Genomic DNA, 250,774 nt, shown 5'->3' with positions numbered 1-250,774 from the left:
GCTTAAGCATCAACATAACTTTTCCCCTGACTTTGTCTTTAGATGTCAAACCTTTCGTTGACCTAAATGGAACATGCACAAGTTTAGCACCAGATTTAGATTAGATTTTCAAAAAAATATAAAACTTTGACAAATATTTTGCAGCCATGAAAAATTATTTATTGATGAGTTTTAGCAATCTAGAGTAAAGAAGAGCCGGTTGCAGTGGTTCTCTGTGGGGTCCAACCCACTAGAGGGCAGCATAAACCTTACTTAGGCTGCTGGATGCATGGTTGAAAATGAAAAATAATTAAATTAAATTAAAGCAAATTCAGATTCAGATTAAGAAACAAATTCACCTTGGATGGCCTGAGAGATGATGTTCAGCAAATATATATTTTTTGGGTGACCTATTCCTTTAATGTTCTTCATGGGTAAGCAGTGGTTTTTGACTTGCCACTCACACACACACACACAAACACACGTCATATATATATATATATATATATATATATATATATATATATATATATATATATATATATATATATATATATATATACATTTACATATACGTTTAGTCATTTAGCAGATGCTTTTATCCAAAGTGACTTACAAGTGAGGACAATGGAAGCAATCAAAATCAATGAGAGCATTATGCAAGTCCTATGTCAAGTCTCAGTCAGCTGAACGCAGTACACATAGCAAGTTTTATTTTTTGGGTTTATTTATTTATTATTATATAATAATAATAGATAATAATAAAATAAAAGATAATAATAAAAGAACAAAGCAGGCTTTTGTTTAAGTAAACAAGCAATTTAGCAAATTAATAGAGTCCAAGTCTGACCAGGGTTTTTTTTTTTTTTTTTTAGAACATAATTGGAGAGTGCTAGAGTTACAGTTGCCAAGTAAAGATGGAAAAGATTTGTTTCTAGAGGGGACATAAGTCTGACGAAATGAATTTAAATAAAGGGGTGAAGAGTGGTACATGTGGACAGTGGTACTTTTTTTAGGCAAACATCACTGCCTTGAATTTTATGCAGGCAGCTATTGGTAGCCAGTGCAAATTGATAAACAGAGGTGTGACGTGTATTCTTTTCGGTCATTAATATGTTTTCTTGCTGCCACGTTCTGGGTTAATTGTAAAGGTTTGATAGAACTGGCTGGAAGACCTGTCAAGAGAGCATTGCAATAGTCCAGCCTGGACAGAACAAGAGCTTGAACAAGGAGTTGGGCAGCATGTTCCCAAAGAAAGGGTCTGATCTTCTTGATGTTGAATAAAATTCAGGAACCAGGACTTTGGAGGACCAGGCAGTTTTAGTGGTCTGAGAAAATCAGCTGATCCTCAATCATAATGATTTCTGGCTGTTTTTGAAGGAGTTATGGTTGATGTGCCTAAATGGATGGTGAAATGGTGATAGGTATGATGGAACCACAAGCAGTTCTGTCTTGGCAAGTTTGATGGTCCTTTATCCAGCAAGAAACGTCTGTTAGACAAGCTGAGATGTGAATAGCTACCGTCGGATCATCAGGATGGAATGAGAGGTAGAGTGGAGATGCTTCAATTTTTGGAACAAAAATACTCCTTCAAACGTACAACTTAATTTTTGAAACTATGTCCATGTTTAGCATGGGAATCCAACTCTTTAACAGTGTAAAAAAACTCAGTATGCATGAAATAGCATTTCACCCCCCCTTTAAGTATTTATGCATTATAGTACTTTACATTGTAAAATAAATTTGATGTTCATTGCCCTATCTTTAATCAGAATCAGAATGAGCTTTATTGCCAGGTATGTTTACACATACGAGGAATTTGTTTTCGTGACAGAAGCTCCGCAGTACAACAGAATGACAGCGACAGAACATAAAACACATAATAAAAGAATAAAAAATACAAAAAAAAATACAAATAAGTAGATAATTAATCGATGCTGATAATATTTTTTTTTAAGTATTTAAGTACAAAAGTAAAAATATCAATGTGAGTGGAAGATACGTAACTCTACTGATAAAACCACTTTGAGTCTAATTACAATTTACCCTTTATTGACACAGTTTTAAATCTTTTGTATATTTTAAATAATAACATCATAATATTCGAACTGTCCATTTATTTAGGAAATTTTATTTCAGTGTATATATATATATATATATATATATATATATATATATATATATATATAGGAATCTTGTAACTCTTGTAGAGCTGAAAAATATGTACTCTTCTGAATAAAAAAATAGTACAAAATCTACTTGAAAATATAACTGAATATGTAAAAATTATCAAACCCTATCGTCTCTCTTATTTTAAGGGTCCACACACCTTTCCAGGTGTTCAGCAGGACTGACCAGAAAATGGACTGGGTTCGAGCGGAGGATGTCATCTCCTTCAGCCTGGGTTATGAAGAACACATGCCTCCTCAGGTAAACACTTTAATTAAAAGTCAGCACACATGCCAGTTACATGAAAAGATTTTAATCAATACCTCTATGTTGAACAAAGCACGTCCCATAACGTTTATGTGTCAGGATGGTGGGTGAAAAGTAGGCATTCTTTAGTTGCTGTTTGAATGTATTTGACCACAAGCATCTACACTAAGAAAGCAATCCTGTCAAATATGTTTTACCTCTGGAAGTGGTTAAAAGTGGACAAGCATAAAATACTTTATACCCACTTGTAATCAAATCAGTGAAAACCAGGTGAAAACAAGCACTTAGAAAACTAGCCAAACCAAAAACCTATTTTTTTTTAGCATTGTCTGAACCTGATATCTGTTTAGACTGTATCTAAAAACTAGACCAATAATGGCACCGTACTTTTGAACTTCATTAAAGAATACAGGAAAACAACTGTTTTCACCATAAGTGCCTTTGAAGCACCAAATCAGCATATTAGCATGAAAAGATCATGTGACACTGATGACTGGAGTAATGGCTGCTTAATATTCGGCTTTGCAATCACATGAATAAATTACATTTTTAATATATTCAAATATTGAACAGTTATTAATAATATAAATGCAGGCTTGGTGAGCATAAGATAACTCTTTTAAAAGCATTTTTAAAAATCTTACTGACCCAGAATGATCAAACAGTAATACTGTCTATGATGTTTGCAGCTCCCTTTAAAAAGCACGAGTGTATCTGGCTGTTGAGTGGATTTAGATAAATTTGCACATTTGTATACAGGACTGTCTGGTCATTTATGTCTTCCTTTGTACATTGTGTGATTATTGCACTATATCTATAAGAGCCACAAAGCAGTGACTAGCAAAGAGAGCTAATGCATGCACTTCATACTTGACTGATTTTGGCTTGATATCAAGAATGTAGGACAAGAACTGTTATTATTACAAGGTGACAAAATGATTTGAGAAAGTGCTACAAATAAAGCACTCTAAAACATGAATAGATTTTTTTTTAATATTAGTCATATAGATGTATTAATATATTATTTTTACATTTGTATTTTTAATTTTATTATTTTTATTTTTAAATTATTACTATATTGTTATTTTAATTTCACTTTTAATTTTCAGTTTAGTTTTTATTCATTTCCATTTAGTAATTTTATTGCTTCAAATTAAACTTGTTTCAGTTATAGCTTCCGAAGCAACATTTCTCATTTTCATTTAGTTTTCATCTAATGTTTGTATTTTATTTTATTTCAGCTTTATTTCATTTAATAATTTTTTTTTACTGCAACATATTGTACCCACGTTAACATTGATTAAAATAATTTATCTAACTAATAATGGTTCACGCAGAAATTTAATTAAAATGTATTAAGACAGTAGCCTAGCATTTCATTCACTGACCATTTGCACTAACACTATCCATCACAAGTGCAGTTCATTGCTTCACGCTATGCAATGTGGAATAATAGGCCTATGTAACTTAAGAGGATCACATAATTTGAATGATTTTACATTAGTAAAAAGTTAACTGTAGTAGCCTAGTCAGTTTTTTTCGATTATTTATTTATTTATTTACAAATAATCATACTTGGAGGACGAATTGTTAAAAACACGGGTATTCATAAATGCCAATATGAATCGAAACGTACCACCGTCAAAAAAAAAAAAGCTCATGAAATGCTGCTCGTCCTCAGTGTCAGGTGAAGGTTATGATGTAAGTGACCCACCGACTGCTGTGATCCTCAAGGCGGGCGCGCACCCGGCTGCACCGTGCGCGTGCCCGTCATCAGTGGACGGTTATGCGGTGCAGAAATCAAGGAGGAGAAACCGCGCTGGCTGAGCCGGAAAATCGGAAGTGACTTTCAAAAGAGACCTATCTCATTCGTTTTTACTTTTTTTTACTTTTTACCTGGCTGTGTCATCAGGCAGATGGGAAACCCTTCATATCAGAAGGTAAGGATAATGTATATTTGCCGCTAGCTGCGCTATAGTGAAAGTGAGTCGAGGAAAGTGTGTATGTGGCTGCGATATTTGCGCCGCCTGCCTGACAGACTCAAAATGGCGGATAGGCCGTTAGAGCAAAATAAGGATGGGAATATCAGAGAGCGATACAAACTAACGCCGGCAATGGCATAAGTTGCACAACGTTACATCCTCATCTGATTAAATTAAACCTGGCTCTTGCCTGACCTGGAATTTGTGACAGCCGGCCTTAAGGGATTTGACCCATACTAATGTTAGCTAGTTCATGTTAGCGTCCTCTCCGCACTAAACTCATTGGATAAGTAATAACAGCTGGTGTCATTTGTATGTAAGTGTATCAAAAGCTCTGTCGCACTACCGTGGCTTTATAAGGCCGTTAAAGTTGTACTTCAGTGGCTGGTGTATTTGGGTGTGCCTGTGATGGTTGAAGGCCGGAGATTCATCACGTAGATGCCGGTGTATAACTGTATGTTTCGCTACGGTTATGATAAAATGCAGTTTAGTTTGTCAACAAGGGCGTGTATGATATGTTGTGCTGTGTCAGCTAATCAATAGTCGAGCCGTTCATGATTATAATTAGCGAGGCAAATTGTCAACGTTGACTGTCAGGCAGCCCTCATGTTTTGATTCTGTCTTCAAGATGGAATGCTTTTTGAGTTTAAGATAAGTGCCGGTAAGCGATATTCTTGTTGTGAAGACATTAATAAATATGAGCAAAGCTCAGTTCTAGTGGGAAAAATATCACCAGCTCAAGAATCATGACATGTAGAGGCGTGAACTCTTGTCTTGTTCATTGGTAACATTATATATTTTGGCTCGCACGACGCCTCAGATTATTAGCTGTCATCACTCTCTCCTAACGCTACCACGTGGGCGTTGCCCTACTGTGGTTAATGATTATAATTTATCCTGCCTCATTAATTTTAGGCTGCTTGGCCTGAACTTGCCTTACATCTGACGTCATTCAGTGTGACATTGCAATCTAATTCTAATGTTTTTTTTATTTTTATTATTATTACACAACTGGCTCACAATTCTTGAGAATTTTTTGGAAATAAAACTGGTTAGCAATGAATTCTACATGTTATAAGGCCTTTTTGCATGAACACATCCTATATGTTTGTGATTATTGTAAACTAAGGCCTGTTCACACTAATACAAATGCTTAACGGTAAATCTGGTCTGATTTTTGGATGTGATTTGTCTGCTTAGACCAATGCAAGAAAAAAAAGAAATGGCATGAATTAATTAAAATGATGGATGCACCGATTCTTTCAATCAAAAGGGGGCAGAAAAACATGTCAGAAGGCAACTTGTATGTGGAGAAAATGTCTCGTGTAGATCTAGGGCTGTCAAAGTTCATACGAAAACGCATTGATGCAATTCCCAAATATAATTCTATTTGACCCTATGAATCACCCCCAGCTCAAGCCATGGTTGTCAGGTTCACGTTTTTTTATTTTCACCAAACTTTATTTGTAGCATGTGGCCCGTCCATTATTCACAAAGAGCTTTGTGCACTGTCCCTTCTAATAAAAATGTAGTGTCAGCTCTCAAATTCTAACAATAACATGCTCCGATTGATATATTCATGTTACTCACTAGTACTAATAAGAACATTACTAAATTATTTTCAAATGTTAATGTGAAACACAAACTGATTTCAAGATTGTGTATTAAAATTTACCTGGTTGTTATCAACACCATAGCTACATAAAATCTTTTTTGCAGCATTACAATATTCTTCTAGCAACTCTAATATTTATCATACTTTTATACAAGTATATAGCCAGTCCTCACTGTTTTTAGTGTATAGTGGAAATATATTGGGAGTAGGTGTTTCTGACAATGGGAGAGTCCTAGAAATGGTCTGAGACACACCCAACTTTATCACATCATAATTAAACAATCAAAATGTAACCGTGGTAAATGGTAATCCATTACGTCTGTTCAGCGTGATCTAGGTATGGACAATATGGGTATTTTAGTAGAATATTTAAAAGCATTATCCTTTATGAGTGCTTTATATAGCTGAGAGTATTGAAGTTCAAAAATACAAAAAAAAAAAATTACAATCTTAATTTTGTAGAATCAACTGTATTCACACTGCCCCACTTCATGCATTTTGTTGTTCTGTCACAGACAGCCTCATTCAATGAAAAATTTACAACTTTTCATATTTGACTGACTTCAGCAGCTACCAGACTTAATCCATTCAGCCGTACCAGGTGCACAAACGTGTTGTTGTTTCAGCGCTAGTGGTGTCCAACTCACACACTGGCAAGTAAAATCTGATAATTTATTAGCCAGTGGCTAATATTGGATATAATTTTGTTGCCTAGATTGAAGATTTAGTCACACATGCGGCTGCTGACTGACACACCTGCATTACCATAGGCATCCATTCATCTAAATCAGAAATAATACTTTTGAAAAAGGACAGGCTGAATGTTAATCCCACAATATCAGAAAAAAAGACGGGTGACAAAATTGCTTCTGCCCACTATCTATCATTTATGATTTAGGACATCTCTACCAAGGTATGTGAGAATGTTCCATTGCAGTGTAGAGGGATTCTCAAGGTGTATTATCTCCTCATTTGATACATCACATTTTTTGTGCCTAGGCATGGTTTTGAATAAATCATTATATCATAGAGCTAAAAGCATATAACAGTCTCAGAGTTGGTCTAGACACTTTACCTCCAGATCTGGCTTTCTGTTGAGTGGTGGTTATTGGAACCCTATTTGAAGCCATATGTTTTGTTCTGTTTTTTTTTTTGTTTTTTTTTATCCCAAATATGGCCAACATCCTGTCTTATACATTTGTTAGGTTGAAATTTGGATTGCAGTAGAAGATTGTGTTTATTAGGGGTTTCCATAGGATAGATTGGTATTTTAGAAAAATTAGCTATTGTTGAGTTTGGTTTTGTAGAAGGATTGTAAGTACAGCTTGTATTTCCTTTTGATTAAAATAAGTATACTGACCTTTGCTTTTTGTGTAATGCAGGGAAGTTAAGCTGACTTATTTCCCCTGCTTAGGACTTGAATAATAACTTTTTAAATATTTTTTTTGCACTGTGTATCACATTAAAATCAAAACATTGATGTGGCTTAATGTGTTTGTGTGAATGTGTGGTATGCTTCAAAGTGGATGAACGGAGCTCTGTTCTGAGCTACACATACTCCAAACACACATGGTATAAGGCTTGATAGGTTTTTTTTCTTTTCTCCCCAGAGTCCTCATAGTAGTTTGCTGTTTTTGACTGTTCCACATTAGTTCAGTTTGTCCACGGTTCAGTTGCAATGAGTACGCTCAGTGCTCAAAGCTTTATTTTCACACTCGCATTATTTTAAACATGATTTTTATATTTAATTATGTTAGGCAGGAGTGCATTTCAAACTATTGTGAGTTACATAAATGTGACTGTTCACCAATTTTTTTTAATTTTGAATATTTAATCACTTATGTAGTTCCAGATTCATGATACTTAAAAAAAAAAAATCTTTAACACACAAATGAAGATATTTTTATCAATAAAACTCGAGTCAATTTCTTTCAAGTTTGTCTATATTAATATGTCTTTATTAATAATGTAATCAGATTTGATATGAATATCCCACATTTCTGCCACAATATCATGGTGTAGTTAGTCTTCAGATTTCATGTAGGCTTTTATGCAACTAAACATTGATCAATGCACACACATAGAAGACATCAAATTGCCAAATGTTAAATGGAAGCTCATACTGGTTTGAAATGACATGAGGATGTGTTCAGTTTTCAGCCAAATAGAATTGAGGACGAATGTAAAGCAATTACTAAAGAATATTGAATATTCAGTGCAATACGAGTAATGATGATGATAATAATAAAAGCCAAAGTAAATGAAAGTTCATATACATTGTGATTTATAAAGAATATTCAGCTTGGGGTGAAATGAAAGATGTTTGGTTTAAAGAGAACTACTGTGATATCCTCAAAAGATATGTATTGGCAATATAGCATTGGCATAAAAAAAAAAAAAAAATCCCCATCCAGGTCTTAAACAGTTTTGATAATAAAAGCAAAAAGTCTTATGGCTTCCGAGTCTTGTAGCATTGAAGGGCTGTTGAAGTTAAAATTGTATTGTATTTTTGGATTCAACTGTATTAAACATATTTGATATTTTTTTTTCACACAAGTCCAAAACATAGCCACACGTCTGGATATTTTATATGCTCTCTGAAGGCCAGATTAGACATTTTTCACCTGCATCAAGCTATTTTAGTTTGCACTGCACAGATTAGAGTGGATATTTACAGGCTGTCAAAACCGACTGAAAGGATTACAAAGTCTTGTCTCAGTCCCCAACACCCCACTACTCGTCTGGACAACTGTTTAATTGGACCACCATCCCCTCAGGATTAGCAGAGGAGATTTACGCCACGCCACCTCCAGCACTTCCAGTCTGGTTGTCCTCGAGGGGCTGTGTGTTATTGTAGATGTTTGGGTTGGCCATGATGGTTTCTTGTGAGAACACATGCCCAGAATTCCAGTTTGATTTAATATAAGGTGGAGAGTGAGTAATAATTCTAATAGATAAATAATGTCTCTCTCTTTTATTGTGTTTGGAAAGCTTTTTTTGTCTGGCTAAAAGGTGTGTATTTTAGAGTGCATTTTAGACTTCATTCAGGTCAAGGTCAGAATTATTGCAGCTTCACATTTATCTTGTATGGACTGCTTTTGTTTCTTATTCTAATTAATCTCTTTTTTTCTCCTCCCAATTCTCCTAGATGGCAAGTGGATCAAATTGGTGTTAGTTCCAGTGGGTCATCAATTTTGTCTTGTGTGTCGCTGTGGACGAAGTCTCCAAGCTGCAAAAGTGACGTCAGTCTGCACAAAAGTGTGAGATCGCGTGTCTCATCCAACAATTTGTCCTGCTGAGGAGCTGCTCAGGACTGTTTGACAGCTCCATACTTGGGGCAGAGACAGCGCCCCCACTCTCCTGCCAAAATGGTGCTGTCACAGAGACAACGAGATGAACTGTGAGTCTGAATTCTCATGAACTCAAAATATACAGATCTGTATCAGTCACATTAATAGTCTACCATATTTGAAATTCTATCACTTAACACACTGTCCAGAAAACAAGTTACACAGGGTCAAAATTTTACTGTTTAGAGAAAAGCAACACCGATAAGTTGGATCTGAGTACAAAACACTTTCTTAAATTACATTCAGAACTTATGTAAAATACTGATAAATAAAAGTACATGTTTTTAAATAAAGCAAAACATTTAGTTCCCCTCAATCCTTTAAACTTGCCTGTATTCAGAACAGAACAGGAATGAAAAATGTAACTATACAACAAGCATAAATCATGGTTATATTCATAATTTTCATCAATTAACATTTACTATAAACACCAAGTTTAAACAAAAATTATTTAAAGAGAAACTGATATTTCCAGAGTGTTGGAAATAACTCTATACAAATAAGTGTGATCTCATCTACCTCTCTCATTCGGCATGAGTCCTAATGAGTTCACTTTTGTGCATGTTTTGCACACTTTGCATTTAATTGCATTATATAAGCAACTGTGGAATACAAGTTGCAGAATGTTTCAGATGATAAAAAAAAAAAGTGACTTATATTCCCGAAAAAGTGGTAATCCATATGCGATTAAATAATTTAATTACACCCTGAAACCTTGACAGCAATTGCATTTCAGTGCACTAATAAAGAGCATAACTGGCAGCATCCTGCGACAGCTAGTTAGCTTTAATATTTCATAAAGCCTCAAAACTAAGGACTGGAGGAGGGGTTCATAATTGCGTGACCATCCTTGTGTATTCTTCATGCTTCGCATAGCACAAGGGGTCTCTTGGTAATCTTGGATGCACCAGAAATCTGTGAATTTTCTCCTTTCACTTATTTAAAGAGGGACAGTGATGAAGAAGAAACTGTCAAGAGAAGTTATGATATAGATGAACGAGCAGTCTAATGTTTGATGAGCACTTGACGAGCCTTGTTTTGGAGGAGAGTTATAGGCCCTTTTCACAGTGACGTCAGCTAACTTCCGCTTTCCCGGAAAGCAGTGTATATGTACTTCTCTTATACCTTTACACTGGAGATTTTTCGGGAAAATATGAAAGGCATTAGTTAAGAGTTAAGACTAATAATGTTAATGCTTTAACTACGTGTATACTGTGTTTTTTCATATTGATTATTATGATTGATCAATCTTTTTTTTTGTGTGTTTTTATGTGATCTTTGAAAAAACAGCTATGACCTGCCTTTTATATTTACACACAATCTAGCATCTTTTTTTAACTAAATGCTTTTTATATAAACTTATTATATTTAATATTTATTTCTGAATTAGTCATGGTCATTTTTCAAATTGTCATATCGTCAGCCCGTGAGTTCGACGATACACGGTATTATCGTGCATGGGTGGAACAAGAGAGAGACTCTTAGTTCTTGTCATAGCATAACTATCTGGTGTCCAAGAGAGAACCTGTGGAATCACCAATAATCAAAAAAATATACTTTCAGACATACTGATAAACTAACGTTAAATATAAAAATACTGTTTTTTTAAACAGCTAGTTCATATATAGTCGGTCGCAACCAATATATTGTGCGTCTTGTGACAAATCTGCCGCATCTGCGCACAGAAGTTATCAGTCTAAATGTTCTGCAAGATCAGTCAACGGTGAAAATCAATGGTAGATTTCATTTAAACTTTAACACTAATATTGGACATAAACTAACACGTTAATATATAAAGTATTCAAAACAGGTAAGTTCATATATTTGGAGAAAAGTTCATACAGCTCTCCGGACCGTGCGGCCCATGACGAGCCTGACGCACCACCACAGAAACAAGAGATGCATTCTAACATAACTGGCATTAAACTCTGATAGTAAAGGGCTCATTTAAAATATTGCACATATGTGGGCTGTTCAGATTACTTGTTAAAGTGATTTACTATGCTGGTGGAAGTAAGAATATCCTGCTTTGTGTCAGAAAGGAAGTTGCGTGATGTCATGTGAAAAGGGCCTATTGCTGGAAGCTTGTACTGCTGCTGAAGCCTTTAAGCCAAAGCAGCATTACAAACATCAAAAGACTTAACCAGTTAAGGTCAATGATTGTGATTCAGCAGCTCACTTAATAATCACTATGCTGTAGTTAAATCATGCTTTATATTTTTGTAATGTGTATAATTTCTGCTCTAAACCAAATGACCTTGAGAAATCAATCACTCATTAATATGATGTTGTTGAAACAAAAAATAGTGCAAGTCAAGCGTAGCGTCCTGACCATTTAGAGATCGCACACAAGTGCAACAGCAGTGGAGTATCTGAACAGTACAGGATGAACAACAAATGTTGCTCATGTTTCCGATATGAACTCCAAGTCTTGCAAAATCGCTAGCCCTATGTCCCGTGGCTATTGTGTTTTCAAGTCAGGCTACCAAAATTATCACCGCCCTGCCCGACGACGACGGGCTATCTTGAATACTGACTAACCTGATTCACATTGTTCACTCGCTTGTAGGGGTGAAACGGATCTTAGTTGATCGTTTGCACTTGTTTGCAAAGTCTTGCTGATTTAAACATTCAAGCATTTTAAAACATTGTGTGCATTCAGCACATTCAAAGCACGTACAAAGAACAGACAAAAAGTGTACACAATTATTATTTATTTATTTATTTTTTGATTTGGGATTTGTTTTATGTAACATTTCAGTATCGCAAAGAAATATGCAGCTTTTTGTCTGAGAAATAATAAAATTACATTTCATTATAGTTTTTATTAAACATATAAATTGTATAGTGTCATCTGTATCATGAATTTTATTGCACTATGAGTTTAGTGAATCCCTATTCACCTTATTCCGCCCCGCCCACTTTTAATACTTCGCATTTCCGCATTTTGTCATCCGACTTCCGCTAAACCGATACGGCACGTCCGGTTACTAGTTTAGTAGTTGTACGATTGTTTATAGTTTGCTATAACTGTGGAGAAATGACAAAGAACGTTATTTTATAAATTGGGAGCACGATGAAAACGTCTTACGACGATCAAATGGTCTCAAATTGTCCCATCCATCGTCGCTGTTAACGTGGGTAATGTTAGACGATATGAAGAAGTGGCCAGAGTTAACCTATATATTTAACTGCCCTGTAAGGAGGAGTTGATGGAGCAGCAAGGAAAAATGATTTAAAAAAAAATGTACCGAGACTTACCAGTATTTACATAATGAGACAGTGGGTCGTGTACTGTTACACAGCGAGGGTTTTTTCGTCTTTTTAAAATTGAACGTGCAACCACCAGCCAGTCGAGCAGTCTAAACCTCTCAGCGTGGTGCTGGTTAGTTTTGTGTGTGTGTGTGTGATGTTAATATACACGAAGTTATAAATGTTTAAAAGTATAATAACATGTTTGATGACCATCATCAGACTAAGTATTTTGTCTAATAACTTAATTGTACAGTGGAGTAAGGTAAGTGAACGTTTATCAATTACACATTAGAAAAGGAGGAGGCTGGAACTTGGAAGTGAAAAACGCCTTATATCCAGGTATGCATAATTATTAGGCATATTTTCTTTTACAGATAAAACAAGCCAAAAAAAGATTATATATCACTTATAAAAGATTAAATGCAAAATTAATAGTTAAGATTGATGTGGTTTGGAATTGGTAAATTTTACCAAAAAATATGATCAGAAAATCAGCTTGCCTCTTAATTCTGCAGTGTATATGCAAAAGGTAAGGTAAAGGTAAGATTTGGTAGGTGTACGTCAAGTCTAATCAATAAGGTAAACGTCAAGTGTAATAATAATGAATGATTCTGAAATAAGACAACTGTGAAATCTTTGAAATGTATTTTAGGTTTGCCATGTTCTGTACAGGGCTGAGGGCCTTTAAGCTGCTCATCTGGGTTCCATCACAGCAAGTTACATGTGCCACAAAATCAGCAATTCTGTGCCAAGACTGTAGCTAGACTACAAACCTTTTATTTTAAGTGTATGCTTCCTAGTGTCAGATGAGTTTCAGGCAGGCGACCTGCTGCTTTCAACAAGATACTTGCAGCTTTGTAAATAAGCAGGAATGAGAATAATTAGGTTAAGGATAGGATATTAGGTAATTGGGGTGGGGTGTAGAGGGTGTGGGTGAAGAACTATATCAAATAAGTTGTTTTAAATCAGTTGTGTTAAACAAGAGACAGACTGTGATTTGTTTTTTAGAACATGGATAATTTAATATAAGTTGTATAAAATCACTTGTGATTTGCTGATCAGTGTTTGTTGTTTTCAGGAAGCAAGAGACACCTTCTACTGACCATCCTGTAAAATTTCAACATTTAATTTCCATATGTAATAAACCAAGATGGAATTAACTTGCAAACTTGACATGAGTTATTCCTTCAAATCAGAGATTAAAGATGAAAAAAAGATCAAATTAAGATAAATAAATAAAAACTATTTACAGCAGGTAATGTCAGGTGGCACTGTAAAGGTTCATAATAACTATTACAGCAGGTAACTTCTGGTGACTTTCAGCAAGATCAGGGGCATGCGGATCTGATCACCCTCACAGTTGTCCACTGCATCACTGGCGGTCATCGATACATCTGTGTGAATAATTAAACATTTTTACATTAGTACTTACAATATATCATGAAAATTAATATATTATGTGACCCGAACTTAGAACTGTGTGTGTGTGTGAGAGAGAGAGAGAGAGAGAGAGATGCATTCGAGACAAAACAGTATACACACTGTTAACTGTAGTGTTCAAACGTAGGTCAGTATCTGAATGAGAAATAAAGCTAGCTGGCCTGCTATCACCTGCAATCTCTGTAGCAGGAATAATGTGAGCTATTGTAATGTACCATAATATCTTGTACTACCCTAAATATTAAATAAATGGGTGGACAATGGTCATCATGGAACATTCGTTGTACCTTGTTAACTGCCTGTTACTGATCATAAATGTATTCATAGAACGGACTTCATAAATCTAACGTTAGGCGAGCAAACACACAGCTAGTTAAGGTTAGCTTACCCGAATCTGACAACCTTTTCATCCCCGGCGTGACCTCTTTAACGGGACTTCGTAGTCGAGCCATTTCTCGGGGTAAGGGTGTTCGTCAGTCGCCTTCCCGTCCATGAAATGGTACGAACACACATAAGAGCGCTTGGGTTGGCGCTTCAAATTTAGCGCCTTCATCCATTTCCTCAGGTGCTTCTCTTCTTTAGGTGCTGGGTGTAAATTGTAAAGTGCACCACAGCACTCCGACCGCGTCACAATGTGTTCGCTAAATCGTTGGCGCAATTATTTTTTAATACAATTGTTATGCAGCCCCTAACTGAGCATATATCATACTTCTGTTCGTTCTGCGTTCTGTTATCTAGCCAGCCACTAGCTTAGGTACGTTACATCCGGTCCCTCAGCCGGAAGTAAGATGACAAAACGAGCGCAATGGCGGCACCGTTGTTGCCATGGAAAATAAGGTGAATATGCTACTAGATTTTGCTGATCATACTGATTTGTCCACAGCAAAGTTCAGCTGATGTCTTTTTTATTCGAGCTAGTTAAATTCATTTTGGGCTACCTAAACCTGAAGATTGCCTTCCTGAAGGGCTACCAAGGATTTTGAGGCCTGGAACACTTATTTTTTAAGATTGATGTTGAGAAATGCATGTTGTTTTGCAATGTAGCAGATGCAAACCTGTTTTGGATGGTGCATTTAAAATCATTAAATTAATTTTATGGATGATGGATATTTTTCCCTGTCTGCTGCCTGTGACAAAATGACTGCAAAATGTTGTAATGCCATCGGACAGTCAGTGTTACAGTGTTTACACTCTTCAGAAAGCCAGCCTATGTATGGCTTACTTAGTTGTCTGTGTAGCTAAAATTGGTTTTGGAGAAAGTATTTTAACTGGAAAAAAACTCACCATTAAGAAACTTAATTTGGCTGTCTTTAAATTAATTCGGTGGCTGTTCTTTTAATTCAGTTTTTGCCTTATAGATAGATACTGGGCCGCTTATGTTCAAGTCAGTTTCCTTCAGAAAAGTCACTGTTAGTTGGACTAGTCTCGAAAGTGCTGCCATCACTGTCTAAATTTAGCCCATTGGCCAGCTCATGAATTATTCACCATTATCTGAATATTCGAAAGTCTCAATTACATAATGAAGCACAGGAAGAGAAAAGAAGAGGCCGTGTTTCAAGAGTTTTAGTGAAAGTGCTTAGTCCTCCATTTTGGCATTTGAGACTTTTTCCATCCTTAGTGGTGAGTGTCCATTACAACCAGGACACTGTGTTTTGGTTACTTCCCTGGTCCATTTTACCCCTTCAGTCTCCACCTTCATTAAGAGATGGAACTTTCTTACCGAGTTGTACTGCTGGAAGTGCACTTTTTATTAACATGTAGAACCCAAGTATTGCATCACCAAAAAATCCCTCAAAAACAAAAGAATGGCCTTGTTTACACTGCAGCTAAATACATTTGTCACTTCTCTTTTAATCAAGTTCTGTACACACAGTCAGCAGACAAGTTCTCTAAATGCTTCTACTATTATTTCAGATCTCACTCCTGGATTCCATTATATTAATGTAGCTGATTCCGTCCTGTATTTGAATTCCATTTCCATTCCCAAAACTTCTGTACAAGTCTTGATGTCCCTAACAAAATTAACATGGATCTGTAGTTATGTGACCTTCTACGTATTGACTTAATCTCTGTCACTGCTAATGTGATAAGTGTGATCTCATGATTTAACGTATATGCATTAAATCTAAATGGATTTGGGTGACGGTCACACACACTGGTTATGTTCCCATAGAGGAAGTTTCTAATAAGGCTTATTCCATGGTCTGTCTGAATACTCGATTCTGATTGGCTGGCGGGTATGCATTGAAATGGTTTAATGCACAGGTAGTTCCAAGTCAGTTTAATGACCATTCTGTATAAATGTGCTGCTTTGATGCACACAAACACACACATGACTCTCTCCATAGTCTTTGCTTTCACACAAACACAGAGAGAGGGAAAGAGAGAGTTTGGAGATCGCAGATCGCCCTGTCTACACACAGAAACATTCAGGAACACAGAGATTTGTTGTCAACACTGCCACGCAACTTAATAAAATGTCCTAGATATTGGATCACTACATTATATTCCTCAGCAACGATTTGGAAAAATCGCTGTATTTTAAGTACATAAACTTACAACTTAATTGTTTGTAGAGAGAGAGAGACACACATACAACTGTCATCTCTCTCTCTCTCTCTCTCTCTCCTTCTCCTTTTCCATCTCGTTCTCTCTCGATGCTATAATTTATTCAAATAAATGTGATCTTATCTCATTTCTTCTCTATAAGCAGGAAGCAGGCAGTATGCCAAAGCCTTATGAGCCATAACTGAGGAAAATAACCATAATTTTTACCCTTCTGGTCAAATATTGCACTGCAAGCATCAACCGCTTTAACTTGTCAATGCTGGCAAATGACTATGGTATAAGTGGTATAACGCACGGCTAGCTGTTCATTAAAATCTTTTAATGCACATGTAGCAGTGTATTATCCCTTACTTAACTGCATGATGCACATCTCTTTGTCTGATGAAATCTCCTCTTTTTCTTTCAGAAATCGAGCAATAGCAGATTATTTGCGCTCTAATGGCTATGAAGAAGCATATTCTGTCTTTAAGAAGGAGACCGAGATGGATATGGTAATAGCATATTTTCACACTACGCTTCAAAATTCAAAAAGACATTCCCATTTGGTGTATTAGTAGGTCTCATTCTTACTTGTATTTTCTTCAGAATGAAGAGTTGGATAAGAAGTATGCAGGCCTTTTGGAAAAAAAATGGACTTCAGTCATCAGATTACAAAAAAAGGTCAGTAAATAAATTTTCTGAATATTTTTATAAAAACAAAATATATCTGAAAAAATGGCACAGATGTGAAATTTCCAAGATAGGTAACCCCAGTTATTCCTGTATTTTGTAAGGTAATGGAGCTGGAGTCCAAATTAAATGAAGCTACGGCAGAGATCACTTTAGGAGGCCCCATGGGACAGAAACGAGACCCCAAAGAGTGGATCCCACGCCCGCCTGAGAAGTACGCCCTCAGCGGCCACAGAAGCCCTGTCACACGTGTCATCTTCCACCCTGTGTTCAGCCTCATGGTCTCCGCCTCAGAGGATGCCACTATAAAGGTATTTATTTATTGTTTATTCTGCATTATCAGATGTTTTGACTTAGGCTGTACAAGAATGTATTCATGTGCTTCATGGATATTATCTTGTGCCGTGTTTAAATTTTCAAATCCATATACTCTCATTCTTTTCTGCTGAGTCACTGACTATCTCCATGGAGAAATCGTGATGCTCTGGTTTCTCAGGGCAACGGTGCAGTGAGCAGTTCTCTGGACTCCAGGCAGTTGCAGTTATAAGCATTCTCAGCCTGCGTTTATATCAGATCTGCCTGCGTTTATATCAGATCTTTCTTTTGTGTTTCTTTTTACCTTTCACAAGAAAGACATGGATAGATCACAAATAAATATCACAGCTAGACTGCTCGAGACATTTTGTAACACCTTTTTTATATAGGTCTTATAACGCTCTCCTATATTCTTTGTCTAACCTTTTGCCAATATGCAGTTGTGGCAGAAGTGGTATAATCTTTTTGTGCCAGATTTTAAACCTGCTGTTGATCTTTGCTACTGTACGTTTATTGGTCTAGATTAGAGGTCTAGTATAAAATAGAGCTTGCAAAAATACAATTGTACTGGTTGTCCAAATGAGTCAATGTGTTAAAATTTGCCTCATGTAAATGATACTGTGCAGCTTTAGCTGTCTTTGGTGTTTTGGGGAAATCCAGCATGAGTGGTGCATTCATGAATGATGCAAAAACAATCGTGTGTGTGTGTGTGTGTGTGTGTGTGTGTGTCACTTGAGTTTCAGGTTGATTAGGGTAAATTAAAAATATTTAAATATTTATTTAAAGATCTTCCTAATATGGATCACTATAAATGAGCTATCTCTCTCTCTCTCTCTCTCTCTCTCCCTCTCTCTCTCCATTCATTCATTCAGATCATTTCAGTTATTGAACACTTATTATTCTAGTATGTAGTAGGGATGGGCGTTTTCCGCAAATATCACATTCGAATATTTAAGCTCACAAAAAACGAATATTCGAATATTTGTTTATTTAAATTAAGTTTAATGAGACAGATGTTATTTTTCAGCAACATTTATTGTTTCCGTCATTTTGAACAAGCATGAACATTACACATCGTGTTTTGTAGCTGAAAAGCTTTAACAATGCGTGCAAACAAACAAAAGTACAGATTTAAAGCAAAAACAAAAAAGTGAACGAAGAAAAAACTTAAAGCAGCCTGCAGCAATTAGGCTATTGTAAAACGTAGCCTACACTTAACTTTGAAACTTTTAAACTGTCTGCAAATTTTTTCTATTGTTTTACATGTTTTCGTTAAGAAATACGGGCATGTAAACATGATCGGGGGAAAGTCCGTTGACAATAAGGCCGGCCGCGGAGAAAACGCGCTCTGACTGCACAGACTCTGTCGGGGCTCACAAATAACGGTGTGCTAAGCGAATAAGTTTTGTGAAGCGCTTCGTGTTTTCGTTTTACCACTGAATGGGATCCTCATCTGGTGGAATACATGGCTCCAGCAAGAACTGTTCCCACTCGTCTCGGCTGGACTCTTTGTAATCATCGCTGAAGAACTGGCTCAGCCTTTTCCGACGAGTGAGCATTGCATCCTCTTCATCGTTGGCGGCGGCTGCATTCGCACCACTCGCATCAAGGAAAATGCTCTGATAATGTTCAAAAAAGTTTTTTTTTCTTAGTTCTCTCATGTTAATCATCGAGAAACCTGAGATGTTTTTGCCGAGGGTCTAGGGCAGATGCGAGAAGAGGAGTTTTCACTGCATTCTCAAAGTAGCAGTGTTTATTCTTTGTTTAAGAGATGCCGCAACAGTTTTCTTCAATTCGGTCACTTCTGTGATTCTCCACGGCATATTTGAAGTACTGTAGAAGACCACAGTTCTTAGGGGCCGTTCACATATCGCGTCTTTTGCGCGCTCAAGTTCGTTATTTCCAATGTAGGCGCGTGGTATGCGCGCTCATAATCCAGTCACAATACGTTTTTTCCAGGCACGTCCGCACCGCATCGAGTTAAAAACATCTAAACTTTTCAGAATGCCGCTAGCGCACCGCAGGTCATGTGACAAGAACTAAACAGAGAAAGCGCGTCATTGTTGCTTAGCAAAGGCAGATGTCTCAGGAGCACTTCTGCCCGTGCGCTTTTATTTGGAAAGGAGAAAGCGGTGCACCTAGTGTTTTCCACGCATTTTAGGCGCGATATGTGAACAGCCCCTTATTCATTAATTAATTATTTTTTGCTTGCATGCATCTTCAAATATGCCGTGGAGAATCACAGAAAGTGACCAAATTAGGTTTTATTGTGAACTCTTTTTTTTTTTTTTTTTTTTTTTTTTTTTTTTTTTTTTTTTTTGAAATTCAAATATAATTTCTATTTATCGAATAATTAGAGCAGAACGAATATTTGAATGTTCGACTATCCGTGCACACCCCTAGTATGTAGTATATAATTTATGATATATTCTTATTTGATAAGCATACATATTTAAAGTGTATAAAATGTATCATTATTATTATTGTTGTTGTTGTTATTGGCTCTGGGTTTTATCCAGAATTTCATTGGTGTAGTTTCTGAAAATTATTCTTTAAAAATCAATGCTTTTGATTCTGAAAAATTAATTGTGTGCTGTTTGGAAAGTACCAGAACACTCAAATGTTTTACTTAAGCTACACAATCTGAAAGTGTGCAACTTTTTTGTATTATTTTGAATCACTTTGAAGCAAGTGTGTAAGTATGTTGCGTTATGTTGTTCTGCAGGTTTGGGACTACGAGGCTGGGGATTTCGAGCGCACCCTGAAGGGTCACACTGACTCAGTGCAGGACATTTCCTTTGATCAGACTGGAAAACTGCTGGCTTCTTGTTCTGCAGATATGACCATCAAACTCTGGGACTTCCAGGGCTTTGAGTGCATCAGGACCATGCACGGTACATATTTCCTGCATTTGCTACCACAATATTACCATTATTCTACTGCTAAAAGAACTTCCTTAAATGGCCTTTGACCCAACATGTACTACAGCCACTTCCAATATAGGATTAAAACTTTCTGGGATCCTTATTAGTGAACTGGAAAATCCTCTTTCTGGACGCTGAGACTCAGACAGGACCTCTTGATCCGGGGGGGAGGGGGGGTTTAAAGGTTTGTTTGGGTCAGGATTAACCAGGCTGACAGCTTTAATCTTTCTTTCAAGTACAAAAGGTGCCTCTTTTAATCATATGCCATAAGTCCTGTTGTTGACATCGGTCAGTAAATGACCTTAGGTATTTCAAATGAAGATTCAGGTTAATTAATAAAAAATAATTTTGACATTGGATGGTTATGCCACAAGAGGTCAGAAGTCGAGTTGCTTGAGACTAACAGTAACTAAGCGTTTCCTCCAAATCTCATTCGTCTTCCTCCCATCCTCAGGACATGATCATAATGTGTCGTCAGTTGCCATTATGCCCAACGGTGATCACATAGTGTCTGCTTCCAGGGATAAGACCATTAAAATGTGGGAGGTGGCCACAGGGTGAGTAATACTTAAGTGCATTATGTGGGCCTATTGTGTTCTGAATATTGTATTCTTCAAGGATATCAATAAATCACGTGTTGCTGTGAATGTCTTGTAGTTTTTTTTTGTGTTATTGCTTCAAAACAATTACATAATTTGTAGTTTTTTTGCAAAGCAATACAAAACATTCTATGTGTCAGTCTTTAATGATTCTCTCTTGCTTCAGTTACTGTGTGAAGACGTTCACGGGTCACAGGGAGTGGGTGCGTATGGTCCGGCCAAATCAAGATGGTACACTGTTGGCCAGCTGCTCTAATGACCAGACGGTGCGTGTGTGGGTGGTGGCCAACAAGGAGTGCAAGGCAGAGCTGCGGGAGCACGAGCACGTGGTGGAGTGCATTTCCTGGGCCCCTGAGAGCGCACACCCCACCATATCTGAGGCTACAGGTTCTGAGGTACATTGTGTTAAACTTCCTAAGGCTGCCCAAGACAACATATTTTTCTAGTCAACTAACTGATCACACACTTATTTTATATCTGTGAGGCAAGTTGCCTATATCAGGGTTTCCGCGGGTCCTCAAGTCTTAAATTTCTTTTACATTTTAAAAGTCTTAAATGGAGCAAGAAATCTTAATTATGATTTCAAGTAGGGCTGGTCCAAATATCAGTTTTTGAGCTTCGTAGTGAGGGGGCTGAACACATTCTTCTCTCTATTAAAGGCAGGAATCTCTCTGTGTGTATGTGTTTGTCTGTCTGTTTGCCTTTTTAATGTCGAGAATAGGGTTGTGACGGTGAGGAAATTTTCCCACCGGTTAAATCAGCGTGTGACAACACTGATAATACTGGGCGTTTCCTTGCTTTCCTTTGCTTTTAAATAACTTGCAAAAGCGGCGTGTGCATTTTACTTTCACTTTCAAATAGTGGCATTTTCAGCGTAAAGCAATTGTTTGTTTTAGTTCATTTGAATATTCCCTCTTTTCCTCACTTTCCTTCACTTTTAAATGGCTTAAAAGCACCATGCGCAATTTACTTTTAGCAGCAATTATATATAATCAAATAAATAAGAAACATAGAACATGTATTAGCAAAATGAATAAGAAAGTTTTTAGGCATTGCATACACCTTGATGTTAGGGGTGTTCTCTAATCAGCGGTTAATTCCATCAGGTGCGTGATTTCATATAGTTTAGTTTTTCTATGCTACCAAAATTACCATTGTGAAGAATGTCATGAATATGACACAAAAATGTAATCTACATTTACATTTAGCTGACGCTTTTATCCAAAACGACTTACAATTGCTATAGATGTCAGAGGTCGCATGCCTCTGGAGCAACTAGAGGTTAAGTGTCTTGCTCAGGGACACATTGGTGTCAACCAGTGGATTCGAACCCAGGTCTCTCCAACCAATGAAATGCGTCTTATCCACTGCAAGTTATATAATTATGAAAAACAGTAAACAAGTTTCACCCAAATTTAATTTGTCTTTTAATTTATGAAATTTAAACACATTTTTGGTAAATAAAGGGGATTTGCTATTGAAATTAAAACATGGAAGAAATATTGTGATTTTTATTTCTTTAAAAAATTGTTTTATAAAAAAAATTCAACAGTAGTAGCAGTATCACATACATTTTACTAAATAATAGTAATATTTCCAGCACAATGCCTTTATGTAAAAATTTACTTTTAGGCCTAATGAATATGAATATGACACAAAAATGTAATCAACATTTAATCGTCATTGTCACATCAAATTTAAGGACATAAAAAGATTTGAAGGCCTCTTATTATAGTTTCAAGATGTCTTAAAACTTTAGGACGGAAAGACAAGAATCATGATATGGCTGAGTGTGAGGTTTAAACTTCATAAGAGCATGGTTTCAAATAAACAAACATAATGTCAAAATGCAGCGCGGGTGTTTTTATAAGAAAATATCTCTGAAGGAAAGTACCTGCCATTAGTCATGGATAAGATAATTAGCTGTAAATTCATAATTAGCTGTGAATCATTCATTCAGTCAATTTGTTCAAACAGCTGATTCATTCAGGAATGAAGCAAGGGACTTTTCAAGTCAAAGATTCTTTCAAAAAATTTTATATAGTTTGTATGTAGGCTATTGAATAAAGCATAGAAATCCCTTTCATTTCCAAAAAAAATCTAACCAATTGACCTCGAAATTTACTCTGGACTCTGTTCCCCGTAACCCCCCCCATTTCCAGCCCAGGCTAGTGTAACAAAACACATGGTTACATTTTTATGGTTTAAAGCCTGAGATGTGACGGCCATGATCATTAAATGTTTTTTTTTTGTTTTTTTTTAAGACCTGTTTCTGAACTGCAAATCATGCTGAGCTTCCCTGATTATATTGTATTTTATTTTATTTTGTTAAAATTAAAAAGTCTTCAATTTAAGCTTTATAATCCTGCAGAAACTCTCATACGTTAAGTTGTGACTTGCATGAATTTTGTGCGGCACCGAGACCTAGACAACAGATAGCCCATCCTGTTTGTTTTCTCTATTTTACAGAAGCACACCATCTTGTTGATATTATAGTGTGTGTATTATTATGGTATGGACAAATAAAAGTAGAGCCTTGACCATGAGGAATGATGTATTACTTTTAATTGTATGAGCAAAAATGGAGTATTTTGTTTCCACTGTTATCAAGAAAAAATGCCAGTGATAGTGCTGACTCCTTCATGTCATGCAGTAGCAAGCTAAACCCTTATTTACACTGCACATGTCTGTAGCGCATTATCCTCTGAAATGGCCACCGGAGCTGATCGCGGCAACTCTGATCAGTTTTTGTGTTTTTACCAGTCGTGCCAAACTGCGGTACTCTTCAGAAGCGGCTCACCATGCTGCTTTGCTAAAGATAGGTAACTAGTCTATTTTTGACGGACGTCATGTCCAAGCCGCCAGTGTTGGGCAAGCTACTTGGAAAATGTAGTGAGCTAAGCTACCAGTTACTCTACAGTAAATGAAGCTTCACTACACTGAAGCTACCCCCCTGGGAAATGTAGCAAGCTAAGCTACATCAACAGTAGCTTGCTACATCTAAGCTACTTTTAAAATTACATTTTTATGTTGAACACGTTTTATTACAAGTCAATGCTATCTCAGTGCTCAAAACTGTCAGTCAAACAGATAGGCACGTGTAATTGTTTAGTTTAATAGTTTTTGTGTTCCTTATCAATTTGGCAACAAAAACAATCCAAATACATGTAATTAACAATGTGCGCACAAGTAAGTGTATGCACCTGTTGCATGGGCATGCTTAATATTCTGTAGGCCTTTGCAGAACAAAATGCAAGACATCCAAACAGTGCAAAAAATTTTTAAGAAATATATTGGTAAATATATTTTCCTTTCGTAAGGGGGACACTGATAATTTTTACAAGCAGCATCTGAAAACATATTTTCTCTCTGTTATATCAGTCAGTGTCATGTACTTGTCGAGGTATGGCCACGGCGACTCACTCCTCGGGATTAACTGTTCTCCGACCTCATCCTATGCCATCATTTCATCAAATAATTTTTTGCGTGACTGGCCAAGGAGTGGTACCATCCGGAGCAGAAGGTGGCGGTAATGCATCATAAAGATGGTTGGTTGCTATCCACTGTAAACACGAACAAGATGAAGTAGCGTCGTCGCGTCACTACTGATCCAGGATCAGCTATCTTAGCAGTTGTATTTCCCGATTTGAGTTTGAGCTTCAGAAATGCTTGCGAAAATGTAGCTTGTGTGGAAGCTACCGCGCTACTTGGTAAAAAAAAAAAGAGCTTCGCTACTGAAAAGCTATTTGATTCAGAAAGCAGCGAAGCTACAACCAAGCTACTGAGAAATATAGTTAAACTAGTAGCTTCGCTGCTTGTAGCTGCTTACTGCCCAACACTGCAAGCCGCACAGTTAAAATACAAAATAAAAATTCTGTCCAGACTAAAACACAGCTTCCATTCTTTTATCCTTGTCGTTCATAACTAGACTTTTAAGTTGAATAACTTTGATTATACTGTTGGCTACAGCACAACAAAGCAGGATTTTCATTTATCTAGAGTAATATTAGAGCAAACGGCCGTGTAAATTTAATACTACTTTAATTCTTCAGTTTGAAATATGCCATATTTGAGGTCAATGAATGATAATTACCCCAAGGACCAGCCATTAGCTATTGTTTTTTCATAGACAAGGACGTTTTTTTTTTCTTTGACTAACAAACTATTAGTGGGGCAGCCCTAGAGTTTTTCTTCTTTTTTTTCCCCTTTTCTGCATCCATGATCCTCTAGAACGATATATATTGTTGTCTTATAATAATTTGTCCTGTTTAAACCCTTCTTGCAGAACAAGAAAAGTGGAAAGCCTGGGCCATTCCTGTTATCTGGGTCCAGAGACAAGACCATTAAAATGTGGGACATAAGTACTGGCATGTGCCTTATGACACTGGTGAGTTAAGCTGTAGTTTAGTTTAGGCAGCTTGATTGTATCTTACACACTGCCTGTATTCAGAATAAAAAAAAGTAATGGTTACTGCACTGAGCAATTTTTTTTTTTTTTTTTTTTTTTTACTATAAGTTTACCACAAAACCTAATCATGATAAGAATTAAAATTAAGATACAAAGTCATAATTCTGAGATAAAATGTAAATATTGACACAAGTTAATTAAAAATGTGCAAAGATCACACAGAAGCCACTTTCTGTTGGTCAACACAGTGACTTGAACCTGTTGCGAAATCTGCATGGGAAATTTGTGTGATTTCCTGATGGAGGATTCTTATTGAAATATGACTGCACTTGTCATATTAATGAGCTAATTTCAATTTGACAATCTTTTTGAGATACAAAGTCATACCTGACATGTTAGAATGTTTTGTTTCAAAATGCCTTTGTGATAATTATTACTTTTTATGTTTTTTTCTCATAATTGGTAATCGGTTCAGCTTATTTTGTTATTACAAAATAATTTAATCTCATGTCATAATGACTTAACAAAGCACAGCTTTTTTTATTTGTGGTGGAAATAGGCTACCCATACATTTATTCAATGATCAATATTTTCAAACAGCAGTATGTTGTATTGTCACATTATGTTGAATGCAGAGTTCATGATCTCTGGAAACAAATATGTTATATTTTTAATCTTATTTTGTTTATATAAGGAGTCAATAACAGTCTAATTAAATGAGTTAAAGAGGAGACATTTAAAGTAGCTGATTCCTACTGCATTATTTCTCATGCTGTTAATGGAAAGTTGCATTGCATTGTGGGATGCATTTCCCATTAGAATGTTTTTATATAATTTTATATTGCACATTTGGTAAAATGTATTCACGGTATATAGAAATTTTGCGTTGGAATACTCAAGTCTTATTTTGAAGATGGCTACTGTGTGTATATCGTACTGTATCACTGCTCTATTTGATTTGATTGATTGGTGAAATAGAAGCAAACCACTTTTGCAAATACACATTGATGTGATTGTCCCCTTTTATTAAATCTACTGAATCACATTTGCAAATTCTGAGCTCGTATTCATCTTTTCCTTCTCTCGTCTCTCAGGTCGGTCATGATAACTGGGTGCGTGGATTGCTGTTCCATCCTGGTGGGAGATTTGTAGTGAGCTGCGCTGATGACAAGACCCTTCGTATCTGGGACTATAAGAACAAGCGCTGCATGAAGACCCTGAGTGCCCATGAACACTTTGTTACCTCTCTGGGTAAGCCAAGCAGATGTTGTTGCATGGAAATTCTTGAAACGAAATAGTGACATTTGTTCTCATTACACTGTCGAATCAATGAAATATTCATCCTTTCTTCCACAGATTTCCACAAGACTTCTCCTTATGTGGTGACAGGAAGTGTAGATCAAACGGTTAAAGTGTGGGAATGTCGCTGATCGCCATAGGATCCGCCTCTTCCCACTTTGGCAACTCCCACACCTGCTCTTCAGGATGCACTCATTGCTATGGTTACCACCTCATCCAGCTCTCTTCTAATAACTATTGTCCTTTTATGTAAATTACTCTGGATGTAGTTTGAGCTTATTAAATGTTACACAAGACACTCACAAGGAAAAAAAAGAAATAAGTAAAATGTAATACAAGTATTCTTGCATGGTTAATCCAAACCTCGTATACTGTAAATTTTTGCTTCTCCTCATCTAAAGTATGGTAGGGATGCAGAGCACAGGTGTTGCTCTCGCCTCAAGCGTTTATGAACAGAAGGCAGAATGATGCTGTTTGGGGAATTCAGGATACAGGGCTCTCAAAACCGTTCGGTTGGACATTTACGTTTTCTGTCTTGATGATTGTCACATTCTGCTTTAAAAAAAGAAAGACTTTTAAACATTTAAACTGACTGAAGACGAACAGCTTGACTTGTCTGTTCTGGGGGTCTGTAATGTAATTTAACCATATAACGCCTGGATGCTTAGTTCTCTCGTTCTCGTCACTTTAAGAAGCGTTAACCACTTCAGTTCACGTTAGTGAACCATTCTCATCCACAGCTCATCCATAAAGTCAGTTTCCATTCTAAAAACCAATTTGAGACCCTTTGACGTAATTTTGGCAAATCTACATGCGATCCCCAGAAAACACAATACACAAAAGGATTGCTTTTAAAAGGACATGGATCGGTAAAGTGCACTTGTCCCTGGAAACATAGGGTTTACATTTTGTTTCTCTTTCTCTTTTTTTTTTTTTTTGTTTACAAAGGATATAATTCTGACACTTTCACATACTTTATTTACTGATAGAGAGCAAGTGAAGTGCCATTTTCTTCATTCTCAATTGCACACATCCACCATTTTCAGGGCTGCATTCAACTTTTGGGACAAGGCACTCCACACAAATGCAGCTACATCTCATCCAGTCTGATTTAGTACTTCTGCTACTCCCAGATTTCACTCTGACTGCCACATTCTGCCTCCCTATTCTCAACAACGAGAAATACCCTGCGTCACTGTTATAGCGCTTTCATTGCTTAGTCATTCTGCTGCTTGCTTGCACCATTTGCTGCCTGTCTGCGTGTTTATGAAGACTTCAGGAGACATTGCCCATACAGGCCTTTTGGCGTACTCTGTGGTACTGCTCCGTGACCTTGTGCAGATGAGCTATCTAGTCAGTCTCTCTTGATTCAGGGAGGTTTTCAGCATTGCAGAGGAAGCCACTTTCCTGGACCTTGTGGAGTCTGTGGATGACACCTCCACCGTAGATCGACGTGCAATATCTATAAGCTGCTCTGTGTGTTAACTATAAAGGTGTGCATGTGTTTTCCACGAACACATTTATAGGAAGATGGCCTCCTGATCAGAATAATGAGGCCGACAAACGGAGCGAGTTTGAAAATTTCTCCACTGGCTGCCGTACAAGGCAACAATTAGTAACTTAAAAGACTACATCAGTGGTGAGTAGTTTGCTGTGCTTGCTGGTCCAGCAGTCATGTATGCCCAACCACTGCCATCCCAAAGCTTTGTATGTAGAATCTTTGGATGTGTGTGTGGACGTCACTTCCTGTCTGTGAGCACACAGCAGACTGATTCCAGCTATTCGCGTTCTCTGCCTTGTTAATGTACTGAGAATCCCTAATATCGAGGACCTCATTCTGCTTTTTGTGGTCTCACTGTTGACACATACTCGTGCGCTCACATAAGTAACTGTCCACCAGTATATCTTGATGTCATTGTTTGCAACATAATTAAAATAATAAAATATCTGTAAATATACATCAGTCCACCTGTTGTTGTTTTTTTTTTCATCTACAAAATATATATATTTTTTTCTTTTTTTTTTGTAGGAATAATACATTTCATCCAGAATAGGTGTTGTCAATATGATGGCCATTACCCTGAGGGTATTCAGTATTGTTCAACAACAGTTGTGAAAAGTGACTACAAATAATATAAATAAATGTAATATTCCAAATATCAATTATTTTCATTATTTTGCAGTGTACGCAGGATAATATAGTACTATATACATGGTTTCTTAAAATGCACTTGGCTCTATTATTATTATTATTATTATTATTATTAAAGGATCGTCTTGTAGGCTTATTCTGAACACTGATCTTGTGTCATGTCAGCCTTTGGTGTGATCTGCATCAGTGACTTTGTTCTGACCTTGCACATCTAATGGTTCCATGCCTGAGAAACTTCAACAGGCTGGCACCAAAACCACAGTTTCCATGGAAACCCTTGGATGATGCATCATGGTCAATATGTCTTTTTCACTCTAGCTTCGGTTTATTTATTTTGCTCCTAGAGACAATACAATGCAATACAAGCCAACAATCGAAGACAAAACTATCAAAGAATTTTCATTGCATTTTTCTGCCACTGGTGCATTTATAGACATCATTCGGCAATCAAGAAACTACTTATAAACTTGTAATGTTCCGAAGAGAGGAACCATTTATGTAAGAGAAAATTACCTGTTTTTATTTGTTTAAGACCTGTTAACATTCCCAGTGTTGAGGATATTAGGGACAATAGTGTTTTCAGACATTTAGACACCAGCCAGTGTATCCTGGCAACAGTGTCTCTGTGTGTGAGACAGGCGTTCTTCTCTCTATGGAGTCTCTAATGAGATGGCCATTGTTTGTAAATGACATGATGTCCAACCATGTGACATTTTAGCCATTGTCTTAATTTATTGCTCTAAATAACCTGTAAGGGAGTGTCGGTTACATTTTACTAGTCTGTTAAAAGTATAAATTGTGAGAAAATAAGTTTATTTGGTGCATTATTATAAGCATTATTTGGTGTTATGATATTGTTGACACAAGAAGTATAAGTTATTAGCATGTTTAGCATAATTGTGATAGCAATGGTAATAGGTGTATTTGCAGCATGTTTGGGGTACAATGTAAATACTATTTTCTCAATGAGGTCTTTTAATCTCTCTCTCTATATATTACTATCATAGCACTAGAGGGAGTACTTGCGTTAAAAAAAGCATGATCATAAAAGTTTTCAGTGAAAACTTTATTTTCTAGTCACTATTCTTATTGAGTGAATCCACATATTTAACTGTTTTGGATGTTAGGTTATTATCATGTTATTATTCTACATGTTTCCATCGTTTATAATTAAAAAAATAAATTCTTTGAAATTACAGAAATTTCTATTTGAATCGGAGAATTACCAGTATCACTGGATTTAATTATATTTCTATGGACTTTTTGAGAAATAAAAGACATTTCACTTGTAATAAGTCACTGGGATGGGCTGTGAATGACAGTCAGGCTGCAGACTATCTATGCTGCATACTGAGTATAGTGAGTAAAGTTTTGCTGTCAGTTACACGAGCTCCATGTGCTGGCATCTGTCTGTAGCTTTGTGAAACAGGTGCGCATACAAAGGCATGCACTTAATGTCGGCTGTCTATGTACGTGTGTATTTGTATATATGTGTATTAAGTTTGACGCAGCTCTGAGGTCAGTGCTGATTGGAGGAGGGGCTCTGACTGTGTGCTAGTCATTTTGGGTATCCCTAGAAATCAGCCAATCACAGTCTGTTGCCATGCAAGCGCTCATTCATAGAGATGTCAGCGTGACACGAGCCACAATGTTACACAGCACCGTAAAACAAGAGCTTCTTATCAATAATTAATCTTACAGTAGTACAAAAAATGTCTTTATATTGTGAAAAAAAATATATATTTATATATATATTGTGGGTTATCAATTCAACTTTCTGGATTCAGGCCAATCTGTTCAAGATTTAAAGAGCATCTTAAACGTATTCATGTTATTTTTAAAGAAGTATTTTAATAATTAAAGCACTGATACAAAGTTTTTGAATATATTAAAACGTTGTGTTGTTTAAATTAAATATTATTTAAACAATTATGTTTTAACAGGTTGCTACTGAACAGTTTCCAGATGTGAATGAAGTGTCAAATTTCAGACGCGTCTGACTTGCATACTAACGAACAAAGATGTTATTTTTTCACATTACTAAATAAATATACAGACATAGCGCTTTTTTAATCAGCTGAATGTGACAGTAAGGACTGCGTCTGTTCCGCTCTATCGGTTGCTTTAGAACTTTTATTAGCCTTTTTGCAGGATAAAACTAAACTAAGATCAGACAAACATATTAGTACAGGACTACGCATACAAATCCAAACAAGAATATATTTGAATTCTTCGTAGAGATTCTTGCGTTTTGTTTTCGTCGGTATAGAGCAGTGGTTCCCAAAGTAGGGGTCGCGACCCCACGGTGGGTCGCGGGACCCCGGCGCAGGGGTCGCGAGATGATTTCGATATAGGCTTTATATATTTTTGTTTCAATTATTTTAACTCTTTCGCATCGCACGTACGATCACACCTGTGTGATCAGTCTAGGCTAGTCCCTGGGGTGTACGACCACACCGGTCAGTGCATGACGTGAAATTCAAATGTGCTCTCGCGAGTTGGCTGGCGCTGAGCCAGAGACAAGTGCGCTCAGAGCTGTCATCACAACTTTTCAGTGTTTTCAACCACATAATGTTTATTTTAGGTTTCAGACATATAAGTACTAGAAAAAACAATACATTTAGAGTTTGTAAAATACACACTGATGTCAAATGAAGAGGCAATAATAATCTTTTTCATTATAATTAGACACATTTTATTCATATCAGATACACATTGTGTAAGTAACTTTAAAGTTTACTCCATTATTCTCCCAGTTCACCAGCCACTTACTTTTATGTATTTCGGGAGAAGTGGATGAATTCACGTGTTGTAAATCCAACAGATCTGATTCTCTGAACTGCGTCTGCGGCACAAACTAAGATGGCGGCGCCCATCGCGCATACAGCTCAACTAACGCGATCGTTATAAAGGTGTTTAAACAACAAAACACTTCCACTTGCATATATTTGACAATCGGAATATCAGCTATTTCATGCCATATCTAACAAATTTGTTAATATTTTGAATAAAAAAGGAAAAATGACAAAAGCAGATCATTCATTCAGCTCTGTTGTTGCTGCGGTATGTCACGTGACAAGCAATGACGCGTCACCATGGAAAGCATAAAGTGACACATCTAGCGGATTAGCATGAGTGTGTTTGTGTGTGTGTGTGTGTGTGTGCGTGCGTGCGTGCGTGCGCGCGCGCGCGTGCGCGTGCGTGTGCGTGTATGTGCGCGCGCGCACGGGTGTGAGCACGCGTGTGAGCAGCTCAGACTTACTCGACTGGTTCCTGATGGCAGAATAATGAACGAGTTCAACCCAACATAGCTGCACAGTTACTTTCCGAGAGAGAACAGGTGGATATCGAGCAGCTCATGCAGAATTGTAACACTGATTTTGCACGCAGAACAATAAAATATAACTTCGTGTGCTTTGAGACTGCCCAGCCGGCATTTCAACGTTGATTCAACGTTGAAACAACGTCAGGTACCATGGTTGAATCAACGTTGAAAAACCTTTCGATTTTGCAAATTGGATCAACGTTGAAATCACGACGTTGATTCACCGTTGAAATCGTGACGTTGATGTATGGTTGAAATCACAACGCTGATTCACTGTTGAAATCCCGACGTTGAATCAACGTTGAAAAACCTTTCGATTTTGCAAATTGGATCAACGTTGAAATCACGACGTGGATTCACCGTTGAAATCGCGACGCTGTTTCACCGTCTTACCTGCATCACGGGTGAATTAGGGTCGTGCTGCAGCCCTGGGATGAAAGCTGAATGAGGTGTTGATTTTGAAAAGTTAATCAGCGTTGATAACACGACGTTGTTTCCCCGTCGTACCTTGCACCGTGTGTAAATACACCTAGATCCTAGTGGGCATTTAGATCAACAAGGTACATGCAAGGCTAAAAATCTAATGACTGGCAGCAATGGCTTTACAAACAACTTCAATAAACTACCACATGCTCAAAATTGTCAAACAGCAGTTTAATTTTGGAAACATACTGTATAAAACAGATGAAAATAATCCCACACTTTATTATGCAGAGTATGCATGGAGGTAATGCTAAAAACATGTAGTAGAACAATCCAAATACAATAATATTTAAAGGTTTTTGTGAAATAATTTGGCACATAAATGCATATTTTTTTGCAGCACTTACAAGACAAACCCTTGTACCTTTATGACTGAAACCAGTGGATCTTTTATTTTGGTGGAAACCTACAGTTTCTGTCAAAAACATGTTTTAGTAATGTGTCTCATTACAAGAGTTGTGTACATTTGTGCAGTGAAAATGTGTTGAACAGTTCGAGAAGGGAACCTTCCACCAGTTCATTTCTAATGGGAACCCCCCCGGACTGTGTCTTCTTTACCGTGGGGAATGCAGAATGAGATTTCTACCGCAGGGCACTCTAAAATGTTAGAACCAGCAGCCTTAGTGTATACAGTGTGGTTGTGCTTCGGGTGATCCTTGAAAGTGTCCCAGCGCTAGGTCCTTTCTGACACCGTCCCCTCCACTCTCTCCCACTTGTGCACTTTCTGTACCGTCCTGTATAAACATTTACATTTAATCATTAAACAGACAAATTTATCCAAAGCGACTTACAAATGAGAAGAACAGAAGCAGTCAGGTGTACAAGCGAACAACAACAGGATACAAGTGCCATGACAAGTCTCAGTTAGTCTAGTTCAGAACGCATAGCCAGGTTTTTTTTTTTTTTTTTCAATATGAAAGACAAGAAAAGAAGGAAAAGTGCTAGCATTAGTTGGTTAAGTTCTGGTGAAAAAGATGAGTCTTAAGATGTTTCTTGAAAATGAGTAAAGACTCAGCAGTTCGGATTGAGATTGGGAGGTGATTCCACCAGCTGGGTACAGTCCAGGAAAAGATCCGTGAGGGTGATTGTGAACTTCTTTGGGATGGCACCACAAGGAATCGTTCACTTGCAGAGGGCAAACTTCTGGAGGGCACATAAGATTTAACCAGTTTGTTTAGATATGTTCACAATGTTTGACAATAACTTTGATATTGTGAAATATATTTAACTGAAAACTGAATGCAAAATAAATCACACAATATTTTCACTTTACAGTTCAGTAACAGTGAGGTTGGAAACAAAGTGGACAACACTATTCATTAAACACTTAATGTATTCAGATGAAAATGTACAATATTAACAAATTATTCACAAGCAGTGTTTTCAGAGCCCCCAGTTACACTGTTTTAATCAGAACACTAACATTACAGTGTAGTAAAACAAGTCAAATCAAATTCAGTACATTTTTATTAAACTAAGCACAATCAAAACCTATCACAAAAGGTCAAAGCATCTCTAGCAGAAGTGACAGTGCAATGTAGCAGATGAACAATTTCTTACCAATGTTTCAAGAACAAGCTGGATCCTTGATGACTCTACAAGGGGAAAGAAGAAAGAGTTTACTGAAAAGTTCTTAAAAAGCAGGATTTCATATTATACCATTTCTTTAAACCATTGATCTCAAACTCAATTCCTGGAGGGCCACAGCTCTGCACAGTTTGCTCCAACCATAATCAAACACACCTGATTCAGCTAATCAAGGTCTTCAGGATTACTAGAAACTTCCAAGCAGGTGTGATTTGGAGCTGGTTGGAGCTAAACTCTGCAGAGCTGTGGCCCTCCAGGAATTGAGTTTGAGACCACTGCTTTAAACCATTGATTCTCAAACTTTTTATAAGTACCACTTCAGAAAATATTTGTTATTAAATATGAAGTTGCACCATAATGACCAACATTACATTTCAGCAGTGTAGTAGGCCAAACTATTCAGCTACAGGTCTATAGTTAAAAAATGAGGCAGTTTTATTCTAATAAGAAAATTAATTGTCAGACACTTTACCATGGTAAATACAGTTTGAACATTAACACTACAACTGTGCTTACATACACAGGTAAATGAAAAAAAAAAAGTTTAAATTAAAATTTAATTTTAAATGTAATTATGTAACAAAAGTTACAAAACTGTACTGTACTTTAACTGTAACATACTTAAATGTGCAAAAAAAAAAACTTACTCAAAGATTAAGTTAAAATGTATTAACATTAATTAGTTTAATTTAGTGATTCACCTGCAAAACAACTAGAGGGGGCCTGACCCTTTTAGAACCATGGCTTTAAACAATCCTTTTTTATTTCTTTTTTCATTTTCATTAATTCATTAAAATTATATTATTTAAATACCGACATTTGCACTTATATGTTGCAGAAAACACTTTGAAACTATTATAAGAATACAAACATATATAACACACCTAATGCATGGGATTCATATCAGGAAAATATGGGAAAATCTCTAAAAGACAGACATTAACACATAACTCACCAGCAACACATTAGGTGAGCATCTAACTTGATCATCTGTGATAAAGCAATGCAAAAATAGACACACGGGTATTTATTTATCTGCAGGTTACATGTCCTTTTAACTACCCATTTGTAAACTCTGGTAATACTTTACTATTTTCAAAAGATAATAAAGATAACGTTAGCGATTTTCTTACCTCATTTTGACAGGATGTTTTCAGGACCTCGCAGAACACCTGACCTTTCTTGTGTTCACAGTTTTTGTTCTCCATTGACAGGTCACGACTCAAATTCGCTCAAAATAAATAAAAAATGTACAGGCAAATATGAAATAATTCGGGACCGACCGACCAGTCAGTTATAACGAGCAGCAGCTCACAGTTAGCCGCCTCAGTCACTCACAGAAAGACGACAACAACGGTCATATTTTTAAATGTAGAAAAGCGCGAACCGATTAATTGTTTCCTGAATGACAGCCAGATTAACCAATCATGATAGAAGTAATAAAATAAAACTACCAATGGGAGTTGTTTCAGTGTGATAAAGCAGCGAAATGTATAGTTTTATTGTTGTTAATGATGATAATATTTAACATATACCTTTAGATTTTAGAATAGGTATCATGACTAAAATATTTTTAAATGCTATTAAAATAATAATTAATTTAAATAATTTAATATAAATAATTTAAAAGCTTGTTAACCTTTTTCTACCATTTAGCATTAAACATTTTTAACATTGTTTCATTAAAACAACTGACCTTATTTCAACCATATTTCAATGTTGAAAGTTGGTCATGTGCTGGAAGTTTTTCAACAGTTCATCTTTAAACGTTGAATCAACGTTGTTTCAACGTTGAAACCACAACTGACCTTATTTCAACCATATTTCAACATTGAAAGTTGGTCATGTGCTGGATGTTTTTCAACCATTCAGCTTTAACGTTGAATCAACGTTGTTTCAACGTTGAAACCACAACTGACCTTATTTCAACCATATTTCAACGTTGAAGGTCGGTCATGTGCCGGCTGGGTGGGCATAAAATCGATTTGCTGTACATTTCACGCGACGAGAGGTGTTTTTTTTTTTTTTTTTTTTTGGGGGGTCGCGGGGCAGCAGCGCATTTATCATGGGGTCGCGGGCTAAAAAGTTTGGGAACCCCTGGTATAGAGTACAGTGAACATCCTCTACCCAAAATGCTAACCACGATCTGGGCGTGGCCACTTGTTCATGATGATTGGCAGGTACCAAGACAGCGAGCCTTTCACACGCTATATGGCAAGCCATTTAAACATGTATTCCTTAAAACTAAAACCAGTATCTGTTTAGTTACTAGTAAATATTTTTCTTAATTGATAGTAGTAGTAGTAATACAATAGTCACTAGTATCTCTGTCAGTTAAAGGGGGGGTGAAATGCTATTTCATGCATACTGAGTTTTTTACACTGTTAAAGAGTTGGATTCCCATGCTAAACATACTCCTGCCGGTTTGTCACAAGTTTCGGAAAGTTTTTTTCGAGTATGGCTCTGTGTGACGTTAGATGGAGCGGAATTTCCTTATATGGGTCCTAAGGCACTTCTGCCAGAAGAGCGCACGCTCCCGTATAGCGAGGCTGAGCAGCATAGACATTTCACTGATCAGAGCGAGAGCGTCGCAAAAAAGTCACAAAAGAAGTGTGTTTTTGGTTGCCAGGGCAAGATAACCCTGCACAGATTACCAAAAAAAAAAAAACAGCATTAAGGGACCAGTGGATGGAGTTTATTTTTACAGAGCATCAACGGAATTGTGCAAGTGTTTTTGTTTGTTCCCTGCATTTCGAAGATGCTTGTTCACAAGGCCCAGTTTGACGACGGATTTGCGTATCGTTTATTTCTTAAGGATGATGCAATCCCAAGGAAAAAGGGTCACGATCGTGTGTTGGAACCGCAGGCGGTGAGTAAAACTGCTTCAAATATCTCTGCCTCCTTGTTAGTGCGTCCGCCTCCCATGCCAGAGACCCGGGTTCGAGCCCCGCTCGGAGCGAGTCGTTGCTGCTGCTGCTTTCGTTCAGTTTCAGCCTCTGGATCTGATTCTGGATCATAAATAAACGGCTGAATCTGACTGTAAGCCATGGTTTGTTTTGGATGATGGTTTTTCCCTCACGGTAATGTCACAGTTTCCACATGCTCTCAACGCAAAAGCCTATTCGCGCTTGTGATTCTTTAGCTCCGCCCACACGTCACGCCTCCAGCCGGTCGTGTTTTTCTGGGAAAAATCGGTACAGACTATCTTTCTCTTATGAATATAATAAAACTAAAGACTTTTTGGATTTATGAAGGATGCAGTACTACTCTATATGTACTCAAGATTAACAGGATATTGAGTGAAAACGAGCATTTCACCCCCCCCCCCCCCTTAACTACGTGTTCTAGAACTTATTGCAATAGCAGTAATAGTTTTTCCCAGTACTTACTGAATAAAAACATCTATTAGAAAGTGTGTAACATTTGAATTACTAGTAATATTTTTAATTGAACTATGAAGAAGTTTTAAAAAACAAGTTGATAAAAAGTTCAAAGGATATACTAAAAATCAGTAGTTACATTTAACTAAGAAATAAGTATAGTAGTAGTCAATAAATAAAATTGGAATAAAAATGTATCTACATACTAGTCAGAAGTGCACAGTTGATATCTGAAGCACAAACTCATAGAATTAAATTCTAAATAAATGGTGACCAGATGTCCAGTTTCTCCGCTCTATTTTTAGTGTCTCTCCTTATTAAGAAAACATTCAAGTTTTGTCCCATTTTTCAACATTTCTTTATGACTCGGAGATCAGAGCGAGTACTTGTAGTGTTCTGTCATGCAACAACATCCTAATCAAAGGTAACCAAGCTCATCATCGAGCCAACTGACCATCCAATCAGAATTTATCATCAGTTTATTTGCAGTTAGTGAAGGTGGGATAGGCAGAATTCTGCTGAATGACACACAGGAAGCATTCTCTATAATGCACCAGAATTGTCAAATAGACACGCAGTTTTCAAAATTTCCATCATGAGGAGTATCTCACGTAAATATAGTCGTTATGCCTTAAATGAATGTAGACAGGTTGATTAAACTGGATACATGTCGGTATATTACATCCTTGCATTCGGTCTTAAAGGGACAGCAGCCTAATTAAATACCTGCCTGTGTAATTAATGTTAATCAAACAAAAAAAAGACATAAAAAGTTCAAAGGATATACTAAAAACTAGTAGTTACATTTAACTAAGAAATAAGTATAGCAGTAGTTAATAAAAATGGAATACTTAACAAAAAAATAACTACATACTAGCCAGAAGTGCATGGTTGATATCTGAAGCACAACCTCATATAATAAAATTTCACAAATTTAGGGTGACCAGATGTCACCCTAAGTTTTTTTTTTCAAACCTACTGTATTTGAAAAAAAAAAGATTATTTAACTTGTATCTCTGTCATATTCGTCTTATTTTTTGTAATTTGCTTTGTTCTTTTCTCTCTCTCTCTCTTTCTCTCTCTCTCTCTCTGTCTATAAATATCATATAGAAATCATGAAATAAAATGTCTCATTTTATGGTCAGGGGTGGCGCCAGCCGATTTTGCCAGGGCTTCAGCCCCGAATGTTTTGAGTCAAGCCCAGAATGTAATGACTCTCACTGAGCAAATATGAAACTGGACAATAGCCTATGTAAACCCCTGAAATCATAAGTTGCTTTATTTAATTGTCTATTTAACAACCTGTAAAAATAGACCTTAAAAACAATCTAGCCTATAGAATACATTACTCGACGTAATGAGGTCATTGGCAATGACATAATGGCGTGAAATCTATCAAACATTCAAATATATAAAGTCAGTAATCATAACATTAGTCAGTTAAAATCCTCTTAATAATGAAAAGTTTACAATTAAATGTTGCAACAATGCACCCAAATACAGTAACAGCAATAATGTGCATACAAGGATTTAAGTCTTGAAGACATAAAGTAAATAAATTAGGTGTCCCCAGCGCAGAAACCATGATCCACTAACTATACATAATCCATTGCAATGTATTTGTTATTAAATTAATTTACGTTTCGCCCTTCATTCAAGCCCTCGGTTTACCCGCGCTCATAAAATTAGCACAGAATCAGTTCGGTTCAGACGCGCTGAGAGTCAGTTGGCTTCACGCTGAATCACGCATGCGCAGTATCATCAGCTCCTCGGTTCTCGAATCGGACGCGTCCGAAAGAAAGGGTTTTCGATTCAGTGTACTGGTGATCCGAAAACCGATGCAACCGATTCTTGACTCAAGAACGAGAATCGCTCTAATCGGCATGTGCTGCAGTTCAGTATCATCAGCCGCTCTACTTGTGTTTATGTTCTGTTTACTACAAACTCAATTTGTGAATGTGTCATCATTAACTATAAATACAGTACAGATATTTCATAAATCATCCCTTATTCCTATTAAACATAGTCTTTAGAGTCTTAATTATTGTCCAACTTCCCTGAAAACCCCTTTGGCCTATACATAGTCTACAATATACAGATTAGAAACACTCATCTAAAATATATATATATATATATAGATTATATATATAGTTCTTTTATCACACTTTCCGATGTTTAACAAAAAACTTGAAAAATTACACGCATGCGCAGTATCATCAGCTCATCGAGCTCATCGATTCTCAAATCAGACACGTCCGACAGAAACAGTTCTCAGTTCAGTGTACTGGTGATCCGAAAACCGATGCAACCATTTCTTGACTCGAGAACGAGAAATGCTCCAGCAGTGGGCATGTACGTTTGTCATCTGGCTCTGCTCAGTGTTCATCTTCAGTTCTTCTTCATAGCAGTTCAGTCAGTGTACTGTTTGAGTAAATGAATTACTCAGGGATATTGGTTTATTCTGCCTCAGGGGGAAGGTGAGTCACGTTTAAAAAGTTAAAAGCTTAAGTAATTTGTGGATTAATGCTTATTGGAGACGCGAACCGTTTCAAACGATTCAGTTCGATTTGGTGAACTGGTTCAGCTGGTTCACTAAGAAGAACCGGTTAAATTGAACGATTCTTTCGCGAATTGGACATCACTATTTGACAGTGACTGCTAGCGGAGGAGTAGTCACTAGTGGCATTTAAAATACTAGTTTTACTTTCTATTAATTAAACAAGTCCTAGCAACAAAAATTGATAGTAAGTGGAATAAATGTAAAACGGCTTGCCATACACGGTCTCGCCATGCAAATGACCCGCGCTCAGCCTTTAGCGGCTGTCCATGTGGACAGACACCATGCCTTGTTGTTCTCCACGCCCATTGGTTCTCTCTCCTCGACATGTTTTAATCATGTGCTAATGTACCGCAGGATAGGGCTACTGCGAAAACCCGGAACATGGATTCCGTATACGTTTCACAATATTTCCTCCTTTTATGCTGTAATAAGCGACCGGAAACACATTTAAACAGCGTCTAGCGTTCCATAACAATATCACCCTGAAGTCTTGATCATTTCTATAAACATTTCGATCTCATTTAGAGAGATTACGTTCGGTAGATTCCTGATCCTACCGCTAAGTATGACAGCGTGATCTGTCCTAGTTTTTAATCACTGGTAGTATTAGGGCGGAGTATCTCCAGCGAGGGCGGACCTTGAACGGTATGCCTTTCGACTTGTATTTTCTATTACTCCAATCGCCATCTTGTTGCCAGTGAAGTAATGTGTTTCTGATGAATTTCGGGAGTGCCCTGGATGTCTTATGACTGTCTTTGGAAGCCAGTTGGATTATACTGTGATTTAACCCACCACATATATCTGTATCGGGGGCTTGCTTGCATACATTTTTAACGGGAACGTATTGTATCGGTGTTCAAAATGAGTATCGATACTCTATTGGAAGCAGCCAGGTATTTGGAGTGGCAAGCCCAGCAACAACAGATTACACGTGGTAAGGCTGGACGGGGGGGGCGGGGGGGACTGGGTGATTGCATAGATCTACATGATAAATTAGATATGTATGAACTGATTTGGGATTGTACCCAGCAATTGTTTTTTCATACCGGCACACTTCAAGATAAATAACTACAGTTATATTTTCTTTAAAAAGAAAAAAAAAAATGCAAATCAGCTTTTTATTATAAGAATTGCGATCAAGAGCTCTTTGTCTCAGTGTAATCTCCAAGGGGTTTGCACTTTTTGTATGGTGCAGTCTTCGTGACTAGGGCATATTTCGCTCACTCGGTTTCCGGGTTAAATCCTTGCTATATTTAGTGTGCTACTATAATGGCTCAGTGGCGCAGCGGTGGGTGGGTACATTTACCCGACAGATCCTCGGATATGGCGCGACACATTAAGTTACACGTTTTTGCATTTATATTGAATGGGTAGAATTCTTAAAATGATAACAACTATTTTTATTCACCAGTTAATTTATAAACTGGTTAGCTAAATGTACCGAACGTCGTGTTTGCTATCCGTTGGGCGGTGGCAAGTTTTTTTTTTTTTTTTTTTTTTTTTTAAACATAATGACATTGCCGAGTGTTTATCTCATCTTATAACTTTCAACACCAGCCTACTTTTCCCAACACACTTCTTCGTTAATAGCTGCTTAATCTCTTTTTTGTTTGTTTTTTAATCTTCTATACGCCGAAATTGCATAAAACAGACAATGTAAGGCTTTTTTTAGGGGAGGGGGGTTGTTTCGTTTCATTCTCGAGGTGACGTGTCAGTAAAGCCACGCCCACAGCAAATACCGCGTGCTGAAAGTCCGCCCTCTTCAACCACGTGCGCGCCAGACACCAACTCCCCACTCCGTCTCTCCCGGGTCACAACTTGGGAGAAAATAGGGCAACGCCACCCTCCCTCAATGCAGAAGTTATATAATGTGTATTTTTCATGCATCTCCCAAGTAAAAGCTTGACATACTGATTTACTCTTTCATTACTCTTCTTTGAATTTTTGTCATACAGTTAAAAAGATACAATAAGAAGAACAATAAGTGCAGCTGCATATTTTTGAACATCCCTGCAAGGTCTTTCTCTTTAAAGGCTCTATATATGCAAACTTTGCATGCACTTACACAATCTTTGACCTTGTATAGATCTAAAAAATTACATGTAAGTGCAAATGTGCTGTATTAAAAACTCTTTGTGAAGTTTTATGTTAAAGGAGAACAGAATGATACCTTACATTTATTATATATATATATATATATAAGTATAACAACAAAGATAATATCGCTTCAGTTTTATACCATCAAAGCTGGTTAAACTTCCACTTGCTGTTTGAGCTCTGTGGACTTTGATAGTGTCTGACAGACATTAAATATTTTAATACTGAGTGTTAATGAAGATGTGAACTAGTTGTCCAGACCCACACAGTCACGAATAGGTTAGTTTGTTGTCAAATTAAATTTAATGTTTGCATTTGATTTTGTTGTTCAAAATGAATTATTGTCAATGATTTTTATGTAAGTAAAGTTCATTGCAGTTGATACAAAGCCTCTTTGCACTGTTCTGGTCTATAGTTTGTTTCAGAATACGGTCGTGATTTCCACATTAGCCTTTGAAAATACAATGTGATTTTGAAGGGTTCCTTTTGAAGTTTCCTTTGTCCCATTTACACATTGTAATGTTCCAAATGCCCACTCTTAAAGCCAACGGACCACCATATATCCTATCTGTGTCCTGAGTGAAGTCTCAAGAGCTTTACATGCTTATTTACGGAGAGCAATAGATAGCACTCTCATAAGCTGTTCAGAACTTAATAGGCTGGCTGTGTTGTGTCTGCACAATGACACATTAGTGTTTGTGATTCCATTCCTAAGATGCTATTCATTTCTTTGTACGCATGTAAATGTCAAGAGAAACGCCATTTCGGTTTGTATTTATCTTCTGTTATGTAATGGAGAAATATGCAAAGACTGAAAATATTGATCTCAGCATTCTTTAGTTTTGAAGGCTTCTGAGAATGTGTTTCACAATCAATATCATTGATTCCCACATGCTGTGGTTTGAATGAACTGTGTAGGAACGCTTTGCATCAGGTCAACCCTTTGTCTGCGGCCTGCTCACATTCGCAAGATGCAGTTTCTACTGCAAAGGAATGTCTTGCAGTGCAAATGGCAGTTTTGACTCATAGACACTTTGGACAGCAGCAAGAATTTCTCTCCCCCTTGTATTAGAATTCAAACATTGATCTGAAGTCACAACTCAGATGGAACTGAATATGGATCAAGTGGCTAAACAATAGATCAGTACATCATCGTGGAAATGGTCGAATGGTGGGATGGCACGGCCGTCAGATTCCCCACACCAGCTCTTGGCTTTTCATGCAGACTGCTGTGTTACGTCAGTGTAGAGTTGGAGACTAGGAAAGACTCTTACTGGGGCTTCTCTCTTAAAGAGACAGACCCTCCAGACAGCTACCTCACATCCCACCCTTGGACATGAAGCCATGATTTAATGTCCCCTACACCAGCTTTTCTTTTTAAAATGGAAAACTGTAGCTACACGGCAGGTTTTGAGCCCTGTTGTGAATTTCATTGGAATTTCACACACTGCCTTGATGTATTAAATTACTCTGTTAGTCTGCAGCTTCTCATGAATAATTTACACTCACAGCCAAGAGCGCTTCTTAGTCGGAGCCTAGACAAGCACTAATTAGTTCCATTACTGATCTATAAATTGTTATTAATCTGTAGCATTGCTGCCGATATTCATTAGGTCTAGCTATTTTAGTTTGCTCCTCTTTCACAAAGGTATTATGAATTACCCTTTTTTTTGTTTATTTTTTATTTTTATTTTTTACACACACCGAGCTATGCCATATCTGGATAATAAATGGTAAATCGCGCTTTGAAATTTGTGCTGTTAATATTTATTTCAGGCTGTTAATGAATCAGGCAACTACATCAGGGTAAATATATTTTGCTTATATTATGACAGTCAAGGGTTATTGCAGATACGCATTCTGATCTATTCTTAAGGACAAAAGTATTCTTTGTTGTTTTTTTCAATGGCCCACACCAGGGCGGGCAATTTAAATCAACACGATACATTTAATCACATCCAATGAGATTTTCTTTCATTTCAGCAATTTTATGTAAGTATTTCACCCAATATATTTACTCAAATCACAAAAACTTTGAAATAGTTTTTGATCTGTTAGCTTAGGTGTTGTAGATTTTTAAACTGACACAAAGGCTTTCTGGTAAATGGAGAAAGCTGGAATTGGCCAATAATCACTAATAAGCCTGGTGAATAAAGTGAAAAAAGTTTGCTTTGGCAAGCTATTTTGAACTCCTGACAACTCAAAAAAATTTTTTGCTTGATTTTGTTAAAAATGACGTAACACCAGTTTGTTCTGTGATTTTGCTTTAAGTATATTGGGCATAGTTCACCCAAAAATGAAAATTATGTCATTAATGACTCACCTTCATGTCGTTCCAAATCCGTGAGACCTCCGTTCATCTTCAGAACACAGTTTAAGATATTTTAGATTTAGTCCGAGAGCTTTCTGTCCCTCCATTGAAACTGTGTGTACGGTCTACTGTCCATGTCCAGAGAGGTAAGAAAATAATCATAAATAACAAAAACTACGACTTTATTCAGCATTGTGTTCTCTTCCGGGTCTGTTGTGAGCGCGTCTGAGACACAGCGCGCGTCTGAGACACAGAGCGTCTGAACCGAACTGGTTCTTTTGGTGATTGATTCTGAACTGATTCTGTGCTAGTGTTAAGAGCGCGGGTAAACTGAAGACTTGAATGAAGGGCAATCATCGCCAATGACGTTTCTTCAACCGGTTCATTAAATCGAACTGCCCGAAAGAACCGATTCGCGCAAAAGAATGGAACTTTCCATCACTACTGGTGATCCGAAAACTGATGCAACCGGATCTCGACTCGAGATCGAGTCAATCTTTTGTTCGTTATCTGGTTCGGCTCTGTGTTCATCTTCCATTCTCTCTTCACAGCAGTTCAGTCAGTGTACTGTTTGAGTACATGAATTACTCTGGGATATTGGTTTGTTTGAACTCAGAGGGAGTGTCAGACACATTAAAAAAGTTAATATCTTAAGTAATTTGTGGATTAATGCTTGTTGGAGACGCGAACCATTTCAAACGATTCAGTTCGATTTGGTGAACTTGCTCAAGAAGATCTGGTTACACTGAGTGACTCGTTCCCGAACCAGATATCACTAAACTGCAGTGAACGCGTTCATAACAGACCCGGAAGAGAAGACAATGCCGAATAAAGTCATAGTTTTTGTTATTTTTTGATCAAAATGTATTTTCGATGCTTCAACCGATCCTCTGATGTCACATGGACTACTTTGATGATCTTTTCATTACCTTTCTGGACATGGACAGTATACCATACACACAGCTTCATTGGAGGGACTAAGAGCTCTCAGACTAAATCTAAAATATCTTAAACTGTGTTCCAAAGATGAACGGAGGTCTCACGGAATTGGAACGACATGAAGGTGAGTCATTAATGACATAATTTTCCTTTTTGGGTGAACTAACCCTTTAACTTTTTCCATTCAAACTGTGAATTTAGGCAAGAAATCAGAATCTCCAGTGAGAGTCAAGAAAAAAATTAACAGTGTCCAATCTAGCTGCAAATTTAATTTATGAAACAAATCATCAAATCACCACAAAAACTATGTGCGGATCAAGCAGCATTTCTGTCTCTTTCTATTTAGAATCTCCAATGAGAGTAAAAAAAAAAAAAAAAAAAAAAAAAGTTTCCATTCAAGCTGAAAATTTAATTTATACAACAAATCAGAATACCACAAAACTATTTGTGGATCAAGCAGCGTTCCATCCCATGTGTTCACGAGAACAAAAGGAGTTCTAGGGAAACTGCAAAATATAAATGGAAACAGAAGCTGTAGGACTTTTATTAAATGTAATGAATTGTGGTTTAGAATGTCAGAGCATTTTTGTTTGCACAATCTTCAGACAGTTCTAAAGGGAAGAAGCAACCAGTCATGAGTGAATACATTTTTTATTGATCAACTGGGAATTTAGTCTGTAAATGTATTTCCAGTAGTTTAGGCCGAATCAAATATGTTTCCACTGCAAGCAACTGCATACTTTTTATCTTGCTCATTTTGGAATATGTATTCACATTTTAGTGTTTCCATACAACATCCCAAAGTTTATTATTCTCAAATAGTATATCCAAGTTTTAGCCTTCATTTTGTCTTTCTTTGTGCATAATAATTTTGATCTTTTTTGTTTTCTACAGAGGAAGAGGAGCGAGAGAAGGCCCTGCTGTCCCGTGAGGCTGAGCAGAAGCTCTCTACCCCCATTATCCAGTCTGTCCAAGTTAACCATGTGACCTGGGTCGACGACATGCGGCTACCGCCACACCACCACCACCAGCACCACCCTCCGGTCCCGCCCCCTCCCCTCCCACCACCTGTTCCCATAGCTGTCATTCCTATCCCAGTGGTCCCTGCCAACCCCGCGGCCCCTCCCATTCAGACTGCTTCGTCCCTTCACACAGCCTCCTCTATGCCAGTGGTCACACCCTTGGCCTCAGCACTGTCCCCACCAGCAGTCCCCCTTCTCAGCCCTAATGGCAAGGATGCCCATTCCCCACCACAGCAGCAGCAACAACATCATCACTTGATCGCACATGTAAAAGCAGAAGCTACCAACTTGCCTCCATCGAATAACAGTCCCAAACAGCAGCCACAACTGCAACAGACGCAGACGCTGCTGCAAGCATATCCAGGCCCCATCATCACAGCCCAGCATCCACCACAGCAACACACCCTCCTGCCCCAGCCAGCACTAGCCCAAGCTCAGCCCGCACCAGCCCAGGGTCAGGCAGGCCAGTCGCCCAGGCCTAACGGAGCTGTTGTGGAAGACCCGCGCAACCTGGATGGCAAAAGGAGACCTGGAGGGTGAGCCGTGTTTTGTGGTTTAGGTTTATTAAACTGTAGGATGCTCGCTTGAAATTGTGTTGGCTATTTTGTTATGAGATTGCAATTTTTACAAAGTAGGCTGCTGTCCTGTCCTGTGACCCATGATGAGAAATAATGCTGCTGTGTGTGTTTGTAAGCTGCAAACTACATTTGTGATTTCTGATATACTCATCCTCAGGTCGTTCTAAACCAGTGTTTCCCAACCACTGTGCCGCGGCAGGTTGTCAGGTGTTCTGTTAAGAATTATCAGAACTTTCTATCTCCATTTAGTTGTTATCATTTTAAATCAGTGCTAGTGGTCATCTTTACGTCTGTTTTGCAAATAATTAACCAATGAAAAGCATTCAAACGAGCTTGTGACTTAACCTTGTAACGCCATTGGATCATCAATCAATAACTCCACACAGTCTAGAGACAGATCTCTGCTCATAAGCTAATGCAAGGCTAAATAAAGAACTGATGTTTGAATAAGTAAAGGATTTTCTTTACTCAAGAAACACTATGTCTATAAATGCTTATGTATTTTGTGTATATGAAGAGCGAAGAGTCTTACCATTTGCCGCCTAGCAGTCGCTATTATATTGTTTTAGCCTATATATCCTGTGCATAGTGCTTCATCTTTTATATCACAGAGCGCCCATTTAGCTACAATAAACTTTATAACCTGTAAGTTGATGCAGATTTTTTACTTATTAAGACTGCCGTGGCCAAAATAAAGGTTGGAAAACACTGTTCTAAACACACATGACTTTTTTTTATGTGGAACACAAAAGGAGATATTTCGAGAACATTCACACTGCTCTTTTCCATACAATGCAAGGATGTTAAGCTGCAAAAAATCACCATAAAACTAGTTTCACTGACTCCTTCACTATATTCTGTCATGTGAAAATATTTGCTGAAAACTTGTTGCAGCATTAAATATAATTTATATTTTTTACTATATGAATAATCAAGATATGTTGAGACATCTTTATCTTGTCAGTGATCGGGGCTTATTAAGTTTAAAGTCCTATTGAGTTTTGAAAATTGGCATTCAGAATGAACAGAATGAAAATATGGCTTAGTGCGATTTAATATCAGTACATTTATGTGCTGCATGTTTCAGAATGAAGTGTGGCACTGTGTTCTTTTACTTGCGAGCAGCTCGTGATCCAGTGTTTTTAATGTTTCAGAGAGGCTTGGTTCACAGAGTTTGCATGGCTTATTGACATGCTTTTGAGAACGCACCATGCATCCAAAACTGTAAAGAGAAGTGCTTATAAACTTGCTGTTGTCAACAGAAGAGATGCTTTCAGGGCTGTCTGTGATTTTCCACCAAAATAAAAGCTTGATGGATTAACATTTGAAAATGAATTAATAAAGACATAAATTTATACGGTATTTTTATATTATTAAATCGCCTAATATTTTTAGTTCTTTTGAATTTTTTCAGTTTCTTTATGCAGTGTTTATTTTTTTATTTTTTTGTACATCTTTAGTTTTTTTCCGAGCTTGACATCCCCTGCTCAGTGTTTGGCGTTATTGTTTGTGTAAGAGCTGCAGAAAAGAATCTTTCCTTTTGTGTGGCCTACTAGAAAAAGAAATCTTTAAAATAACGTGAGAGTGAGCAGTGACCGATTTTTTTTTTTTAGTGAACTACTTATTTGCAACATACTTAGTTGCAAGAGACCATGATATAAAAAGTAATGGGTTGATTTGTAAAAGTTTACATATGACCTAGAAACATTTTCTATATTTTTCCTGCAGGGCTGGAACTCGAGAAGTTCACAACAAGCTGGAAAAAAACAGGTGGGTTAACTTCTGTTTACAATTTTCTGTTTATTTCTATTGACAAACCGAAGTGGAGCATATAACGGCATTGGGTAGCCTTAATGTAAGTTGTACGGTTGCTGGACTGATCACAGACACATTAACTCATGTCGCTTTGCAATTAGTGCACTATTTGTTTTTATTGGCTAGAAGGCCTCTACCATACTAGTTACCACAGTAACAAATGTGATATTACCAAGCAGTTGCCTTTTGAATTCATTGCTGTTACTTCCACCACCAAAATGCTTTGCCTAAACATCTGTTAAAACTTTAACTTGCTTTGCACAAGACATAAGAAATGGAACGATCAGTGCTTTTCTTTCCGTCACAGACGAGCACATCTGAAAGAATGTTTTGAGACTCTCAAGAAGAACGTTCCTAATGTGGATGAAAAGAAAACGTCCAATCTGAGTGTCTTAAGGAGTGCTCTCCGCTACATCCAGGTAATGGGATGGGATAGAAGTGCTATGAAACAACTATTTGATGTGCATCCAGTAGAAGCTTCTAAAATAAATAATATTGTAATAATATAATCGCTTTATTTTGCAAATAAAAGAAGCCTATTTTGGGGAACATTTAAGAATGCTCCTTTGATTTCTGAAGTTAAATGTTTGATGACCCAGACATGTTTTTATGAGATTCACCCAGAAACACACATCTGTCCTGATTCCATTTGTAGTTTAACTGTTACGTCTGCTTGTAAAAGGTCATGTGAGGATGGCATTTTGATTGGGAATGTTTTTCTCTGAACTATATTAGTTAGATGACAACATAAATTCATGAAAAATAATTAGAACATCATTTATTCCTAAAGGATATAATGGTTGCACTTTATTTTACAGTACGTGTACTAACATGTACTTATAGTGTACTTACAGTGTATTTATCTAAGAAAGTTCTGGTAATATAAGGTAACTACATGGGGTAGGGTTAGGTTTAGGGGTAGGTTCAGGGTTAGTACCAAGTTATTACATAGTTATTGAAATTACTATCATAAGTACATAGTATGTACATGAGGAACAGGACTGTAAAATAAAGTGCTACCGATATAATTAAATGGTAATAATTAATAACAATGAAAAGTGTGTTGGGAATAGGTCAGAAGATGGGGATTCATAGCTCGTTTTCTCCTTCTTTCCTCGTTCTCACCCTCCCACCCACATACACTTCTCCACACATACTTTACTGGCAGAACTGTGTCATATGCATCTGCCAAAACATCCTGGGTCGAATTCTTCTCCATGTGCGCTCATTTTATCTGTTCCTTACCCTCTTTTCCTGTTCTTTTCTTACCAATAAGAGGTACTTTATTTTTTTTCCCACTTGGCTGTTTCTCTATCCATCTGTTTTTTCTTTGCCGGATGTTCAAAAGCTAATGTTAAAAATGGCAATTGGAGCAAAAACCTTGATTTATTTTAAAAAAATAATATTTTGCACATTTAGGATTAATTTAGAAAATTAAATGAATTAAAGGTAATTTAGGATAATATGGTGGCCGATCACATGTTTAAGCTGTTGAAGTTCATGAGTTTACCTGGATCAGAACTTTAAAAAAGCGCCAAGGTCATGGTCGAACATTTAATTTGCAGACGGTAGCCGCAACAATTAGTATAATAGTGTGGGTAGAAAGATGACCCGTTTATGAAAGATATATCTTTGAGTTATGATCTCAAAAGCTATAAAACTGAACCCGGCGATTGTTGTAAAGACACGATAAACACAAGCGAGGGAATGAGGGCCGCCTGCTCGCACGCTACTCTCTGCTGTATATGCGCAGTCCTCGAGTCCCCCCGCTTTCAGCTTTCAGCTCCCGCGTCCACGTGAGGCATGAGCACATGGCAAGCGTGAGCCCGGTGACGTCAGCTGCTGCTCTGTGCTAGTCCTCCTCCCCTCCCTCTCTCTCTCTCTCTCTCTCTCTCTCTCTCTCTCAGCGTGCTGTGCACACACCAGACACACACATGCAGACTGAAGCGGTTTAAAATCAAACCATGCAATATTGAAACGTTGCTGCAGTACATGATGCTTGCTGTTCGGCACCCTTGTGTAAAAGTAGGGTATGCTACATTGTTCAAGTCAGTAGCCTTGCATGGTTGTCTTTTCTGGGCCGTAGTCCTGTGAATCGTTGTTATCAAGGAGACAACAGCAAACAGAGCTGGTGGTCAGTGAATGGCAGGGGGTCCCTCTGTCTGTAAATGGAGTTTCTGTACAGGTTATGTTCTAGATGCTGTCTGTGTTCAAACAGGCATGGCATTCTTCTTTTTACGCTCAGGAGTAATATAACAGGGACAGTATTACATGAGTTGCATGAGTTCACAGCTGCAGTGATGTACCAGCAGCATCAGTGTTAGTTTATGGTGGTCTGATTCTAATGTTGATATTTTATTACACATTATTTAGTCTGGTGGTCAACCAATACATTAATTTTTATTTTGGTGGCTGATATGATATAATGCTTCTATACATATAATCAGACTATATGGGAAGTCGTGGCCTAATGGTTTGAGAGTCGGACTTCCAATCGAAAGGTTATGAGTTTGAGTCTCGGGCCGGCAGGAATTGTGGGTGGGGGGAGTGCATGTACAGTTCTCTCTCCACCCTCAATACCATAACTGAGGTGCCCTTGAGCAAGGCATCGAACCCCCAACTGCTCCCCGGGCGCCGCAGCATAAATGGCTGCCCACTGCTCCGGGTGTGTGTTCACAGTGTGTGTGTGTGTGTTCACTGCTCTGTGTGTGTGCACTTTGGATGGGTTAAATGCAGAGCACAAATTCTGAGTATGGGTCACCATACTTGGCTGAATGTCACGTCACTTTTAAATAATGACTGAGAGATACAAAACATTGCGGAAATCAAATAAACACTTCACAGTATGTATTTAAAATTAACCCAAAACACTGAGAAAAGAAAGTTTGTTATTAATTGACTTAATTATTAATTGTTATAAATTTTTAAATAAAATGTAACATTTTGCTTATTTTTAAAAAGAGTACTTATTATGGATATTATGGAAATGTTTTGGACACTTAGTTTAAATTTATACTGAATGTAGTTACTTCACTAAAATCTTTTAAAGGTCTTAATATGTTTAAAGTTTACTGTCAGCTTTTAAGGTAAACTACAATATACTTTAATTTCTGCTGAAACTTGAATGTCGTAATTACATGTGTGTAATGATGTTGAAATTTTGTACATTATATAAACTTTAAATTTGTAAGTTATATAAAATGTACTTTTAAAGTAAAATTATTAATTTGATATACAAGTGCACTTTTTTGAAAAGTGTAATTAAATGTAAAAAACAAAAACAGTCTGGAAACTCTCTTTAAGTACACTGATGTGGCCATTTATGTCATTAATATGTCATAGTATCTTTTTTTAAGTACATTACAAAGACACATTCAGCATAATTGAGTGCACTTCTTTTGCACAAGAGAAGGCTGTCAGTGTCAGTAGATTGAAGAGTTTATATGAGGAACTAATGCTGCTGGTAATCACTTAATTTCAAATTGACCAATTAATCATGTATTTAATCAAATTCAATCACTCTTTTTCATGTAAAATATTTGTAAAACAAAATATGCGCATTATCTATTGACAAGACTTTTAAACTGAGAGGCAGTTAACTGGTCAATAAAAAAACTAAATATTGGATGTTTAATAGCTGATTAAATGAATCAGTCACAAATATTTTTGCAGCATTATTTCATTGTTTGGATGTCCGAATGCAGTTTTACTTGACCGCTCTCTTTTTCAAACTACATTCGATAAAGAGGGGGAAAGGGATGCTGGGAACAGACGGAGAGGGGCACGAACACATGATACAGGGGAGGGAGTGCAAGAGCCATCGGACTGGACGTCGATGTGAGCCAATCACATTAACCCTTGCCTCACTATTACACCTTCTCCTTATCACCACGTTGCTACTTCCCTGCTCTGTTGCCAAGGAGACCATGGTGGGTACCAGCTGTTGCCGTGGTGATATCCAGTGGGACCTGATATCTAGTCTGTAGGGGTGTCTAATCTGTTACACACTAAAGATGGAGTGGGTTCAAAACTGTCTTGGGGTCATTGAGCACAGGTTCTATACACACACACATCAGGATTTGAGCTGATGGCTGGGGCTGATGTTTCAGTATTATAATGACTGCGTTATCACTAGCTGAAGTGTCACATTACCAAGGACTATGATGACATATAGTCTTGTTGTCATCCTAATTTGTCATCTTTGTACTTGACTTATTTCGAGTGCATTTTGCTTCTAAAGTAGCATCTCTTTATTACGTTCAATTGTTTGTTCACAAAAACACCTCAATTTTCATGTGAAACATTTACAAGGTTTTAACAATCATTTAATAATCATACCAAGGTCCAAAATACAGTTTTCAAGACATATATATATATGAAAACCATTCAACTGTTTTGCAGCATATCAGTTCCTGGCCAACATTACATTTTTTTTTTTTTTTTTATCTGTATCAGTAGATGTTGGATATTTAAATAAATATTTAATTTAATTAATAGTTTATCATTTTCAAATTGGTAAAAAGTGATTGTAAAAATAGTACAAAAACATTATATTTAAAATGTAGCAAATGTTCTTCTTAAATGTTCTATTAATAAAAAAGGAAAAAATCTGGAAAAAAGGTTTAAAAAAATATTTTAAAATCTATTTTAATATATAAAATAAAAAAATGTTAGAAAAATATATAAAATAATAAGTTACCAAAAAAGTATTTTTTTTTAACAAACAAATGCAGCCTTGGTGAACAACCAAGTAAGGGAATTATTTCCAAAAATATATATAAAAAAATAAATCACAGAAAACCCCAACTTTTGTGTTGTATGTGTATATATTTGTATTTATGGCTTATCAGCATATCACCCAGAGTATTAATATCGGTGCAACCCTACATTTAGTGCATAGCAAGTGTTTGTGTAATTTCATTTCAATATTAAAATAACTTTCTATTACAGCCAAATATAATCAGTTGAAGGTTCATTTCTGAAGAGTAAACTGTTTTTTCAGTGTTTTAACAATGTTTTAATATTATACATTTTAATAGGGCTGGTTGTTTACCAAACCGGAGGTGTTGGCTTGTATGTATTGCTCTGTGTATTGGTGTTGACCTGCTGTGTGAAGGGGGTTAGGGCCAGACAGTCCAATCTGACTAATCCTGGATCAGGCTTCAATAGGACAGACTCTCTCTCTCTCTCTCTCTCTCTCTCTCTCTCTCTCTCTCTCTCTGCCTGCACTCTCAACCTACTGCACCAGTCACATTCAGATTCCCTTAATACTCTATCAGTGGGTTATATAATCCCAGACACGCACAAAAAACACCCTCCACCTCTGTGCAGAACTCTATCTTGGTGCACGCTCACTGCTTCGCTGCTTTCTATTCTTCAGTACTCAGAGACGTGTTTTGTTCTTCTGTACACTGCAGTCCTCTGTGACTCTACAGGACTCCTGCTAATTAGGAGCCAAAACGCCGGTGTTGTCACACAGTTTCTTTGGCAGAACATAGGTGAGGGAGGGACTGAGGAGGAAACTGACTGATGAGAGTGTGTCAGAGCCGTCACATGCTCAAGGCTTTGACAGATGGGGTTGGGGACAGTTTTTTATCATAAAATTGGATGAGCACATATGTTAAACATTCTGTCATATAGCAGTTCCAGCCTCGCATTTCTTGAATGTGGACGGACATAACTGCTCCTCTTCAAGGGTTTACATGTCTAAACAGTTTGTTCCTATTAGCCTAGTTTGATGTCCCGCGGTCAGCTGACTAACACAAAAAGTGGGTCAAATCATTTGCCTGTGTGACTACCACTTCCTTTCTTTTCATCCCACCCCTTATAACATCTGCAAGTAGTAAGTTGTTATATCTAAACATGAAGTAGAGATTTTACAGCAAGTGTGTATTCTCAAGCTTAGACATGAGTTAATTGTGGTGATTAATGTGCATATTGAAGTGCAGATGATACAAAGAGTGATGTATCATATTTGGTGCAGACTTTGAAGCGGAAAGAAAAGGAGTACGAGCATGAGATGGAGCGCTTGGCACGGGAGAAGATCGCCACTCAGCAAAGACTCGCCGAGCTGAAGAATGAGTTGAGCCAGTGTTTAGACATCATGGAGATCGACAGGATACTCCGACAAACTGTCCAACCGGAAGATGATCAGGTCTCCACATCAACCGCATCAGGTACAGCACATATTTGTGAATATAAGCTATATATATATATATGATTCTGGTAAGAAATGAATACTTGTTTTCTTAAGAATCCTGAGAAGAAAATTGTGGAAAAGCTTCCACAAAAGTTAATTTTTTTATTTATAATTTTTTTTTACAAATTGTTAGTCAAGTTTTTTTTACATCAAAATAGACCTGATATTATTATTAGGATTTATATACAGTACAGACCAAAATTTGGAAACATTACTATTTTTAATGTTTTTGAAAGAAGTTTCTTCTGCTCATCAAGCCTGCATTTATTTGATCAAAAATACAGAAAAAAACAGTAATATTGTGAAATATTATTACAACTTAAAATAATAGTTTTCTATTTGAATATACTTTAAAAAATATATATATATTCCTGTGATGCAAAGCTGAATTTTCAGCATCATTACTCCAGCCTTCAGTGTCACATGTAACATCCAGTCTATCACATGATCATTTAGAAATCATTCTAATATTCTGGTTTATTATGAGTGTTGGAAACAGTTCTGCTGTCTAATATATTTGATGAATAAAAGGTAAAAAAAAATGATATATCATTTATAAAAAAAATTATAATAACATATATTCTAATAATATATTTTCTTTACTATCACTTTTTTTTTATCAATTTAACACATCCTTGCTGAATAAAAGTATTGATTTTATTTAAAAAGAAGAAAGAAAAAAAATTACTGACCCCAAATTACTGACCAGTATTGTTATAACAAAATATTTATATTTAAAAAACATAGCTTCTTTTTTTTTTTTTTTTACTTTTTATTCATCAAAGTATCCTAAAAAAGTATCACATGTTCTGAAAAAATATTAAGCAGCAGAACTGTTTCCAACTTTGATAATGAATCATCATATTAGAATCATTTCTAAAGGATCATGTGATAATGATCCTAAAAATTCAGCTTTGCATCACAGAAATAAATGATAATTTAGAAGTATAATACATTTAAAAACAATTATTATGAATTGTAATAATATATCACAATATTCCATTTTTTTCTGTATTTTTGATCAAATAAATGCAGGCTTGATGAGCAGAAGAAACTTCTTTAAAAAACATTAAAAATAGTAATGTTTCCAAACTTTTGGTCTGTACTGTATATATATATTTTTTTTCTTGGGTTAACCCCATGTTGAGGTTTCTTAAATCAGAAATATTATTTCTTAGTTTTTCATGGTGTAATTTTTCCTTCTACTAACAACTTAAAGTATGACTTCATATTACATCAAACATCATTTTTTCCCCCTATATGCTTAGTTGTAATTTGTATGATTGAAACAACATAAAATTGAATTACCATGAATCATTTCCTCTCTTTTCAGAGGGTGAAGACAACTTTGACCAAGACGTAGATGATGACATGCTCTCCTCCCCACCCTCGTCTTCTGCGGCCAAACCGTCTGCTCCGACCCCATCAGAGCCCCGCGCTGCCATGCCTCCACCCTCCATTCTCCCTACACATATCTCCATACAACACAAACCCACCACGTCACCCTCCGCTCCACCCAGTCAACCCCAGCCCACAGTGGTCACCCCTCAAGCCATCGCCCCTGCGCCCCCTTCCCACCTTGTTTCCCCTCCTCAGCCAACAGTCATCACCCACGCATCCGTATCACATGCGTCCGTCATCCAAGCGGTCAACCACGTCATCCCAGCTGGGCCTAAACATCTGGCGCACATTGCGCCCTCTAGTGGAGGCCAGCCTATCGGACACATCACCGTGCATCCCGTGGCCCACATTTACCCGCAGTCAGTAGCCGTCTCGCAGCCGACGGTGGTGGGGCACATCACACACACATTGGCGCATCACCCGCACACTCACGCCCAAATTAACGGCACACCAGTTACAGGTCAGCAGGCCACCATGATGGGAAAGCCAACGGCCGTGGTCGCCCACCATCACCCCGGGCTGATGGGCCAGACGGTGCTCAATCCGGTGACTATGGTAACTGTTCCTCCGTTTCCCGTCAGCACACTAAAGCTGGCCTGAGAGAAAAGAGAGGCTGCACAAAGACTTCCTTGAAAGGAGGTCTCACAAAGTGAGAGCAAGAGAGACTAAAGACCAAGAGCTAATTTCTAAAAGGACGACTAGGTCTTGTTCAGAAATTCACTACTGTCTCTCCTACAGGCCGGGACCTCACCTGGATCGGAGCATATCCTCTTTGGCTTGTAGAAGGGGCTTGCGTGTCTTTAGCGTGTCTAGCGCTGGAAAGAAATTCATGTAATGCATTTTTGCTTAACTAAATTCGAAGACATTGGTCAGTTTTTAGTAATGTGAGAGTGGAGTGCTAAAACAAATCATTTTTTTCCGTCGTATCCTTTTTCAGTATGCAGATTATCGAGCTTTTACATTCATTCACCAAAAAAACTCCATGAGTCAAAAATGAGTGCTTAAAGCTCAGTACTGAAAGCATGCAGGAAAAAAGCGTGTACTTTGTAACTATCTTTAGGGGCATTTAAAACTCTTCAAACAGGGCTTTTGACAAAAAAAAAAAACTGGTACATTCAGACTTCAGACAGATCAGGTTACTCGAAGTGTCTTTATACTTGCGAGGAAATATAAGTGCCTAAGCCCCAATTCAAGGCCAGTGGCGCCACCTGCTGCTTACGCAATGCAACAACATTGTTTTATATGAAGCGTAAGAGTATATTAGACAGACATGACTTGACCTGAAGTCAGACATCTGTTGGCAATCAAGAAACTCAAAGTCTTAAAAGTGTATAGGTTGTAAAGAAACTTATGTACAATTAAACATCTAGGAAAGACATGAATTTGAAAGTACATTAAATCATTCATAACATACAGCAAGTGCTAAGACGTTTAACGTAACAGTACTTAGTAGTACTTGATTAACGTTTCAAATTATTAAAAACGTTACATACGGCGTCGTGGTGTCGGGCATTTCCCTTTCTTCAAATCAGCAGTTACCAATGTTTTCGTGCTGGTAGCGACACGATAAAAACCGTCGAATGAAGTCTTAGAAAATATGTTAACGTAAATCGAACTTTTCCATCACGCGCACGTTGATGACGTGTCTAAACCGTCTAAACGCGCTCGCCCTTGTCCAATGTAGGTCGGTGCTGTTGTGTCCATTTTACGTTCACTGCCGCTCAGTAATTTTCATTATTATGTGTGATTGTGTACATTTGTCATGAGGTAGGCGCTTGTTTATAAGTATTTTAGGAGGTTAAAACAGGCTGTTTTGTTGACATCAGGACAAAAAAACTTTATTTTTGCCAATAGCAGTGGTGCTTTTAAAGTCGGACTGTCATTCTCAATGCACTCGCTAGATTGAACCTGCACAAAGTCAGACATCTGACTGTAAGGTTTGCTGTCGATGGTTAGGTACACCACGTTTTTGCTATATACCAGGGTTATTCAAATCTAATCAATGTTTTTGGGATCATTAGAAAATCTGAGGCAGGTGACTTTGATCAGGGTTGGAGCCAAACTCTGCATTGCATTGGCCCTCCAGGGCAAGATTTGAATAACCCTGTTAAATACTGTCACTTTCAAATGTAACACTGTGATTCCTGCGCTCAACATCCTCTTCCTGCTGCAAACACCTTTGGATCTTATGTTTGACTTCCTGTTTTCATTTTTTAGGGATGTGAAGATGGAATAATACCTGCTGTGCTTCACACTCCGTTAAAAACAAACAAACAAAATAGCCTAACCTTTGTGAAATGTATTAGTATGTTTTGTTTTTCATTTTTCTAATATATGTGTATGGATGTATGTATATATGTGAGGTATATGCACGCATTCACATATGTGTATGTATTTTAGGATTAGACTGATGCCTGGTTTTGCATGTAGATTGCAGATTTTGTTTGTTTGTTTAAATGTTAATCCCTCCCCTTGTTTCCTTTTTTGGGACCATGTATCATACTGTATGATGTGGGCGGGACCGTTAGACCTCATTCTACATTGATATTATATATGAATATATGAAAAACTGTGCATTTTCCCTATGGAGAAAGTTTAAGTTATATATCGCCTGTAAATTTTGGGCTGCATTAAGATCGAATTGTCCACCATGTTTAACTGAAATAGTAATAAACTTATTAAAATATGTTAGATTACTACAAAAAAAAAAAAAAACATATTGACGATTCATAATAAATCTTATGACATTTACTAGTCAAGTGGTATTGTTCTTATTTTTTGTGTATCTCAACAGTCATATTTACATGAAAACTACAATATTACAATATTAATGTATTCCATACCTTTTCAGGGCACCTTCGTTCGCAAGATGCATACATTTTACTGTTAATATTTTATTCACTGCAGCTTAAACATTTGACATTTCAAACCATATATCTATCGTAAACATTTAAATTAATTGATTAGTCTGTCTTAATGTCCATGATGCATCTGTTCCTGAATCCTTTCCTGAACTTCCTGCATTCGCCGCAACTGCAGAAGGAAAAAGATCAAATAAAATAAAAATACAATATGAATTATTGAATATTACGAGAGACTTAAACATTGGCTTTACAAATACTGAAATATGCTAACATTGTAATCTTACTATTTTTGCAACATACATACTGGACACTGTATGCAAATCAGACTAAAAAAAATAATGTTTAAAATGCAAATTAATAATTTTTATTTAATAAACATTTTGTTTGATAGATCACACTATCAAAAATGCATTTTCATTCAAAACTTTACTGAAAATGGCAAATAATTTTAATAATGCAAAATATTTTTATATTTTCATAACTGAATGCTACTTACCAGGATGAGGACTGAATTTGAAAAGGCATTCTAGTATTCCTCTCAGAATGACACAAATGACATGCAGGGGGAAACTAAATTTTCAATTACAATTATCCCCCTTGTTTCAGTTAAATTAAAACAAGGGAATGTGTTACTACAACACTGCCAGTGATTAAACGAGATTTAATAAATACAATTAATTGACAGTTTGTTCTTTTTTGTGTGTCATGTCAGGTGTGGGGCACTGTACATTCTTACTTATGTAATAAGAGTAGTATTTTGATATCCTATTCTGAAGCCCAGGTCATATGTGACAACTATGTGGTAATAAATACCTACTCTTTCACTTAATATTAAAAAAACAATTGTAGTTAGTATGGTGTGAATGGAAAAAATCCATTCCAAACATGCAATGTATCCATTCTGAAGAGAATGAAGACATTATATAGTCTAATTAAAATGATCTAGAAAAAAGAAAAGAATACTGTATTACCTCTTCATCTTTCTCCCAAATAAGGCGTTCAGTCTCACGGTCCACAGGCATCAGAGGCACAGGAAAGTCTGAGGCGCTGTCTCTTAGCTGGTTACACAGACTGGATGAAAACAGCCATTGAAACAGTAACATAAACCACACAGGAAGGTCAGTGATGACACACGATGATCAAAAGCACACCATTAATTTGCACTGCAGAATATTTTGATATGATCATCTAATGATGTCAGTTTATCCTCTGACCTGTGTTTCCTCTCAAGGACCACCTTGTGATTCATATTCTGGATGCACTGAGCGTGGTAATTCTCATAATGCATTTCCCATGTCACATCCTCCAGGTCTTGCATGTGTGTGCACCAACATGTTCCTCAGCTTCAGGAAGTCGGAGTGAACAGGGTTCTCCACTGGAAGAGTTGAGTCAACTTCAATTTATTTCCATAGTGTTTTACAGAATACACTTTGTTTCAAAGCAAATTTACAGAAAACCGTTGTTCATAATAGCAACGATTCAAGCAGTCAAGCAGTTGAGATATGCTACTGTATATAGCATATCACCCTACATGAGTGTATACTGAATGTATGCTGATAAAGTTGGACCTATTTATATATGCAACTGTATAAACGCTTGTCGCCTCAGTTAGCCATGTCACACTCCGTCTTTTATAGCATCAAATAGCTTACTAGAACCAAACTTATTCAAAAACGCACACTTTAACTTATCAACATGATAAAAGTTACATGAAATGACAAAATATATATATATAAAAATTATTTGAAGTGTATTTTAATTGTTTAGTTTGTCTCATGTTCCATTAGATTACATAGAGAGGGTGGGGTTTATGACCTGTATATTGTGTCCACCCACCCACAACATATTGGCTTCACTTTTCAGGACTTGTGTGCCACACTTGGTTTCGAGTGACCACATACAGACGTGTCAAGGAATTTGCTGAACCACAGACAACGTCAGAGGCGTCTTACCTGGGCTAAGGAGAAGAAGAACTGGATTGTTGCCATTGGTCCAAAGTCCTCTTTTCAGATGAGAGCAAGTTTTGTATTTCATTTGGAAACCAAGGTCCTAGAGTCTGGAGGAAGGGTGGAGAAGCTCATAGCCCAAGTTGCTTGAAGTGCAGTGTTATGTTTCCACAGTCTGTGATGATTCGGGGTGCAATGTCATCTGCTGGCATTGGTCCATTGTGTTTTTTTGAAAACCAAAGTCACTGCACCCATTTACTAAGAAATTTAGGAGCACTTCATGCTTCCTTCTGCTGAGTCTCACCAGCTTTTTGAAGTTTTAGTTTCCAGCAGGATTTGGCACTAGCCCACACTGCCAAAAGCACCAAAAGTTGGTTAAATGACCATGGTGTTGTTGTGCTTGAAAAACTCACCAGACCTGAACCCCAGATAGAATCTATTGGCTATTGTCAAGAGGAAAATGAGAAACAAGAGACCAAAAAATATTATAAGTTGAAGGCCACTGTCAAAGAAACCTGGGCTTCCAGACCACATCAGCAGTGCCACAGACTGATCCCCTTCATGCCACGCTGAATTGAGGCAGCAATTAAAGCAAAAGGAGCTGCATACCAAGTGTTGAGTACATGTACAGTAAATTAACATACTTTCCAGAAGGTATTCTAATTTGTTGAGATTGTTGAATTGGTGGGTTTTTGTTAAATGTGAGCCAAAATAATCACAATTAAAAGAGCCAAAGACTTAAACTACTTCCGTCTGTGTGCAATTAATCTATTTAATACACAAGTTTCACAATTTCAGTTGATTTACTGAAATAAATTAACTTTTCCACATTCTAATTTATTGAGATGCACTGGTAGATGCACTCTGTAGTGTGACATGGATTTTTAAAGGCAAAACTGTTCAGTGTAGTATCTCAATTAATATATAAATTAGAAATTAGAAAAGTGTTTACATGAAGTAAGTGCTGCACTGATTGACATATTATGTATTACGTATGTTTATTTTTCTTTTAACATACATCAATTCATGCCGTTATGAAATCCGCATTCTTTGGCATTAAGGAAACTTTAGAACTTCATGCAGCGACTCATTTAAAAAATGGCCTCCGTGTATCAATTTGTATTGCAAAATATATCTGTTTAACTAGCTAATCACTTTGTCCTGTTATACTTGTCTCACTCTCTCCTTTGCAAGCACTCTCACATGTATCATATATTATACCTATACCAGACCTGTTTAGACATTAATCATTGTCTACAAATAATATTTCAATAGACTACTGCCATTGTCAACGGTTTGTAGGACTGGTTTACAGGACTGGATGGTTATTCCAAACAACTTCCACTTGAGGTCACTCTCTTAATTATTGCAAATCAAGATCCCAGGACAAGGTTCCCAAATTTTCCAGCTTCAGGACTGACAGGGATCCTGGCCACTACAGTATGCTTTTAAGTTAAAAGCAGTAAAAAGAGGCTGATTACATAGCTTTTATTTTATTCTTTTATTTTTATTTTATTGTTTTATTTTTCTTACCCCAAATAAATTGATGGACCTTAATATAAAAGTTTTTTTAGACACCTCAAAGCAAATTAAATACTTCACACATCCGACAGGGTGGTGGCTCTGTCTTTATTCCCATGTTAAAAATGTACACTACAGTGTAGTAAATAAATGTAGTGGGCCAGAAATTATATCTTCAGCCCTATGTTAGAATAAGCATCACTCCTTGAACAAAATACATTCTTTCATTAAAATGAATTAATAATTAACAATGTCATGAAATTTTCTCAATGCTAAAAGATAAATAAGTTGCCTTTTTATACCAATAATGAGTTCCTGCACAGGCAATTTATACGATAGTCCTCATACAACAGATAGTGGGTTGTATGAATCAGGTCCTGCATGTGTGTGCGGATCAACATGTTCCTCAGATGCACAAAATCACTGTGAGATGGATTCTCAACTGTTGGAGAGAAAAAAAAAGTGATGTTTAAAGAGCTCTTTACATACATTATGACACCCATCACTTATCAACTCTGTGCTATATTCAATGAATGAAAAGTTGGGAAAGAGCAATGTTATCCTCCACAACTTCTCATTTTGTGTTTGACAGAAGAAAGTACGATGGCTAAGATAGATCAACGCGCTACAACTTCAGAAAACACATGCAAACAGAAAATCACAAGCAAATTAAGAAAACATCATAATTTTGACACCACCTGTGCTGCAAATACTAGCAACACAAAATACAGAAACATGCTGCAAGTAGAACAGACCACAAAGGAACCCTTAACGAAAATTAACTATGGTTTTATTACAAATAAACTAAAATGGTTACTAGTTAAACCATGGTAAGCACAAAGTAACCATGGTTTTGCTACACTAACCATATTTTAACCATGATATTTGTGGTTAAACAAATGGTTGTCAATATGCCAAAAAAACAAAACATGTTTATACACTTTTACTATAATATAACCATGATAAACTTTTGTAATTCGTAAGATAAATGTTTCAATGGCATCCCAACATGCCTTAAAAAAAGTAACCGTGGTTTTACTATAGTAAAAGTGCACTAACCGTGTTTTAACTTTAATAACCTTTTTTTTAACAGTTAAACCATGGTTAATATTTGTAAGGGAAGTAGTGAATTTAAGTTGTGTAAATTGTGTAGACTTTTTTTATCAGCTTATGTAGGCTAATGATATCCAAAAAAGCTAAGGAGTCAGATCAGGGTGTTGAAAAAGACATTGATAAACATGTCCCAGCCAGGTTCCTCACATTTCTAATGTGTCTGTGTGTATTTGACGCATTTTATTATTTTTATTTTTTTGCATTTGCTTGTATTGGGAGTACAGTATCTGCAGCATGTTTATGAATTAGGTTGTGTTGTAAGTATTTGCAGCACATGTGTTGTCAAACTGGTGTTTGTCAAGATGTTTTCTTAATTTGCTTGTGCTTAGCTCTCTTGGCCACTTTAAAAAAGTCAGATTGGAAACAGCATGATAACACAATGACATATTTTTTTATTTTTGAGTGATCTATCCCAATTCAAAAATAATTAGGCTCTTTTTAATTGAGCATCTTAAATGTTTCCTTTAGTATACTGTACATGTAACATCTCATGGTGTAAGAAAACCTACCTTCTACAATACCCCATGGATAGACACGGGCTCGAACTCTCCTGCCGTTTCTCTCTGCTACTGTATTACTACCAATTACAGCAAAGGGTATACTTCTCTATGAAAGGACATGGAAACATTGTAGAGCTGTCACAGAAGTTTTATAAAAAATTATCAAAAGGCCAAAAAGCTAAATCCTTGTAAGAAAAAAAAACTGTAATTATATTAAATGTGCACACTTGTACTGTACTTAAAATCTTGAAAGTATTTTTTTAAAACTACTTGTACATACTGTAATACCAGTTAAATAAAAGGCCACTTAAGTGTACTTAAGGAGAGCACACTTTCATGACTGTTTGTTAACACATGCAAGTACACTCTAAAATGTGCACATACCCGTATTTTTCGGACTAAAAGTCGCATCAGTCCAAAAATACGTCATGATGAGGAAAAAAACATATACCGTCATAAACATAAACATTTACCGTCTCGTGGCTGGAGACGGTAATGTTTTCTATTGGTTCATTTCTCTTGGTTCATTTCTCTTGGTTCATTTCAAATTAATTTTGATAAATAAGTCTCACCTGACTATAAGTCGCAGGACCAGCCAAACTATGAAAAAAGTGTGACTTATAGCCCGGAAAATACAGTATCTTCAAATAAATTACATACAAGTTACAATTATATGGCATTAGTTTAGCGAATAACAAATGCTTCAGTAATATTTTAAATCAGTACATTTGACGGTATACTTTTTTTTTGTACTTTCTTCACAAGTTAAATAATATGTGTCATTACAACTTTTAAAAAGCAAAAGAAAAATCTGTGACTCTTTTCTAAGAGAAAATAATCGCTACTCTGTGCCCTTTAGTCCTGACCTTTATCTCTGCAGTCTGCTGCTTGAAGAGATCTTCATTTTCCGCATCACACTCTGGGACCTGGAAGATCTTGATTTTGAATTTGTCAATTTCAGTCAAAATCTGTGGAGACAATTGCATTACATTTGTTTAGACAGCAGATTTAGTGATGTTCTCAAAAATAGATACTCTTAGATACAAACATCTATCACTGTGTGTGAGTTTCCTCATGCACCTTTGCCTTCATATTGCTGATCTCTTTTGGAGTGAGGCTGTCTGCTTTAGCCAGCACAGGCACAATGTTGACCTTCTGATCCAGGGCCTTCATAAAGTTCACATCAATCGGTTTGAGACTGAGACAGCACAAAGGACATTCGTTAATTGAATGTGGGATAGCAATAAACACAACAACACCTGTGCTGAGAAGAGCTCTTACCCATGGCCATGAGGTGAAATGAAGTACAGACAGCAGTGCACTCTGTTGTCTGTTATGTTTTTACGGTTCAGCCCGATCTCATTTCTGCGGTACTTCTCCATCTCCTGGTCTACATAATAAACTGCGGCCTTCCAGCTGCAAGAAAAACCATGTGTAAATACTTTCAAGCGGTCGAGCAAGTTAAGTGATTAAAAGTGTGAAAAATAGAATTTGCTCATTCTAAAACAGCCAACCATGTCAAAATGTTTAAAGAAGTTCTTAGTAATCAGTGCTGGGTAGTAACTGATCACATGTAATCTAAATGATATAATCAGATTCCAAAAACGAAACATTAAACTGTTTCATGATTACACTATACACAAAATGGCAATAAAATAAACATAATTTATAGATTCTCACTCATTTTTCATTTTTATATTTAAAACCTGAAAAACATGTAATTTATGATGTTGATATAAAATATGACATTTTTAGTCATAAATTTAAAATAAGTTTAATATATATATATATAAAAAGGCAATCTAAAAAGTTAGAATATTTTACCTTAAATGAGTAACCTATTATGTTACTAACTGTAACATACATCTTCACCACTAAATGTCAGTATAGGATTAAGACCACTGTCAAATGAATGAGTGGAACATATACAAAAAATGACCGCGTGCACCTTTAACACCTAAAAATACCTTTCATGATTATTAAGGGCATCTCCAAAACCAGGGGTGTCAATAACAGTGAGTCTTAGATTTACTCCCTCTTCAACAATGTCTACAGTGTTCTTTGTTATCGAGACTGTCCGAGCTATCTTCTCTGCGAGAGAGAAATGGATACAATTCACAAACAAATCTTCTCTGGAATTTCCGTATTGCTTTTATCATTAGTATAAATACAAATGTTGTTCCATAATGTTAGGTTTACCTGAAACATCAGGCATGCATCTATTTATATAGAGGTTTGTGAGGAAAAGGCTGTTGACAAGAGTGGATTTGCCCAAGCCAGACTCACCTAAACATAAAATAATATACAGTACAGACCAAAAGTTTGGACACACCTTCTCATTCAAAGAGTTTTCTTTATTTTCATGACTATGTAAATTGTAGAGTCACACTGAAGGCATCAAGGGCTATCTGACCAAGAAGGAGAGTGATGGGGTGCTGCGCCAGATGACCTGGCCTCCACAGTCACCGGACCTGAACCCAATCCAGATGGTTTAGGGGTGAGCTGGACCGCAGACAGAAGGCAAAAGGGCCAACAAGTGCTAAGCATTTCTCGGGGAACTCCTTCAAGACTGTTGGAAGACCATTTCAGGTGACTACCTCTTGAAGCTCATCAAGAGAATGCCAAGAATGTGCAAAGCAGGAATCAAAGCAAAAGGTGGCTACTTTGAAGAACCTAGAATATGACATATTTTCAGTTGTTTCACACTTTTTTGTTATGTATATAATTCCATATATAATTCCACATGTGTTCATTCATAGTTTTGATGCCTTCAGCGTGAATCTACAATTTTCATAGTCAGGAAAATAAAGAAAACTCTTTGAATGAGAAGGTGTGTCCAAACTTTTGGTCTGTAATGTATGTTAAAATAACACACACACACACACACACACACATATATATATACATAATACAATCACATAAAAGAGTCTTCTTTCAAAAATGGCGTTGTGTGTGTATTTATTTTATATGTTACTTACCAACAACCATCAGATTGAACTCAAATCCCCTTTTCACTGCTTTCTGTTGGACTTGGTTTGGCAGTGACACAATGCCAACGTATTTCTGGGAGGGACAGTGAAAAATAATCTGGTTTGTGAACAATATATACATTTTAACAAAATATTTGTGATCAAATAAATGCATAAACATAAGAGACTTCATCACACGTTGCCCACTGAAGGACCGGGTGTGCAGTTACACTACCTCTAAAAAGTCATGGGGGTCAAAGCGGCCCCCTGCAGGAATCTTGGGTCTAAGAGGTGATTTGTCATTAGCCGGATGAGTCTTTTCTTCAGACAGAGAAGAGGATGAGCCGAATGTTTGAGAGGAATGGACACTTTCATCTCTGTCCTCTGCTTTAGTGGAATCACAAAGAGAAGAGTCAGGATCCCTGAGGAAACTCTCTGTTCCAGAGTCGTCCAGTGCTATGGAAAACTAGCAAACAAGGCAGAATGTGATTACATGTGATGATTGGCAGATGTTGGAAACTTAATTTTTACTTTTCTTTAAACCTTTTTGAAATCTATGTATGAAATATAAAACCTACCTCCCCAACTACGGCAGATATTCCTGAAAAGATGACGTGGCATGCATAGGAAATAGACAAAAAATGTACAATAATAATTCATTTTAGAAAGAAATTTCCAAGACAACACTTACTGTATATAGCAAACATATTAAACAGTTCAACAGCAGTTTAATGCTGAAGATAAAGAAAACATTGTTCACAAACTTGACAGATGTTACCTTGAAGGTCAATGTCCTCAACTTGTAAACCTATAGTGGATGTTTAAAAGACATTGTAGATATTTAATAGATGCTGTGAGACATTCGAGTATTTGTGTTTGTGAGAGATCCTATGATGAATGTTTAAAAATAATATAAACTTGAAACCCAATACAGTTTATACATCAGTCAGGGAACTAAAAATGTATATTCATGTTTTATTTCATTTCTGGTTATTTAAATATAGTAATTAGGCTACTCTTATAATTAAGAGGTCATTAAGTTTCAACCTGATATCCAAATGTTTGCTTATTTAGATATCTAGATATTCTCTGGCTTCGAGCTGGATCACTCCTGGGATTCGGTAATATTTCAGTCCCCCAGACTTTTAGAAGTGGAGTTAAAATCTCTTAACAATACTTTAGTTTGCTCATTATAATTAATAAAAATAATTATTGAATTTAAATAATTTTTAGCATAAAATAATGTCTTATTTCTATCTTACAGCAAGCATTTTGCTTATTTCTTTAAAATATTTTTTCAAAAAAATGCAATATATTTTATAAAAAACTAACTTTGAAGTCATGTCCCTCAGTGTGAACTCAACCCCATCACACTAACCATTCAACACTCATAATTAATTAGACTCCACCCATATGTGACATCATTTACCAGAAATGATATCATTCAGGTCTCTTTAATAGTGGTTCAGGAAATGGTAAGTAGTATTATACTTTTTATTCATATTTTGAGGTGTTGGTTGTGGGCACTGAGGGTACAGTCAAGCTTAACAACTCAACCCCTCATATAAAATTAAGTGATGTAAACTTATTATTATTATTTTTTTATATATATATTTTATTGTAACCAATGAGTATACAGATTTTATAGATGCTATATATGGTATACTCTAAGAGCATTGACCATTTTGTGAAAAAAAAAAAAAAAAAAAAAAAGCTCAACCTCATCACAAATATGTAAAATATGTATTTCTCATTGTTTTGGGGTTGTAAACTTGTGACAGGTTTGAGTTATTATTTAATTTATTAAGAATTGTAATTGAGATTCTCATAGGTGTACTGTCAGCTTTGACATTTCTGTATATTTATCCCAGGACATTTTATTTATTTATTTTACTTTTACAAAGGGATTTTTTTTAATCTAATCTTATTAATGTGTGTTTCATTTTTCATTTTACAACCGTAAATTTGTCCATGTTGTGTATTTATGTTACGGAAAGAATAATATTTTAATGATACTTTTAAACTTCAATCTAAACCACCAGTAGGTGGCGGCAAGTGACCGTAAATGTGATTTATTGGCGTTTTGATGTGACTATGATGTGGATTATTTAGAAAATTAGGACAATAGTATGTAGGCTAGTTGAAAAAATAAATAATAAAATAAAATAAATGTATTATTTATTAAAAATATATATCATATATTCCATGCTTAAATGTTACCGAATCCCGGGAATGGCCCAGCTATGAAAATGTCCTGGGAACTCAAATCAGCGAAACAAAAGCGAAACAAAACGTTATTACATAACGAAAAGTGTATTGAAATAAATAATTACTCACTGTGGTTTTCCATTATGCTTCTCTGCTGTTGATAAATGATTTCCCGAGGTTTGCATAAACAAATGAGTAAAGCGATGACCTCTCGACAAACAGCTTATTTATTGTTACAATTGCAGTTGAAAAGAAAAAAAAACACACACAAGAGTTTATAAACTGTAAAATATCCAACAGACAGCTTTAAAATGTGTAAAATAATAGTGAATCGCATAGAAAAATTTGCTACTTGTTAAATCGGATCTGTTTCGGTGACTGAACTTAACCGTTAAACTGCATCACGGCTCAAATGAAAACATGACATTTATTCGTTTCGTCAGATGAAGCTTTCTTCTAAATTTCACAGTATCTGACACATGTAATACAATTAGGCAAACATAAATGTATAATAATAATAAGTATGACTACAATGGTACTTATAGAGACAAACAACAAGCAATTTAAACATCAGATCTGCTTAAAAATATTATTCTAAATATACATTTTGTGAAGCATGTATTTAGCTTACATTTATAATACTGTTCTCTAGAACAATAGCACCTTTGTGTCTGAGAACATCAGTACAAGTAGTACAAAATGATTGCAGCAGACTTCACAACCTTGTAAAATATACAGTGACCCCAAAATGTATTTGGACACTTGTACAAAAAGTGCAAAATGTTTTTGAAATTTGACATTTTCGTAAAAAAGTAAGACAAAAAGTAAAGGTCACTGCAAAACTGGCTCAGAAAAGTATTCAGGCATATAGCTACATTCAGACATTTTGTTAAATGGGTCACTGTAATTGTAATTGAGAATTTAATGATCAATTGCACAACCTCTGTGTTAAGATTGAGTTTTAAGAACTAGGCCAAATTCCAAACAGAAGTGTGCATCCCTATGCTCTTGTTTAAAGAGTGTAGGGCATTACTGTCTTGTATAAGCCTGTGAAACTCTCTTGGTGAAGGAAATGACTGGCCAAATGTTACCCTGACAGTGTTGCGTGTGCATGCAACATTGAGCAATTCATCAGTTGTTGCAAATAATATTTCTTCATATTATTTAATCAAATATTGTTTAATTTTGTCTTATTTACCATTAGACTACTTCCAAATTATTCTTGCTTAAACTTGCTTGCACCATCGTCTTAAATCACATTTCTATCACTGAAAAATATTTAGTATTGCATTAAAATAAAGAAAATTTTAATTAGCCTATGTGAAGTCAAAATCAACCCCAACTTTGCTTTAAAATGCATCGCAAGATCTCCAAACAAAGATAACATGATCACATGATCACTTCTGGATAGGCCCTTCGTGAAGGGATGCAACCGCCTCTCAGCTTCTGCTATAAGGCTGAGTCCTCCGTCTGTTTCGAGGGAATCCCATAAGCTTGTTTTGACTGGCTGTGGTTCTCCCAAAACACTTGGCGGATTTGATCCAGTTCTGACATCAGATGAAGTTTTATCTCCATGTGCATCAGCAAGTTCTCGAGCCACTCCTCTAATTTAGCAAAACTGGGACTGTAGAAAGAAATAGGGAGAAAACCCCATGTTTTAGCAAAAAAGAGATTTTGTTTGTGGTAAGGTTACGACTTGTAAATGACAATCACCGTTTCTCAGCCTCCAAGGCACAACACAGAACCGCGATGGGAAAGAAAGCCTCAGGGCAACCTTTAGACATATAGCGCTCCAAGAATGCATTCACATTCAGTCCAAACTCCTGCGTGCGAGGAAGGTAATCTGGATCGGCATATACTCTTCCAACAATCTGTCATGAGGAATATACACACCATAACTTCAAACGAGTTATACTTGAAGCCTGCCCTCTGAGAAATCCTGAAAACGTTGTCATAAATTGAAGCAACACCTCCCCCTTTGCCTTTTAGACGCGGCTCATGTTTATAACAGTAATCTTGGGGGGTGGACTCATTTAAAATAATGTAATCATCAGGTTTAAGCCAAGTTTCTGTCAAACAGAGCACATCTAGATTATGATCAGTGATCATATTATTTACAAAAAGAGTAAATAATATTAAGAAGAGAAATATATAAGTTTACCTCACAAACAACAATCCCGAAAGAGAAAATGTCAACACGTTCATCGTAGACTTTTCCTGCAGGTAAGAAAAAAAAATATGTAAAAAAAATTATTCACAAAACTGCAAAATGCTCATTCCTCATTATCCGTCTTTGATAATTAATGTGGCTTACCATTTAGCATTTCTGGTGCCATCCAGTAAGGGTTGCCCACCACCATATACCGTTTCTTACGACCAAGCTTGTTCAATTTCGATATTTGTCCAGGAGAGGAGCTTTTTTCTTCCTTTACCAGCTGGGCCAAACCAAAGTCAGCAACTACCACTGTTTTGTTCTGTGAGGGAAACCAGTGTAGTCACATAATTTAGTTCAGTTGGAGACATGATCTAGGTTCATGAGTACTGAGATGTATTCTGACCTCTCGGACAAAGCAGTTGTGCGAGTTTAGATCCCGATGAATGATATTCATTGAATGTAGGTAAGCCTGGGTTGGAAAGAAAAATTTTTTTGCAAAAATTTTTTTAATACAGCTTAACATCTTTCATATTTAGAAACTAGCTAAATTTAGCTTTAGATTCATATTCCCTGTCAAGACATATCTTTGCATTAGAATTAGGAAAGAGAATGGAGATCTTGCACTGTTGGATACTAACAAACTGCTTGTAGACTTAAAACTCAATATTTTATATTTCAACTCTACCATTCTGCAAAACTCATTGCACTTCATTACTTACCATTCCGGCAGCAATGTCCTTGGCATAGCTCACTCTAAGTTTCCAAGGGTAATCCATGTCCTAAATTATGACACAAAAATGAGTTTACACACTCAGAACCATGACAGCAATGAAATCCAGTAAAGGATAAAAACAAACCATTTTCTGGATGGTGTCCGTCAGCGTTCCTCCTTGCACATACTCAGAGATCAGGTTCAGCCGTTTGTCTTTGTAGAGAATGCCGATGAACTTTAAGACATTCGGATGTTCTAGGCATCTCATTACTTTGACCTGGAGCCCCAAAAAAAGTTTTGATTAGTAAACAATCCATTTGCTCCTTAGTGGTCTGAGGAAGAAAAAACTACAACAAACCTCTTTCAGGAATGTCTTCTGGGTCTCTTCATCGAATTGAAGAAGTTCCTTAATCACCATGATCTCGCCTGTTTCCGAATGTGTCACCTAAAAACCCAAAAGGAGGCAGTTCATTCTGTACTGTCATCTCAAGTGAGACTCATTGTGATCATTCAGACTCATCGTGTTACCTTTATGGCTTGTCCAAAAAAACCTTTTCCCAAAACTTCCCCATATATTAGGTCTGAGGGTCGGAAGATACGTTGTGTTTTGTCATTGGGGTCAAAACGCAGAGACTCTGATCGATTGATGTCTCTTCTGCTGGAAAGAAGTGCGGCGTGTCGTTGCGAGCATGCAGCTTTATCAATACTGCAGCTGCGCCTGCAGAGGCAGACAAAGAAAAACGAATAACAATAGTAAGAGCACGACGGAAATATAACCTTTTTTATTATTTGGTGCTTTTTATACTATCCAAAAATTACTAGCTAAACCAGGCTTTTATCTTCACATGAAATTTTTTATGTATAATGTTTGACACCTACAACAAACATGTATAGCAGGTACTTAAAAAAACAGTTTACGGTACATGAAAATAATTTGAGACATGTTTCCAAAGAATATATTTTGAATTCATATATTTTTCATGTTTTTTTTTAGCATTTTAAGTATAAATATAATAAAAATAAAAATAAAACATAAAAATATCGCAGAAAAAAAAATTCAATGTGCATTCAGCATTTTTTGCTTTTCAAAAAAAAAAAAAAAAATTAAACGAGAAAAAATATTTTTGTTTGCAGTGTAGTATTACATGTAATAAAATCTTAGAGTGCCATAATTCTTACAGAATATTTTTGGATCGAGGGTATATTCGTCTGTTGCTGGGAAGGGGAAAGAAACCTAGTTTTCCAGGGTGTTCCTGTTCTTCTCCCAATAGGCCAGACAAGTCTTCTTGTTGTGCGAGTTCTTTAGGATCATGTTCAGTTGTGATTTGTAACCAGTGCTCTGTATCGTGAATCACCAGATCTATCTGTTACAAAGACGAAATATAAAGGGCAATGGTGAAATCAGATGTGTCGTACAAATTATTTTATCTTATCTGAGGTACAGGACTGACCTCACTGAGTGGAATGTTCTGGACAGAAATTCCATTGATCTCAAGAATCCTATCTCCAACATGGATCAAAGGCTTAACTTCGGGGCTCAGGTTGTGCATATCCAGTCTGGGAATTTTTTAGGAGTAAAAAAGTCAATATTAATTGAATGCAATCAGTTGGTGGCCATATATGTTTGCTCTGGTGTCTATACTGACAACATACTGAGATACGATGATCAAAGGGCCTGCATCCTTCTGTTCCACTGTGAAGGATAAACCTCGTCTGCTTTCTGCAGAAGGAGGAAATGACATCGATGTCACTGTATGAGGAAGCCTTGAACATTTTGCTTCTGAGTGCTTCATCGACACCACCTCATGTCCACAGTGTCCACTATGAGAGAAAAAGAAGAAAAACTCACAAAACCTGACAAAACTGAGGTACTTCTCCATCAAAATACTCACAAGATTAGCAAGTAGTAAAATGTTTTGACAAAACTGACCAGTATAAATTGGTCAAATCCACCAAAATGAAAGAATCTCCATCTCCAATAAACATGCCACAGTTTTTACAGAGAAAGCACTCTGGATGGTATGTGTGCTTCCCAGCCACCTGCAGAGATGGAAGGAAAAGGCAAAGTTAGTCTATTATTCTCCAGTACAGTTTTTCTTGAATTCAGATGAAACAGTAGGGGAGGTGCTGAGGTGGGACAGGGTGGATGACGTCATTTTACAGAAGTGAAGCAGCACAATGGAAGGAAACGAGTGGGAGGGGTTATCTGCTCTTAGGTTACAGCAGGAAACAGTGACAAAACACAAAAACCGCCAAAATCTTCTCAAGATAAGAGAGATCTTGTTAGATCTAGATACTTCTGTTGTGTAGTGAGTGCAATATGCTAAAAGAATGCATGCATTCATGAATCCACTAGGTTCACACCTGATGATTAGTCTTTTAAAAAAGATGAAATGACAGATTTGGATGGAAGTTGTTGTAGTAAATGCTCTTCAAAAAAGTCTTGTTAGTGTAACTGCTTAGCAGCACTCAGAGATGGCCATGCTGCTTTCTAGCCTTTAGTTACAGCAGCTGATAACTGCTTTAATGTAATGGGCGACTTTTTACAATTCTATACAAAAAAGTAAATAAATAATAATAATAAAAAATAATATATATATATATATATATATAAATATATATATATATATATATATATATATATATATATATATATATATATATTATTTTTATTATTATTATTATTTAATTATATATATATATATATAATGAGTCAGTCGTTTTGGATTACGACTGGCGCCGATACAGGATGGCTGCCTCCGCAATGAGTTCTGCATTTTATCTACTTATTTGTATTTTTTATTCTTTTATTATGTGTTTTATGTTCTGTCGCTGTCATTCTGTTGTACTGTGGAGCTTCTGTCACGAAAACAAATTCCTCGTATGTGTAAACATACCTGGCAATAAAGCTCATTCTGATTCTGATTCTGATTCTGATATATATATATATATATATATATATATATATATATATATTAGTTTATTTTACATAATACTTCCCCATCACATCTAATCACACATTTCTAATGTTTATGAGTTATTGTTTTGTTATAGTTGTGTTCTTACCATGATGAGGCCGGTGGTAATAGACTCCGAGCAGCCGTAGCATTGCTCCCCAAACCGTGACCTGTAATCTTTCTTACAGAAGAACTGTCCATCTCTTTCATAGTACCAGTGAGAAAGAACAGAATTACATTCACAACACCTAACAAAGAGAGAAAGAGATTACATGTCCATGAGAAAAATAACATATAGAATTTGTATTGTATTATATTTATCCCAGATTTCAAAAAAGTAAAAGGGTTGTTAACAATTAAGTTTTGGGCTAAGTTCATCACTTCAACAAATGTACTATGTCTCGGATAAGATCCTTAACTACTGTTAGAGTAAGATTCAGCTGGAGAATATAAATTAAAATGCGAGGCAGGGGAGTTTTCTTTCTTGCTGCATCTGAGCAGGACCTCATGTGTTCAACAGCTGGTGGTTATCTGCTCTTCCATCCTTCCATTCAATAAAATACAGCTCTCTCATGGAAACACATGCACATTATACACACAAACACACTCGTGTGCACACACACATGTAACCACTCACAGCATGTAGTCTTAAACACTGGCAAAGAAAGAGCAGAAAAGCAAAATAACAAAAAAGTGGTGACAAGGTGAAAGTACTGTATTGCACAATGCTGTGGAAAGTACAGTTTTGTACTTTAGTATAGTTAAATATTATTTTGGAATATTTGAGCTTTACATAAGTATTGAAACTACTTGCACTTTTACTCAGATTATCTTTAAAAAAAAAACATTACTCATTACAACATCACATGACTTCTAGTACTTTTGACATAAATCGATGGACAACTAAATAAATGAATAATTAAAAATAAACGAACAAATCTGCACAAATTTTATTTTCTGAACTAAATCAATTTCAGTAATCTAGCTGGCCAACTAGGCTCATTCATCCTTGACAAACTTGAGTTATTTATAAACAAATAAATATTAAACTACACTACACAATAAGAAAATAATCTGCCTCAGAAATAAAAGTTTAACATTTGGTAAATTGCGACTGAACTTGTTTCTTTAAAAAGGTTTGATCATCTGTCCAAGCATAATTTGAGCATAATGTCAAAGTCTCTTCAACAGTTCATTTTAAAAGTTAAATACTTTCAATTTATTATGTCAAGTTCAGCTGAATGTGAAGCTCTTTTGCTTTAATTCAAGAGCATTTTGTCTAGATACTTTGAGTTTGAACTGAGAATTTGACAGTACTTTAAGATAAGTACAATTTAAGTATACTTTATGTGTCTTTAGGCCGGATTAAATATGCTTTTAGACATTTCATCCAGTATTCTGATAGTTACAAATTTATAACACACAATTTTGTACAAACTCATAAATCATTATTCGTACACACTCAGATCAGTATAGTCTGCCTGTCATGGTAATAAACTCATGCAAAAGCCTATCTAAATGTCAATGTTATTAAAACCCTTCATCTATTTGGTGAACCAGATTCTCAGTAGAGAAGTGGGAGTGAACAGAACCGGTGTGAAACAAACAAAGTGTGAATTCTCCTTCAGTATTTACATAAACACAAACACTATTCTGCTTATGTTGACGATACCGAAGGGGTCTCAACCCAGCTAACAAGACCAAAAATCTATCTACAGTATCTAAATATCTACAGTAACAAAGTATAAACTCCAATTTAACAAAGTCCAAGAATTATATTATGTCCTGACAATCTGAAAGTAGACTGTTGACAAAGAAGTTCCTGTTTTTGTTTTTACAAGAAATGTACGTACAAGGGCATGAAAAACCACATCTGTGAGCCTTTTTACAAGAATCGAAGGAAAAGAAAGAAATAAGATATTGAAACTAAAGAGAAGACGTACACTAGTAAACAAAACAAGTCCAATTTGACTTACCTTGCCTTCCCTCCTCTCCGGCAATACAGATCCTGACAAGACTTGAGCATAGCAGCAGTTGTAATGCTCTAGTAGTTTTCTAACTGTCCCCAACTCATTTCAGGGGTGGAGTAAAGTGGGAGGGAGAGGACAACACTGTTACAAACAGACTCAAACTGTTGCAGCATATGCAGCACTGAGCTTCGCTATACTGCTTCCTGCCAAGAAAAGAGACACAAATCCCTCCCACACCTCCTAACTTTAGTCCACCTTCTTCTGCTTTAGTCTTCAGAAAGTATGCATACTGTCAGAGGATATAGAGTTACCCGACCAGTGTCACCTGCTGATAGCCCTCATGAACTACATGACCGGGAAGAGACATGCATTTAAATCCCCCTCCCCTTCATGAACGGAGGGTTTGTGAAAGTGTATTCATGCAAGAGAAATTATGAAAGGACCTTGCTTTGGAACTGCTCATCATGTATTTGACTGTGCACTACTTCCATCCAGTCTTTAAACTTTAAAGTAGAGTAGAACCAAAGTAATTTCTATTTGCTATCAGAATTACATCTGGTGTAATAAATTGGGAAGCTATACTGATAACTGTAAAACAATTATGATAGTCAAAAGAAAACAAAAAAAATACCAAATGAAATTGTCATTGGTCGATTGTGGTTAAAACCTGCCTTCATTCAACATTATATAAATAATCAGGACAACCGTGTGCCTATAGGTGAACTATGTAGCCGCCTAGGGTGGCAGCACAGTCAGGGTAACAAGAAGGAGAGAGATTAAATTTTTCTTTTACTTAATTTTTATGATGATTCGATATCACTGACAGCTTCAGATTTGGAGGATTGAGCAGGCTCCGGAGGAGACCCTAACACCCTTCTGCCCAAAGGCATGAATCTCCTGCCAAAAGTAGATGCTGTTTGTCCAAGAAGTTCACAGTGAACTCACCAAGGTGTAGCGTGCCCCTACTTGGCACTTTTATTATTCTGCTGCCCTCATCTCTGTTGGCGCTGAAGTAAGAGGGTATGGTGAGCTAGTGACCCTGAGTTCACCAAGCATCCTTGTTAATCCTGGAACAACATTTCAATTAACCAATCAGAACCGAGGGATAACTTTTCAGGGAATATCTGTTTTAGGCTTACAATCAGGGTTAAGTGCTTCTACACCCTTGTTAATCAGCTATCATTTCACACTGATTTCAGGAATTAATTATGGGTAGGGTTAGGTTTAGGGGTAGAGATTTGGTTTAGTCTATATTTTTGGACAGAAATGTTGATCCAGGATCAACAAAAGATGTTTTGGCGAGCTCCACTTCGAGAAGAAGCGGTCGCTGCACACCTCTACCCACCATCTGCCTGGCAGATTTGCAAAGCATGTCGCTAATGTGTATTATTTAACCGATGCACTTACAGATATTCATGTCTTTGGAGTTTGCTGTGTAGTGAAAGTGTGTATAATTGGTGGGCACATGAATTAATTCAATGTGAATATAGTAACCTTTGAATTTAAAAACCCTCGGCTGAATATTTCTCTGTACGATAATTGCACATGCCCTGGATAGTTTGTGAATTGTCAATGCTAAAAAGCTTTGAATGATGCAAAATGCTGTAAAAAAAAAAAAAAAAAAAAAAAGCCTAAAACTAAATATGATGGAACATATCTAAATTTAATGCTGCAATCAAAACTTTTCCCTGATCTTCCCCGGATCTTCCGATGGCCTCACCCGACCTATGCATATATTTATTAAATAATAGCCTATATTACAGAATTTGCATTTGCAGCAGTGCATTGCATTGCATGCTGTTTTTTTATTTTATTTTCTATTTACGTTGCAGTATGAAAAAAACTTGTATGTAGGGTGACTTGCGCTAAAGTGGGACACTAAGGTCTAGTGTTTATAGCTCCACCACAAATACATGAATGCCAGTGAAACTATGGGTTAGCCAAAGCTGTAGTATCATGTCATCAAAATCACATGACCTCTCAGATGTCCAGTCATATTTGAGGGCAGAGCAATCATCAGACAGGAAGCACATTGTGTGGAGACCACCCAAAGGTCAGTGACATAGAGTTTTGCGAACTTGATAACAAGGAGTATAAATACATTTTAAACAAGACCATCAAAATATAGTACAACTTTCTATGTATAAAATATATTTTATGTTCATTAAGTTTCCTAGTGTCCCACTTTAGGAAATGTGGTTTTTGAAAAGTGGGACAGTATGATTAGACTTTTCTGGTTCTTGTGTATGTGTGTACCTGTTATGAGGACCAGATGTCCCCACAAATATATTAATACCAGAAAACTTATAAATCATACAGAATTAAGTGTTTTGAAAGTTTTGTGTGAAGGGTTTAAGTGTTGCAAGATTTATATTTTTCCTTCAAAGACGTCTAGACTATGACTGTTGTTGTTGTACGTGTTTTTAAGTAAAATGAACTAGAGAACAGTCAAGAAATTCTGACTCATTTTCTATCTACAACATAGACTACATAGGCTTGTGATAAATAGTTGCTTAATTTCTTTATCATCAATGCATCATATTTGTCTGATGATGTTGAATTATCCATGTTTCAACCATTCATAATCAAAGCATTTTAGTATTCCACATGAAAGTGATTTTGGCCTTTTTTCATAGACTTTTCAGTGTCCCACATTAGGAAGCTGCAGATTTTCTCAGATGATTTGCACTAAGAGCTTGAATATATCTATAATTTATTTTATGAATGTGTTATATGCATTTTCTCTTTTGATTTGATTAAGACATATCCTGGGAGTTTTAGAATGGTATTGGGTATGGTTTGGGCTACATCACAATATTTCACGTCTGAAAAACAAAAGCCCACTTTAGGCAAATTCAACCTATGCTTTTATGTTAGTAGAATTGTATCAAAAAAAATCTCCACTCTTTCACATGCATCATAAAGATCATGTTTCATTTGTGATTGTGACACTCTTTTTGCTAGAGTGCCATCTGAGCTTCTGCCAGTGTTGTGTTGAATCCTGACCCCCACTAGCACTGGTAAAATAGGTTAGGATAGAATAATACATGCATAGAATATCTTTTCTCTTTGAATTTAAATCTAGATTTATTCACACTGGCCATTGAAAACACTACGTGATCACTCTTGCCCAAAAAAGTGTGGGGGACAAATTTGACGGTTTATTAAAAGTAGGGGTATTATTAATTTCCATTATAAAAATCAATGTGACACACTTCGTGAAAGGTGTGGGCATTGTCAACATGGTTTAGAGATATTAAATTAAATTCTTCTGTCTTGCTGTTATTAAATTTACATTTATTTTGTTTGTTTTTTTCACCGGTGCACCACCCGAGTCTTCTCCTCCCCTGCTTGATTGAACTTTAGTGATGTCTGGTTCTTGTTCTCGAGTCAAGAATCAGTTGCAACGTTTTTTTGGATCAACAGTACACATTTCTTTTGGACACATGCGATTTGAGAACTGATGAGCTGATGATACTGGACCCCCATCGAGGGCAGTGAAAGTGGAGGAACCGGTATATCATGTCCTGGCCAAGAAAGGGGCCTTATGTTGTCAGCTCGTCTTAGAGTTACAATCAACACCCAGAAACCACTCATCGAGCCGTGAGCTCTCAGTACAGGGTGGGGGAGACCTCTCCAGCCCGATACTCTTGGCTGCCCGGGCAAGCATGGCTGCCATTTCAGCATCTGCCCCAGACTGAAACTGCATCAGATGGTTCTAGCCCACTGTCCAATGCTGCGACTGATACCTCGTCTATACAAGCCCTGAATGAAAATTGAATTTGCCCAGAGACAAGCTCTCAAACCCATCCGGAAGCTCGACACATATAGGAGGATCGGGAAGTCCACAGGGAGTAACCAGGCTGACCACATGAGGTATCTTTGAAGACAACTCAGTATACTTAGATGCTGTCTACTGCAGTTATGACAAGCATTTTGTTCTTCTAAGACTTAAACTGGTAAGCCTAGATCCTGTTCCTTTGTGTGACTACACTTTGAATGACTGATGATGCTGGAAAAGACAAAATATGGATTCATGAACTCACATGCATATAGCTAAAAATAAAATAGGCTCCCTTTACTTTACAAGAGGCAGCCAGAACATGAAGCCTAATGACGATGCTTCCCCCACATTCATAGTTCATCCTGAAATAGCAGCGACACATTCCTAGATTGCATGTGTCTACATACAGTACACAGCTAAGGGCTAAGTGAGCTACTGCAACAACTATAAGAGATGCACAACTGGAACTGCAGAATTTTAATATGGAACATTAAATGGTAAAACGACTGAAAATAAAATGTTTTTAAAAAATGTGTCACTTGTAGAAAATGTAAAGTGACATAAGTAAAGTAAAGGGAGTATAGGCAGTGCAAAGATTGCCTTAAGTGAAGTTCACGTCACATTATATGACTTAAAAAAGTCAAAATCTCTCACATATTACATGAGGCACTTTTAAACTATAAAAAAAGTGCATTTGAGATCAGTCAGTAGCACCACTTGTTTATAAGGTCACTTTTATCAGCTGGTTTCTCACTTCCTCCTCCTTCTGCTAACTTCGTGGTCTAGTGGTTAGAGAGTTTGACTCCTAACCCTAAGGTTGTGGGTTCAAGTATTGGGCCGGCTATACCACAACCCTTGAGCAAGGCACTGAACCCCCAATTGCTTCCTGGGCTCCGCAGCATAAAGGGCTCTGGGTGTGTGTTCACTGCTGTGTGTGTGCACTTTGGATGGGTTAAATGCAGAGCACGAATTCTGAGTATGGGTCACCATACTTGGCTGAATGTCACGTCACTTCTGTAGTATTTGCCTTGGCATCCTGCGCCCCCTACAGGAAAGACACTGTCAGTACCACCACTACTGATAACTTCTGTCATGTTTATTCAAACTACATCCAATTTTAGAATCACTGAGAAACTATTATACTTTTTATTTAATTTTTTACTAATATTTTGATTTTTTTTATTATTATTCTTTAACTTCGCTTCCATTTAAATTTTAGTTGTTTTTGCATTTTTTAATTGTCTATATTTTTTTTATTTTTATTTCAGGTTTAGTTTTTTTTAGTATATGAAGTTAAACAAAAAAATCTGAAGTTTAACAAGTAAGAAAAAATAAGTTCTCTGCTAACAGTGGCTCAGTGGTTCATGTAGGTTGTCTACAAACCGGAAGGTTGGTAGACAACCTACTTTGGATAGCCATATAGGTCTGTTGAAAGCGCTATATAAATCCAGTCCATTTACCATTCCTTCAGAATTTCAATCCGTCAGTGGTCTAGTGGTTAGAGAGTTTGACTCCTAACCCTAGGGTCGTGGGTCTGAGTCTTGGGCCAGCAAAACCATGACTGTCTGCCTGTCCTGTCACGGCAATGGAGGACGTTTAGGAGTTCTCTTACCCTCTGTGCTATGTCATGATCATTAGCTGGAGTGCCCATAAACTCCACTATGGACTCTGCATTTTTGTTTCCCTCCCCTTTTTCAAACTCCATTTCCCATCCTGCCTCATTCCTGGGGCTGATTGCACACACCTGCATCTGATTACACACCTGCAGCAAATAAACACACCCATATAAGCAGCACACTCACTGCGAAGTCTTGTTTAGCCCCGTCTAGCATTTCCTTGCGTTTTCCCTGTTTGTTCTTCCTGGGTCTGATCTTGGATCGTTTATATATATATACCATTTATAAGACCAGCAATGTGTATTATGAAAGCAGAGTATGTGAGCGGAGCGGAGTGGGAGCGGAGCGTGGAGTGGAGTGGTGTGATTTTGACAGGAGCGAGGAGCGGATTTTTTAAAAGTCGGAGCGTTGTGGTTTTCACTCGCTCCAAGAGCACTCCACCACCGCTCCATCACGAGTACAATTCATGCCAATGGCCCGTAATATAACTGTATATTTAGCAAGTATTCACGTTAAACATATTTAACTATAGCTTGATACAGATGGATCTCTCAAATCAGAAGGTTACAATGACGACAATAGCCGAGCGGGAAGTTATAGGTTAGTTCTCAAGGAGTTTGTCTGTTCCTTTTACTGAATATTTTCGGGTCAAAGTTACAGCACATTCACACGCAATCGCTTTTGCAATAATACATTCAAACAAATGTATTCTTACAGTGTTACTTCATCTGTATCTGATTTTGAATGAGCAGAAATCTGTAAGAAATGCATTGATCTGTAGATAAAAGAAATTTAAAATAAAATTTTATTTTAATATAGGCTACGTTATGAACATAACATTTCAAACATACTGAAATACTTTAGCCACGGAGCGAAGGCGGAGCAGTGTTTCTGGTATCACTGAGCGCGGAGTGGAGCGGGAGCGGGAAATTGTGAACCCGGAGCGGAGCTGGAGCGGAGTGATTATTAAATGCTCTGAGCGCGGAGGGGAAATTGTTGCCACTCCACTCTGCTCACATACTCTGTATGAAAGTGGTGTCAATTTCATTTTGATTTTAAAGTTCATCTTTTGGAGGCTGGGAGCCTTGTGACTGTTACATTGACTGCTAAGTAACTTACACTATCAAAAGTATGAAGGACATCAGTGGTTCAACCGTAACATTTTGAAGTGATGAGAACACTTTTTGTACGCGACGAAAACAATAATAATGACTTTATTCGACAATTTGTCTCTGAGCAGCATATACTGCTTGGGTCCAGCGGATGTTCTTCAAAATGGCACTATGGTGATGTGGAGAGACACAGAGGAGACAAATTGTTGCATAAAGTAGTTATTTTTGTTTTCTTCACGTACAAAAAGTATTCTTGTCCCTTCATAATGTTACAGTGATGGCAGATGAACTATTCTGACGATGTCTTTCATACTTTTCTGGACCCTGACAGTGTAAGTTATTTGCCAGTTTATGGGACAGTAACAAGCCTCCCGGTTTTCATCCAAAATTTCTTAAATTGTGTACCAAAGACGAATTAAGCTTTTATGGGTTTAAAACAACATGGGGATAAGTAATTAATGACAACATTTTCATTTTGGGGTGGAGTATCTTGTCGCTCGTCCTATAGAGGTTGCAAAAGGATATATGTATGGTCAACATTGTTCTGTGATTTCTCAATAAATTAGCTTACAAAACTGAAAAGTCCTAGCAAATATTTATTAGTAACTAAAACCCACAGCTTCACTATGAGTAGAGAGAGGCTGCCAGGTAGAATTCATTCACACACGCAATTGCTCTCTGAACAATGCATATATATAAATGCAATCTTTGCTGTGCTACTTTAGCTGTATCTGATTTAGAACAAGCAAAAATATGTGAGAAATACAACGACCCAAAGACAACAACAACAAAAAAAGATACAAAATTGGTTGTTTTAAGAGCAATAGCCATGTGGGCAGCGCTGTGTCTTATGCCACAGCTGTGCACAAGGTGTTGAAGTCTCAGCTCAAGTTTCTTTTTTGTTCAGTAAATGACATCATCAGCGACTACTGTGAGGATGAAGGCTAAAATCTGAGAAATTCTGAACTCTGAATTTTGTGCATCAGAATATACATAAACATATAGATATCGATAAAACAAATTAATCTGAGAAATAATATGTGTATTATAACATAAATATATGTTAAATATTTATTTTGTATAATATTGATTATTACATTATTCATTATTTAATTTTACAATGATTAAAAAAACAAGTACAACTATATTCCATCTTTCAACACTTGACAAATCTGTAAAATATATATATATATATATATATATATTTATATATAATTGTATACTGTATAAAATATTTAAAATAATAAACAAATAAAATATTATCTAATTTTCTAGTTGCTTAAATATTTGACACTTCAAAGCCGCCAGGACATGCTCTCCCATTACGTCATCAACATGAGCCGCGAGTCTTGACATTCAGAGACACATGCTGAATGTTTTCATGAGTTTTTGACCTTTACATTAACGTATACCTTTACAGTAAAGCCGGTAAGTGTATTCATTACATTTTTATTTACATACATATAGAAATCTCTGTTGCTGTTTTATGTAAAAATTGGCTTCAGTGAGTAAAACAGATCTGTGGGATTGGGTTAGCTTAGCTAGCAGTTGATTTTTTAATTGAGCTGTTACCTGCAAGTTCGTTTAACAAGACCATTTACTACGTTTTAGGGGTCAGCAAAACATAAACGGTAACGGTATGTCCACGCGTCAAGCCTCGGTCCACGCGAAATGGATCATCGGCCAGGTGATCGGAACCCGGATGAAGAAGACGGCGAAGGTTCGAGTCACGAGACTTGTGCTCGATCCGTACCTGCTCAAGGTAAGATATGGTGACTTTTTTTTTTCTTATATCGTCTTTCTTTCTGTTTTTATTTTTTTTTACCCTTATATTGGCTCAAAATATTTGAAGCTGTAAGCCTTAGGGTAATTTATATTTCGTTTGGTGCCAGAATTATCCTGATGTTTTCATCTGCTTTTTTTTAGTACTACAACAAGAGGAAGACCTACTTTGCCCATGATCCTTTGGAGCAGTGCACTGTTGGGGATGTTGTTTTGTTGAAGGCCTTGCCGGAGAAAAGATCTAAACATGTCAACCATGAACTGGAAGAGATCGTGTATAAAGTTGGGACGGTGGTCGACCCGCTCACTGGGAAGAGGGTTGCTGGGAAGCAGTATTTGGAGCCTCTTACAGAAAGCACAGTATCTTTAACGGAAAAACTGGAGCAACTAAACATTACTGCCTCCACACCTCCTTCCGCCTCATAGTATTGTTTTTGTCTTTGATGTATGTACATAATTAATGTCTTGTTTTTCACATAAAATATAATAACACGGTCTAGTATTTGTGAGGTCATTAACCATACATACAGCTGCTTATACCTGCTGTGTTTTTTGAAAACATGCATAATTTTATACTACAAGTCTGTACTTATAGACTTAAATCACCATTTCTAGATAAGGATGGCTAAATAAAATCCACTAGGCTTTATTAGACATTTTTATTGAGAAGTTCAATCTGTCAGACCATGCTTTAAGGTATCTATATAAATGTACACTGCTGTGATTATTAGGTTTTAAAGAAGTCTCTTCTGCTCATCATGGCAGCATTTATTTGATCAAAATACTGGAGAGAAAAAAACTCACATTGTGAAATGTTATCAGAATTTAAAATAAGTGTTCTATTTTAATATACTTTAAAATGTAATTTATTAATGTGATCCAAGCTGAGTATTCAGCATCATTACTCCAGTCTTCAATGAAACTTGATCCTTCAGAAATCATTCTAATATGCTGATTTATTATCAATGTTGGCAAAAAAAAAGTTGAAGCATCCTGTTGTTTATTAGATAGGTTGTCACAGTTCTTCTGGATTTAGTCTGTCTCAGTGGGATCGGTTTCTTCAGGTCACAGACTTGATGATGGTTAGATCAGATTTCTGTGGAGCACTTGCTGTTGTCAGACTCAGACAATAATCTCACTGAATTATTACAGTTAATGGAAAAATGAATGTTGGAAATGTAAACTGATATTTCCTACTGACACACTACAGCAAAATATAGAAACAATTGACTTATTTAGCTGGTGAAAATACTAGTGTTCTAATCATTCTGGCCACAACTGTATATATAACACTATCTATAGTTAACATTATAGATGTTATTTTCAAAAAGTTCTAAGTACACATTTATTTTATACCACATTTTCATACATAGCATGTTACCTAGCATACTTTATTTAGTGTATAAATTGCATTTTCATATAATGTTCTATAATTCAGAAGATGTGTAACAATTGTTTATTTAAAAGATAATTGAACATTAATACTGATATAACTTGCATAATTATTTGAAACCAATTTAAGTCTTAAAGATATTAAAAAGATGATTTCTATTTATTTCATTATACATTTAGACATAAAACATTTATTTAAATTACTGTATTCATTCAGACACTGTCAGTTATAAGGTGAGATCTGACAAAGAGTCTATTCAAAAATATACTAAGATAGGAAAAAAGCCCCAAATCAACAGATGTGCAAAAGCTGTGCACGCCATACAATATGTCATCTGCTTCCCGTATCTACCTGAATGTAAATAAAACATTATTTTACTTTCACAAGTTTTTTTTTTTTTTTGTCATTAAAACCGAGTTTGCACAGTAAAGTGTTTCTGAGTGGTTATCACTGTGCCGACTCCATCGTCCTCTGAATATGAGACACTTCCAGAACTGGCATGAGGAGCTGGAACGCATCCTGGATATATGATGCACTGTTTGATGCCTTAAAAGTGAAAATAAAGTGAAAAATATGTTAATACTCCTGTGAAGACATTAACATAGAAGTCTTAAACATCTCTTTTTTTTTCATTTCCATTTATTTATAAACATGATGCAGAAAAAAAGACAAAATCAAGACAAACCTCCAGAAAAATGCTGGTAATAAGTGGATTGAGGACATCTCCCTTTTCATTTGCCTGAAATATAAACATTTTGACTTGATGGCATACAAAACTCACATTTTCGAAAATGACCATAAACATATTACAGATCTCTAGACTATAAGAAGCCAAGCATCTTACCCCAATGGTAGTCAAACATGACGTGAACTTTTTAGATAGTAGTGACACCTCCTTACAAATAACAATAGTAACTCTGAAAGTGAAACACATTATTATTAGAATTTTCTCCAAATGGCAATTTTGCACAATTATTGCAAGATAACTCACTGCGATAGGACTTTGGCTTGTTCTGTGGCCATCACCCCCTCAGGGTTACAGTGGAGCAGAATTTCAGCGCTTTTGTGGAACTGCTCTATGGATCTGGCTGTGAACTCGGCCAGGCTTGTAATGGCAAACAAATGGGCCTCCTATGAAAACGAAACGTCAACTGTCAGAGCACAACACAAATATACATTATTCTAAGATATATGTATGCATATCTCACAAGTCATTTAGTACAGTTTAGGCTAAATAACAAGAGTGCAGACCTCAACACTGCATTTTGTCACTGCCGTTTTCTGTTCTTTCTCCTCTTCTTCTTCTTCTTCTTCTTCTTGATCTGGGTTTTCACTTTGTAGCTTGATGTTTGTGATATGGTTGAATGCGTTTTTTCTCGCCTGAGTGGATATGAGTAAATGTAGATAATCTGACATGCGGCATACTTTAAGATTACAATTAAGAAGAGATGCTCAAGTGATACCTTGCTAAGTTTGTCTGCCGATGTGGAGATCTGTAAACCTTCGAGGAGATCTGTCAGTTCCTTCACAAAATCCTCGCCATCATCACCTGGGAATAAAATATTTTTTTATGTTATAAAAAGTCCCATGATGTGAATTATTTTCTTTTTTTATATAAAAAAATGTACTCATATTGCTAGTAAGATTTTTACATTTAAAATTTATAAATAAAAGTCATTTTTACATCCTGATTTTAGTCCTCTGGCTTGAATGCTCTGTTTGAGGGGGCGTGTCTGCTGTGAGACTCCGAGTACAAGTGATTGGCTGACATCTTTGCATTTGAATGCGTACTACATGAGGAACCCTTCTCAAATTCTTTTACTGTTTTTTTAACTATTACAGCTGTCGAGATTAACAAATCGTGGAAGTGTTGATTATACCATTATTATTTATATCTTTTCCCATCACATTAATTGCTGCAGTGATGAGCATTGAGTAGACAGAGTCTGTTTATCGCATGAATGCAGTGATCTCGTCATTGCAACACATTTTTTATCACAAAATGCTTTCACCACAATTAACAGCAAACACAACATCAACATGAATACAGTAAGAGCTTCGTTGTGCAGCATAACAGTGTCATTCATTATAACGGCAGTTTGGGCAAGTGTGCAAATATACTCACGATGTGTGATTGACTGCTCCGAACAAATATAAATGGAGCATTCTTTAAATCTCTCTCTGTAGTTTAATCACAATTTAAATAACAGATTTGTTTCATGCTACTAGGAGAATGTGAAGTTGATCATTTAGTCACTGGCTTGATTCAGTGATGCATAAACAGTATTAAACGATTTAGAAAAGAAAGTCTGTGAAATAGCTACACATCAGAAATCACTGATCAGACATTAATGAACACCGTTACTCACTGTTTGTGGCGGTGCTGTCGAATCCATATCATAAAAGTCTGTTTGTAACGCATGTGCTGACATTGCGACTGAATTAAATGTAAAAAAATAAGCGGAATAAATTTTCTAAAATTTCTCGGGGTGGGCAAAGCAGAGAAAGGGGAGGTAACCTTTCCCCTTATGACGACATAAGGGGAAGATTCCACATTGGCCCGTCTGAGCTCTTGTTTCTCAAAGGCAGAACAGGACACCCAGGGCTTGGTTTACACCTTTTGAAATCTCTAGCCACTGGGGGACCATAGACAGGCTAGGGGAACTAGTATTAATGTAAAAAATAAAATAAAAAAACTCATAAAGTGAAATTTTCATGCAATGGGACCATTAACATAAATATATAGTTCATTTACTGAGTCCGAGATTTCAAAAATGTTAACAGCTCTATTTTTTTTTATTTAAGCTTTGTGTTCATTGTAAGCTTTTACCCTTCACATCATCCTCCAGCTCGTCGTCAAACTCCATAAGAGAAAAAGGCTCTTTAATCTCCTGAAGTACTTGTTTTAGTTTAACCAACTCCTCACCGGACAGAGTGGTAAGCACAGATTTCACCTGCACACAAACATAACACCTGAGTTCAAACCCTTCACCGTTTTAAACTCTAGCACTGTTTTATAGTTGTAAAGAATTCCACCGACTTTATCTTCACTCTCTCTAGAGAGGATCTCCAAAGCCTCCAGATGGGACAGGCCTTGAAACTCATCAAACAACATCCCATAATGAGCCTTCTTGTCTGTTTCTGAAGTGAAGTTTTCAGCTTTCTGCTGCTCCTCACGTTCTTTGGCTTCCCTCAAGACCTTTAAGAGATGAAGAACCGAATCAGGTCAGTTCAATTCATAAGCAGAATCAAATTATGAATCTGCCAAGATGACATGTTTGTTCAAGTAAAGGTCATGTATTTCTGCAGGAGTGTCTGAAGGGGAGCTGAAGTTGCTAGAGACAGTCCTCGTCGCTTCTGCACCTGTGACAGTGTGGAGTTTCTGTTCATCAGTCCCTTTGTTTTCTTGAAGCCGGGGTCTCCCTCTGCTATCACATCCATGGTCTTCTTCCCAATAAACTCCAATGCATCCAGACCGCCACTTATTACTGTCTTACCCTGGTCAACAACCATAAGAAAACAGAATAAATAAATATACAATCAAATAAAATATTTAAAACAATGAATCTCAAAATGATTTCAGCTTTATTATCAACCAGCATAAATTAGCTTGCCCTTACCGTACTCTGAACTACAGTGGTTAATGATGACAGCATTCCCATACTACTGGAGGAGATCATTCCCATAGCACCACCCATCCCATACGTCTTCTCCCCTTCATCTTTACTCTCCTTGCTACCGGCTGAATCTGCGGAGCAAAAAGCAGAAAGATCATCAATACTTGTGAACTGGTGCGCTTGGTCTTATCTATCCAATGTCAATCAAAGGGCACATCCTTACCATCAGTTTTTTCTTTTTCCGCTTGAGCTGAAAGCTCCTCAGGACTTGGGATTCCTAGAGACGTCTCAGCTTTCTCAATGACCTGTGTCAACCCTTGGCCTTAGACAATGAACGGACAGTGTGAGTCTTGATGATATTAAAAAATGTAGCTGTTTAATAGAAAAGTGAAAATCTTGAGCCTCTTACCCACAGTAGCTACAGTGGCAGTAGCAGTGGAGAGGATGGATTTACCCCAGCTACCCCAGTAACCCCAACCTCCCTGGGAAACAGTCGTCTCTGGTGAGGCCTGAGGAAATAAGTGACAGTTTATATATAATAGATGTGTTATATTATAATTTCTAAAATGGCTAAGCAGTTGTCCAATCACAACTGACTGGGGCAGCTGACCAATCAGAGAAGACAGAGCGGAAAGGTGGGCTTTAAAAAGACAGGAACTAACAGTAAATGTAATACTGTAAATGTATTATAACAGACCCCAAAAATAAAATTTGAAAATGACAATAACTTGTTACTGCTGATAATATGGGTACTTATTAAAATGTTAAACTTCAAATCAGCCACAGTGAAGTAGTCTATGATTTAAATATCTTATCTGAAGTTCAAAACCTAATTTAATAAATAGAACACTGAATACATTGTTAATGTAAAAATATAATATATATATATGTTTTTTCTTCTGGTAGCGCAAGTAATGTTTATTTAACCAACAACATGTGACTGGGACAGGAATTTACATTTGATTTAAAAAAAAAACTAATTTCAGAACACCACTGCACAGTACTGATATAAATGTATGTTTGGTAGAAATGTGATAAAAGCTTACGTCTGAAGCGCTCTCTGCTGGTTTTTGTGTCTCTGGGCTCTTCTGTTCTTCTGGTGGAGGTTTGTGCTCTGGTCTTCTCCTGGTCTTTCGGGTTGGTGCTACATCAGTAGAGCTGTCCCTCTGAGTCTCAGCAGAGGGCTCATCTCGTGTGAGTGATGAATGCTCTTCGGGCTCTTGGTCCACTGATTTCTCCGTTTGGTCCTTTCTGGAGCTTTCGTTGTCGGACATCTTAATCACATACCAGTCTCCTGAAATGGACATATAAACAGATTATTACTTAAAGTAATTCCCGTAGTTATAACAACTGCTGTAGTACATACTTAGCAAATAAGCCACATTAACGTTACATCTGTCTCTACTGTAATTACTCTACCAAAGTCTGTCTCTGACTGTACTTAAAGCGAAGCTAACTTTCTTCGGCAATAGTTAGTCAGTATCCAGTGAGCTGAACGCTATAAATGCAATTATAACCAAGACTTTAATATTCAAATAAACAAGGGATAAACATAACATACACAACCGATTTGTCTTCTCTATCGTGCGGCCACGTCACTGGACTTAGCCCTGCTGTGTTTTGTTTTTCCCGTTACACTCGCTCTTCCATCGAGGAATGAAAATAGACTCCACATTTTTATTCCGCCGCCTGCTGTTTGGAGGAAGTACTTTAGGACCAACAGCAAATGCATTTATAGAAAAATATTTTGTTAATTTTACTGTAAAAAATAACGATGTTACGAAAATTATGAGATATTATTGACTGTATATTTCTAACTATATTTAATACAATCTGTTAATTATCCACATTATAGCCACAGTTCATCAAAACTGACTCAATATGCTTTTTCCCCAGCTGACAGGTTTTTGTAAGTTAACAGTTTTTTTATATTAACATTTTTCATGGCAGTTACAGTCCTAATTGACTGTAAAACATTTTATAAAATATGTAACTTCGAACTGAAGTCCATACACTTTCCTGTTTCAGTCATTTATATTTTTACTGAAGTACATGAAACATAATTGTATCATTGGCACAGTGCATTAGTTATGTTTACAAATATAGTTTAAATATTGTTTTAACCATAAAAAAATACTATTTTTTTCAATTTTAGAAAACAGATTACAGATTACAGTTAACTTCAAAACTCATCACAAAAACTACACGCCCCAGAAATCCACCACTAATCTGATTGGCTGGCGTCACACTTTTGTGTGTTTTTGGCTTCTGTGATTGGTTTACTGCTGTGGTCGTAGATGGGTCTCGACGTTCTCACACAACAGCATCAGAAACGAAAATGGCTGAAGAAGAGGTCGAGCAAACTTCTGGCATTCTTCAGGAAATTTTCACTTCGCCTCTGAACATTAGCTTGCTATGTCTCTGTTTATTCCTTTTGTACAAAATCGTCCGCGGAGACAAGCCTGCAGACTTCGGCCCGGTTGAAGAGCCGTTGCCTAAACTAAAGAAAAGAGATTTTACTTTAGCAGAACTGCAGGAATACGATGGACTGAAAAACCCCAGAATCCTGATGGCTATCAACGGGAAAGTGTTTGATGTCACGAGAGGAAAGAAGTTCTACGGACCAGGTAATAAGCGATCAAAAATTCAGTCGCGGGTCTTATTTCAAACTTTTCTCAGGGTGATTTTATTGTGCTGTGATTACTTGAACTACTTTGACATATTTGCGAGTTTTTCTTTTTAAAATATTCGATTAAATTAAATTCAATTTATGCGTTTAGCAGACGCTTTTATCCAAAGCCACTTACAGTGCATTCAGGCTATCAATTTTTAGCTATTCAATTATATATCTATTAAAATGCATTAATTTAATTGCAGACACGCCCCTTTACGTTGCACTTTTTAAACCATGTACAAATGCCAAGTCATAACCCCTTACCTACTGGAAATTCAGGATAACGGAGATGTCACGCAACCCTGTTTAAGCCTGCATCAATGTTTACATTATTTTGCTTCTGATACTGTGACGTCATCTCAGTATTTTGTGCGTTTTTGGAACTTTTGTGCACGCTTTTGCAATGCCAAAACTGCTGGTCATCAGTGAATAATTAACCAAACTCGGATAAAGGTTGACTAGACTAAAGATGCCCTCTGAGCACAGAGTGCTCCATTTAAAAAAATGGTGCTTCATTAAAAAAAATGGATACTACTTGTTTAGCAGTCCTGTTAAGCTGATACATTTGTTTAGAGCTAATACCCATTTGTTCACTTTTAGAGGGCCCTTATGGGGTCTTTGCGGGCCGAGATGCATCCAGAGGACTGGCCACATTCTGTTTGGAGAAGGAGGCCTTGAAAGACACTCATGATGATCTTTCAGATCTCAATGCTATGCAGCAGGAAAGCCTGAGCGAGTGGGAGACCCAGTTCACACGTGAGTTGAAGGACACCTTTCGTTCCAGATTTTGCAGTTGCGCTCTTCGGGAATGATGCAGAAAGCCTTCATTGCCAAACGTTGATTAAAAGCTTGTATTTGCCTCCACAGAGAAATATGATTACGTTGGGAAGCTTCTTAAACCGGGAGAAGAACCGACAGAGTACACAGACGATGAGGAAGTCAAGGACAAAAAGAAGGATTAGAACACAGAGATCACAGATCATGTTAGATATATGATAAAGCTTTGTTGCAGTCACATTTTGCTGATAGCTAGACAGCAACCTCCATGTCATTTTATATACATCACTGTGACATTAATTAGCACGCCATACGTTCATAAACAGAATTTGATATCACTGTGTTAATTAAACTAATGTAGGATATGTTATATCTACAGCAACTGTGACTCATAATCATGTCATTTGAAGAATTCTTGGTAAATTATATTCTTCAGGAATTTATGGTTTCCTGTAAATATAGAACACAATTTCTCATCTCAATTTTTTATTTTGAGTGTTGACTCCAGATTTTATCTAACAAGAGAACATTAAAACCAAATACATAAATAAACATCAAAATACACTAGATTGCTTTTAAATAAGTGCCATAGTAAAAGTTGGAGTGGTGCTGTCATTCAGGGTTGATCATTAAACCAGTTTCTCTGATACAGATTAAGATTAGACCCATGCTAAAGAGGGTTTCGAGTAAATTTATCACATGCTAGTCTTAACATCTGCTCAGGACATTTGTAGATTAGATACACGTAACATTCCATGAGATTATGTTTTCAACTTTTGTTACCAAGACAAGTGTTTGCAAAACAACTTTTCTGTTCATAATTTTCATTATTAAAGAATATGATTTATTATCATTGTGCTTTACTGAGATTTGTTTTAAAGCTCTCTGTTTGTTTAAATTATACATTGCTGATTAGTGGTGGTGTATCCATGAACCCACACACTTGTGCCGTTGAATTAAGCATTTATGAAAGCATTTGCTCCAGCTGAACTCTCATTGTAGCTAGTTAGCTTTATAAAGCATATTGTATGATAATTGGCCTATAGATTATCAACATGATCAAATCTGCTTTAAAACCTGTTTTACACAATCTAATACATGCCTTCTGTCATCTGATTAAGACTTTTTTTAGGAAGTAAAAGGCCTGTTTGTATAATTCTAGAAATGTGCACCCTGTGATTTTGATGTGAAATCTAATGATTTTTATAAAGTAAATGTAAGAATGATTTCTGTATTTCCATTAATATTTTAAATGTGTATTGGAGACGCGAACCATTTAAAATGATTCAGTTCGATTTGGTGGACTGGTTCAAAAAGATCCGGTTACATCAATTGAATAGTTCGCGAACTGGATATCACAAACTGCTTTGTTTCGAACTCTCTCTCACAACAGACACAATGCTGAATAAAGTCCAAAATGTATTTTCAATGCTTCAAAAAATTCTAACTGACCCTCTGATGTCACATGGACTACTTTGATGATGTTTTTCTTACCTTTCTGGACATGGACAGTATACCATTCACACAGCTTCAATGGAGGGACTGAGAGCTCTCGGATTAAATCTAAAATATCTTAAACGGTGTTCCAAAGATAAACGGAGGTCTCACGGGTTTGGAACGACAAGAGGTTGAGTTATTAATGACATAATTTAGATTTTTGGGTGAACTATCCCTTTAAGTCACTAACGTTCTCCTCTAATTTTGGGAGCAGTCCTGTGTAAAATTGTTTTTTACATTGAAGATATCTGATAAAAATTTTATTATTTCTATTTCAAGTATAAAAACAAAAAAAGAAGAAGAAAAAGTATGTGTCAGAAGTGGGATTCGAACCCACGCCTCCATTCGGAGACCAGAATACCCGATTCGACGGAAAGGATCAGCCCTTGAGTCTGGCGCCTTAGACCACTCGGCCATCCTGACACTACTAAGAGAATGGTGCAAGAAATTCTTATTTACTTAATGTATGTATAGAAGTGCTGTGCACAATTAACACCTAACATCCGGCGTTTACTGTTTAACTAACTTTAAGAGTTAATACAGGTAAAACAGCAGTGATGGTTCCTTATAGAAAAGAGAATGTAACTATTTTAACGCATGTATACTTAATTGTATAATCCCTTATAGGCTAACCATAAATCACATAACCTTAAACTATTTTAGTTTGTTTGTTTTAGTGTAACATTTCAATTTTACGTTATGTTGAATCTACCGCTGATCGTCTTTTGCGATCCCCTCGCGTCGCGTGCACACGCGCACGCATCGCTCGCTCATTTCCCCTCTGCCATTTTGTTTCTGCTGTTCAGTTCAAGGGTATTAGCACGAGCAGCTGGTTGTACCGAGATATAACCATGTATCGTTTCGCCAAGGCTGCCCTGAACCTCAGCGGTAAGTTAAATAACTTATTCAAGGACAGTCTGTTTTATTTCACGTATTAGTGAACCGTATATGTTACAATAATCGCCAATAAACAGGCTGTTATTGTTCCTGTATGCTAATGCTAAGTTAGTTTTAATGTTGTACATCCGTAGTTCGCTACGTTGTAGCTTATAATAAAATATATTGTCACATTTCTCCTTTAAAGACATGTATGTATTTTCATTTATTTGCAATATGAGGGTTTAAAACCTGTCTGACATCAAATACGGCTCATTTAGTTTATCTTAAAATTTAAATATTACTCCAGCTGGTTGCAAGAATTTGTCTTATAGATAGATATAATAGAAACATTTATGAGTATAAAATCTAAATGAAAAAACATGTCTTCAGAAAATTTTGTCTATTAGCTGCAAACTCACATTCATGTAAATTACAAAAAGGTCGATGGTTTAGCATTAGAAATGTCTTTTATAAATTCAATGAGTCTAAGTTTTTGACAGTTCTTCATTAATGCAACGAATGATCTGTTGAAGCATATTTTAACTTGATTTTCTGTTTTTTTTTTTCAACAATAGGTCAAAGTGCCCGTCAGGTGGCTGTGAGACAAAAGTCTGATATGTCTACTGAATTTCATGCTAAGTATGGACCTCCTCTGCTGATTGCTGGGGCCACATTTTGCACAGCTGTTTGGGCATATGTAAGTGACTAGTAATTCTAGTACCTAATTATTTATCTAATTTCTTATGTTGTGTATGTGATGTGATTTTGTACACTCTTTGCAGGTGGTCACATCAACAGGCATTGCATGGAACCTGTCACCTGTAGGCAAGGTGCAGCCCAAGCCATGGCAGGAGGAATGAATGCATTTCCCCATTGTGGAGCAAATGCTAGTGGTTTCTAAAAGACAATTTGATTTTTTTCCCCCCAATTTCCAAAATGGAGACTTTTCACCTTATCCAATCTTGTTTGCTGTCTTGGCATGTCTGTAAAAATGTAATAAATTAAATATAAATCTTAAGATTTGTCATCTGGTTTACTTAATGCTAAAATGTGTTGTTATACAGGTAAGGTCAGATTTGATCTTACAGCAGTAGCACGTTTTACATATTACATCAGCTTTATGTACTGTACCACCAAATGAACTTTTATATACATTTTGAAGGTCAGTTTTGTATTTAGGATAAAACTCTAAGCTCAATTGCTGTACCTGTAACTCTGGGTTATAGGTTTGGTTTCACATTCCATGCCACTGATCATCAACTTTCTCTGGATTCTTCTAATTTTTGATTTGTGCGTCTTCATTTCCTTTTCTCATGTCTCATCTCCGCCCCGAAGGATGCAAAGAAAGGAAGTGTTTTGTATATTGGAATAATCTTGATTTATTTTTTATTTAAGAAAATGAACTATATATATATATATATATATATATATATGAACTAAAATTATTGTGACATGAAGCAGGGGGGTTTGGGTCATTTTTACATGAATCAGAATTTTTGACAAGATACTATTTCCTCGTAGTATACACCTGTTATTCTTCACTCAGCTTCTCTAAAACAGGGTGAACAATCCTGGCCCTGGGGGGCTACAATACTACAGCTTATAGATAGCTCACACTTACCTGGAGGTTTCTAGTGAGTGAAGTCCTTGATTAGCTGGTTCAGGTGTGTTTAATAAGGGTTTAAGATAAATCCTGCTGGATAGTGGCCGTTTTGGAACCGTTTTGGACCCCCCTGTTCTAAAATCGTCCTCACTTTAACATTCATGTGCATTTATTTATAACCTTTCTTGTTTTGTTATATTGAACTATGTTCAGAACATTTTTCTTTATTATTTTTTATTACAGTATGATGTTGTTGAGTGATGTAAAATGACTCTCAAAGCTTTTTTTTATTTTTTACAACATCAAAAATATATAGGTGTAATAGAAAATTGAATTAAGTGACTGAAGTAATAGAAGAATAATGTACACATAACTAACAGAGTTGAATAAGTTATTTTGCCTTAAATTTATGGTTTTCTTTAAATTACTTGCTTGACTGGGTATTTAATACATTTAACAGAAGTAAAATTAATTCTTATATGTGCAAATGGTTCTTTCCCATAAAGCGTGGGACTAAAATTTGGATAAGAGCATTATGTGATGGGATCATCAATTAAATGTACGTTCACCAAACACCAACATCAGTCCTTGACCCCCATCATATACAAAATACAAACACCAAATTACTAAAACAACCAAAAGTGCAAAAATAATACCGAGATAAGTTCTAATATTTTAAATCAGCAGCGTAGGGTCTCTAGATAGGGGGCAGTAACATTGCAACACATTCTGTCAACTTTGTCTAACATCCTTTGCGCTCAGTTAGGCATTTTGATTGACAACTAGTATGTCCAATGAGCGCTACATTTAAAACAGCATTGCTCGATTAGCTCCGCCCACACTGTGTGCATCAGCATCAAGTTAAGGTCACTCTCTCATTCGGGAACCAACCTAACGTTACCCAGCACTGCACCTCACCAGCTAAGGAGAGATTTGCTGCAAGTCCTCAACCAAAATGTCTCTGTCAAACAAACTCACTTTGGACAAAGTTGATGTGAAAGGGAAGCGTGTGATCATGAGGTGAGTATGAATTGTCAACGGCACATTCCGTTATATTACTTACTAAGGATATTTCAGGATGCACGTGCGCTTCATTTATCTGGGATATACTGTCTGGCTTAATGTAGTCATGTACACATTTAGCTTTAATTTTTTTTTGGCATCGCTCAAGGTTAACCGGAAGTGTATCTGCCATGCGTCACGTTTTAGGGATTCCAGATACGTGCCGGATGGCAGATACACCAAAAGCACGTGCAGAATGCAGACCCTCTAATATCTGTCATAAATCTTGTTGTATTAAAAAATGCATGCAGATCTTTATACTTCTGACACAATTAGATCCCATAGACGCTGTGAAGATGTCTTGGTGAAATGACACCACCCATCTACAAATGTCAAATGGTCAAGGAGCATCTGGTCACTTTATTTTTGTTATACCGACACCAGTTTTCACATCATATTTTATAAAGTTGTTTACGTGTGCTGGCGGTTTTATACCAGTATGCACATTCATTTAGTGGTCGACAAACCTGCCCCGCCAACAGTCTGCCGATTTATTGAGTAATTTTTCACCGATATATAAATATCCAAATGGTGTATCATTTTGAATAAGTAATTAGCAGTTATTTAAAGTGTTTCACGATGAATCAGAATACATTCCTACAGTTTTAGTGGCCTGTGCCCTTACAACGTCCACTGTTATGTTCCAAACGGCAATAATATTGTCTAATAGCATATTAATAATATTACATTAGACGATGCAACTGCATCTATAGCAGTGAGTCTTCCATGAATACATCTGAATGTTTCTGGGGCTTTACAGTATTACGTAATTCAATGTAGTCATGGAGACCGCGTGAACGCGCAGCAGTATGTGTACTCTGTAGTGTACTCCTGATCAGATAGTTTATAGATTTAGTTGTTATTATTGGCATTATACAGTCCTTTTATTCATTAAAATACCTTATTAATATGTATATTTTTATTAAACAATTTAGTGGTCATAATATAAACTAAAGGGATAAATGGCTATTAAAGAATGAATAGCAATAAATGACTTTTAATTAGCATTGAGATGAGGAAATTTTTTTGGAAAATTTTTGTGTCAGCTTACTTCAAATGAATTTTCTGGAACTTTTTTTATTTTCTTAATATGAATGAGCAATCTAATCATTACAGTAAACCATGGCATTTTATGTAGCTAATTCCATAGTAGTTCAGTTTATTTTTCTCTGTCTCTTATAGGGTTGACTTCAACGTCCCTATGAAGGACAAGACGATAACAAATAACCAGAGGTGAGATGGATATTACTGATTTAACATTGTTACTTTTTTTTTCTTATCTAGTAGCCAATAATGGTTTATTTCTCATCCTGTTGAAAAATTGCAATGTTCAGACCCGCCGTTTTGTTTATAAATTGTTCTAAATTATCATTCATTTAAGTCAATATATTCTTGCTAAATATTAAATAACTAATAAATTGTAATTACGATTATAACAAATAAATTAAGTATTTAAAACCAAATAAATATTAGTTTATGTAATGTCAACAATACTATTTAAAAGATTATTTGGTTTGAAATACTGTTTGAGGTAAAAAAAAATATCAACTTTTATTATTTATTTTGATAAAGAACTGACTCATTGAAAGACATGATGGCCATGTTCTACAGAATTCGTAACTAATTATATATATACTCTCATCAGAATCAAGGCTGCAGTCCCATCAATCCAGTATTGTTTAGATAACGGGGCCAAAGCTGTCGTCCTGATGAGCCACTTGGGCCGGCCTGATGGAGTCCCCATGCCAGACAAGTACTCTCTGGAGCCTGTGGTTGCAGAACTCAAGAACCTGCTGGGAAAGTAAGAGAGTTCAATGCAGACTTCTAACCTACATATACTACACCATCAGTTATAAATAATATAAACCTTCAAGCTACATCTGTTTGACAGCAATGAAGTTATATACCTCTACTGCATAAACATAAGAAATGGTAGAAAATCATTCTCATGCTGACATCTTAATAGCGTTGCATACATAATTCAGCTTATTGCTTCTCCACCAACCTTGCTCTTTAATTTGTCTATGAAGAGACGTTCAGTTCCTGAAGGACTGTGTGGGTCCAGATGTGGAGAAAGCCTGTGCAGACCCAGCTGCAGGTTCTGTCATTCTGCTGGAGAACCTGCGGTTCCATCTGGCCGAGGAGGGCAAAGGCAAAGACGCATCCGGTAACAAGGTTGGTGTGCTCTGCATAAGTGGCCCTGAAGAAAATGCTTGGTCATCTTACAGGGTTTTTATAATCAAATGGAAGACTAAATTAATGGAAATGAATACGGTCCATATACAGAACAGATTCCAAATAATCTCTAAATAAATAATACATCTCAGATTCTTTTAATAATTAAACAGGATGGAGCACACATTCAGGGTGGCCTAAGGAGAAGCCACAAGAGTTTACATTGGATTAATACCACGGCTATCCAGAAAAAAAAAAGATTTTATGCCGAATGCAATTTTTAATTATAAAAAAGTCCAAAATACAAGGAGACTCTTATTTTGAAATGTCTATGCTTTATTACTTCTAGCTGCTAATTAAAAAAACAGCTACAATGCATTTAATTATAAACACCGTAAAGTAAACATTGTCACAATTCATCAGCAAAGCTAACTACAGAAGAGTCAAGTTTTAAATAGGGAAAAATACAGAAGCTCTTTGGTCATTTTTGAGCAATGTTAAGAATCTAATCAGATTCAATGATCTATGCTTAGCTAAGCTTAAAGTGCTAACGCCAGAACTGGTGATTGGCTGAATGGATTGGAAAACGGTAAAACTCAACTGTTTAACTCTAGGGGAGTTTTAAAATGAGCCTATTTTTTTTTTTTAAAGTGGAGTGTTCCTTTTAATGCCAAAAATTTCAGATTACAATTTTTTTTTTGGAGACATTACACAGTTCAGCTTTAATATTTTTTTTATTCTTCAAGTGACATGTGACCTATAAGTGAATTTGATTCCTGCTTTCAGACCAAAGCAAGTCAGGCAGAAATCGATTCTTTCCGATCCTCCCTATCCAAGCTGGGAGATGTCTACGTCAACGATGCCTTTGGAACTGCGCACAGAGCTCACAGGTGCTCTTTTACATCAAACAGTGATAGAAAAATAGAAATTATCAAGTGTAGGCTGTTAAATGTTTTTTCCAAGTCTAATTTTTTTGACTTAATGTCTAATGTCTCACTCTAGCTCCATGGTTGGAGTGAATCTTCCTCAGAAAGCAGCTGGTTTTCTGATGAAGAAAGAGCTGGACTACTTTGCAATGGCCCTTGAGAAACCACAGAAGCCTTTCTTGGCAATTCTCGGCGGGTAAGTGTTAATGATGGAGTACTTTGATAACTTATATTTTAGTTCTGAACTCTGTTTTGTTTGAGAAGGATAGGTTTTAACTAGGTCTAGTGATTAAAAACCAAAAGACCTTGCATTGTCTTGCAAGATAGTGTCCGTGATCAAAGGAAAGGCTTTAGGAGTTTTACAGAGTTCACCAGAAGTATACTGAACTTCTAAACAACTAAATGTTCATCAGATATAATGGAAGATATCATGTGAGATGCTTTTCTAGAATGCATCTGTCTTCTCCCACTTGAAAAATCCTGTGACAGTCCAGGAATAGATGAGTTTATCCTCTTATGCAACAGTACGTGACAATATCCTTCTTTTTCTATGCTTCTTTTAGACTCTCCTCCCAAATCTGGTAGTAGAAAGAACAGTGTTCATTTAAACATTTGTTGATTTCTAGTTTCATGTCCTGTTGGGGAAATGGTGAAACCTTTGTGATGCAACTATGCAGGATGCAATGATGAAACTCATTTAAACCAGATCAGCAACGATCCGAACCAAGTTTTCTTATGGAAATGGAAGGTTCAATGCAAATGTCCAGCATCCAAGAGTCCAGGCCATTTCACAGCTTACACGCATACTATGTTTTTTTTTTTTTTTTTTCCTGAAAGCATACACCCCTGCACATTCATTGGCTCATTTGCAGTTGTGAATAAAGCAGTCTGTGTCTGGGGTTTGTCCCAATAACAAAGTTCACTGAGGGAGTTGACCCACTGATAAGCTGTACTGCAATGCACACCGAGCCTTAAACTTTTGCCTCATAAATAAACAGTACTAGGGCACTTCCTGCAATTTCTCAGAGGCGGAAGCTTCTTGGTTTCATCCCATAAAGATTTCAATTAAAAAAAAAGAGTATTTGATTAAAAAGACTTTGTTTGTATGATTGTTGCTTTGATCATGCAGGGCCAAGGTCAAAGATAAGATTCAGCTGATCAACAACATGTTGGACAAGGTCAATGAGATGATCATTGGTGGGGGAATGGCCTTTACTTTCCTAAAGGTTCTCAAGAACATGGAGGTGAGTGGCTTGAAGCGTTATTTAAACAGCAAACTAATGGGGCCATCTGCGTTTTTTTTTTTTTTTTACATTATTAGTGTATTATGGAAATGCATGCATAAAATGTCCCATTGCAAAATAAAAAAGCAGAAATATATTTATATGTATATGAATTTTCATATCACACACCATGATGGGTGAACAGGGTTTTGGAACACTATGTGCTGTCAATAGGTAATAATAGCAAATAAACCTCTGAAATAAACTAGCCCTGGAGCCTAACCAGCCCCAGAGCGTGTTATGTTCAGAGAATAAGTTTCTATTGCTACTTACATACCTTTTAAAGTGTTTTTGGAACCAAAAGTTGAGGTTATCCATTTGTTTATCCTTAAACATTCCGGAGTATATTATAAAAACCCCTTGAATCTTAAAATGTACTTCACTTGTTGTGCTCAGATTGGCAATTCTCTGTATGACGAAGAGGGTGCCAATATTGTGAAAGACCTCATGGCTAAGGCTGAAAAGAATGGTGTGAAGATCACACTTCCTGTTGACTTCGTCACTGCAGACAAGTTTGATGAGAAGGCGACAACAGGGACTGCATCAGTAGCCGATGGTATTCCAGCAGGCTGGATGGTAAGCCAGACAAATGTTAGATGGCTTAGAGCTGTATGATCTTCTCTGTTTCCTCTGAAGTGAGCTAGAAATGGTTCTCTTTCTATCCAGGGTCTAGACTGTGGTCCTGAGAGCTCAAAGCTCTATGCAGAGGCTGTAGCCAGAGCCAAGCAGATTGTGTGGAATGGACCTGTTGGTGTGTTTGAGTGGGACAACTTCTCTCGTGGAACCAAGAACTTGATGGACGAAGTTGTGGAAGCGACCAAAAATGGCTGCATCACCATTATTGGCAAGATTTGAATTCCATAGTTTAAGTTCTTGACTGAAATGCACGTGATGGCACATATCTAATAGATTGGTGGTTGACCGATATATATGGCCAGGGGTAATAATATCAGCCGATATTTGGCCATTTTTAATTCTCTGCATCGCCCGATAAGCGTCATGAATGGGACTTTTATTCAGCTTCTGAGTTGAAACGCACATGAGCTCACATTCTATCTTCATTAGTTTGCCGTCTTTGTATAACAGTTCTGTCTAATAATTGAAAGGCAAATGCTGTAATTCTTTATTCCTATATTGTCAGCAAATACACATTTTATTCAAGCTTTTAAATACGTAATGAACATTTTATTGCCACAAATCTTAACGAATCTAGATGTGAGAGCTTGTGCGTCCTACATTTATGTCCTGCTTGTACCCTGTTCATGACATTTCACACAAGTATCCAAGTTATGTGAATTGGATGCGAACAGAAGAGTTCCGCCATGCAAGAGCCAGCATCTTCAAATCCTTGATTTCAAATGATACAGTGCAATATTATTTATTTAAATGTTGGTCAACTTCTATTATAAACTAAACTAATATTTATTTCTTTAAAATCAGGTGGGGGAGACACCGCAACCTGCTGTGCCAAGTGGGACACAGAAGACAAGGTCAGTCATGTGAGCACAGGAGGCGGAGCCAGTCTGGAGTTACTGGAGGGTAAAGTTTTGCCTGGTGTTGATGCCCTCAGCAACGCATAATTGCTCTGAACCTCTTCTGCCAGAGGTTGGGTGCTCATCTCCCAAGAAGCGGTCATCTTTACTCACTCTGCGTTTGTTTAGCGTTTGATTACCTGTCGGGATGCACATGACAACTGCTCCACTCTCTATAGACGGCTAACTGTATGCTGTGTTAGACTCTGACCTGTTGACTCGTGCACATTCAGATCATCCATTTGCTTTCCTTCTATCAAATAGCCTAAAGCGTTTCTCATTCAAGATGTTTTCATTCATTATGAGTGAAAGGTTGACAGTCGCAGTAACGGCTGTTCTTGTTATAGTTGTTATTCGAGAGATGGGTCATTTGTTTTATCTGCTTAAGTGTTAATGTGTCCGTTTGTAGTCTGAATGTGTGCATAGTGTAATGGTTGTGTTGTAATTCTAAAGTTTATATTTGATATTTGTGGCCTCCCCACAGATGTTGAGTACCTGTAATACTGTAGACACTTTCCTCCCCCATATTGCACTTGTCATCCTTGATCTGCAGCTTATGAGATAAATGTTCCGCACTGGAATTATTATGATGGGCTAATTATTAGACCCAGGCAACCTGTCGTGGAGTAAGAATGAAAATAATAATAATAAAAATCAAAATAAAACCTTGTTTCTTTTGCTTTATCTTTTTTTTTTTTTTTTTTTTTGTCTGCACCCAGTGTGCTATTACGAGAGATGGAAGTTACCAGAAAACAGCCATGAGCATATTTATAAATTGCCACTAGCTTATATCAATGCATAATATAAACTATATTATCGCCCACTACATATACGTAGATCTAGTACACACAAAATAAATGTGAAATAAACATTAGTGCACGTTATTGCACAGCTCTTGATGTACAGGTGAATCTCAATAAATTAGAATGCTGTGGAAAAGTTATTTTCAGTAATTCAACTCCAATTGTGAAACTCTTGCACTAAATAAATTCAGTTCACACAGACTGAAGTAGTTTAAGTCTTTGGCTCTATTAAATGTGATTATTTTGGCTCACATTTAACAAAAACCGACCAATTCACTTTCTCAACAAATAAGAGTACTTCGTAAGACCAATAAAAAAAAAAAAAAACATTGTTAGTGAATTGTAGTGCTCCTTTTGCTTTAATTACTGCCTCAATTCGGTGTGGTATAGAGGTGATCAGTTTGTGGCACTGCTGAGGTGGTCTGGAAGCCCAGGTTTCTTTGACAGTGGCATTCAGCTCATCTGCATTTTTTGGTCTCTTGTTTCTAATTTTCCTCTTGACAATACCACATAGATTCTCTCTGGGGTTCAGGTCTGGTGAGTTTGCTGGCCAGTCAAGCACACCAACACCATGGTCATTTAACCAACTTTTGGTGCTTTTGGCAGTGTGGGAAGGTGCCAAATCCTACTGAAAAATAAAACTTCAAAAAGCTGGTCAGACTCAGCAGAAGGAAGCATGAAGTGCTCCAAAATTTCTTGGTAAACAGGTGCAGTGACTTTGGTTTTCAAAAAAACACAGTGGACCAACACCAGCAGATGACATTGCACCCCAAATCATCACAGACTGTGGAAACTTAACACTGGACTTCAAGCAATTTGTGCTTGAGCTTCTCACCCTTCCTCCAGACTCTAGGACCTTGGTTTCCAAATGATATACAAAACTTGCTCTCATCTGAAAAGAGGACTTTGGACCACTGGGCAACAGTCCAGTTCTTCTCCTTAGCCCACTTAAGATGCCTCTGACGTTTTCTGTGGTTCAGGAAATTCCTTGACACATCTGTGTGTGGTGGATCTTGATGCCTTGACCCCAGCCATCCTTAGTCCATTCCTTGTGAAGTTCACTCAAATTCTTGAATTGATTTTGCTTGTCAATCCTCATAATGCTGTGGTTCTCTTGGCTGGTTGTGCATCTTTTTCTTCCACACTTTTTCATTCCACTCAACTCTCTGTTAACATGCTTGGAGACAGCACTCTGTGAACAGCCAGCTTCTTTGGCAATGAATGTTTGTGGCTTACCCTTCTGTGAAGGGTGTCAATGATTGTCTTCTGAACAACTGTAAGATCAGCAGTATTCCCCATGATTGTGTAGCTTAGTGAACCAAACCGAGAGACCATTTTGAAGGCTCAAGGAAACCTTTGCAGGTGTGTTGAGTTGATTAGCTGATTTGCATGTCACCATATTCTAATTTGTTGAGTGAATTGGTGGGTTTTTGTTAAATTTAAGCCAAAATCATCACAATTAAAAGAAACAAAGACTTAAACTACTTAAGTCTGTGCAACTTTTCCACAACATTATAATTTATGATGAATCCAGTTTGAGTTATATTAAAAACCTCATACATCATCCTCCCAGAGCTGCGTCCACATACAACTGTTGACAAATGCTACATTAAAGTGATTATTACGTTTTGAATATACGAAAATGCATCGATTTACCACAGGAGGCCTTTGTTCACCCACCGAAGCCGTGCGAGGCACTTTTTTTTATGGATGGGACTTTTTATTTAACTTCTTGTGGACTAAAGCAATGCAACACCCGCTAAGTGGCATTAAACATCTTGAAAGATCAAAGACTATTTTTAATATAACTCCGACTGGAATCTTCTGAAAGAAGAAGATGCCTCTGGTGAGTAAAACACACCCTAATTTAAAGTTTGGGGTGAATTAACTAAATGTGACACTTTTTTAAATGATGAAGTAGTTTTAGTTGATGCAATATGACACTAGTGTTTGTGTTGTGCTTGACACCTCAAAGAAGAACTCATTATCATGAATGGTAGCAAGGCAAGCTCTTTAGACATTAAGATTTTTATTTCTAATTTGAAAGGTTGGTTACTAACTATAATCAAATATTATTATGACAACACTCATATTATTTGTAACTGCAGTTAACATGGATTAAAATGCAAATAATATATATATTTAGCTGAATAAAGTGGACTGGTGGATTTCAGGTAAAGTGGGCCACCCTAAACATTCGCTAATTCTACTCACATCAACTAAATAAACCAACATTCACTGATTATTTTATAAATTACATGTATAATTGACTTATTAGAAAACCAAAATGAGTGTGCAAGAATTTCTATTCAGAGGTGGAAGAAAAAAAAACAGAAAGGAAGGCAAGGCATGAAGTTGATTCTGGAGTGGAAAAAAGGATGAGAGGAGCAAAAAGTAGGTGCAGAGTACAAAGCTTTAAAATTGTTTAAGGTATTTAGAGAAAAAAGGCAGAAAAAAGTTTTACAAATCAGTCTTTCAAATGAATTGTGTACAGTTTTACTCATAGTCTAGGCTATATGTTTTGGGGTTTGTTAAATATGTTGTTGAATGCGTTAATATGTCGAAAAAAAACAAAAACAAAGACAATGGATAGAAGAAAAGAAAAAAAATAATCTGAATATAAAGTTTAACAAAAAGTGGCTCACCTTATCTATATACATTCAACTTTCTATTAAGTGAGACAAAAACAGCTGTGGGCTACTATACCAAACTTTCTTTATTTCGGATTCTAAATTAATCTGGAAATAATACTTAATGTTATGTTGTAGAGATTTATGTTGTTGTTGGGGGTCGTGGATTCTAGACTACATTTCCCATAATGCACGATATTGTTGTAGCTCCGCCCTCACCTGCTGAGGTGTGATTAAGTTATTCAGCACGTCACAACTGTGAGCGAAAAGTGCGGGGCTGTTTTTGGGATTAAGGTAAAATAAGTTTTGCTCTCTTTAGCCGCGGTAATATGTTTTATAGGACAGTGCACACGCGAACAACGTAAAGACAGTAAAGACTTATGTGAACGTCTCTTTCTTACAACACGCAGCAGTGGAAGATAGCTTACTGTACATGTGCACTGATCTAATGAAGTGGGTTTCATAGAATTTTATACATACGTCACTTCAACCCACAACTTTAGTAAAAACCCTGAAGTCGATGACTTTATGTTAGTGAATTGTTTGTTGTTTGTATGCTTATATTCATTGCTTGTGTGATGTTAATTTTCAAGGAATCAACGTTACTGAAGGAGAGAGTGTAAAATAATGCAAGCATGAATTCAATCGAGGACTGGGGCCCAGACCAAGTGTCCACATGGATAACGCATATTGGGTTTCCTCAATATGCGCAGAGTTTTGTGGGTGAGGTGATTCATTTTCATCGAACACTGAAGAGTTACAGCATCACAAAAACTTTTAAATCAGAAGGCAATAGATATTTTGTATTTTAGTTTAAGTAATCGTTTTTATTCTTTGTTAAACTTGGCTCCATCACAAGAGGGCGCTCAGTTACAGATTTCAACCCTTATGTTCTGCTGAGATTGACGCTGACCTTTATGTCTTTGTGATCAGTGTTGGCCAGTTACTATTTACTATTAACTAGTTACAGTGATACTATTACTTTTTGCAGTAACTAGTATTATATAACTAATTACTAATAAGATTTCAATAATAACATTACAGTTATCATCATAACAGTTACAGTTACTTTTGATTCCTCAAACCCAGTATTTTAAAATCCAATAATTCCTAGATTTATTTTGATAATTTGCATCAGGAAAGCTTGGAATAAGGAAACTCTTACATTCGGGGATGGAAATATTACCATTACACTGATTTTCTCAGGAGAAAAGGTGATCTGAACACAGATGTAGAAGTTGTGGCTTTACTCTGTATATATTACTTTACTCTGGCATTACATGGCTTGGCCACCCACATCCCTCTGATCCCGATATAAATTTAATATTACTATTATTAAAAATCCTATAAATGTATGTGATATCTTTTGATAAAATACAAATAAAATAATATTTGATAAAATAATCATTAAATATAATCATATATTGGTAACCGAGAAATTATAGCTACAGTTAGCTTCAAGCTACACATAACAATCACCATTAAGTGTTTGTAATGACTTCTGGCTGCGGTCCAATGTAGATTTTGGCCAAATAATGAGGCAGAAATATATTGTTAGTAACATTTCAGAAGAATTTTATGGGGAAAAAAACACAGTTAAAATGTTTGTGGGGTGTGAAGGAAAAGTAATGTATTTGCCAGAAAGTAATACATAAATTAATAATATTACTTTTGAAAGGAGTAACAAGCCCAACACTGATTGTGATACCATTATATTTCAATAGTATGCTCTATATTTGTTCTATACTATACTCATCAATATGATTTTTTTTTCATGGTTGCCTCTCATAATATTAATAGTAAATAAACATATTTGTACATATTTATGTCTTCCCAGAAAATGGAGTTTCTGGATTAGACCTTTTAGAAGTCACTGGTTCAGTTTTAGGTAAGACTTTTTTTTTTTTTATAAACTAAAAAACACTTTCAACCATGATTCGCTGCATATGTGTGAATTAGTTTGCATGAATAATTGTTGAAATCTCTTTTTTTTTTGGTCAAATCGTTGTCTGTATGGTAAGTACTGGTAATATATTTATTGTACAGGTTTGGGCCTGTTTGTAACAATCCTTTTCCTTTGTTGTATTCGAAACCCCAAAATAAACACATCCATTGGACATTTACTATTACTTCAAGCTATTCATCTTAGAATGCAAGAAAGGATAGAGGCATTACAGGGTGTGCTATGTTTATTTAGTAGAAAGGCATTTTTAAGCACTGATGTCATGCCATTATCATTGAGCTTTTGCAAATGAAGCCATTAGATATTATTCTGCAGCTGTCCGGTTACTACAAAGAAATATTAACAATAATACAGTAAAGCAATTTTATGTGCGTGCGTTAAATTCACTCTTGTGGTTGTCCAAACTAAGGGATGATATTTTGTCTTTATATTTTACAGCTATATGCCATTACATTATTTAAGATTAATATAGCAACCTATTTGAGTTATTCAAATCAATTTGTTACAATTAAAATGCACTGATAACAAAGGTGGTACAATGGAACGCCATAGTATATGATGACTCTGCATTCATCAAAATTGGACTGTCCAGCAGTTGTAGCAATATAATTATTGGGTAAAATGTACATCATCTTTTAAAACATATTTGGCAACATACAGGCTTTTTCCAAAATGTTAAATACATTAAAGTAATTTTTTTTGGTCACATATGCAGGATATATTAACATAGGCTATTAATATATAACTTTTAAAGTAGTCAACTCCTACTTTTGCTGGTGAGCTTGTTTACTATAAATTCAGAGCTGGGTAGATTACTTCCGTTACTGATTTCCAGTTACATGACAGAAATTGTTGTTATTTTAGAAAGGAAAATTTAAAAGATGAAAAAAAAAAAGAATTAGGGAGAATAAATAAATTATGAATAAATTGTTGCTATTGTGTGAATAATATATGTAATCATCTAATCAATAAAAAAGTAACTAGTGTTATTATGAGTGTTTTAAAATGTTATTTAATCTAATTTCAAGTAGGCCTGCATAATTTTTGGAATCTGATTACGTAATCCAGATTACCTGTAATCAGTTACTAGCTCTGATTATAAGTATGCCAAAATAAAGTTAGCAATCATTAGTCATCATTTTAATTTATTTTAACGTTAATGCTTAAGAGATTTATTATAGACAAATATTTCATGTGGTAAAAAGAAACAATTTTAAATCTCTTCAATCATTTTGCTGTGAAGTCATTGCTGTGCTTTGACAGGATCCTAATCTTAAAGACAAACAAAAGCTTTTTGTCATTTTCTTGCTTGAGCGACGTTCCTTAAAAGCCAACAGAAGAACAGGAACAATCGACAAACTCTCCGAAGGAGGGACTTGAAAAAAGTCCCTTTGATTCCCCTATAGTTCTCTGCAAACGGGAACAGTTTTTTTTTCTTTTCACAACTATTGAATTTGTTAGTAATTTCGCTATAGCGGCGACTTCAGTTCACAGTTCGCCTGAAGAGGAGGGCAGTCCTAGTCCTTCCCCTCACAGCACACTTCTAGTGGAAAACACATTTCACCAGCTCAAAAAATGACACGGGAAAGAAGAGGGAACGCGTTTTATGTGAAGAAAAGTTTAAACATTATCGGAAAAACCCCTTGGATTGACGAGTTTAAAGATCTGTGAATCGTGTTCGAAGCTTTGGATTCAACACTACAACTTGTAACGGATTTAAAACGTAGGACGCACAAAACCGGCGGCAGATCGAAATAAAGCGGGACTTGGCGAAAACTTACAGTAAAGGTAAATAACTTTTGCAGATTATTAATGTAAACGGTTATTATTTAAATCGAATCACAGTGATTGTTTTTGAAGTAGGCCTGCAAAAAAAATCACCAAAACATATTTAAGCGACTTTAAATATGAGGCTTTTTCTTGTTTAAAAGTCTTAAAGTTTTCGTGCTTTGAAAACCTAAAGACGATTCATTAGCTAGTTGTTGAAAATGCAGACTTTGCATGGTTTGCATCCTCCTGCTGTGAATGAGAAAGCTGTTACTTTGTAGATAGGACGATATGACATGCGCAGTGCTGACATGTTTGCTACAAGTCAACCTGCTCCATAGGGCCTGAAGATATGCATGGACGCTTCGTGTATTAATGAGTATAAGCTTTTAAAAACTATATTTGTCCTGCTGGAGCAATATTTAGGGTAGCCTATATGCTAACTGATTGTTGAAAAAGAAAATATTTACTTAAATTCAGTCATTTTAGCTGTCAAACCTATTTACTTTTTCATTGTAATTTATGTTAAGTAGCTTAATGAATTAGGCTTCATGGGGATCATTAGAGGCCCTGCTGATGGATGTCACCCCACTCTTCTGAGGAATGCTGTCCAGGGCTGAGGGGGAGCAGGACACCGATATGCACACTACATAGGGCAGGAATGCAGTCATGTGTTATTGGAAATCAAAGCAAGAGGCCAAGTTATGAGGAACACTCAGGCTTTATTAGGTGAAACTAATTGCCCTTTACTAATTAACCATTGCTAGCAGGAGTACTGGCACTGTCTCATAATGCTTTCATTGAGTGCTTTGCATTTAAGTGCTCCCTCTGAATGTAGGGAGGTCTTGTTTACTCGGATTTCCAAAAGTGTTACTGGGGTAGCCTTGGACAACATTCCAAGAAATGTCCGTCGCACTTCCAGAATGAACCCACAGCTTTATAAACTGGATGCTCATTATTCGGATGGTCTCCTCTCTCTTCCTGTTATCCGAACAGAGCCATGGAAAGCCATTGATTTTTGATGTAAAGGTAGTGAACAATTGCCAGAAAAGTGCCTAGCGGCATTGACTCCCAGTGCAGGAATGTCCGCTCTCTTTCGCTTTTCCCTCCTCTCTCCATCTCTTTCCATCCCTCACTTCCTTTGCCCCCTACCTCTCTCGGTTTTTTTCAGTGAGGCCAAAGTCCTGCTTGCTGACTCAGCCTCCAAATCACCCAATTGCCTCTTCCACTGAGCTTTTTGGAAGTTCAAAAAGCCTGCAGTCCTTAAGTTTGTACAATTACGTTGTGTCCAACTGAGAACAGCTTATCTCCTGTCCCCCTCGATGAAATCTGCTATGTCCATATAACACAAAAATACCCATGAAAAAACATTTTGCTTGGTTGCATTGCAAAAATAAAGTAAAATAAATTAACTGAATGTGTAAAACAGTGATTACAAGGCTTAACAAAATTCTCTTCCATGCAGTATTGTCAGCAGTGCAAAATGGTAAATGGTAATCCTACGATTAAGGTCCTCTGTTGGTGGACATTATGTAATTAATAATTATTAGCAACTTTTTTCAAACTGACTGAACTGAAAACTGGCAGATATAATTGTAATGTTTTGTAATATGTTTTTATTTAAAAACATTCAGGTTTCAAAATGATTCGAATGAATAGCACTAGGGTAATAAGACAGGTTGAAGTATTTTTGTCAAGAATGTTCTCATTTTTAATTGGGCTCTTAAATTCGTGTCCAGGTCTCATTTTCAACTAAAAATTTATAAATAAAAATACAAGAAAGAAAGAAAGAAACATATAAACTGAAATCAAATTCAACTCAGCCCTTGGATTAATCAAAGAAAAAGCCTAATGAAATAATTAATTTATTATTAAAATAGTTGCGCCCCAATGCTAACTTACAAAGTTTTACCATTGACAGTGTCTTGTGTAACCCAATGCCCCAGCATGATGTATACCTGCTTTCGTCAGGGCAGTGAAGTCAGACACTTCTGTGGTGGAATGTGTCACTAGTTTTCAGACACATGGGCGAGGTACATTGTCTCGCCATTCACTCATATCTGGGCCATGAATTGCTTAAGCTGGATGTGTCATTTAAAATTTCAGGAATAGGTGGAAGCCACCACAAGCCAGACAGTGATTCGACTCCAGATGGTTAAATGAGGTATATAATGCTTAATGTTTTGATCTTCCATTGGTCAAACCGAAATGGAAAGTTTTTGTCATCTGGTTGACTGAAGACTGACATTTTGCTAAAACTGTATCATCAGTTATGTTGTTGTAATGATACAAACATTATATTTGGTGTGTGTGTGTGTGTGTGTGTTACATATATATATATTATAGGGGCAGAGATTTCAGACCTCCGTTTATTAAGGAGATCTGTCACAAAACTCATCATCCGCGCCAACGTTTTTTTGAGCAAATTTCAAAGCCGCACCCGCCCGCCATCCGCTGATTGTTTTGCAGTCTATGGCGATGCAATGCTTTGCTGATGCGAGCCGCAAAAAAAAGCCATTGTCTGTTCTAGAAAGGATGCAGCAAAGATATTAATTTTATTTATTAAAATTAAGATGAAATTTGTACAAAACGAAATTAGTTTTTAAGAAAGGTTTTATACAAAGCAAAATTTTATGAAGTGGTAAATATCATGTCTGACGATATATTGCGCATCTTATGATCCTATCTAAAAAATGAAAATAATTTTTGATAAAAAATGTTTGTAAAAAATATTTTAATGACACGGTTTTGGCGATTATAGAGTTCTAATGACGGTGATCAACTATAACTGTAGTAGTGCTGCTTTCCAAGTGCTTTCCAAGTAAAGCTTGGAAATTGCTACAAAAAACATTGCACCTGTAAGAACCATTTACCGGATCCCCAAGAACTTCAAGGAGAGAGGTTAGACTGCAGTGAAGAAGTCTTCAGGACTCCCCAGAGCGCCAGGACAGTCTCCTCATGAGGAGTCAACTACGGAATCGTGTCACCAACAGTGCAGAGCTTGAGAGGACTGACAGCAGGTTGATGTGAGAGCATCTGCATGCACAGTGAGGCGAAAACTTTGGCACAATGGCCTGGTGTCAAGAAGGCCAGCAAAGAAGCCACTTCTCTCCAAATGTCAAGGACAGAATGAAATTCTACAGGAAGTACAAGGATCGAACAGCAGAAGACTAGTGCAAAGTTATTTAAAATTTTCTGATGAAGCTGTTTGGGACATGTGGAAAAATCGATTGTTCGCAGAAGGAAATGTGAACGGTACCATGAGTCCTGTGTTATGACAACAGTGAAGCATCATGAGACCATCTATACGTGGGGTTAATTTTCATTTCATTATTCTCTCATAATTCATATGTCCTACAAGAGCGGCTTCTTCCAACGATCCATGAGAAGTTTGGTGATGATCGGTGTATTTTCCAGCATGATCGAGAACCATGTCACAGAGCAAGAGCAAGAGTGATAAAGAAGTGGCTAGAAGATCTTGACATTGAAATTTTGGATTAAAGGCAACTCCCTGGATCTCAGTCCCATAGAGAACCTGTGGTCAGTCCTTAAAAGTGGACAAGCAGAAGCCCACAAATTGTGATCAACTCAGAGAACTACGGTAATAAGGCAAGAATGGATCGCCATCAGTCAGGGTTTGGCACAGAAGCTTATGTCCAGCAGGCCAGAGCGAATTGCAGAGGTTATGTAGAACAAGGGACAACACTGTAAATATTGATTCATTATATTTTTTTTTGCCAATAAAAGCTTTCAAAACTTCCGATATGCTTGTTATTGTTTTTCAGTATACCATAGAAACATGGATAAATAATCTACAAACACTGAAGCAGCAAACTTTGCAAAACAACTTTTGGCCATGACTGTGTGTGTGTGTGAGTGTGAGTGTGAGTTACCGTGTTGCATTTAAATATTTATAAAAAAAAAAAATAGGTGTGATTTACCTATTTAAAACATAAAAATCTAATTGAATGTGTCTCTTTGTTTGTGCTGTTATCTTAAAATACATATGAATTAATGTTCATTAACAAAGACACTAGTTATTAGAATTAGATATTAGAATTGCATAGACACTGGAAATGTTTGACCGAGATCTTGTGCTTGCATCCACCACATCTGTCGCACATGACCGAAAACTCGGTTAATTGTCGCTTTGGTCATAAATTTCAGATTTTATAGATTATTTTTTTTTTCCTCTGACAAAATTGGAATGGGATTATGTGGGGGGGTTGACTGTCTTTTTTTTTCCCCTACAGAGGGAACAAAACTGGCGCAGAGCTTCAGTGGCAAAGATGAAGCATCTCTAGCACATGCTTTTCATTAAGGCTTTGGATGGAAGAGTGGGTGGGGGTTTAGCTGGAGTTAAGGGGAGCAGCGATGTGTTTCCAAATACTTGGGCCTGTATCAGGAACTTGTGGGGGGGAAGAGAACCACATTATAGGGACCTTGTTGCAGTTGGAGTATGAAATGGAGGGAGTTATTCTGTGACTCATGTAGTTTTTTCTGCCTTACTGGCGCACAGGTTTGCAGGGCGTCTATTATTATTGGCGAAAGAAAAAAAAGTGACCTTTAGGATAACAGTATTTCCTCAGCCCTTTTAAAAACTCAGTTGTCATTAAAGACTTATTTCTGATTATGAATGAAAGTTAAATTATATACCTTTGCCAGCAGTATTACTGGGCAGCAATTCATGTAAATCATGTCATTGTGGCATTATTTATTTTCATGACAGTTATGCACATTCATGCATCAATATTTCCTTGCCTTAATGCAAAACCATCTTATTCATATTTTACTATGAAATAGTGTATTATTATTTAGAATGTTATTTATTTTAATTTCTAAATAAAATTATAAAATAATGTTAAAAATATTAAATAGGCTTTATGATAATAAAAATATGTACAATTCTGGTCCTAAAATAGGTTTAATTTTCTTCCTGCAAAATAATTTCATAATTAGTTTTCTTGGCTTTTTTTAACTGGAGATTTTTGTCAAATGCACAGATTCACCTATGGAAGTGTATTGCATAAATGTATGGTTTCATATGGTATTCAATGGTACTTCATAGAGTACTAATATCCACTGTGCACTGAAGTGTTGCAGCCCTGTGCTGTCCTCTCAGCACTGACTTCCCATCAGGGCCCTCACATGTTTAAAAGAACATAATCCCTTGAAATGAATCACCGTTGAATTCCAAGAGAACAGCATATTCGAGGGAGGAGGAGAATTAATGCAGCAAAGACATATTGTGACGAACATGGAAACAGAGGTAGAGAGAAGCAGCAGATGTGTCAGAGTTTCTTGGCCTACTTCTTTTTTTAGTCCTGGAGAGTGAATATCCGTCCGCTCTAGGAGTGATGGACACAGGGGGAGGCTGAGTATTACGCTTTCTTCACGGTTGCAGTCCCAGACCTTTCCAGAAAGGAATGCTGCATTTCCTGCTCTGTGCCTGCCATGTGTTTCTCGATTCCCCCCTTTGCCTCAATCTCTCTGTCTGCATGTGTCTTTGTTCTCGGACTGTTCCTTTGTCATAACCTCATCCACTCATTTGATGCATGCTGAAAGACTAATCAAATTTGTGTGAGAATAGTTTATGGTTTGGGGTGCATCCCTTGTTTTTCCTTTTAAAAACCCCATAAAATCAAAATGAAAGGTTTTAGTCCATGTTTTTTAGTTTTGAGGCACCTGTATGCTAGTGGAATCCTAAACTTTGACAAAATTACTTTTTCAGATAACTGTGTTTTCTTTTCCATGTAACCAAACCAAAATTATTGATGACTACACAGGTTTTTCACCAATTAAAAAGATTTCTAGAATGAGATTGTCCCTCCCCCTAAATAGCACCTGCAAGTAGCATGTAGCTGTCTGTCCTAACTGTGGCTTAAATAGCTTTAGAAAAAAAAAGAAAAGAAAAAAACCATGGAAAGAAACCTCAAGCACGTTTAATACTTTATTGCCAATTATTTGACTGTTCATTCAGGCAGCCCAACAGCTATCAGCCCTAGTTTGTCAAAAGACACATTTCAGTAGTCACATTTCATCTAAGATCTCATATAAACTTTTAATCTATGCCTTTGTGTTCTCTTCAGTATCTTTTCAAACACGTATAAAATTTATTCTACATTAGCTCCTCCTTCATCCATAACAAATCGTCATGCATAAAGCATAATAGAACCCTTAACATGGACAAGCTCTCTGGAGTTCATTAAACCCCTGGAAACGTTCACTAATGCTCCCCTGTTATGTAAACCGTGCCTGTGAAAGTTGGGGGTGGCAGTTTTTTTGAAACTATCAGAGTGTTGCTCGCTCTGCCATAAGAGGTTTTCTAAGGTCACCTTCCTGATCTTTCCCGCTTTTAAGTTTTGATGTCAGGAGGTTGTCCTGTTGAAACTCTATCCCTTGAGGAATGCTGCCCTACCACTCATCAGAATTAGACAGTTTACCGTTGTTGCCAGCGGCAATATTCGTCAGAAATCGGGAAGTAAGACAAGAAAATGCAATGGAAATTCTATCTTTCTTCTGTCACAGTTCTCTGAAAAGTGTTACTAAAGGGTAAAGTTCTTGTCTATGTTAACATGCATATACGGTTCAATGACAGTGATCATTTTGTGTCGACATCTATCATTAAAAAAAAACTTTTTTTTTAAGAAAAGTTTAACAAGTTTAATTTAATGTTCTAATATTAATATAAACATTTCGCTGCCAAATCAAAGTAAAAAACTAAAACAAAACATAAAACAGGAAATTCTGTCATAAAGAGGACCCCTGCAGACCCTCATGGATGTGCGTCCAGGTCAATAAATCTTTTAAGATATCAGATAATTTGACATTTATGACAAGAAAAAGTTTATTATATTTATGAATTATTAATACATGAAATTTGTTTTAAAACTTAAAAAAAGCAATACTAGAATTCTAAAAAAACATGAGCAAGCTGTGCAGGCAGACATGCTTTCAGTGGGGAAGGATATATTATTACTTTTTGCTCGATGGTCACACAATTTGATGTTGTATGACATTTGTCATTGTAAGCTGTTTATTGTTGTGTACATATTGTTCTCTTTAGACTTCTATATGTTCAAATTCATTCAAATCAAATGTGTTTTGTGATTAATTCTGTTGTGTCAGCTTCTGGTCATATGACAAAAGTCTTAGTGTAAAAGGAGATGTGTGCTGAAAGACTAGAAGTCATAATATTAGTCATCCTATATACCAAACTACTCGGTATTTTTGGAAATAGTTTTGAAGTTTAGCAAGCATGTTCTAAAGTGATGGTTAAGAAACCGTTTTTGTAGACACTTAGTTCCAAAACATTTAAAGTTAAGCATTAACGTCAGTCCTTGATCAGATAATAACCTGAACATCTGTCAGCATTGTACTGAGAACCTGGAGTGTCTCCTCGTAATGAGGACAGGACTGGACTCTACTTCCAGAGGCTGTTTGATAGAGTGCCAGCGTCGAGCCCGTGCTCTGACCTACCCTGGGCCACATTCCTGATGTATTACCCAAGTAAACACTGTCTGCATGGGGGCCCTGGGAACCTTGTGCATGAAACATAAATATTTAGACAATGTCAGTGTGCGTCCATTCAGAATCAGAAACCAGGTTACAGTTAGTGGAATACATTTATCTTGAATGATCTGATCTTTCTCAGTACAACTAACTACATTTTGAAATGGCTTATATCAATTTAGTTTTTTTAATGTGGTAACTTGAGTTTTTTTCTCAGAATATAACCAAATAACTTTTTTTGTCAAGGAAGTGAGATTATATTAAATGAGAATGTTTGTTTGCACAACTTCATCGGCAGGTTATTGCACACCAATGGGGATAATTTTAAACAGCTTACGTGTGTATTGAAAACTGCCAAGGGTCATTTATTTATTTTTACATTTCAAGAGGATGAAGCCTTTTTTTTAATTAATTGTACTCTTTCAGATTGCTTGACAGTATCCGTGTTGCTCTTGGCTTTGATTAGTTGCTTTTGTAAGAGACATGGGCAGCAGCGGTTAGAAACATGAGGAAAGAATAACTGCTGTCTGTGTTCGGGCAAGCCAGGTGTTTTAGTTTCTTATCACCTGTTTCTACATTACTCAGCTTTTCTTAGCAGGTGGATCCTTTGCTCAGTTTGGCAGTTTTGATTTCCAAGGAATGCGTGTGCTAATAGTAAAACTTAAATGTAAGTCAAATGCATAAATGTTATGACATGTAGATGTTATAATGCTACTTTTTCCAGCAGTTTTTCAACAGTGTCTCTTATCTCGTTTTCATTTGTGTTCAATTAAATGCGGTGTCATCTCAACAAATGGTACACATTTGGATTGTTGTAGTAAACAGAAATTGAAGAGTACAGGTAAAAAAAATTCTTAGCACACCAAGCGAAATCAAAAAGTGAAAGCGAAAATTTTGAAATCGCAAGGAAACTATTTTAACATTCCAGCAAACTCAAAAACCCAAACCAGATCATCTGGATTAGATAAATAAAGTTGGACTCTTTTGAGGTTTTGGGAACGCATCATAGAGAAATAATTTGTATAAACCACAATTACTTTTGTGTCAGCTGTTATATTAGTAAGATTTCAGATATGTATCGCACACCCAGTCCCTAATAATAAGCTCTACTCATTTTGGTGTAAGTTGGAGTGGTAACAGCAGCAGGCAGGTTTGAAGGTGTGTAGATGACTGGCAGTGATCCAGCTCACCTATCCTTACAGCCACACCTGATGGAATGCATTAGTTAGTTCACTGTACGAGCTTACTGCAGCAGTGTCGTTAAGCGTGTGAACGAGGAGTACGGCTCAAGACAAATGGTCAACGGGTTGAAGAGTTCAGTTTTCTCATCCAGGACATCTTTGGTGTAAAGTAGGTGGAAATCTGTGAGTTGAATTTTGTGTTGGATGAATTTTTCAGCTTTCTAAAAACTTAAAATTAAGTTTCTTATGACGATTGTACTCGCCTAGTATGAAAATGTTGGAACTTTATTTAAAGCGTCAGTCTAGACAAAAGATGCATTTGCTGTTTATGGACATTGTAGGCAGTAAATTTGAAGGGAGTGTGTTTTGTTTACGAAGTTGAGAGGGTAAACATTCTCCCAGTTTTGTAGATCAGGGAATCATGCTTGGCATGCTTCATACCTTGGTCAGGACTTAAACTGTCCACACATCCATGGCAAGACTCTGAGGTCAGAGACTTTGGAATCTTTCATTAGGAGACCTATCTGTGGACTTTTAGGCATGTCAGATTCCCCAAATTCATTTTTGGGCACTCTGGCTGTGGAATTAACTGTTTATCTGAATTTGAGGTTCAAGCGTCAGCAGGGGTGTGAGGGAGGAGGCATCTGTAGTCTATTTCTGTTTTTGCGGAGGTAGGGGGGGTCTGTTTTTTTTATGATTCAGGCTGTTTTCTAACAGTGTAAAGTTTTGTATGTAAGTGATTCAGGAGTTCTTGTAGTGAGTTTTCTTTTTAAAATTGTTGCCTGTAGAGGATGTTTCTAGGTTTTTGTCAACAGACAAATATAAGTGAAACACACAAAACCTGTCAAGAATATATCCTGGATGTATTTCACTCTGACATGGATGTGTTTTAAATAAATATTTTTCTTTACATGAAGAATACAATGGAAATGTAAAAAATTAAATGATAAGTAACTAAATAATAAAGCAATGCATTTATTACACACACATTAACAAACTGTTGAAGTACTTTTAGTTTAATCAAGTAAATAAAAAAATCTAAAATGAGCAACAAAAAAATAGTAGGAAATGTGCTTGATTTTAAATGATTATTTCTCCGATCAAATAAATCTTAATGGCCTTAAAAAAGGCTTTGGATTTGTGCAAAATATATATATATATATATATATATATATATATATATATATATATATATATATTTATTTTTTTTTGGGTGAAATCTGTCCTTGACATGTTTTCAATATATCCATTATTGTAAATACTTTTAAAGACTTTTGTCAGTCCCTAAAGCATCAACACACTACATTGTGTTACTGTGTTTGCTTGGAATTATGTAGCTTATGCCAGTCCCTTAAAACTATGCATATCCTTACATACAGTTTGAATTGAACCGTGAAAACTGTGAACACTGTGAAAATGGGAGTAAAACAAACAAGGACATTTCTTTTTTGGTTCTGTTTCAATCAGGAAACAAATGTACCTCCCATCCTCTTATCTTTCACATGAAATGATGCAATCCAAAATAAGCCCAACTGGTTGTTTTTGGACCCCACCCCCATTGTTCTAACTCGCCAGAGTGCCTTCCTGTTCTAGAGTGGCTTGGTGTTTGGGACCTCACAGACCGGCTGTGTGTTTTGGAGCAACTTGAGGAGCTTCTTCAATCCAGTGACCCTAGCGATTGTGAGGACCATGAGCAGCCAGTAGTGACACACGACAGCATCTACAGCAGCCACAAAGGTAGGTGACCTGATCATATATGAAGTGGAGTAATGGAGTCAAAAGATTACACCATGTCTGGAGAACACCAGAGCCTAGATGGGTCGGGTGGACATCAATGGGACTAATGAAAGAAAGAAGTACTAGAAGTTATAGGTTAATTCAGTTCAGCTCGGTTTCGTCCTACCCTGTGATTCCAGCTACCAAAATCTAGAGACATTTTTTCAAGTAAAGGTGTTTGAAGTACTTCTAGACCCTAAGTTTTGTCCGACAAATTTTCTCTAATTACACTGGATGAATGTCACAGTAAAATCTGAAATGTGTTAACATATAACATAAAGCTGCAGACAAATATCGTTTTGGGACCGTTTTTTTTTTTTTTTTTTTCATTATATGAAATGTCACATCTCCATCTACAGTAAAATCGTCCATCATTTAATTTGTCTTAACCATGAGTTGTTGTTTTTTTGTGACCTTTGCATTATATATTCTTATCCTGTTCTTGTTTGTGGCCATATCTGTCATTGGCTCCGAGGAGGTCTCAGTGAGCAAAAGATCGGAGAATGACAGGAAGTGGAAGATAAAGTATGGGGGGTTGGGGACGGGCCACTATGAACTGTACTTTTCTTCTTTCACTCTCTCCATGTCCACTTTCTCTGGCCTTCCATGTTGGAAAGCAGTTGTACACTGATGGCTCTGTCTCCGACTCACTTTACGTTTATTTATTTATTCACCACAGATGTTTCGGAAAAAAGCCTCATCCTCCTTGAGAATGCGAGGAAAATCAGAAAACAATAGACGTAATAAGTTCCCCTTCATTACTTTTTAGATGGTATAATAACCACTAAACTACAAACTTTGTTCAAGGCCAGTAGTGTCAACCATTCCAGATTAACACCATTTAGAGAAACAGAATATATATGACAGTAACCTTTAATTTTGCAGTAGAGATAAAGAGGTACAACACATTACACCCCACATTGGTGCTAATGTTATGGAATGGTTTCCACCTAATGGCTTTGTATGCTTTAACAGCTCACTGTTGTTTTTGAATTGTTCTGTGTGAATGCTAAGTGTCTACCGCTCAAGCCTATAGTAGGGGTATTGGGGTTTAAGCTTTAAACTAAGACATGTAAGCTTTGGATAATCAGATGACTCAACTGCAATGCATGTTAAAGAAATGGAGCAGTTGTACAGAGATGTGGTGTATATATATATGGTATTGTAACATGATTTGCATCATGGGTGGACTTCAACACCTTGACATTGGGCTCCTGTTCTTTACAATGCACAAACTTTAATCACTGATTTACATTTAATAATTAGTAGTGGTTAAAGATCACAAGAATTATACCTTTGTCCCATTTAAAGTGGGAACTGATGTCATAAATTACTAACCTTCATGACTGTGGTGCCCAGATGTCAATGTGTAAAGAGTTTGGGACAGTTGGGGTTTGAGATTTCAAGCATTTCCTTAAAAACATTCAGAAGACTTGTCAATCTCCTTAAGTCTGTTTTCATTCATTTTTCAGCTTGATACACTTATTTTTCAGCCTATGATACAAGTTAGTCATTGAACATATCACTTATCTAACATTGGTATTTTGGGCAGGGAGTGCTGACCGTGCCCGAAGCTCCTCCTTCCATGAGGTAGGCAGGTCACAGAAGCTGGAAATGAGGGCGGCAGCCTCAGTTTCTGAGGACACATCAGCTAGCAGCAGTAGTGGTAGTGGCCATACAGTTCTGCAACGGCTCTTACAGGAGCAAATGCGCTATGGCGAGGGCCGCAATTATCTTGCCCTACAGCAGCAACAACAACAACAGCAGCAGCAGCAACAACAACAACAACCGCAACAAGGTCCAATCAGTGGATACCCGGGCCCTGGCGGCCCAGGGGACGAGCACTCGATGGTCCCTCACATTGCGAGGCAGGAGCCTCAGGGCCAGGAGCTGCAGGCTGACAGCGGCATGGAGAAGCTTAGTACACGCACTGCAGGAGGAGGAGGTGGCAATGGAGGCACAGGGTCAGGTGGTGGAAGCTGCGTGAGCGGACAAGGGCAGAATTTCGAAGACCTGCCCACCTACGACCAAGCCAAGGTGCAGTCGCAGTTTTTCCGTGGCCATCAGCCCCAACAGACTCAACCACAGCTACCCCCAACATCAGTAGGTGCTGCATTTTATGTGACTGGCGTCAACAACCCTAAGGTGAGACCCCCAGAGGGCAGACCCACAGTGCAAAGAGTCAACGGAAGCAAAGTGCACCAAGACGATGGGCTCAAGGATCTTAAACAAGGCCATGTACGCTCACTCAGCGAAAGACTAATGCAACTCTCTTTGGCCACCAGTGGGGTCAAGGCCCATGCACCTGTTACCAGTTCACCACTTTCCCCCCAGCTGCCTCCACCTGGAGACTACTATAAACCCAATGGGCCCCCGCACAGAGGCCCACCACCAGACTATCCTTTTAAAGGAATGCCCTCTCCACCCAAACAGCAGCAGCACCATCAGCCTCAGTACCAGGAGCCTGGACATTTCTACACTGACCACCGTGGCACAAGCCAGCCAGCCAGGGTTGACATTCCTAATGTCCGGTACCAGCCACCACCTGAATATGGCTCTTTCCGGTGAGTGTACATTAAAGGCTCCAGAGTGGGCTAAGTTTGGGATTTTTTGTAGAAACTAGATTGATGCACCTTGAAACACAAATTACATTACTTGACTCTTCAGTTAAAAAAATTCCAGTGATGAGTAAAAAACAAAACAGAAAAAAACAGCCCTTCCCTTAGATGCTGGGACATGTTGTCAGGAAACCAGTTATGGGAAAAGCCAGTTTTGCCTGTTTCCCTAAATTCATTCACCTCAGAGCCAGTGTGTGGCATATATCAAAAGAATGCATGTCAAATTCTAATAATCATCTACAGCATGTCACAACATGACAGTTTCTCCATTATGTATCAGAGAACCTGGAATGTTGACCTGTGAAAAATATTTTTGTGAACGGTTGGAATGCATTGCATAGTTTCTATTTTGGATAAGTCATTGTTTTCTTACCGTGATTTAATCACAAGAAGCCGTTGGTTATTCAAGTGTAAATCAGCCTAATTTATTTGTAGCTCAACAATTTTTTTTTATATGTTTAGACTTTTGTTATCAACCAAGATGTGAACATTATTTATTGTTGTGCTCTCATTAGGTCAAATAAGGAGAGTTCAAGTCACTCTCAAAGGTCTGTCCATCACCACAGCCCTTCATCTTCTGTTACATCAGGGGGCTCTCTCTCCCGTGCTCAGTCTTCCACTCTTAGCAACATCATGGCCTCTTGCCACCCTCCTCCACCTATGAGTCACCAGGGAGAGCTACACTTCCCCACTGGTGCTCGGAGCCCACAGGGGCCTGGTTCCCACCAAGGTGATCCATATGGCCCAGGTCACCCTCCCCATCAGCGGAGCCATGTGTTTCCTCATGATCATTATGGGTCAGCTCCCAGGGGCCTCCACATGCATCAGCACCAGTACCACCAACAGGGCCCCCAACAGCAGCAACAGAGTCCAGGACAACACTACCCACATCCACACTCCATGCAGGGGGATCCTTACGCCATGCTAGCCCGTGCCCAGCAGATGGTGGATATGCTGTCCGAAGAAAACCGATTGGTTAAGCAAGAGCTGGAAGTGTGTGGGGAGAAGGTGTCCAGACTACAAAAGGTAATCTTTTTAGTTTGAAAGTTAGAGGAAACCTGGGCCAGTTTACAATAGACCAGTGTTTTCCAGTCTTGTTCCTGGAGGTACACATTTTTAATGTCTTTCTTATCTGACCCATCTATTTCTGGGCTTGGTGTCTTTACTAATGAGCTGATGAGTTAAATCAAGTGTTTTTAAAGGGGTCTTAAACTAAGAAATCTAATTTCCCTTGATCTTTTGACAGAATCCTGATTATAATGGGTTCTGTTGTCTATAGTTAGGTTGCACTGCTCGCGTCCGGTGTAAACAGAATAAAATTAGCAAAGAGCTCCAGATTGCGTAACTGCAACACCGTTTGTTTGTTTGCTTTACTCCGGATTCTTCTTAAACAAAGAGTATGATGGAGATTTTTCGGAGAGACTGAAAGTAAACGATGATGCAGCACGGAGTCTGACTAGTGGATCAGACAGTAATGGATCCAACAGTAATCTGACAGTGGATCCAACAGTAATGTAGCAACACATAAGTGTGAGTACATGTGCTTTTACCGCAATTGCATTGTCTGTTCCAGACTGTTTCATATTTAGTGAGTATTTAAATGTTTTTTTAGCCCAAATGACCTATGTTGTTTTCAAAAGTATGCCACAGCAGCATCATTTTTTTATTTTTTTAAGTAAATGCCAATCATAACAGTGGGTGTTTTCTTGTGAGTCTTGAATGCATCCCGCCAAAAACTGTGTAGAAAATAGTTACTATTACTTCTTTCTTCTGCTATTACTATTACTCCCATTACTTCTAAATTGTTTTATATTTTATGCAAAAGTTCACTAAAATTATATGTGAACCTCCGATAACATTATAAAATAATAATAAAAAATGCAGTTCTTGACCCCTTTAATTAGAAAGAGTTAGAAAGTGTGTAGTATTGGTATGCCTCCATGAACAGGGTCTGGAAATACCATCATAGGCTCCCAGATGGCCCAGCACAAGCTCGGGCATGAGAACCAGCTCCATTTAAGTGTAGCAGATTTGTTGTTATTTCATGCAAGGCAACTTTTCATACTGTATCCTTTTGAATTCCAAATACATATACATTATATTTTTTCTATAATATTAATGCTCTCTCTTATCTCTTCAGCTGGAGACTGAAATCCAGATGGTGTCTGAAGCCTATGAGAACCTAGCCAAATCATCCACAAAGAGGGAAGCTCTCGAGAAGACCATGAGAAATAAGTTGGATATGGAGGTGCGCAGGATGCACGACTTCAACAGGGACCTAAGAGGTGAGAACAGAGCAGGATAATTTAATGAAAAATAGGGTTTAGGTGAATATTTGCACATAATTATGAAAGGAAGTGAATTGTACCTTGCCACTATATCACAATCTTATGAATAAGCAGCGACTCCAAAGCATGTTTGTGTCGTTCTTAGTATATAGTGCACCATTTTAAGGTAAATTTTTGTTGAGTTTTGTTTTCAGTAATATGTTTGAGAAATCATTTAGAGCAGACCTTTTTATGGCTGACAGACTGAAATGAATTATTGGAACACGGTTTGATATACCAGTGCAGTAGAGTAAAGCTTCAAGACTTAATATTATTTCTGTCATGAGAGTTTAGCATGGAAAATGTGAAGCTAATTGGTTGGTTCTTGTCAGTCGACCTGTGGTGCACTTGGTGGGATTCTGAAAAGTTTGTTTTCATCTTGCTGCTATTTCATCATGAAATATCCCCTATATATAACATACATGAAATTAACCTGTAGCAGATCTATACAGGTTAGGGCTGCACCATTAATTGAATGGGTTTATCATGCGGATCTTGTCAGTAAAATCAGTTCTGTGATTAGTAGTAAATCTTAAGCATGTGCTTTCAGATGGACAGAGCGGTAGTTCACTGACATGCTATGCAAAAATGCGTTCACATTTGCAGACGATTTAATCGTTCGATTATGAAAGCTCTTTACGTAGCTTGTCACTGAGCTACTGCTGGGTAGTAAATGCTGCTCCATCTGAAAGCACGTGAAAATACCAGATTTAATAACCTGTTTCTACTCCAAACTCACTTCATAACTTCAGTTGAGTGTTTGATATAAATCCTTCTGTGAGATTATTGGCTTCTTGCACAGAATAAGGCACAAAACATATTTCATAGTATTCTAAGTAGTGATGAAGGCTATGATGATTAGCACTGCATTAAAATATATTTTATTATAATAAAAATTATAATAAGACAAAATCAAATAAACCATAGATTGTCATAGTCATGTGTTTATTAGTCATGCTGAATTAATGAAAGCAGTTAAATCTTCGGTTTATTCAGCTGTCGCTATAGGGATTTCCTGGGTTTCTTCTGCGAGGATTTGTGTATCTGGAGTTTCAGCACGAGAGCGCCCTCTGGCCTTCGGATGGAGATTTACTGCTAATCACAGAACGGTGCTTCACTGAAAGATACGCATGACAATAGCAGCTTCTGCCCAATCTTGATTTAATTTAAATTAATCGTGCAGCCCTAATACAGGTGGAGCTGGGGAAGGTGGAGGGTTTCTGAAGTGTGCTGCAACTAAAAAAGCAAGTACCAGCTGAGTACCATATTTTTCAGACTATAAGTCGCACTAGACTATAAGTCGCATTTATTTAGAACCAAGAACCAAGAGAAAACATTACTGTCTACAGCCACAAGAGGGCGCTCTATGTTTTCAGTGTAGACTACAGGAGCACTGAGCAGCATAGAGGGCCCTCTCGCGGCTGGAGACGGTAATGTTTTCTCTTGGTTCATGTCAAATAAATTTTGATAAATAAGTCGCACCTGACTATAAGTTGCAGGACCAGCCAAACTGTGAAAAAAAGTGCGACTTATAGGAAAATACAATATTTAAATGTTGAGCAGCAAACTCATTGGCTGCTGATAGGAAAAGGAACCAATCAGCTGCACCATGTGAATAATAGTGTTATTATGTCGGATTGAATAAGAACATGGACTGCAGCATCTAGAATTTCGTGACAGAACTTTGGATGTGTATGGAAATATTATGTGTAAGAAAATCAGATGGAGAAACAATACTGAGTCTGTAAATGAGAATGTTGTGGTGGTTCCTCCTGGCTCCAACATTCTGTGCTTCCCATTCAGAGAGGCTCCACATTCTTATTCAAGTTCAAAGCATTGTAATTTTCATTTAGTTTGCTTTCTTTTGTGTGATATCTCATGGCTATGTGTGGTATCTTTTGGAGTCAAACCAAAACAACAGTTTCTTGCTCTCCTTCCTCTGCTGCTGTCAGCAGGCCCACTCTGCCTGAGTGTGGCCACCTCTACTATCATGCCTCACGGTGTACTTTAGTCCTGCGGAGAACAGAGAAATCCTGATTTATGGCAGTATGCCCAGACTTCAAGTCCACAGGGAGCTCCCAGAGTTTTACAGCAATTTTTTCTTCTCTCTCTTGACCTTCTTTCTTTCACCCCACATTTCTCATATTTTGTGTAGCTTGATATACTACTTTTGCTATTGCTCAAGCATAGATTTTATCAAAGTAGATTTCTTACAATCAATAATAAGTGTTGTTTGTGTGGAGGCATTCGTCACTATTACTTTTGCTCATTTTAAACAAACCCCTGATCCTAACTGTTTTAGTGCATACATTTTTTTAATGTTTTTACTACAGACAAAAACAAGTTGAAGTGTGCTGTTATTTTTTTTTTCCTACTCTTTGACATCTACTTGTGGCATAGTTTTCTACCAAAAATGTTATATGTAGTATGCTTCTCATCTATATTTCAAATCTAGATTAGAATCTTAATTCTTTTGAGAGGAAACAAGGCACTCTGGGGGAAAGGCAGTTTATTCTGGAATGCTCATCTCACAGTCTGGTTGAGTTAACACAGGGGGAAATACTGTTTTAACGTTTGGCTTGCTTCCTTGATGAATGGTTTGCCATTGCAAAAAACTAGCAACTCCTACCATATAATGGCCCTCTTATCTTGGACAGTTTTAACAGCACATCATGACTTATGTCAAGACCACTCTTTGGGAACTGGGAACATATAAAAGGTTTGTTAGATTCTGGTTTTCCAATTTGCTGAGCAACCAGCGGTGTATCATTTGTGAGAAGAGGCCTGGAATATTGAGCTACATATTCTTTGGTTTTACTGTGAGAATGGAGAATATTGCACAAAGCCTCTGTTAAAATAATTACAGCTTTTACAGTTGCATTTATTGAATGCATGATGAAAATTCAATATTTTTATCTTGGTATTAGTATTTTAAAAAGGTGTTGTCGTGTTGTCATTTTTTTCCCCCACAAATAAATAATAACAACATTTAGTAATGTGAGGCCATATACATTTTCACATGAATACATCCACATATAAAATCTGTTTGACACAGATGGTCTGGTTTTGGTATCCTGTTTTCTAACATTGATTTAATCTCTCGCACCTTTATGAAGCACTTGTGAAATTGTATTGTCTCTTTCTTTCAAAAGAGCGAATGGAAACGGCCAACAAGCAGCTCGCCACAAAAGAGTGTGAAGGCACCGAGGACAATCGCAATACCATCTCACAGCTTCTGGCTCAGAGTGAGTGGACCTCTAGAAAATCTAGAACCTTGAAGCCAATATGATCACTTAAATTAACCACAATTTTTTTTTCAAATCCCATTCATTTATAAGCACAAATTATAGTTGTGATATATCGGAAAAGAAAATGCAGAATGTCTATTTTACTAATTTATCAGTTAAAGAGATTCAGAGAGAGAAGGAGAAGCAGGATATCGAGTTAAATTCACTTCGCTGTACCAACGAGGACCAGCGCAGACACATTGAGATCCGTGACCAGGCCTTGAATAACGCCCAAGCCAAAGTCGTCAAACTGGAGGAGGAGGTAAAGCTCTTTGATAATCAGTGGTACCCCTGTAAAATTTTACAAATTAGTTTTACATGCTTTTTATCTACTCCATAGTGTTTTTACATTTATGTACATATATGCCCACTTAAAAAAAAAAAACTATTTAAATTGGGACATAACAAAGCATTCAAAGTGTTAATTTTCTTACCTGCATGTCAACAAAGTTAATTTACATTTTCTATGATGTCTGTGACCATATGTTTATGTTATGTATACGTGTTCCCTTCCTCTTTGTGGTCACATTGTACGTTATGCTTTCAGAACTAAGGAAATCTCGAAGGACTTTGGTTATTTATTTTGGCAAGGGAGTTGCTGAATCATACTGCCATCCAGATGAAGGGCTGAGGCAGTTTAACTGTTTGGCAGCCTTTCACTGGACAGATTTTTATAGAGGGCTTGATCTATTCCAGATACTTCACAAATTGCTTTAAGGACACTCTGACCATTGGACAATATAGCCGAATAGATTGCCTTTTGGGAAATAAATTAACATCTGTAAATATTTTCCTCTAATTATCTATTATTGATATACAAAGTTGTTGGATGTACTTTATCGAAACAGCATTAAATGGACATTTCATTGAGTCACAAATCAGTTACCCTCCAACATATCCCTGTGGTACTCCACCACGACGTTTAAGCTCAACCTTTTTAACTTCTTTGAAGTTCTTCCCGTCAGTTCCTCATTGCTGCAGTTAAGATCTTCAGGCTCGAGTGAACCATTTGCCACAACTTTCTCTAAAACCACACAACCTTTACTGAGGCCAAAAAGAGCTCCAATAGGGAGAGAAATGGAAAAAAAAGCCTTCTAACCGAAGTAGAATTGACGTTTCTGAACTCCACTCTTGAGTGTTTGTAACAGTTGGAGTCTGTGGTTGAGCTGTTTTGGCGTTCTCCCAGATGGCTTTTAGGTCATTGCTGAACGGGGCCTGCACCCCTGCATCCTAAAGTGCACTGGGCCATTCCACTTTTGTTTTGCCCTGTCACAAATGCCTGCTTGTTCCCCTAACAAAGCCACTTGAGTTGTCTGCCATGAAAGGACTTGAAGATGGCTAAATTCTTGCCCTCTCCACCCACCCCTTCCAAAGAAGAGCCAAATAATTCTGTGTTCTCTCTCTCTCTCACTCTCTTTCACTATTCTGTGTTATGTTGTGAAATCCCCTCACCACCCCCTGAGCTAAATTGGGGCATTCATTTTGATTGCAGTTACAACCACTGGTGGATTTGAGAGATGTAGAGAATAGAGAGAGGTTGAAGGATACAAGGAAGCATTGTAGTGTAAATGGGGTTTTCTGAGTGCGGCGTGAGCAGCAGCATCTGACCTGCATTCTCTGTGTTTATATAGCTGAAGAAAAAGCAGGTATATGTGGAGAAGGTGGAGCGGATGCAGCAGGCTCTAGCACAGCTTCAGGCCGCTTGTGAGAAGAGAGAACAACTTGAGCATCGGCTACGCACTCGACTGGAGAGAGAGCTTGAATCACTCAGAATGCAACAGGTAAGAGATGCACACGCTATTCTCACTTAATCAGACTTTTGGCTTTTAATTGGAATTTGACCACATTTTGGACCAGAACCATTAGTTATCCTGAGATATATATATATATATATATATATATATATATATATATATATATATATATATATATATATATATACATATACATATATATATATATAATTATTTTTTAAATAATTGTATTAAACTGCAATAAATGCAATGCAACAAATCAGAGGAGCTGATGCTGTGCTTGCGGAGATGTTTCAGTTTTCTTGTGTAATCTCTTCCTGTGTGTCCAAGTTTTACTGACCCTTAATCTGGAGGAAAGGTTGTAGCTCAACCTCCTATGTTAATGTGTGTGTGTGTTGAGAGTAGAGGAAGAGGACTAGCAGACAGATGTATTCTTCATTAGGGGCCCTGCCACTGGACATCCTTCCTTTGTGGTGTTCATTCAACCAAGAGACCTGAAACAATCTTCAAATGAGATTAGAATACTTTAGAACAACAGTACTAAAATCCTAGAGCCTGTTTGCAACTTTTACTGAGGTGGAAGTTGGGGTCCTGCTAGCAGAGGTAGGGGTTCGTGCTGTATGCTGTTTAGGAGCGTATTTATGGAGCGAATCGCATAAATAAACCAAAACTTAGCATAACTTTAAAAAAAAAAAATATATATTTATGTGAAACATATTTATTGTTTATACAATTTTATTCTGTTTTTCCATTCTCAAAAGTGCAGCAGATGCATTATTACACCAAAACACATGTTCTGTTTATTGAATAATTGCATTATTAACGGGTTTCAAATAGTCATTCATATATTTAAATAGTTTTTTTTATCTAATTTAGTTTTTATTTAACATCCTAATCTTGTCTGTTAACAGTTAAGCAATTATCCAGCATCTGAGATCTTTCAGGAAAATTAACCGAAATGCACATCCCTAATACTACTAGGCCTATTGTTATCATCATCATCATCATCATCATCATCATGGCTGCTGCTTATATTTCCAAATGGCTGCAGTACTCCAATTTGACACAAGGAAAAGTACACGGCTCTAAGCACTTTTCCATGCAAAGTAGTGTTGGGGGCGATATGGTAATTTTTCATATAGCATAAATAGCATCACTATTTGGTGTTTTAAAACGCACAGGTACGTGAGAGAGAGAGCTTATGGAATCACCAATAATCGAAAAAATAGACTTTCAGACATACTGATAAACTTACGTTAAATATAAAACTACTGTTTTTTAAACAGCTAGTTCATATATAGTCGGTCGCAACCGTCATATCATGCGTCCTGTGACAAATCTGCCATATCTGCGCACAGAAGTTATCAGTCTAAATGTTCTGCAAAATCAGTCAACGGTGAAAATCAGTAGAAGTCCAACAGTTTAACACTAATATTGGACATAAACGAACATGTTAAATATAAAGTAGGGCTGTCAAATGATTAAAATTTTAAATCAAATTAATCAGAATTTTCAGTGGATTAATCATGATTAATCACTATTTGCAACTACACCTGAATCCTAACCATTTTTTTTCTGAAATGCATACCAAAAGATAAATAACAGGACACAGATACATAATTTTCATGTATTAATTCATCAATATGTGGTTCTTTTTTTCTGAATTTCAAAAGTTTAACATTTACTTAGATCAAATTTACCTGAGCACTATATCAAACCATGCCATTTAACTACAGATAGTGTAAGAGTTTTAGGTGAACCAGTGGTTAAATATAGCCACATATCTATGAAATTATGCATAGAGAAACTCGAAAGAATGAACTCAGAAACACAAACATGCGCCACAATCACATAAGCAGCACTCTGGGCACTCTTGTTTTTGGGAGGTGTTCATTTGCTCTGCCACAATACTTTAGGATCGATATTTTCACGTTCTGAAGGCTTCAAGTGCCAGTAAAACCAAGTAAAAATGCATATACTTTTCCAAACAGCTGTAATTTTCGCTGCATTGCATGTAGGCGTTCTGCGCATGCGCAGTGTGAAACACAGGACGCTATAACACAGTGATCCTCAAATCTGGCTCGCGAGATCCACTTTCCTCGAAGTTTAGCTCTAACCCTAATCAAACACGCATGAGTTTGCTAATCAGTGTCTTTAGGATCATTAGTAAATCACAGGCAGGTGTGTTTAATTGAAGTCTGCGCTAAACTCTGCATGAAACTCGCGAGCCAGATTTGAGGATCACTGCTATAACAGGAAGAAGAAGCTCCAGCGTATCAACTACCAAAGTCGTCTCTGTTTATCGAGCTTGGCGTGAATATATTTGAGAGTAAATGGGGTAAAACCTTAAGCTTCTTCTGTGTTTTCGTCGCGGCGCTCGCCGCTGTTTTTTACTATCTTGAGAATTCAGAGATCGACAAGACTTTCCTAACCTGAATAATTTGTCATACTGCGCATGCGTGAAATGCGTTAAAAAATTTGACGTAATTAACGACAACCAACTAATTAACGCCGTTAACGCGCTATTTTTGACAGCCCTAATATAGTAGTATTCAAAAGTATTCAGTATTCAATAAGTATTCAAAACAGGTAAGTTCATATATTTGGAGGAGAGTTGAATTGAACTGATTAGTCATACAGTGCTCCGGACCGCGCACCTCATGATGAGACCGAAGCACAGCCACAGAAACAAGAATGAGATGCATTCTAACATAACTGTGGCATTAAACTCAGTTTAGTGAGGGCTCATTTAAAATATTGCACCTATATAGGCCATTCAGATTACTTGTTAAAGTGAAATGAAATACCTTATATCTGCAGATGATGTACGTCTGTTTGGGGATGGAGCCTTCTTCACTGGCTACAGGCTCTAATCCTCATTTGCACGTGTGTGTGTGTGTGTGTGTGAAATGCGGTGCAGAAATGAAATAGCTAGGCAGTTTGATAGCCGAATTATAATAGACCCGCCAATAAAAATAATTATTATAATTTAATACATTAATTTGAGAATGAGCCTAATATAGTCTTGACTATGGACAGAGACATCTGCTATCGTCGATATCTCTGACTATCGTTACTATCGACAATACAATACCACTATCGTCTATTGGCACAACCCTAATGCAAAGACTGTGTTTATAAATATGAATGTTCATGTGGCTTTAAGCATATGCACACTCTGAGATCAAATTGTGCATGATTTAATTGTGATCACTCAAACCACTTCAGGAGGTGGTCTGAAACGCATTCCAGATGAAACTGGACAAGTCTAAATGCATCTTGTTGTTGATACCACATTCTACTACTCCCCCAAAAAATACAAAAATAAAATAAATGTGTGAGAGCTTGTTATAGGCTATTCAATTCAAGTTTATTTGTATAGCGCTTTTCACAATTCAAATTGTTGCAAAGCAGCTTTACAGAAAATGTAAGTTTCTACTTTATATTTAGTAATAGCTTTTCAGTGGTTGATGTCCATATGGCAGAAATGCACAATAAAAATCAAGCAGTTAGTTATTGTCACGTAATCAAAAATCAACTTCTCAGGTGTTCGGTCATCGCAGGTCTATGTAAGTGCTGGATCCAGACTGAAGCTTTTGTAATTCCTAGTTACCTTGGGATGCCGATCATGTGGCAGAAACAGAGAAGGAAATAGAGAAAAATGTGCGTAGCTGCTGTTCCAACTAAGTGAAAAATTATGTGTTCAACCCAGCCAAAAGAATGTTAATGTGCATTTGATCAAATGTAACTGAAGTACAGTGTTATGAGATACATAATGTGACTGCTTGGCTAAAGAGATATTCAGATGTGATGGTGCTAATGCAAGTTATGCAACACTTATTACCGCAAATTAGTAGCTGAGTATCTTCAGCAAATCGACATGCAACCTGCTGCAAATTAAACTGAAAGTCACAGATGCTCAACACACAGTTCTTCATTAAAAGTAGTGAAACTACATGATCTTACTAGTGCCAATGAGGTAGCTCTCTCTCCTATTGTCATCTTTGATCTTGAAATTAGCTGATGATAGATAAAATGCAGTGCCTTCCTGTTGCCTTCGGTGATGTGATGTGAATTTATTACAATAGTTTATGTTAGCATGTTGCTAAACTAATGGCACAATATTCCTAATAAGCATAATAGTTCAATTCAAGTTCAAGTCATGCTGAGCTTTATTGTCATTCCTCTACATACAGTGGAATGAAATGTTGTGGTCACAGGACCACGGTGATACATAAATACAGACATACAACAATTAAGTAAACTTATGATACTATACAAATGCTTTACATAGTACTATACCTATAAACAACTAACCTACTGATAGATTTAAACTTTAAATATACTATATATATAAATATTTACCAGTACATTAACTAAATAAAAATTAAAAATCTAAATGGTCTTCCATTTAGAAAGTCCAGGATCCAATTACAGAGGCCCAGCAGGTTTAGTTTAATGAGCTGTTGTGGTATTGTTGAATGCTGAGCTGAAGTCGATGAACAGCATTCCAACATAGCAGTCTTTATTTTCTTGGTGGGTAAGAGCCAGGTGGAGGATGGAGGAATTGCATCGTCTGTAGAGCGGTTTGGATGGTGTGCAAACTGGAGCGTATCGAGTGTGTTGGGGAGGCTGGTTTTGATGTTGTGCGTGACTAACCTCTCAAAGGACTTCATCATGATTGGAGTCAGTACTATGGGACGGTAGTCATTGAGACATGTGGGAACAACTGCCTGGCTCAGCAAGATGTTGAAGATATCTGTTAGGACATCTGTCAGCTGTGCAGCACAGTCTTTCAGTGCAAGGCCAGGTATGTCATCAGGACCCACAGCCTTGCGTGGTTTAACCCTAGATAGGGTCTTCCTTACGTTGGCTGGAGACAGACAGAAATGCCTGGTTGTTGTGAGGTGTGGGCAGTTTTTGTGCAGGTGTGTCTTTCTGCATTTCAAACTGTGAATAAAAGCGGTTGAGTGCATCCGGGGGGATGTGTCATAATTACAGGCCTGTGGCAGGGGCTTGTATTCAGTGATGGTCTGAATGGCTTGCCACAGCTCTGTGTGTCTCTGCTGTCTGTGAAGTGAAGTGATTGTTGATTTTTTGAGCATATGACCGGTTTGCATTTTTGATACCACAGGACAGATTGACTCTTGTTGTTTTTTGAGGGCTGCTTTATCTCCTGATCTGAATGCTTCATCTCTGGTCTTTAGCAGCCCACAGACCTCTGCTGTCATCCACGGCTTCTGGTTTACACGTGTGGTGATGGTCTTGGTGACTGTCACATCAGTGCACTTTATGATATAAGCACTCACAGTTTCAGTGTACTCCTGCAGGTCTGTGTCGTTGTTGTATGTGGCTGTCTCCCTAAACATGTTCCGGTCTGTGCACTGAAAGCAGTCCTGTAGTGTTGAGGTAGCATCATCTGGCCAAACTGTGAGTTTTTGAACCGCTTTGGCAAGTTTCAGAAGTGGTCTGTATGCTGAAATTATACAGAATTATAAAATACACAGCTCAAACAAAACATTGGGCTTTTGACACACATAAAACTCAAGTTAATTGCAGATTCTGCCTCTTAGACAATTTCATTGGTTAACTCAATCACTCAGTCAGCTCCATCATCTGTCAAGAAAAGTTCAGAGTTAATATTATGAATGTGGCCCAGTAATGCTATTTATCTGGATGTGCTACCAACCTAAGGTTAAGGTTATGAGTTTAGTATTTGTTTAATGTCGTGTTGTGTAGGCAATCAGCACTGTTAATGACACGACCAATGCAATCCTTTACTGTTATTTTGCTGTTATGTTTTGCACAAGAGACTCGATTCTGATAGTTTGATGTAAACATGTTGCTAAGCTATGCTAAGTATTGCTTAGAGCTCAATAGGCATTGCTTAGAGCTCAATAGCACATGAAAATATTAGGTAAAATGATAAATTTTTCATTAGATTGCACTGATTGTAACCCTAGTGTTGATTTTTAGTCTAAGTCAGTTTGCTTATTTTAACTTGCTTAAATGGGAAAAATATCTATTTTAAATGACATTTTAGTCCGAATTGATTTACTTAACTAAGATTTACTAATGGTTCTTCTGTCTCTCTTTCACTCTCACAGAGGCATGGTGGTTCTCAGAACACCGTTAGTCCTGAGTTCAGCACAGCGACTCTGATGGAGCACCTGAGGGAAAAAGAGGAGAGGATTTTGGCCCTGGAGGCCGACATGACCAAATGGGAGCAGAAATACCTGGAGGAGAGCGTCATGAGACAGTTCACGCTGGACACCGCTGCTTCTGTTGCCACCCAGAGGTACGCAAATTCACTGCTATCCACTAAGTCTGCAATGTAGGAATATAGAAAGTTATCAAAATTGAGTTCGCAAAACAGTAAAACTCAGCTGAAACTATAGTTTACTGCAGTACAAATGGGAGAAATTAAACATTTATTAATTTATTAAATGCTGTCAGAGACTAAATAAAGTAAAACTAAAAGTAAAATGATCTATTACCGTTAATTGAAACTGAAACTAAACTGGATTTGAAAACAAACTACAAAATAAAAGTAGTGAAAACTGAATGAAAATCTACTTAATTTCTCATTGTTTTTAATCTATGTTTGATTTCTAACTTATCCAGAGATACGTCCTCCTCCATCATCAGCCACTCCCCCAGCAGCAGCTACGACACTTCGGTGGAGGCACGTATCCAGAAAGAAGAAGAGGAGATCCTCATGGCTAACCGCCGCTGTTTAGACATGGAGAGCAGGATCAAGAACCTGCATGCTCAGATTATAGAGAAGGACGCCATGATAAAGGTACTGCATCAGCGCTCGCGGAAAGAGCCGGCCAGCAAATTAGACGCACCTGCCATGAGGCCCTCCAAGTCCCTCATGTCCATAGCTACAGGCACTGGCAGCTCCAGTGGCTCCGGGCTGCTGTCACACTCTCTGGGCCTCAGCGGAAGCAGCCCCATCACGGAGGAGCGCAGGGAAGATCGCTGCTGGAAGGGCAGTCTGGGTAAGTGCATCCAGTGTGATGTGGAATAGATCTGAAATGGGATAATGGTGGGACTGTTTAACCCTCAGAGAAGCCACAGTAGTAGGGGTGTGCAATATCACGATTTTTGGTCATGGATGATTAAAATGATCTTAATGATCTGCTTTTGAATAAATATTATGTTGTGCTACAGCGCACATTTCTATCAGTTGCAGTTCTGGTGCCTCCGTCTCAATATACTGTATAACGCGATGTACATTCACATCAAACGCGATGTACATTCACATCAAACTCAGCGGTAGAGTTACACACACGGTACAGTGCACTTATTCACAATCACAAACGTGCATTATTTGCATGTGGTTTAAAGCCTTGCCAGTTAAACATTTCATTCACATGCTGTTCTGAAATGTGCTTTTTCGGAGCGTGTACACCTTTAAGCGGACACTAAAAAACATGTCAAAAGCGCCTGATTACTGGAATAAGTTATTTTAATGTGTGATTGTGCTAATGCTGTTAAAAACACAAGTTTTACATATAAACAGAGTTGGTTATGCTAAATACTTTACCTTAAAAATAAAGCACTGTTTATTTTTATATTATGTGCATTTGTAATGTGCATCTTTGCTTTTATTTTATTTTTTAATAACTCAGAGATAAACTAATGAAAAAGATTTTTATCTTCACCTACTTTGGCATAAATATCTTCCACTCCATTTTATTTTATATTTTGTTATAAGCTTGCAAAATAGTAAAACTAACATGACAAATAATCGTGATAAAATCATGATTTAGACAAATTTTAATAAAATCGTAATGTGATGTTTTTGCCATACCCCTACCTAGCAGAAAATTAAAGTAATAAAATATTAAAAGTAAATATAGTAATATAATAAAGTAATAAAATAATACGTATTTTTACTAAATGTGTTAAATCAACAAAACAGCGTCTCATGTTCTAAATTTTATCAAAATAAAGTGTTTGATAGAAACATACTAGCATTTGAATCTCTCAACATTCCGGAATCACACATCATGAACATGTCAATCCTTTTTTTTTTTTTTACTATTATAACTTTCTGTCTGAAAGCTGAGAAATGTTGACTCTGCAGGCAACATACAGAGGTGTGAAGGCAACAAATGCACGAATCCAGTGATTTTGTCACATCCTGTCTGCTGATATACCTTTATCTGACCGATTGTTCAAGGCAGCACAGATGTGTCATTCACTGCCTAATATTCCTATAATATCCCACTATCCTTTCCATTTAATTTTGTGTCAGTTAAGCTAAAAGATAAAGATGTTTTTTTGAAAGTTGCAGCTGATGGTGAGTTTGTGTAAATGTACATTTCTGACACATTTTCTTCCACTTTTGAAGTCATCTGTAGTGAGAAATTAGTATTGTAGTAATTAAATATTCACTTACCGATACACAAAGCTCTATTTGCAGCCATAATATAATACAATATATTAAAGTATCTCTTCCTTCTGTTCATGTCTGTATTGTTCGTGCTCTTCATGTTCAAGGTGTCCTGTTGGGCCCAGAGTTCAGAGGTGACTCTCTGAGGACCGAGTCCATCTCCTCCTCTCCATCTCCGGTCCTGCCCTCCACCCCCATGTCAGCCGCCACACACTCAAAAACCGGCAGCAGAGACAGCTGCACCCAGACGGAAAAGGGTCAGGAGGCCAGCAAGCCTAGCACACCCGCCCTGCAGAGCGTATCCGGACCGAGCCGGATCAGCAGCCCGAGCCCAGTCTACATACCTGACCGCATCGCCGGTACACAAACACGCAAAATCACTTTTTACAGATAATAAACCAGTGTTTTCCTCCCTTTTTTTTATAATGTAAAAACTAACCCAGAAACCACTAATGAATAAGCACGACAGAAAGTATATTAAATTGTCAATCACGTGACTTTTTTTTTTATCCAGATTTGATCATTTATTGAGTAGACACGTGATTCTTGCCTACAATAACTTGATAATTTTATGGGCCATAAAGAAAAAAATTGTATATTATGTACCTGTCCCAATATGAAGAAAAAAATCTTTAAAAGAAAATTTTATAGTTTGGCATATTTTATTTTAATTACTGCATTTAATGCGCTGAAGCACTTTTGTTAAATTATTATTGCAAATATTTAAAAGAAGTACTTAATGCATCAACATGCAAGGGAAAACAGGGAAATCATGAAATATAATATATATATTAAATTTATATATTAAAATTGAATTTATGCATTTAGCAGACGATTTTATCCAAAGCAACTTTCAATGCATTCAGGCTATCAATTTTTACCTATCATGTGTTCCCGGGGAATCGAACCCCCAACCTTGCGCTAGCTTGCTTGCTAACACAACGCTCTACCAGTTGAGCTACAGGAACACTATATATACAATGTATATGTGTGTGTGCGTTTTCAAGGAAAATATGTTTACATCACTTGACATTTTTAGTCATTCAATTTAAACTTTTTTTTTTTTTTTTTTCAAAACCATATGAAACCAACATGAATACATACATTTCTTAGAACATGGCATGTTTTAAAATAGCTTTTTTTTTTTTATTGATCACTCTTTTTCACCATTAACCCATAAACATCTGCATGTTTCTTTGTCTACAGATGTGTTTCACAGCAGTACATTAGAGAGGAGAGCTCCAGTGCAGTCGCTCCCGCAGCAGAGCCTGCCGTCATCGCCACTCCCAGCGCAGGACTTGGACAGCGAGAATGTGGAGATACTCATCTGATCTCACACACACACACGCACACATCCGTACAGAAACAACTCAAAGCAGGTGAAGGAACCGTGTGCTTCTCTTCTCTCCATTACTCCGGATCAAGATTGTCAGAATGTTTAGGAATGCATTCTTTACACAAACCTGTAAACAAAATTATAAAGTAGTTTACAGTCAACCGTTTTTTTTTTTCTATTTTTGTACAGTATTGTCTGGTGGTCTTTTTTTTCCCCCTCCAGACCCTTGGACCAAATGTATTGGCATAATTTTCTACATTTATTGCACTACTTTGTGTTTGTATTTACTTATTTTGGGTATGCATTCGTTATGTTGTGTATATGTACTAATGATACAAATGTGGCACTTGAGTATTGAGCGATATGGTGACTAGCCGAACAGTTGTTACATGTAAATACTGAATCAGAATACTGTAAAACTGAATGTCATAGGGCCTTTATTATTCTAGGACGCATTGTCTGTACAGCACATACGCGCACTGTTTAAGAGCAAAGGACCAACAAGCGTTTACCTGTGTCCACAAGCTCATCTATCCGTATGTGAAGGTATGAGTGACCCAACTGGTTTTGGGTTTGTCTGTGTCAGAGTCGGTAATTTTCCAAACATAACTGAGGTCCATCATTCCAGTAGAGCTACAGCAGCCACAACGTGCCTTGAGCGAAAGGTTCTCACACTTAGTCCCAGATTTCCCAGTCTGTTCATTTCCCAACCTCTCGTTTCAATGTGATGCTTACTCCTAAGTCATTATTTTCTTTTGTGGGTAACAAAATAGCTTTTTTCCAGTCTCGTGGTTGCAAGACAGACATTTAGCTCTTGATCAAAGGAATCTGTAAAAATTTAATAAAATTATATGCAAATGTTTTAAAGCAGGGGCAAGCAATGATCCTCGTATTATTTCGAGGGTCTGTTGTTATTCAAGATAACATGGAGGTGTAAATTAGATTTTTCCATGAAATCAGTAAATAGAACCACTTTTCTAAAACAACATTAAGCTGATTTATTTGTGAATTTGCTCGTGTTTCTCAGGTGCTTATACACAAATATGAAAAATAGTCTCAAAGATGTATTCATCATGTTAACTGGCGTTTGCGTTTTTGTAATTTGAACATTCAAACACTTCATTCAAAAAGTTTTTAAAGCAGGTCATCATATCAAAGAACTGTAACCTTCAGATTAATTATTTTTTAGATGTTCAAAATTGTGGTATTTAGTATTATGGTACAATACCATTCAAAATTTCGGAGTTGGTAAGCTTTTTTTTTTTCATGCTCACCAAGTTTGCAAATATTTTATAAAAATCAGTTTTAAATAACTCCTTTCTATTGTAATATATTTCATGTAATTTAATCTCGCGATGACTAAGGGAAGTTTTCATCAGCCATTACTCCAACTGTCACATGATCCTTCAGAAATCATTCTGTATTGATTTGGTTCTTAAGAAACAAATTCTAATTTACAATAACCTAATCTATAATTTAATATCCTTATACATTAGGTACTGAGTAAAAGTATTTAAAAAAAAAAAACTTTTAGCAACCCTAAACTTTTGAACGGTTGAAACTTGGCACTACGCACATTTGCCCCCTATAGGACACAGAAAACATTGCAGTATAAAAGCCATTTCTCATAAAGGGTCAGCTGGAGCAGGAAAGGTCTTGTTTTGAGCCAATCATCCGAGCCCTAAATCCCATGTGACTATTGTGGAGCCATAATGTGATGATTTGAAAGAAACTGGGCTAAAGAAATGAGATCCAAAATAACAGCTTCATATTTATAGTTTAGTTCTCGGTCAAGAGACAACCATATACAAGTCTAAAAGAATTCAACCTGATAAAAAAAAAAAAAAAAATTATATTTTCCCAAAAAATTTGATTTCATATAATTTTATTTAATGGAAACATGGACCAAATTGAATTCATTCGCAAGTAATCAAGTATTTGAGCACAGTTGGTCTCAGTTCAGCACATTGTTTGTGTCGGTACTTGACATTTTGTACACAATAAGTCTATTCTCATTCACTTGAGAGATAGAAACTAGTTACTTTTTCTTCCGGTCTTTTTTTTATTTTTTATTTTATTTATTTTTTTATCAAATCTGAAAGAAACATTTCCAGCATTGTTAGATTGTCCATACACATTTGTGTATTTAGGACAGTTTCAGCGAGTTTGAAGAGCACTAGTATAATTTGGGCACAAACTAAGACAATGGACCAAAGAGTGGACTGAGACAAGGGTGGGACGAAATACAGATAAATATGCACATTACATTTCAAATATGGCTTCCTGTATGCAAACTGATACTGTATCTATTAAAATGCTTTAGAAGGGTCAAAGTTCAAGTTTAACCGTGCTGATCAGTCTCACTGTGAGGCTAATCTGGTCACGCAAGTCAAGATTTCATTACCATGTTATTGGGTTTGTTCCACCTGAAGTCTCAGTTGTGTCATCTAAACTAATCTTGATGGTCTTGCTACATTTGATACTTTACAGCTCGAGTTTCTAAAGGTGAATGTGTTGGTCCATCTCAGGACAAATTATGAGAATGTTTTTGTACAGTATGTACCCTTGTGTCCCATCAAAGGGCATTTAAAAAAAAATTTTTTTCTTCTCACGAGGAATGTTTTTGCATTTATTTTAATAGTATTTGTTTCATTACAAAATGTCACTCTAGCTGCTGCTTGACAATGTTATTACTGTACAATGATGATTGAATTAAATTGTATTTCCTGTCTTATCTCATGCAGATTTCGTATAAGGCTTTACATTTCTCATTTGGTTGATAGTCGAAAGCGTTTTTAAATAACTTTTATCTTGGTTAATTTAATTTTGTAATAAACAGATCCATTTGCACCGTTTAGTTGTTCTTTGTCAGGTATCATGTAAATGAACATTTAGTGGATATTTAATAAGTGTTAACACTGAGAGAATGAGACATCAGAGACTAATAAAATGTTTTATTATTTTAAATATTCATCATCAGGTTGAAGGCTATTCAAATGCATAAATTAAATATTAATATAAACACCCATATTTATACTTTAATAAAAACTTGCTTGTAAAGCATGCAGAAAATAAATTTTTGCATGTACTAAATTTGCACAAAAAATACAACTAGCAACTAGTCTGATCAGAAGAGCTAGAGAGACTTTACTGAATGACTCATGAGGAGAAAAACATGCTCGAGTCCCTCAAGTCATATCACGACACATACGAGTGGATGTTCAGTCATTCGCGTCTCATTCTGATGACAGTCCTCAAAAGAAGTGGTTTCTAAACCATCCACTTACCATAATTTTCTAGAGAACATACTAAGTAAATCACTAAAAAAAGCTATGTGCAGTTCTGCACTTCCCAGTAACCGGCTGTGCTGCTCTTGTAGTGCTGTCTGAATAGTGTAGTGTTACGGAGTGTGAGCCGTCATCTGCGCATCCACAGCCAGCCGTTGATCAGACAGGCAGACAGTAACAGAGACAACAGCACCAGCTCTGTCTGTTTGTGCTCGGTGTTCTGTCTCTCCAGCCCTGCTATCCTCCTGCTCATCTTCACCACCTGAACCAGTCGAACCAAAGAAACACTCAGATCTCAGTGGGATCCACACGATCCATGTTAATATACTGCATACTGTTCAGATGTTCAGGGTTTGGAAGATCTTCTCAAATATATTTTTAAAGGGAGCCTCATGTTTACTAAGGCTGCATTTATTTGTTCAAAATACAATACTGTAAAAATGAACATAATTCAGTAAAAACAGTAATACTGTGAGATATTATTACAATTTAAACAAAATATTTTCTATTTGAATAGATTTTAAAATGTAATTTATTCCTGTGATGCAAAGCTGAATTTTCAGCATCGTTACTCAGTCTTCAGTGACACATGATCCTTCAGAAATCATTCTATAATATGATGATTCAGTGCTCAGTTATGAACAATGGTTCTTATCAAAGTTGAACAAGTTTTTGCTGCTAAATATATATTTTTGGTGAAAAGTAATTTTTTTAAAGGATTTTTTGTGCTTTTATAGAAAAATAAAACATTGGAACTATTTTTTGTAACATTGTACGTCTTAACTGTCACTTTTGATCAATTTTATGAGTCCTTGCTATATAAAATTAATTTGCTCAAAAAACTAAAAAGTGGATCGGCCAATATTTTAAGGAGGAAAAAAAATCCAGCTCATTTGTTTGTATTGTACATTTGTTTTTTTGCAATTTGGTAATACGTCTTTTTAAAAAATAATTACCAAACATGATTCTAATAACAATTTGACAACATTATAATCTCAGCTAAGAAAAAATCATTGTTGACTAAAAGCTAGCTGACTGCAGATGTCACAAATATTACCAGGTTTATTACTAGTCGATGTTTTAGTTTTTGATTACAGGCTGCTTTTTTATTCATTTAGTTGCATTTATCCATGTGTCTAACAAATGAGAACCATCATAATAGAGTTAACTAAGCTTAAAAAAAATCTATGTTAAATCTATGTTACAGTTAGTCCATGTAACATTGTATGAATAAAATATATTTAATACAATAATTTACAAATCTGTAGTTGACAATCTAAATAAATATTGTATATATTTTGTATTGTGTATACAAACTTCTGGTATGCTTGACACTCAAAATTAACCTACACAAGAGAACAGAAAAAGCCTAAGCCCAAATGAAAGCATTGTGAACTTGTGGTCTGTGTGAAGCTCAAGCACACACCTGTCTGCGGAGCACCATGAACTCGACAGCAGTACCTGTGTCCTCCTCAGGACTGAGCCAGAAATCCTGCGAGGCACTGTTGGACAAAAAAAGATCTTAAAGGCTTCAACATCTTTCCAATGAAACGCACACAGCATCCTCCCTTACAATCACCGACTCATTAACTGAAATCGACAGGCTTCCTCAGCACAATTTATTGTTGTATGAATAAAACCCTGCATTTACAACTAAACAAATCTTATTGACTACATGGAAACCGTACAGGCCACTGTCACCTTGTCCTGCTTTGATCAGGTTGAACCTCCACAGCCTGAGAGGGATGGCTTTCTGGGAAACCAAACCTTAAAACACAAGAGAGACACCAGGAACCACAGCAATCCACATTGAACATGATTTTGCGATCAATTCCATTCAAAAAGAAAAGAAAGGGCGAACTCAAAGCTCAGTTTTAGGATGCTTACGATGCTTGTTAGTTGCACAGTTAAAGCAATAGCAGTGAATTCAACCAAAGCCCAAAGCTCAGATACGAATTTGCAAGCATAAGAGTTGTCTGACAGGAAACAATCGGATCCAGTTCCATCAGAAACAACCAAACTTAACCAAACAACGGGGATTTAAAGGTCAAAGCAAACAGCTGAACATCCCAGGTTAGTTAGAACCCACAACCACAGGAAGGGGACAGGCATGAGGATCCATGTCACCTGGAGGAGTATTTTTTGGTGATGGTCTGAAGGAGTTTCTGAGACGCCTGCTGGCCCAGCTCCTTGGCAGCCTGCAGCATGCTCTGAGGGGACAGCAGGTTGGGTGGGATGGAGGGGTGCCCCGGGGGCTTTGGTGGGGAGGGGTCTGTATGTACGACTGGTGGATGTCCAATACTGTGGCTATTGCGGGAGAGGCACGGATATAGAGGAGCAACACTGTTATTTAAGGACTGACACTAGCTGTAACACACAAACCTGATAAATAAGCTTCTCATTTAGAATAGAAGGTGACGTGAACTGACCAGATGTACCAATCAATCTCTCCTGCCCTCTAGTGGCTGTTCAGTGGTAGTGAGACCTTTATATAAAGGCTATGAAAAGGATATGTACTGTAGTAATTCTCAGGGAAAATTCTAGGGGAGTTATGTATTAGGGTAGTTGACAATGAAATACATTTAGGAAGTTAATTAAAATTAATTCGCAAATGCAAAAATGGTAATTAAAAACGTTGAAACTGTTACAGGACCTGAGATACTTTCATTTATACAATTTCATTTTTGTGTTGACATGTAGGATTGCGTGCCAACCACCTTTTTGTGTTTTCCTGTGTTATGCACACTGTCTGTTTTATGGATATACACATATTAAAAAATGTACTGTGCAAAATCTTTCTTCTTTTTAAATAAAATATAAAGAAATGTATATATTTTCACAGCAGAGACATTTATAATGTCACAAAGCAGAAACGAATCCTGAAAAAAATGTATCACAATTATTTATCTCGACACACACACGTATAGCATACTTGCATTCTGGTCATTAATATTTGTCATCTTCTTTGTATGTTTGTATATGAGAGCATTATAACGAGGGAACTGGACTTACGGAGGCTGGGAGCGCAGTGCTTGTCTGGGGTGTGTGGGGGTCCCAGCTGGGGTTCGACCAAAAGCCTGGTCACTATAAGACCTTCTTCGCAGTGGACTCTGTGTGACATTACAAGAAATACCATGAACTGGAATGAATCCCTTCATGACCCTCGCTGACATTTAACCAACATTTTGTTAAGTGGCTCAACAGTTTTTCCAACAACCTTTAAATATTTTACCACCATTCTATTATTAATATAATATAAACTTTCCTCTACACGTCAGATCAAAACAAAACAAACTGTGAATGGACACTTTACGAGACTGTCAGATTGCTCTTTTGTTTGTGTGAGCTGCAATTTATGTCCATTTTGCCATTTAGTCAAAGGTCTGGCTTCGTGTGGCTGTGTGAAACTACCTGGACAGGCTCTCTCTTGAACGCCTCCCTGTCCCAGGACCCATGCTTCAGGTCCCACATTGAGGAATTGTGTTTAGTGAAGAGAGGTCGTGGACTCAGATCAGGAGCATCTGTTAAAAAAAATAAAAAAAGAGGATACTGCACTTGTTTCAATCAACATGTAACAAGCCATCAATGATATCTTCCAAAAAGAGTAAAAACCTACTTGAAATTCATTTGCTGCATATCCAAAAAAAAAAAAAGGTTTACATGTCGAGATACTCGCAATCTTTTTATTATTACAAAGTGCAAAAAAGTGCTCAGCGCAAAAAAAAAAACTGGGGTGGGGGGTTAAATTTAAGAGTCCTAAATTAAATTTACTTATATACCAAATTATTATTTTTATTTTTTTATGTTTTTGAAAGAAGTCTTTTATGCTCAAGGTTGCATTTATCTGATCAAAACACAACGAAAGCAGTAATATTATGAAATACTATTACAATTTATAAGTTGTTTTGTTTTTTTAACATGTAATTTACATGTAATTTTTTATTTTAAAATGTAATTGATTCCTGTGATGGCAAAGCTGAATTTTACCAGTGATTTCTCCAGCCATAAGACGTCAATGTTACATGCTCTTTCAGAAATCATTCAAATATGATCAATTAATATATTATCATCATCAATACTAAAAACAAAAATATATACAGTACTGTGCAAAAGTCTTTGGCCACTAGTATTTTCACAGACAAAAAATGGTTTTAAGTCAGTAATTTCTATATTTTGCTGTAGTGTGTCAGTAGTAAATATCAGTTTATATTTCCAAACATTATTTTTGCCATATAAATGTATATAAATGCAACTACACATTCATAAATCTTTGTTGTAAATAATTGCTGAACATAGTCTGAAACTCTGAATTATGACCAATATGAAATCCACCTGTTAAGGCCAGTCTATCTGGGATGTGCATGTTGTAGGCAGCACACAGCTCTTCGGGTCTTTGGTCTGCAGGTTCTTGCGCGTGACCCGCTGGACCGACGCCCAGCCGCTCGGGCACGCGCATCCTCTTGCTGATGACTTCAGTGAAGCACGGGTCACTCTCGCGCATTGGAGGACCATCACCGAAATACCCTGGAGATGCCATAACTACCATAATGCCAGTAAAAGGAATTAGACTGGCCGCACGACACAACAGCAAATGTTAAGCTGCGTTATGTGAGTAAAACAAACACACGGACTGAAAGTAATATGACGAGTAATGTTAACATTATTTGCTACCACTAGCAAATAATGTTAGCAGCTGCTTGCAGGTTGTAATATATTCAAAGTGAGCGGTCAGTGACCAACAAGTCAGCAATCAAGATCATACACTAATGACATTTCACGTTTCTATCTACAGAAACACACTGGTCCGAAATAAACAGACACCTGTTGATCAACTTACAGCTCTCGAGCTAAATATGTCAACTCACACATCGACAGCTTGGACTGAGCGGTTTGGTCTGTTTTTTCCACATAGATCTTTGAATATCTACTAGCGATAAATTAACAAACAGTAGACAGTGTTTCGATGTTTTGGCTCAATAAAAAACACTTCTTTAAACTTCCAACAAGCTCTTCGACCCACCTTCGAGCAGCTCACGTCAACTGATGTACATGACGTCATTTGACTGCGACCAAAAGTGGGCGGTGCCATTTACATTCCTTTTTTTGTTTCTGCTGACATCTGCTTTAAATTCATATTCTTAGTAAAAACAACAAATAAATGAATGATTAAAAAAAATCATCAGACATATATATTTACATATATTTTTCGTTCTTTAATAGACTATTATCCAAGAACATCAGTGCTTTCACAAAAAGAAAAAAAAAATGGCACTTGTAACATTTAATGTGATCTCAGGGAAAGGAAAATATTTCTCAGAAGTACAGTAAAATATCTCCCTTTATTTAACAAATACAGATGTTTTATCTATATAAACCATGTTGTGTCCATAAATCGATATATCTGAGCAAAATGTAAACAGTAGTGTTTCTCTAACAGGGTTATTATAGCTATCTAAAACTAAAACCATTAAAAAATATATTTCAGCTTGTTAACCTAATGTACTTAAATAAACTAAAAACTGAAGAAAAAAAATAGTAAAACCTATATATAACATACTATAAAACTATACAGACATGTTACAGAAATTAATAAAAATATTAAATGGAAAAACGAAAATGGAAAATATAAAACTAATTTAAAATGTTCATACAAACTATAATAGTACCTCAGTGATATTAAGTTCCCTAATCACAACTATTTTATTAAGAAGATATTTACTCTAATTTTAAACTTATTGAAATGATGCATATGATGTTTGTGACACAACAGGTACAACATTTTTTAAAACATATAAATCTCATTGGAAGCTCTGATAAGATCCATGTGAGACAAATCTTCCAAAAAAATCTATGTAGAATTTTTATGGAAGACTCTAAATACTTGAAGCTGTTTTAAAAAACAATGGTCTATTAAACACTTTTAAAGCCTAATTAAAAGCACTAAAGAGCAATTAATGTCCATTTTCTTTGGGTGAGATACTTCATTGTAAGTTAATGCTTTTAACAAGCTTGTGTGTCAAAACACAAAGCACTCAACATGAATAAAACTGAGCTCACAGAGCTGTATTATTTTTTTTTCCTTAATTATATTCAAGCTTAAATATGAAGAAATACTCATAAAGCAAAAATAATAAAACTAAAAACTCGATTCATGCATCAGTTTACTATTTACGCAACTGACTTATATGTGACAAATTATATGCATTGTATATTCACACTAAATGGATATTTGTGTATATTATATCCATTTGGTATAGAAATTGCCATGATGCCTAAAATGAAGGAAATTTGATACAAGACATACACAATTGTAGAATTTTGTAATAGTTATGAATTAAAATGCCAGTAGTGCTTCTGTTCATAAAATATGTTTAAATATAAATGCAAAATTGTTGTAACAAGCAAAAACCGATCTAACATAGTTAGAGCCACAGTGAAAAAATAAATGTTATATATATAAATGATCGAGTGAACAAAAAAAAATACATATTATGATTGATGAAAAATCATGCAATTTGGCTTGAAGAACAACAGTGGTGTATTATGTTTTGGTTTAGGATATAACACATGTATTTAGCATATAAACGAAAGCCTGTGGCTTCTGTGGCACATTCTTGCTAGCACAAATGCTAGACAGGAACATGAGTGTTGGCAACAGGCATAGATACGAACACATATACACACACATATTCTCTTGACACATTTCTTCACGCACAGTTCTCTCTTAGTCTAAAATAAACACGAAGATAAACAACACTTGAAATTATCTTCAGTTCTTGCTACCTCTGACATAATGTCGTTACATTAGTAACCTGCTGCTTTCTTTAAATGCTCATCATCTGCTATAATGAGCTGTCTATGCTGTACTCTTATCGGTCTTTCAACAGCAGCCAAGCCTGAAACTGATCTGCAGTCTGTGTCAGCCGTTATCAGTGCTGTCTGCCAAGCTGGGTGCTCCGTCAGCGTGAAAGACAGTCTGTCAGGGCATTGTGGGATTGATTGTTGTGACTGGAGTAAGAGGCCCAAGAGACTTGAACCGAGCCCCAAGCCAAGTAAGCAGTTTGCAATTCCTCTGTTTTCATTGAGCAGAAGCAAGGTCAAACCCCACTTCCCCACTGCATCTTTCAAATACTGTGCTTGTGTATATATATATATATATATAAATATACAGGCCGTTCGGTCTTCTGTTTGGATGAAAGCGTTTGGTCATGTTAAAGTACTAACCCTTTTTGCAATTACAGTGATTTCAGCACAATCATATTAAGGCTTCATAAGTTTTAGTGCTTTGCCCAACAACCCACTGACCCCTTGCAATGACGCTTTTACATTTATATTGGATTGATACAGCGATATTCCTAAAGTGCGGTCACATTAGTGAAATTTTGTGGGCAAAACTAGGTCCTTTGTGTTTTGTCAATACTGTAGATATATGAAGCACAGCTTACAGAGATGTCCCTTTCAAACCAAGCATCTTTCCTTTGGTCAGTGTGGCTAATGAGAGTGACCAGCTTGTACACATTGTGAAATCTGCATAGGGCAATCTTACGCCCTCACGCAAATAACTGCATTTTGCCTGTGAAAATTCACAAGACACTGGTAAATGTGACCGCAAAAGTCACTGAAAGGTTGGCAGTGTGAGATATTATTTACACATTTACTACAATGGCAGCAGTTCATTGGCTTAAACCTGAGCTGGAACACATGATTCAGCTGCATGTAATAGATGGGCAGTTTGGCTGACTAGTTAAAGCACAAGCCTTATACACAGAGAGATAGTGATGAGGAGGAAAACAAGGTGAGAACAAGCAGCATTATAGTACAGACTAGCACCTGGTGATGTCAAAAGCCACAGAAAGCTTTTTACAAATTCACACAGTTTTTATGCTGTACAAAAAAAAAAAACAAGAAAAGAGTAATAAAACGCATTGTAAACAGTCTGAGAACGATGGGGAGAAGAACAAAAAAAGAAAATCAAGGGCCTGGAATGTTGTACTATCCAATGACTTGGCCCCAAACAAACAGTTTTTTGTGTGAGTTTTTGTGCATTAGTGTCTTGAGAGTGATTGTGTGAGCACAGAGTTTGAGGCAAAATCTCTCAATAACTGTAAAATCATAAGCAGCTGAGCAGACTATTTAAATGACTACTCTAACATGTTTCTAAGGCCCAGCTCTACACGAAACAAAACGCATTACATTCTATGTTAATTTTTGTGTATGTGTCTGTAAACAATCAAACTGTGTGCATACCTTTGAGTGCATTTTCCACACGATGGTGTAATCGCCACCTTCGGTTTTACAAAGTGTGATCTGGGCGTAGTATTTTGCATTTGTTTTGTTCCCATCAGTGTTACAGTTTACATGTATTACTAAGGACGTTGGCATGGATCAGAGATACTGCTGGTATAAGATTTCACAGGAATTAGTATTCGCAGTGTAAGGGAATCTATGAAATCAATTTATAAGCGCAAGAAAAGACAGCACGCACACTTTATAAATATTCCGTGTCTGAACATTTCTACGATACGCCAATTCGATTTGGCACATCATCTTGTTTTCCCACATGAACGCTGCTTTCGATTCCTAGCAGGCTCTAAAGCTTGATGCCTGATGTGATTACCATGCAGTGCACAACTTGGCAACTCTCGATGAGGGATATATCTCTCCTTCACTCTATACATTTTCTTTCTGAAGGGCAGCCGGCGTGAGAGGTTGAAGGAGGAGTGAAGATACACGGAAACGGTGAGAAGACCACATGAGCGTGAAGGTAGAAGGACCCTTTGCGACTTGAAAAACAACCACGTTTACCAGTGCAGTCCACAAACCGATCAACGACACAAGGAGACCATCACAAACATAGCCTGCACACTCAGTTCGGAGTGAGAGCCACATTAGTATAAGTGCTTGGGAACCAGTGTATCCCTAACATTTGGTTACCGCTATATGTATCCTCTTTTATGAAAACTCTCACTTTTCTAGCACTATCTCTTCATATTTGGGTGGAGGATCACTGTAGGGGGCTGTCGTCTCATCGCTGCTGCTTTCTAAGTGGCCGGTAACTTCCTCGTAGGATGGCGGTGGGGTTGCACCAGACAAGTGGGAAGCCACGGACAGAGACGAATCTTGCACGTACAGGGAGCGATTGTTCTGAGAGTGGTTGGCGTGATGATGGGCGTCTTGCGGCGTGACTGAAGCCCCGCCCCTCTCGGCACTGCTGACCACCACGCTGGGCCTGTCATTGGCGTGAGAGTTCTCTGAATGCGAGGGAGGGTCCCGGTGCACCAGGATGCGCGGGAGGCTTCGGGCGTTACGGTTAGCCAGATAGCGGTTCTGGGTGTAGGCCGGGCGCCGACGCGTGGCCTTCTGCAGTTGACAGCGCCAGATGAGGAAGAGCGCGATGATGATGAGGAGAGCCACACCCAGGAGAGGCACCACCATGTAGACAGCGTCCGGCCGCTCCGAGCGGGAATCAGCATTACTGTTCACTGTGTAGATGCTGCGGTTTTTCCAGAACTCCATCTATGGATGAAGGGATAAATGGTTAAAGCCACTTACACAAATGAAACTGTTAAAATGCAGTGGCCTTCTGTGTTTTATACTTTTCCCTAGCATTCATGCACCACCACCACCAGAATACCATTCCACTTTTCTTTTTTTTTTTTCATTCTGCTGTTAAACCTGATTATTTATAAAATAAGTTGAAATAATGCTGGTTTATGGCTTCAACAAAAGCATATACCATCAATTGAAAAATCACAACAGGCCTCTCTCTAAAGTTTAAAATATTATTTAAATGTGTACAGTATATATTTGGGATTCATAAAATGCTAGCTAAATTAGTCATTAGGGCATTTTATTCCAAAGAGGTGTGAAATATCATATACATTCCTTTTTCATTTCCATCACAGAATGCTATTAAACAGTGGAATAGGAGCTGAATAAAAATGTTCATGACTTAAATTTTTTTTTGGGAGTTTTAAGAGAGTTTATTTTCTAAAAAGTCCACAGGGCTAAAAGTGCCCAAGGTAACACCTAATAGAAACACCCACTTATGAATTATAAATCTAGTATGTCATGTTTGCTTGTAGGTAAAGCGTGTGGAGTAATTGCTTCGGTTCCTAAGAACTTTGCGACTGGCTCAAAATCTATGACAGCAGATTTCTTACATAAAAGCATCCAAATCTGGCGAGTACTTGTTCACACATATTGTTCACCCTAACACTACACTGTATTAGACACCAAATTACAAAAAACTGATTTACTAGAAATCTGTATGCATAAAAGCACATCAAATCAAAATAATGGTACAATAGACTTATTATTGTTAAATTGCATCCACAAACAATAAACATTGGAAATAGAATTTCTTTACTTCTTTTGCAGATGAAGACAGGATTTACCGTTCGCTCTTTATTTTCAAACACTTCATTGGCCTCCTCAAAGCTGCAGCTCTCCTCGGCACACTCCCTCTCAATATTGCCCGGCCGGAACTCCTCCAGGAAGCCATTAGCCCGTGGAAAACGTTTGAGGAGAGAGTTTGCATCCTTGCCATTTAGGAACGCTGAGAGATCGTAAGACATCTATATGTTTTAATGGGGGCAAAGGTGTTTCTCTGTTTGCTCCTGAGTGTGTATGTGTATACATATATTTTTGTTTGCCAGTTTATGACTTTGCCAATGGATCAGGCCTGACAAATACTCATAATGGTTTTATGCTATTCCCATAAAATGTGGAATTACTGATAGTAAAATATTTTATATAATTATTCTGACAACCATTTTCCATCCATTTATCATTCTGCATCCCACTAAAGTCAAAACAATTTTTTTCACAGAAATTTCTTTTTTTTTTTTAAATCATTAAGACCTATAACTTGCAATTAGAAAACAGACAAATTTAAAATAGGCATTTAAAAAATATATTTCTTTAATATGCTTCAATATCAGTATGGTCTATTTCAATGCTTAAATGAGTCAGCTCAAGAAGGGCTTGAGGAACCCAAAGTGCTTTGACACATCGTCGATTACATCAAGGTTTAATGTCATTTAACAAGGTGTGTCAAGAACTGCTGCACTATATTTAGATCAGACAGAAATATGAATGGACCCTATGCTAACTTCAGCGTTTTAAGATGAAGTTGTTAAAATCTGGTCCTTACCTGCTGCCATACTACCACAAGAGAACTCAATTTGAAGTATTTTGATCTGGGGAGAAGAAAATATGCATTTAAAAGGTTAGACAAGGTTTTCTTATGTTGCACACTTGTTGTTATTGTATTTGTGGCCATTTGTTTTGATCAAATTACAGACAAAACAAATGAACTGGGAATAAAATATGAACTCCAGGGCATTGGCTTTCCTTGCAATATTCTAAATTATGACATAAAAAGAAGACTGCTTTCTGGAAGCTGATATCTTTACTATAGAAATCTACATAATCTCTTGCCTGTCTAAGATACGCTTATGGAGGAGGGAGGAGGGCGGGGGAGGAGGTTCCCATAGTAACGGAGCGGGTAGACAGAGAGATGCGCGAGCTAAAATTATATCACTCGAGCTCACTCTTTAACGAATTCATTTAATTCGCGAGTTACTATCGCTTTACCGCACATGGAAAATACAATATCAGCAATTTCACATTTAATAACGACTTGAAACAGCATAGAATAAAAAAATTGTAAAAATAATGGTGATAGCACGAGTAAGAAAAATCAGAAATACAAAGCATACTTGAAATGCTAGATGCAATATATATATATATTTTTTTTTCCTCTCTAAGTGCAATTGTTTTTAGAAAATGTTGACAAAACAATTCAATGTAGGCTAATTACATTTCCTAAGGCCATTCCTAAAAGCAAAGAGCTTTATTAAAAGCGAATAAAATATTAATAAGTGACACATTTTCAGTTTGACTATAGCAGCTGACAGTACTCCTGAGGCTCTCAGGTCGATTACTGTATATTTATGATAGACGTATATTTATAAACGCAGCGATTTTTTTAGTTGCCATGGAACAAAACAAAATAACGTGTCTATTTGTAACTCGGAGATGCTAAATAATAATAAAGCCTACCTTCCAGGCTGTTGCAATTGCTAGTCCATTCCATTCCTGTTTCCAGCTAGGGAGCACCCACATGAGTCACGGGTGCCGTTTGATTGACACGCGCATGGACCAATAGGAGTAACGGATTTCCCCCGAATGTCCAATGAAATCTTACTATTGGTTTCGTAAACGCAAAGTCATACTTCTTGGGGAATGGGGAGACATAAACTGGGTAGTGTAGTCTGTCTCTGCACATGTTTACGCTTCTCCGAAACAGTTTCAAGAAACCCTTGAATGTTTATGCCCAGATATGAATGTTTTATTCCTATCGTCATGGATGCGTAGTGCCACCAAGTGACACTTTAATTAGAAAAAGAGGATGACAGAGTTAGTATATAGTCGGGGGTCTCTCTCGATGCCACGCCTTGAGTTAAAAGACAGCATTACCCACAATGCTGAACCACTCGTCGCTGTTTTGCTGCTTGTGATGGTGCTTTGTGATTTTTGTAAACTCAGTAGGTCACATGACTGCAAAATGACTTTTAAACTCATATTTAAATGTAACAAGCAAATTGCTGTACCATTCTAAAATGTCTTAATATTGGTCTACAACAACAGTTTGAAATTTTCAGTAGGCCTTAATAGATAAATTATAAATAGCAAAATGAAGCCAATTTCTCTGGCACGTGTGTGCTTTTTATTAATTAATTAATAAGCTAATAATTTTTATAAGCTTAAGCTTATTTAGCTAAAGTTCATTTAATAAATTTGATTTATTATAATACAGGCTCATTTTCGTTTGTTCACAAAATTAGTTTGAGCAATAATAGGCTAACCTACACAGACAGCCTGCAGTACAGTCATAGGCCCCCTAGAGGTCACAGACCCCCAGTTGAAAACCCATGATGTACTGTTATGATGTGAGACTGTAATGGATAATGTTCTTCTCAGTTTTAAAATCAGTCTTCCTTGTGTAAAAAAACAAAAATTGTATACTTGTATTGATTTTCCACTTGTGTACTTAAAATTGTAAAAGTATATTTAAAAAAAAAAAAAAAAACAAACAAACAGATAATACATCAAATTAATGAAAAGGCCACTTAAGCGAATCTAAAGGGACTACAGATTCATGACTATATTTTTTGTTTTAGAAAGTGCACTCAGTAATGTCAAATTAAAAGTTTTACTTGAAATTCAATTTTAATTAATTATTTAATTACTATTTATGTTTTATTAATCTTTTATCATGTTTTAAAGAAGTACCCTTATTTTTGTGTTAACTGAAATATAACACATATAAAGTACTTTGTTTTATAACACATACTTTGTACTATAGTGTGTTAAAATTAATATATTTTAAATGTACTAAATTGCAACTTTATTAGTTACAAATACATTTAAATATATGACATACACATTACAGTTAAAAATATCAAAAGTGTGCTTGTTAGTACATTCACTAGTACACTTTAACCATATTTCAATGACAATAGAAGTAATTATGAAATGACATACATAGGTAAGTCAAAAAAACACTCCTAAGTTGAAGTAATTGCAGTTAATATGCATTTAAACTATATAACAATTGAATTTCATGTTAAATGACATGCAATCAAGTGACCGAAAACATTTACATTCAGTTCATACTTAAAATATATTATTTTAAAGTATATTATTTCTGTAATAACTACTCATTTTTGAAGTATGCTATAGTCAAAATTGAATTTATCTTCTCAAGTATTTCAATATCTGTTCACTAACTTTTTACATTAAAAGTATTTTATTTTACTTTTTATTGTAATAATTTTAGAGGCACCTTTTAGTAGGTTTTGGCTTTCCATTGCCAAAATATTCTGAGTTGGGCTGCATGGCCTAAAGGAATTTTTCCTGACTCATTGGTATAGCCATTTCAATGTCCCCCTTTAAGAAACTGCTTTTCATCCGATTTCTATTCATAGAAGTAACAAAGCCATCAAGACAGGTCTCTGCTGACCTGTGACTTTAACAGAAGAGTCAAATCTTGAACATTTCACATTCTTAGGGGAACAATGTCATTGCAGACAGTGTCCTTTATCAATCCTATTTTGTTTGAAACCTGGACAAACAGCAGAGGCCCTTCTAGTCAACAGATAGGGTTAGAGAACATCAAAGGACTCAAGTGAGTTCAAAAAAGAGACTTATCAGAAGCACAAATCCCAAACAGACAAGGTTTGCACTCATTTAAATATAGATTTTACTTCAAATGAAAAGTACAAAAGTATAAAAATATGCCATAAATACACATATAAACATAAAATGCACATAAATCATAATTTAGGGATGGGTAATAGAATACAAATAGACTTTTATATACAAAAGAATGTAAGAAACCTGAGATTTCCCAATGTGGGACTGCATTTTTTTACTGTTTTTAACAGGAATTACTTTTATGCAAGACATATCTGAATCTGTATTCATGTAATTAAAGTTTCCTGCATAGAACAATCAGTAAAACCACTCTGGTTGTGCTCTAGATGCTCATAAGAAACACTAAGTCCATGCACTGAATTATTGATGGCACGGCTTCTCTAATAGAGCACAATGCGGCATTATCCAGTGATGATGTTAAATTTATGAACATTTCCTCCTCGTAAAGTCACAGCTGCAGAGTTGGATGAGGTTGAACATTCAGTTGTAACTGGTGAAGCGACTGTTAAGTTTAAGACACTCCTCAGCATCGCTGTCATCGTCTTCATCACAGCTGTCCTCCTCTTCCTCGCTGTCTGACTCATCGTAGAAGTTTATGGTGGCCTGCACTGGGAAATTTCTGAGCAGGGTCTCGCCATCACTGAAGAGGTAGTCGTATGACTTCGATCTGGGCCAATACAGCCTAAAGCATGAAGAAATAAAATGTTTAATAAAAACTACGCAAACAGAGCACGGAAATGCATTTTTTTAGCATGTAACATAAGCCTTATTTGGAACAGATTAGGATTTTAGGGGCCAAAATAAAAGCATGTGACAAAACAAAACCATTGCTCAAGCTAAATTAAATGCTCACTGACCTGACAGGGTGCTGGAAAGACTGCATTTTGCCATCTGTTGTAGTGTTACCGGGCACTTCTGGCCTGGAGTAAGGCTGGAAAGATTGAGAAAAGACGTGTAAGACCACATGCACGAAACACAACTCAAACAATGCTTCCTGTCCAGTGTTTATGAGGTGATATCACTGCCAGCTTTGTGGGTGTATAACACCCTGGGCAGGATGCAAAAGCTGTGACATGGAGGGTGTCAGGCTAAAGTGTTTGTGGGAAATTGGTTCTAACTCCGTTTCCCAAATCTAGAGGTGTCTGCTTGAATCTTGGCAAGCGATCGCTTGCTCTCTGGGAGCTGTTTTCTCCTACACCTCGTCTCTGGGCACTGACTCAGTGTTCACACTCAGACAGTGGTGCCATATGGCTAAAGTGTCTCTGCGCTAGAGCTGCTCTCAGTTTGTCTTTGCGTCACTGAATGGGCTTGGTGTCAATGAAACACCTCCACACTCACACAATCTGCTTCTTAATGCTAACCACATGCCTGTCTGTCACCTTAAAGCTACCTGCTGCTCTTAAAAAAACACACCAAACTGAAATTTCCTGTGCTGTTTACCCGCAGCCTAAATAGCACTCTGGCTCTGAGTTCATCATGGTACCATGTGTTTTCTGAGCTTGATAACATTCCTATAGATGCAAGTTATATTGAAATATTAAGATTGCAGTGGTTGAAAAACTTACACAAGCGAGCTTGGTTCTCCGGCATTCAGTTTGTGCATCCTTTCTGGTCACGAGCCACGGTCTCCACAGGGAAGCTGGGCTGTGGATCGAATGACAGGAATATTTTAGATGTAAAATCTAACAGGCATCCTCTATATATAGAATAGAATAGAATAGAATTGAATAAAGCAAATAATGCTCACCTGATGGACTGCTGGATGTCGGTGTTCATTGTATTGGAAAGAGGAGCTGTAACAAACACAGAATTCATCTCTCTTTTTTGCAGGGCGTTAGTCCCAAATAGTACTTTTTTGGAAGATCTCCGCACTATGGACGCCAGGATGAGTCGTTATCCTCCGGAGGGAAGTGAATGAATGAAGGGGAGTCGGCCTCGGGGTTTATATGGAGCTGGGCTGGAGCTGCAGGGGCGGGGCTGGACGATGGTGCCGATGCCAAATGATCTGAGGTTGTTTCAAGAGGGGGTTTAGTGCTGTTTGCCAAATGATGGGGATAGTGACTGCTAAGGACATTTTGGTGTAAAGACTGCTCCAGTTGTATAAACAGTGCGCCCCAGCGTGAGGGTGAGAAATCTGGTACCGTGAGGTTATTGCAACAACACGGAGGGGCAAACTTACACACCATCTGCGAGAAAGGCGACGGGGGGCTACACAGGAGTGGGGTCATATATAATAAAGATTAGTTAGTTATAAGATTTCGAGGCTACATCGATTAGGACTACGTGCGCAGTTGTGATCAATCCATGCATGCCTTCGTAACACCAAAAAGGCGTGCCGTATCCTTGCGACGTTTGTTATTAATTCGCTGTATCTATTTTTCCCCTTTGTTTTGCTTTTTAGATTTTCAAGTTCTTTTAAAATTACAAAATTATCTAAATAAAACTAATCAATAAAAACACTTGCCTACTAATGTCATATTATTACTGAAGTCTATTCGCCTACTTTTACCCGCTTATTTAGGTTATTACACGTTACTATTTTGGTTTTGTAAAACAGACTATGCAAAAAAAAAAAAAAAAAAAAAAAAAAAAAAAAAAAAACATTGTAGAAATGTTCTCTACATTTTATATCTGTTTTATAATAAACAACACCATGGCTAACTTTGGAAACTCAGACCTATGGCCTTGGCTATATTGTTTTTTACTTAGTTTGAGATTGCATAAACAGGATCGTTAACATTTAAAGTCATTATTTACCTAAAATCTTTATCTTAAAATACCTTTTCTTTTTTCATTTCTTTCATTCCTATAGGCCTACCCCTTATTTTGATTTTCTAATGACCCTTCTCTGCTGTCTAGGCTACTTCATTGTTGCCTTTAAAAACTGATCCGAAAACAGCCCTTAACTCAGCTCTTAACTTCACCAAAAGCTTTACAACTAAAGTCGATCCGCGGTCAGTTCGTGCGCGTCTCGCGCTGTTTGTCTAAACGCACGCGTTCACATTTAGCCCGTTAAGAAGGGTGCAAAATATCGCACTAAGCGAGTTTAATTAGGTCCTAATGGGGAGTTGATGGACTTCGTCGCTCCATTTGGAGGAGCAAATTCGCGAGACTGCGTCACTCCGACCTCCTATAGGGCCAGCAAACTGACCCGCGTCAGGCAAAAGGCACAAATGGACAACTCAAGACAGCGATGAGCAATTCCTTAAACATACAGTTGAGATAACAACTAATGCAATGAATCAATTAACGACAGTGTTTTCATTCACTTTACTAATCTAATTAGTAAACGATGTGACGGGCAAACGTAGTCTTGCAAATAGATGGTATAAAGTTAATTTCCTCAAAGTCATGATGATATGCCAATTGTAGATAGATAGGCTACGTAAAATTACTCTGAATCTAATGGATAAGGGGTAATGTGGGACACCTTTAGCCATTTTGTGCATCATATTTCCATATTAAGCCAAAATGATACATCAAAATGTTATATCATTATAAAATCCATAAGATGTTCCCTATCTAAATCAGAATAAATTTTTTAATAATAACAAATAACAAATATAGTGCTTCTTGTGCCAAATCGTTTAAGAATTTGTGGATTTTCTAATTTGGGACAGCTCATGCTCAAATCTGGGACACTATATAATTTTTTTTTTTTGCGAAGTAAACTTCAGATTTAACACTCCTGGTTAAATGTGCATGTTTGCTTAATTAATTTAGTAGGCATACACTGTGTTTGTTGTCTTTATAAGTCTTAAAAAAATAAGTAACCTATATGTTAATTTATGGAATGTTAAATACAATTTTATAACATAAATCTTTTATTATTTTAAATAATGTATTATTTTATTATTTACAACAATAATAATAACCATGTAATGAAGTCAAAAATGTAAAATTGAACTTAATAAAGATAGTAAAATGATTTAATAAACATTTTTTGTAAAGATGTATAATTTGCAACATGGAATGCCTTTAAAACTGTTATCAAACTTCAATAAACTTCTAATACTAATTTTCATTTTGTTTGTTTTTTCAAAAGCTTGTGTTAATCAAATATAATGGTAAAAACATAATAGAAATAAGCAATCAGTCTTGGACTCGTCATGGTTCAGGACCCCATTGTCGTCTAGTTGCTAAATTGTAAACCTGGATCTTAAAACAAATAATATTACTGCATTATAAGCCCTAAAATTGATAAAATTACATGTATGGCATTAAACCTTCTTAATGCACATTTTATCAACTGAGTAACATTGTATATTTGACTGTCCCACATTAGTCAAAACATGCTGTCCAACATCCTTTTCTAAAGTGGGACAACAACTAAATTTGATAGCAGTTTAGAGCATTGTTTTATTTATAAAATAATTATAACCTTAACATTAATTTAGTGTAAAACCTGTCATTGCAGTGAATTTAACAAGAGGTACTTCCTGTTTGTTGATTTTATTGGCCACATTTCGGACATAATATACAGAAAGTCAAGCGATTTCAATAACTTGACACACCAATCATGTTCACCTGTAAAAGAAGAGATAAAGAGAATGCAGCTTAGTTGTCCCACATTAGTCAGTGTCCCACATTACACCAATCCACCCTGTCACAGATTATAACAGTTAAAGTAATTTAAAGGATCAAAGCATAGATAGATAGTTGGATGGAAACAGATAGAAATACAAAATGGTAGAATAGCAGACTGTGAGGGTGGCAATAAGAGGTATGTTGTTTATTCTGTTCATTTGGGAGTGTTCTGGCTTATGGGTGTCTGTCTAGTCCCAGTCTGTTTTAACATTTGCTGATCTCAGAGCCTTGGAAACCCCCTGCCACTAAGGGCTCTTAAAAAATCTTCTCCCCCATGGTCAGGAATGCAGTAATCACCAGCCTGCTGCTCCTCGAGCCTAACCAATGTGTTATTTTATAAGCAAGTCAACACCAATCTTTAATTTAAAATAACAAGAAATGGATTAGTTAGAGTACATTATATATCTGTTCTCCACAAGAATTCAATGTGTGATTTATTTTGTCTTGCTCTTGTAATTAAATACTGCAGAGTCAAATACATTTATTTTGTCTAAAATAAAATATATGAACTTATATGTGACTAACACATCATTTATTTTAAACTTAATGTCTTGCTAACAGACTGGGTTAAAAAGTATTTATTTTAATGTTCTGATTGATTTGTTGGTTTGATTAAGTTATATATTTTAAAAATATTTAAATAATGCAGTGGCCAGCACATAACCTTTCCCTCAAGCCAAGATTGACTTAATCATTTAGATCACAGCACCGGTGAATTCCAAAATACACGTAATGGATCATTTCAGAGGAAATTCCATGGCTTAAAAGTTAACTGATTTCTCACATCTCAGATTTACTTAAAAATAAAACACTGCTGTTGCAATGCCTCTTAAAATATTTTCAAAATGTTAAATATGAAATTAATTAATATTCAACTGCAAGCAAATAAATTTCATATATTTTGTATGCACTTTAAATCATTGTAAAAAACATTGTAAAACAAAAAGACTTCTACAAAATTCGATAAATCTAGTAATGCCTTCTTTTTAAATATTTCATTTGCTTTTTACTTGACTGGTGCAGTATTACTTCAGTGTTTCAAGGGAGCAACTCTCTTTGCCTTAAACTACTGAATTACAGCGCTTGAGCAATCTGTGTTGATTGCTTTTCTTAAAGCTACAGAAAACAGCCCTCTAAAGGGGGAATATTCCTCAAGAGCCCCTTTCACACTGCACGTCGGACCCGTCATATTGCCGGAACATTGCCGGGTCGCCTTCTGTGTGAAAGCAACCACGTCCCGGGATTGATTTCCCAAATTGAACCCGGGTCGAGGACCTTGTAACATTGCCAGATTCAACCCCGGGACGAGCGCTGTGTGAACAAAAGCCAGATCTAATGCCATGTCGAAGTGATTACCGGCTGTTTTGAAGGAAGATCAACGTTCGCGACGAAAAAATATGTGCAAACTGTAATGAAGCAGAGATCAGTTTGTTCCTCACTTTCGCGCTGACGCTGAGATCATTTGCTTGCTTCAGTGGAAGTATAACGTGCCTAACATTTTCGACTCGCCAAGATGTCACGTGTCGTTACTGGATCTTTACGTGTTGTGTGTGAAAGCATGCACATATCGCGGGTAATCACTGGCAGTGTGAAAGTGCAAAATCTAGCAACCCCGGAACAATTGCCGGAACACTTTACCCCTGTATTTACCGGAATGGCAGTTTGAAAGGGGCTAAGAGGTAATGACTGTAAACCATTCTAAACCAGTAAACCAGTCAAGAGGTAATAGAATTATTATTACAGAAGATTCTTTAGATGCATTGTCAATTGAAGCATTTTATCACTCTAAAATTGCATTTTTAATACAACTATAAACATTTTAGATCAGTTTAGTTGGCTATAAGTTAAATAGTCTTATGACTCTTGACCCCAACAAATGAACTAAACTACTGCTGTTTCCTTATCTACCGATGCAAGTCCCCTGACTAGTGAGGTGAAAAAGTGCAATTCAGACTGTAAATAAAATAAAATTAATTTAATTTTGTAAAGAAATTTTAATGGGTCTGTTTAACATAACATAATAAAAAATCTACATAAATACAAAAATAAATAGACAAATCTAATGTAACATCACAAATTCTTTAGAAAACTCAAAGCAAACCTATAGCACTGGCAGAAGGATGTTATTAAATATCTTTTGGTACAGCTGACCTCTGCTCAGGGTCATGTGTCCAGCGCTGTTTTTTCCAGTGACCCAGTCATTCTCACGTCTACACAAGCGTCACACCTCTGCTCTCATCTGAAGCGGTGTGTGGATGACACCAGTCCTCACACCACACCAGCACACTTCTCTCACCCTCTCTGTGTTCCAGGACCAGCATCAGGGTTCCCACATCAGCACCAACCTTCTCACTTGTCAAATCTGAACCTTGCTGATGCACAGTCATCATTCATTTAACAGTAGAATGACAGAGCCCTGAAGATGAATGAAAGAATGTAGTGAATGAAGTTAATGAAATTAGAAAAATCTCCAATAGGGGGCAGTCCTTCTGCTCAAAAAGATCCTGTTTTTAGGATCCATCTGAACCATATGAACACTAATTCAACCTAATATTTTATTTTATTTGAATTACTTTTTTTTTTTCAGTAGATCACATATTTTTAAAAACGAAACTTTAAAAACTTCTTCATGGTGTTTTTTTTTTAATTGAAAGTTGAAAGCTTAATGTTTCTTTGGAAAGATGTTTTCTCAGCTAAACAATTGATAAACATGTTGATAAACGACAGTACAAATACATTGAATAAACTGTACTTATTCACAGCCTTTTTATTCCTGTTAAAATCTAAACCTAGTGCGACCCTGACAAAGGTCAATCACATTATTATCGTGACAGGTAGTCATTGAAAAAAGGGTTGTTTATGGTCTTCCATCATACGGCTGACCTCTGCTCAGGGTCATGTGTCCAGCGCTGTTCATTCCAGTGACCCAGTCATTCTCACGTCTACACAAGCATCACACCTCTTGCTCTCATCTGAAGCGGTGTGTGGATGACACCAGTCCTCACACCACACCAGCACACTTCTCTCACCCTCTCTGCTGCTCAACTCTCTCTACTGGCACCCAGTTACACACAGAGTTTATGTAGCAGGACCTGCATCACCGTTCCCACATCAGCACCTACACACAAATATACAATGACCCTGCTTTTTTAGAATTATAAATAAAATTGGGGACCAGTTCTCACGAATAACTATGACTTTTGCTTCAGTAAACTTCTAATTAACTGTTTATCAATCGTTAGTAAGGTAGTTTTAGGGAGAATATGGTCATGCAGAACAAGGCATTAATATGTGCTTTATAAATACAAATAAACAGTCAATATGCTAGCATTATAAGGTTCTATGGGGGAGCAAAAAAAGGTTCTTCTACAAAAGCCCTCTTTTGGAAACATTATTTAAAAAGATTTAATATTATTAATAAATTGCTCAACATATAGTTGAAGCACTGAAACACAATGTGAAAAATGCTAATAGATTTGAATCAATTGATGGTTCTTCCTTGGCTAAGAAATTCCCAATAACGGAGAAAGATACAGCATATATTCTTTTTTTTATTGCTAAAATATATTCAATATATATTTACATAAATACATTTTCTACCAATATATTTTTGTCAATTTTTTCATATTTTATTTGAAAATATATATTTAAATGTATAAGTATATATTTGAAAAGCATTTAAAAAAAAAAATTTTAGTCCAAGAAAATGCATTCACATGTCACATTCGAAGAAAATATAGATTTTTTGTCTATGACGTGTGAACATATAACACATTTGAACAAACTTCAGCAGGGAACATCATTCAACATGCTCTAAAAATGCTAAATTGCAAAAAAATATTAAAAATTATGAAATAATTCTAAATCTACTTTTGATCCCTAATAGGAGGCCCTCCACTTTCCGTTTGTATTTAGCCTAAATGTAGAATACATTTACCAAGACACATTTTTTTAAATAAATTTCAAAATATATTTGGGTTAATGAAGGTTAAAATTAAATATATATTTCTATTTCAAAAATATATTTTGTTGAGTGTCACTGTTTGCAACAAATATTTATCATGTGACCATGGACCACAAAACCAGCCTTAAGTGTCAATTTTTCGAAATTGAGATTTATACATTTATACAAAGCTGAATAAATAAGCTTTCCACTGATGTATGGTTTATTAGGATCGGACAGTATTTGGCCGAGATACAACTATTAGAAAATCTGGAATTTGAGGGTGCAAAAAATCTAAATACTGAGAAAATTGCCTTTGAAATTGTCCAGTCTTAGCAATGATTATCACTAATTAAAAATGACGTTTTTATATATTTACTGTAGGAAATTTACAAAATATCTTCATGGAACATGATCTTTAATATGCTAATGATTTTTGACATATAAGAAAAATCTATAATTTTGACCAATACAATGTTTTTTTGGCTATTACTACAAATATACCCCAGCGACTTAAGACTGGTTTTGTGTTCCGGGGTCACATATATTATTTGCCATATGGAATATATGGTGAAGAGCAAGATAAACTTACTGATCTTTGAAGCTTAAGTGTGATATCAAGATTTTATTCATATTTATGATGTATATCAGTGTAAATGGTTAACAGATCTACATTGCTTTAAGCAACGACCGTCTAGTGACCCTGTTCACTCATGCACTTCTCACACCTCTCATCTTATCTGAGGAGGTGTTGAGGTGACACCAGCCCTCGCACCACAGATCACCACCATTCTGCTCACTTTCTGCTCCGACACACATGCCCAGGTCAAGACACGGAGCCAGGGCAGCCATTCCCACATCAGCACCTACACACTCTTGACCTGGACGCTGATCTCAGATTCCAGCACCCTTTTGTTTCTACAATTTTTCTGCTACCCATGAAAGATTTTTGGCCAGTATTTGAGGTCAGAGAGATAGAGAACTCATTATTTCAGTGTGTTTACCGCTAGCTTCAGGTCGTATGAGTCAAAGTTCATTTGTGTTGATTTGGGAATAAACATTCGGACTCAGACTATCCTGCATTGTGTGTATCTCCACACCTCTGAGCTCATTTGCTAAGGTGTGTGTGGATGGCACCTCTGTAGACACACTCCTCCACCCTTTCTGCTCCTCCGCTGTCTCTCTGTACTGACACATCATCCTCCAAACACGCCGTTCCCACTACAGCACCTACACATCTTGCCCCTGACCTGAGAGATGTGACCAGTGCAGATAAACTATAACCATATCAATATATAGTTTATTTGACCTTCAGTGCAGTTCAGTACAACCTGAAAACATTATAAATAAAAGCCACTAAGTTATAATGTGCAGGGTAATTTTGGCGGCACAAGTGGGCAAACATGGCCTGTCACATGTATCTATTGTTTTTTGCTGGTTCGTGGTTGCCCCTTCCAGTAAGAGGCTGGATTATTTGTATAATCTCATTACAGTGAGGTGATTAAACTAAGATTGAGTCAAGGGTTCAGCTGAAAGCGGCTCAAACTGTATCTGCACACACACACTTGCACTGTTCACTGTTTCTGCAGAGATACACTTTTTGTTGACTTGATGAAATAACTAACCAGGTAGGCTACGTTTAAGTATGTTTGATGTTACATTGCACGTTCAGTGTATCAGTGTGTATTTGATTGTTGCAAATAGTTGGTCTATGACAGGATTGTAGCCTAATAGTTTGACTCACCCTTTTAATAAATTACTTTAATACACTGCTGTTTTCATTTGTTTAAAAATTTATTTTCATACTTTCAAATTTTCTGTGGACTGTTTCTCTTTAAAAGTATGTTTGTGCTTTAATCCTTTTTTGTTCAATTAAATACTAGTGTTGTTTATGTAACAGTTAGGCTTCTTCAGGTCATAAATTTAATTGGTTGCCAGCAGAGCCGTTGAAAAACACCTATTTTTCAACGGCTCTGCTCGTCGGAATGAGGCCATAATGATCGAGTCATTGAATCATTTAGAATCAAACGATTCATTTAATGAATCGATCAACATCGCTAGCGTGTTGTACCGTGTTGATTCTCCTGTGGCTTATTCTGGAAATATTTTCGTTGGTGGAAAAAGAAACAGACAACGTATGTGTCAATATTGTGTCTAAAATGTAAGTTAGCCTACTCAATATCAACTTCGTTTATTAAATTGCTGTATAAACAATATCCTACTAGCAGTTAATGTGATCGATTTCTGAACTGAAAACCGGGGACATTTTTAGTTTCATGGTCAAAAAAATAATTGAAATCTCTCTTTCCTTTTTTGTTGTTATTTTTGTTGTTATTTGTTATTATATGTTATTTGTGCTTTTAAAATGTATATTACTCGGGCTTTTGCAGTGTACATGCAAAAAACTGAGACAGACTAAATCCAGAAGAACTGACACAACGATTTAAAGTTGGTTCGATGTTTGACGATTGATATTAGACAGATATTCTGCGAAAAACGTCAATAAATACTTAGTGGATGAGTATAATTGTATAAAAATGGCTTATTTTAAAAGCTTTAGCACGTAGAACTGAACACACATCGCAGTTTATTTGTTTTAATCCTCGACGATATGTTGCAACGCATAAAATATCTAGCAGCGGTGAGCTAGCGCTTAGTCCAGTTAGGGACCGTCTGCAAAGTACTTGTGAAAGGATAAAACGATAACGAAGTTAAAGGTGCTGTAGGGAACTTTTGTAAAAAAAATGTAAACCTGTCATTATGTCCTGACAGTAGAATATGAGACAGATAATCTGTGAAAAAAATCAAGCTCCTCTGGCTCCTCCCAGTGGTCCTATTGCCATTTGCAGAAACTCCATCGCTCAAGGTAAAAAATAAGTCCTGAATCACTAGGGTGCACCTATAATAAGTGTTTATATTCGGACTATTTTAGATTGCTTCGGGGATACCGCGGCGGAGTAACCCAGTACCTTTGTGATTCTTCATAGACATAAACAGAGAGAAGTAGTTCCGGCTACGATGTTCTTCCGCAAGACGCAAGCAGTTCTGTTTATTAACCGCTAGAGCGTCAAAAGTTCCCTACCGCAGCTTTAATTGTTTCCCATCAGAATGTTTTGTACAGTTACCAAAACAAGAGCAATTATTGCACCAAAGTCTTTGAAATATAAAAAGACAAACACTTATAAAGCTCACTTAAATTTAAATAAGAAATATTGTAAACATTATGTGATAGTGGTTATAATTATATTATTAATATTAATAAATATATTAATAAACAGTAAAACTAATAAAAATCATTATCATTCCATAATCCATTGGTTATGCAGTAGGCTGATTCATTTTAATGTTTGTTGTTTTTATGTTAGTACGAAACCAGAAAAAAAGGTACACGCTATTGAATTTTAAACCAATAAATAAATTCATTTAAAATAAATTATGTATCAACCTTATGGTGTGTGTCTTTGTTACTGGTTTTATACAAACATTTTTATATTTGTTTTAATCACAGAACTAGAATAGAAAACATGGTATTGAAATTCAACAGTTAAGACAAAGCTGGCAAAGATGGTTGTTTTGTAGTTGTTTTGAGAAGTTTGAAAAACTAATTTTTTATAAATTAATTTATAACACAAAGTTTTATTACACAACTTCAATGGGTGTGTCTTGTTAGAGATTAGACAAACATTTTGACTGAGGTTTAAGCCACAGAACTATAATAGAACACATACTATAGGAACCAATACATAATTTAGTTTACATTCAAAAATCGATTGCAAAGCCTTCCTCAGAGTCTCCAGTATTACTGCCCCTAGAGGAAGATACTGCAGTTGTTTTGACAAGACAAAACTATAGCTAAATTATGTCAAAAGCTTCAGAAGTTTCACAGAAGACAAAAAAATTACATTAGTCCAATTTACCCAAAGATTTTGTGAGACCTGGAGAGTTTATCTGTTCATTTAGGAATCAGAAGCAAGACACACCCACAGTGCATCCTGATTTGTATATGATAGTAAAAGAAGGCTGTAAATATTGTTATTTGGACAAGTAACATGCTTTGAAGTTTAAATATTCAACTGTGTGCATTCTAAATAAAAAAATGTAAACTTCTGAATGTCAAACTTGGTCAAGACAAGTGCAATATATTCCTCTAGGGGGCGGTAAACGGCACAATATTTGTAATACTTTGCAAGCTTTTTTTCAATCATTCCATTTCAAAAACCTTTGATGTGTTGTAATAAAACCAACATCTAAATGTTATTTTATGAACCTGTAATAAGACACACACCTAAGATCTGAGATTAATTTTTTATACATTTCACAAGTAAAGGGTTTTGATGGAATAATTGTGCTTTTTGCTCTTGGTTTTGCAATTTGCAGACGGTCCCTGTCCTGCACTTTTACATTATAAGGTCTATATGGTTAAAATACCTTAAAGTAGATTAAATCAGATAAAACACATTGCTTGTCCTTTTCTACATTTGAAAACAGTTAAAACATAGTATGTTTCTTGTTATTATGTTAAATCGTCTAAGAACTATTGAAGATTTCAACGTCAAACATCGAATCAACTTTATATCGGTCCAAGACATTTCTAGAAACCTTCCTGCAAAGCTACAGTACTGTGAAGGGTTTTTGGCACTTGTGTAAAAATGCTGTTAAGTGAGGGTGCTTTCAAAAATAATGTTTAATGTTAAGCAATTAACTTCAATTAACTAAATCCATTAAACATATGGTGCGACCAACCTTTTTTTTTTAAAGCTTTTGTCCTATGTGCACTTGCACATTGTTTTCAGGTAGGTTTCTTTAAGCATCTTGGAGACGTTGTAACAGTTATTCTAGATTTAGTCTGTCTGAATTTCTTCTGTTTCTTTAAGTAATCACAGACAGACTTGATTGTAGTGAGATCAGATCTCTGTGTGGAGCACTGGCTGTTCACAAAACAGACTCCTTGTGCATACAAAAATCTCACTGAATTATTATTACAATTAATGGCAAAAGGAATCTATATCTAATGAAAATGTCATTTAACATTGAAATTTTACAAATCACAAAACATCTAATAACATTTGGGTAATTTTTACACTCCTGGGAAAACAAATTAAATAAATATATACATAACACTTACTTACTTGCTGTGATTGATGCTGCTCTTTCCCACAGTGGCCTTGTTTTTGGGATGAACTAAGAAAAGGTCAGTTTTGGGGTGAGTAGGAAGTAAATCTTTAACTTCTCTTTTCTAGAGGTGCCTGTGTGTACATGGACAGGGGCAGCTCCTAATATCGACAGAGCAACAGAGATGGTAGTAGCACAAATAGAAGGACTGTGGGAACACAAGAACTACTGGAAACATCTCCCTCATTAGCATATGTAGTGTAAGTACACTTGCACCTTTTGTGAAAAAGATTTATACTTTAGTATACTTTTAAAAATGAGTGTTTTTATGAAAATAGTATACTTTAAGTGTGAATTGAATGTAATGTGGTTTGTTTAATTTATTTAAATTAGAATTCTTTTTGACATAAGTAGGACTAAAGTATATTTTTCTATGTAATTTTATTATTCTGTTATTAGTCTTTGAAATATACTTCAGAATGTCCTTACAAGAGATTAGTGTAAACTAAAATGGACTGAATTGTAATTTCTATTAAAACTTGTGTTATGCATTTAAAATATATTAAAATGTTAATGCATTAAAAATGTGTTAACTGTAAATGTAATATCACATAACACAATACATTTAAAATTATAATCAAGGACTGTACAAGCGTATCGGTTAACACATTCTTTAAAGCACAATTAAAAATTAAAAAAATGTACTTTGAAGTAAAACTTTGAAGTTGACATGATTACAAACTGCACTTTATAGAAGTGTATAGTGTGTAAAGAAATATGAAAGTCTTAAAGTAACATTTGATTTCAGTAATATATATTACACTGTAAAATGTTCACTTAACTTAAAAACCTGTTGACAATTCACGTAAATTATTTTTAAAATGTATTATTTACTTAATAATTTTAAGGCAACAGGTTTCTCCAATTTTTTTTTTTTTTTTTTTTCGGTCAACTTTACAGTGTACCTAGAAAGTACAGTTTTTAAAAAATATATAATATTTGAAATACACTACAAGTGCACATTACAATTAACTAAGCACACTTTTTCAGTTGAGATTAATAGATATATTGGGCTAAAGTGTGTATTATTTTCCTTTACAGTAATCAAGCGTAAGTTTTCTTTTCTTTCTGAAAAACGTTCAACCAGTGGGTGAGATGGTGGTAGCAGCACTGGAGTTGATGGGGTTCTTCTTTGGCCTCTTTGGCATGCTGGGGACCCTGGTAGCCACTCTTCTGCCCTATTGGGCAACGTCCGCACACATTGGCTCCAACATCGTGACGGCGGTAGTCAGCATGAAAGGTCTGTGGATGGAGTGTGTCTACCAGAGCACCGGAGCCTTCCAGTGTGAGACCTACAACACCCTTCTGGGGCTCACCACTGATCTACAAGCAGCCAGGGCCATGATGGTCATCTCCTCCATCTTTTCTGTCATGGCCTGTGCGGTGTCCACCGTTGGTATGCAGTGCACCATCTGCATGGATGGCTCTTCAGTCAAGAGCAAGGTGGCTGGGATAGGTGGTTCTCTCTTCCTCCTGGCAGGGCTCCTGTCATTGATCCCTGTGTCTTGGAAGACCCATGAGTTGGTGCAGACCTTCTACATGCAGAACATGCCAGCCAGTCTAAAGTTTGAGATAGGTGACTGCCTATACGTGGGCTTGGCTTCTTCGCTTTTGTCCATCCTAGGTGGAGGGCTGTTGAGTGCATCCTGTTGTGACGATTTGGATGGCAGCAGGGGAACCAGACGCCATTACCCCTACCCTGACCGCACTGGACCACGTGGACCGTCCCATTCAATGCCCTACCATCCAGCCACAAACCCCAACCTTGCCAACAAGAACCAGACCCTTAACAGCCGTACAAGCACTAGTACCCACTCCACTGCACCAGCTCAGGATTCCAGGAAATCAGCTCGGCAGAACACAGCAGCCGGGTATGATGTCACAGGCTACGTTTGAGGATTTGTGCTAATCGTTTTGCACCATTTTTCCTAAAAGCACTGAAGTGATTAATGCTTGGACTCTCAAAAGACTCTTATAATAGGCAGAATGTTGGATTAAGGCACAAGAAGAACAGACACACGCCAGAGAAAGAGCAGATGGTTTGATTGCATACAATATTTTGATTTTACTTTTGGCTTCTCTTCTTGACAAACATTGCTGTTCTTTTTTAAAGGTTTCAAAATTCCAAATAAACAATGAGATGGATCTGTAAATATGCAAAGCTAATATTTGACATTGACTTTTAAGCACTGGGTCAGTTAACTTTATTAAGTGCACTTAAAAAATATGTACTGTTTTTGTATTCATATGTAGTATTTTGCAATGTTATTGTGCATTTTAATGAATAATTTGTTAATTAGTCATTTTTACTTTGTCATCAAATTTAAATATACTCAATTTGAGCACTAAATGATCATATTCATTTTCTTAATAAAGTTCTGGGTTGTTTGTCTTTGGCCCCACACTCCTTACATAAAGCTCTGCTATTTTGTTCTAATCAGCAGGCACACTAAACATCTCTCAATAGGTAAATCACTACACTTCTCCTCTTCCTCCTTCAAAAGCACCATCACAAATATGTGATAATTTGGGTAATTATCCAAGCATCTGTATATTTAATAGTAGAAATGTAGACGGATGTGTTTTGAATAAGAGGACTGAGACTGCTGGTATACTTTGCCGTTTTTAAACTTGTTTCGTGGCACCCGCCGGGGGGCTGTGAGTGAAAGAGAAAAACACTGTAAATTTGAGCCAACTTAATAAATTAATACAGTACCTAAAGAGCCCATTACAATAGTGAGCAAAAACAGTAATACTGTATATTTTTTTGATCCAAAATAAATTATATAACACATTTTCTTTTTCATTATAAACATGATCTTCATTAGAAAAAAAAGTTCAAACTTTTCTGTGGCATTTAAAGTATATAAAACCCTGACAGAAAATAATTTAAAGTAAATCAGTTTTAATTAAAAGTGTGAAGGAAAACCATCCTGTTTTATTGAGAATAAAGAAAATAACATAGTGCTTTTTTAATGAGTGTCATGTAAATGTGCATATCTACAGGGTGGGCTGAGCTCATTATTGAATGGCGGACAGCGCCCTCTGCTGCTTCGACTCAATTATTTGTTTTTCAAATGAAAGACACGGAAAAGGCCACACTGCAAATGAGTCCTTTTTGTTATACGAAGAACCCTAAAGTGTCCTCATAGACACATTCTGTGCTGGCAACCACACATTCAAAACACTATGCTGTGTGTAACTTGTTCACGTTGAGGTTACGTTATCATTTAAACAAATGATTTACAGTGCAGGCACTTGAATCACTCCTGTTGAAAACTCGACTTCATTGATTTTAACTTCATTTTAATGTGTAACTATGTGGGAAAGGAAAAGTAGCAAACATCGCACTGAAATGTAATTGCCTCTTTTGGTGAGCCCTGTACACGTAAGGGTCACTGACTGAGCAAAACCTTGTATATATTTCAGAAAAGCAGAGGAAAAGCTTCTACACATGCAAACAGCAGAGCTAGTGTACAGTCATGCAGTGCTGATACTGGTGATTGAATCATCCTGGAATGTCCTTTAGAATAACTATTGTAATTAAATAGTTTGCTTGTTCAATTCATGGCGCACAAGGCGCAGGACACTACCAAGCGTTTTTGACGTCTAGAATTAAGTAATGGAGACAGGGTGACATCTGCTGGTGAACAGAAGAATTACAACTTTCTCTTGATAAGCTTGTTTTGGGAACAGACGGTGAGACATTCACAAAGTCACTTTATTTCCAAATAAACAGCATATGAAATTAATGTAAATGAACCATTTACAATACTGTTTACAAATAAAGAAAAAGCCTATTAAATACAGTTAGACAGGTTTCTCGTTGCATGATGGTTTTATACTGAAGGTGGTTTGGGATCTGCAGAGGGTGCATCGGTTTCTTTATTTCTCTCTCGACCAAACTCAATGATAAGTGGCTTTTCAAGCAGCTTGTAGCCATTTAACAAGTCTAGAGCTGCTTGGGAACTTTCGACGTCTGTGAAACACAACAAAATAAGTTAATCCAGATCTAAATAAACTCTGAGTGCTGATAGTATGCTATTCACTTTAAATTGTAGAAATGGTAAAATGGTGCCACCATTGTTATTATGTCCTGCGGTTCACATTTGAGAACCGGTCATATTAAATAACAGCCTGCGAAGTGAATTTAAGCCCTTAATGGTGGTCTGTTATGGGGGATAATAATGCACAACTTTTGTAAAATCTATCTCTTACCAGAAAATGTAATGAAAGCTTGGCCCTTTAGTCGGCCAGTTAGCAAGCGGTACAGAATGGGCTGCGTGTCGTCCTTCTGAAACCTCGAAAAGAGAGAAACCAGCTGAGCCAGCGATGCCCGTGGACTCATGTTCTTCACGCACAGGACCTACACACACAAGAGGGAGAGAAAAATTAAAGGATCATGTGACTGGAGTAATGGCTGCTGAAAATTCAGTTTGCCATCACAGGAATAAATGATGTTTAAAAACATATGAAAGTAGAAAACACTTTAATAATTTCACAATATTACTGTTTAACTGTATTTTTGATCTAATTAATGCAGCTTTGATGGGCATAAAAAAATTGACCCCCAAACTGAATATTACATCTAAATATTGTATTATATTAACATATTATAAATATATCTTACCAATGCGTTATTTACTTCATTAACATTTCTAAAGCAGTTATGTTGCTGTTATCCACACTTACATTAGATGGCGTTCCCCTCTGGTAGTTCTTAAATCGTGGAATATTTCGTATACCCTCTTCTGTCTCCCGATTGTTCTTGATCTGTTCATCTGAAATTTCCTCTATCCTTCCACTTACTGTAACAGGCCCATCATGACCATGGACAGAAGCTGCACTAAGTGTGCCAATGGATTGGCTTAATGTCACTTTTGTAGGTATAACCTTTTTTTCTTGAGCCTGTGGTTGGATGACAGTGTCTGACACGGAGGTTGGTTCTGAGCATGTGTGTTGGTTTTTGGTTGGGCCGGAATCATGGACTGTGGGAGTTTGTGATTGGTCTGTTTTAGAGCTTGGCGATTCACGTTGGATATTGCTAGCAATTTTTGGTTGAGGCAAACACTCTGAAATATCCAAAAAGTTTTTGTTCTGGTCTTCAAGAAAGTCTTTATAGAAATGATCCATTGCTATGACGGATGTCGCCCCCTGCTGGCTGCCTGGTGACTCTGCGGATAAAAAAAGCCGGTAGAGTATCAAACAGGGAAGTTCAAGCAAGCATCTAAATGTAAAACTACTTCATATTACTGTATTCTCTTAACCTCTGTGGTAAAGGGCAGTAAGGAAGCTGCTGCGGTCACTTCCTTGAAAAAGAGCCTTTTCGATTTCCATCTCCCTACGGGAAAGTGGCCGACTGCTTGAGAAACGCTGAGGTCTGGACAGCAGCTCTGCATGCGCTGCCATTTTATCCCGGATGACCTGCAGGCGCTCATTCCTGACCTCAGGTGCAATGCAAACCCCTCTATCCTGAGAAAATTGTGAATTGGGTCATATTGCAATGAGCGACTTACAGCTGACATCCTCCCCCCTTCAGATTTCTCACAATGCTTACAATTCAAAATCTCTACATTGAAAACATGTCAGGCGAAACTTACGGCCAAAATTAAGATAAGTGTAATCAGACCTTCCAAGAGCTTTCTGCTTGATCCCTGCATCTCCACAGCTCTATTTCAGCATCTGTAAGACCCAGCTCTCTCAGAGCGGCAAGTTCCTGATCCCCGTCCTGCAAGGCCTGGAACTGGGACAGACTCCTTACACCAGCTGCCTGTTCCCCGAAAGGCTTGTATACTGCTGCTGGAGCAAAGCATTTCTTCTTAGCGATACACCTAAAACAAATAAATATGAAAATGTGTGAATATTATAAAATGCACACACACACACACACACACACACACACACACATAACATAAAAACATAATTCAGTAGACAATAACAATACTGACGGGAAACTCCAATATCCACACCAATTTACTGTGTGCAGCAGATTAAAAATTATCTATCAAAATTCTTAATAGCTAATAGTTAACTGACCGGTCAATGTTTACATCTGTATCCAGTTGCTGTAGGAGCAGATTGTGTAGTTGTCTTTGGCCCTCTGTTTCTTGCTCTTCAGGGATGGGCACATCATCACCGGCATGACGAGTAATCCTGAAAATCACAAACCATTCCTGTCAACTGTTTTTCAACTTTTCATACCAAATACAATGAACTATAAATTCTCCCCACCACAAATGCATCCAGATGTTTTATTTATTTGTGTTAATTATGCTTATTCTGCTTCTTTTTTTTTGGCCAGCATAAATTAAAGACAGCACATCCATGACATTATCATGATTTGTAAATACAATTTAAGTGATACATTTGAATACAATTTGTGATTGTTCTTGCAATCATCGCACTCCTGGGTTCATGAGGTATAGTAAATTAGCAGCTGAAAATTAAAATTTCCAGTTGGTTTATTATTCACTATATTCAATTAAAATTCAATATTTTATTTTAAACGTTAAAATGGATTTATTTTACAGCTTTATTTGTTGTAAATTGTCGCGTTTTTATTCTCTAATTTCCATAATTTTTCACTCTTTGCAGTTAATGGTCCTACACATATTCTACGCAGTCTCTAAATTAATCTTAATAAAACCACAAAACAGCATTAAAACTGAACATAATACCTCTATATACAAACAATAAAATAAAACAGTTTTAAATTAAATGTAGCATCCCACCATACAACAAATGTGAGCGTTTGTATCACAATCGGCTTGCGATATGACTAACGTTAGCTTTATCGACACGAGACATCGGCTCTTTTTGAATACCACTAAAGGAATAAGTCTCCTCGAATCAGAATACGGTCATAGTATAATATGCAAGTAGTTTCAGATCAAAATCAAACATAACATTACATAAAAAAAGCTTTCAATTCACCCTTACCGCTGCATGTTTACATATAACCGCACTTCCTGTTTCAACAGGAATTAAGCTTCGCCTGAAAGGATCATGGGATATGTAGTTTAAATCAAAGGACAAGTCAGGCTTGGCGAGACTATGTAAATAGCATAATAGCATATCATGACAAACAAATATGAATGATAAAATAATAATAATAATAATATATAATATAATAACTGAGGAAATCGTTCAATTTATTCTGAGTTTGAACTTAAATTGTCTGTTAGTTACCATGCAAAAATAATAATAATTCAGCCCCACCAAACACAACTAATTAGCTTCACAAATACAGAAACTAAGGTGAAAATTTTATGATTAAAACAATTAATATCACGAAAACCAAGATTTCCCACGTCGTTTCAATAGCTGACGTTTAAAAATTCCACCCTAGCTGCAAAAACATTACAAAAAAAAAAGAAAATACAAAAATATAAACATTAGAGACAATAAAAAAGCTAAATAAAACAAAGTAATAAAATAGAAAAAATAAAAACAACAAAAATAACATAATAAAAATACAATACATTATGAGCTATTATATTACATAAGATTACTTACACGAAGACCTTAAATGCAGAGCAAATTCTCTTTATATACTTTCATATTAGTAGACACCGAAATCACATTCACATAACTTTCCATTTCTTTTAAAAAGACAATGACAGGTTTACAATTTGAAAATTAGCATTTGTGAATGTAAAATTTGCCTAAGAATATAATATTCCTAATTTTTATTGAGGAGTCTGCAAAAAACGCATTAATATCATTCCAAAACTTCTGACTATAGTGACATGACCAAAAAATGAAAACAAAATAAAATAAAATAATAATTTATATATATAGTGTACCACTGTTTCATCAGCATTCAAACAAAAAGGACTTGTTAGTTCGGTGTCAGCTCTTAACTTCTGTAAAAATTTCTTGACAGGATAAAACCTATGGATCAAGTTAAAAGACACTTCTTTTGCTTTGTTTGTTCGTTGCTTAAAACATGTTTTAATGTTTTTTTCCAGGATTAAAGCTAATGTTTTATAATCATTGTTCAATACTGTGTGTATTTGATTTCAGGAAGGCTTATTAGGCCTTGGTATATGTTGCTGGAAATAATGTTTTCTCTTTACTTTCTTCACAAGCCTTTAATAAAAAGGGGCTATAATATGATTAAACATCTTATAAAATTCAGAATTAAGTCTATCCGTTTCTTGGAGATTTGATGGCTTTTAAAGAATTAATAGCTTCCTCAGTCTCTTTGAATATGATAAATTTGCTCCCACTGCTCCGCGTGTGTGTTCACAGTGTGTGTGTGTGTGTACTTCGGATGGGTTAAATGCAGAGCGCATTTCCTATGCGATCTAATAAATGCCCCTTAAGCTTTATGTTTATATATTGTATCTAATTTGTGTTGTAAATCCACCAATTCTGCTTTTTCACAATCAAGCAAATTATCTACATTTTTAGACAGGAGATTTGTAAATTTACATATATATATAATATATATATTTTTTTCTTTATTGCCAAATCCCTAAAAAAAATGTCTAATATACGTGCCAATTTCATACTTATAATCTCAGGAACTACTTTAGCTGTTCTCCTGTCTAGTTTTATTCCTTTTTTTTAATGATCTTAATGATTTCATCTTTCACCTCATTATAAAAGAGAACCAATGAATTAAGTTTCCAGTAAAAGGAAGCCCCATACACATCAGAAGCTAAAAGGTGAGTGTGAATAAAAATGCTTTTATGGTCATATAATGGTGATGGCAAAATATCAGTAGAAGTATTGCATAACTCCTTTGCAGCTGCAAAATCAGGTCATTCAGAACACATCTCATGGTATTGACGTCACAGCCACGAGAAATTAACATAAGATCGCCCACATTTATGGCCCGCCCAGCTGAGAAACTATAGGAGGTTAATATTATTTTTAATGATCAGAAGCAGAGCACAGGGTTATTTTATTCTGTATCTAGATGTGGGGGAAATCTATCAAACGCTGTGCTGTTCCTGGCTGTAGGATCGAGCCCGTGTCTCTGCACAGCCTCCCAAAGGATCCCAGCATCAGAAACGACTGGCTGAAGTTTCTCTTTACCGACGTCCCTGATCGTTTCAGTCCGACCCTAACCATCTGTTCAGCGCATTTCAGCACGGACTCATTTGTGAACCTATCACAGTTTAATGCAGGCTATGCAAGTAAACTCTTACTGAAGGAAGGAAGAGTGCCGACTGTTTTTGTCTCGACACCAAACCCGCATTCCGTAAGTAAGACTATTTATTTATTACACGTTAAGAAGTTGGCTAATGATATTACATGACATTTCCATACAGAAACCATACCATGTAAGCCTCATAGCTCCTTATCACTTCATGTTTCCTTTTGCATCGTTAACTTCCTGTTTCAATAGGAAGTTAAGTGAAAGTGAAGCGGATTATGGGAAATGTAGTTAAAACCAACGGAAAAGGGAAACAAATATTTTAAACGGGGTATGTCATGGAAAATAGGAATGTCCTTGAAGAACCTGAATTGTGAACAGCTTATGCAAATAAAATATTTCACTAAGTTGTGTTATATTCTTCAAAGGACATGAAAGGCATGCATTGTTATGAATTGCCAAGGGGCTTTTTTTTAAATAATAAACTTAAGGGGTTCATTTGTTTTTTGTTTTTACAGAATACTTAACAGAAACACTACTCTATAGTTATCACATTTCATGAAAATACATTCTAACATTTAGACATTTTTACTTAACCCTGAAGCATTATATTAATAAGCAAACTTATTAATTTAATACACCAAATACTATATTAACATATGACTGGCCTTATTTATGACTCGCCTACGCCCACTCAAAGTGAAACTTCTGGATATAAAGGAAGAGATTCATCTAAACACATTCTTAAAATGCAGGGGGCATGTAAAATTTGTATGCAAGTGACCCCTAAATACAGTGATGATTCCTTTGCGAGCGACCCATTTATATTGTGAGAGAACTGGTATAATATTATATCAAAATACCCCCCCCCACCTCAAATAAATAAATCTAAACAATAATTTAACAAATAATAAACATTGTAAGTTAAAGTGATATTTAATTGGCTTTAGATTACTTTATCTTTTGCTTTTATCCATTTGTCAGTGGAATAAAATAATCACTGATAATCTCCTCATTTTAACATATGCAGAATGAAACTGTGACCACATCAAGTTCTGTGTGATAATTTTTTTTGTAATTACAGCCATAACCCTACGTACCACTAAACAGTCTGTATTTTACACTACATCAATAATAAACAATAAAAAAAATCTATTTTTTTTAATGGGGCCTAAATATTTTTTTTTGCATCCTTTTGCCTTCTTTAGGTGCATTTTGTCTCCAAACTATAGCTAAATAACCTTCCACACTCAGTTACAAGACAAAAGTCAAGGCAAATAATGAATGCACATATGGGGTATTATCAACTCATGCAAAAAGACCACAACAGTTGAGCAGCTCCAAACATCCAGTGCAACTTGACGTCATTAGGTTGGGTGACACAGGGTGCGATGATGATTCTCAAGTTCTGTTATCGTGGTGGCACGTTGGGCGCCGCTGCTGGCTCAGGCTGCACGCACACACACACACACACACAGTGATTGACACAGTGAAGGGGTGGGGACGCAGGGTGGGGTCAGCAGCAGGGAGAGGCGGAGGAGAGACTCACAGCTCGAGCCCAACCCTGAAACAAGGCAACAAACGCACACTGAAAGACGACCGGGGCGACGGAAAGAGGGTTTATTTCTCGACGCCGGGGATATGATTTCTGTGATCCACCGAGGCAACGAGCGCATCTTTCTCCTCTAATACTGAGGTGGAAACACTGACATCGACCTCACTGTTATTCAAATATCACCCCGCCCGATCCGGTCGACCCCCCCTCCACTCCACCCCTTCACCGCCGCTTAGATACCGAGATGCACACGGAGACTCGGAACAAAAAAGTAAGTCCGTTTATCGTTCGACTCATTTGCAACGTAAACGGTAGCTTTTGAAGGCTGTCGCTGTCCGATTTCCATTCTGCGGGACTCTGCCTGAGTTCCTCATCTATGAGTAGTTACCCTGTTTCGGTTTGCTCGCCGTTAACCGAAATGAGCCGATAACATCTGAGCTGCTGTGTGATTACTTCACTCCTTGTGCATGCGACTCTTAGCCCGTGCTTATCCAAAAGCCCCCTTAAGATTGCGCTGGTGCATTTGAAATACTTGTACAGCTCGCGACAAAGTCGGTGTGAGGCACATCTGTCAGAGTCGACGTTTATCTGCATTGCTGTTTTAAAGCGGCGAAGGCAGGAAGGAAGCGCGCCGAATGCTGCTCGCTGGAGAGACACCATCTTAGCTGCTGTCTTAAAGGGGCAGCAGCCTTGCATTTACCTGAGATGAAAAACTATGTTGTTGCTACCCTATAATGTTATTAGGGGGTCTGGTTACATTTGGTAGTGTGTATTGTAACTGTTTTTTATTTGTTTTTGCTAAACAAAAGTAAGTACTAGAACTTTTAATGGGTTACACTGTCATCTAGAGATGTGTATAAAACAAATATATATACAATATAATATGGTCAGCTTGTAACAGGCACAAAATAATATGATCAGTCACCCAACACATAGCAAAGGGGTCTTTGAGCTGAGGGGGTTATTTTGAGATTTGATTGGTTGGTTTCAGAAAATGTAAGGTCAGTCAGACAGCAACAGCCCAGACAACGTCATTATATATATATATATATATATATATATATATATATATATATATATATATATATATATATATATATATATATATATATATATATATATATATTTTAACATTCAGCTTATTAGATGTTATTAAAATTCAATGCATTCAATGGATTGTACTGTTTTTAAACACTATACTGATTGTTTACCTGATGAAATGTCTTTCTATCCCTCACAGTCACATTTCACCCGGATTAAATTCAGTGTGATGTCTAACCTAACTTTAGAAATAAATTGCCTTGCCTAACTTGACTGAGTTCTGTTGCATCTTTTAGTCCAGTGGTTCCCAATTCCACTGCTTGCCACCTCCCGCTCTGCACATTTTGTATGTATCTCTCATCACTTCAGATGTTTATTCTATTCGACTGTAAGTACCCTGCGAAGGGGACATTACAGGATATTCCGCCATGATTCCTGTTGTTAAAGTTGATCAAAACCTCTCATCAAAGATTTCCTAAAATCAAAACAATACTTTAAATTGATTTAAATACTTGTGAATACGGCAGTCATAAAAAAATGTACAGTAGCTCAGCCTAATAACAATTTATCTATATTAAAAGTATTGCTCTTAACAGACCTCTGTGTTTTGTATTACTAGTCCAGTGTCCGCTCTCGGAGCATATAAGCACACTGTTCTATAGATTATTAAAACGTTATTTTAGCTAAAGTCTGTCTACACTGGACACGACAAAGCGACCGTTGAAAATAATTGGAAGAAAAGTGAAAAATCACGTGAAGACAACAGAGAAGCGCTCTTTCTCAACACAGTGGATTAAATCATTTTGTTAACTTTGTGGTTTATTATTTTGAGCCAGTAATACAAGTCCCTTTCACAATATATGGCTTTACAGATCTATCACTTTTTACAGTCAGAATACAGAAATATTCAGGCAATCATGCATGTATCAAAAGATCTGCTTAACGGAGCGATCACACAAGTCAAACAAACCAGGCTTTAGGGGTAAAATGCGCTCTCTCATGGTTAAGATTGCCTAGTGTGAGCACACCCTAATTATTTTCCCGTATCCCGCACACACAAGTCTCTAGCTGCCAATCAAGTGTTGTCCCGCACGGCACTCTGCTGTGATGGGTCCCGTGATCATGAAGGTCTCTAATAGGAAGGTGACTGTTCCAATGTTATGATCAAGGCTCTGGACTCCGAGCGTAATTTCTTTTTCTATAACAAACTATAAAATATGTTCTATGAAAACGTTAATGTCCTGTCAGTGACAAATAGCTTGTTTTATATTTAATTAAATTTAATTACATTAATGTTATAAATTGAGATTTAGGCTACAATAAATATTTTAACTGCTACTAAGTAAAAAGAGCATTACTGTAAAAAGTACCACAAGTGTTTGCAAACCAAATGTTATTACACTTTTGTTTAATATAGCATTAGGACTACTTTTAAATGAAAAAAGTGTACAATGCACTTTTTAATGAATTTTTATTTTTGTGCATAACATTGTAATTAATTGCGATTAATCACAGACAATAATGCGATTAATCACAGATTAATCGTGATCAAAAATGATTTATCGTTGCCCAGCACAAATTAAAATATGTTAAAGTGCAAATAAATGCACACAAAACTGAAGTACATATGGATGGAGGGATTCTAGCAGATCACAGCCTTTGTGGTCCATGTAGATTTGACGCCCTGTTAGATTTTTGGAGTGGTGCACGTCAGGTTTCAGCGTAAGGGAGTGTGTCAATGTATAGGCTATGGTAGAGGTCAGAAGGAGAACTATAAATCAGTCTTTAGACCTAATTAATGTAATTGTCCACCACTTTTTGCCTTTAATATGGTATATTCTGCAACTGAGCTCATTCTTGGGAGCAGAGTCTCCTGCGCGAGTTATTGACAGAGTCAAGGAGGTGAGTGGACTGATGCATTATCATTGGAGGAACAGAGAGTGGTCTGGGTGTGCCAGACAGCTGGTAATCATTAACATCTATGGACAAACTTTGGTCAAAAACTCAGCTACACGCTGTAGGCCTCAGTCTTTAGGTTTTGTCAGGGTGACATCACTTCAGAAGGGTGTTTATAGGTTGAGGCATCCACTGGCTGCCTAATCAAGCCAACAAGCTGGGACGGGGGGATGTAAAGTGCATCTGTTTTTAGGAGTTGAGACAGTTAGAGACTGCAACTGTCCTAGAGTACAGTTATTTTTAGCAGAAGGGTGCAGTCGGCCCTGGGTGTGACTGAGGTTGTGTTTTTGCAGGGTGGCAGTGGTGTACGCCTAGCAGTTCCTCTCACTCCCTGTCTTAAATCGCCTCTTGTGTTATTGACTGCACTTTTAGCGTCACACCCTTAACCTGTCCTGAAGCTTAGTTCTAAAAGTGCAACACAAATGATTCAGTGTTCTGTTTTGTATAAACTTGATTCTGTACCATTTGAAGTAGGACACTTCCTCATTAGATATTTGAGATAAGTCAATAATATGGTGTAATGCCTCAACATCACATGCTTTGTTGACCATTGCCCCCTATTAAAAGCCCTTTTTCCTTACTCTACTCTCAAGAATGTTAACAATATGAAGGCTATTAGGCTAAGTTTACACGAGAAAAATATGCTGTATTACATATGCCAGGCAAGTAGTTGGCGTTGTCACCTTGTACCTGTAGGGAAGTGACGATTATATGTTGTATATGATCAGTATATGATCAGGTTTCATATTTTATTGAAGCACCCCTGGGCGCCGCCATTGGCTAGCGGACCCCCACCTGCTGTTAGCATTCCATTGACTCCCATTCATTTTGGCGTCACTTTGACAGCGAATAACTTTACACCTGAGCCACGAAAATGTATAAAAGGCTCCATTACCTTGTATCTTTAAGTTATGGTCCCGTAGAAGCAGTTTTTGTAAAAAATAGGCTAATGATTGCGTCATAACCAGCAACTCTCTGTCGCACAGTAGAGAAATTACCGTATGGAGAAGAGGAGAAGCTCGCAGGCAATCTTTTACTGTCTATGAGGCTGTCGGGGGGCGCGGAGGCATAAAGTCAAGAGAGATAATTAATCAGAATACTTACGAAAATTTGCTCCTGTTCACCCTCGCCTTCTCTGCAAGATTCTGTGGGTGATTCAGATTTCCCTTGGCACAGCAATTAGAAGACTTACAGGTTGCTCACGTGATATCTACGTCATCAAGCTCAGTTTGAGTCTGCGCAGTACGCCCGACCCCCAGGAAGTGCATGGTTCTAATTGACTTCATTTTTCTCCGTTAAATCCAATGGGGTCGCTGTTTCCATTTCTTTTACTGTCTATGTATATGATGCGTCTGTAATATTGATTGATTGGTTGGAATATTGGTGAAGTAAATCCACATTTTGCCAAAGAAGCATTAGCAAACTCTTGAGCAGCAACAACAGTACCAGGTACTCCACCATTGTTGTGTATGAATGTTCGCGCTTGCCTTTAAAATCCACACATAATGCGCATGTCTACATATCTAACACGTACTAAGCACGAGAAAGGTGTCACCGTTTTCAAAGATTCCTGTATTGGGTGTTTACATGGAAACGACAATGGTGTCATTTTCAAAAACTTTGAAACCCATTTTCGAAAATATTCAATCCCAGAAAAACCTTCTGTTTAGGCCTTATTCTGAATACAGTGTGTGAAAACAGACAGTCCATCTTGTCTTTTATGATCCACTAATACAAGGTCATAAAAGACTCTCACACTCACTCAGGTGTAAAATCCCTTTATGTTCTTACATTCTACGGCCTGGGGTCAACATTACACCACATTACACCTTTAGATATGGGATGTAGATATAGGTTTCTACTATTGTTTATTTGACAGTCTTGGGAATGAGATTTCATTTTTAGAATATATACTTTTGGCTGGCTTCCAGAGCTTTCCCTATTTTCCCCGTTTTTTCCCAAACCAGCATGTGGCTCTGTAATTCTGCCACAGAGATAAACTAAAAATGGAGAAGACTTGGACTATGTGCCTAAACCTTACACACGGTATACAAACAAACATGGAACCAATGCATTTATTAATCAGTGTTAATGTGTCGTGTCACTTTTTCTAAAATGCTGAGCATATACATCTAATCTTACAACTTATTCCATTTGATACCATGCACACAAAATTTCATCATTGTACAGTGTCTGTGCTATTTCTCTCCAGTTGTTACAAACTCCAGTTATAAAAATGACTTTGTAAAAAAAAAAATGTAGGTGTGCTGATGATGAAATTTGCATCTTATCCGCTGTATGAACGAATGCATAATATACTATGGGCTTCATTGGCAAGCTTCAATAGTTGCAATCACATTTTTTGCACAAGGGTTAGCATTTAACATATCACATGTTTCTGAACGGCATCATAGGAAGAGGCTAAATTCATGAGCATGTTGATGGCTTTTACGAGGGTTTCAAGCTTTTTTAAATTCTTGAAAAAAGGAAATTGTATATTATAAACTGGAAATTACAAATGAATCAGCCTCTATGCCATCTGTAGAAATGAGAGTTCACTAAATTTAATAATTAGTAAAAATTACACATGCAATAAAAATACAGTTATCAGTAATCTGTAAATACCAAAAATTTAAGTATTGGTATCTTACTCATCAAAAACCGGTATTGGTGCATCCTTAGCATTAACCAAGGCAATTTTTTATTCCGTGTTTCTTTGATATTAAAATGAGATTGAGTTCAGCAAAAGCATTGAGAATGTGCTGGATTTTTGGGGGTGCTGATTTTTTTTTAGATTATGTATGTTGCTGGTGGCAGAAGAAATGAATGTACTTCAGATATGATCAAGGTCTTTTTTTTACTTTGAGAGCTGGCTGAGGAGGATTCAGTTGTCCGAGAGAGCAGAGGAAGTAAGACACCAGCTTACTGGCTTGAGGGAAAATGAGACTAAGCGAGCGGTTGAAGGGGACTTGCAACGTTATGTGGTTTAGCTCCCAGACCTAAAGGAAGTAAACCAAGTTAGAGGTGATATTTCAGATGAGTGGTGGCTTAGGGGTGTGTTTGTGTGTGTGGTATAGGACTGTAAGGATGTTGTCCATGTCTCCCCAGATTAGAGGTGATGTGACAGAATGACCCCCTACCATTGCGGCACAATCATTAACCAGGAAAAGAATCCCGTAGCCATAGCAACCCCTGCAGTTCTGCCAAACCGTCTGCAATGAAACGAGGGAGCGGGGGTGGGGTGCTCAGGGTGGGGAGGGTGTGTCTCAATGTGTGTGTGGGACTATTGATGTTGGAAACGGCATGCAAGCCATAGCTCAGAATTACGTGATTTGGAAAAAAAATTGCGAAACCTTTGTTCCTGTAGCCCACTCTAAACGCATGCAAATGCTTGAAATTTGCATTAGCCTTTTACTGTAGCTTAATTGTAAGGAGCGAGGCATAAATGTGTCTGTCTCAAGCACATTCTTCCAGGGAAGTATACTATCCTCTCAGGTATGTTCTTTGGAATTGCATCTTGCCCCTATGCCTTTCAATCTGACATCACCAGCTCTCTCTTGCTCTCCGTTTCTCTCTCTCTGTGCAGCTCTGCAGGAGAGATGAGCTGGCTTTCAGAAAGAGAGAAACTTCTTCCTTCCTGCCTGGGTGCTTCACAGGCATTAAATGGTTTGAGACGAGGTGAAATATTGAGGTTTGCATTACATTAGCAAAGCTACATTTCAGCCAAGCGTCCTGTGAAGAAACTTCATTTCTGTTTTTATGCAGGGCAGACCTTTCTTTTCGAGTACAAGAACTGGAGGCAAAGCAGTGAGCATGGTAGGACTGTTGTGTGAGAGTGTGTGAGTGTGTGTTTTAGGGTGGGGAGGGCTATGGGAAGTAGCAGCAGAGTTTGCGTCAGAGGGGTGTGGTGAGATAAGGCCAAGTTCACTGCTATGGTTGGTGACTTTGCCAACAATAAAGAGAAAGTCCTATGTGTGTGTGTGACAATTTATTTACAGCCAATATACATTCCCAGCCATCACTGTTGGTATTCTTAAATAAACAGTACACCCAAAAATTACAATTCTGTAACTTCAAAAAAGACCCAAAACACCCTCAAAGTAGCAATATATCTAATAGCAAATCTCCTGAAATTATATGATTGCTTACATGCTAAAATTGACTTATCTTTAATATTGAATACAAAGTGCTAATGCTATTGGTGTTTGATATCACTTGGTATTATTTGTTGCATTGGTTTTTTATTTTTTTTTTGTCTTGTGTAAGAGTGGTCTGATCACTGAAAGAAGTACCTATTTGAAGGTCTATTTGAAGCCTTCTTTTTATCATATAGGATTATATATAGGCATGCTCTGATCAGGATTTTTCATACATTAATACTACTAATACTATTCAGCAATGATACATTACATTTATCAAAATTGACAAAAATAATGTTACAAAAGATAAGAAAAAATCAGAACTTTCTTTTCATCAAAGAATCCTGAAAAAATGTCATCAGGGCTCCAAATTGCGACTAAAATCAAAGTCAGTTCTATGCGGACCACAATCTAGATTGGTGGGTTTTTGTTAAATGTGAGCCAACTTCTTCAGTCTGTGTGCATCAAATTTATTTAAAACACGAGTTTCACAATGTGAGTTGAATTACTGAAATAAATGAACTTTTCCACGACATTCTAATTTATTGAGATTCACCTGTACTTGAGTTTTGTGTGTGTTTATGTGCACTTCAATATATTTTAATGTAACACCTTCTTATATAAAATAAAACAAAGGAAAGAACAAGTGTCTTATCATTTATTTTACTACATAGCATTATACATCAGTAAACAATGTTTATCTGCTGTGGTACAAGTCGATTTGTGGAGATGGAAAGAATGGCATCTTCTCCCGTCCGTTGTCTCCTTGTAGTTTGAAATAATGATTTAATGATTTTATATTTATTTGTAGCCGTTGCAGCTATAATGCTTCTCCGACGAGACGCTTCTTCTTCGGCTTTTGCCATGGTCTGCTCAGGTTAGACAAGCAACATGCCCGTGTACACTGCAGACTAACGGTTTGCATGTGTGTATTTAGACAACGACGCAGAAGTATAAATGAAAACTGAAGCCTGATTTATACTTCTGCGTCGGATCTACACCGTAGCCTTTACGCCGTAGGCTATGCGTCATTTTCAATTTATACTTCTGCGTCGTTGTCCTTTTGTGTATAACACTTGTTTTTTTGCTTTGTTTTATTTTATATAAGAAGCTGTAACATTAAAATGTATTAAAGTAAACATAAACAGACATAAAACACAAGTACATACGGAAGGAGCTATGCCGTAGTTTTGACACAGAAGTATAAATCACCCTTGATGCATAGCCTACGGTGTAGGTCCGACGCAGAAGTATAAATCAGGCTTTAGTCTATGCTGTGTTTTGTTAATGCGAGGACTTCATTATTTGAAGCACACTTGCTAGCCAGTAATCTCAAAAAGCTTTGTTCTTTGTTACTTTATAATTAACAAAGTATCAGCTTCAAAATTATTCCAAATTCATAATGAATTTCAAACAATAAATACAGTTTTGGCACTCTTTAATGCAGTTTGTGCCTTAGTTCAAGAAGCATGTGAACTTATTAATTATTTCTTTTTACTTCTAGAGTACATAATGAACATGAATTAACATCATAAGCTAGGATATATTATACGAGAACCTACAGTATACCATTTCAAACTGCGGAAAACGTGTAAAGCTTGTAAACATTGCAACGTAATATACATTCACCTCAGTAACCATTTGTGTGCATAAGCTCATCAGTCAGCTAGAAAAATAACTATAAAGAGGAGCATTTTGCTAGACCATTCAGTCAAAGGTTATTTAAAGAACCATCTCTTTCTGACCTTTTTCTGCTTTCACCACCAAAGAAAAAAAACTTTTGTGAAATGTAAAGGCTCTTCAGATGTTAAAGGTTCTTTATGAAACCATTTAGACAAAAAAAGGTTCTTCTATGGCATCGTGAAGCACCTTTATTTTTGTGTGCAACATTTACAGGATGCATTGAGGAGGAACCCAAACTACACTCAGTGGCCAAGTGATGCTTATGGTCCATGATATTGGTACAGATTCTGCCAATGGCTCCTTACTCGATTTTTTTTTGTTTGGAGCCCTGGTCAAGGTTTACACAAAAATATTAATTAGCACAACCGTTTTTAAAATTGATAATAAAAACTAAGAAATGTTTCTGAATGATTTCTGAAGCATCATGAGACACTGAAGATTGAAGCAGTACAGGAATAAATTACATTTAAACACCATCAATTAGAAATGGTTATTTGAAATTGCAATGATAACATTACTACTTTTACTGTATTTTTTTCTCTCTTTTAAAAAAGAAAAAAAAATGGACGCTTACACAAAAGTTCTTATTCGGACAGATAAGATTGCAAAGAAAGAGCCTACAATGCTTATTTACATTTTTGAGAGATCACCAATCACAGAATCAAAAGGAGCGATTATCAGCAGACTGCGATCGGAACCCGGTTTTGTGGCCAAACCGCACTGACATCAATGGTATCATGTTTGAGTTGATTGAATCTCTCAACTCTGGAGATTTTTGGTAAATAATAGATATAATTTGTGTGATTAAATCAGAATTCATCAAAATGACTGCAAAACAATGAGTGTATATGTCATGTAAATTCAAAGTATCAAATAATAGTTTTTCATTTTTTTGAGAATGACACCTTGAAATTCATCGTTTTAGTGTGAAATGTTGAAGTAGAGTGGGTTGTCCTTCATTTAGACCATTTGTAGACCCTGTGTCTTCTGCGGCAGGCATTCAGTTGGCCGTGACCTATTCAGGTGGTTCTTTTTATTGGTCTCAACTCTCACCTCAAAAACTCTTTTCGCTGCTTGCTGCTTCTCATTTAATCTCCCAGCAGACTCTTCTGAGGCAGGGCCCTTGTTGCACACAGCCCTTTTGTTCCACTATGACTTGTGTGTGTGAGGGTGGCACGACTCTGGCTGAAGAGGAAGAGTGGAGTTGTAGGCAGCCAAGAGAAGAGATTTAACTCGAGGCCAGTCTCTAATGGTGCTGTTCCACTGCATGGTACGGTTCGGTATGGTTCACTTTTTTTTTGGGGGGGGGGGGGGTTCCACTGGGTACAGTACCTGGTACCAGTTACTTTTTTTTTAGTACCACCTTGGTTGAGGTTCCAAGTGAACCTTAGCATTACCGAAACATGATATGTAAACTCTGGAGAGAATCATCACTACCCATGTCACTGAACTTTCTACGGAAAGACACAACAGTACTGCTAGAGTTAAATCAGCACAGCCAGCAAAAGATTGAATGGAACAGTTTTGAACTAGCGCACCTTTTTTAACAACCAAAAAGTGTCGGTTCGTTGTCTGATGAGGAAGTACAGACGTTCCTCTCGTTGATAGCAGAGGAGCTTGGAATGAAAAAGTGTATGTGGGAAAAGGGCTAAACTCTCCCTCTGTATATGCTGTGAATTTGAATTAACGTTCATCTGGAAAAGCAGTATGCATTATCTCTATTTGAAACGTTAATCATTTATAAACCTTTGCCAACACAGAAGAATACGTCAATCTATGTCTAAATATGTCATGTATTGTACATTGCGATTTCAAACTAAAAGATTCTGCATGCGACCAAATATTAAAATTTTATGGATTTAAACATCGTTTAGTCGCACTGTAAGGTTAAACGTCACCAGTCCGTTGGTGCCCTGTGAATCTATTTGTTTCAATACTTAATGTGTTATTTTTAGCATTGTTCAAAACAATCATGTAATTTCTTCATTAGTTACAGCCCTAGCCAATATGCAGTGATATAGCTCATAATTTTCCAAGTGTATGATACAGCTTTCATTCTTCAGGTCAACCATACATTCATGAAAAATAAAATAAGTTTGAATAAAGAAAGCAATAATTTTGCCATAGTATCCTTTAAAAGGTTAAAGTTGTCCCACATGCTTTACATGTGTTACCCCGCCCCAACCCCCGAAAAAAGTTCAGGATCACAATTTTTTAAATATTTATTTGCTTTAACCCCTGTATACAACGTTTGCATTAAACTTTATGCCCTCACACTGCAAACTGAAGAAAATCATATATGGAAACATTATCTTGGGGCAGCAAGTTGATACCCAGCCATTTGTTTGTACGGATTAAGTTACATTCATTCATTTATTTGATTACTGGCATCGTTGTTCAGCATCTGTAATAGTAAGAATCTTCACCTTGGTTCATTCAAGTCAATATATTTGTATAGCATCCACAATACACAAATCGTTTCAAAGCAGCTTCTAGTAAGCTCCCTCGATAATGGCTTAATTCTTTACACTGAGCAATTTTACTGGGCAATATGATGATATATCTAACAATAATAAATGATCCACTGAGATCTAGATATGTATTCTCCCCTTTAAAAAATAGACATGGTTTTGATACTCTAACCAAAATGTTTTATTAGTTAGCCGATATTAGTACCACTGTGTAGTGAAGGAGACTGAATGAATATTTGCAGCCTCTCAGACAAACCACAGAGCAATTATTATTATTATTTTTTTAAAGAGATTAACATATTCAGTTTTTTTTTCTAAGAGTAAGATGGTTTTCAAAAAAAAATATTAATAGTTAACGGTTGGATTTTTCTGTGGTCATTTGCATGTGTTTACACCACTGATGTAGATCATTGGTTTACACTCTGTGCTCCTTAGCGTGACCTAAAACATGGCGGAAGCCAGCGCGTCATGACGTAGATTCCCATTCTCTATTCACATTATGTCCATCAAGATAATCTCCACAAGATAATATAACATATATATATATATATAAACTTGGGCTATAAATGAATTATAGCACCACGTTCGCTCAACTTCAGCATGACCACCACCATGCTTCCCACAACTTTTTTTAAACTTATTGTGGCGTGTTCAGTGAAAAGGATTTACTCAGTGTATGAATTTTAATCCACGCTACATTAGCCTTTTCATGCATACTGGAATAAATACAAAACTAGAGCCTAACTTGTTAGCAATTGTCTTTTTTAAGAAATGTAACCGTTTAAAAAAATCACGAGTAGGGTGTAACTGGAGTGTTTTATTTCGTAGAACAAAACGTGAAAGTATCTTGAGCCTGTGTGAACCACGGACCTTATTTTAGGGATTTAACCAAGATCCCATAAAAAAAAAAATCAATTTACTCTGGGACAATGAGACCGACCGGAAATGCTAAAATGCTAACTCGCTTCTGAGTTTTTGCGTACAAAGTGACATCATAGTTCCACCACTCTATAATCCTGCACACTCTAAAGCGAAACTAAACTGCATTGGAAACGCAAACTGTGCCGAGCAGAGTCATACCACGCAGTGGAAAAACGCCATAAGTCTCTTCTTTTTAGGGGATACAGTACTGAATTGAAAGATGACCTCTTATTTTTGTAATGTTAACCGATGTTCTGAACCAAAAGTACTAATTAACTTTAGCATTTTCTGCACTGTTTTTGCTATGCAAAATTCTGCTGAATAGGTTACTTTACATATTTTTCAAACAATCTTGTCCTGTCACATTTACAGTGGTGACATTTACCATGGTTTGGCGAATTTTCATGGGCACAGTCTAGTCATTTTAATAGGAATCCATGCGATCAAAAATTTTATGTGACTGCAAAATGTTTCCCCCACACAGATTTCACGACTGGTTCAAGTTCGTCATGTTGACCAAAAGAAAGCTGCTTGGTTTGCAAGTGACTTCCGTGTGAGCTGTGCTTCATACATCACTACATTACTGAAATAGACAATAGACCTTTTTTGCATGCACAATTTTTGTGAAATTTCACTAATGTGACAAGCTACAAAAGTGTGCCAGACCTTACGGCAATTAATAAAATCTAGACAAATGTCGAAGTTCAATTGTATTACCATCTGAAACTATAACTGGTACCAGAGCAATACTTTTTAAGGGCATAGTGCTTTAAAGAGAGACGCCTGACACAGGGTGGTCTTTGGCCAAAGGGAGGCATTGTACCTTTAAGAGGCTAAGGGAAAGAGCCAGAGGGTAAGACAGAATCCTTGCACCACAGCCTGTGCTCCGTGTGTCTCACCAAACCCTTTGCCTGCTCATCCCCCACACAAACCCCATGCAGCTGTGACCTTACATGTGTATCCTCCCCTTCTGCCTCTTTTATCTTTTCCTCTCTCTCTCACTCTTTTACTTTCTCTTCTTTTGCTTTTTGACCGATGAGTTGATTACATGGAGGGACACTGTGACAGCACTGGCTGGTACACAGAACAAGATGTGCCTCAGGCCCCAACAGACTGCATTAAAATTACGCTGTTCTGACATATTTAAACAGCAGCAACAAACATGTACACGTACACGCAGATTTGCACATGCATACAACCAGAGACCTTATTTTCTTGAAAATTTTTTTATTCTTATCAAGTGTTGTAAAGGCTGTCGTCTTGTTTGAAAACTAAAGGAACATCTCATTTGTTTTCGTAGTTGGTCCTCGAACACCTTATTTGGCAGTGCATGGAGTTAGTGGAGCGGCTCTGAGAAAAGCTAAGACAAAGTAAGTTTACTCGTCAGTCAGTTATTCCCTTAGAGGTTGGTTCAGTTCACGCGCTTTTAGCTTATGTAACAGCTGTGAACCATTATTTGCTACTTGCTATTGCTAATATCATTGGACAGAAATTGGTATACCCTGTGAGCGCTAGATGAGTCGTCATAATTTTGATGCATTTAACTGATAAATGTTCTAAATGTATCTAAAAATATATATCTGCAAAATGTTAATTCACATGAGCACATGATGTCTTCACTCCTCAAAGCTAAAAAAGAATGTTCTGCATTCTGCAGGATAGATTTAACATGAATGGTTGATCACTTATCGATCAAACAGTATCGTCCTGTCTTAAGGTGTGGTCACATTCTCTGTGATTCGTTGAATATTTTCGGGGGAAATACAGTCATTTCAATAGGAATCCACACGATCGGGAATTTTAAATTACGGAAAGAAATTTAATCATAATTACATTTAGAATTGATTTGTTTTGTTTTTTCCAAATATGAATCGATGAGCAAATTCTTTGTTCAGGCCAGAAAGTCATACACTACTAGCTTGTTCGCTGAATGTGAAAGTGTGTCACATCAGTTAACCAAGCAGCTTACCTGACATCGTTTTAAAAAGTGAAGTGCAAAAAAAGCGCTGTCAGTCGAAGTGTGCAAACTAATGATTGGAAAGAAAACTGAAAACTAATGCAAATGTTCACCAAAATGTAAATTATGCAAAAACAGAAAAGGTTGCACAAGTTTTGCCTACTAATTAAGATTAGGTGAAATATTAGCCAGGATTCTTCACACTGAGTTAAGCAATCCTATTCCATGAGCAGGATCCTTGGAAACAAGATCTCACATCACTACAGTACCTTTATATTCTCAAGCTTTGCTATGCAGCATGTCACAAAATCTGATCTCATATCAGTTTCCGCTGTCATGATTTTCGTGTTTACTCTGTGTGAGCTTGTGTTTTTTTTCCACCTTAGGGCTTAGTGGCCATTGTCTTAGACAGTAGAGCAATCTGTGTGAATGTTTGTGTAGAATGCTTTCTAGACTAAAACAACCAAGTACCCCGCTTTTTATTTTGTGAGCTTTCATATGATACTTAATGTAGACTAGAGTGCTAAACCTGAAATGAGAGTTACTGTAGCTACTGTAGTTTGTTAGGTAACTTCAAGATTTTCATTTTAAGTTTAATTTATTGAATCCTCTATGTGCAGATTCTGGTTGGGTAAGTATCTACAATAACACTAGTTAATGCAATGATATCACTTTGGAAGACATTCTTAAGAGATGGTGGCTATGTGATACCTATTTTTCCTGACAGAATAAGATGTCTTGGGTTTCCCTTAAAAACACTAATTTGGACACGGATTCAACAAATATCCTTTTAAACTTGGAATGATTTCACTATTATATTCCCTTCCACCTCCATTTGCCTCAATCAATCAGTGAAGGAACATGGTCCTAGAGTGGGGCAGCTCTTGTACTTGAATTTGAGCAAAGGTTTTACTTAAGCCCCTTTCACACTGCCATTCGTGCAAATACACAGGTAAAGTGTTCCTGCAATTGTTCCCGGGTCGCTAGATTTTGCACTTTGACACTGCCAGTGATGACCCGGTATATGTGCGTGCTTTCACACACAACCCTTGAAGATCCCGTAACGACACGTGACATCAGCGCGTGACGTGTAATGTACGAGTCGAAAACGCTAGGCACGTTATACTTTCACTGAAGCAAGCAAACGATCTCTGCGTCAGCGCGGAAAGTGAGGAACTAACTGATCTCTGCTTCATTACAGTTTGCACATATGTTTTCGTCGCGAACGTTGATCTTCCTTCAAAACAGACGGTCAAAGAGTCGCGCGATAACGCACGTCATCACTTCGACACGGAATTAGATCTGGCTTTTGTTCACACAGCGCTCGTCGAACCCCGCAATGTTACTATGTCCCCGACCAGGGTTCAATGCGGTAATCAATCCCGGGTCGTGGTTGCTTTCACACAGAAGGCGACCCGACAATGACGTGCAGTGTGAAAGGGGCTTTAGAGCGGTCAGAGAAACTAGCTATATGACAGCAGGGGAGCAGGAGAGGCCCTGCCTTTCCTCCCTGCTGCTAGGAAAACTTTCCCAAACTGCTCAGAGAACAACACACACCTCCCTGTCCCCTCCGTATATACTTCTCCTGCACCCTCTCAACCACTCTTCCTAGGCGGTCCAGTTGGGTCTAGCCGTGGTATGGAACACAAGCCAACGTTCAATCTCAGGTTACACGATTGTGCAACATGCGGCTTTGAACACCCTTTCAGTCATTCAGAGCTGACGTCCTACTTCCATCTCAGGGCCTCATGCATTATGAGTTGAGCCCCTTCTGGTCCTAGTAAGTCCCAGAGTAACATTCTCAAAAGAGCAACAGTTTATAATAAGGTTCTGCTGACCTTAGGTCCTGTGACGTGTCTCAGTTGATGGTCAAGTTTGAAAAACTGGGATTCAAGCCTGGGAAGCCCCTGACATTTTTGTGGAAGTGCCCAAGAGATATAATGCGTCATGGTATTAGGGCTGGGTTTGTACTGCTAACGGTTTCTGCAATACATGCAATAGTCAATCAATCTGGTGTGGCTTCCTTCATCCAGATGTTTTTTTGTAAACATAAGGGAGAATTAAAGTTAGGTAAGAAAAACAGCTTTTGTGTATCTGCATTTGAAAGCAGCTTTGGTTGAATTTGTAAATGTAAATGCACTGTACACAGTAAATTGCATTTTCTGATTATTATTGCAGTTTTAACTTTAAATACTTAATGAAGTAGAAGATAATGGCTTTTAACAATTTGGCATTGCACTGGTCTTTTTGCTCTGGTTGCCCCAACATTTTGGTTTTTATCATGTGGATTATAGGTCCTCCTCTTAGAATGCTTAACACGATGAGGAATCTTAGGTTCCAATATAATTTTTACAGCCAATACTTCCTAAATATGAGTACCAAAAGTATGACACTCTTTGGGGAAGGAGCAATGGACAGAAGGGTGTGCGTGGTGAGCTATGCAGTCCCGGGCGGCCACTCTACCCACGTCGCACTGGGGCGGGGACTGGTTGCCACGGGGGCTTGGGAGAGACTGAGTGAGAACTTCATGACCCAGATTGAGATGGTTCTCTCTTCCCCCCCTCCACCACCAATCTTCCCTGTTCTTTCATTTTCTACTCAATACTACGTCTCTGCTATCCTCTCTACCTTGTGTTTTCCTCTCTAATCCTTGATGTTCCCTCTCTGAGTAATACGAACCCCCTCCTCTCTCCATAACTTCCTGCTGGGGCATAGAGGGACCTGGGGTCACACCCACCCCACCCTCTTTTATTCCTGGAACTACTCACAGCACAAGCTCCCAGGGGAGCCTTCACACACACATATTTACACTCACATACTCTGGTAATGCTTCCTCACCAATGCACATCATCATCTCTCCAAAGGATTTGCCAGTGGGCAAATACTACTCTCGATCATTGAAGTGCTCAAATACTTTCATTTTGCCGGAGCCAGCCTTGCGTGCATAACTTGCGAGTCAAAAAGTCATTTTCTGCGAGTTGTGGGTGAATTAAGATAAAAGGTACCTGTCATGAAGTTGTATTTTGCATTATATTTTATAAATTAAAATATAATTTTTAATTATATAAATATTATTTAGCAGTGTTCTTCCTTGCATATTTGAGACTGTACTGCTCGTAGTGAGTTTTGAAATGAGCAATTCTCCATTCCCCAGTCTAGCTGCACCAAGAACAAAAACATAAGCACACTTCATATTTTCATCTTGGTGGCTCTGCGTAAGGACTATTATACACCTGTGTTGCCAAATAGAGTTTGAAATAAATACAAGAAAAACCTTTAGGCATCATAGATAAACCAATGATAACATTTCCAGGATAAAGGTCTTCAGCATTTTGATTATTCCTTAATAGTTGTAAAGACGTGTGGCACTAGATCCTATCCCCCTGCAGAGGCCCATCCCCTGATTATATTGGCTGAGAGAACTTTTAATTGGTACATCAGTGCCCATTAGAAATAATAGAAAACTTATTTTCTGTGTATGTAGTTTTAATGTTAAAAATAACATATGTTATTCATTTTTAATTATTAAGTTAATTGTTAATGTCTTTTAAAGCTAGAAATGGTCAATGGTCATCAGCAAGTGTCAGCCTACAATCTAAAAAATGATGGGTTGTTTCAACACAAATTTGGGTCAAATATGGTCAGACCCAGCAGTTGCTGGATTAAAAAAAAAAAAAAAAATTCTAACCCAAAAGTAAGGTTAGTCCATATTTGAACCAAAGTTGGGTTGGAATAACCCAGCATTTCTTTCGAGTGTATCATTCTTAAAATGTTTCTTAAATGTGGCAGTTCAAATTAAAATACCTGTCCGTCTGCAAGTTTAATTGGAGAGTGCTTTTTGGACCCTGTTTACAGACGTTCTACTCGCATTGAGTGTGTATGAAGCATTACAACACGACAAACACTGGTGTTTACCAGCCATTTCAGACAACATTAGCCATAAAAAGGAATGCATATATGTTTCTTCACACTGCATGTGTTCACCGTGTGTCCGTGCCAGGTTTGGAGGAGGGGCACATAGAGGGCGGCCACACCCCAGCTTATGGGGGGCCACACCTCTTTGTGGAATCTACTGAAGCTGGGTCACATGACCCCCACTCCCACCCTCATGCCTAAGCGTTACCACATTTCCCCCCTTCTCTTTCTCTTCACTAATACTGCTGCACTACTCTGTGAGACTGGCCTCTCTCTTTTGCTACTCAGTCTTAAAGACCTGGGTGTGACTCTCCTTGGCTCGAAGAGGGAGGCGACGCAGCACTGCTGACTACTCCTCCCTACTGGTTCATTTGCCCTTTTCTCCTCGTCTTTCTCCAGCTGGTCAGTTTTTCCCACATCTAATCTTCTGTGTTTCTACACCTTTGTCATTTAGTTTCTAAGGTATTGTTGAAGTACTATCTAAAGTATCTTTAGTATAGTTCAGTCTAGGCCTTTTCCACCCATCATCTCTTTTGTTTCCTCCTCCCCCAACTAACTTGAGTTTAAGAGGGACTAAAAGTCTTCTTACTCTTCTCACATTGGTCTAGTGAGAATCCTTAACTCTCTCTCTGTAGCCTCTTGCTAACTTTATACTAGATTCAGTTCCGAACTTGGGTCACTTTGTTCGGGCGAATTGTAGATTGTGGATTTTTCGAACTCCTGAGACTGTTGGTAAGATTAAAACTTGACGCTCTGCTCTTGACTTCACAGTGTCAGACGAGTCCGAAGAAATCCAGTGCAGCCACCTCTGAGCCTGTTGAGGAGATGCCATCCATACAAATCAAGCCGGAGCCAGAGGAGGTGGAGTGTATGGTGGTGAGTTAGCTTTTGTAATGTGGCATATGTGTGTGTGTGGGGCTGCTGAACTTCGTAGTGGGATGGGAGGATATGAAGCCTGCAGTTTTTGGTAAGGGGTGTGGTTGCAGTGTCATGGAAATGAAGTCAGTGGTCCTCATGGTTCCTCTAGACTGGATGAACTTGGATCACTTCTTTCTAGATAAGGACAGGGCATATCTAAATGTTTAGGCAATATCTATTATACAAATGCATATGATTCTCTGGAGTATTTAACTTTGTACTTTCAGGCGTTAAAGTCTCAATGAAACAAAAGTAGCAACAGATCTTTTCCTCCATATAACATCCAAGTGAAATGGATTGTCAAAAAAGAAAAAAAGTACAGTGGGGAATTGGTTCTATATATTGGTTTTTGATTGGATGGAGGGAGGTCTGAATATGCTGATTGTAGGAAAAGGGGGTGGGGGGTTCTGCAGACTAAATATTTGAAAGTCCAACATACACCTCTAGCGGAAGGTTATGATAGTTAGAACATTTTGTACTATATATTTTTTGTCCAATCAAATGCTTTCTAGAATAAAAGACATCACACAATGCTCCTCCTGGAAAAGAACAACAAGACAGGAAGCTGTTGTCTGAGCTAGATGTAAGGTGACCAGAAATAGATTTGTCTGTGATGTTTACTTTCTACCCTGCCAAGTGCGCAAATAAATTTCTTGACTTAATCAGAAAAGCTTATTGTAGCTGCCTTTTAACTTATAAACGTTTTTTTTAGGTGACCGATAAAAATCAGTGCAACCCAACTCCTAGTCCTGTAAAGTCAGCTAATCAAATTGAAATTTGTTTTTGAAAAGCACTTTCTTTTTTACATTTAACATGCAGCAGATATGCATCCCATGTGTGTCTAAGACCAGCAAAGAGCTAAATAAATTCTTTGAAGACAGTCCATTTATCAGTTTTCCATGAATGCTTTGGAACTTGGAAATAATTTTTTCCCTATAACTAAATATACAAAAGAGCATGAAGAAATAGAAGAGTGATCATTAACAGGCAATTCCCTCTGCCGGATGGTATCTTACAGTCTGAAGTTCCCCATTAGGAGTCTTAATATTTTATGTATTAATATTACTCTTCTAGTGCTTGTTCCCCTTCACTTTGTTGTGGAATCTTTTTGTACCTTCTATCTTTCCTTCCAAGTCTCGCCAAGGCCCTAATAGGATATATTGAGGGAGGCTTCGTTCTGCTGTAGTCATGGCAACGAGGCTCTGGCGGGAGTTGGAACTACTGTGATGTAGCCTCCCCACACCCCTCCGCCTGAACACACACACACACACACACTGACACACCACCCCACCCCCTCACAACACTCCCACTCCATTACTATACACTCATAAAGCCATAAGACACACGAACACCACATACCTGCAGAGGTTACACACATGCTCTCATCCACATACACAATACATGCCTGACATACACTCATTTTGGAGTTAACAGGTGCATTTAGGCACAAAGATATGCTCTTTTATTATCATAATCTTCATACCCATACACACAGCCTTCTCTGTGTCTAATGCGCTTTTACCCAGCCGACGCTTCATAAAGACTGGACTCACAACCAGTGTTTATTATAGAACAGCTTTGCCGCTGATCAAAAACCTGTAGAAAGATCCACTGGGGAAAGTCGAAGGTAGCTGTTGCTCTTCGTTGAGTTCAGTTCAGTTTGGGAAAAAGTACCTTGGAGTTGCTGTTAAGATCTGCTGTCGATTTCACCTGCGTAATCTGATACGGCAGGTGGCTGTGAAAAGGAAAATCAGTGGCTCACCATTGGTTGCCAGTTATTTCAAGCTGGTGCATCAGTTTATTGAGTGGGTCTTGGTTGACAGCCAGACATTGTAACCCGTTAGGTCAATGAGGCCCAGGGTGGGTAGTTGGTGAATTGTTTGTGGGAGAGGCTACATGACACTCCCTTTCAAATGCTTGGCAGGGCTGCAAACTCAGATGCTATATCTCCCTCAGCTATTGTCTCCTTTCACTCCTATATTTTATCATCCGTATCTGAACACCACACCCTGCAGAATCCTAAACGACTGGTCTGACTAAACAACATGCAGCCTAAACCTGCAGTGGGCTCTCAGAAGCTCTTGAGCTTGAGTTTAGGGTAGGATGCACAACAGATTTAGCATCAAGCATGATTCCAGGCTGTGTATACTGGCATATATTGGACATAGTCGGGATGGGAGGAACTATCATAGTGATCATAGACCTTGTGTCATTATTATGACAGTTTAACAGTGGACTGTCTGGAGAGATAAAACAAGATGGGCTCTTATTTATGTTCCTGACATAATCAGACGGAAGTCTTACCGCTTTAAGGTCTTTAAAAACGGCTTGGTACCAAATGTTCATTTCCAGCATAATGAGCAGAGCTTCAGAGAACCGGACTGAAATTTGGCTGCAAGGATGTCAAGAATACCGGTACCAGTCTACATGCCATTTTTTGAATGGGTTAATGGTCAGTGTATAATATTTTCTTTTTGCTGTGGTATCAAAAATCTTGATAGGTCATTGGTATTGTTTTTGGCTCCTGAAATTTGTTACCATATTTGATGGTGCAGCATTATGCTTTTACAACCTAATGAACTTAGCATAGCGCAACAACAGTGCTGGGTAGTACCTGATTAAATGTAATTTGGATTACATAGGCAGGTTCTAAAAATGAAGTACTAAATTGATCATAATCAGACTGCAGTTACTTTTCTATAGAATATAATTAGTAAATAAGTAAATTATTCATAATGTATTGATTCATGTTGTTTCTTCTTTTTTTCTCTCTCTTTCTGTCATTGTCTGTTAAAAAAACCCTACCCTTTATATACATTCGGAAAGTCTTCCGGTTTTATGGCACTGCACCAGTCACTAGTCGTCAGTTGACTTTAATTACACATAAATGGAGAGGCCACACAATTAGTTAAGTTTACTTAGTCATTTTTATGATTTAATAAAAAAAAAAAATTAATTAAAAAAACCCTGTGCAGTTTTTTCAAGAACCTCGTTTGGGAAACCTTTTTGTGAATATATGCTAAATGCACTTCATGATGTTGGTAACAAAGAATGGAACATAATTTCTTATGGGTTTGGTTAAAAGAAATAATAATAATAATAATAATAATAATAATAATAATAATAATCAAAAGTAGTCATAATACATTACCTTAAATGTGTAATCCAACAGATTACATTACTAACCACAATTTCCATTATGTAATTTGTAATAAGTAGTGGACTAGAATTTGTAAGATATCTTCCCAGCACCATTATCCTCTCTTTGAAGGTAGCCCCTCCCTGTTTTTGTAAAACATTAAATCAATTGTCGTTACGACGTAAAAACGTCATGTTTCAAGACAGGAATGCAGATAGTTGCAGTCAGTCTTTTGTTGTCTGTTGTAATTGATTAGTAACCTAATTTGTAACAAAGCTTTTTCATCACTCAGTGCTGTGGTGGAATTTAAACTTGGTGAACTCTCTTGGGAATATTATTAATGGCCAATTTCCCCGTTAATGGTTGTCGTTAAGGTCAACAGAGAGTCATACTGCCATCAGTCCATCATTCCTAACAATGTTAAAAGGAAGGATTTTTTCACTGGAATCTCACATAATAGTTCTAGTTTCCTTCTCTCGCTCTCTCAATTTGTTCTGCATTTCTGCACAGTCAGAAACAGGGAGCGGTTCTCTCTGTGCTGCCAACCTTTACCATGAGTAGTTGCTCTTCTGTCCTCATTCATGTTTATGCCAATACTTTCTCACTGGACTACTCCATTTACTTTATATCTTTGTTTTGTGCTTGATATGCTAATAGTTGGCTGTTATTTAGTTTTGTCTGTGTTTTCACCTGTGTTTCTTCATATTGTAGTATATCCACAGCAAGATTTGAAAAAACCCAACAGCTACAGAAAATCATAGCTGTGTAAGAAAATCATAATTGTGTTGCTTATGGGCTCTTCCATTAACGTCTTTGTGTAGTGGGAGGTGCAATGACAGACACAAGTGGGAGTGGCGTCCGGCCATGGATTGGGTTATATACCTAACATAAATAAAATCTCCCAAAAAAATCCCCAAAAAGGGGAAATAAAGTGTCCAAAATAAACAGGGGAGTTGGTGTGACAGGGACATCATGATGGCAGGTACTGTCAAAAGCACGTGCAGAGGGGGGCGGTGGTGGGTGCTTGAGCACCTGCCCCTTTTCCCCTTCATCTGCAAAGGAAGGCATTAAAAGCTTGTATGTGTTTGCAGTACACGGACGGTTAAGACAGCTGACTCTGTGATGTGACCCTGTCTCCCTCAATTTCAATTTCAATTTATGTGAGCTTTATTGGCATGACAAAAACTTTTGTATTGCCAAAAGCAAAATTTTGAATTTGTTTTGCCATTTATATATATATATATATATATGTATATATGTATATGTATATATGTGTGTGTGTGTGTGTAAGTATTGCTTTCTCCCACACGACGCGCAAATCTCTGCATTTTGAACAGTCAATAGCAAATACTTAAACTAATAACAAAACATACCTACAGTAGCTGATTCAGAAGCACCAGATTGTCGTAGCAAAGTCACGAAACAGTCATCCATAAAATGCATTGCTGTTCTGTTGTAAGTAATCTTAAAGCTTCCTAAATGCATGTACTTTCAGAAGGGCTTGGCAGAGTCTTAATTTTGATAAAGAAGATCTCTTTGGTTTTGAGACTTTAGTCTTTGCAGCTTTAGGGATCTTATCTATGCAGAATCAGTTTATTGACTGTGGTGACGAGGCTCCATTTAATTCAGGTGTACCTCATCACGTGGCACCTGCCATTGGTTGTTGCTGTTCCTGTCCTCTCTCTCACACCCACGCCTGTCAGGAACCTGATGAAGGGCGATTTAAGGGATGGGGTGCATTAATAATAAGGGGAGGCAGCTGTTCCATCGTATTTATTAATCATAAGGTAACAATTTAGTTTTGACAGATCATGCAACATAAGCCATAGTGTAACCAGTAGCTTACAGATGAGGGTTATGTTGCAACTTGGCTCTTTAATATGGAGTTTGCAGCTATTCTTCAACTGGCTCTTTTATAATGGACTCAAACTTGGCTCATCCACTCTTATTCATAATGAAGTGGCTTATTTTTTTGAGTCACTAGATTTTTGAAAAATAGCCAGGATCATGTAATATATATGAACAATTTGAAAGTTGCATTTAATGCAAAGATAACTGGTTTAGATTGTATACACTTACCATGGTACCAAAAATCCTGGAATAAAAATTCTAATAAGATTTTGTTAATATAAGTATCATTATTATCATTAAACTGGAGACCTTAACTATCTGTAATGTCTGTTTAATTTAGGAAGACAAAATATCCAGTAATTTGGTGGCTTTGGTGTTGATTTGTGAAGATCTCTTATAATGTCTTTTGTTTCTCATAATTTGCTTTCGTTAACAAATCTAGTTAACGCATCCTATATGTATAGCTAATATGAATGTTGTCTAAGAGATCACACAGATCAAACACAATTGGTTTTGATAATGACAGCCAACGGCTCATCCTTCTCACAATACTCACTTGCTGCCGCAGGCCTAGACAGTTTTTTACAACTGCTAATAGATATTGAACACACGTAGCATCAATTAACATCCCACACAGCACGCTAGTGATAATTGGGTCGACATATCAATGTCGTTTTCCCGACTCCAGCGCTACATCTTTACATGATTTCTTTGGGTTTGAGCAATGGAAACCAAATCAAGATGACAAGAAAGGTGGAGTGGATAAAGGGTGGGGATGCAGAGAGAGTGAGGTGGCTGGGTGGAGAACCATAGAGAGACTGAGAGAGAGGTGGGTGGGATCGAGAGAGAGAGGGAAAATGAGTCAGCTGATATACCTCCCAGTTTCCATGACAACCGTAGGCCTTTCCCACCCACTCTCCCCTTATTCTCCGTTTCGTTCCCACCCTGGCCCACTCGCTCTCGTTTTCTCTCACTTGTTTCCTCCCAACACCTCCAGTTACACAACTTAGCTGTATAACCTCTGTCTGTACCCGTCTTGACTTTGGCGTCAGGAGAATTTGCCATGCTGCTTATGTTTTTGATGATGTCATTTAAGCATGTGAATTGAAAAGTTAAACATTTTAATGTATCTAAACAATACCATGCATGCATATGCATTTTGTGTAGATGCATCAAGCTGAAAGATCTCATTACAACAAATTAACATAAAACCTTATTTTTAATGCAGGCATCACTATTATTATACTGTAATTAATTGATACCTATTATTGAGTGTTTAGAAAAAAAAAAAAAGAAGATTAGTATGTAATAAAAGCCTAAAATAATAATAAGTAATTAAAAAAACAATACAACAGTAAAGCATTAAATAAAAGCAATTTGATTAATTAAAAGAATTTTTCACACAAGAAATTTGTATTTTGTTTTATTTACATCTCCAGTAATGGTTTCAAAATAAGCTTGCATTAAAAATCTCTTTTAAAAACAAACAAACAACTATATAATAATATCTCACCTGGAGCTTTAAAGTGTCAATTTAAAATGTAGACTGCCCATTGGGGAAAATATTGAATTAAAAAATATTATAAATATTTAAAAATATTTTAATTGGTGCCTAGCAGGATGTGAAAGAAAAATTATTAATGAAAATCTGAAGTGTTTTTACCTGTTTGCATCCTTAAATTTCCCATAGACTGAAGAATGGAACTAGAGACCAGAATATCATAGAGAACCAACAACTGCAAAGCAATGTTCGAAACAAAACAACAACAACAACAACCAACTATGCAACTATTACCAACCACATAGCAATTCCCTGACAACCACCCACATCATCCTAGCATCATGGCTGTGAGTTTTCCATTGAAAGTCAGTTTAAAGTTTTGGTTTCAATTGGTTTCAAACTTTTCATTTGTTGTATTACCTTCACCGAAAGCATTAATGCACAGGCCTTACTTACTAAGGTTACTCATAAGTCTCACTGCAGAGGGAGTTTAGTGGGTGTAGCTTCTGTGCTCATACATACATACACAGATCTCTGCTTTGTGTATGTGTGTATAAATGTGTGTGTCTGGGCTTGGCTGTGTTGAGCTGGGCTCATGCCAGGTTTAGGCCTTCTCCTCTGCAGTGCAGAGGCCCAATCTGGCCAGCCATTGTTTCTGTGTTTTGTGGAGCTGCTGCAGAGCTGAGCATGAGCGCTCCGTACCCTCCCTTTCCTTTCTGTCCTCCGTAATCTCCTTCCTCGCCTCATTTGCTCTTCCGTATTTGTTCCTTATCTCCCTTTTTTTCTTCTATTTTTGTGCTTCTACAGAAAGAAGAGCCCTTAGACGAATATCCTGAGCCTACAAACCTCAAAATCGAATCCTCGCCCCCTCCGCTCCATGACATCAGCACACAACACAACACTGATGACCAGACGGAACCCGTGGACCTCTCGCTTAACAAGCCCCGCCCTTTCCTTCCAGTAGCCACGGCAACCTCCTCCCCTGCAAACCCGCCTCCTCACAACATCACGGCGAGCGCCACCATCCCGGCGGTGCTGTCGCCGGGCTCCATCCTGGCGTCCACGCAAGGGGTCGGAGGTCAGCAGATCCTGCATGTCATCCACACCATACCCTCTGTGAACATGCCCAGTAAAATGGGGCAGCTGCAGACCATCCCTGTGGTGGTGCAGTCCTTACCGGTGGTCTACACAACCATACCCACAGACGGAGTGGCTACCGCCGCCATTACAGTGCCTCTCATCGGAAGCGACGGGCGGTCGGAGGGATCAGGTAATATGGCTGTGTCCTATTGCACATGCTCAGTTATAGCACTATTAGTCCAGCTTTAAAGTCTTCTTATATCATATTGTTCTTTAATTTGGTATGGCACACATTGTTCTAGTTTTAGGTCACAGCCAATTGTGCTCTGACGTTTTACCTGAAAGTGATATAGAATGAGCATCCACAACCTCATAAATCTATATAATAGCTACAATAGTAGGGTTGGGAATCATGAACCTGTTCTTATTGAAAACTTTTTTACAATATACCGTTATCGTATGCTTTTCTTGAGGTTCTGTTCCGTTGGTGGAGCGTCTGAGAATGAAACAGACCCAAAAAAGACACAACATATGCATTAGAGACATTTTGCTGTTGTGATGATGTTCATAGTATGCTTTATTTTTGATGGCTATATGCAAGCTTTCTAGCAAGAGTCATTAATATTAGAAGTCATTGTAAAAAGATTTTTGTGGTATATGTGCTGCTTTGCCGATGATAGGCCTCCAAATCTGAGCAAAGTTTTTATTTGATGTGAGCTACTAATAAGCTTTTTTTATCTCATTTGTCCAGGATAGTCAATTGGTTTAAAATGTTATTAAATGTATTGAAATATTACATATTAATATACTTTTATTAGAATAAAATAGTAATCTAATGTTTAAATTAATTTATTAAAGTCTATATGGTTTTTAGTGAAAGAGTCACACAATATGCGCTACAATTTGTAAGCTTGGGGTCAGTAAGATGTTTAAAAAAAAACATTCATATAGGATGGTTAAAGCATTTATTCAGAAAGGATGCATTAAATTGATCACGTCTATTTCTATTTCAAATCAGTTCTTTTTCAATTTCTGTTCATCAAAGAATCCTGAAAAAAAGTTTAACTGTTTCAACAAAAACATTTGGCAGCACAACCGTATTCAACATTGATTATAATACGAAATGTTTCACGAGCACGAGCATATTAGAAAGATTTTTTTTTTAAGGATCATGTTAAAGTAAAAACTGGAAAATTCAGCATTTCCATTAAAGAAATTAATTACATTTGAAAGTATATTCAGGTAGAAAACAGTTATTTTAAATTGTATTTTTCAACAAGTATTGCATTAATGAACATAAGGGACTTGTTAAAAAAAAACACTCGCAAAAAAGTCCTACTGATTATTTCACAAACTGCATTCAATTGTGCAAGATATTTTAATACAAAAGATGAAATTTTAATTCAAAGATGAAACTTTCTGTACACTACAAGATCAGTTCTAATTGGTTTAAGAAATGTTCAGCAGTTGTAGTGTTCAATTAAATTAATCTATTAATGCTTTTAAACTTATTTAATTGCATCATTAACTTTGACAGCTCTCATTATAACCATTTTGTTGAAATCTGGAATGATAAATCTCATAATTTGACAGTCTTATTTTCCAAATTTTGTATATTCTTTCTTCCTCAAAATGACAAAAAGGCTCATTAAGGATCCCGAAATGTTAAATGGAATAGAAGCAGAATCATTAATTACTTTATAAATCCCCATCCCTATTCAGTAAAGTGACATGCTCTGACATGTGGCATTGTGCAGTGTGTCAAAAGCCAGAATCCAAATATGAGCTTGGGATGGATCTTGTCTTCTCTTATAGAAACTGTTCAAATGGCATTGCTGATCATCTGACCTTTAGTTCTTCCGCCCATTTCCTTTAGGCAGTCACACCCTTGGTCTCGCCCTCTATCAGGTTTGTGCCATTGCCATTTAGTTATCAGCATACAGATGCTGCTTCATCCCACACATGTGGATGTGCAAATGAAAGACACAAAAGATGATTTCGGGGCGAGCCAGATCTAAGCGTAAACTTTTAATTAAAGGAGATAATGAAACAAATCTTACCGGCCTTTATTTGAATGGTGCTATTAAATAGAAATTGCTAAGTAAAAGTACACACTGTTTTTTTTAAGCCTTTTTGTTTTAAAGAAACATGTTGCATCAGCTTTTAACATAGCATTGATCTTTTAAGCAGGAAAAATTATAAGACTTTACCGTGGTAGTCATAGTTTCCCACAAATACCATAGTGACAATGATTGGTTAGTGGTCTTGCTAGGCACTATTACCATTTTTCAGTCTTAGGGGTTTGTAGAAAGGCCTAACCCTAAGTATTAAACTTTGGTGCATAATTTGTCCCAAGAAAAAACTGTGGCTATTTTTTAGAGAGGAGCCATTGATATTAATATTTAAGACTTAAGTTTTCTTCACCCAAAATTTTATCTTTCCTTGCTTTACCCCTCTTCGGGCAAAATGGTACAGTCCACTTGAGTCTTTTTCTTCCCATCTCCCAGCTTTCAACCTCTCCTGAAAGACAACATGCAGGTCTTGGACTGTAATAAGAACATTAAAACACCAAAAATTCTTAATGAAATGAGCTGAATGTTTTTTAATAGGAGTACCCCACCCAAATAAAACTACATAAAAAAACACCAATGCTTGTTTAACACACTAATGCAAGTGTTGAGTGTCGATTATGAACTCAGGGTGGAGTTGTGCTTGGCTGTTTTTTTACCCCCGGTTATTAACTTTGTGTGTAGCTCTGTGAAACCCAGTTGAATGTATTGGACAGATTGTGAAGGTCAGCGATTTGTGTTATTTGGGTGGGGACCATCTTCAAAGAGACGGGGATGTAGATCAGTTTCTTTTGGACTCCGTTTATGGGAAAACTAGCAAGTTGGAGGACTCCGCGTGCTTTATTGAACAGGCCCATTGCACCCCATGTTGTCTTAAGTGAGTACATGAAGTATCTCTGTAAAGGTTTTTTTTGTCTTTTGAGTAATGTGGCTCAAACGTTAGGCTGCATTTAGCCTGCTTTTAGGTCCTGGAAGTAATTTTTTTTAAAATTAAACTAAGGGAAGGAAGAGTTTTCTGTATTTGATTTAAAGGCTTGTTTGAGAAATGGGCACCATGCTCTACTCAGACTTTATTTCAGTAGGAGTCTTAACATATGAACAGAACTACATATAAAGTGGGATTTGAAAGTCTGAGACCACATTGCAAGAGCAGTTTTTTCCTTAGAAACACTTCCATTTAAAAAATAAAATAAAAATGGAACCAAATATAGATCAGTTCAATGTTCATTTTACATTATGTCAGATTGTTACCAAGGCAGGTTTTCTAAATTTCATTTAAACATTTACAAAACATTTATAAACTGATAAGAGCTAAAAACACATCAATATTATTAAATTAAATTAGATTGAAAGCTGAAAATGTTAAAATATAACATTCAGAATATTAATAATAATAGTAATGGTAATAACGGGTAAGATACAAAAAAATGCTGAAATGAATGTTGATATTTCAGTTCAGAATTTCACTCATATTTCTTTTTTTTTTTCAGTGCGTATAAAGCCAGGCTCAACCTCTCCAGTTGAGTATCAGTCTGAAAGTGATGCTGAAAGCGGCACAGAGTCTGGATCGGCCTCTTTCAGCACTAAAGGGATGGAACCCAGGTGAGAGAGAATGTTTTTGTCTGTATATCTCCTTATAGGACGTGGTAGTGTGTCTGGCATCCCGGTCCAGTGGCATCACTGCACCACTCCTCTGGACGATTATGTAACCTTCAACACACTGGAGGCCCATGGCTCTTTTCACGTTTTATGTTGATTATAAGCTTCTGTTGGGTGTGTGTGTTGCTGGGCAGGGTTCTCTTCAAACTGGGTGTAAACAATGTTATATAACTTGCAATGTCGTCACTCCTTTGAAAGAGGGAGTAAAATGCAAAGAAGGACAGACAGAAGTGGCAGGGTAATGGGGCAGGATGGAGAACAAGAGGGTCTTTTGCTGGTGTGTGTATAATTGTTCAGACATGTGGTCAAATGATTGCTGGGAGAAAGAAAATTCGGTGGAAATGAGTTGGGAGAAAGAGGGGAATTGGAGTGAACTGGTTAGCAGCCAGGGAGGGGAAAGGAAGAGGCTGAGAAAGAGAAAGAGAGAAGAAGGAAAGGAGGGGGAGAGACACGAGCTGAAAAAACATGCTGGGGGAGGGGGGATTGGAGAAGGAAGGGAAAGGGAGAGAGATCGGCATTGAACTGGAAGCTCTCCAGCTGTATGGAAGTTACATACACATACACTCCTGCTCTTCAGCTCTCCCTGGTGGCCAGTTAGGATTGTTGCACCAGGGGGCATGTCATGGTGCTATTTACATGTATTTGTCATACTTCTGTGGTGCCCCAGATTCATTTTTAGTAACGTTTTTACACTGCAAGATTATTTTATTAGAGGATCATATTTAATAATATTATTTAAAATCAGTAGGGTTTTTAAAACAGGTGACACGTTTGCTATCTGGCATCATGCACACTAAAATGAATTAATGGCATTATGCTTTTAAAAGATTTTTATGCAGAATAGTAAAAATAAGCTAAACATAGTCTAAGCAATGTGTAATTTAAACTGAATTTCAAATGAAATAATGGTCAATAACAGGTTTTTTAAACCCCATCTACAGGTGCATCTCAATCAATTAGAATGTCATGGAAAAGTTCGTTTCAGTAATTCAACTCAAATTGTGATACTTTTTTTGTGGTATTAAGTAAATTCACTGCACACAGACTGAAGTAGTTTAAGTCTTTGTTTTTTTTAATTGTGATGATTTTGGCTCTCATTTAACAAAAACCCACTAATTCACTACATCAACAAATTAGAATACTTCATAAGACCAATAAAAAAAAAATATTGAATTGTTGGCCTTTTGGAAAGTATGTTAATTTACTGTACATGTACTCAGTACTTTTGAAGGTTCCTTTTGCTTTAATTACTGCCTAAATTCTGTGTGGCATGGAGGTGATCAGTTTATGGCACTGTTGAGGTGGTCTGGAAGACCAGGTTTCTTTGACAATGGCATTCAGCTTTTAATATTTTTTTTATCTCGTTTCTCATTTTCCTCTTGACAATACTCCATAGATTCTCTATGGGGTTCAGGTCTGGTGAGTTTGCTGGCCAGTCAAGCACACCAACACCATGGTCATTTAACCAACTTTTGGTGCTTTTAGCAGTGTGGGCAGGTGCCAAATCCTGCTGGAAAATGAAATTAGCATCTTCACAAAGCTGGTCAGCAGAAGGAAGCATGAAGGGCTCCTAAATTTCTTATAAATGGGTGCAGTGACTTTGGTTTTCAAAAACCACAATGGACCAACACCAGCAGATGACATTGCACCCCAAATCATCACAAACTGTGGAAACTTAACACTGGACTTCAAGCAACTTTGAGGGCTTTGAGCTTCTCCACCCTTCCTCCAGACTCTAGGACCTTGGTTTCCAAATGAAATACAAGACTTGCTCACAACTAAAAAGAGGACTTTGGACCACTGGGCAACAGTCCAGTTCTTCTCCTTAGCCCAGACGTTGTCTGCAGTTCCGGACTGGATTAACAAGAGGAATACGACAACTGTAGCCAAATTCCTTGAAACTTCTGTATGCGTTGACTCAAATTCTTGAATTGATTTTGCTTGACAATCCTTTTTCCTTCCTTTCAACTTTCTGTTAACATGCTTGGATACAGCACTCTGTGAACAGACAACTTTTTTGGCAATAAATGTTTGTGGCTTACCCTTCTGTGAAGGGTGTCAATGATTGTCAGAGACCATTTTGAAGGCTTGTTGAGTTGATTAGCTGATTGGCATGTCACGATATTCTAATTTGTTGATATAGTGAATTGGTGGGTTTTTGTAAATGTGAGCCAAAATCATCACAATTAAAAGAACCAAAGACTTAAACTACTTCAGTCTGTGTGCATTGAATTTATTTAATACACAAGTTTCACAATTTGAGTTGAATTACTGAAATAAATTAACTTTTCCACAACATTCAAATTTATTGACATAGGAAACTAGGGCATGGTGATGTAGCAAAAAAAAATAAAAAATAAATAAATAAATAAATAAAATAAAAAATACCCTTTTTTTTTCTCCCCCATGCAATAGAAATGAAGTGAAATTGTTTTACAAAGCAATACAATTAGCACTAATTCAAATAAATTTATAAAGACAGTGACTACATTTGACTAAATAAACACAAAATTTACATTTTTAAATAATTTGTACTTAAAAATACCAAAATAATAATAATAATAATAATAATAATAATAACAAAAATACTGTAACTTAAAAAAAAATGTGTAAACATAATTTTTTATTATCTTTTAATGGGTCTTTGTGCTTTTTTGTTATTATTGTCAAAGACGCTGCACCTTGAAATATGAATTACTAAAATGTAAGGCTGTTTAGGCTAGAAAATGGAACAGCCAAGAAAGGGTGATTCATCTGGAAACTTGTTGATATCAATGTGCAGTGACATTTAACCTCCAGATTCTTGTTTGGAATGTCCAGGAAACTTTTTCAAAACCGTTATCATAAAAATGACACGCTTAAATTTTAAGAGTGTCGCAATTACAAGTTTGTATTGCATCACTCGTCTAATTTAATCACTGTGATCCCAAGGATTATTGCTTGATAAATCACTTTTACTCATGAAGATGCTTGTACCTGCCTTCACATGCAAAAATGCTCTCTAAATCTTTAGATTATCGGATAGGTTTAGGTATGACTTGAACTGGTTGCAACACCTTAAAAACTAAAACATGTCATTTTGTTCTCAGTATGAATACAGATGTGGACATCCAAGTTGACCCTGACTCACCAGACATGAAGAGAAGGCGTGTACACATGTGCGATTATGACGGCTGCAACAAAGTTTACACCAAGAGCTCGCATCTGAAAGCCCATCGCAGAATACACACAGGTATACCCTTTTCCTTGTGTATACATAAAGTCAGGTCAGATTTATATGGTGCTTTATTCAATAAATATTGTTTCAAAGCAGATTTACAGTGATAAACAAGAAAATAGTGATTCAATAATGCAAACAGAATTCAATTCTGCTGTAAAGCATCTCTAAAAAGACAACAGTAAACAGTCCTTATTCAGTTGAAATCAGTTCGTTTTTGAGTCAGTAAGTTCATTAATTGTGTGAAGTCCATTAATTATCGAATGAGTTTAATTAATCTGTAAAGCAGTTCTGGAACAAACAGTGATGTCATCATCCAGCTCAGATACATGTGTAATTAAAATATAATACACAGCAATATGGGACAGTAACAGAATATTTTCTTTTATTCAGTAAGGGTGCATTATATTCATCAACAGTGACATTTATAATGTAAAAAAAAAAAAAAATTAGCTTTACAATCACGAATAAACTGCATTTAGAACTATTTTAATATAAAAAAATAAAGGAATATTTTAATATAAAAAAATATATATATATATATATTCTGCATTTTCTATTAAATAAATGGTAAGCATTAGTATATATCATGTTGATTGACACGGTGATGACTTTACAGGTGAAAAGCCATACCAGTGCACATGGGAGGGCTGTACCTGGCGCTTTGCCCGCTCGGACGAGCTGACGAGGCACTTTCGCAAGCACACCGGCATTAAACCTTTTCGCTGCACTGACTGCGATCGCAGCTTCTCCCGCTCTGACCACCTGGCACTTCATCGACGGCGCCACGTCATGATGTGAAACTCTTTGTGCCCCTTCCTCCCCAGCCATCACAACTCTGACTGCTCTTTAGGAGACAGGCACGCTCATCCAGGGGTTTCAAATGCTATTGACGTCACCTCCTCAATCTCCAGATGTGAACAGTTGTGTTAAATATGGAGGTATAAGGGGTGGCACAACCATATTGGTTACCCCTACTGGTTAGAACATGGCTGCAGTTTTCTGCCATTCCTCCAGAAGCCACAAACCACCCGTCCACTGGTGACGTCCACCACCATCTCAATGCCTGATCATTTGCCATTACTTGAAGGGACTACAAGAAAGGCAAACTGCACGAAGCACTGCTATAACTATAAAAGAGAATGATGACTGGGGAAGGTACCCCTTATTGAGATGATTCTTTAAAAACAAGTACAAAAAAATGAGAAAGTAAAGGATTTTATGCAAGATGGATGCAAGTTTGTGAGGAAAAAGTAGAATTATGTAATAAATTTGACCATTTTAATGAGATGGGTGGGTTGGAGATGCCTCAACAGCTGCCTTGTTGAATTCTTACATTTTATCCAAACTTTTTGTTGTACTAAATTTGTGTACTCATGCTCTACATTCATTTTAGAGTCTGTACGTTTCTGTGTGGATGGAAATAGAGCTTTTGTAAAGGAAGCTGAAGATGCCCTCTTTTAGTGTTTTTTTTTATTTTTATTTTTTTGAACAAATCAGTTAGGTGTTTTTTCTGATATCTATCCTAACCCAAATGAGAAGTAGATGCATGGGGGCTGACAAGACTGTGAATTTTAGTACATTTTTTCTTGATTAGTATCTGTTGTCTAATAATCTACCCAAAAATAGTTTGGCGCAAAAAACAGTATTTGCTTTTTTTTTTTAAAGATATTTTCATTGTAATTAATGACTTCTAACAGAATTAACACCCATCAAAAGGTGTTCTTTATCTTTGTCTAACCTTCAGATATTATTTCATAAGGCTGTGAAAAAAGTTTGAAAAAGAGAAACGACTCTAAATTGGGATTTGTGTGTGTGTGTGTTTGTGTGTGTATGTGTGTGTATCTGTGTATAAGCACACTTGTTTGCATATTTGTAAAGAAAAAATAATTAGAGATATAATAGTAGAGATGTCTAGATGCATTCTTACTTTTAGCCAAACAGAGCCTTAATTGAAGTAAATGTGCAAATCTGATTTGCGCAGAAGGTTTTCGGAGGTCCTCAGGGTTCGGTACTAGGACCCCTATTTTTCTGAGGCACCCTGAAAATCCCAATTTGCACCTAGTTCACAGTGACGAAACATGTCTTAACAGCTCCTGCCCTGATATCCATGTTATGCAAAAATACCCCCAAAATGTCTACATACTCCGCAAAATGCTGTTGATGTTACTTGACGTTAATGTCAAGACAATTTTGGGCACAGTCCATTTAAATTTTTGAGAAGGGGGTACCTTTGACACATTTGCTTCCCTCTAGCTAGCACTCATAGACATGGTCATGGTCATAATTTCAATTGCTAGCAGCTGATTAAGTGCACATTAAGACTTTTTTCAGAAGCAACGCTTTATTCCAGCCTTTAAGAGTTAAATGCATGTCTGCAGCAGCTGCACGACCTTCAGAGAGCAATGCATTTGTAGATTTTGTATTTTTCTCTCGCTTCAACCCGAGACGTTACTAAGCACATCTTTCTAGAAGAGTATATGCATTTGATTGCGATCCTTTCTTTAAAAAAAAAAACTGTCCATAGACATACAGACAATGAATAATTAAATAGTTAATGTACATAATGTATATAATCTACAAAGTTCTTGAATAAATGTAACGGGTGGATTTCTATTTTTAACACTGACTAGATAATGTGAAATACTCGGTTTCGTTTTTTTTTTTTTTTTTTTTGAAATGTAATTTTTTTTTATCCCTTGAAATGAGTCCCTTTTGTGTTGTACACCCCAAAAGTGTTGCATGGAGAATATATATATATATAATTTTTTTTTTTTTTTGGTGAAGTTGTTGAGCATGTCAAAACATTGTTGCCCTAAAAGATGTGGCCTATAAGCAATGATAATCGACATGAAATCCACAAAATGTGTGCAACCACAGCCATTTGTAACACATGCATGGCCTATTTCTAATTACTACAAGACATGCTGGTAAAACCTTCATATCATCCTAAATTGGCATTCTATTCCATGTAGGCATAACATTAGGAGTTGGCCCCTTATCAATGTTTAAGTGCCCATGACTGAAATTTGTGACGTTCTTGTCTATCTGAGCACATTTGCATTCATTACTTGTATCTGATTTGTTTAAAATAGTGTGCTACCTTTTGCTCCAATTATGAAAGGGTTTGGGTTTTGTGTGAGTGTATGTGTGCAAGTTTGATTATCACTTTCACAATCATAGGTATTTTATATTGAATGCAGTAACTTATGGGCCAGTACTATATTACACAGTGCAATGCAGTTATCATTATAACAAAACAATTAATTAATGTTATTTCTTTTGTATTTGTACAGAACAAATGTGTAAAGATCAGAGAGGAAAATGCTAGCTTTTTGATACTGTGAGAAATGGTGTTAAAAGTAAGTTTCCCCTGTACAGTTGTGATTACCCACTCCTTTTATAGAATAAAATGTTTTTAGTGCAACAAGATGTATTGTGTATTATAATTCAGGAATTGTCGAATTGTTTAGTAACTGATAAAAAAAAGAAGAAAAGAAAATGGGCTAATTTCATTGATAAAGTGAAGATGATGAAAATTACTATATTTAAGACCTGAAGCAGGACGTGTCCTTGTAGCATATTCCTTATTTCTGGCTTGGCACTTTTTTGACATGAAAATTTTTACAATAATCTTACTTGATCAAATCACGTCACTCGCACTGGTATTAATCTCATTATAGAGTTAATATGCAGGTGCATCTCAATAAATTAGAATGTCATGGAAAAGTTCATTTATTTCAGTAATTTAGCTCTAATTTTGAAACTTGTGCATTAAATAAATTCAATGCACACAGCAGGGGTGCCCTCAAGGGGTGGCCACGCCACCGCTGTATTAACTCTGGCCACCCCTAGGATGATGCAGTGGGTAATATTAATTTAAATGCAGAATGTAAATTCACAATAGTTTAAGAAGTGAGAAAAAAAAAATGGCTGCAGCCACCAATTTTTTTATGGTGACATGCCAATCAGCTAATCAACTCAAAACACCTGCAAAGGTTTCCTGAGCCTTCAGAATGGTCTCTCAGTTTGGTTCATTAGGCTACACAATTGTGGGGAAGACTGCTGATCTGACAGTTGTCCAGAAGACAATCATTGACAGACTTCACAAGGAGGGTAAGCCACAAACATTCATTGCCAAAGAAGCTGGCTGTTCACAGAGTGCTGTATCCAAGCATGCTAACAGAGAGTTGAGTGGAAGGAAAAAGTGTGGAAGAAAAAGATGCATAACCAGCCAAGAGAACCACAGCATTATGAGGATTGTCAAGCAAAGTGGACTGAGGCTTAGTTCAAAGCATACAGACGTGTCAAGGAATTTGGCTACAGTTGTCGTACTCCTCTTGTTAAGCCATTTCTGAACCACAGACAACGTCAGAGGCGTCTTACCTGGGCTAAGGTGGTCCAAAGTCCTCTTTTCAGATGAGAGCAAGTCTTGTATTTCATTTGGAAACCAAGGTCCTAGAGTCTGGAAGAAGGGTGGAAAAGCTCAAAGCCCTCAAAGTTGCTTGAAGTCCAGTGTTAAGTTCCCACAGTCTGTGATGATTTGGGGTGTAATGTCATCTGCTGGTGTTGGTTCATTGTATTTTTTGAAAACCAAAGTCACCCATTTACCAAGAAATTTTGGAGCACTTCCTTCTGCTGACCAGCTTTTTGAAGTTTTATTTTCCAGCAGGATTTGGCTCTTGCAGACACTGCCAAAAGCACTGACCATGGTGTTGTTGTGCTTGACAAACTCACCAGACCTGAACCCCAGAGAGAATCTATTGGCTATTTTCAAGAGGAAAATGAGAAACAAGAGACCAAAAAATATTATAAGCTGAAGGCCACTGTCAAAGAAACCTGGGCTTCCAGACCACATCAGCAGTGCCACAGACTGATCAGCTCCATGCCACGCCGAATTGAGGCAGCAATTAAAGCAAAAGGAGCCTCTACCAACACGTACAGTAAATTAACATACTTTCCAGAAGGCCAAACAATTCACTGAAAATGTTTTTTTTATTTAAATTGGTCGTATGAAGTATTACATTTTTTTTTTTTTTAGATTTTTGTTAAATGTGAGCCAAAATCGTCAACAAAAATAAAAGAACCAAAGACTTAAACTACTTGAGTCAGTGTGCACTGAACTTATTTAATACACGACTTTCACAATTTGAGTTGAATTACTGAAATAAATGAACTTTTCCACAACATTCTAATTTATTTAGATGCACCCGAATACTCATTTTTTGTTTGTTCAAATATATAAGTGTTCCAAATAAAACTATTCAGTGTTCAGTGTCTAAAAGAACTTTGCTGTGCAACCATGTGGCGGTGTTGAGACGTTCTCCTGTTGTTTCAGGTTCAGCAGCAGGTGTTGCGCCCTCTAGTGCTGTACATGTCTAACAATTTATGTCAAAGCCCCATTTAGTACTATCTATCATCTTTTCAAGTCTTATCATTCCACTTATATCAAGTAGGTAAATATATATTATGGTGAAATGTTTTATCATTTTGTCAATAAAATTACCCAGCATGGTCATACCATTGAAGTCAAAGTCCAACGTTGTAACTCGGTCAGGACTTTAAAGTTCATATTAAGTGGTGCTAGCCCTTTGTTTGTTCCTGAAATTTTATTACCTCAGTGTCTGGGGTGATAAATTATGGTCAAAACACAATCTTTATGACACTCACTTCTCAACTGGTGCAATAATGATTAACACTGACATTACAAAGCTTAGCCTTTACTTGAGTTTTCAAGCGAAGCACATTTATTGATTGTTCTTTACAGCAGTTTCAACAAACAGAAGTCAAACAGCGGACATTTAACCCATCTGAAATATCTGAAAAGACGGTGAAAGACTATCTGACGCTTTCCATTTCTGTCAGAAGCGGGGCATGTTTTAACTGGATCTACGCTGCTGCTGTAAGCACAGTTAACACCTCAGGAATGAGCGAGGCTTTTAAACATATTCTCAGCAGCAGTTTAACTTTTCTTCACTGCAGTAGCGCTCTCTATGTTTTTAAATGGTTACATATTTTCATTTTCACATAACAAATGCTGTCCTTTAGTAAAATGGGTGTTCCCCTCATAAGTCAACATCTCTTATTGTAGGCTCATTCAGTAGAAAGGATCTTGTCGGACTCTAATTATTAGGATCTATTTCAGCTAAAAGTCATTCCCCACCCAAATTTAGTCTTTTGCAAACTGCAACTGTACAATTACTATACCATTATTTTTTTTAAAGCTGACTCATTGTTTTACAATGCAACTGTTAACAATATAAGCTGAAAGTTAATGCTTTAAACAGGCGTGTGTTTAATAGAAAATTTGGAAACATGTTTTGTCTTCATGCACCTTAATTTAAAAAGTATTCGTTATATAAGCCTATTCCCACTGCAGTTGTGACTAAGTCAAGCATTTGAAAACTAAAGATAGGCCTAAATACCTTACTAGATTTAAAAAGTCTATAAGAATATGAAATAGATGCATAAGCCGCCTTCTTAGCCTCTAGTTCCAAGAACATTGTTCCTCATAAATATAACATGGCTAACACGGACACATCTGTCCTCTATCAATCACATAAGTATTAACCAGGTAGGCTGTATTTAAATGTCATTCAAGGAAGAACCTTATTCATACTCCTAGCACCCAAGCATGTTAGCAGCAACACTAGGACAAGAAACGAACACAAAATGCATTCTTTTATTTTCAAAATTCTGTATTCAAACAAGTACATAAAATAGCCTATGTTAAACTAATCACTTAGTACACAAGATCTACAAATGCAATACACCCACATTCAAGAAACACACAAAAAAAAAAAACATTTGTTCATAACAATTATCTTCAACGAGTAAAATATTTACAAGTAGTTTAACTTTAACAACAGTATGTACAGTATTTTTGATCCATCAGAGTTCCCATCATAAGTGAAGGATATGTACACAAATAAAAAGGAACTTGAGAACTTTCAAGCATTTATAAACTGCAGTCACCACTAGAGCACAAGATGGGCCTCGAGGGCAGTACAAAAGGCAAATGCTACAATGTCTTCAACTAATATGAATAATTTGTTCTTGGGAAAAGTGAGAGACTTATGCACTTTCTTCATTTCACTGAGATTTTACGTGACAATGCTGCATTTTTTATTTTTTTCATGAAAAACGCATGTGAATGGCTAATAATCTTCTGGAAATTTGGCACACAATGCTCAAATGCTTTTGTAAGCTCATTTGTCTCATTCATCAGCATTTTTTTTCGGTCATTCAAAGAGCCAAAATGTCAAACAGATGACGGATCTTTTAAACACAGTCTCGCAAAGATCTGTATCCATGGATACACAACTGTGAGAACGGCAAACATTAGGGTTACTCTTTTTTTTTTTTTATTGTAGCATTTTACCTAAAAGCAAACAACTTCTTGTGAGGGGGAAATTCCATATAAATATTGTGTTAACGTCATTCAAAATGAACAATTAACTATTACCTTGGAATTAATAAATCAAACTTTACATTTCAAGTTATTGGGAAGACAGTCTCAAAGGAACATTTTCAAATTTAGACAGTGGATGGAGGTCAAGTATAAAATTCATAACATCTTTTCACATTCATCTACAGACATACACGCATACAAAACATATGTACAGTAGTATACATTCTGCTGGAGCTCTGTGCTGTTCTGGTGTTGTGATGTCCAGTCCTCTTCATGACAATCTAAATGTTTGGAGTGCTGGTGCCGGACGGCAGAGCTTTCATTAGTTTGATCTTCATACATAAGTGACTGTGAAATATTCAGAACAATAAACTGCTATAAAGCTTGAAAAGTAAGGATTTGAAGTTCATTAGTTTTGATGGCGCTTCATGTGCAGTGCGAGGTGGTCTGAACGAGAGAAGCAGCGACTGCAGGCGACACATTTGAAGGGTTTTGCGCCGGTGTGTTTGCGGTAATGCCGCGTCAGTTCATCCGAGCGGGCAAAACGCCAGTCACATCCTTCCCAGCTGCACTGGTATGGCTTCTCACCTATATATGATAAAAATCACAACAAAAGTTAGATCATGTTGATTTAGTTAAAACAAAACCAAACAGTTATCTATGTATCAGTTTTCTGTTGCAGTGTAATGAATTCCTGGGTTGGCAAAGCTGAAGTTTCAGCAGCCTTTACTTCAGTTTTTAGTGTCACATGATTCTTCAGAAAGCATTCTTATATACTGATTTGATACTCAATTATCAACAATTATTTTCGGCAACCCTCATACTTTTTTTTTCAGGACTCTTTGGTGAATAGAAAGTCATTGAACAGCATTTACTTGAAATAAAAAATGTTTCTCTCAATTATAAATGCCTTTACTGTCTCTTTTGATCTATGTAATGCATCCTTGTTCAATAAAACAAATAAATAATTTATTTTCCTTTTTTTTTAAATCATAACCCAAACTTTTGAATGGTTGTGTACCATGGTTTCCACAAAAATAAGCATCAAAAACTATTTTTCAACATTGGTAACATTTCTTGAGGACCAAATCAACATATTTGAATCATTTCTGAAGAATCATGTGACTGACTGGAGTAAAGATACTGAAAATTTAGCTTTGCCATCACTGCAATAAATTACATTTCACAATATATTCAAATAGAAAAAAAAACAATACTTTAAACTTAAACAACTGTTAAAATTCAGAATTACTCCAAACTTTTGGCAAACAGAAAACTTTACAAAAATAAAGGACTGTCATTATTTTAATCCACGGTGACGTTTCAAAGGCCAGGCTCATACAAAGGCCAGCTTGTGTCGTGACATTTTTAAATGGCAGTTATAGAGGAATTAGACGTGTGTGTGCTTGTGGTTTTGAGAGTAATACAACTCCTATGTGTAAACACGGAAGATATTTCCATGGTGCTTAACACACGCTGATAAGATCTGACATTGTGTGGTTTGCCACAGCACTGAATCCCGAAGAGCCAAGTTCAGAGAGAACAGATCATTCATGTGCCCCTAAACGTTTGAAACGACCACGATTCATACCAAATACAGTACAGTAACAGTGTGTATCTGTATTTTTGTGCACGATGGAGAGGAAAAGTGAAGGGAAAAGAGAAAGTTTCATGATATTTCATGACAACCAGAGTTTGACTGACGGATGTAAATGTGAGTAAATGTTCTTGTTTGCTCACTTCTCATGTACAATAGGTTTGTGTTCAATGCTTGAAATAAATCTTTATTTAGTACAGGTATATTGTTGTGCATGTCCAGAATTATTTTAAGAAGGGCCTTTTTTTTAAACCACACCTTCCAATAGTATAATATTTTCTCATCCATAAATATTTCTTACTGCTCACGTTTTCAGCAGCCATTACTGTTCCTTAGTGTTGTATAATTCCTCATAAATCATTCTGATTTGGTGTTAAAGAAACATTTCTTCTTACTAGAAAGAAGAAATTGCATGCTAATGTTAAATTACATGCAGCTTATTTTTCCATGATTCTTTAAAGTATAAAAAACTCAAAAGAACAGGATTTCAAATAGAAAGAATTTGTTACATTTGAAATGTCTTTAATGTTACCTCTGATGAATTTAATGCATCACTGCTGAATAAAAATAAAAATTTCTTTAAACAAAAATCAATAGTGCCTCAGTTTCTCATGAAGATTAACTTTCAATTGTCTATTTTGGACTCTGATTACGTTCCAATCAACAGCTGTTCAACCACAACATTAAACATTTTTTTTTTTTAAACAATGTTCCAGTTCAACCTACTAACTTCACCACGTAAAAAAAACTACACAGCTATCAGAAATGACTGAAGAGAGCACAATTTTAGCTCTTTGAAAAGTGTTGAAAACTGGCTCTTTTAGCTTAGTGCTCATCCCTCCCCCTTTTCTGTATGTGAAACCAGAATTCAAAATGAGATGTCCTTTTAACAATTTGAAAAAGGTCTCCAATAGCTCAGGGATTTAAGTTAATGCCCCCCATCAAATACTTCAGCTTGTGCAATCTATGGTAATGGGCCAACAAGCTCAAAAAAATTAGATATTATTTGGTTAGCTGGAGGTTGTGCAACGGCTAACCTGTTATAGCTAAAGCATTTTACTGCACACACACACACACACGCACACAAACCCATTATAAAAGACAAAAAAGTGGAAGTTGCATATTGTTAATAACCTATTTCACCATCATAACAATATTAAGAACATCAATCAGTATTAACCAGATTAACTTAAATCCATTAATAATACTAATCATTAACAACAATCAATAAACAAAGCAATTAGTTGAAAAATCATCATGTCCATGTACTTTTGCATCCATTAATTTTCCGTAAAAAAGGTTCTAAATTAGAACCATACACACAAAAATGCTGCCCGAAAAAGTAAAATATTTACTTCTTTACATATTTTTGTTTGACTTTTTGCTAAACATTTTCGAAATGCACAAATATAGAAAAATTTTGATTTTACAAGATTTCTTTGGTCAAATGATAAGCATTGCTTTTCCTGCACATTTGAGAAATGTAACCGTCCCTGAAAACAATGACGAGACCTAATACATTAGGCCTAAATACTTTATCGTCATGAAATTATATATAGGGGTATAATTTTGTCGTAATTTTTGTACTATCTGTGTCACCGTATCGAAAAAGACCATGCATGGTCGCTCAAAGCATGTACAGTACATCTTGTTAGAGCACAATAAAGAAGGCTTTAATATGGTAACAATATAAATATAATATATACAAAATTACAATTTCTCCCACTTCTCCAGATACAGCCAGGCCTGGTTCCAGAATCAAATCACAGAGACTTCTGAAATTAGTGATGAAGCTCACTAATGTTTAGCCTACTTTGAAAATTTTGTCCATTGTTATAGTTATAACTATCATTGCAATGATAGTGACATCCACATATAAATACAGCAGGTCACTCCTGAAACTTTGTAGCATGGGAGCGGTCACTGATCTTCTTAGCATCATGAAAAACAAAACTTATTCAAATTCCGAATGGATTGTAACCGAGAAAGCGCACAAAGATCACTCAAAGATCGCTTATAATCACAAAGAAGCCTCACTCATTTCAGTTTATCGCGATGTCACAAAGTTCTGTTATAATCAATGAAGCTGTACACTGCTCAATGAATCTCTTATTTACATCATGTTACACTGTCTGTTATAATGAGAGACTCTAGAGCATGCAGCACTGAACAAAACTGTGGAGTTTTGAGCAGTGAGTGGAATCTAACTTAAACGGCTGGCCATTGAATTCAAGAATCAACAAAAATGTCAATGATTGGCTACAGTGATCAATGCTACAAAATCATGCTGAAAATAGAAACTGTCAAGAGTTCAAACACAAATAAACACTGGAGTGTTTGGAAAATGTTTTGACAATCTTCTATTTCTACTTAGGGATGCAAAAAGTTGGAACGTTTCCAGAAAATTTCTGAAACATTCCAGAAATTTTGGAAACTTTCCAGGATTTTTGGGAATATTTCAGGGATTTTGGGGAAATTTCCAAAACTTGTCCACCCCTTTGCAATCCTATTTCTACTATTTCAACTGATGTGCTCTTGCTTTTGTTTAGTTCCATGTAGCACTCCTGTAGAATTAGCCCTATTTACAATTAAATGAATGAAATGCGTAACATTTTCATGTTTTTAGGCATGAAAAATTATCAAGATCTTAAAAATACTGAAGCCAAAGGTTTTCATAAAACGATAATTGTAGTCATGTGTTGACCCGCCAATGCTATATGCACCTGCCTCTGGACCTGTCACTGTTTGATCCACCTGCTTATGTGCCGCATGCTCCATTATGAATTAAAAGGGTGGAATAAAGCATAAGATAAGTTGGCAAATAGGTAAATATGAGTTTACAATTGCACAGTCTGCTTGCTTATGTGCATCAATCGGAGTGTACACAATGGGAGATATTGTGGCAGGTGCAATGCTAAGTTATGGCTGTCTGTCTGTTCTCGTGCATCAGCAGAAATGTCTGGTAGCTGTAAACAGTGAGAGATGTTGAGGCAGGCCGTAAGTTTGGTTAAATGGTGATAATTGACCTATTGCTCTGCACCTTATTTAGAAATGACAAAATTACATATTATGTAAGATGCCAGACACTAAGGATATATATATATATATATATATATATATATATATATATATATATATATAGCCGAGACAGGTACAATCATAGATTATGTCCGTGACGGTCCTGTTGCAGGTGCATACAGAAGTGACTAGTCGCGAGAGAGACATGTATAGCAGCCACTGGATGAATGAATGTGTATTTGACAGTGGCAGATCCAGAGGCAGACGTATAAAGCAGTGACGGATCAAGAGACCGGCGCACATGACGGTGTTGGGTCAACTGGCAGGAGAGGGCGCCGTGTAGAGATGCTAAAAAAACTAGAAATTCAATTAAGCATTTACATACCTTCAAAAACAACTATTTTTTTATGAAATATGAATTTTGAATAATGAATTTTTTTTGCATCTACTTATTCTCTAAATCAGTGTCTGAACCATTCAAAGAAAAATCCAGGATTTCCTGTCAGGATTTAAACCATATCATAGTACTAAGACTGCTCTCCTTAGAGTTACAAATTACCTACTCTTATCATCTGATCATGGTTGTATTCCTCTATTAGTTCTATTGGATCTTAGTGCTGCGTTTGACACAATTGACCACAACATTCTTTTGCATAGACTTGAACACTTTGTTGGCATTAACGGAAGTGCATTAGCATGGTTTAAATAGTACTTATATGACCGCCATCAGTTCATAGCAGTGAATGAAGATGTATCATATCGATCACAAGTGCAGTATGGAGTACCTCAAGGCTCAATACTAGGCTGCTACTCTTCACGCTTTATATGTTACCCTTGGGAGATATCATCAGGAAACATGATGTTAGTTTTCACTGTTATGCTGATGATACTCAGCTCTATATTTCTTCTTGGCCCGGTGAAACACACCAATTTGAAAAACTAATGGAATGCATAGTTGATATAAAAAAACTGGATTACGAGTGTTTTTTTTTACTGCTAAATTCTGAAAAAACAGAGGTGTTCATTATAGGACCTAAAAACTCTGCATGTAATAACCTAGAAAACTGTCAAAGACTTGATGGCTGCTCTATCAATTCTTAGTCATCAGTTAGGAACCTAGGTGTGCTATTTGATCGCAATCTTTCCTTAGAAAGCCACGTTGCTAGCATTTGTAAAACTACATTTTTTCATCTCAAAAATATATCTAAATAACGCCCTATGCTCTCAATGTCAAATGCAGAAATGTTAATCCATGCATTTATGACCTCAAGGTTAGATTATTGCAATGCTTTATTGGGTGGTTGTTCTGCACGCTTAGTAAACAAACTACAGCTAGTCATAAATGTAGCAGCAAGAGTTCTTACTAGAACCAGGAAGTATGACCATATTAACCCTGTCCTGTCAACACTACACTGGCTCCCTATCAAAATCATATAGATTTTAAAATATTGCTTATTACTTATAAAGCCCTGAATTGCAAATACCTCAGTATTTGAATGAGCTCCTTTTACATTATAATCCTCTACATCTTAAAGGATTTTTAGGCTGCATTAATTAGGTAAACCGGAACCGGGAAAACTTCCCATAACACCCAATGTACTTTCTACATCATTAGAAGAATGGCATCTACACTAATATTAGTCTGTTTCTCTCTTATTCCGAGGTCACCGTAGCCACCAGTTCCAGTCTGTATCCAGATCAGAGGGTCACTGCAGTCACCCGAATACAGTACGTATCCAGACCAGATGGTGGATCAGTACCTAGAAAGGACCTCTACAGCCCTGAAAGACAGCGGAGACCAGGACAACTAGAGCCCCAGATACAGATCCCCTGTAAAGACCTTGTCTCAGAGGAGCACCAGGACAAGACCACAGGAAACAGATGATTCTTCTGCACAATCTGACTTTGCTGCAGCCTGGAATTTAACTGCTGGTTTCGTCTGGTCAGAGGAAAACTGGCCCCCCAACTGAGCCTGGTTTCTCCCAAGGTTTTTTTCTCCATTCTGTCACCGATGGAGTTTCAGTTCCTTGCCACTGTTGCCTCCGGCTTGCTTAGTTGGGGTCACTTCAACTACAGCGATATCGTTGATTTGATTGTAAATAAATGCATAGACACTATTTAAACAAGAGATATCATCACTGAATTCAATGATGAACTGCCTTTAACTGTCATTTTGCATTATTGACACACTGTTTTCCTAATGAATGTTGTTCAGTTGCTTTGATGCAATGTATTTTGTTTAAGGCGCTATATAAATAAAGGTGACTTGACTTGACATTTTCCATATTTCATTTCCATTTAAAAAAATTAAAAATAAACGGACGCAAAAGTACACGGACTGCAAAAGCTGTTTAGGTAGGGAACACAGGATGAGGCTTCTAGAATATATTCTGTGACTTTCCGGTAAAGCATGTTTAGTTATGCTCCGCCAAACTGGCAAATATTTTTTTATTGTTTTTTTGAAGAGCCACTAGCATATGCTAGCTGCTTTGATTACTGCTTACATTACAAAAATGTTTTGCAGGCATGTATTTAATTGCTTGGTTAGAGCACATCTTGTACATCCTGACATACTTGTATCAATAAATGGAACGTATAATTAATAAAGACATCAAAATTACAGGTGTTATCAACCAGTTCTGACTTTTATCTAACAGCACAGAATGTTTTAGAGCTCTTAAACTGTTTGAGAGCTTTCAGCGGTGGGATCATTCCCAACCCCCAACATCTTTTGAAATACAACTCCACACCATGTCCACCTGAGGAATGACTACCTGTGACAACACACATACCATGCAGATGGACAGAGGGTTAAACAACCAGGCTCATCAGAAAAAAACGTGTTGCTTTTTGCATCACATTCAGTTTTATCTGAAACATATGAACATGAATCTGGCAACACGTTATTATGCTGGTTGTTGTGCATATCGCAGCAGGCTTAAAATAAAATATCTGCTCTAAAAACGCTGTGTTAATCAATTAATTAATTAATTTTAAATGAAGAACACCCACACAAAACTACCCAGCACTGGGTCAGTGTAATGCAATGTTAGGTAAAACCAGTTCAAACTAGTTATATTTGGCAACGGTTATGTTCTGTCCTGAGAGAAAACCTGACTGACAAGAAACTTCCTGAATGAAATTAAGGTTTGTGTTTGTATCTGATTGTATCCCCCTTAATAAAATTAACCATTTTTTTTACTACAAATAAAACCAAGAAAAAATGTTTACTATAGTTAAACCATGGTAACCACAAATTAATGATGGTTTTGCTATACTAACCATAGTTTAACCATTGTATTTGTAGTAAAACTGGTATTATACAAATGGTAATCAATAAAAAAAAAGAAAAGAAAAGAAACATGGTTACTACAGTTTTACTTTAAAACCATGATTAATTTCGTAAGGGTTATCAAATTATTACTTTATAAATAGGAACATATCTGTAATCTCACAATTTTAACAAGGTAAAGCAGGGTTTGATGTAACTTTTCAAACATGAATATAAGTCGTGATAAATAATTTAATTAATTGGAACAGCCAATTGATAGCAGTATTCTTCCCACAGATTCCCATTGCCTGCTCTTGTCGCTCCAGTCACGTTCTAAAAATGTTATGATTGTAAAAGATTGACTTGACATGGAATAAAAAGATATTGTATATGAACTGTTCCTGCTATATATATATATATATATATATACATATATATACATATATATATACACACATATATATATATATATATATACACACACACACACACACATATACATATACGTATATATATATATATATATATATATATATATATATATATATATATATATATATATATATATATATATATATATATATATATATATATATATATATATATATATATACAGAAAAAAGTTAGTTCACAATAAACAAACTGAAATTAGCCTACATAGTTTTTGCAATTACATTTACTGAAATTGAACATTGGAAGATAATATTGATCATATTCTATTCTGTAATGTTAATATAAATCATACACTGTCCAAAAAGGTTGCATTTTATGCATGCAACAGCCCATCACTGGCAGACCCTTATGAAAATGACCCATGGTTTTAGTAAAGTGACCATAGCTCAACTGTAGTATTTCTAGATTCAAATGATGTAGGGTTAGGGTTAGGGTAACATATCTGAACCATGTGTTAACAAAAATATAAACTAATAATTTACAATTAATTAGTATTGGATGTTAAAATGCTTTTTAAACAAATTATAATTACCCATTTTACACTTAATAATTTAATAAATTTCATAATTTAAAAGTTTAGTTCAGAAGAATCGTATCAGTATCGGTATCGACAATACTGCATTGAAAAATATCGGTGTAGTATCGAAAACAAAATAAGTGGTATCGGCCATCCCTAGTCATAATCATGAGAAAACAAGAATGAAAAATAATAATAATGCATGGCTTCTTAGGATTTCCGTAAAAACAGTGATGTGTAACATATTCTATGCTTTAGTTTGGCAAAATAATGCAATGTTTTAGAATTACCTTAATTTGTGGAGCTTTTCTCAGTAAATATTTACATATAAGTGTATTTAATTTACAGTGATAATCATGAATATATATATATATATATATATATATATATATATATATATATATATATATATATATATATATATTAAACAATGGTGTTAAACAATAGTGTTTTTTTAGCAATAAACCACACAAGTCCATGTTTTACAGTGATTTTACCATGGTAGTTTTAGGGACTCTGGTTTGTGTCAAGCCTAAAATGCCCCTTAACTCTGATTAAATTAATGTAAGGCCCAAATCACTGTAATGCTTCAGTTTCATCCATGCTAATACTTCTTGCACAGCTGCAACATCTACTCGATTTCCCAATATATCACATGGGAACATATGTGTTGTACAAGCCTAAAGAGTTACGAAGATACCTCTAGGGTACCAGTGAGTGATAGTACAACAATGATGATACCTCAGGCTACAGGCAATCCCTCTACATTCTTAGTGATTACCCCAAAATTATTAGCAAAGAATAAAGAATGTGGTGACTTGACGGAAATAGGTGCTTTCATCAGCTTAACGTCATGTGAAGAAAATTACACCCCATGGAGTTTCATTCTAAAGTGTAGTAGGAGGATATGCAGTGGGTTTCATCTTACGACAAGCTGAACACACTGAAACTGCCGTGTTCTTTTCTCCCGGCGGTGCTCGCCTGCCCCCCTCCCTACCCCCTGGTTGCAGACAGAAAAAGCAGGAGGAACAGGTTTTTCCTCCACCACTTGGCGATTTCCCCCTCGGGAAAGCATGCAGGGCTTGTACAGGCATGCAGACACAATATTTATAAAAGAATGAAAAGAGAGTCAATTAATCTCTCCCTCCGCCCTGTTCTCTGTCTTTTACATCTCTTGTCCTTAGGCTGTCATCACTGTGCGAGCTGTTGCTGTATTTGTAGTTTTTATGTTGATGGTGCATTGCAACTGGTCAAGCAGTAACAACTGCTTCTAACTTTAAAAAAATAGATATCTCAACCTTATGTTATTCCAAACCTGTATGACTTTGTGTCTTCTGCAGAACACAAAATGAGAAAGTATGAATAATAAACACTGAAAAAAAACTGTCATTCAATGAAATATGACAGTCTTCTGAAGGCATAAAATTCACTTTGAGTGAGAAACCAAATGTATGTCATTATTCACTAATAATCTTCCCTTCCAAAGAGCTATTAACCAATGCAAATATTTATTTGTTAGTTATATTTTTTAGCAATAGCCAAAAAGACATTGTATTGGCCAAAATAATAATAAAAAAAAAAGTATGGCAAAATCATAAGGGTATTAATTAAAGATAATGTTCCACAAAGATATTTTGTACATTTCCTAACATAAATATATCAAAAACTATTTTTTGGATTAGTAATATTTATAATAGCTTTGCTAAGAACTTAATTTGGACAACTTTAAATGAGATTTTCTCAGTATTTAGATTTTTTTGCACCCTCAGATTCCAGATTTTCAAATAGTTGTATCTCGGCAAAACATTGTCTTATCCTAACAAACCATAGATTTGAGATGATGTATAAATCTCATTTTCGAGAAATTGACCCTTGTGACTAGTTTTGTGGTCCAGGGTCACATATACAAAAAATATTATAGAATGCAAATTACTGGTAATTGTTCAGCAGTGTATTTGATTCCTTAACCAATTAAAACTAATTTAAAAGTAAATATATTTTCTAAATCGGATAAAAAAAATGGTGCCATGATGCATATGCTTAGATTCAAGCAGGCATTCTCTGGTTCTGAACGGGTCGGACAATACACATGCGCAGAAGTTTTGTTCAGAATGTGTAAGGCACATGTAAATGAATATGTAAACCAGAGTGCAACATGTAGAGTTCATATAAACAGATCTTTTAGAATCTGAAATCAGATTCAATCCGGATGAAGAAAACTAGTGAATGTAAACATACCTACTGAGTGAGCGAGCTGAACCAGCTCAATTTGGATTAATTCACAAACAAATCATTTTGACTGAATTTGCAAACCGTATCCATTATTTTTGTTCACAAATCAGGCACGAAATGTCAAGATTGTGACATACGGTACATTTTGTCCGTTCCTCACACAAAGCAATTGTATAACATCAGAAGACTTTTAAGATACCTTTAAAGTGCTTTTGCACTGTCTATGAAGCTTTAGAAGTCTCCAATCACTGTAATTGCGTGGAAAAGTTCAGCAGAAGAAAGAAAATCATATAGAGTTGCAATGACATTAGGGTGAATAAATAATATCATTTTCACTTTAGGGTATCTATGTTAGAGTTTAAATTGATTTCTTACCTGTATGAGTCCTTTGGTGTGCTTTCAAGTGGGAGCTCTTAGTGTAAACTTTGGTGCATCCTGGTACAGAGAAAAATTGGTCAGATGTTAGTTCACAGACGTCCCTGATAATCTCTGCCAATCTTCAGGATGGCATGGCACATGGAATCCAAAATTATTTACTGGAACGGCACACTAACCTGGGAAGTCACAGTGATGAATCCTTCTCTTCTCCAGCTCAGGGTTGTTCCGTCGGTTGTATCTGGGTCCCGTGAGGATGCCCTGACCGTGGGCCATTAGAATGGAGTGAGGGGTCATCTGTCCAACCTTCATTCCAATTCTAGACTGGTATGGTGGCGGAGGGTGAACAGAGCTAATGAGCTCTGCCTGGTTCTCGGGACTGCCAGGCTGGGAGTTGGGGGGTGACGGAGGCAAACTGTGCGGCTGGGGTGAAGTGTAGAATGGCTCGGGCATGACAAATTCGCCAGATTGCGTTGTCATGGCCACAGTGTTCAGGTTGAGCATGGTCCTGCCAGATGCACTGATTCCATTCATCGATTGACTCTGGGAGAAAGTCATTGTGGTAAGGTCGCTAGTGCTGACGGCCATGTGGTAGACTGCCGGCTGCTGAGGGCCGATGTGGAGCTCATCTGTGACGTTTATTTCAGGTTTGATAAAGAGGCTGTTGACTGTCTGGGGCACGCTGAAGACTGAGGTGAATTCAGGGAGTGTCTGAATGCCACAGGGTTCGTCCACCCCTGGCTCAGTTTTGATGTGATGCACCTGAGGTTTGTTTGGGCGATAAAGGCCTGTGCGAAGGTGAGTGGTATTAGGCAGGATAACGTTGATGTTGAGACTGTAAGGGGCTGGCTTTTCATCTGCAAAATACTCATCTACCACTGAGGCACTTTCCCGACGGTACTTCTTATCCATCATGCTTGGAGAAACCAGCGGGCTATTCTGGAGCAAATATTTATCCATCTCCATACGTGTCTGAAACAAACAGAAGATGATTATGATACAGTATAGTACCTTTAAACACTCTGTAAGATTTGCACATAGAAATTGTGTAATTATTTCCTGCCAAATTAATTTTTTAGCAAAAGTTAATGTCAATGGGTGGAATCAAATTGAATTTGTAATATGGAAGTTACTTGATTTGTTTTAATAATTTCCATTAGCTATAACCAGATATACAATTGACAGGAAATTGATTTGTGCATTACTCTTATATTATTTAAATAAAATAATGTTTAATTTAGCAATTTATTACATAAAAGTTTTTTTATTTATGACATCTTGTCAGAAATTAGCCAATGAACCTCGCCAAAATGCCTAAATATTTCTTGTTGCAGCATAACTTATTTTCATTTCCTTTGCATCTGTTAGGCATAACTAAATTATTTTGCAAAGTTGTAAATTTTAGTATTAAGTTGTAAAACAAGCCCAGAACTGAATATGAAATCCAAATTATGCATTAATTTAATTGCATGGAGAAGTTTTTCTCAATTTAATAAAATTATTTATATTATTTTAATTGCATGCATTCTATGTTGATAGATTTTAAGTGTGTTTTTGTATTTAATTTGATTAGCGGGAGTTAAACTTAGATGTCTGCTCTGCCATTTTAGACTTTTCACTTCACCACAGCTGTTAAAATATTTCATTTGAAAAATCTGGCAAGAATATACTGTGTTATTGTCTTTCACAATTGTTTATGATAGCAACGCCTGGTACAAGCAGTGGGAAATCATTCCTTGCTTAAACCGTGCACACAAAGCCAAGTTCAACAGCACAGCTCTGCACAGTGCTCCAGTGCAGCACGGAGTAAATAGAAAACTCAGGTGTGGCAGCCATGAAGGACTGGAACACAAAGCAAAAACCAAAACAGTGACATGTGATAGCAAGAGGAGATATGGGCACAAACAATGTACAAAAATAGAACTCTAAAAACGAGAGTACCCTGGAGAGCCATTCAGGTGCAACGGTGCTGTAAACTCCCGAGACTGATAAATGAGGGCTTTTGTGCGATAATGAAAAACCAGATTTACCAAACCAGTCAATTGGCAAGTCAAATGTGTGATGATGAAATGGTTAGCACATGCAAAAACCTGAACAACCTAAATACCTGTCTTAAACAAAAACGTCCAGGATGCACACAATCTGTAATGACTGCACCATGTGCTAAACAAAATAACCCCCCAAAATAACCAGAAAGCATGTGGGACCACTAGTGAAAATACTTACATTTAGCATATTTCTAATACACATATAACATACCAAATTATGCCTATAATATTTTATACTAATATATATATAAAACAACAAAATAAACATTGATATCATTTAGAAATGTATTAATATAATATGAAATAATTTTATTTGTGGCGTGTACACACACACACACACACACACACATATTTATATATTTTTTTTACAAGATGTTTTGTTAATGTTTCCAAGAACTATTCCGAGAACTTTTCTTTAAAAGACTTTTAATGTCATTGCTGACATTTGGACCCCACTTAAAACACACAGCTGCATTTATTGTTGACCTTACTGCAGTCATTATATTTGCCAATAAATATTTCAAAAGCCCTGTAATGTCCAGCTGTCTGAAGTGGCGGCTATGTCAACAGTAAGCCATGTATTGTCAAAATGCATTTCCTTGGCAACCCACTGATGTGGTTTCATGTACAAATATCTCCATCCTTTCAGGTAACTCATACCCTAACATGTGAGGTCATGTACTCTCTGGGAATGTACAATGAACGCTGAAACTTCAGCAGATTTTGATATCACTGTGGATGAGCCATTTATTGCAGACAATCGTACTCTCAGCGTTAATGTCAACAATTCCACCTTCATCAGGCCAGCTTCAGAAAGTTAAAACCAGGTAATTAATTGAAAATAGCTTTCGATTTATCTCCAATTCTGGCAAGCGTACCGTACTGCCTTTAGTCCTGGGCACAAACAGGCCTTGTGTTGTGTGGTACTTGGCTATAGCTTCCATTGGCCTTAGAGACCCGGTTCTGTTCACTGGGTTTGTGTGAGGGGAATGAACAGCAGCTGAACCCTGGCCCAAGAACTGAGTTAATGATTGGAGGACATTTACAACTGCTAAGTTATGTATTTTAGGGACCGATAACGGCTGGGAGCTGAGTTAGACATAAAAATAATCTTTGAGATAAATAAGCCAGAGGTTTCCGTATTGCTCAGTATCAACGTTCGTTGGAAATATGGTTCACTTTCCAAAAATCTCATTCACTCTTTAATGGCATAGTTCACCCAAAAATAAAAAATTCTGTCACTGAAACTCTCACCCACATGAAAGAAAATGCTGATAGAATTTTTTGTTTTTGCTGTTATCCATTACAAAATCTTATTATTTGTAAATGAGCACATAAAGCTCAGAAGACTCAGAAACGGCATGATATGAGTCTTCTGAGCCGTTTCTCCAAAGTTAGATATCACAGCTTATTTCAGAGCCCAAGTAGCCTGTTAGCCCAAAGACCTTTTTCCTAATTACAACACAATAGGTCTTTCCCTTTGAAATAATAGTTTTATTTGGCATAAAGGGAATTCAAAAACATGTATATTTGCCCACAGATCCCCATAAAATCAGACCGATAGGCTTCTTGTCTGTTTGCTGGAGGGCAGCAGCAAGAGAAAACAAAACCTTTGAGACGAAAAATTATGTTTTATGGCATTGGAAGGAAATAGGTAACCGCTGTTTTGGCTTTTCAGGACCATGACTAGTGAAGGAACCATCTTGGAACCATCTAATTCAATTTACACTATGATCACGACTCCTTTAATAGAATGTACTTTTCCCCCAAATTACTGGAGGTCAAGGGGTCAGACATGTGCTTCTCATCACCAACCAAAAACAAAGAGACCATGCAAAGGCCCAGGCTACATCCTTTGGTGAAGCCGACAACCTACATGTTCCCTGTGGCCATACAAACTTTTAAAGGAGTACAACGAGGTCATCAGTCATTGGCTCAATTAGTCATAAGCTAGCCAAAGCCAAAGAGCAAACTAGAGAACTCTGATTCCATAAAACAATGATAAAAATATGGATTCAGTTGAATTTTCTCTGTGGGGAAACTAAATATTAAACTTTTGACTAACATTGTCTCAGTGTAAAATGATCTTCTACATAACTTCAAACTGTGCACTGAAGTTACTGATCATTTGTGTATTATTGTACCCATAGGAATACAAGAAGGTAATACAAGTAAATTGTTATTCTTTGATTCATTTGCAATTACACTGTACATAACGTACATTTTACTCTTATAATGTAAGTTATGTTAAGGGCCTAAACTTGTAGTAATGTCATACTATCAATGTAAAACAGGTTTCAATTATCTCTCATTCATCTCAGATATTATAGTCATGAAGTAAAGTATAAACTAGACTATTTCAGAGGAAAACATGATGTTAGTGTTTATTACAAAACCTACAAATTTAGAGAAATGCGTCGTGTCAAAATAAAGAACTGTGTTAAAGGCATTTTCTTCACAATAATATAATTCTGATTATTTTCAATATTTCATCAACAATTCATCATTTAAATAAATACATAATATCCAGATACTTGAATTACTGAAAGCCTTTCACAAAGATTTTGTGTTACTGAGCAAGTGCTTTCTCTTAAAGTGCATCTGTTCTCATATTCTTTTGGGATGTGAGGACATCGAAATATTTGTGTTTTCCAGTTAAGTCAGACACCACAGAGCGCCTGCCATACCTGAGCCATTTCAACAGCGTTTATTGCTAGTCTCACCGCGGGTTTGACGTCTTCAAACACAGACGAGTCCTCCGGCCCATCCGCGCTACACATCCGCACGGGTTTGAGCTGCGTGAAAACCGCCCTCTCTTCTGTAATCGGAGCGCCAACGGCCAGTCCTACACTTGCCATTTCTATTAGCAAATATCGAATACTATATTTTACGCTTATATTTATTTACGAATACACATATACTGGATTATGGTAAACGTCCTTGTCGGTACATCCAGACGTGCGGTGTATCCAAAACCCTCCCTGTGTCCCTCAGGTAGCCTCACCTGTTGTAAAGTATCACATTGTGAACACGTCGAACATGAGTGACAGCTACTTTAGCCATTCAGAGCGAAGGTAAGAGCGCCTTCTCCAATCACAGAACAGGTAAACACCTGAGAGGTGTATAACATGGAGACGTTACTTTACTGCATATCCATCAAGAAAATTATACTAAGTCTATCGTATTGTAGAGTTTATTTATTTGCTCACTATAAAAACGATCACCTTATTTATTTTTCATCAATTTGTTTTTGTGCTGAGAAACCTGTTTACCGGTAGTTTATTAATCAAAATATAATGCTATTTTTTGGTCTTAGCAGGACTATCAAGTCTGGTTTGTTGGCTGGTTTTGGACATCAGCAAACAACTTATTTATTTATTTTTTTGCCTCAGTTGACAAGTTGCAAGTAAACTTATTTTAGTTTAAATACTATATAATTTATTTTACATTATTCATGATTAAAAATAATTTCAATTGAACTGACTAAAACAATATAAGCATAAGCTCCCAGAAATAAATATCCTTTATTTCTGCAATGTCTGGCTCTCTCAGTCATTAACCATAATACCGCAGCTCCCACACAGACATAAAACATTAGTGAATACTGTAACATGCCCATGTATAGTGATTCTATTAAAGCAGGCTAATTTACAAATGGAAATCTATAAATCCCACTTCACCTGTAAACTGTTATTGTTTTGTCTGAGGCATATCTCAGGCCGAAACAAATCTGAGCATGAATCAGTTTCCATCAGATGCCTCACACGAAGCACCAAACCAACCTGTTTTATTTATCATGATGTACAGATTCAGTGTAGCCTTTCTGTTGCTCCATGAATTTCTAGACATAGCAATGTGGATGAAGGATGAGAAAAAACGTATGCGTTGGAAACTGGACTGTGTGCATTCCTCCTGTTTTATCGAAGGGCCTGAGGACAGACGGGGGCAGTCAAAAACAGATGTGGCCACTCCAGTTGTCACTGTTTATGGCCAATTCGGAGGGAACTGTAGTTGTGGGAGAGGTTAGACAAGGTGAAAACACCTGTTCCTGGGTTTAAATGGGGTTGCTGCATCATGAAAGTTACATGAAGCAAAGATTCACTGAGCTCATTGCAGTATGCCAAAACACGCTATGCACTGTGTAATGTGCACATAACATAATGTACATTATGTAATGCCAAAAAGGGTAATAATGCTTACATTTTATATAAAATCCAGTTAAGATAATACAGAGTTCTACAAGAAACTTTCTTAAAAACAAAAGGCTTATTGGTTTCCTTTTTTATGTGAATGTTCATGAATGATATGGGCATACAAAGTGGGGCAGGGAAGGACCTTGGTGACAGAAACGTCTGTTATAGAGTCTAATTATAACAATTTGCTGCAAAATGACAGTTGTCAGGACTCAACACCTCACAGTTCAGAACATGAAGTGTTCCGTGTCCATCAATCTTACATCACTTCTGACATTCCACAGCATTCTGTGGAATGCTTTGCATAATGTGAACTCATACATGACGAAGAAGGTATTTAAAATGCTTGTGTGGGTATATGTGTATGATTTGTATTTCTCACGTTATTGAATTTGAATAGAAAAACTTTAACAGACATATTTTGCTCAACCCTGCTCTTCACATGATACATATGACATGTATGACATATACAGTATGACACATTTTAACGTACATGAGTATTTTACTAAGCCTCATGTCATTTCAAACCATATGTTATTGTTATCTATTAAACATAAGAGGAATTTTTTTTAAAAGAACTGCATGACAATTATTCCTAATATCTCCTTTTGTATTACACAGGGAAAAATAAAGCAAAAAATAAGTAAAGCTTAAAAATTCATTTTATTTAACTTTAATATAAATATTGCTTTAATCATCAGTCACCAATCAATCAATTCAATCATCCACAGAACATCCACTGAACAACATCGCTTTCAGTCATTGTAAAGAGTAAACACAGGAACTTTTGAAACATTTCTGAAACCAACAGTGGCAAAACAGGTAAAAAACAAACAAAAACCCTGCTACATAAAATCACCAGTGTCCTGAAAACCTTTTGAAAAAGAATCACTGGGATACTGAAGGTCTGCTTGGGCAGAATTAAGTACACTAACTGTGAAAGAATCTCACCTGAGCACCTTGAGATCGGCATGTAAGCTTGTGTAATCAACAGACCTGTCTTTGCCTGGCTCGTATCAAATTTGCATCGGCGATTGGTTGATGGATTGCGGTGAGTTTGCTCACCTTCCTGAGGTCAAATTACAGCAGCAGCTCTGTCTCACACACTCCTGAACACGTGTGCCATGGGGCAATACACACGTATCCACTCGTGCTGTGCTTCGGTGCCGTTTTGTTTCCTTTTTAATGGCTCATTTGTCAAATTGCAGTGTCAGACAATATGACAGGTATCTCAACACGAACGTTCACCATTTAGCAACTTGTTTTTCACTGTTTTTCACTCCTCTCAGTTAATTTTCACTGTCAACAGCACAAAATTGGCCTCACAACAACTCTGTGAATGAATATCTGAGCATTGAAAGTAACTGATGCATTCCGGGGGCCGGAGAGCCGGTGCTGGCTATGGATTTGAGAGCCAAATGTTGACTGAGGGAGGGTGTCCTTCAGCCCTGAATAGGCCCTGATTGTTCTCCCCTATTACAGCACTGCAGCTAAAATGTGTACTTTTCAATAAGGTAAGAATCAGAATTGATCCAAGAAAAACGTGTAGCGCTAACCAACCGTGTACACACCCAGAATCTCATTGTTAGATGACAGAATGAGTAGTATGACAAAAGGTGAAAAATCATTTTTTTGTTCCTCAAGTCAATACAAACCATGACCACTTTCTAAAACACAATGCTTGTATGTAGAAATGCATTACAGTGTCCTATAAATCAAGGTTGGGGATTTCTGCAGTCTGTACACTAAGAGCATTCTCTCTCCCCCTCATGCTTTCTCACATATATATAAATACACAGACAGAACAATGTACGTCAAATCTAAAATATGACCTCCTATTGCTTCCAGCTTTGAAAGTCCTGAGTGACCAGATTTAAAAATATTTAACATTTAACATGTTGAATATTTTGGCAAATATTTGTATTAATTTATTTAGTACATTTCTGAATTCATTTCTCGAGATTACCGAAATGATGAGTACTAATTGTAAATATGTAAGAAAATATAACTATATTGTTTTAAGTATGGCACATTAGTGTTTACAGCATGTGTCTGCAGCCTGTCATAAATCTGACAAAAATAATTTTGTCTGGTTTAGTAAGATTAGTAGATTAGCAAGGGGCGAGAATTTTGCTTGAATATTTCATTAAGGAGGCAGACAACTTCTGACATTCATTGCAGTTCTGAAAAGATACACCTGGATAAACAAAATGGGCAAAATCACAATAGTGGAGAAGGACTTCATATGGGTCATTTGAAGCTTCACAAATACATAGCAAACAATGAATGCTGTTGTAAATCTTGAAATGAATGCATTTGTTGCAACATTAAGTAAAGAAAGTTTGTTTTAAACATTGTGATATATCTTGACTGTTAATTAACTGTTAAGCTTTGGTTGTCTTTAGAAACTAGTTTTATTTTCACATTTCCAGGCAGTCTGCTTTTTACCACCTGAAATTTTAACCATTCTGCCACCCCCCCCCCCCCCTTTTTTTAAAGACTTCAAAGATCCTATTGATAGAAAGATAAAGACTGAGTAACAATACACAGAAAAGAACTGAATTCCCACAGACCTTATATGAACTATTATATGAATCACAAGGAAACCAAAGGGTTAATGAAGACTTGTTAGCTTTATGCTCTAACAGAATGACGTATGTCCTTCTCACATAAAACATCTTTGAGATCATTCAGGATGTTGAATGTTACATTAAAGGATTAGTTCACTTTGATAATTTACTAATTTACTCCTTCCGTCAAAGCAATTAAGATTTCTTTATATATAAAAAAAAGGACCTTGCCCACCACTGAAATTCATTATATGAAAAAAAAAAAAAAAAAAAAATAGAATGTTTCCCTTAAAAACATTAATTTCTTTTCAACTTATCTTGGATGACATGAAGAAAAGTAAATTATCAGGCAATGTTTATTCTGGAAGTGAACTAATCCTTTAAAGGGGGCAGTTGCACAATTCTGAGTCCCGGAAGTCAGTGGGAGGTGACCATATATGGGCCCAGGAAATGTTGGAATTCCTTCAGGTGAGATATGGGAATGACGTTTCAATGTAATGGGGTCAGAGAACGAGTAGTTAAATAAAATATGCAATTTGAAGTCTTTTATCATTGATACGCCCAGTCACATTGACTTTGCGTGAGAAAAGGCAAACTTTACTGTCAACATGTCTCAATCTAACAAGCCAAATATTTTCTTAGGCAACTTACTCTGTTGTGATAATGGATGATGTAATATGCGATCTTCAATGCATATTTGAAAAGGATATGCAATTTTTTTTTTTTTAGTCTAAGCAACTTGTCACCAAATTTATACAGTGGTGTGCAAAAGTGTGAGACCACTAATGCTTCTATTTTTAAATATTAAAATTTACTTTTTTTCCATTATAAATTATACATGCATTATATTATAATAAATTATATATGTAAATTATATATTCAAAAACTTTGGGGTCAGTAAGATCATTATTGATTGATTGATTGATCGATTGAAAGTAATACTTTTTTCAGAAAAGATGCACAAGCTTTCTATTAATCAAAGAATGCTGAAAAAAGCATAATGGTTTCCTACAAAAATACTGAGAAGTACAAATGAGTTCAAAAATATTTAAGAATGTAACCAAACTCAAACTTATGAATGGTATTAAATTATTAATATGCACAGTACAGACCATAAGTTTGGACACACCTTCTCATTCAAAGAGTTTTCTTTATTTTCCTGACTATGAAAATTGTAGATTCACACTGAAGGCATCAAAACTATGAATTAACACATGTGGAATTATATATGGAATTATATACATAACAAAAAAGTGTGAAACAACTGAAAATATGTAATATTCTAGGTTCTTCAAAGTAGGCACCTTTTGCTTTGATTACTGCTTTGCACACTCTTGGCATTCTCTTGATGAGCTTCAAGAGGTAGTCACCTGAAATGATCTTCACCTGAAATGACCTCGGAGTTCCCCGAGAGATGCTTAGCACTTGTTGGCCCTTTTGCCTTCTGTCTGCGGTCCAGCTCACCCCTAAACCATCTCGATTGGGTTCAGGTCCGGTGACTGTGGAGGCCAGGTCATCTGGCGCAGCACCCCATCACTCTCCTTCTTGGTCAAATAGCCCTTGATGCCTTCAGTGTTACTCTACAATTTTCATAGTCATGAAAATAAAGAAAACTCTTTGAATGAGAAGGTGTGTCCAAACTTTTGGTCTGTACTGTATATATTTTTGTTTATTAAAAAGTATAAATGCATATTATTGAAAGTTAAATACTTCCAATTTTCTTTTGAAGTAAACATTTTTATTTTAAATGTTTTCCAAATCCTAAACCTTCCTTGTTATTGGCAAATTACAGTTTGAATGTGATATATATTCAATGTATTTTGAGACTTTAGGATCCCACTGTTTATGTCACCTCTTACATCAGCTGCCTAGTTTGCTGAGGTCTTTTAAATGGTATTCTGTCCTTGTACAGCCATCAAGTTTTTATGGCATAACTGGTCAATATTGTGATGTTTAACCTTACAAACCTGCTTCACAAGGACCAAAGGAGAACAGTTAAATCTTTTACAATACTGTTACTACAATAAGTCTTATTTAAATGTAGAATGTATAAGTTAATTAAAAAAGAGCACAAAAAAAAAAAAACTGAACATTCAGATGGTTTGCTGAAGTTCGTTGAATTGATTGACTGATTCAATGTAATAATGATATTTTCATCAGAAAATCCATTTACAAGCGGAGTATCTCAAGCGTCTGGCTGCTCATAAAAACAAAACAAAAACAAAAACAAAAAACAACCACAACAACAACAACAACAAAAAGATAGGTAGCCTAACTTATGATACTTTTTTACTTTCATGAAAGGTATGTGTGTGTGTGTGTGTGTGTGTGTGTGTGTGTGTGTGTGTGCTTGCATTTGCTTTTTTGGTCCCACTGTGTCAGGTTACCTTAAGTCTAGTTTGAGAGAAGGCTTTGGGATCAACTCTCTATTGTTACTCCATAAACCAATAACAATTGGGCCAGGAGATTCCCACACTCTATGTCTTAAAGAACTCTTTTATTTCCTTTTTTCACCTGCATCCTCCTGCCTCCCACATCATCTGGACGAAATTCCATTTCTCTGAATCCAGAACAGTTCTGAATTGCCCCAACAGGAAAGAACAATACCACTACTATAATCAATGTGGTTTATTGTCTTCATGCCTGGTTTGTCTTGCACACTCAATGTGATCATTTCAAGGAAGTTTTATGTCAAATGGCAGTGTTTGCATTTTAAAGAAGAGTTTTAAAGATCATCTGATGATAGGAGAGATTTCATCTGAAATGTCATTTCTAAATAAAACAGTATAGAGAATTTGCCAGGAAATCCACAGATAGGAATTATGGAGTGTGTGTGGGATAAATGACAAAGGTATCTATGAAACATGGCAAAAACAAAAAATAAAAGATCATTCTTGTGATATATATTCAGGATGACAGTGGAAAGATTAATTGCATCAACACATCAACAATAGAAGAATCCTATTGTTTTTTTTTATTGATGTTCTATAACATTCAAAAGCCTCTAAAGTAGGCTGTTATAATCTCATTTTAAAATGACACTGCATTAATCTAGCATGCCAAAAGGAAGTGTCAGAGAGAAGCAGTGTTGTTCTCTGTCTAAAATAAACATCCCTGATAAAAATCTGACTTAAAAAAAGACAGATTCAAACAAAATTACTTATTGGCCATTTGGTACAAACACGTATTCCATTAATTAGTCACACTGTGAAAAATAAATACATACATTTCTCAGTCAGTATTTTTGTCTTGTTTTCCTTTAAAATACCTAAACCTATTTTACCTATTTTATAAAAAAAAAAAAAAAAAAAAAAAAACATTATTAAAAACATAATTTTACTCAAGTTGCAAATCAGTTATTATTTTATAAGTTGTTTTCTTTGGGCAAATTGTATTATCTTGTTTTGAATTTAGTAAGGTTTATGCATAAAAAAAAAAAAAAACTGTTTTAGATTTTCAGTGGTATATCACAGACTCCATTTAACATAGTTTCTCTAAATATCTCATGCTATTTAGAATAAAACAAAAACATTAGGAAAATTACAGAGGTGGAAGACACACAAATGACCATACAAAATGATTTCCTGTTAGAACATGGATTTAAAGATTCTAGAAAGTACTTGTAAAATGACAGATAATGTGGCGTTTCCACTGAACAAAGAGCAGTCTGTTGTTTCAGTATGAATCATGACTGAAGGTAAACTATTACAGTGAGTGTAGTATCAGTCAACCGGATCTCCAGGGATGGAGAAATCACAAGAATTAGACTATGATCTTTTTTTTAATTAAGGATATTTTAATATAAGAACAATTCTAAGCAGTATTAACAGTAAAGCATACAGTCCTGGATGCCAGTTGGTGTAATGTTTGAGTAATGATAAATTACACATAATTGTGACATGGGGCAAACTCCTTTTCTCCCATTTACTGTGTACTGTATGCCATTACTCAGCAACTGTATTCAGGCCAAATACTGACTTTAGTTTGCATAGTCAGGCACTATATCCTTAAGTAGAGTGTTGTCACTTACTGAATTTGCCTTATAAAAATTAGGGTTTCTGATATTTTTATTAGGTAACAAAATGTATTTTAAAGACAATGAGGCACTTGAGGTGTATATGTGAATATGGTATGTATATGGCAAGTAATGTAAATTTCCATAAAAAGGGGAGAGTGATGTATAATTAATTAAATATTGCTTTTGCAATCAATCTGAGTTTTACCTACCTGCAAGGTTCTAGATTATGGTTCTACACTGGAAAAACATGATTAACAGGATTTAGAGAGTGATAAATTCTTGCAATCAACAAAAACACTGAACTATCACATAGTAAGATTGCATTATCAGCACACTTTAAAATACAAAACAGTTCAAACCTGTTATAACCATGTAAGATAAAACATTTAAAACCATTAACTAAGAAACGATCAATCATCAGTTTTTTTATTTTATCTAGTTTAAGTTAGTTTATTGTGCAAGGTACCCATAACAGTGGTGCAATACAATGACTTTCGTGTCAATCAGAGCTTAATTCAAGAAGTTTCTCACAGCTGGAGGTATGATGGTCCGCCTACCTACTTACGTCAAAAGACTCCATTCAGAGCTATTAGCTGTGGGCGGGAACAGTTGTACATTCTTGTGGTTTTAGTTTTGCGTGTGATTTAAATGTTAGGATGTCCTTTTACATGGTTGTTCATGGCAACGTGAGTAACACAGGCTCAATGACAGTGTCAACAATTGACTTGCTGAGTAAATGGAAAAAAATACTTTGACGTAAAAGAGGAGGGAATTGTTTGTGGCGTTTGTTCTTGTCTAATTCAGCTGGATATGCCCATTGATAAATTAATTCATAAGAACAATTGAAGAAACAAAAATGATATGATTAAATGTAAAAACATACAAAACACACCCAGAGTAATAATTACTTTTAAAGTTGCAACAGACCTGTTAAAACCAGCATAAATTGTTTTTTTTTTTAAACCCTAAAACAAAACACAATTATGTCATCATCTTCTCTGCTTAAAC

At 36.7% G+C, this 250,774-nt stretch overlaps 17 protein-coding genes, 1 long non-coding RNA gene and 1 other non-coding gene across 34 annotated transcripts; 9 read left to right on the top strand and 10 right to left on the bottom strand.

Annotated features, from left to right (window-relative positions):
- The first annotated feature begins 4,141 nt into the window (after nucleotides 1-4,141).
- On the top strand, nucleotides 4,142-28,797 carry LOC127941999 (lissencephaly-1 homolog B-like). Its single transcript, XM_052537510.1, has 11 exons — nucleotides 4,142-4,355; nucleotides 9,161-9,412; nucleotides 17,032-17,116; nucleotides 17,211-17,285; nucleotides 17,399-17,605; nucleotides 20,335-20,503; nucleotides 20,988-21,090; nucleotides 21,299-21,527; nucleotides 25,418-25,519; nucleotides 26,635-26,791; nucleotides 26,897-28,797. The coding sequence occupies exons 2-11, from the start codon at nucleotides 9,381-9,383 to the stop codon at nucleotides 26,968-26,970; spliced, it is 1,233 nt and encodes a 410-aa protein (XP_052393470.1). The 5' UTR covers nucleotides 4,142-4,355; nucleotides 9,161-9,380; the 3' UTR covers nucleotides 26,971-28,797.
- A 4,152-nt stretch (nucleotides 28,798-32,949) lies between these two features.
- On the bottom strand, nucleotides 32,950-35,953 carry LOC127942011 (uncharacterized). Its single transcript, XR_008149243.1, has 2 exons — nucleotides 34,360-35,953; nucleotides 32,950-33,942 (listed from the first exon to the last, which is right to left on the bottom strand). It is a non-coding gene; the product is annotated as an uncharacterized LOC127942011 (long non-coding RNA).
- Nucleotides 35,954-40,991: 5,038 nt separating this feature from the next.
- LOC127941995 (max-binding protein MNT) lies at nucleotides 40,992-59,447 on the top strand. The gene is made up of 6 exons (XM_052537505.1): nucleotides 40,992-41,260; nucleotides 46,568-47,231; nucleotides 49,002-49,043; nucleotides 49,396-49,507; nucleotides 55,072-55,264; nucleotides 56,621-59,447. The coding sequence occupies exons 1-6, from the start codon at nucleotides 41,188-41,190 to the stop codon at nucleotides 57,286-57,288; spliced, it is 1,752 nt and encodes a 583-aa protein (XP_052393465.1). The 5' UTR covers nucleotides 40,992-41,187; the 3' UTR covers nucleotides 57,289-59,447.
- Nucleotides 59,448-59,661: 214 nt separating this feature from the next.
- On the bottom strand, nucleotides 59,662-71,054 carry LOC127942002 (septin-4-like). Its single transcript, XM_052537513.1, has 12 exons — nucleotides 71,019-71,054; nucleotides 67,611-67,695; nucleotides 66,832-66,918; nucleotides 66,600-66,723; nucleotides 65,914-66,048; nucleotides 65,713-65,830; nucleotides 65,499-65,600; nucleotides 64,642-64,738; nucleotides 63,403-63,461; nucleotides 60,767-60,870; nucleotides 60,524-60,623; nucleotides 59,662-59,721 (listed from the first exon to the last, which is right to left on the bottom strand). The coding sequence occupies exons 1-12, from the start codon at nucleotides 71,052-71,054 to the stop codon at nucleotides 59,662-59,664; spliced, it is 1,107 nt and encodes a 368-aa protein (XP_052393473.1).
- Nucleotides 70,019-77,829, bottom strand: LOC127941993 (LIM domain kinase 1). The gene is made up of 15 exons (XM_052537502.1): nucleotides 77,610-77,829; nucleotides 75,743-75,881; nucleotides 74,607-74,716; nucleotides 74,330-74,497; nucleotides 74,128-74,233; nucleotides 73,856-74,040; nucleotides 73,205-73,394; nucleotides 73,035-73,121; nucleotides 72,822-72,953; nucleotides 72,684-72,743; nucleotides 72,368-72,433; nucleotides 72,124-72,283; nucleotides 71,971-72,026; nucleotides 71,523-71,680; nucleotides 70,019-71,433 (listed from the first exon to the last, which is right to left on the bottom strand). Exons 1-15 carry the CDS (start codon nucleotides 77,657-77,659, stop codon nucleotides 71,259-71,261), a joined length of 1,842 nt encoding a protein of 613 aa, XP_052393462.1. The 5' UTR covers nucleotides 77,660-77,829; the 3' UTR covers nucleotides 70,019-71,258.
- A 7,586-nt stretch (nucleotides 77,830-85,415) lies between these two features.
- On the top strand, nucleotides 85,416-86,392 carry LOC127941824 (28S ribosomal protein S17, mitochondrial-like). Its single transcript, XM_052537266.1, has 3 exons — nucleotides 85,416-85,543; nucleotides 85,727-85,877; nucleotides 86,042-86,392. Exons 2-3 carry the CDS (start codon nucleotides 85,755-85,757, stop codon nucleotides 86,321-86,323), a joined length of 405 nt encoding a protein of 134 aa, XP_052393226.1. The 5' UTR covers nucleotides 85,416-85,543; nucleotides 85,727-85,754; the 3' UTR covers nucleotides 86,324-86,392.
- Nucleotides 86,393-87,337: 945 nt separating this feature from the next.
- Nucleotides 87,338-92,181, bottom strand: LOC127941822 (protein FAM114A2). The gene is made up of 13 exons (XM_052537264.1): nucleotides 91,954-92,181; nucleotides 91,317-91,416; nucleotides 91,131-91,229; nucleotides 90,911-91,038; nucleotides 90,654-90,788; nucleotides 90,331-90,489; nucleotides 90,121-90,244; nucleotides 88,754-88,839; nucleotides 88,542-88,670; nucleotides 88,282-88,421; nucleotides 88,135-88,207; nucleotides 87,976-88,029; nucleotides 87,338-87,836 (listed from the first exon to the last, which is right to left on the bottom strand). Exons 1-13 carry the CDS (start codon nucleotides 92,179-92,181, stop codon nucleotides 87,738-87,740), a joined length of 1,554 nt encoding a protein of 517 aa, XP_052393224.1. The 3' UTR covers nucleotides 87,338-87,737.
- Nucleotides 92,182-92,743: 562 nt separating this feature from the next.
- LOC127941823 (membrane-associated progesterone receptor component 1) lies at nucleotides 92,744-95,211 on the top strand. The gene is made up of 3 exons (XM_052537265.1): nucleotides 92,744-93,534; nucleotides 94,182-94,337; nucleotides 94,449-95,211. Exons 1-3 carry the CDS (start codon nucleotides 93,246-93,248, stop codon nucleotides 94,541-94,543), a joined length of 540 nt encoding a protein of 179 aa, XP_052393225.1. The 5' UTR covers nucleotides 92,744-93,245; the 3' UTR covers nucleotides 94,544-95,211.
- A 956-nt stretch (nucleotides 95,212-96,167) lies between these two features.
- Nucleotides 96,168-96,278, bottom strand: trnal-caa (transfer RNA leucine (anticodon CAA)). Its single transcript has 2 exons — nucleotides 96,241-96,278; nucleotides 96,168-96,213 (listed from the first exon to the last, which is right to left on the bottom strand). It is a non-coding gene; the product is annotated as a tRNA-Leu (tRNA).
- A 299-nt stretch (nucleotides 96,279-96,577) lies between these two features.
- On the top strand, nucleotides 96,578-97,752 carry LOC127941914 (cytochrome c oxidase subunit 7B, mitochondrial). Its single transcript, XM_052537374.1, has 3 exons — nucleotides 96,578-96,743; nucleotides 97,310-97,431; nucleotides 97,517-97,752. The coding sequence occupies exons 1-3, from the start codon at nucleotides 96,707-96,709 to the stop codon at nucleotides 97,592-97,594; spliced, it is 237 nt and encodes a 78-aa protein (XP_052393334.1). The 5' UTR covers nucleotides 96,578-96,706; the 3' UTR covers nucleotides 97,595-97,752.
- Nucleotides 97,753-99,179: 1,427 nt separating this feature from the next.
- Nucleotides 99,180-105,984, top strand: LOC127941967 (phosphoglycerate kinase 1). The gene is made up of 10 exons (XM_052537462.1): nucleotides 99,180-99,357; nucleotides 100,582-100,632; nucleotides 101,045-101,200; nucleotides 101,430-101,574; nucleotides 102,361-102,464; nucleotides 102,577-102,696; nucleotides 103,630-103,744; nucleotides 104,180-104,359; nucleotides 104,450-104,627; nucleotides 105,224-105,984. Exons 1-10 carry the CDS (start codon nucleotides 99,293-99,295, stop codon nucleotides 105,361-105,363), a joined length of 1,254 nt encoding a protein of 417 aa, XP_052393422.1. The 5' UTR covers nucleotides 99,180-99,292; the 3' UTR covers nucleotides 105,364-105,984.
- A 2,991-nt stretch (nucleotides 105,985-108,975) lies between these two features.
- LOC127941550 (angiomotin) lies at nucleotides 108,976-145,416 on the top strand. 3 transcript variants are annotated; one of them, XM_052536701.1, is made up of 14 exons: nucleotides 108,976-109,042; nucleotides 109,342-109,471; nucleotides 110,586-110,636; nucleotides 122,765-122,908; nucleotides 124,500-125,511; nucleotides 126,081-126,591; nucleotides 127,706-127,850; nucleotides 131,045-131,137; nucleotides 131,296-131,441; nucleotides 132,811-132,960; nucleotides 139,041-139,231; nucleotides 139,558-139,937; nucleotides 141,445-141,696; nucleotides 142,544-145,416. In XM_052536701.1, exons 2-14 carry the CDS (start codon nucleotides 109,384-109,386, stop codon nucleotides 142,666-142,668), a joined length of 3,288 nt encoding a protein of 1,095 aa, XP_052392661.1. In that variant the 5' UTR covers nucleotides 108,976-109,042; nucleotides 109,342-109,383; the 3' UTR covers nucleotides 142,669-145,416. The 3 variants fall into 3 exon arrangements, with proteins under 3 accessions (XP_052392661.1, XP_052392663.1, XP_052392664.1); XM_052536703.1 differs by lacking the exon at nucleotides 108,976-109,042 and adding an exon at nucleotides 109,068-109,201; XM_052536704.1 differs by lacking the exons at nucleotides 108,976-109,042; nucleotides 109,342-109,471; nucleotides 110,586-110,636 and adding exons at nucleotides 111,728-112,499; nucleotides 123,627-123,687.
- Nucleotides 145,417-145,612: 196 nt separating this feature from the next.
- LOC127941551 (mitochondrial fission factor homolog B) lies at nucleotides 145,613-151,069 on the bottom strand. 7 transcript variants are annotated; one of them, XM_052536707.1, is made up of 8 exons: nucleotides 150,981-151,069; nucleotides 150,293-150,499; nucleotides 149,372-149,481; nucleotides 148,973-149,070; nucleotides 148,088-148,267; nucleotides 147,662-147,727; nucleotides 147,387-147,462; nucleotides 145,613-146,222 (listed from the first exon to the last, which is right to left on the bottom strand). In XM_052536707.1, exons 2-8 carry the CDS (start codon nucleotides 150,495-150,497, stop codon nucleotides 146,091-146,093), a joined length of 867 nt encoding a protein of 288 aa, XP_052392667.1. In that variant the 5' UTR covers nucleotides 150,498-150,499; nucleotides 150,981-151,069; the 3' UTR covers nucleotides 145,613-146,090. The 7 variants fall into 7 exon arrangements, with proteins under 7 accessions (XP_052392667.1, XP_052392668.1, XP_052392666.1 ...); XM_052536708.1 differs by lacking the exon at nucleotides 150,981-151,069 and adding an exon at nucleotides 150,798-150,974; XM_052536706.1 differs by lacking the exon at nucleotides 150,981-151,069 and adding an exon at nucleotides 150,826-150,974.
- An 81-nt stretch (nucleotides 151,070-151,150) lies between these two features.
- Nucleotides 151,151-158,092, bottom strand: LOC127941552 (transmembrane gamma-carboxyglutamic acid protein 3). 2 transcript variants are annotated; one of them, XM_052536713.1, is made up of 4 exons: nucleotides 158,027-158,092; nucleotides 157,116-157,161; nucleotides 156,358-156,518; nucleotides 151,151-155,476 (listed from the first exon to the last, which is right to left on the bottom strand). In XM_052536713.1, the coding sequence occupies exons 1-4, from the start codon at nucleotides 158,087-158,089 to the stop codon at nucleotides 154,925-154,927; spliced, it is 822 nt and encodes a 273-aa protein (XP_052392673.1). In that variant the 5' UTR covers nucleotides 158,090-158,092; the 3' UTR covers nucleotides 151,151-154,924. The 2 variants fall into 2 exon arrangements, with proteins under 2 accessions (XP_052392673.1, XP_052392674.1); XM_052536714.1 differs by lacking the exon at nucleotides 158,027-158,092 and having other exon boundaries at nucleotides 156,358-156,537.
- A 2,113-nt stretch (nucleotides 158,093-160,205) lies between these two features.
- Nucleotides 160,206-162,690, bottom strand: LOC127941553 (protein ripply1-like). The gene is made up of 4 exons (XM_052536715.1): nucleotides 161,931-162,690; nucleotides 161,749-161,827; nucleotides 161,041-161,114; nucleotides 160,206-160,865 (listed from the first exon to the last, which is right to left on the bottom strand). The coding sequence occupies exons 1-4, from the start codon at nucleotides 161,996-161,998 to the stop codon at nucleotides 160,664-160,666; spliced, it is 423 nt and encodes a 140-aa protein (XP_052392675.1). The 5' UTR covers nucleotides 161,999-162,690; the 3' UTR covers nucleotides 160,206-160,663.
- Nucleotides 162,691-170,257: 7,567 nt separating this feature from the next.
- LOC127941446 (claudin-14) lies at nucleotides 170,258-176,277 on the top strand. 3 transcript variants are annotated; one of them, XM_052536487.1, is made up of 3 exons: nucleotides 170,258-170,341; nucleotides 173,954-174,085; nucleotides 174,973-176,277. In XM_052536487.1, the coding sequence occupies exon 3, from the start codon at nucleotides 174,981-174,983 to the stop codon at nucleotides 175,779-175,781; it is 801 nt and encodes a 266-aa protein (XP_052392447.1). In that variant the 5' UTR covers nucleotides 170,258-170,341; nucleotides 173,954-174,085; nucleotides 174,973-174,980; the 3' UTR covers nucleotides 175,782-176,277. The 3 variants fall into 3 exon arrangements, with proteins under 3 accessions (XP_052392447.1, XP_052392445.1, XP_052392446.1); XM_052536485.1 differs by having other exon boundaries at nucleotides 174,927-176,277; XM_052536486.1 differs by lacking the exon at nucleotides 170,258-170,341 and adding an exon at nucleotides 170,790-170,874 and having other exon boundaries at nucleotides 174,927-176,277.
- A 1,311-nt stretch (nucleotides 176,278-177,588) lies between these two features.
- On the bottom strand, nucleotides 177,589-183,275 carry rbm41 (RNA binding motif protein 41). 3 transcript variants are annotated; one of them, XM_052537129.1, is made up of 7 exons: nucleotides 183,176-183,275; nucleotides 179,922-180,038; nucleotides 179,515-179,716; nucleotides 179,153-179,357; nucleotides 178,578-179,059; nucleotides 178,104-178,251; nucleotides 177,589-177,864 (listed from the first exon to the last, which is right to left on the bottom strand). In XM_052537129.1, exons 1-7 carry the CDS (start codon nucleotides 183,187-183,189, stop codon nucleotides 177,725-177,727), a joined length of 1,308 nt encoding a protein of 435 aa, XP_052393089.1. In that variant the 5' UTR covers nucleotides 183,190-183,275; the 3' UTR covers nucleotides 177,589-177,724. The 3 variants fall into 3 exon arrangements, with proteins under 3 accessions (XP_052393089.1, XP_052393091.1, XP_052393090.1); XM_052537131.1 differs by lacking the exon at nucleotides 183,176-183,275 and adding an exon at nucleotides 180,825-180,898; XM_052537130.1 differs by lacking the exon at nucleotides 183,176-183,275 and adding an exon at nucleotides 180,117-180,142.
- On the top strand, nucleotides 182,494-221,493 carry LOC127941755 (Krueppel-like factor 8). Of its 2 annotated transcripts, none has more exons than XM_052537133.1 (6): nucleotides 182,494-183,096; nucleotides 203,401-203,505; nucleotides 210,846-211,308; nucleotides 214,678-214,789; nucleotides 217,936-218,078; nucleotides 218,683-221,493. In XM_052537133.1, the coding sequence occupies exons 1-6, from the start codon at nucleotides 182,812-182,814 to the stop codon at nucleotides 218,862-218,864; spliced, it is 1,290 nt and encodes a 429-aa protein (XP_052393093.1). In that variant the 5' UTR covers nucleotides 182,494-182,811; the 3' UTR covers nucleotides 218,865-221,493. The 2 variants fall into 2 exon arrangements, with proteins under 2 accessions (XP_052393093.1, XP_052393094.1); XM_052537134.1 differs by lacking the exon at nucleotides 182,494-183,096 and adding an exon at nucleotides 184,519-184,817.
- A 3,234-nt stretch (nucleotides 221,494-224,727) lies between these two features.
- On the bottom strand, nucleotides 224,728-242,015 carry LOC127942213 (Krueppel-like factor 5). 2 transcript variants are annotated; one of them, XM_052537883.1, is made up of 4 exons: nucleotides 241,709-242,015; nucleotides 237,117-237,909; nucleotides 236,938-236,997; nucleotides 224,728-226,062 (listed from the first exon to the last, which is right to left on the bottom strand). In XM_052537883.1, exons 1-4 carry the CDS (start codon nucleotides 241,841-241,843, stop codon nucleotides 225,884-225,886), a joined length of 1,167 nt encoding a protein of 388 aa, XP_052393843.1. In that variant the 5' UTR covers nucleotides 241,844-242,015; the 3' UTR covers nucleotides 224,728-225,883. The 2 variants fall into 2 exon arrangements, with proteins under 2 accessions (XP_052393843.1, XP_052393842.1); XM_052537882.1 differs by having other exon boundaries at nucleotides 241,673-241,995.
- Nucleotides 242,016-250,774: the final 8,759 nt, after the last annotated feature.

Source organism: Carassius gibelio, chromosome A21 (assembly GCF_023724105.1).
Source record: "Carassius gibelio isolate Cgi1373 ecotype wild population from Czech Republic chromosome A21, carGib1.2-hapl.c, whole genome shotgun sequence".
Taxonomy (NCBI): Eukaryota; Metazoa; Chordata; class Actinopteri; order Cypriniformes; family Cyprinidae; genus Carassius; species Carassius gibelio.
This window is presented reverse-complemented; position numbering and strand designations above follow the sequence as displayed.

Bases quoted from the DNA above. Each gene is read 5' to 3' on its own strand.
- LOC127941553 (XM_052536715.1), bottom strand. From the start codon at position 161,998: ATGAATTCTGTGTTTGTTACAGCTCCTCTTTCCAATACAATGAACACC. The intron at 161,115-161,748 runs GTAAGTTTTTCA...CAATCTTTCCAG, and splicing joins GGAGAACCAAGCTCGCTTGT to CCTTACTCCAGGCCAGAAGT. The intron at 160,866-161,040 runs GTCAGTGAGCAT...TTCATGCTTTAG, and splicing joins TCTTTCCAGCACCCTGTCAG to GCTGTATTGGCCCAGATCGA.
- LOC127941914 (XM_052537374.1), top strand. From the start codon at position 96,707: ATGTATCGTTTCGCCAAGGCTGCCCTGAACCTCAGCG. The intron at 96,744-97,309 runs GTAAGTTAAATA...TTTCAACAATAG, and splicing joins GGCTGCCCTGAACCTCAGCG to GTCAAAGTGCCCGTCAGGTG. The intron at 97,432-97,516 runs GTAAGTGACTAG...CACTCTTTGCAG, and splicing joins GCACAGCTGTTTGGGCATAT to GTGGTCACATCAACAGGCAT.
- LOC127941446 (XM_052536487.1), top strand. From the start codon at position 174,981: ATGGTGGTAGCAGCACTGGAGTTGATGGGGTTCTTCTTTGGCCTCTTT.
- LOC127941551 (XM_052536705.1), bottom strand. From the start codon at position 150,506: ATGGTAGTTATGGCATCTCCAGGGTATTTCGGTGATGGTCCTCCAATG. The intron at 148,268-148,972 runs GTAAGTCCAGTT...CTCCCGCAATAG, and splicing joins GCACTGCGCTCCCAGCCTCC to CCACAGTATTGGACATCCAC. The intron at 147,728-148,087 runs GTGACATGGATC...TTGTGTTTTAAG, and splicing joins ACCAAAAAATACTCCTCCAG to GTTTGGTTTCCCAGAAAGCC.
- LOC127941552 (XM_052536713.1), bottom strand. From the start codon at position 158,089: ATGTGGGTGCTCCCTAGCTGGAAACAGGAATGGAATGGACTAGCAATT. The intron at 156,519-157,115 runs GTAAGGACCAGA...ACGATCTCTCAG, and splicing joins TTGTGGTAGTATGGCAGCAG to CGTTCCTAAATGGCAAGGAT. The intron at 155,477-156,357 runs GTAAATCCTGTC...CTTCATCCATAG, and splicing joins TTGAAAATAAAGAGCGAACG to ATGGAGTTCTGGAAAAACCG.
- LOC127941755 (XM_052537133.1), top strand. From the start codon at position 182,812: ATGTGGGGGAAATCTATCAAACGCTGTGCTGTTCCTGGCTGTAGGATC. The intron at 203,506-210,845 runs GTGAGTTAGCTT...GTGCTTCTACAG, and splicing joins AGGAGGTGGAGTGTATGGTG to AAAGAAGAGCCCTTAGACGA. The intron at 214,790-217,935 runs GTGAGAGAGAAT...TTTTGTTCTCAG, and splicing joins ACTAAAGGGATGGAACCCAG to TATGAATACAGATGTGGACA.
- LOC127942213 (XM_052537882.1), bottom strand. From the start codon at position 241,843: ATGGCAAGTGTAGGACTGGCCGTTGGCGCTCCGATTACAGAAGAGAGG. The intron at 237,910-241,672 runs GTATGGCAGGCG...TGTTTGTTTCAG, and splicing joins ACGCTGTTGAAATGGCTCAG to ACACGTATGGAGATGGATAA. The intron at 226,063-236,937 runs GTAAGAAATCAA...TATCATATATAG, and splicing joins ACACCAAAGGACTCATACAG to GTGAGAAGCCATACCAGTGC.
- LOC127941967 (XM_052537462.1), top strand. From the start codon at position 99,293: ATGTCTCTGTCAAACAAACTCACTTTGGACAAAGTTGATGTGAAAGGG. The intron at 102,697-103,629 runs GTAAGTGTTAAT...TTGATCATGCAG, and splicing joins TTCTTGGCAATTCTCGGCGG to GGCCAAGGTCAAAGATAAGA. The intron at 104,628-105,223 runs GCAAGATTTGAA...CTTTAAAATCAG, and splicing joins TGGCTGCATCACCATTATTG to GTGGGGGAGACACCGCAACC.
- LOC127941823 (XM_052537265.1), top strand. From the start codon at position 93,246: ATGGCTGAAGAAGAGGTCGAGCAAACTTCTGGCATTCTTCAGGAAATT. The intron at 93,535-94,181 runs GTAATAAGCGAT...GTTCACTTTTAG, and splicing joins AAAGAAGTTCTACGGACCAG to AGGGCCCTTATGGGGTCTTT. The intron at 94,338-94,448 runs GTGAGTTGAAGG...TTGCCTCCACAG, and splicing joins GTGGGAGACCCAGTTCACAC to AGAAATATGATTACGTTGGG.
- LOC127941824 (XM_052537266.1), top strand. From the start codon at position 85,755: ATGTCCACGCGTCAAGCCTCGGTCCACGCGAAATGGATCATCGGCCAG. The intron at 85,878-86,041 runs GTAAGATATGGT...GCTTTTTTTTAG, and splicing joins TCGATCCGTACCTGCTCAAG to TACTACAACAAGAGGAAGAC.
- LOC127941999 (XM_052537510.1), top strand. From the start codon at position 9,381: ATGGTGCTGTCACAGAGACAACGAGATGAACT. The intron at 9,413-17,031 runs GTGAGTCTGAAT...TTTTTCTTTCAG, and splicing joins CAGAGACAACGAGATGAACT to AAATCGAGCAATAGCAGATT. The intron at 25,520-26,634 runs GTGAGTTAAGCT...CTCGTCTCTCAG, and splicing joins GCATGTGCCTTATGACACTG to GTCGGTCATGATAACTGGGT.
- LOC127941550 (XM_052536701.1), top strand. From the start codon at position 109,384: ATGAATTCAATCGAGGACTGGGGCCCAGACCAAGTGTCCACATGGATA. The intron at 110,637-122,764 runs GTAAGACTTTTT...TTCCTGTTCTAG, and splicing joins AGTCACTGGTTCAGTTTTAG to AGTGGCTTGGTGTTTGGGAC. The intron at 141,697-142,543 runs GTACACAAACAC...CTTTGTCTACAG, and splicing joins CATACCTGACCGCATCGCCG to ATGTGTTTCACAGCAGTACA.
- rbm41 (XM_052537129.1), bottom strand. The intron at 179,060-179,152 runs GTTAAGAGAATA...TTTTATCCGCAG, and splicing joins TACTGCCCTTTACCACAGAG to AGTCACCAGGCAGCCAGCAG. The intron at 178,252-178,577 runs GTAAGTGTGGAT...TTGTGTGTGTAG, and splicing joins AGAGGGGAACGCCATCTAAT to GTCCTGTGCGTGAAGAACAT.
- LOC127941993 (XM_052537502.1), bottom strand. From the start codon at position 77,659: ATGCTCAAGTCTTGTCAGGATCTGTATTGCCGGAGAGGAGGGAAGGCA. The intron at 73,395-73,855 runs GTAAGAATTATG...CTGCCTCTGCAG, and splicing joins CCTCGATCCAAAAATATTCT to GCGCAGCTGCAGTATTGATA. The intron at 72,434-72,683 runs GTAAGTAATGAA...TTTCCAACCCAG, and splicing joins AGGACATTGCTGCCGGAATG to GCTTACCTACATTCAATGAA.
- LOC127941995 (XM_052537505.1), top strand. From the start codon at position 41,188: ATGAGTATCGATACTCTATTGGAAGCAGCCAGGTATTTGGAGTGGCAA. The intron at 41,261-46,567 runs GTAAGGCTGGAC...TGTTTTCTACAG, and splicing joins GCAACAACAGATTACACGTG to AGGAAGAGGAGCGAGAGAAG. The intron at 55,265-56,620 runs GTACAGCACATA...CTCTCTTTTCAG, and splicing joins CTCCACATCAACCGCATCAG to AGGGTGAAGACAACTTTGAC.
- LOC127941822 (XM_052537264.1), bottom strand. From the start codon at position 92,181: ATGTCCGACAACGAAAGCTCCAGAAAGGACCAAACGGAGAAATCAGTG. The intron at 90,490-90,653 runs GTGCAGAAGCGA...CATCTCTTAAAG, and splicing joins GAAACTCCACACTGTCACAG to GTCTTGAGGGAAGCCAAAGA. The intron at 88,030-88,134 runs GTAAGATGCTTG...TTTATATTTCAG, and splicing joins CATGTTTGACTACCATTGGG to GCAAATGAAAAGGGAGATGT.
- LOC127942002 (XM_052537513.1), bottom strand. From the start codon at position 71,054: ATGGTGCAAGCAAGTTTAAGCAAGAATAATTTGGAA. The intron at 66,724-66,831 runs GTAAACCTAACA...TCTCTCTCGCAG, and splicing joins ATGCATGCCTGATGTTTCAG to AGAAGATAGCTCGGACAGTC. The intron at 65,831-65,913 runs GTAAGAGCTCTT...GTGCTGTCTCAG, and splicing joins ATTTCACCTCATGGCCATGG to TCTCAAACCGATTGATGTGA.